Source organism: Rana temporaria, chromosome 4 (assembly GCF_905171775.1).
Source record: "Rana temporaria chromosome 4, aRanTem1.1, whole genome shotgun sequence".
Taxonomy (NCBI): Eukaryota; Metazoa; Chordata; class Amphibia; order Anura; family Ranidae; genus Rana; species Rana temporaria.
This window is the reverse complement of record NC_053492.1, coordinates 72,246,730-72,490,522: the sequence shown is the minus strand read 5'-3', so window position 1 is coordinate 72,490,522 and position 243,793 is coordinate 72,246,730. Positions and strand designations below refer to the sequence as shown.

Below are 243,793 nucleotides of genomic sequence, written 5' to 3'. Positions count from 1 at the left end.
AAATTTGATATTTCTCCATATGACATGCATAAGTCCAGTAGTTTTGGAATTGAGATTATAGGGTCTGACAAATAGAAGAGTACGTCATCTGCAAATGCTGAGAGTTTATGTTCGTCCTCTCCTATTTTAACTCCTCTTATGTCGGGGCTCTTGCGTATCCTGGCTAATAATGGCTCCAGGGAGAGCACAAATAGGAGTGGGGAAAGGGGGCATCCCTGTCTGGTTCCGTTTTTCATTATCAGGTCTTGGGATAGGCTACCATTTATTTTTATTTTTGCCCTCGGTTCCTGGTAGAGAGTTGTTATCCACTCCCTCATCCTCTGTCCAAACCCTATTTCATCCAGGGTGCGTAGCATGAATCCCCAGTCTACCCTGTCGAATGCCTTCTCCGCATCTATCGACAGGAGTAGACTGGGGGTTCCGTTTGTTTTCATTTTTTGCATTATCAATAATGGTCTAACTCCATTGTCCCTCCCTTCCCTTCCCTGGATGAACCCTGTCTGGTCAGGATGTACCATCTTTGCCATTTCCCGTTTTACTCTCTCGGCCAATACCTTTGCGAATAATTTTACATCTGCATTTAGCAGAGATATTGGTCGATATCCTGAACAATCTCCTTTATCCTTACCTTCCTTGGGGATAACTGTTATAATGGCCTCTGAGGCCTCCCGACTCAACCTGAAGTCTTTGCCCAATCCATTAAAATATTGGCATAATTTTGGTAAGAGGATCTCCCTACACTTTTTATAGTACAGGGTGGTGAAACCGTCGGGTCCCGGGCTTTTGCCCACTGCTGTATTGGCTAGTGCAAAATTGATCTCTTTTTCTGTTATTGGTCTGTCCATGACTAATGCCTCGCTCCTGTTTATTTTTGGCAGACCAGCTTCCCTTAGGAATTCTACAGTTTTATTTATTTTTTCTCCCTCCTGCCCGTTTTTTTGTTCTACTGAGTAAAGTTTCTCATAGTATAGCCTGAAAGTCTCCGCAATTTCCTTTGTTGTTTGCATCGTCTCTCCTTTTTCGTTTTTAATTTTATCTATATAATTTTTTGATTTCTTTTTCTGCACCATTCTTGCTAGATGTTTATTAGTTTTATTTCCCCACGTGTATCTTTCCCTAGCGATTAATTTGAATTCCTTTCGGGTTTCTTGATCCATAATATCTTTTAATTCATTTCGTTTGTTGACCAGTTTCAAGTAAAGATCTTGTTGCTTCCCTATTTTTTTATGTTCCTGTTCTAAGAGGAAGATTTCTTCTATTAATTCTTCCTTTTTCCTATTTTTTTCTTTCTTTTTCCTTGCTCCTTCCGAAATCAAGGTTCCTCTTATCACTGCCTTGTGGGCATCCCACAGTGTTGCCACCGACACTCCCTCCATCTCGTTTAACCTAAAATACTCTTCCAGCTCTTTTTTTACCCTTGTTAAACTGGTCTCTTCTATCAATAGATGTTCGTCTAACCTCCAGTTTTGTTTAGGCCTTGTATTACCTGAGATTTCTATTATAATACTAACTGGTGCATGGTCAGAAATCGTCATCGTTTCTATTTTTGTCTCAACCACCATGTCCAGGGTCCTATGATCGACCAGTATATGGTCAATCCTTGAATAAGTCCCATGAACCGGGGAGTAAAATGTGTAGTCTCGTTGGTCCGGGTTAAAGGCTCTCCATGCATCAATCAGTTGACTCCTAAATAAGGCGTCCCTGAGCTTTCTCAGCTGTCCGTCCCGGACGCTCGATGTCTGAGATGTTTTATCTATTTTTGGGTTTATACATAGGTTAAGGTCTCCTCCTATAATTACTCTTCCCCTCCTGAAGTCTGTCAGTTTTCCTAGTATTCCCAAGAAAATTTTTATCGGTAATGCATTTGGAGCATAGACATTTACCAGAGTGCATTCTAATCCTTCCAATTTTCCTCTCAAAAAGAGGAATCTCCCCTCTGGGTCTGTCAGTCTGTCGGCCAACTCAAAACGCACCCTTTTTGAAATTCCAATTGCTATTCCTCTAGCTCTCTTGGAGATAGTGTCTCCATAGTACCACGTGGGGAGGTCCGGGGCATATAATCTAATATTCGATCCTTGGGTGATATGCGTTTCCTGTAAAAAGGAGATGTCTGCTTTATATCCCTTCAATTCCTTGAGCACCTTATGTCTCTTGGTTGGGCTATTGAGACCTTTCACATTATAGGATATACATTTGATTTGTGGCATCCTTGATCTTCCCCTTTTTTTTTCTGATTATTTTGGTGAGATATATCTTTTCCCCCCCCCTCCCTCCCTCCTCCCTCCCTACCTCCATCCCTCCCTCCCTCCTCCCCCCCCCCCTCCCCCCTCTCCCCTTTCCACACCCCCCCTCCCTCCCCCCTACATCCCCTTTAGGCCAATTATTGACCTCTGGACCATCCTCCATGTCTGATCCAGATCCCTCTAGGTGGGGTCCTGGGGTTGCCTCCCCCCTGGTCTGATCGTAATGTGGGGGTTGGGGGGGATGGGTATAACACCCACCACCACAGATCACAGAAAAAAACAACGAAAATCTACGAAAGGGCCATTATGGGTTAACTCGTTATTTTCCTCCCTTGCCCTTTACTCCTCTATTCCCATCCTGGTAGGTCGGGAATCTGAATATCTAATTTTTTACAGAACTCTTCCAATTCCTCCGGGAATCTCAGCGTTGCTGATCTCCCGTCTTTTGTACCGACCAGACATGCCGGAAAACCCCAAGTATATTTGACGTTTAGGTCTATCATCCGTTTTAAAAGTGGTTTTAACACTCGTCTCCTTGCCAGGGTCTCAAGTGATAGGTCGGGGAATATCTGTAGTTCTGTCCCTTCATAAACTATCGGGGGTTGTCCTCTTAGTTTCTTCCACACTATTTCTTTGTCCTCGTAGAGTCGGAATCTAATTATAACGTCTCTTGTTCGCTCCGCCCTCGCTCTCTGCGGGTTCCCCACTCGATGGACCCTTTCGATCCTTATCGGGTCCTCTATTGGTTTTTCCAGCAGGGGGTTAAATATCTTCTGCATTATTTGCCTGAGGTCTTCTCCCCTGTCTTCTGGGATTGACCTTATCCTCAGATTTTGTCTCCGACTTCTATTTTCCTGGTCTTCTATTTTATAGAGGATAAGTCTCTGTTGTAGTTGTGTTTGACCTATTTTATCCTTTAATACTTTTACTTCTTGTTCCTGCTTCTCTGTTCGTTCTTCGATTGTTTCAATTCTGCCTAGCAGGTGTCCCAGGTCTGTCCGCAGGTTCTGTATTTCACCCTTGATTCCACTCTTAATCGCTATTTCCAATTTTTGCAGCATCTCTGCCATTTCTCCTTTTGATGGGGACTGTGAGTCTGTATGTTGTCCCTCAGTCCTACTACTTTCAGGCCCCCGCTCTATGGTTCCTTCTTCTCTTGACTCCATTGATGTTTCACTGATATTTCCCTCCTGGGGTTTTCTAGTTTCCAGTTTCTTGTCTTTGTTTACTTGTTGTTGCTTTGTTGTTCCCAGGGTGCCCTGGGTTCGTGGGCTTTCCCTTTTAGTCATAAATGGTCTAATTGAGCTTGTTGTAGCTGTATTACTTGGCGTTGTCGGGGGTCCTCCCTTCGTGGACCTGCTTGTCATTCTACTCATATTAGTATCCCTTCTTCTAATTCTCTTCCCCAGCTTGACCTTCTCCTGTCTCCTCTTCCGATGCCTCCATGTTTATCTGACTCCCCCCACCTGGATTTGCCCCAGGAAGAGAAATAGCAAAAAAAAACAAAAAAAAGAACACAAAAAGAAAGGAGCCCCGAGGGAGATGTGCTACTGCGGTGTGGAACCTTGGGGCGCACAATACCTTATTATTGGGGTTTCCGGGTCAGGGTTTTTTTGTTTTTTTTCCCTCTTTTTTTTTTATATACTTCTCGGTGAGCTGTCAATGGCCGCCTCAGTTTAGTGATATGGTGGTATATTATGACATATGTTGGCAATATACGTCTGGATCCCTTCAAACCCACTAGTTGTCAAAGCACCTCTCAAAGCACCTCTCCGACCCTTAGACCTTCTCTTTTCCACCGCTACCAGGCAAAACCTGACCCCCCGTGTCGTTTCGTGTTTCCTTTTAATGGTCCTTCTTTAACCCTGCAGTCAGTGTCTACATTTAAGACGGCTCAGAAAATTCAGTCGTGTTCCCTATGTTTATCCGGTTTCTGTGCACCACTTTGTCTGTTTCTATAATGGGAGTTTTTGTGTGTTAGAGGGGGGTAATACTTCCAAGTTCAGGCCCACTTTTTATGCCAGTTATAACGATGATTCAGCCCCCTTAGATAGGGTAATCCCCTATGCAGTCCCATATACAGTCCCAAACGCTCCAAAATAAATAAAGGGTTTGTCAGATATCATTCATAGCTCTTATAATTAGTCCTGGGCAAGTATTATACATATGCAGCAGTTTAGGCAGAACAAGACCTGGAGCTAGTTTAAGCACCTTTTTACGACTTTCTCCACAGACATTTAGAAATTTCCTCTGCCTTACCTCCTCCTCCTCCTCCAAGTACTTTGGGGCAAAGGCAGCGGAAAAAAAATAATAATAAATAAGATCCGACCTTGTCTTATGCGGTGGTGGGTGCTGGTAGATGTTTCTACCACACTCTCTTACATTCCAGCCGGTTCAAGCCTCCCCTCAGCCGCTCCGCTTCTTGCCTTCTCTCCCATCCACCTCCGCTCCTCCACCCACCACAGCTCCCGGTGTGGCCGCAGGCTTGACGAGATGTGGGTTTAAGCAGTCCATCTGGCGCCGAGGGTCATCCCCGCTGCACGCTACAACAGTCTCCCGTGGGCTAGCTTCCATGCAGCAGCGTACAACCGCGGCGTGCAGCGTGAGGTATGCGGCGTGTGGATGGGGGTTTCCCGGCTCTTCCTCTCATCTGGCGTGGAGCGTCTTCATCCCCAGCGACTTCCCCGCTCTTCTCCCCCCCACCTACGGGCGCGCCTCCTCCTCACGTGCACATGCACGTGCACGCCATCTCAAACCCCCGTCGCAAAGTTAGTCGTCGTTTTGGGTGCCCTAACTTTAGTCAGCAAACGTATTGCTGTCTAAAGTATGGCCGTCGTTCCCGCGTCGAAATTTAAAAATGAACGTTGTTTGCGTAAGCCGTCCGGGAATACGGAATTACGCTACGCGCGTCGCCGTTCGAAAAAATGATGTCACGGCGCGCAAAGCACGACGAGAATTGCGCAACTGAGCATGCGCAGTAGGTCTGGCGCGGGAGCGCGCCTAATTTAAATGGCACACGCCCATTTGAATTGGCCCGCCTTGCGCCGGAGGCAGCCGGCGTAGTTTTCATCGCAAGTGCTCTGTGAATCAGGCACTTGCGATGAAAACTTGCGGCGGTGTAACGTATCTACGATACGTTACGCCGCCGCTCACATACGTGAATCTGGCCCTTGAGGACTAGGGTTGAGAACCACTGCTCTAGGGTCATCATGCTTAAAATTGTTTCACGATTACTGTGTCAATTACCTAAAACAAGAGTGCACCCATCTGGTGTCCCGACAGCAACTCACAAGTATAACATCTAGGACCTGGTTATGTCTTTGTGTTTTTCACCTGGATGTATTTTCCATTGAAATCAATGAAAATGCATAAGAACAAATGTTTTTTTTATTAACATGTTGCAATGTACTTTGTATTGAATGTTGATGGGAATCACCATGCACATCAACGGTTTTCACAATGCTTTGATGTGCTCTTCAATGCACTTCCATCAATTTTATTGGAAATACAAAGGTCTGAATCAAGTCCTATAGTTCCAAAACATGCACTTTCACTTCCAAGATATCAGCAATGGCAGCTTCCATATTTTTGTTCTTTTTTTTTATTCTTTATTTAAGGGTTTGCATCAGCAAAACAGAGAGCAAAGACGGTACACTTTGGGAAAAGAGTAGATCGTTGCAAGAACAGAAACATCACAATCAGAGATTGCCCATGAGACAAAGAGAGATTACACTGCAAGAAATAGAAGAGCGTTATGAGTAACAACTTACAGATTAGTCATGTGTATAATAAAAAAAATGCACGTGTGAAACACCAATGTACTTAAATACTTCTATATCTGCCATCTGAAACAGAGGAGTAGTGCTCCAGTGCGCCTGAAGTATGCCCTGTGGGACCAGGGAAGAAGAGCTCAATTAGTCGCTCTTGTAGAGCCAAAGCGCATCGCATTTTCTAAAGAAAAACCAAACAAGAAATTGGGAGAAATATAGAAGCATTTTTGGGGGGGGGGGGGGGGGGTGGAGAAGGGGAGTGAAATGGGAACACGCATGTCTTCCTATAACTTGTGGTTGTAATCAGGGGGCATAAGGAAGGCATATTTCTGTTCTGATAGATTCCTAGATTCCCTTGGGGCGGGGGAACCCTAATACCTCACCTTCACCATGCTTCCCTACCACTCGCTGGGGCCCTCAGAAATGACCGTACTTTCCTACCAGAATGCAGTGCATGGGTCTTAATGACCAATCTCCAGGCCTGGACACTGTCTTATAAGGCCCCGTACACACGACCGAACATGTCTGCTGAAACTGGTCTGCAGACCAGTTTCAGCAGACATGTTCGGTCGTGTGTACGGCCGACCGGACAGGTTTCCAGCGGACATTTGTCCAGCCGACCGTTTTCCAGCGGACAAAAATTTCTTAGCATGCTAAGAAACATGTCCGCTGGAAGCCTGCCCATCGGACATGTTCGGTCATCTGTACAGACTCACCGTACATGTCCGCTCGGCCACCATCCCTCGCATGCGTCGAAGTGATTCGACGCATGCGTGGAAGCATTGACCTTCCAGGGCCGCGCACGTCGCCACATAATTGGCGCGGCCACGTCACCGCGTATCGTGTACGCGTGGATTTCTGTCTGATGGTGTGTACAACCATCAGACAGAAATCTCCGGGCGGACATGTCCGCTGAAAACGGTCCGGCGGACCGATTTCAGCAGACAGTCCGTCCGTGTGTACAAGGCCTTAGAGATAGAAGGCCATTAACTATCTTAAGCTCTGACACAGAGCTTGGAGGGTTTGGACGTCAAGTCCCAATGGAGGAGGGTGAGGGTAAGTGAGTATTAGTTAGTGGGTGTGGGTTGTTGTTTTTTCAAGAGAACCAGTCACTTTTCACAGAATGGATAAAGAGTGTCTTTAGCTGATAGCTACAAAGCCAGGTCAGATTTCTCATTGGGCACTATCCTGCAAAGGTTTTTAGCTTATAAAGGAGAAAATAATTAGATGAACTAGTAAAGGGATCTTCACAGTTCAGTAGCAGAGGATGAGGTCTACAAATGTGTCTTAATAAGATAAAGGCTTTAAAAATATTTTTTTTTGCTCCCTCACCCTTTGTCCATGTTTTGGCTCTATAGCCAGGGCTGGATTTATACTTCTTGCCATCCTGCTTCAAATGTCTTTGGTCATCCCCTCCTAACCCAATCAACTGGTTATCCGTATGTCCTGTACACACGAGCGGAATTCTCGTCAGAAAAAACTTGGATGTTTTTTCCGACAGAATTCCACTCAAGCTTGCCTTGCATACACACGGTCACACACAAGTTTGGTGAATTTTTGACTGGCAAGAACGCGGTAAAAGACTACGACGAGCCAAGAAAATTAAGTTTTATGCTTCCGAGAATGCTTTGATTTGTTTCCGAGCATACGTGCTCTATATCTTTTTCCGGCAGTTTTTCAGTTGGAAAAAGTCCAATGGAGCATACAGACGGTCGGGATTCCTGACCAAAAGCTCTCATCTGACTTTTTTTCCGGCAGGAAAACCGATCGTGTGTACGGGGCATTAGTATGGCTCTAACAAAATCAGATGTCACAGCCATTGGAAGCTCGATGTGGGGAATCTAAAAAGAGACAGATTACCTATTCTATGCTGGTACACTTAGATATGATACATTGTAGGGAACACTTTCACATTTTTTGCTGACAGATTAGTTCCATACAGACCCAGAAGGCAAGAACTGTAAGTTCCGTCAACTGTTGTACCAACTATGGAGACAGCAACAATGATGGCACCAATAAAAAGGGTTGGAATCTAGAACCTTTATTATATGCAGAAATATGTTACTGAAAGTACAAATCAGGCACCCCCCCATTTAAATGTGTCTCACCCCAGCTTGAGTATACCGCTCTTTTCTCAGGGTCTGATGAGGAAGCTGCAGCCTCATTAGACCCTGAGACATGATTCATCCAAGTGCCACAAAGTGGTGGATGGGGTCACCGGGGTATAGGACAGTGGTCACTAGTGCAGAGAATGGGGTCAGTGGGGCAGGGGAGGGGGTCAGCGAGGCAGAGGACAGGGTCAGTAGGACAGAGCATGTGGTCAATTGGGAAAGGATGGGGTCTGCAGGGTATAGGATGGGGTCAGTAGGGTAAAGGATGGGGTCAGTAGTGCAGTGGATTGGGTCAGTAGGGCTAAGGATGGGGTCACTGCTGGCAGGGCTCTCAGCAGAGCTGCTCCTTCCCACTCTGCAAACAGCTGAGGTTGGACACAGTCTCAATCTGCACAATGTGTAGCTGGCTGTTACAGCTCTGCTGCCTTTCCAATATGAGGATTTTACAGGTCAGAACTGCAACAGCCAGCTACACACAGTGCAGATCAAGGTTCTATCTGTACAACAATCCAATCTCGGTTGTGTGCCGTGCAGGTAGGAGCTCTAATTTATGTCCTGTGTAATGCCGCGTACACACCATCACTTTATGTGATGAAAAAAAATGACGTTTTTAAAAACGTCACTTTAAATGACCGCGTGTGGGGGAAAACGTCGTTTTATGTCTTGTGAAAAACGACAAAAAAAAATTGAAGCATGCTTCAATTTTATGTGTCGTTTTTCAAAACGTCATTTTTTACTTCACAGAAATTGACCGTGTGTAGCAAAAAACGTCGTTTAAAACGACGTTTTTTCACCCGCGCATGCCCAGAAGCTACTTATGAAGCGAGCTTCAATGGAAAAACGTGGTGAACGTAACCTCGCTTTGCTAGAACATTGTGAGAAAAACGATGGTGTGTAGGCAACTTCGTCTTTGAAAATTGAAGTTTCAAAAACGTCATTTTTTACTTCACAGAAAATGTCGTTTTTTTTCATCACATAAAGTGATGGTGTGTATGCGGCATGATGCTGAGTACAATAGGAGAATGGGGGGGATTTACTGATCCTGGCACAGCATCAATAGGGGAGGGAGGTGGCCCAGCTGTCCTCAACGCCACTTCAGTGTGGTCCCACCAAGACTCCCCAAAGAGCTCCTGGTCGGGAGATCAGCAGAGAAGCTGATAAACAGGCAGTGCCAGGATGCAGAGCGCCTGGCCCACCATGGCTGAGGATCGGCACTGGACTGAGCCTGGACCTCCCGACCCCACAGAGGAGCTCCAGGTGGACAGGGCGGAGGGTGGGGAAAGGGGCTGACAATCACAGGCAGGCACACTGTGACACTGGCAGAGGACTGAGCTGTCCTGGCGGTTTAGGAGCAGAGGCAGCTCTTTAATTAGGCCCCTGAAAAAAAGGTCTGCATCTCACTGAAGGCCATACTTGGAAGTCATTTGCATCTTACTTGAATAGCCATCAGAGTCAAGGCTGAGGAGCAGAGCTGCTGGTAGTGTGTATGGTCTATAGAGAAATGGGGGCAATCTGTGGAAGGGGCCCCCCAAACAGTTAAGGTGCACAGAAATGTATTATCCCATCATGCTTTGTTTGTTGGCTTGCATTCAGATATCCAGACAACCATAAACATACAGTTACATGTAAAGAAGGTTAAAAAAACAGTATTTACACGCGTATTTGATATTGGCAGATGGAAAATTGCAAAGTACAATATCCCATAAATTAGCGTTAGTATATGGGCCCCTTAGATGGTATGTGCATCACTGGCTTCTAAAGAATTAAACAAAACCTGTACTGACAATATGTAGGCTGCCAATGCTGGCCTCAGCTACTGAAAATGATGGTTTCCTGGCTGTCATGCTGATCCAAAGGCTACAATATTTAATCATCTAAAGAACAAGTTGGTAAATCGGGCATGCTAACTTTGAACTGACATTGACTGCTGTATGCTTGTTCCCATGGCTCAGAAAGTAGTGAGGTTGGAGATACCCAGTCAACCATATATCTAGTACTGGTTTCCCTAAAACAACACTATCGGGGAAACACTAAATCCTTAAAAAAAGGTGCCTGCAAGGGAAAAGCTCACCTACTCAGGAGTGCTACAGCCTTTATCAGTCTTTTTGTTGGTATTTAATGTGTCTGGGAGCGCCTGATGCATTTGTCCCCCACTGTGCGCCATGGTTCCATCCTCCGACCCCTACTTCACTGTGGATTTGAATTCAAAGAGACTGATACATACTGCACTTGGATGGAGCAGAGGTAGGAAACAAGGCCTGCCCAATAGGTGAGTATACAAGCCCTTTTCATGCAAGGCACCTTCATTTAGGGATTTGTTGCTACCCTGACAGGGCTGGGGTATAGAATGACCTGCTACAAAATGGCCTAACCTCAGTTGATGCGGAAGATAGGTTCACTGAATTATAATATTGTTGCCAAACTCAAACCAACTGTTAAGGGTCATATAAACATAAATGATCATTACTGGTACATGTGCTTATTATCTTCCTCTAAGCGGGTACATTTCAATACTTGGGTCAGATTTGTACTGTATAGTAATTCAGCAGTAAAAATCACACACAATGCACAAAGCTCCAATTATTGCACTACAAAAAATAATGTCCATTTTTGTCTTCTTCAGTTTCTTCTTCCTTCGTAGACTTGTAATTTGTTTGTAAGCTCATCTAGTGGGTTCTGGTTAAGAAAAAAGTAAATATATATTATAAAATACAGTTTCTGCAGTAAAAATGTTGAGGCTCCCATAATGCATGCTAATACTAAATTAAAGTTGCTATAAAGGCAAAAGTTTTTTACCTTAATGTATTCTCTGCATTAAGGCCCCTTTCAAACGGGCTCCACCTCTATGGAGCCACGGATGTCAGCGGTGACATGCCCGCTGACATCCGACCCACTCAAGTGTGACGGATGGAAACCCTATTCTCCATTCGTCTGGCGGATCGGATCTGATGAAGGTGGACTCTATGGTCTGTCTTCATACTATCCCCCATAGGGGAGAACGGCGCTCTGACAAGTCGGTCCCTGCAGAGCAGACCTGTCATCTGCCTGTTCAGCAGGGATCGACGGAGCGATCCCCGCTGAGCAAAGCGGAGCCCACCCCCGGACACGTCTGTGTGAAAAGGCCCTAAGGTAAAAACCCTTTTTAAAAGCTGCTCCTCCTGGCCCCCCTTAAACACTTACCTGAGCCTGATTTTGATCCAGTGCTGTGCTTGTCTGCAGAAGCTCTTCTTACCTCTTTCTTTTCTCACAGAAGACTCAGCAGCAGTGGGAGCCATTGGCTCCTGCTGCTGTCAGTCAAGTCCTCTGAGAAGGGGGGGGCAGGTGCCAACCACACTTCATGTGTCTATGGATCAAGCCCGCATGAGTGCCCCCATAGCAAGGGCACTAGGAGAAGAGGAGGAGCCAAGATTGCGGGTGGGGGGAAGTTGAAGGCCGCTGTGGGCAAGACAAAGCAGGTAAGTATAACATTTTCAGCCACTTTAACGTGTATGTAATGTCAATCTTTTTTTATTTATTTTTTTATAGTTTGGCGACTCCGAACAATTAAATTAAAGTCTTGGCCCCTTGTCTATATCAATCGGCTGACGCATGGAATCCAACGGTGCCCCAGGTCTTTTACAATTCTATAGTGTATACCAGGGCTCAAAATTTCAAGTCCTGAGCTACTAGCCAGGCCTTAAGAGTTACTCGCCACCAGTTGCCCCACCCAACCCCTAAACTGCCCGCCCCTAAACACACCCTTGTAAATTATCTCATGAAATTACACTGTTAGAGCCGGTTCACACTCACTGCAGGCCTGGGCGGGGATGTGTGGCTGGAGGTGGAGAGGGGCAGTCCCATGCGGCTGACTGTATGTATTGCAAATGCAATGGCAGCACTGCGAGCCTGTGCGCGGAGGGGGGGCACTGGCTATACATTCCTGAGACAGCACAGCCCTATCCATACTCGCCCTCCTCATTTGTTTACTCGCCAAATGCGAGTGCACATTTTGAGGGCTGGTGTATACCACAAAAAATAAAAATAAAAAATTTGCAGTGCAATACTAAAGTGTTCAGGTTTGGCTTGAAGGAAAGATGGCAACCCTACTCTGACAGGGTATGCTTGACTGAAAAACAAAGATCACCTTGCTTGCAGTTAATTCTTTCTATATTCTCATGGAGAATCCATAAGGAGGCACATAGCAGTAAGATACTGATGATGTGTATTCTGGTGGATCCTCTATGGAGAATACTAAGGGCTCTTTCACACGGGCGGCCCGTTCAGGTCCGCCTGCCAGTTTTTTAGGCGGACCTGATCGGGTGCTCCATGCTCCTATATGGAGCCGCGGATGTCAGCGGGCATGTCACCCGCCAAAGTGTGACGGAGGAAAAACCTACTTTTCCATCCCTCTTGGGGAGCCGGATGGGGTGAACACGGACAGACGGTCCGTGTTCACCCGATCCCCCCATAGGGGAAAGCGGAGAAAAGACAGGGCGGTCCCTGCACAGTGTGTGGGGACCGCCCTGTCATCCGCCGGCTCAGCGGGGATCAACGGAGCGATCCCCGCTGAGCAAGGGGAGATTCACGGGGCGGATCATTACTGATCCGCCCCGTGTGAAAGGGGCCTTAGGCCAATGACTACAATACATAAGCTGAAAAGCCCAATCACCCAGCCTGTCACAGCTGTGACTGTTTCAGCTCAAATTTTGCTGGCTTCAATATTTTTTTTTTGCATTGCCGTCCATAAATTAAATACGCTGAAACTATTTTCATTCAGTGTTCATTATCTAGGCATTCAGGGCCAGATTCACGTAGAATCGCCCTACTCTGCAGCGGCGTAACGTATTACATTTACGTTACACTGCCGCAAGTTTTCAGCGTAAGTGCTTGATTCACAAAGCACTTGCCTGTAAACTTGCGGCGGCGTAGCGTAAATCTGCCCGGCGCAAGCCCGCCTAATTCAAATGGGGTGGGGACCATTTAAATTAGGCACGTTCCCGCGCCGAATGCACTGCGCATGCTCCGTCCCTAAAATTTCCCGACGTGCATTGCGCTAAATGACGTCGCAAGGACGTCATTGGTTTCGACGTTAACGTAAATGGCGTCCAGCGCCATTCACGGACGACTTACGCAAACAACGTGAAATTTTTAATTTTGACGCGGGAACGACGGCCATACTTAACATTGGCTAGACCACCTAGAGGGCAGGTTTAGTTTTATGCCGCGTATCTCTACGGAAACTACGTAAATTTACAGCGACGAGCAAAGCGTATGTTCGTGAATCGGCGTAACTAGTCATTTGCATATTTTACGCCGACCGCAATGGAATCGCCACCTAGCGGCCGGCCTAGAATTGCAGCCTAAGATCCGACAGTGTAAGTCAATTACACCTGTCGGATCTTAGGGCTATCTATGCGTAACCTGATTCTATGAATCAGGCGCATAGATACGACAATCGTATCTCAGAGATACGACGGCGTATCAGGAGATACGCCGTCGTATCTCTTTTGTGAATCTGGCCCTCAGTGACCAGAGAGAAAGTAACTAGAAAATGCAGAAAAATAAGTAAAAGCTCACCCCAATTTTTTTGGGGAAATCAATAGACAAAAAGCACATTAACTTGCACATAAAAACACAATGTTTTAAAATATGCAGGTGTAAGGCCTGTTTCACACGGACTTCAGCTTGTATAAGAGCTTTGTTGAAGTATCATTTAGCTTCAGTTTGTAAATGTTAAACACAGGCCCCTTTCACACTGACACGTTTTTCAGGCAGTTTAGCCCTAAAAATAGCGCTGCTATACTGCCTGAAAAAATTGTGCCCTGCAGTCTTCAGTGTGAAAGCCCGAAGGCTTTCACACTGAAGTGGTGCGCTAGCAGGACCGCTCCAACAGTCCTGCTAGCCGCATCTTTGGAGCGGGGTGTTTACCACTCCTTCCCATTGAAATCAATGGGAAACCGCGGTAATATCGCGGAGGTGCATTTCGGGCGGTATTAACCCTTTTTTGTCTGCTGGCGGGGGTTAAAACTGCACCGCTAGCGGACGAATATTGCGGTAAATACAACGGTATAGCAGCACTAAAAATTACGCCGCTATACCGCCACTGCACCCCCCCTGCCCTGTGTGAAAGGGGCCTAATGGGAGTGTTGATTGCCACTTTAAGCAGGCTTCAACAATATAGTTATTTTTTATGGTAAGGTTTAAAGAACGATTACACTTGGGCAGCTCTCCCAGTAGTGGTGGCTGAAGATTAGCTCTTTACTTGCAAGAAGGCAAGCATCAAAAGCAGAAGATATGAAATCCAGATTTCTTTTTATTCAGTCTTATATCATAAATCCAATGCATTTTTGGGGTTCAAATTGGCCCCCCTTCATCAGTGATTATCGCTCCACATGCTGGTTAAGCAGCCCAAGCAGTTTTTTATTGGAATTCTACTTTATGGTCAAGCAAATGAACTAGCGTGGATTTACATTTTTGTTATCACTTTCTTTTCCTTCTTTTGTTGAAGCGAAAAGCTATACCTGTATACAGAAAATAAAACTTTACATGGTATTGAAGCAGTTTTTTTTTTTCACTTTGCAAACTGCTGTTATACTGGTGGTGGCTTGTTACTGTGCTTTGAGGCCCCGTTCACACCTATGCATATTGGTTGCGGCTTAAACCGCATCCAATTCGCATAACATTATAAAATACATTGGGGTAGATTCAGGTACCGCTGCGCACTCCTTACGGAGGCGCAGCGTCCCGTTTTTGCCCTGCGCCCCCGCAAATTAACTGCGCTACGCTTCATTCACGAAGCAGTAGCCACGTAATTTGCGTGGGCGCTCCTCAAAAATGCCCGGCGTAAGGGCGCCTAATGTAAATGATCCCGTAGGGGGCGGGAATCATTTAAATTAGGCGCGTTCCCGCGCCGAGCGTATCGCGCATGCTCCGTCGGGAAACTTTCCCGACGTGCATTGCGGCAAATGACGTCGCAAGGACGTCATTTGCTTCAAAGTGAACGTGAATGGCGTCCAGCGCCATTCACGATTCACTTACGCAAATGACGTAAAATGTAAACTTCGCGATGCGGGAACGACGGGTATACGTAGCATTGGCTGCCACTGCTATTAGCAGGAGCAGCCTTACGCGAAACCCGACATACGCAAACTACGTAAACTGCGTACGCAGGGCTTGCGTAGGGTTGTGAATCGGCGTTAGTATGCAATTTGCATACTATACGCTGACCACAACGGGAACGCCACCTAGCGGCCAACGTAAGAATGCAGCCTACGATATGACTGCATAAGGAGCCCTTATGCCAGTCATTTCTTAGGCTGCCGTCGGCGTAACGAGGTTCCTGAATCGGGAGCATTCGTAACGCCGGCGCAAGTAAGCAATTGCGCTGCGTAACTATGGTTACGCAGACGCAATTGCTTCTTGAATCTAGGCCTCTGATTTTAATGAAGCTGGTTCACATATGTGCGAAGCATTCGCACTGCGCATTGCCCAAAAAACGTGTGCGTTTTCTAGGCATTGCAGTGCGGCTCAGGTGTGAATTCAGGCCCATTATCTTCTATGGGCACGCATCTGATTCGCAGATGTGTTCAGTTCTCATCAGGATTTCTCTCCTTCTCCTCACTACACTTCCCCCCCTCCCCTCTGCCAGGTCTCCAAATTCACAGCTAAAACGGAGATGATCTGCTGAACAGCTCTCTTATCTCTTTGCAGAGATAAGAGAGCTGGAATTCGCACCGCACAAGTGTGAACCCAGTCTAAGTGACTATTGTGGCTTGCAGGTCTCGCTAGCCTTGACACCCGAGTTTGTAAAGCCCCTGCTCAGTTAGATCGGCTTCTCATGTGCGTTTTATGTGTCTGATCTAACGTCTTCAGATATTATTAGGATGTGGTGCCAGGCATATGCAGATTGCAGATATATGTTTTAAAGAAACAAAAATATATTGGTTAAAGGATATGTTTTGAAGTCAGAGATTCAATGTAAGTGTTCACTTTGCTTTGGAAGGCAATCAGACTTTCACATTTGCAAGGGTCCTCTTTTTGTACAACCCTCCGTGCTTCCTCTATAAGAAAAAATTGAGAAAGGAAAGGAAGGGTTAAATTAGACTGCATATTTTTCTTTTCCTCAGACAGCTTAGATAATTTATAAACAATCTTACATGTTAAAAACTGTGAAAATGGAATAAGGTCACCCAAAACTGACCTCTCCATTTTGGGTAGAATTGGGCAGGCCTCGATCCCCAATGGCTCCTCCCTGCTGTATTTTCTCAGTGGAAGAGAACACTGGTCAAAAAACAAAAGAACCGGACCCACTCTTCTTCCCATTACCTCCACTACAGTCTTGTCACATTACTGGCATTACCCACTTGCCAACTGCCTAACGTAGATATACGTCGGCAGAATGACACGGGCAGGCAAAGCAACGTACAGGTACATTGCTTTGAATCTGCCACCTAGCGGCCGCGAGCCTGCGTCGCAAGCTCTGTGACTGTGCACGTTGTAAACAAGGCATCTTCCTGTTCTGCCTAGTGGCAGGTCACTGATCGTCTTGTCCCTGTCATCAGGAGCAGCGATCAGTGTCGTGTCACAGGTAGCCCAGCCCCCACACAGTTAGAATCACTCCCTAGGACACACTTAACCTCTTTATCGCCCCCTAGTGGTTAACCCCTTCCCTGCCAGTGTCATTTACACAGTAATCGGTGCATTTTTATAGCATTGATCGCTGTATAAATGCGAATGGTCGCAAAATAGCATCAAAAGTGTTCTATGTGTCCGCCGCAATATCGCACTCACGATAAAAATCACAGATCGCCACCATTACTAATAAAAAAGAAGAAGAAAAATGCCATAAAACAACCCCCTTTTTTGTAGACGCTATAACTTTTGCGCAAACCAATCAATATACGCTTATTGCAGGTTTTTTTTGTAACAAAAATATGTAGAAGAATATATATTGGCCTAAACTGAGGGAAAAAAAAGTACGGGTATGTTGCCTTGAATCTGCCACCTAACAGCCGCGAGCCCGCGTCGCAAGCTCTGTGACTGTGCACGTTGTAAACAAGGCATCTTCCTGTTCTGACTAGTGGCAGGACACTGATCGTCTTGTCCCTGTCATCAGAAGCAGCGATCAGTGTCGTGTCACAGGTAGCCCAGCCCCCACACAGTTAGAATCACTCCCTAGGACACACTTAACCTCTTTATCGCCCCCTAGTGGTTAACCCCTTCCTTCCAGTGTCATTTACACAGTAATCAGTGCATTTTTATAACATTGATCGCTGTATAAATGCAAATGGTCGCAAAATAGCATCAAAAGTGTCCGATGTGTCCGCCGCAATATCGCACTCACAATAAAAATCACAGATCGCCACCATTACTAATAAAAAAAAAATAAGAAAAAAAATGCCATAAAACAACCCCCTTTTTTGTAGACGCTATAACTTTTGCGCAAACCAATCAATATACGCTTATTGTGGGTTTTTTTTACCAAAAATATTTAGAAGAATATATATCGGCCTAAACTGAGGGGAAAAAAAAGTTTTTAATATAATTTTTGGGGAATATTTATTATAGCAAAAAGTAAAAAATATTGCTTTTTTTTTCTAAATTGTCGCTCTTTTTTTGTTTATAGTAAAAAAACACCAAAAGAAAGTTCTATTTATGGGAAAAAAAGGACGTAGATTTTGTTTGAGAGCCACGTCGCACGACCACACAATTGTCAGTTAAAGCGACCCAGTGCCTAATCGCAAAAAGTGGCCCGGTCATTTGGCAGCCAAATCCACCAGGGCTGAAGTTACTAAAAAAAAGGTTACTAAAAAATTTCAGCACATTGAATGAATTAATTGAGACCTTGACGCTGCTGCAGACCAGCTACTGGATTGGTTCAGTGACACTTCTCTTCAGGGTTATCTATGGCATGATTATAAGGCCCCTTTAACATTGGGGCGTTTTTCATGCAGTACAGCGCTAAAAATAGCGCTGCTATACCGCATGAAAAATCATGCCCTGTAGTGTTCAATGTGAAAGCCCGAAGGCTTTCACACTGAAGCGGTGCGCTAGCAGGAGCGCTCCAAAAGTCCTGCTAGCCGCATCTTTACCGCGGTATAGGAGTGGTGTGTTCAATGGGACAGCGCGGTAATACCGCCCGCAACGCGGGCGGTATTAACCCTTTTTCGGCCGCTAGCGGGGGATAAAACCTCACCGCTAGCGCCCGAATATCGCGGTAAACACGACGGTATCACCGCGCTACAAATAGCGCGGCTATACCGTCACGGCGGCTCCACGCTGCAATGTGAAAGCAGCCTAATGCTAAGGTAAGTGCATGCTGTTATGGAAGTGGTATAGGTGGGTAACTGGGAAAAGAAGATGCTCAACACAGAGAGGGATAATGAATTACTCACTGGAGAGAATTGCTAGTAATGCCCCGTACACACGAGCGGAATTTCCGCCAGCAAAAGTCTGATGTGAGCTTATCATCGGAAATTCCGACCGTGTGTATGCTCCCATTAGACTTTTTCTGTCAGAATTTTCGCTCGTGTGTACAGGGCATAAGAGGGGCCAATAGTCCAAAGATTACCCTGGGGTCTGTTGCACCACTGATTTGCCCCACTTTCTGGCAAAGTAAAGAACTTCAGAGGCCACACCACTTGTTGACACCAGCCTACAATGGTAGCTGGACTCTGGTTGTAAATACACGCCACCCACAATGCTTCCGACTTACGTGAACAGGTCTTCTTGTCTGGGTTGAGAGAGTATCCAGCACCACACTTGCACTGATAGGAGGTGGCAGTGGCCACACAGATTTGCTCACAGTCATGTCTCCCCAGAGCACACACATCAATACCTGTGGTGTAAAAACACAATCAACATTGCTGTGGATACACTGACATGCATTGTTTAAAGGGAACATAAAGTCTTGATTTTTGCACTGGAGTAAAAACTACTGCATGGGATATTGTCAGGGCTTGTGTCATTACCTGGGTCACCTGCTGGTGGCACTTATGTTCCCGTGGTCGAAGTGCACAGTTCTGGTAACAACCAGCGGGTGTCTCCCAGCAGCCAGGCATTCCAAGTAATTAGGCTGCACCTGACATTGGAGGTATTTAAAGCGGTGTTCCACCCAAAAATGGAACTTCCGCTTAACCCACTCCTCGCCCCCTTACATGCCACAATTGGCACTGAGTGGGGGCTTCAGGAGGAGTGGGACTTCTTGTCCCACTTCCGCCGAGGGGCTGGTAAGGCGAATAGCTTAATCGCCTTACTGCAGCCCCTCCCTGTAGGCGATCGCCTGTCCAATCGGACGGCGCAGAGCCGCTCGCGCATGCGCAGTGACGCTCGTGCATGTGCAGTGGGTGCCCGGCTGTGAAGCCAAAAGCTGTCACGGCCGGGTGCCCACACTTGGAATGAAGACGCCCCGGCCGGCGCGTCGCTGTAACGGTGGAGCAGGTAATTGTCTGTTTATTTAAAAGCCAGCAGCTACACTTTTTGTAGCTGCTGACTTTTAATAAACATAAAAAAAGGCTGGAACACCCCTTTAAGCCCACCCATAACTGAGAGTCAGTGCTTCAGTGACAGTCTTCCTGCAAGTCTGAGCATACTCTCTGCTCCTTGCTCTCTGCTCCCCACTCCCTGCTCCCCGCTCCCCTTGTCTCCTATCCTTGTGTGCTCCTTACACATAGTTTGTTTATTATTTGGGGTTTTGCACTGTCACGTTTATTTGTCAGTTTATGGTTTACTGGGGTTGGTGTTGCAAGTGTGTAATTTGCCTTAATAAAATTATTTTAAACATATTCAGTCTGGTTCCTGATTCTTTAAAGTATAACTAAAGGCAAACTTTTTTTTTTTTTTTTTAGTTTTGGATAGAGCTGAGAAGGATTAGAACACCTGTCAGTTTTTATTGCGATCTGTGCCCCCGTTACGGAGATTTACCCCCACTATTTGTCCTGTTTTTTGTTATCGGAATGACGCCAAACTTCGGTACTTAAAAATCTCCATAGGGGACGCTTTAAAAAAAAATTCTGGTTACATGTTTTGAGTTACAGAGGAGGTCTATGGCTAGAATTATTGCTCTCGCTCTTACGTTCGTGGTGACACCTCACATGTGTGGTTTGAACATCATTTTCATATGTGGGCGGGTCTTATGTATGCGTTCGCTTCTGCGTGCGAGCTACCGGGGACAGGGGCACTTTAATTTTTTTTTATTATTATTGTTAATTTTACTACTTTTTTTTATATTTTGACACTTTAAATTTTTTAATTTTTTTTGTATCACTTTTATTCCTATTACAAGGAATGTAAACATTCCTTGTAATAGGAATATGGCATGACAGGACCTCTTTACGGTGAGATATGGGGTCAATAAGACCCCACATCTCACCACTAGGCTGGGAAGGATAAAAAAAAAAAAACGATCACCGCTTCACAGCCGAATCGGCGCCGTTTTTTTACAATGCAGAGGCCGGGCGTGACGTCATAACGTCGCGCCCGGCCTCCGACGATTATAGAGACTTCGGCGACCATCTGGTCCGCCGAAAATCTCTATGATCTGCATCCGGGGCCGGCAGTTCCTGTCACCGACTCACCGATCGCACAGGTGAGTCGGTAGAAGCACCAGAGGGCGGCGAGAGGGGGGAGGGACGTCCCCTTTCGCCGCCCGTAGGAACGATCAAGCGGCGGAACAGCCGCTATGATCATTCCTTTGGTGTAAGGAATCGCCGGCTGAAAATGCCGATATCTGAATGATGCCTGTAGCTTCAGGCATCATTCAGATATAGCCCCTCAAAGAACCACAAAGCCCAGGACGTCTTATAACGTCCTCTGGGCGCCAAGTGGTTAAGGTACAGCCAACTGATCTGATCACCCTTGCTGGATGCTCCATGTGGTATCCTTGACAGGTACAATCTGTCCAGCCATGGAGCCATCAAAATACAGTGAAACAGGTAAACAACTGATTCTCATCTGCGCAGAGGGTTCTTTACTGTAAGAGCAGTAAGAATGTGGAATTCTCTTCCACAGGCAGTGGTTTCAGCACGGAGCATCGATAGTTTTAAAAAATATATTAGATTAACACCTTAACGACCGCAACACACAGGAATATACAATGTAATACTGACATATAATCACATACATAGGTTGGACTTGATGGACTTGTGTCTTTTTTTCAACCTCACCTACTATGTAACTATGATCCAAGAAACATTCAAGGATCTGAATCGACCGGATCAGACAGTGAAAGTGGCCTAAGTATTTCAAACTTTGTTGCAGATTTATACCTGTTTCTGTTCTTAAGAATAAGCTGCATGTTTCACTATCATTGGAATACTGATTCCTAAATGGGAGTGTCTGTGTTCAATATAATAAGATGATGCACCTTTCTAGTTCTGAGGAAAGTTGCAGTGTCTGCATCCCTGAAGTAATTAACCCTTAGGGAGCATCTCACCAAAAATATCATTCCTATTGCTAAGCATGCTCAAAGTGCGGACTTCTGGGAAAATCAGTTAGCCAATCAAACAAGCAGGAAATTACTATCCTCTAGGTTGCCAATTTGCATTGAATTTTACAGAACATTTCAGTGGCTGCAGTTTGAAAAGGAAAAGTATTTTTAATAACATTAAAGTGATTGGTCATTGGCTGAGAGCACTGATTGGGAGCCAGTTGGCAGGCCTTTTTCAGTCATGAGATTTCGGCAGGCCATACACAGGTTTCTATTGAACTGGCCAGCATTTGTCCTGTGTGTACTTGGTTTTAGTCTGCTATTGCATCTAACGCCACTCTCCACAGATTGAAAATTCTTCTACCCAATGGTGTCTCAGTTGGTCCTCCATCTAGAGTGGAGACACCCTAAGACAGGAAGCATGTTATTGGCTGGATTACAAGGTAAAAAAAATATATATTTATGCAGCCATCATATTTGAGGATTGTTAAGCTGCAATATAATGGAAAATTGATATCAAATACTTACCGTAATTTTCCTTTCCTGATGGACTCCATGGCAGCCTACGTGTGGGTCAATCCCGCCTCTCATACCTCATAGGACCCTACTCCCATAAATCTTTGCTTCTAGTCAGAGACCATGTTCTGTAATATAGCCTACTCCAGCAAAGGGAGGGAACTCCTGCTGCCATGAAGTCCATCAGGAAAGGAAAATTACGGTAAGTATTTGATATAAATTTTCCATTTTCCTGATAGACTCAATGGCAGCCTACGTGAGGGAAATTACTAGTCATACACACCCGGGTGGGCAAATTGTTGGTTAAAGAAAAAGGTTTAATTGACACCGTCAACTGACAAAACATGTAAACCAAAATTAACCAAAGACAAAGAAGACGGTTCCATGCAACAGTGCGTCATAAATGTATTTAACGACGACCAAGAGGCCGCTTTACAGATCAATTCTGGGGAGACATGCCGGGCAGCCGCCAATGATGTGAAAATGCTCCGAGTAGAATGAGCGGTCACCGCTTCTGGAGGAGCCAAACCCTTCGCTTTATAAACCCCTTGGATAGCTTAGACGATCCATGCTGCAATGGTTCTGGAGGAAGCACGCATTCCTTTGTTTTTCCCATAAAAGGAAATTAACAGATAATCAGATTGGCGGAAAGACGCTGTGGCTTCCAAGTATTGCTTTAAAACTTCTCCGACATCCAGAGGATGAATATTAGAATTCTCAGATGAACAAAAGGTAGGAAGAACGATCTCTTGATTCTCATGAAATACCGATGTCACTTTAGGATTCGATCCTAGCATAGGAATCATTACTACACAATCCGGGAAGAAAGTAAGGAATGGTTCCTTGGATCCTAGAGAACCAATTTCGGAAACCCTCTTACCCGATGTAATGGCTACAAGGAAGACAATTTTGAGGGAGAGATCCTTGATAGATAGTTGATCCATGTGTTGTTTTTCTGAGAAAAAGTCCAAGACCAGGGGAAGGTCCCACTTGGAGAACCTCGGTTTCCTTTGAGGTCTCAGCCTCATTGCTCCTTTAGAGAATTGCCTGACGAGAGTGTGTCTAGCCCAGGATATGCCTGTGAAGGAAGAGATAGACGAAACCTGAACTCTTAGGCCTTGTACACACGACCGAACATGTCCGCTGAAACTGGATCGTCGGACCAGTTTCCGCGGACATGTCCGACCGTGTGTAGGGCCTACCGGACAGTTTTCCGGCCTAGCGGACAGGTTTCCAGCGGACAAAAGTTTCTTAGCATGCTAAGAAACGTTTCCGCTGGAAGCCTGTCCGTCGGACATGTCCGATGGTCAGTACGACTCATCGGACACGTCCACTGGCCCGAAATCCCATGCATGCGTCGAAGTGATTCGACGCATGCGTGGAAGCATTGAACTTCCGGGTTTGCGCACGTTGCCGCTTCATCGTCGCCGCCACGTCACCGCGTATTCTGTCCGCGGGGAATTTGGTCTGATGGTGTGTACACACATCAGACCAAAATCACCCAGCAGACATGTCCGATGAAAACGGTCCGCGGATGTCTGGTCGTGTGTACGAGGCCTTAAGGAGCTAACTGAAAAGGGTAGATCAAGACCTGTCTGAAGAAAACCTAGAACATCTTGTATACTGGGATAATTAGGAGAACCATCCATGGTAGAAGTGTAGTCTGAGAATTTTGACCAGATTCTTTGATAGACCTTGTTGGTGCTTGCTCTCCTAGCATTCAATAAAGTAGAGATTGCTCTGCTTGGGCAACCTAATGCCTCCAGCCTTCCCCTCTCAAAAAACATCAGATGTAGATGGGTTGGGCGTGGATGAGGGGTTATTCCTTGCAACTGGAGATCTGGTCTGGTTGGGAGCATAACTGGATCCCGGAAGCTCAGTTGTAACAACAACGGAAACCATGGTCTGTTGGGCCAGTATGGAATTATCGCCACTATCTCGGCCTCCTCCCACCTGAGTCTCGACAGAAACCAGAGAACGACAGGAACTGGGGGAAAGGCATAGGCTCTGCGGAACCTCCACTGATCCGTCAGGGCGTCCACCCGAAGGCCTGGGGACAGCGACATCTTGTGTAGTACTCCTCCAGTTTGAAGTTGCACGGAGACGCAAACAGATCCATTTCCAGTACAATTCCCAGGGACAGGATCCAACTGAAAACTTCGCTGTGGAGAGACCACTCTTTGTTGTCGAGTGACGTTCTCGAGAGAAAATCAACCTGTACGTTCTGAGCTCCGGGAAGATATACAGCTGTCAGATCTGTCAAATGTGTCTGAGCCCATGACATGATTGGATCTACCTCCTCCAGTAGGGATAGACTGCGAGTGCCTCCCTTCCTCTTGATATACGATACTGCTGACGTGTTGTCCAGCCTTAGGAGAACTGAGGGACCCCTTTATCAAGTGAAGAAAGGCTTGTAGAGCACAAAAGGCTGCTCGGAGTTCCAGGACATTGGATATTATCCTTCGGGACGGGAAGTCCCACTTTCCCTGAGCTACATCTTTCAGGCAGAGTGCCCCCCAGCCTCTGTTGCTGGCGTCCAATGTAATTGTGATCCAGGAGATGGGGGCTATGGAATGGCAGTTGAGGAGATTCTTCTGCAGTAGCCACCGGGAAAGATTTCCCGCATAGACGAGGTAGTCGCCTGGTTGAACCGTCTGACGTATTGTAAGCAGTGACTCCATTTTGAATTTTTCCTTTTTAATAAAGGTATTTAGATGTGTCAGGTCTATCACTGGTCTCCAGGAGCCGGTCTTTTTTAGAACCATGAACAGGAGTGAGTACATGCCTTGGAATATTTCGGCTGGTGGCACTTGTATGGCGGCGCCCTGGGCCAAGAGAGAGTTTGTGTATGATAGAAGGATTTGTCTCTTCTACTTTGAGCAGGGTAGGGCTGTAGGTACGAACTGAAGTGTGGGTGGATTGACAAACGTCCAAAAATGACCTGAAGATACTGTTTTGACAGTCCAGAAATCTTTTATTGAGGCTGCCCAGACATGTCGGAACTGAAGTAACCGAGCTCCAACTTGTTCCGTCTGAGCTGACCCTATATCAAAAAGACTTAGAAGCCTCACATCCACCAGAAGAAGCCCCCTTTGTGGATTTCTGACCAGAAGGCTGGTTTCTTCTCCAGTTCTTCCTGAATTCACGACCAGGTTTGTACCGACGAGCATCTCTTGCGCGATCCTGATCTTGCCTAGAAAAAGATCTTCTCTGACCAAAAGGACGACGATCCTGGGGGAGGAACCCCGACTTACCCCCTGTGGCACGGGTGATGGCGCTGTCGAGTTTATTCCCAAAAAGGGAAGACCCTTGAAAGGTGATCCTGCACCATGCCTGTTTAGAGGCAGGATCAGCTACCCAAGGGCGTAGCCACAAGGCATGTTTAGCTGTAACGGAAGAGAGCATGACCCGTGCTACCAAGCGGATAATGTCAAGGGAGGCCTCTCCCAAAAAGACCGATGCCATTCTTAGTTCATGGACTGGCATGCTCCTGGCTATGTCTTCAGAGACGCTTGCCAGGGTAGAATCCACTTCATCTGTCCAGGCCTCCATTGCTATGGACAGGGCTGCAAGGGCCAAAGCTGGTTTACAAGCCATGCCTGCCGTAATATATATAAGTTTGAGATCCGTATCTATCTTTCTCTCCAAACCATCCTTGAAGGAAACGGTATCTTCCAGAGGAAGTGTAACGTGTCTTACCAGCCTCATTAAAGCTGCATCAATCATAGGGTCTGATTCTAAATGTTTTGCCTCTTCACTCTTGAATGGGTATATTTTTGCTATTTTAGAAAGCAATGAGTTTTTCCTTTCTACGCCAGCCCATTCATCTGTAATAATTTCTCCAAGTTCACCTAAAAGGGGAAAGTTTGGGCGCTCCTTTTTGAGCTGTTTGAAGTACTTCCTTTGTTTAGAAGGTGCTTCTACCGGATCTTCCCACTTTAAAGCTTTAACCAAGTTTGGAACTAGAGAAAAATCAAAGCCTGGGGTATTGTTAACACTTTCCACCTCACTATCTGAGGATTCACTTGGGGAGCGTTTATGCTGAGAGGGACCCGGAGCCTCAGGGTTATCCTGCACAAGAACTGGTGCTGGGTCAACAGGAGGGATGATTGTACAGCTGGAATCAGAATTGTTCAGGGATTCCTGGACCACTCTTCTGACCAGAGCCTCCACTTGTTGGTCTTCATCTCCTCTTTCCCTTACAGCTCGGGAATAGCATGGCTCACAGAGGGATTTACCTTCCGAGACCTGAGCCCTACATCCCCAGCAAACTCTTCTTCCAGAGTGGCTGGAATGGCGGTGGGAATGACGCCCAGATGTGGATCTGGACTCCTTTCTATGGTGTCTAGAGGGTGATCTAGAACGTCTAGAACTTGACTTTGAATGATGATGTTGTGACCTAGAATTGTCATTATCTTCACGTGCGGAAAGCTGATGTTCAGACCTAGAGGGGCTGAGGGGAAGAAAGAGTTAACATGCTCCTGAATCAAAGACCCACACAAACAGGCAGAGGGGAAAAAATTCCATCCTACCTGCAGCGTAAGAGTTGGCCACTGGGGGGCGGTGACACATCCATGGCAGAAGGAGCACAAAACTGAAAGCAATCAACCAGCATATAATAAGGGCAAGGCATGATAAAGCAGGATTATCACAAAAACAAGGTGTGCAGCATAGCCTCTTACCTTAGAGCCAAAGACCTGTGCCTGGGGAAGCAGCTACATAAGCTTGCAAGGTGTCCCAGAAAATAACTGTATCTGACAGCTATTTAAACCTGCCGCCTTGTGATGATGTCACTGCGCACACCACAGATGTGTCCCAGCGGCCATTGCCAGAGAAATGGAGCCAGGACAGACAAAACACAAACAAAAACAGCTGCCATGTAAAAGAGAAAAAATTTACCACCACGGCACCCATTTAATCCGGCCTGGAACTGGGAGCTATGCTGCTCATACTGCACGACTTGGGCATTCCAAGATGAGGCCTCCTGCTAATAGCTAGGACGTTTGGCCATGTTGCCGCTTGCCTGCCCATGGCTGGCTAGTAAACTCTTCAAGGCACCGCATTCACTGCCCGTGTCCACCCTGCTAATAGCTGAGATTGTTGGACTCCAGATAGACACCACCTGAATCGTCAGTTTTCACGTGCAAACCACCAGGACTAGACCGAAAGCAACTTTTAAGGTAAGACTACCTTGGTCCTAGGAGGAGGACAAAAAAGGTACACGGTCTCTGACTAGAAGCAAAGATTTATGGGAGTAGGGTCCTATGAGGTATGAGAGGCGGAATTAACCCACCCATAGGCTGCCATGGAGTCTGTCAGGAAATTCTGTTTTTGTTGTTGGGATTAATTCCGCTTGAAATTCAGGTTGAATTCTAGCTTGTTCAAATTGATTCATTTATTCATATTTATCGTCCTTTAAAATTAATTTCTTACGTGAACAGGTCTTCTTATCAGGATTAAGAATATAGCCGTTGCGGCACTTGCACTGGTATGATGTAGCCGTCGCTACACATATATGTTCACAGTCATGTCTTCCAACGGCACAAAAGTCTACACCTAAAAAAAAAAAGTGATAAAATGACATGCTTATGGTGATTCTATTACCATTTTTAATATGCTACTGCAAAATACACAGATTTAAAATACATCCATAAGGCTACTCTCACACTGATTTGTGATTTTGCCGCATTTGTGGTTCAGTTTTTAAAGAAATCGTGACTCAAAAACTGCACCAAAAACGGTGGGTGAGTTTTGATTAATTTTTTACCACGCTTTTTGTTTTCAATGGGAAGGGCCATTTTTTGTGTTTTGTTTTTTTTTAACTCACCAAACATGCTCCAAAAATACGGCCTTTCAGGAAACGTCAGGGGGTAAGAGCCCAGGCCCGGATGGATTACCGATTAAGTACTATAAAAAATGTAAAGAACTCTTGGTCCCAGAGCTGTGCAATTACTTTAATAGAATAGGAGAAAAGGAAGAAATAAGAAAAGAATCTCTTCTTGCCAACATTTCAATTATACCTAAAACCGCAAAAGATGGAACTTTGTGCTCTTATCGCCCAAAATATTGGCAACGAGGATAAAAACATTAATGCCAGACCTAATAAACGTGGATCAGGTGGGATTCGTAAAAGGAAGGGAAGGGAGAGATAATAGCATAAGAACCATACTGTTACTACAGCAAGACAAAAAGAAGAAACCCCCAGTCGTACTTATGTCAATAGATGCGGAAAAAGCATTTGACAGAGTCGACTGGGGGTTTATGATGGATACCTTGCGGAGCATAGGCCTGGGACCCAGATTTATGAAATGGGTAAAAAATCTGTATAACCAACCGACGGCCAGGGTGAAGGTCAATGGGAGTGTGTCGTCTGTGTTTGAAATGATAAATGGAACCAGACAGGGTTGCCCGCTTTCACCACTTCTATATGCAATATCACTGGAACCATTATTAGCTAAAATTCGAAACAATCCGGATATAGGGGGGATGAGAGTGGGGGTGGAGGAACATAAGGTGGCGGCGTACGCAGACGACATACTCCTATATTTGACTAAACCCAGACTTTCACTGCCCAATGTAATAAGAGAAATAAAAAAGTACGGGGAACTTTCCAATTTCAAAATAAACCCTATAAAAACGGTAATCTTTAATTTGGGCCTAGATAAAAAAGAAGAAGAACTACAGAAAGAATTCCCATTTACTTGGGAGAAAAAAACTTTAACATACCTAGGAATAAAGATCACACCCACAGTGGAAAAACTCTATCTGGCCAACTATGTCCCCTTAATTAATGAAATAAAACAAGATATGAAAAACTTAGCAAGGAAACCTATTTCATGGGTAGGTAGGATCAACGCATTCAAAATGATGATACTACCGAAAATAATCTATAAATTTCAAATGCTTCCCATAAGAATACCACAAAGTTTCTTTAAGATAATTAAAACGGTAATCTTGAAATATATTTGGCAGGGTAAAAAGGCCAGAGTAAATTATACACTTCTCAGTCGTAAAAAAAAAATGGGGGGTTGGCACTCCCAGATATAAAAAAGATACTACCATGCGGTAATACTAGCAAGATTAGCAGAATGGACAAATTTATACACTAAAAAGAAGTGGGTACAGATGGAAGACACATTAAGCATGACACAATTATATAAGAATGTTTGGATACCACCTAAAGTTAGAAATTTGAACACGGACACTCACAGTATAACGAAGAACGTATTTAAAATATGGGACACATTACACAGGCGGGAAAAATGGGAGTACAACTCTCCGTTAATTCCATTAGCCGGCACAAACTTTTTTCCACCAGGCAATAAGACACGGATGGGAAAGCAATTGGGAGCCACAAAGTTAAGGGACATTGTCACACAAGGTAAAATAAGGTTAAGACAAGATTTAAAAACAGTGGAGTGGGATCAACATTTTAGTGAATGGGAGTATTTCCAGTTAAAGCACTTCGTGAGCACTTTACCACAGCCGATTAGAGACGATAAAACACTAAATCCAATAGAAAAGCTCTGTATCATTGAAAAGCCATTAAAACATGGAATATCGTTATTATATGGAATATTAATGGACTAAGGCCCTGTACACACGATCAGTCCAAACTGATGAAAACGGACTGAAGTTCAGTTTCATCGGTCCAAACCGACCGTGTGTGGGCCCCATCAGTCCGTTACCCTTCGGTCCAGAAATTTAGAACTTGCTTTAAAATTGAACTGATGGACTGGTAACCGATAGGTCAAAACCGATGGTTAGTATGCAAAAGCATCGGTTCCAAACCCGGGCATGCTCAGAATCAAGTCGACGCATGCTTGGAAGCATTGAACTTCGTTTTTTTCAGCACGTCGTTGTGTTTTACGTCACCGCATTGGACTTGATCTGGTGGGAGGGGCAGGAGTTGGGGGGAATAAATGGAAGAGGTAGGTTAACACTTTAGCTATACTCCGCCCTGAGGAAATGGGGGTTTATTACCACTGTTGGCCTGTTCAATTATGAATAATTTTCTAAGAAAGAATGAATATAATTAACAATATAAAAAAAAAAAAAACAGCTAAGAGGGAAAAACCAAACATGATGCGAAACCATAGAAGAGACGTTATAAGCATTTAAAACGTGAGCAAGTCTCGTGTTCCTTTTTGGTGGAGTCTGAAGTGGTATAAAAAAATAAAATAAAATAAAAAGGCACTGCTGCATTCACTGCCTGTGTCCACCCTGCTAATAGCTGAGATTGTTGGACTCCAGATAGACACCGCCTGAATCGTCAGTTTTCACGTGCAAACCACCAGGACTAGACCGAAAGCAACTTTTAAGGTAAGACTACCTTGGTCCTAGGAGGAGGACAAAAAAGGAACATGGTCTCTGACTAGAAGCAAAGATTTATGGGAGTAGGGTCCTATGAGGTTTGAGAGGTGGGATTAACCCACACGTAGGCTGCCATGGAGTCTGTCAGGAAATTCTGTTTTTGTTGTTGGGATTAATACCGCTTGAAATTCAGGTTGAATTCTAGCTTGTTCAAATTGATTCATTTATTCATATTTATCGTCCTTTAAAATGAGTTTCTTACGTGAACAGGTCTTCTTATCAGGATTAAGAATATAGCCGTTGCGGCACTTGCACTGGTATGATGTAGCCGTCGCTACACATATATGTTCACAGTCATGTCTTCCAACGGCACAAAAGTCTACACCTAAAAAAGAAAAAGTGATAAAATGACATGCTTATGGTGATTCTATTACCATTTTAAATATGCTACTGCAAAATACACAGATTTAAAATACATCCATAAGGCTACTCTCACACTGATTTGTGATTTTGCCGCATTTGTGGTTCGGTTTTTAAAGGACTCGTGACTCAAAAACTGCACCAAAAACGTGTGGGTGAGTTTCGATGAATTTTTACCACGTTTTTTGTTTTCAATGGGAAGGGCCATTTTTTGTGTTTTTTTTTTTTTTAACTCACCAAACATGCTCCAAAAATGCGGCAAGCAGGATTTTTTACACCGCAACGGAAACGCACCACCCCAGTGTGAACACATAGAATTTAGAGGGAAGCATGTTTCTTGAGCTTTTCAGGTGCTTTTATTAACGCAAAAGCGCTTCAAAAGCTCCTCAGTGTGAAAGCATCCTAAATTATAACTAATATGTTTGAGGTATAGTATATTAAAAATAAAACAATTATTACAACCAATTTGTTAAAGTTCACACCATTCAGTTTTCACTTTTATCACCCTGGAATACTGCCTATTATGTGCTGGGAGGCATTGTATACTTTCTACGTGTTTCTAGAGGCAGAAAATCAGATCCTCCTAAATTATGATTCTTACTAACCAAAACATCACAGGCCAGACCCCCATTCTACATATATGACTGTATAAAATATAATGATGGATGGAAGTGTTTTTTTTTTTTTTTCCCCCCAGTCTTTCTCATTTTACTTTGAAATCTGGTGCATGTGTCAGAGGAATGCAAGGATTGATTGAATTGTAGGTCTCATTGGCTGGCTATGGCCACTAGCAGTCATATACACTCACTGGACACTTTATTAGGTGCATCTAATGCTGCGTACACACGATCATTTTTCAGCATGAAAAAAAACGTTGTTTTTCAGCATGTTGAAAAAACAACGTTTTTCCAACTTCATCATTAAAACGACGTTGCCCACACACCATCGTTTTAAAAAAAATATCTAGCAAAGCGCGGTGACGTACAACACGTACAACGGCACTATAAAGGGGAAGTTCCATTCGCCTTTGGGCTGCTTTAGCTGATTCCGTGTTAGTAAAAGACGATTCACACTTTTTTGTCTGTTACAGCGTGATGAATGTGCTTACTTCATTATGAACGGTAGTTTTACCAGAACGAGCACTCCCGTCTCATAACTTGCTTCTGAGCATGCGTGGGTTTTTAACATCGTTTTAGCCCACACACGATAATTTTTTACAACCCGAAAAACGACATAGTTTAAAACGACGTTAAAAAATGCAGCATGTTCGAAAAAAAAATTGTCGTTTTTCAGAACACACGATCATTTAAAATTACATTTTTTAAAAACAACGTTTTTTTCATGCCGAAAAATGATCGTGTGTACGCGGCTTTACTAGTACAAGAGCGGAACCCGTTTTGCCTTCAGAACTGCCTTATTTCTTCGTGGCATAGATTCAACAAGGTGTTGGAAACATTCCTCAGAGAGTTTGGTCCATATTAATGTAGCACTACCCCCGGAGGAGCTGCTGGTTTGTTTTGGGTGGCATGTTACCTCTGTGACTCCGCCGTCTAGGGTAGTTGATGAGAGCCGTAGTAATGGAATGTCTCTTTTTCTTGTGCTTTTATTTACCCAACAAGGTAAAACAGTTGAACTTGGTGAAGAATAGAGGAATACAGATTCAGGTGTAGGTAAAATGAAACAGTCCTGCTTCCGACGACAAACTTTACTTCGCCACTCCAGCCGGAATGGGTTTAGCGCACCTGGGCAGGCCTCTCTCACAAGCCTGGCAGTCAGAATAACACTCAAACTTGGGGTTAAGTCTCTGCCACAGACCCTCCCAATGGTTGCAGAAAATAGTGGACAGAAGTCCCCTTGACTGGACTTGACACCTGGATCTCCTTCAGGTAGTTTAGGTTTTTGGGTACCGACTGATAGGCGGCCAACATTCAGCCTCTCAGTGTCCGGTTCCCCAGGTCTCCGATGGATGGTCAGGCCCCTATTGGAACACCAGCCTCTCTTGGTACTCCTCAGGCAGACTCTCCACCGTACAGCCTCCTCCAACAGGACGGGCAGCCCAGGACCTTCTTAGGTGGGACTCAGTCGACTACTGAGTCCCCAAGCGGCAGATCAATTGCTCCACACCCCGGCCCAGAAGGCCATTTGCCGGGGCGCCGTGGAGTGGCTACCCTAAAGGTGGGCGCCGCACGAGGAGAAGCGGTGATACAAGGCAGGATGGGTTCATGTTGTTTACTCCAAGTTCTGACCCTACCATCTGAATGTCGCAGCTGAAATCGAAACTCATCAGACCAGGCAACATTTTTCCAATCTTCGATTGTCCAATTTTTGTGAGCCTGTGCGATTTGTAGCCTCATTTTCCTGTTCTTGGCTGACAGGAGTGACAGCCGGAATGGTCTTCTATTGCTGTAGCCCATCTGCTTCAAGGCTTGGTGTGTTGTACATTCAGAGATGGTATTCTGCATACCTTGGTTTGTAACAAGTGGTTATTTGTCTTACTGTTACCTTTTAATCATCTCAAACCAGTCTACCCATTCTCCTCTGATCTCTGACATCAACAAGGCATTTTCTTCCACACAACTTCCCGCTCACTGGATATTTTCTCTTTTTCAGACCATTCTCTGTAAACCCTAGAGGTGGTTGTTTGTGAAAATCCCAGTAGATCAGCAGTTTTTGAAATCCTCAGACCAGGCCGTCTGGCAACAACAATCATGGCACATTCAAAGTCATTTAAATCCCCTATTCTTCCCCATTCTGATGCTCGGTTTGAACTTCAGCAAGTCATCTTCACCACGTATAGATGCCTAAATGCATTGAGTTGCCGTCATGTGATTGGCTGATTAGCAGTTTGTGTTACCAAACAATTAAACAGGTGTACCTAGTAAAGTAGCCGGTGAGTTAAGATTTTTTTCCAAGGATATAAGATCAGATTGATCTCATAAAGTAAAGGAAATATTGTATGCCTTTGAACAAGGTGTGTCTGAGATATAAGAACCTTTTGAAGTGTCGCAATCCACGTTTTGTTCTGTCACCAGCCCCATAGTGGATTCTTCCTAGACATGCATTGAGAATGAGCTTCAGAGAGATGAAGCAGAAACTTCAACTCGTTAAAGCCCTACCTGACACAGAATCAACGGAGGGGAAAATCTTGCCACTAAGGCCTTGTACACACGGCCAGACATGTCCGATGAAAACGGTCCGCGGACCGTTTTCATCGGACATGTCTGCTGGAAGGTTTTGGTCTGATGTGTGTACACACCATCAGACCAAAATCCCCGCGGACAGAGAACGCGGTGACGTATACGACACCGACGTTCTCTGACGCGGAAGTTCAATGCTTCCACGCATGCGTTGAATCAATTCAACGCATGCGCGGGATTTCGGGCCGCTGGTTATACGTCATAACCAGCGGACATGTCCGATGAGTCATACTGACCATCGGACATGTCTGACGGACATGGTTCCAGCGGACAAGTTTCTTAGCATGCTAAGAAACTTTTGTCCGCTGGAAACCTGTCCGCTAGCCCAGGAATCCGGTCCGGCAGGCCGTACACGCGGTCAGACATGTCCGCGGAAACTGGTCCGCGGACCAGTTTCAGGAGACATGTTCGGTCGTGTATACGAGGCCTAAGGGTCATAGACAACACAGCTTTGTGGTTCAGTGATATGCAAAAAATAATTCCTGCTTGATTTATTATTACAGTGGTTTCAAACAATAAGGATGAATAGTAACACACAAAAAACAGTAAACTGTCTAAAATGTGTCCATTCCCCAAATTGGGTAATGTAGAGAATTTTCAATACAATATATATATATATATATATCAGCTTGACGTAAATAATATAATCAATGCATGTTATTTTTTTTAAATTAGCCTTACCGTATTTGCCGGCATATAAGACGACTGGGCGTATAAGACGACCCCCTAATTTTCCAGCTAAAATGTTAGTTTTGGGATATACTGTACTCACCGTATAAGATGACCCCTCACTGTGCCATTTTACATGCCTCACTGTGCCATTATTACATGCCTCACTGTGCCATTATACATGCCTCATTGTGCCATTATACATGCCTCACTGTGCCATCATTACATGCCTCACTGTGCCATCATTACATGCCTCACTGTGCAATTATTACATGCCTCACTGTGCCATTATACATGCCTCACTCTTCCATTATACATGCCTCACTGTGCAATTATTACATGCCTCACTGTGCCATTATACATGCCTCACTGTGCCATCATTACATGCCTCACTGTGCAATTATTACATGCCTCACTGTGCCACTATACATTCCTCACTGTGCCATTATACATGCCTCACTGTGCCATCATTACATGCCTCACTGTGCCATTATACATGCCTCACTGTGCCATCATTACATGCCTCACTGTGCAATTATTACATGCCTCACTGTGCCATTATACATGCCTCACTCTTCCATTATACATGCCTCACTCTTCCATTATACATGCCTCACTGTGCAATTATTACATGCCTCACTGTGCCATTGCCGACCTCACTGTACCATTCCATTTCCTGCCTCGACGATCTCCCTACCTTCTCCTGTTTGCAGAGTATGTGAGACGGCGGCCATCCATTATTCAAAAGCCACGCCTCCTCCTCAGGCTGTTCTGTGATAGGCGGAACACAAATTTCCCCAGCAGAGCCTCTGTTCAGTGTTCCGCCTATCACGGATGTCCTCTCGTCCGAGGCCGAGTGCCTCTGTTCAGAATATTTCACCTTACTTTCTGTCCCAATGACAATTAGATCTTGAAAATGTTGGGTATAGTGGAACCTCAGATTACGAGCATAACCCATTCCAGGAGAATGCTTGTAATCCCAAGTACTCGCATATCAAAGCGAGTTTCCCCATTAAAGTCAGTGGAAACTAAAATTTGTTCCGAATTGACTTCAATGGAATGCAATACCGCATGCGGGGGGCGCCGGAGAGCCTCAGAAACAGTCGAAAAGGCTTGAGGACAGCTCGGGAAACCTCAGAAAGGTTTGGGAATGTAGTATTTCCGAGTCTTTCCGAGCATTTCCGAACAGCTCCGGCGCCCCCCCACCTCAGGCCAAATGCGGTAATGCACCGTTTTGGCCTGAAACCTGCTCCTTTTGCGAGACAACACTCGCAAACCAAGTTAGGATTTTTCAAAATATAGTGCTCGTATTGCGAAACGCTCGTTATCCGCGTTACTCGCAACCCGAGGTTCCACTGTAATTCTTAACCACTTAAGGACCGCCTCCTGCACATACGTCGGCAGAATGGCACGGCTGGGCACATGTACGTACAGGTACGTCCTGTACTAGTACCCAGCCGTGGGTTGCGGGCGCGCGCGAAGCTCCGGGACCAGGACCGCGGGTCCCGCGGACCCGATCGCGGCTGGAGTGCGGCAATCGGTCCCCGGAGCTGAAGAACGGGGAGAGCCGTATGTAAACACGGCTTCCCCGTTCTTCACTGTGGCGGCTGCATCGATCGTGTGATCCCTTTTATAGGGAGACACGATCGATGACGTCAGACCTACAGCCACACCCCCCTACAGTTGTAAACACACACTAGGTGAAACAAAACTCCTTCAGCGCCCCCTGTGGTTAACTCCCAAACTGCAACTGTCATTTTCACAATAAACAATGCAATTTAAATGCATTTTTTGCTGTGAAAATGACAATGGTCCCAAAAATGTGTCAAAATTGTCCGAAGTGTCCGCCATAATGTCGCAGTCACGAAAAAAATCGCTGATCGCCACCATAAGTAGTAAAAAAAATATTTTTTATAAAAATGCAATAAAACTATCCCCTATTTTGTAAACGCTATAAATTTTGCGCAAACCAACCGATAAACGCTTATTACCAAAAATAGGTAAAAGAATACGTATCAATACAAAAGATGGGGGTGGTGGCGCTGTCTGTTATAGTCCCCGTGTGACCAGGGTGTGAACCTGTGGACAATCCTACGCTAGATAGCGAGGGTCAGCAAAATAAACAAAGTAAATGACCAAACGAATTGCCTAGTAGTGTAGTAGTACTTTCTGTCCACTAGATGGCGGTATTAAAAATACCTAAATAAATGTGATGCCAAAAGTATTAAAATAAAAAATATATATATATAAGTGCAAGTGCACTCAAAGTGTGACCAGTTGGCTAGTGGCAAGCCGTAAGCAGTGGTGTATTAAGTGTATACATAAACCATTCAGTGAGGTAAAGATATGTTATACATAGTAAAAATACTTCTATCATCCACACTGGATGCAAACGTGTAATAAATCAATCAAATGTGCATAATCTGACATAAATTCAAATAAGGTAGGAAAAATAGTCCTTCCAACTTGCAGCTGTGAATTAATAAAAAGATATATATATATATATATATATATAAAAATAAAATTAAAAATAGACGGTAGCAGGTATAAAGTTCATTCGGTGGGTGTCATCATGGTGACTTGCTGGGTGAACAGACAAATACTTTAGAGTGCAGTCGCTGTGGCTCCGGTGCTCCCCCTTATGTGTCCCCACTCACCAGAGTTGAACACCCCTGCAGGGGTAACAAGCGTGGGTAAGACTTTCCACCAGGCGCTCCTCAGCTTAGATCTCCAGGCACTCGATTATCCCAACGTTTTCTTTAAATTCCACAGCGGGGCAAACAGTAGAGTAGGCTGCTCTCCTTACACACTTTATCTGTAGTCTGACCAGTCTTTTGGTTTGGTAGTAAGTGTCCTTACAGTTGCACAAACTTGAATCCAAAATCAGGGATAAGCAGCCATGCTCCAATATACCTCCTCACACACACACGGGGACTATAACAGACAGCGCCACCACCCCCATCTTTTGTATTTATATTTTTTATGTTTTCCTCGGACAACATGTTTTAGGGGGGGGCAGCAGTCTGCTATTCACTTTTTTCCTTCCTTATACCTACTTTACATACGAAAAGAATACGTATCAGCCTAAACTGAGGAAAAAAAAAGTTTTTTTATATATTTTTGGGGGATATTTATTATAGCAAAAAGTAAAAAATATTGATTTTTTTTCAAAATTGTCACTCTATTTTTGTTTATAGCGCAAAAAAAACGCAGAGGTGATCAAATACCACCAAAAGCAAGATCTTTTTGTGGGGGAAAAAGGACGCCAATTTTGTTTGGGAGCCACGTCGCACGACCGCGCAATTGTCTGTTAAAGCGACGCAGTGCCGAATTCATAAAGCAATCATTAAAAAAATAAGATGTTCATAATTTACTGTGCACTTGTCACTATCATTAAAAATAAATTCTGAGTTGGCAACACCAATATCATTGGGTACAACTATTTCATACTATTATAAACCCACTCTATTGGTTTTCTATGCCAGATAGAGCCCCCTAGTGGTTGAAATCAGCTATAATGTCAGATTTCGGTGCTTTTCTTTTATATGAATACATTTGTTGCTGTTACAAACCTTTGGGTGTAGTGCAGCATTGTCTTCTTACAGGCCGATGTGATCAATGTGGCATTGACACAAGAGAAGTCTTGAGCCGGCACCATGTAGAGATTTTGGCCAGATGCTGTATGGCAGCGGTCTCCAAACTGGGGCACTTTGCTGGCCTTTATCTGGCCCTTGAGGAACCAATTTATCCACTGACATCAACAATGGGGCATAATTCCTCTCTCTGATGCCAACAATGGGGCACTTTTCCTTCCACTGACACCATCAAAAGGCCAAAATTCTTCCCACTGACACCAACGATGGGGCATAATTCCTATCATTGATACCAACGATAGGCCACGATGGGCCACTATTACTCCCCGCTGACAACATCAAAGGGCCAAATTTCTTCACACTGACACAAACGATGGGGCATAATTATTTTCATTGATGCCAACAATGGGCCACTATTCCTCCCACTGACACCATCAAATGGCCACAATTCTTCCCACTGACACCAATTATGGGGCATAATTCCTTCCATTGATACCAATGATGGGCTACAAAACTTCCCAATGACACCAATTATGGGGCACAATTCCTTCCATTGATACCAACGATGGGCCACTATTCTTCCCACTGACACCATCAAAAGGCCACAATTCTTCCCACTGACACCAATTATGGGGTATCATTCCTTCCATTGATACTACTGATGGGGCACTATTCCTCCTGCTGACACCATCAAAAGGCCCAAATTCTTCCCACTGACACCAACGATGGGGCATAATAATTTTCATTGATGCCAACAATGGGCCACTATTCCTTCCACTGACACCATCAAAAGGCCACAATTTTTCCCACTGACACCAACGATAGGGCATAATTCCTTCCATTGATACCAACGATGGGCCACTATTCCTCCCACTGACAACAGCACCAAAGTCTTCCTATATTCACCATTTTTTTTTCTGAATTGTGGGGGTTCTCATTGAATCAAACTGATTTACTTGCAAATATCAAGACAGATCAAAAACTGCTGATACCTCTTTTTCAATCATCACAATGTATTAGGCTACTTTTACACTGATTTTCGGCCGCTAGCATTGCAGTTTTAACCGCCGCTAACGGCCGAAAAAGAGTTAAAACCGCCCGCAAAAACGCCTCTTTGCTGCGTTTTGCAGGCGGGTTAGAGGCATAACCCATTGTTTTCAATGGGCAGGAGCGCTATAGAAGCGCTATTTTTACCGCTCCTACCGTGCCTCAAAGATGCGGCTGTCAGGACTTTTTTTAGCGTCCCGCCAGCGCAACACTCCAGTGTGAAAGCCCTCAGGCTTTCACACTGGATAGAAAAGAGCGCCTCTTTCCGGGCCCATTGCAGGCGCTATTTTTAGCGCAATAGCGCTTCAGTGTGAAAGCAGCCTTAGAATGAAAAATAAAATAAAACACTTTTTTAATTTTTAAACATCCTTATATTTTCCATAAGACATACCCCCAAAATAATGTGGCTTTGCCAGACTCCAATAGGTCTACAAATTATAGAACAACAATGGCGTCTGTACATTAAGGCGGCACCCAGCATGTCACGGCATTACATGTATTATTTTAGAGGACAAAAACTATCCATGTGTACTTTGTATGTGTTCATTGCCATTAAATCAACACAGCCTAGATTGTATAGAGCCAAAACATCACAAAAGCCTTCAAAATTCAGAAATGCAAATTAGAAATAAAACAGAATAATTAGAATAAAACAGTTTGTTTTTAAAGCTGGATTCCAATTTGGGGAATGTGTACAGTCACAGTGGTCCAGCTTAAACCAATGTAGGCATGAAGGTGCCAAACCTGCTCTTGGAAAAGGAAAATGCTACTTCAGTGATTTCAACGAGCTTCCGGGACCCCTGCTGAGCAGCTGCATTGCTGTTTACTGAACACAAGAGGTTACTTACTCAACATAGGCGCTATTCAATGCAAAGTGTTCTTTGATTGGATGAGGTGAACAGCATGACATCACCATCTTGCCTCTCATCCAATCAGGGAACGCTCCCGTGTTCACAATACAGTAGCTTGGTACAGGATCCGGAAGCTAATGGAGATCACTGTAGTAGTGGTGCCTGTTACTGTAATTTCCAGCATACAAGAGATCCCACAGGTACTGTATGGCACATACTGTACATACTTACATTGGTCCAAGCTCGACAAATGTAAATACACTATATTATCAAAAGTATTGGGACGCCTGCCTTTACATGCACATGAACTTTAATGGCATCCCAGTCTTAGTCCATAGGGTTCAATATTGAGTTGGCCCACCCTTTGCAACTATAACAGCTTCAACTCTTCTGGGAAGGCCGTCCACAAGGTTTAGGAGTGTCAATGGGAATGTTTAACCAGTATTCCAGAAGCGTATTTGTGAGGTCAGGCACTGATGTGGATGAGAAGCCTTGGCTCGCTCTAATTCATCTCAAAGGTGTTTTATTGGGTTGAGGTCAGGCCAGTCAAGTTCCTTCACCCAGAACTCGCTCATCCATGTCTTTATGGACCTTGCTTTGTGCACTGGTGAGCAGTCATGTTGGAACAGGAAGAGGCCATCCCCAAACCGTTCCCACAAAGTTGGGAGCATGAAATTGTCCAAAATGTCTTGGTATGCTGATGCCTTATGTGTTCCCTTCACTGGAACTAAGGGGCCAAGTCCAACCCCTGAAAAACAACCCCACACCATATTCCCCCCCTCCACCAAATAATGTGGACCAGTGCACAAAGCAAGGTCCATAAAGACATGGGTGAGCAAGTTTGGGGTGGAGGAACTGCAAAGAGTCCTGACCTCAGCCCAATAGAACAATGGCGCCAACTGCTGTGTCTCAGCCAATCAGGAGGGAGAGTCCCGGGCAGCTGAGGGACTCGTGGACAGCGCTGGATAGAGATGGGGCTCTGGTGAGTATTAGGGGTTGCTGGGTGGGGGGGGGGGGCTGCTGCACAGAAGGTTTTTTATCTTAAAGCATAGAATGCATTAGGATAAAAACATTTCTGCCTTTACAAACCCTTTAAAGTTCATGTCTGTGTAAATCCAGGCATCCCATTACTTTTGACAATATAGTGTATGTAGAAATTGCCATACCCGGAATTCATACTTATTGCAGTGGTTTGGTGTATCTGTGCGTACAACTTACCACAAAGAGATTCCTTAAACATTGAAGTGAGTTTTTCAATGACTCCATAGGTCTCCACATAAAACACATGCTCATCAAGTGGTTCACTTGCCATCAACTTAAGAGACTGTATGTCTGCCCTGTCCACTCCCACCGCGTATATCTGAATTCCAGAGGCCCGAGCCCTGGCGGCTACGTCCTGCACCCTGTCTTGGGGTCTTCCATCTGTGACAATGATTGCTACTTTGGGAATCTTGAGGGACACAGGACGGGCCCCTGACTGCTCTGTAAATGCCTCCTCAAGGGCGGTCTGTATGGCAAGGCCTGTCATGGTGCCAGTGGATAATGGGTTGATCAAAGAGATGGCATTCTTCATGGTAGCTTTATTGAAGTGGGTCTTAAGAAAGAATTCAATCTTGACTGTACTGGCATAATTCACCACGGCCACTCGAGTTGCCCTTTCGCCCGTGTCTAGGGTGTCAATCATATTGGAAAGGAAAATCTTGACTTTTTCAAACTCTTGAGGACGGACGCTGCGGGAACTGTCAATTATATATACCAGATCCATGGGCCTGCTCTTACAAGCAGTCTCTGTGAAGATAATAGTGCAGAGATAGGTGTGAGAGACAACTAGGCCTGGAGAAAGCAATGAACCTGGTGAATTATGACTGTTAATACATAGGGGAGAATTTCCCCCAAAAATTGCAAAGCTGTTCATACATCAAAATGTAAATTAGTTCTGTATAATTGGGGCAACATTGAATGTTCTCAGGCTATATTTTCTGCAGATCCAATGTGTGAATGGAGAAAATACCACTTTATAGCCACTAGATGGCATTTAGCACAAAGAAATAAGAATGTTCCTCAGCTCCATCTAGTGACCATGAAGTAGCATTTTCTTCACGTTTATTTTTTATATATAGCCTGAGAACATTCGATTTTACCCCACTCCCACAGAATGAATTTACATGTAGTTTTGATGGACAAACATCTATGCTAATTTGTTTTCTATAAATACACCCACACTGTTATGTGTTATTACATTCTGAAGTGTGTGATAATGCAGTTTGATTCACAAGCTTAAAGTGTTATTGAAATGTGAATATTTTAAATTTGTAAATAATTAACACTTTTGTGACGGTAAAATGATTTCACTGTTGTCAAGAAAAACTGTGGGTGTTAATGTATATCTACAGCCAGAACCTTTTTTCCTTTTAGATAGATTATGGAATGTTTTAAACCCCTTTTTTTCCATCTGTGTGCCATTGGAGATATTTCCTGTCCTGCACACAACAGGAAATAAGAGGAAACTTCTCTAAAGTCAGGTAAATCCCTTTGAGAGAGATCAGCAGAACACATGTCCCCAATGGAAGATTTCCCCTCTCTTCCTGTTTCGGTGATAGGCCCTACTCTGTAAAGGGGGCAATGTGATCTAAAAGGGGACTGCTCTGTAAAGGGGGTAATGGTGTTATAAAGGGGATTGCACGCTAAAGGGGACACTGTGATATAAAAGGGCACTGTAATGATTAACCCCCTGTACTGTATGTACTTTGTTATACATTATACTCGTGACACCTGCATTGTATATGCTATATGTTATACTCGTGATCCCAGTACTGTATATGCTATGTTGTATGTTATACTCCTAACCCCTGCACTATATACATGTTGCTACACTGCTGATCCTTGCACTGTAAATGATATGTTGTACATTAAACTCCTGACTCATCACTCATCACCTTCATTGTATATGCTATATGTTATACTTTTGACCCCTGTACTGTATATGCTATGTTGTACGTTATACTCTTGACCCCTGCACTGTATTCACTATGTTGTACATTATACTCCTGACCCCTTTACTGTATATGCTATGTTGTATGTTGTACTCTTGACCCCTGTACTGTATATGTTGTACGCTATACTCTTGACCCCTGCACTGTAGTCACTATGTTGTACATTTTATTAGGGCCTACTTTTTTTACACATGCTTTTTGATACATATAGGTAGATTCAGAAAGAGTTAGGCCGGCTTATCAGTAGATAAGCCGACCTAACTCAGAATCTACGCCGACTTATGTTTAAGTGTATTCTCAAACAGAGATACGCTTAAACATATCTAAGACTTAGGTTGCAATATTGAGGCTGGCCGCTAGATGGCGCTTCCATTGCGGTCGGCGTAGAATATGTAAATTAGTAGATACGCCGATTCACGAACGTACGCCCGGCCGCCGCAGTACATTTACGCCGTTTCCGTAAGGCAATATCAGGCCTAAAGTTATTCCATCTTGTAGATGGAATAGCAATGTTAAAGTATGGCCGCCATTCCCGCTTCGAAATTCGAAATTTTTACGTCTTTGCGTAAGTCGTCCGTGAATAAGGATTTACGTAGTTTACGTCCACGTCGAAATCAATAGGCCCGTGCGGCGTACTTAGCTGGGGCATGCGCAGTTTAAAAAAAAACTTCAAAAACGTAAGGTCAAGCCCCATTCACATAAAACACGCCCCCTTAGACACATTTGAATTAGGCGCCCTTAAGCCCGCCCGCTATGCTATGCCGCCGTAACTTAGCAGGCAAGTACTTTGAGAATCAAGTACTTGCCTAGCTAACTTACGGCGCCGTAGCCTAAACACGCTAAGCTACGCCGCCGCAAGTTTAGTTCAATCTACCTGAATCTACCTAATGGACTGCAAAGACTAAAAGTTGTAGCTAGCTAAACAAATACATAAATAATTTGATATTATATATAAAATATCCTTTCTGTATATACAGTACTGTACTAGATTGTTTGCTACTATAGATTTTGTATAGTATACTTTTAACCATTTGTTGTAATATTAATATATATGTGTAGGTATTTAATATATTGTGTTATATGTATGGCATGATATATATGTGTTACATACAGGCATTCAAGATTACACATCAAAGGGTGTTTGCTGACCAAAGGGGTTAGTGGCCAAACAAAATTTACTACACTTATCAAAGGGGACAGATAATGACTCTGATGTGCTCAGGCCACCATTTGTTATCTGTAATCTAATTACACATATCAGAGGAAGCTTGTTAGTATGCAAGAATGTAAAATTAGGGCATGTGATGATTGAAGCCGTTATTATCTGTCACTCTGAAAGACAGGATGTAGATCAAAGACGGCCAATCAAATTGCTCAGCCATTCAGTGGATAGGGAATATAATTCTGGAGGTCAGTCTTGTCATTCAGAATATTCTCTGTATATTCTCTGAATATGGCACAGGTCAAGAATTGATCCAGTCAAATGGGACTTTGAATTACTCTGTTGGATTTGTATCATCTGTGGAATTTGGACTTTGTTCTGTATTGGAAGTCAAATAAATGCACTCTCTGGAGAACTTGGGGTTTTGCTGCGGAACATAAATTATAGTCATCATACTAATACCTAAATATCAATTATCTACTGGATGCTATATATGATATCACTACACCATTTACACACAAAAGTCAGGCTCACTGGTCTGGTGGTACTGTTCCAGTTGACGGACAAAATAAGAAAATAAGATATCAGTTTAGCCACGGTAATCTTAAAAATCAATAAAAAAAAACGCAGCTCTGGATGCAATACTTACCCCAGGGCTGGACTGGGACAAAAATGTGGCCCTGGACTTCATCCAGATCGGCCCAGGGCACAACACATCAGGGTACAGTGCACATTAGGGCACGGTACAGGGCTCAGCACATCTGGGTACGGGGCACATCAGGACACGGGGGCACAGGGCACATAGCACATTAGGGCACAGGGCACATTATGGTGCACATCGTTTACCAGCCAGCATGCAGAGTAGCGCAGGAAGCGTGTGTAATATGTTCTCTCTTCTGTCATGGCACTCATTCGGCTCCCCGGCGGCCCCTCCTCTCTTCTCGTCCATTCCAGATGATGTCACAAGCAAATGGGGATGGACGAGAAGAGAGGAGGGGCCACCAGGGAGCAGCATGAGTGCTGTGACAGGAGAGAGAACATATTACACACGCTTCCTGTGCTACTCTGCATGCTCGCTAAATCCCAATCTACTTTTCAGGCGCCAGCTGTCGCGATTGACTGGTAGATCGCCGCAGACCTCTGACCGGCCCACCGGGAATCTCCCGGCGGTCCCCATGGCCAGTCCATCCCTGCTTACCCCCTTCTTTGCTGTCCCGCATGGACTTACCAATCCAAGGGTCTGCACTGGTTCTCCTCCAAGCTGATGCCTAATGTCATTCAACCCACTTCCTGGGTTCCAGGTGGTCAAATAGTCTTGGACCTGTCCCTGGGGGGCATGGAAAATGCACAGGGAATGGTGCCACATCTTTCTATCTTAGTGCCAATCTCTTCCACATTCAGGAGCCACCCTCTAGTCATTGAGGATGAGGATCCATGAGGTCATGTGACTAGACAGAAGGAAGGGAAAATGCTATGTATGCTATTTTTCTTTTTAATGAAAGGCAGTGGAGCTTCACTAATGGGAGGCAGAACCCAAACTTAGGTTTTCATTTTTCAAGCACATAGGTTTGGATAGTCTCCGGGACAGGTGCCTAATACATTAGCATTTTGGACAGCTCCCTCTTATCTTATTAATAAAGATCTTAATTTGGATGTAAAAACATAGCCCATTCAAGTCAACTTCTATGTTCTAGTAGTGCAGTATTATAGTATAGCATAATGTATGGATATAATATTCCTGGAGACTGTACAACTACTGAATGCCAGTGTGTGGCAGAAACAAACTAAACAGCAATCTTGGCGAGAAACTTTGCCCTCCAGTGATTCCCTACTAAGCTGGTATTGGAGGGACCTTTGGGAGCTGCATTATCCAAATGGTGTGACTTGCTCAGAGCTCAACTATCTATCATTGGCGTTTTTTACTTCTGTTCAATGTAAACATTTGTCTTTTAGAAGGAAACTTGGCTCTTCTTGAGAGACACACTGTCTGCATCTGTTCACACAATCAACTCATTCTCTCTACTTCTTGAATGCACTTCATTGCTACCTATTATTTGTGTATGTTTGGAGCTTAGAATGGAGCTTAGTGTATGTTTGGAGCTTAGAATGAAATGTAGGACACTTTTATCCAAATAATAAAAATGCACTGAATGTTTTATATTTATATATATATATATATATATATATATATATATATATATATATATATATATATATATATATATATATATATATATATATATATATATATATATATATATATGTAACATCAACGTAAAATGCTTAGTTGCCATTCTAAGGTCCATCCAGTTGTTACACAATCTCACGCTAGGGCTGCCAATAATAATAAAAATAAGATCAACCTCCCTTAACAAGGGTTGATTATTAAAGTAATTGCCTCCGACCCCCAAGAAATAAACATACAACTCAAGTAGCCGGGTTACTCTACTAGTACATCATTTACTTTACTATCTTTTAGAGGGACCATTAGATTTTTTTTTTTCTTTTTGGGCAGTTCTTTTGTACATGGGATACATTGTTAACCATGCTATAGATGTTCTTCATGAACAGGTGGTAGTGAATGTTCATATTGATTTTATTTTAAGTCTGTAGGAACTGTTCTGAAGGAAAGTTATATTCTTGATTTACTAAGGTTATGATATATGGGATTATGCTGGGGTTTTTCGCCTTCCTCTGGATCAAGAATTGGGTATATGGGATTGTATGATAATATATATATATATATAAATTATGGTTGAACTGGATGGACTTGTGTCTTTTTTCAACCTGACTAACTATGTAACTATGTTATCCCAAACAATGTGCTTTCTGAATGTAACCCATGGAAAATATTTAATAACATTTAATATACAGAAATAAAAAAAAAGTAGGCAGGCTTTTATACCAGTATATCACATACTGTATTTTTCAGAGGGACCTACATAGCCAATATATTTAAAAATATAAAAACGAAAAAGTGGGGATTTTTTTTTTGTAAATCTTAACAATATCTTAATAAATGCTAAAAGCTAAAAATGACTTTGCCCAGTAAAGATTATATACTTTGTATCTGATGGCTTAATATTAGAGGGCCAGATTCAGATACAATTACGTTGCTCCACGGCAGCGTAACGTATCTGATTTACGTTACACCGCCGCAGGTTTACAGTGTAAGTGCCTGATTCACAAAGTACTTACCTGTAAACTTGCAGCGGTGTAACGTAAATGCACTCGGCGCAAGCCCGCCCAATTCAAATGGGACGGGCACCATTTAAATTAGGCACGTTCCCGCACCGAACGCATTGTAACACACTGACATTCACAGACATGACTAGGCATGATGGGAATTGTAGTTCCCGAACAACTGGAGGGCCGTAGTTTTAAGACCCATGGAGTATAGATCTGTGTTTATCCCAAGCATGTTTGAAGCCATTTACTGTTGACTGGCTCACTTCCTCTGTTGGAAGTTTATTCCAAGCCTCAACTACCCTTTCAGTAAAATAATACTTTCTAAAATTCGTTTTGATCTTTTCTCGAGTTGGTTTGAGGTCATGTCCTCGTGTTCTTGATTTTAGTTTCATATTGAAATTCATAAAAAACTGCCTTCCTGAACCCATTGATGTATTTAAATGTTTCAGTCATGTCCCCCCTTTCCCTTCTTCCCTCCAGACTGTACATATTAAATTCCTGATATGTTTTATCCCCCCCCAGACCTTTCACCATTTTTGTTAAGTTGCAGCTTTGATGCAACTTTACACTCTCTGGCACTCAAGTGGCAAGAAAGTTGCATCACAGTAGTCACAGCAACTTTAGGTCGCAAATATTGGAACAGGTGCCATTAAAATCAATGGGCTGTGACTTGTCATGCGAATTTGTTTCCAAAGTCGCATGACAAGTCACACTAGTGGAAAACGGAGCCTTGAGAAGAATGTCCAATTACCTCTATAGAGAAATCGGTTTCCATCCAGGTCCAAAAATAAAGCTTAATCTAAATAGTTTTGGATGTGTATTTATTACTGCACCTACAGCACTATCTTTGATGGGTTCCGGTATTGTGTGTACAGGTGTGTCTGTGTAGCCATATAAATGAACAGCTGGAGTTTCAATGTAGCAGGCGGCCAATCAGACTGTTTCCCTTACCTGTTTGCTTATCTGCAAACTGGTAAAATTCAAGGTGAACCCTGCATCTCCCTAAACTCAAACTCCATCCTATCATCGAGAAAAAGATTAGTCCTATTTTGGGAAGATAATGGTTATTGGGAGACTATTATTCATAATTAGGGATGAGCTTCGTATTCGAGTCGAACTCATGTTCGACTCGAACATCGTATGTTCGATTGTTCGTCGAAATACGAACAAAAAGGGTCGTTTGCGCCAAATTCGAGTTACGTTTCACAGACCATAATTCACTGCGGCATTGCTGGCTGATGATTGGCCAAGCATGCACTATGACCTCCATGCTTAGCCAATTACAGCGCGCAAAAAACGGAGAGCCATATTTGGCCAAAGGCTTTGGCCAATTATGGCTCAGGGGGTTTAGTACACGCCCCACACTATAAAAGGCCGCCTGTAGGGGGGCCTTGTGTAGTGTGTTGCGGCAGTTAACAGAGAACAGAGAGAGACAGAGAGAGTGTCATTTTTTGCAGGTAGATAGAGCAGGCAGGCTAGTCAGTTAGGCCCCATACTCACGAGCAAACATGTCTGCTGAAACTGGCCCGCAGGCCAGTTTCAGCAGACGTGTTTGGTCGTGTGTGGGCGCGAGCGGGCCGAATTCCAGCAAACATTTGCCCGCCGGGCCTTTTCCCAGCAGACAAATATTCCTGGACTTGTTTTAAAACAGCCCGCTGGAATTCAGCCCGCTCGGACATGTACGGTCGTCAGTACAGACCTACCGTACATGTCCAGGCGCCCGCCGTCCCTCGCATGCGTCGAATGACTTCGACGCATGCGTGGAAGCATTTTAAAGGCGGGCCGCGCACGTCGCCGCGTCATTGTCGCGGCGTCATCGACGCGGCGACACCGCGGACACGCCCCGCGTATTGTTTACGCGCGGACTTCTGTACGATGGTGTGTACAACCATCGTACAGAAGCCCTCTGGCAGACATGTATGGTGAAAACGGTCCGACGGACCGCTTTCACCATACATGTTTGTCCGTGTGTACCCGGCCTTAATGTTACAGTGTGTAGAGGATATATATACATCCCAGGTGTTGTACATATATTTATACACTGTATAGTTTAGCTAGATCAGTTCTTCCTAATTTACTGGCAGGCAGGTGATTGTGCTATTTAAAGACGTTATCACAGGCATACTATAGACACCCAGCTATATTTTTTGAATTTAAGCATCATTAAAATCACTGCTCCTGATGCAGGAGCAGTGATTTTAATGATGCTTAAATAAAAAAATGAAAAATTACTTTAAATATTGTACCTGCTGGGTGTCTATAGTATGCCTGTGAAAACGTCTTTGAGAACCCGGGTCTTGCCCGAGGGAACATGTATCAATGGAAAAAAGTTTTAAAAACGGTCGTTTTTTCAGGAGTCCTGAAAAAAACGACCGTTTTTAAAACTTTTTTTCCATTGATACATGTTCCCTGGGGCAAGACCCGGGTTCTCAAAGATGTTTTACGACAATAACTTGCATATTAGGCTTTAAAATGAGCACTTTTGAATTTGAACGTTCGAGTCCCATAGACGTCAATGGGGTTCTAAATGTTCGCATGAACGTTCGGTCCGTTCAAAGGTTCTGGTGCGAACCGAACGGGGGGGGGTGTTCGGCTCATCCCTATTCATAATGTGCCCGATAAATTTAGAGGGCAGAAAACCCACTGAATTCATGTGTTAATCTGGCTGGAATAGTTAATGAACCAACATTTCCTCCTAGATATTAGTAATACACACATTTGCCAAAGGTTAGTTAAGCCAGGAATTTAAGTAATTGGATTAAACTTCCAGATGATGTCAGTTCATCCAAAACCAATATTTTATTGGGTAGGCGCTGGTAAATTGAAGTTTGTTTATTGGTCTTTAATGTTTGTCAGGGACACCAGAACTAAAGCCCCGTACACACAGTTGGACCTTTGTCTGACCAAAATCACATCGGAATTCCATCGGAGTAAAAGAGAACATTTTCTCTATCTAAACTCGACTTAATTTATTGGAATTTCCAATGGAAATAATCCGATGGGCCATACACATAAAAATCCGATGGGACTTTTTCCATCGGAAGTTCCGATCGTGTGTACGGGGCATAAGTTTTCCTTACCATTTAAAATAAATTAAAAACACAATATGGAGGGCAAGACCTACACAACGATTTTATTGGGTGGGCAAACCTGGGAACAGGGATTTCTTGGTTGCAGATTAAGTGAGGTATGGTAGTAAGTAAATCATTCATTCCTGTAGTGCAGCCTTTCTCAAACTTTTTAATATAGAGCAGTGGTTCTCAACCTCTCTAGTGCCGTGACCCCTTGATAAAATTTCCCAAGTTGAGGGGACCCCTAACAGTAAAATTATTTTCGTAGCGTGGGTCGTCAGCATCCAAGGCCCCTAACTCATGGACATTTAGCGCTCCTTGAGTCCCTTTCACTCATACAGTATTAAAACCCCTTATGGTACATTTGAGGATGTACCCCTCTTTCTCTTTGTTCTCCTTTCTTTCCCTTTTTCCCCCCCCATGCCTCTCTAGCCGTCTTTTGCTCCCCTTTTCTTTGTTCCTTCCCCTCTTTTTCTCTCCCTTCCATGTAGTCTCTATTTTTATTCCTTCTCTTATTTCTTGGTGGGGGGTGGGGTAAATAGGATCAATGGCAATGCTGGTGGGGAGTTGGGATCAGTGGCAGTGCTGGGGGGAGTTCTGATCAGTGAACTTAGGTGCTCTTAATCAAGGTCATCTGCTGATCTGAGAACTGTAGTGGGGACTTTTATTGGCAACTATAATCACAGGTAGGGTTACTCCACATTCACGGTGTCTCACACTTTGTGGTGTCTCGCAGAAGTGACACCTATGCTGAAATCAGGAGATAGGGTCTCCTCCAGCCTCTCCCACTTCACATTCCTCACGTCAGCTGACATCTAGTCACTGCCCCCCCCCCCCCCAGCCATGCTGTGAACTAAATGGGTGGCTGCGGGCTCCAGGAACAGCTCAGGATTTGGTGACCCCCTGGCAAATCCTCATTTGACCCCCAGGTTGAGAACCACTGATATAGAGGAACCCTTAACATAACTTTCTGGTCTCAGGGAACCTCTCCCAACAATTACCGTATCAACAGCTCATTGTACTTCAATGTGGTGGTCAATAGGAAGAATGCTTCTCACATATGTGGTCAGTGCCCCCGTACAGATAACTAAAAGGATCGTTGGTGTCATTGGTTACATACCAGGGAGGAAAAAATTGTACATCGTTCAAGGAACCCATGGCAAAATCTGAAGGAACCTTAGGGTTTCCTATGAACCCTACTTGATAACCACTAAACCCCAGGTTTTCCAATAAGAACTATTCATATATGTGCAACTGAAGGTTGAAGTGACTTTAAAATAATGAATGCACTTTTTTGGTCCGATTTTCATGCAACTTAAGAGCCATAGACTTCAAATTACCTCTTAAAGGTTGAATGAAAGTTTTATTTGAGTGTTTTACATGCAACGGTGGGTCTGAATTTGCAGAGGGACAGCAAGTCACATTCAAGTTGCACCCATCCAAAGTTGCATAAGGCCGCGTACACACGATCGGTTAAACCCATGAGAACGGTCTGGTGGACCGCTTTCATCGGTCCAAACCGATCGTGTGTGGGCGCCATCGGTTATTTATCCATCGGTTAAAAAAAAGCCAACTTGTTTTAAATTTAACCGATGGATACCTAACCGATAGAAAAAAACGATTGTTAGTAGGCACGACCATCGGTTAAAAATCCACGCATGCTCAGAATCAAGTCGACGCATGCTTGGAAGCATTGAACTTCGTTTTTTTCAGCACGTCATCGTGTTTTACGTCACCGCATTCTGACAGGATCGTTTTTTTAACCTATGGTGTGTAGGCGCGACTGACCATCAGTTAGCTTCATCGGTTAACCGATAAAAACGGTCCATCAGACCGTTTTCATCGGATGGACCGATCGTGTGTACAGGGCTTAACAGTTGCACTCCAAAGTCCGGAGACCAGGGTTGCCAACCTCCCACAGCATTTTTTACTGACAAAACATGGAAAATTTACTGGCGGGGCTAATTTTTTACTGGCAACCTGAGAAATTACAGAACTCCTATTGAAAACTAACACAGTGAATAGGAGGCCTGGTATTGCAGCATTTTCCACAACTGCCCAAGATTAGTTGTGTGTTGGACATGCATTTTAAGGCCAAATTTGAAAGTTCAGGTTGCTTGGTGACAACAACTCCTTACATGATAAGAAGAGACTGTTAAATGTTAGCATGGCACCAGTTTAAAGGATTTTTTTTTAATTTGAATCTTGGGTGGTATTCTTCTACAGATTCTTCAGTTGATAACGTTTTTAGTGTGAGAAAATTTATAGAAATTATTTTAATAAATATAAGGGACAACCCAATGAACAGCTGGCAGCTGTTCTACCATCTTGGCCGTTTGGATTTGCAGCAGTCATAAAAATCCTGTTCAAGGCTTGGTGTACCTACCTGTTGGTTGGTTCACTTGTAGTGTCCTGGTGTCCGGCTTGGGACGAACATTGCCAGCATGAGGAGGACTGGCTAACACACCGGGTCTGGGCACTGGTAGCATTGCACTGCCATGGACCAGAGGAGGAGGGAAGATGTAGCTCCTTTGAATGGGGTATCCATACATCCTGTAATGAGTTCCATGAACAGACACCAGTACAAAGACAAAAAGGAAAAGCACAGCTCGGCTGAGCAAGGGAATCATGCTGCTGAACACACAGAGACACAGATTCTCTCTGCAAAGTGCCTACAAAGACAGATAGTGTATGCAGAACGCAGTCTGCCAGGTGTCTAGTAATCCAGCACTGACCATTGGAAGCTCCGCCTATTCTTCCTGAGTTCTGCACACCAGGGAAAAGCCAATCCTGTGCCTCCCAAACCTAACATCCTAATATGCGTGCATGGAGAATGACCCATAAAGAGCCATAGACCTGAACCAAGAGCTTCACACGTATCCATTAAAAACATGAGGCATTTCACACCATGATAATATTTTCTCTGTTAAAGAATGCAACCTATTCTAAAATTATAAGGCTAAAATGGGAAAAGGCTGAGAAATCTCTTGTGACTATTCTATAGATAAGTATTGGCCTAAGGCTACACTGGCAATTCTATTCTCTTGCTACTAAAAGATTTAAAGCGGTATTAAACCCAAAAGCAAATATTTATTATATTGCAGTTTACCAATTCTTAGCTGTGATGTCTGCATTCATTTTCTTTTTTAGTCTTTCTTCTACCAGTAAGAGCCGGTTCACACTGGGGCGGCACGACTTTGGGGGCGACTCAGCAAGGCGTCCTGAAGACGACTTCAGAGGCGACTTGCAAAATTACTTATGTATAGAAGTCAATGCAAGTCGCCCCGAAGTCGTACAGGAACATTTTTCTAAGTCCGAGCGACTTGCGTCGCTCCTATTAGAATGGTTCTAGTGAATAGAATGGGACGCGACTTGTCAGGCGGCTGAGTCGCCTGATGAGTCGCCCCAGTGTGAACCGGGTCTAAGTCTGTTGTTTTTCAAAAGAGCAAGGTCTCCTGGGATAAAGCTATATTTGCATTAAAGGGGTTGTAAAGGTTTGTGTTTTTTCACCTTAATGCATCCTATGCATTAAGGTGAAAAAAAAAATAACCTGCCAATGACGGCCCCCCCAGCCCCCACTGTTTTACTTACCCGAGCCCATTCACCTGCTGTACGCGTATCCGGCGTCCTCTTCTCCATAGAGTCTGGCCATTTGTTGGCTAGATTGGATGGATTGATAGCAGCGCAGTCATTGGCAGTCACATTCAATGACGCGGCGCGCTGGGGGTGGGGCCGAGTGATACAGTTTAAAAAAAAAAGGAAACCTTACAACCCCTTTAAGTCAAACTACAGCCTCGTACACACAATTGGATTTTCCGCAAAGCCTCTGACTTTTGTCCGAAGGACGTTGGCCAAAAACTTGTCTTACATACAAACAGCACACAATTGTCAGTCAACAAACGCGAACGTACTTGGTTTTTCAGCTCTTGGGGCACCACCCTTTGGGCACCTTCTGCTAATGTCGTGCTTGGTGAGCATTGATTCCGAGCATGCGTGTTTGTACTTTGGACTTTTGTCCAACAGGCTTGTTTACACACGCTGGAATGTTGTCCGTGGAAAATTTTAAAGCCTGCCATCCAACATTTGTCCGCGGAAAATCCGACAATTGTCCGATGGAGAATACTAATGGTCAGATTTTCCGCCGACAGCCTGTCATCACACAAGTCCCATTAGAAAATCCGATCGTGTGTACGAGGGCTTAATAGTATTAGCTATAGTACCTACTTTTCTCTTTGGGGAGCCTTCCCATTTTTTCTCTCTACAGGGATGAGACAAACTATTTGCCAATGATAGGGGTGCTTATAATGATCTGCTTTCTTTATGTAAAGCTTTTATCTCAAAAAGGAAAACAAATGTTTGCTGTAACTGATTATAAAGCATTAGCTGGAGTTTGGCTTCACTTTGTTAGTGTATCGAAATCTGCAAGTCGCATCCAACACTCTCCCCCCCCCCCCCCAAGACTGACAATGGTTGCTGTCTAAATTTGCACCCCTGTGCTCCTTCATTCAGAGTGTCTGCTCTCTAATACAGGAGGTGCATTGCTGGCCTGATCACCAGGTGAAAACAGAGGGGGAAAAAAAAGAGTAAATAACGAAGCCACCACATCCAGGGCCGGACTGGCCTACCGGGATATCGGGAGAATTCCCGGTAGGCTGCCTGTCCTGTGGCCGGTTTCCGTTGTGGGGCTGCAGTGCTCCCTGTCCCCTCTCTCCTGCTCCTGTGTATCATCACGGAGCTGGTTGGCTGTGTCTGTGTTCGGCGATAACGCTGTAACACGGTCCCGCCCCCCTAGACCGGCTCATGTGATAGTAGATAGAATCAGTGTTCAGCCTATCACACAAGCCGGTCTAGGGGAGCGGGACCGTGTTACAGCGTTATCGCCGAACACAGACACAGCCAGCCCAGCAAGCTCCGTGATGATACACAGGAGATGTCATGCCCGCCGTACAGCCCGCTCGAGGTGCCTAATAGGAGGATCGCATATAGGCTGCATATAGAGGAATTGAGCTGTCTATATTCCTCCATACAGCCGCTGAATACTTGCAGGAGGGAGAGGAGGAGAATCAAGCATTCCGCGGCTGTATGGAGGAATATAGACAGCTCAATTAATCTACAGCCACCCTGCTTCTCCTCCTATCAGGTTCTCCTTGAAGCTTCCCTCCAGTGTTCTCCTCCCCCACCACACTCTCCAGCTCCCCCCCCCACTGTTCTCTCTACCCCTGTTCTTTCTGCCCCCCTGATCTCTCCAGCCGCCATCCCAGTGTCCCCCCCGTGCTCTCTCCACTCCTGTTCTCCCCCAGTGCTCTCTCCACCCCTGTTATCCCCCCCCCAGTGCTCTCCACCCCTGTTCTTCTACCCCCCGGTGCTCTCCACCCCTGTCCCCCCCCAGTGCTCTCCACCCCTGTTCTCCCCACCCCCCCAGTGCTCTCCCCTCCTGTTCTTCTCTCCACCCCTGTTCTCCCCACCCCTGTTCTTTCCCCCCCCCAGTGCTTTTAAGCTCCACCCATCGCTCTCCAGCCCCCCAGTGCTCTCCACCCCTGTTTATTTTTGGCTCCCCCTCCAGTGCTCTCAAGCTCCCCCCAGCACTCTCCGCTCCCCACCCCTGTACTCTCCACTCCCCCCTGCATTTTGCCCCCACCCATGTGCTCTCTAACCCTGCCAGTGCTCTCCGCTCCCCCTGCATTTTTCCCCCACCCATTTGCTCTCCAACCCTGCCAGTGCTCTCCGCCCCCCATAGTGCACTCCAGCCCCCCATACTTTCCACCCCTGTTTTTTCTGGCCCCCACTGGTGCTCTCAAGCTCCCTCCAGTGCTCTCCACTCCCCCTGCTCTTTGTACCCCCCAGTGCTCTCCAGCCCCTGTGCTCTCCACCCCTGTTCTTTCTGTCCCCCCAGTGCTCTCAAGATCCCCCCTTAGTGCTCTCCAGCCCCCCCTCAGCCTCCCGTGCTCTCCACCCCTGTTCTTTTTGGCTCCCCCCCAGTGCTCTCAAGCCCCCGAGCACTCTCCGCTTCCCACCCCTGTGATCTCCACTCCCCCCTGCTCTTTGCCCCCATCCATGTGCTCTCCAACCCCGCCAGTGCTCTCCGCTCTCCCTTCTCTCCAGCTCCCACCAGTGCTCTCACTTCCCCAGGATCAGAGGACAGGCTGACTGGGGGGAAAAAATGAGGATGGCTGAAGGTGCAGGTGGCCAGGGACCACTCCATCTCACAACAAACAGATCATCTGCATGGAGCACTGTCCCCATCCAAAATGAGAACAGACCCTGCATGCTGATGGCGATCACGGATATACTGCTGGCATGGAAGGTACCGTACCAAGCACAACAACACACCTTCCCACAGACAGGGACTGCAGACTGGGACATGCGGCACAGGAGGGGCTGCAATGATGGGCACAGTGAGACTGCATTTGATGGGCACAGTGAGGCTGCATTTGATGGGCACAGTGAGGCTGCATTTGATGAGCACAGTGAGGCTGCATTTGATGGGCACAGATGAGGCTGCATTGAGCTCTTGTATCATGTCTGCAGCCTCTGACCATCTCCTGTATTATGTCTGCAGTCTCTGAGGGAGTCTGGAGAGGAGTCAAGAGTGGGAGCACCACCGGGATGGGTGTCATGGGAGAAGTCAGATGTCTGTGGACTGTGGAGAGGAGACTATAGGATAAAACTAGAGCCACCAAGCTGGAGCCGACTGACTGAGCCCTGCATGGTGCACCTGAGAGGAGGTCGGTGACAGCACCGCTACGCCAGTCTGAGGGGGGGGGTCACTGATGTAAGGGGGAAGTGAATACTATAATGTAAGGGGGGCACTGATATAAAGGTTTCCCCCTTATATCAGTAACCCACTACCCTTACCGTAGTCTTTCTGCGGAAGGTGGTCCCCCCCCCCCACATTCTGAGTACCTGGGGTCCCCCTTGATGATTGACCACTTTTACCTGGAATTTGCGTTAATAGATATAAAGCCCTATGTGCTTTCATATCTGTCTTATCAATATATAATACACTCTTCAAATGTGCTTTAAAATGTATGGTTTTCCCTTTCATGAACAAGAAAATAATGACGCTATGCTGTTACGCGGGTATAATAATGCTGTGGGGCTGGTATGAAATTTTTCCAGGGCTGGTTTTTATTCCCACTCCGGCCTTGACCGCATTTAACGATTGGTAAGCTGCAATATATTACATTGATGGTTTTGGGTTTAATAGTGCTTTAAATTTAGGTTGATTTCTAGCTTCTTCAAATAGGTTAGTTTATTCACACTTATCATCCTTTAACCACTTCAGCCCCGGAGGATATGGCTGCCCAATGACCAGGCGATTTTTTGCAATTCGGCACTGCGTCAATTTAACTGACAATTGCGTGATCGTGTGATGCTGTACCCAAACAAAATTTACGTCCCTTTTTTCTCACAAATAGAGCTTTCTTTTGGTGGTATTTGATTACATCTGCGGTTTTTATTTTTTGCTCTATAAACAAAAAAAGAGCAACAATTTTGAAAAAGAAAACATATTTTTTACTTTTTGCTATAATAAATATCCCCAAATATATTTATTTATTTATTTATTAAAATTCTTAAAAGTACAAAAAAGTACAAAACGCAGTCAGTTACCCGTAGGCCTCGATGCGCCGAGAACAACAATACAGCAACAACCAAAAAAACACACACAGGCAGCGGAACAGATCAAATTTAAAATAGTAGCAGATCAAAGAACTATAAAAACCTATGTAATTCCATAGGCTAGACTGAAAAGCTCAGTTTTTAAAAGCTTCCTGAACTTAAAAAGATCATTCTCAAGCCTTAATTTTAGAGGCAGGGAGTTCCAAAACTGTGCTCCCTGGACCGCACTCGTCCTCCCTCCGCATTTTTTCTTACGAAATTTAGGAATCACCAAAGTTTCCAAATTAGCCGACCTTAAGGTACGGTTGGGCACATACTTGGTGAATTTTTCCTGCAGGTACACTGGCCCCTTGCCATGGGTAGCCCTGTGCACCATGCATCCAGTCTTAAACAGAACCCGTTCCTTCACGGGTAGCCAATGCAGGGCTCTCAGCGATGGCGTGATGTGGTCACGACGACCAACACCCGTGAGTAGCCTCGCAGCGGCATTCTGAATAAGCTGTAATTTGTGCATGATGTTATTAGGTAAACCCAGGTACAAAGCATTACAATAATCTAATCGACTTCCAATAATGGCATTGACCATGGAGATCTTATGCGATTCTTCAATGAAGCGAAAAGTCGACCTCAGGAGTTTCAAGTGGAAGTGACAAGAACTCACCACCTGGTTTACCTGTGGTCGTAGCGTCAATCTCTCGTCCAAGATGATTCCCAAATCCCTGACCTGGGTGACTGGCACTGGGACCGATGAAAACGAGTCCGGCCAGGTAGGGAAACCGCCCGACCATGGCTGATTGCATAAAACCATGCACTCAGTCTTGGAGCCATTGAGCATAAGATAATTGGCCCCCATCCAGGCTTGAATTTCCTCCAGGCAGGTGGCCAGAGTTATCTGTGCCCCCCCATCCCTGGGCAGAGGAATGTAGAACTGGGTGTCGTCAGCGTAGACATGAAAAGATAGGTTGTGGCGGCGGATGATATATAGCAGAGGCCTCAGATAGATGTTGAACAGGAGCGGCGATAACGCCGACCCTTGAGGGACTCCACAGAACAGGGGACTATCAGAAGAGCAGTGCAGTCCCAGCCTTACTCTCTGAACCCTGTCCAGCAGAAATGGGGTCATCCATGCCAATGCTATACCATCAATGCCTGCCACAGTCCCTAATCGATCAAGCAGTCTAAAATGATCGATGGTATCGAATGCTGCCGACAGATCCAGCAATACCAAGGCCGAAGCCTCATTTCTGTCCAGGGCCCAGAGTAGATCATCCTGGACTTTGGTCAAGGCGGTTTCAGGACCTCTTCCTGGTCGGAATCCAGATTGAAAATCATCGAGAATGGAATTGGACTCGAGATGGGGCTGAATTTGCCACACTGCGGCTCGTTCCATGATTTTTGCCAGAAATGGTAGAGTTGAAATGGGACGATTATTGCTCAACACGGAGCGTGCCAGGTTAGCTTTCTTCAGCAGGGGAATAATCACCGCCCGCTTCAGAATACCCGGCACTGTTCCAGTGGAGAAGGAAGTATTTACAATGTCGGCAATAAAGGGGGCCAATGTCTCTGCGGCGTCCTTCACTAGTTGCGCAATGCAAGGATCAAATGATGAGGACGAGGCTCTAAGAGACTTGAGGATATTCAGAATATCTAAAGTAGAGACATCCACAAAACTAGAGAATCTTGTACCTTCATAGATGGGACAATATTCCTCAATATCTACTACTTTGATATTGTTCCTAATAATTTCTATCTTTTCATTAAAATAATTTGATAAAATATTACAAAACTCTGGTGAAGCTTCTTCTTCCGGCTGTCTACATGCTGGATTAGCTAGATTTTTCGCAACTCTAAAGAGTTCAGCTGCTGCATTTTTAGCATTAGCAATTTTTTCAGAGAAAAACTGCTTTTTGGCAGTTTGTATCCCTAGTTTATAGTTCCTCAGGGCTGCGGTATATACCTCCTTGGAGGCGGGCACCGGATTTTTTCTCCACGCTTTCTCCGCTGCTCTGCACTTCCATTTTAAACTTCTGGTCACCTGGGTAAACCAGAGGGGATTATTATTTGCTTGCCTAATGCAATGATTTCTCTTTAGGGGGGCTAAGTAGTCGAGCGCTTTTGTAATAGCCGTATTGAAAAAATTAATTTTCTCAGCTGCGACTTTAGTGGACTCAAACGATGCCTTATCAATATTCAACAGGAAGTGGTTACTAAAAGCCTTAACAGATATTTTAGTGAGATTTCTCGAAAATTTTGGAATACTGTTCCTATTAGGAACATGAGGTGACTTTTTGCGAAATTTATGGCTGTGATCAAATAATATTAATTTGTGATCACTCCATATAATCTCTTTCGGGGGATATACTTTCTCTATACATCCTGACTGGAAAAGCCAGTCCAGGGTGTGGCCCGCTTTATGAGTAGCCCCTATGACATCTTGGCTATAGCCAATGGAGTTTGCAAATGCAATCAACTGCTGGGCTTCCGAATTATTTACATCGTCAGCCCAGCAATTGAAATCTCCCAAGACTATAGATTGGGCATATCGCAGGGATTGGGTCGTTAGGAGTTCGCACATCTCCTCGCCAAACCTAGCTTTAGCGTTAGGAGGATGATAAATCACTGCCATTCCTATGGTTACTTCAGGGCTCAAGTTGCACTGCAGGAAAAGTGTCTCCATAGACGCATAAGAATCCTGCGTGCAAGTTTTTATAATTTTCAACTTAGCCTTGTATATGCAAGCAGTTCCTCCACCTCTCCCCGAGCTACGGTCACAAGATAGTAGCTTATACCCAGGCGGGACCAATTCGTCCAGTCTGGGCGGGGAAGCAGGAGAGAACCAGGTTTCCGTGATTAGCAGGTAATCTAAATCATACTCTAATAAGGTGTCATAAATGGCTGTCACGTTTTTTACCGCAGACCGCGCATTAAGAAGTCCTCCTTTTATTGTAGAATTTATTTGTTTATGGGCTAGGGTTTTTTCATCTATCAAAGTATCTGCATTAGCAACTTTTGGTACTGACAAGATTTTCTCAGCTATAAGATTAAAATTAAAATCAAGCAAATTATATTTATTCAATTTCATCAAGGTTCTAACGGGAACATGTCCTTCCATGTTAAAGGTTTTAAATTGGACAGAAGAGTACACAATTCTGCTCTGACTTTGAGGACTATAATGGATGGTCGATACCATAACGTCCGGCCTACCACCAGTTTCCATTATAAATAAATGTAAAAAATACTAAAACTCTTACCAGGAAGACTAAGCTGTTATAATTAGCCGTACTATGTCTATAAAAGCAACTGCTACCAAGAATCACAATCAAAGGCTCACCTCGACTGCTGCATGGTAAAATTTGTGCCCAACTCAAAAAAGGGGGGGGGAACCCACCCGACCCACCCCGGACGGGCACAGACGGGCTTCCCTCTGGCGCGCCTCCGGCGCGCCGCCGGCGCCCGCTGCGCTCCGCACAGCGTCCCGCCGCCTTTGAAGGCCTGCTAGACCCCGCCCACAGTGGGGAATTAGTCCCAGCTTCTCCCAGAGAGGGAAAGCTGATTGCTGATGACTGCTGATGACACTGCACCTGTGCGGCCTCTCCAGAGGCAACTTTACACAGCAGTGGGAAAGGGGCTGTTTGAAGAAAGTCACTCCAGGGGACACAGTCAGGTACAGTCAGGAACTGAAATTAAAATAATGCTGAGAAAAAAAAGTTTTTCTCAGTTTAGCCCGATACGTATTCTTCTACATATTTTTGGTAAAAAAAAATTGCAATAAGCGTATATTGATTGGTTTGCGCAAAAGTTATAGGGTCTACAAAATAGGGGATAGTTTTATGTCATTTTTATATATATTTTTTTGTATTAGTAATGGCGGCAATCTGCGATTTTTTTTTTATTGTGGCGGACATATCGGACACTTTTTACGTTATTTTGGGACCATTGTCATTTATACAGCGATCAGTGTTCTAAAAATGCACTGATTACTGTGTAAATGACACTGGCGGTGAAGGGGTTAACCAGTTGGGCAATAGAGGAAATAGAAAAGGCTATTTCTATGGAAGAGTTAGGGGGAGTGATTGCGGCCTCAGCACTAGGTAAAAGTCCAGGACCTGACGGCTTTACAAATATGTATTACAAGAAGTTTGCCTCAATTCTGCAAGCCCCTCTCTGTAGACATCTTAATTATGTATCAATATCCAAACCGCTGCCTCCAGAGGCATTGCTGGCATTTGTGACGGTCATCCCGAAGGGGGGGAAAGACCCTCAGTGTTGCTACAGTTATAGGCTCATCTCCCCCCTGAACTCCGACACTAAATTCCTATCTAAAATCCTGGCCTTAAGATTACAAGATCACATAGTTAAATTGATCCATTTGGATCAAACAGGGTTTATGAAGGGCCGAGAGGCCAGAGATAATACTATCCGAGCTCTGCATGTACTACACTGGATTTATAAAGGACCAAATCAAACTCAAATCAAATCAAGTGTGGTAATCTCAATAGAGGGGGAGAAAGCCTTTGATAGAGGGGGATGGGGATTTATGGTTGGAGTTCCGAGGGAGATGGGCCTGAAAGAACGGATGATGGGATGGGCGATGGCATTGTACGCGGACCCCAGAGCAAGGGTTAAAGTTAATAGTAGACTGTCAGAATATTTTGAGATATGTAACGGGACGAGACAGGGGTGTCCATTGTCCCTACTACTATTTGCTATGGTACTGGAACCTTTCTTGCGTACAATCAGGGGAAATAGTAGGATCAAGGGGATAGGTATTGGGTCAACAGAGCATAAGCTTATGCAGACGACTTATTGTTGTATCTTTCCCCACCTCAGGAGTCCGTGACAGAATTGATGGTGGAGATAGAGAAATTTAGTCTTATATCAAACTTTAAAATAAATATTGAAAAGTCAATGTTGATGCCAGTTCATGTGCCCGTGAGGATGAGGAAAAGGCTGCAGCGATTATTCCCCTTTGTATGGCGTTTAGACTGCCTATCGTATCTAGGGATATATATAACTCCAGATTTAAAATGCCTATATGATCTAAACTACGGGCTCCTGGTTTTATCTATATTAGAAGACCTGCAGAAGTGGAGAAGCCTCACCCTGACGTGGTTTGGTAGGGTAAATGTGCTTAAAATTAGTGTAATTCCTAGGCTTATTTATGTCCTACATACCATCCCCATAACACTCCCACAAATATTTTTTAAACAACTAAGGAGGGCCTTTATGACTTTTGTATGGGGAGATAAACACCCCAAGTTGGCATATGAGATCTTAAGGAGATCAAAGGGGGAGGGAGGGGTAGGCCTACCAGATATAGTGTCGTACTATAGAGCCATGGCCCTGGTTCGTATAATGAACTGGTGTCACGACTCGGCGAGTAAACTTTGGGTACCCTGTGAGAAAACACTAGCAGGAAGGAATCTGGCGGGAGCGCCCTGGATTCCAACCCCTTATAGGGGGCTGTCGGAGTATGTATCGCCCTTGACAAAAACAACATTAACTATACAGGGAGTGCAGAATTATTAGGCAAATGAGTATTTTGACCACATCATCCTCTTTATGCATGTTGTCTTACTCCAAGCTGTATAGGCTCGAAAGCCTACTACCAATTAAGCATATTAGGTGATGTGCATCTCTGTAATGAGAAGGTGTGTGGTCTAATGACATCAACACCTTATATCAGGTGTGCATAATTATTAGTCAACTTCCTTTCCTTTGGCAAAATGGGTCAAAAGAAGGACTTGACAGGCTCAGAAAAGTCAAAAATAGTGAGATATCTTGCAGAGGGATGCAGCACTCTTAAAATTGCAAAGCTTCTCAAGCGTGATCATCGAACAATCAAACGTTTCATTCAAAATAGTCAACAGGGTCGCAAGAACCTTTTAGAAAAACCAAGGCGCAAAATAACTGCCCATGAACTGAGAAAAGTCAAGCGTGCAGCTGCCAAGATGCCACTTGCCACCAGTTTGGCCATATTTCAGATCTGCAACATCACTGGAGTGCCCAAAAGCACAAGGTGTGCAATACTCAGAGACATGGCCAAGGTAAGAAAGGCTGAAAGACGACGACCACTGAACAAGACACACAAGCTGAAACGTCAAGACTGGGCCAAGAAATATCTCAAGAATGATTTTTCTAAGGTTTTATGGACTGCTGAAATGAGAGTGAGTCTTGATGGGCCAGATGGATGGGCCCGTGGCTGGATTGGTAAAGGGCAGAGAGCTCCAGTCCGACTCAGACGCCAGCAAGGTGGAGGTGGAGTACTGGTTTGGGCTGGTATCATCAAAGATGAGCTTGTGGAGCCTTTTTGGGTTGAGGATGGAGTGAAGCTCAACTCCCAGTCCTACTGCCAGTTTCTGGAAGACACCTTCTTCAAGCAGTGGTACAGGAAGAAGTCTGCATCCTTCAAGAAAAACATGAATTTCATGCAGGACAATGCTCCAGCACACGCGTCCAAGTACTCCACAGCGTGGCTGGCAAGAAAGGGTATAAAAGAAGAAAAACTAATGACATGGCCTCCTTGTTCACCTGATCTGAACCCCATTGAGAACCTGTGGTCCATCATCAAATGTGAGATTTACAAGGAGGGAAAACAGTACACCTCTCTGAACAGTGTCTGGGAGGCTGCGGTTGCTGCTGCACGCAATGTTGATGGTGAACAGATCAAAACACTGACAGAATCCATGGATGGCAGGCTTTTGAGTGTCCTTGCAAAGAAAGGTGGCTATATTGGTCACTGATTTGTTTTTGTTTTGTTTTTGAATGTCATAAATGTATATTTGTGAATGTTCAGATGTTATATTGGTTTCACTGGTAAAAATAAATAATTGAAATGGGTATATATTTTTTTTTTTGTTAAGTTGCCTAATAATTATGCACAGTAATAGTCACCTGCACACACAGATATCCCCCTAAAATAGCTAGAATTAAAAAAAAACAAAGAACTACTTCCAAAAATATTCAGCTTTGATATTAATGAGTTTTTTGGGTTCATTGAGAACATGGTTGTTGTTCAATAATAAAATGAATCCTCAAAAATACAACTTGCCTAATAATTCTGCACTACCTGTATGGGACAGAATGAATGACACAGGAAGGTTTGCTCCCCCAATATCACCCCTAGAGGGATTCCCCTGGTTTCCTCAGTGGGAAGAGAAGGTAAGTCTAGAGTCTTTAATATGGTTTGGGCCCTGGGCAAACATTTTTTTTGGGCCCCCCTCCAGCTTATTTTGGGCCTGGCTGGTTCACATGTATGTTTTGGCGGTCCTCATTTGTGCAGGTACAGCAGCCCATTGATTTGAATGGGCTGCCATGCCTTTGTTTCCTGCAGAAAAAAGGTGCATTCAGCATTTTAAAAATACAGTTGCCTTGAAATCCATTCTGCTTTTGCACCATGCTACTTACCTGCAGTTCTTGCACACACAAACGCACTGTGTTTAAAAGCGTGACCTAAACGTCTAAAAATGCAGCAAGTTTGACCGTGCGGGAACTGCAGATAAGTCACAGCAGACAGCAGAATGGACAGACAGTGCTGTATTTCAGTGCTTGATGGGCATAGGCGTGCCATGTGCACAGCCTATTACATGAGGCATGCGCTTTTCTTTGCAGGAAACACAGGCATGGCGGCCCGTTCAAATGAATGGGCTGCTGTGCCTGCGCAAATGTGGGCCGCCAAAACACATACATGTGAACCAGCCAGGCCCAAAATAAGCCCATCAAGCAGTTAAATACAGACAGTAATGCTATGTGCTCTGAGGCCTTATTCAGCCTGGACTGCAGGTCTGGTCTGTGATTTAAAGAGTTCCTCTATTTTACACATGGCATGGCATGGGGTCCCATGGTGCTAAAGCAGAATGGACAGACGGTGCTGTGACCCCCATGCCATGCCATGTGTAAAATAGAGGAACTTTTTAAAACACTGACCAGACCTGCAGTGAATCATCAAATATTATAAAGACTTTGGGCACACTCTACAGAACACTTCTATATACAAAATAGATTAGCAAACAGGACATGAAGAAGTCAGCCTCGGGAAGAGCAAACTGGGGATGTTATAAAATCACATTCTAATTCACTTTTATATACAAGCAGCACCCAGTGGCAGGAAGGGAGACGTGCACGTCTAAAGGGAAGCCAGGGGTGCTGTACATTTTAAAACACTGGGAAGGGAAGCAGTACTGTCACTGGCTGCGTGCCGCTGATGATTTTCAGCCTGATTTGTGGGCAGCACAGGGGCTTAATGGGCGGCAGGGATCAGGAATTATGGGGCCACTTACACAGCTTCAGGCATGGGCCCCCTGGAGCAGAGAACCGGGGGGGGGGGGGGGTGCTGCCGCCTGAAATTGAGAAGCAGGGGGGGGGCTGTGCAGTGAATTTAGAAGCGGGGGGGCCCTTTACAAAAAAAAGAAATAAAGAAAATAAAGAAAATATATATAAAAAAAGGGGTGTAGCCATCCGGGGCCCTGGGGAACTCTGGGTCCTTTAATAAAAAGAAAAAAAGAAATAAAAAATATATATAAAATATATATATATATGTTTTTTTAAAAAGGGGGTTGCCATCTGGGACATTATGTTTTGGTCCATCCGGCGCCGGCAGGTTGCACCTCGAATTTAGAAGCGGGGGGCCCTTTACAAAAAAAGAAATAAAGAAAAATATATATAAAAAAAGGGGTGTAGCCATCCGGGGCCCTGGGGACCTCTGGGCCCCCTTTAATACAAAGAAAAAAAAGAAATAAAAAATATATATAAAAAATATATATATGGTTTTTTAAAAAGGGGGTTGCCATCTGGGGCCCTGGGGACCTCTGGGTCCTTTAATAATTTTTTTTTTATAAAAATAAATTACAAAAAAAAGGGGGTTGCCATCCGGGACCTCTGGGCCCTTTAATAAAAAAATTAAAAAATATATATATAAAAAAGAAACATTTATAAAAAAAAGGGGGGGGTTGCCATCCAGGGTCCTGGGGACCTCTGGGCCCTTTAATAAAAAAAAAATATATATAAACAAAAATAAAAAAATAAACATTTATAAAAAAAAAATAAAAAAGGGTGTTTGCCACATGGGGCCCTGGGGACCTCTGAGCCCTTTAATAAAAAAAAAAAAAAAAAAAAAAAAGATATATATATATATATATATATATATATATATATATATATATATATATATATAAAAAAAGAAATAAAATAATATGAAAAAAATATATATAAAAAAAGGGGGGTTGCCATCCGGGGCCCTGGGGACCTCTGGGTTCTTTAATAATAATAATAATCTATCTATATATATATATATATATATATATATATATATATATATATATATATATATATATATATATATATATATATATATATATATAAATAAAAGAAATAAAGAAATATATAAAAAATGATTTTTTTTATAAAAAAAAAGGGGGGTTATCATCCGGGCCCCTGGGGACCCTCAGACCTCTAAAAAAATAATTGGCCCTTTAATAAAAAATAAAATAAAAATATATTAAAAATATATATATTTTTTATTTAACAATAAATAAAAAAAGGGGGGTTGTCATCTAGGGCCCTGGGGGCCTCCGGGCCCCTGGGGACCCCTAAAAAAAATTGTCCCTTTAATAAAAAAACCTCTAAAAAAAATGGCCCTTTAATAAAAAATAAAATAAAAATATATTAAAAAAATATATATATTTTTATTTAAAAATAAATTAAAAAAAGGGGTTGCCATCTGGGGCCCTGGGGGCCTCCGGGCCCCTGGGGACATCCGGACCCCTAAAAAAAAATAAAAAAAAAATGTTTTTTTTTTTTAAATGGGGTTGCTTTGGGCCCCCAACAGTGACAGGGCCCTGGGCAGCTGCCCCATTTGCCCTGTGGTAAAGACGGCCCTGGTCTAGAGTCTTGGGGAAGGGAGAGGGAAGGGAAATTGTGCAGGAATCGCACCACAAGGGAAAATGCTTTCAATGGGAGAATTGGTACAGAAGTGGGGGGAAGTAACAATGGCAGAATGGTAATATTGTCAGTTGAAGGACTTATTTAATTTGAAACATCAGATCAGGCCAGCAAATACCCTGACTATTTTTGAGGAGTGGTGTGTTAATCTTTCAGAGCCAGGCCATATGTTATCTCGTATGTATAGATTGGTTCTGAGTGCTCAAAACCAGACAACTCCCTATTTAATCCGGGAATGGGAAAGGGAGTTGGGTCATAATTTTACATCAGAACAAGTGAAAAGGCTGATGGAAACAACACATCATTCCTCAATAAGCTCTAATATACAAGAGATGTCCTACAAGTTTTTAGCTAGGTGGTATTGTACACCGACAAGATTGACTCAGATATATGCAACGGCGGATGTTAACTGCTGGAGGGGATGTAACCAGAGGGGGTCGTTCCTACATCTATGGTGGTACTGCCCCAAGATTAAGACATTTTGGGAGGAGATAGCTTCCTGGATTAACCTCCCTGGCGGTATGATTCTTTCAGAAAAAAGATGCTGAAAGCGGTACCAATTTTTGCAAGGAAATTTGGCGTTTTATACTGTAGGCCTGTAATTCTTAGGAATAACTCACTTAAATCTGACCAAACAAGAGTCTAGTAGGCATCCCGGGTATGACATTTTTTTAAAAACAAAATTATAAATTATAATATAATAAATAATTATAAATAATTATAACAAGTAATAATATAATTATAATAAAAATTATTCAATAATGTAATCAACTCAAAATCACTGCAATTTGCTCAGTTGCAGAATTGTCGCTGTCATTATTATTATTTTTTTATGACGAATTTCCCCACAAATCGCTATGGCACAATTCTGCAAGTGATTATAATTTATTATCGCTGTTTTCTAGCTGATCTAAAACCATTTTTGACATAAAGGGACACTTTTGGTTGCTATGGACAATCTACAGTTTGCAGGTAGAAAGAACAGTTTTTATTATATAAAAGTACATGTAGGGCACTGGGCAGACCACTAGGGACAAGGGGCGGTGTGTATTTTTCATACAGTACTGTAATCTATAAGATTACAGTATACTGTATGTAAGGTGTTTGTTTACGTTTTTGAATTTGCCGCCGTTCTCCGCTCCCGTGCGTCGTAACGTCGCAGGGAACGGAGATCGGCGGCACAGGAGGACACTGTGTGAATCGAGCGAGGTCCTGTGCGGTGGCATCGCTGGATCCAGGGACAAAATAAGTAAATTTGTCTGCTGCTGCAGCGAGGCAAGCCCGAGTCTGACTCGGGGTTACCGCTTTTGGTATGAAAATCTCACCCCGAGTCAGACTCGGGAATACCGCCAGGGGGGTTAAAAGAATGACACTCAGACCTATAGAGTTCTCTCCACTACATTTACTCTTCCATGGGATGCCGTCGTCTATTAAGTTTTACAAAAGAAGTGTTACCCCACATCTGCTAAATGCAGCAAAGGCACTAATACCTAGATATTGGAAACAATCAAGATGTCCCACTATAATGGATTGGAAGATGGAGGTGGAAAGAATTATGGAGGCAGAGAGATGGATACATATGGTTCACGTGATGTAAACAGAAGATCAGTAAATAAGCTCCCCCCTGCTCGTGCTGGCAGCATGAGAAGAAAAAGCTGATCCCTGGCTTCTGTCAGAGGGATATCGGTTCCGAACCCCTGCCTCATCTGTTCCCACCAGTGTTGCCCATCAGTGTCACCTGTCAATGCTGCCAATCGGTGCTTCGTCATTAGTGCCAACTTTCAGTGTCGGCTCATTAGTGCAGCCTATTAGTGCATCCTGTTCAGCGCACATCAACAAAGGAGAAAAATTACCTGTTTGATTTTTTTTATAACAAACTATAAGACCTTTTTTTTCTTTTTATTTCGTTGTTTTTTTAGCAAAAAATAAAAAACCCCAGCATCGATTAAATACCACCAAATGAAAGCTCTATTTGTGGGGGAAAAAAATATAACAATTTCATTTGGGTACAGTGTTGCATGACTGCGCAATTGTCATTCAAAGTGTGACAGCGCTTAAAGCTGAAAATTGGGCAGGAAGGTTTTTTTTTTTTTTTTAACAGGGAAAACTTTATTAGACAAATCAGCATTACAGGGGTTTAAGTGCTCAGTAAGCAAGCGATTAAATTTTTTTTTTTTACATGAACATCTCTGAATCTTGTCAGAATTGACAGTATAGTTTTTGTGGCATTTGCACTGGTATGATTCTATATACTTTAAAAACAAGAAAAGGTATAGGGCATAACACAAATGCCTGCTGGCTATCGTGATGAAATTACCGCTTAGCTCCACGATTCATTTAAAGGGACATCTTCCAAGGGGCTATGCACTTCATATCTATGGAATTTTTTCATGCAATAAAGTGAAGTTGGGACATACTTCATGATTAGCTCTCTCCTCTTTCCTTTTGTATGAATGAATAATGTGGCATTGGTGGGAGAGATCCATTAGCAGGAAACCCAAGCAGGGGAGCCTGGAAGTATGCAGTGCTGTATTTGCCCACAGATCTAGGTTTTCCCCTTAAGACCCCTTTCACACTGAGCCACCCATAGCGTCGGTGGTAAAACTCTGCTATTTTTACCGCCGAAACTATGGGCGGATTTGCGGTGCAAAGAAAGAGTTAAAAACGCAAGAAATGCACTGCTGTATGGCCGCACTGCTCCTTCACTTCTCCAAAGATGCGGCTAGCAGGACTTTTTTTTTACTGTCCTGCTAGCGCAACGCTCCAGTGTGAAAGCCCTCGGGCTTTCATACTGGAATAATTGGTGCAGCTGTTAAAGGACACTATTTTTAATGCTATATCGCCTGCAAAACGCTCCAGTGTGAAAGGGGTCTAAAGCTGTTAAGTGGATGTGCGGCTCTTTGGTTGCTGGCACACAGTGGTGCTCATGTTCTGAGAAAATGTATCTCCAGTCACTGATCAGTAGACTTTTTCTTTGCTGGAACTTATTCACTTTGGACTCTTATGATAATTATGGACTTAGACCCCATACACATTATTAGGATTTTCTTCAGATTTACCAAAACCATATAATAAGAGGTCAAACCTTAAAGCGGAGCTCCACCCTAAAGTGCAACTTCCACTCATCGGAACCCTCCCCCCCTCCGGTGTCACATTTGACACCTTCCAGGGGGGAGGGGGGTGCAGATACCTGTCTAAAGACAGGTATTTGCACCCACTTCCGGCCACACAGTCTGCGGGTAGACTGTGGGCAGGACATCAGATCCCGCCCTCCCCGCCCGTTGTGTTCTGGGAAACACACGGCTCCCAGAACACAACGGGAACCAGTCAGCACGACTTACGCATGCGCCATAGGGAACCGGGTAGTGAAGCCGGAGCGCTTCACTTCCTGGTTCCCTCACCGAGGATGGCGGTGGGGGCAGCAGAGTGACCAGCGATCGCTCGTCCTCTGCTGCCGACGGCGCTGGACTCCAGGACAGGTAAGTGTGCCGATATTAAAAGTCAGCAGCTGCAGTATTTGTAGCTGCTGGCTTTTAATAATTATTTTTTTCGGCAGACATCCGCTTTAAGTGTTTCAATTTGTATGCAATCAGGCAGGCCCTTGCACTACATGGTTTTGATAAATCTGAAGACAAAAAAACTGCAGAAAATCTATGGGGCCTTAGGCTAGGTTCACACATTGTGGCTGTAGTTTGGTTCACCAGTTCAGGTGCAAATTTGTACCCTAATCACACCTGAACCAGACCCAAAAATCGCACAGGACCCCTTTTTTTTTTTTTAAACTGCACCGCGGCTACCCCACACATGTGGCAACCGGCTCCATTGAAAGCCAGTCCGATTCACATGTTATGCGAATTGAATGCTATTAAAAAGCACTGACAGGTGAAGTAAATAATATGGATTATCTTATTTTAATGACATCTGAAAATTGGTGAGATATATTATATAAAAGAGGGGGCCTACTGAATATTAGGTGGGTGATCATAAAGTTATGGTTGATTGGTGTATATATACACACATACACACACACACACACACACACAGAGTAATACACTTAGGCCCCTTTCACATTGGACCGGGAGCCGTGTTGGCGGTATATCGCCGCTAAAAATAGCGGCGCTATACCGCCGGGATTGCCGCGGGAATCAGCCGCTAGCAGTGCGGTATTAACCCTCGCTAGCGGCCGATAAAGGGTCAATACCGCCCGCAATGCGCCTCTATAGAGGCGCATTGCGGGCGGTATTGCCGCGGTTTCCCATTGTTTTCAATGGGAAGGAGCGGTGAAGGCGCGGTATTATACATGCCACTCCTCTCACCGCTCCAAAGATGCTGCTGACAGGAGATTTTTTTGTCTCCCGCCAGCGCATCGCCTCAGTGTGAAAGCCCTCGGGCTTTCACATTGAGTCTGCAGTGAAGGAGTTTTTCAGGCAGGATAGCAGCGCTATTTTTAGCGCTGTACCGCCTGAAAAACGCCTCAATGTGAAAGGGGCCTAACCCAGATTAAGCCCCTCTAGCCCTTGGATCCCAATGGGAACGACTGATCACAAGCACATTACTAGCAGTAGACAGTTCCCCTGCCGTAGGCTAGACACCGGTATGCTGTAAAGCAGTGGTTCTCAACCTCAGTCCTCAATTACCCACAAAGGCCATGTTTTGAGAATTTCTATCCACAATACCAACCCATTGACTACGATATAAAGCACCTGTGCAAGATAAAGGAGAACCTGCAAACATGGCCTGTTGGGGGCTGAGGTTGAGAACCACTGCTGTAAAAGGATGCCCTGGACACTGGCCTTGTTAGCGATACTAATAATTTAGCTTCAACCTGGGCAGACAGTTGTGGATCCTTTTTGCTATAATATTATTTCATTGGTGCCATTTTTGTTATCAGTGTGTAATTACTATGCAATACTTATGCGATTTGTTTTGGTGTAAAGCAGGGGTATTGAATTTAAATTCATGGAGGTCCGCATCGCAGTTTTGTGCGATTACCCCGATTCTTTACATCGCAGCCCAGGGGTGCAGGCACGATACACCATTCATTTGAATGGGCTGCTGCGCCTGCGTTTTCTACTGGGAAAAGGTCTTGGCATCTTTTTAAAAAGGCAGCCACATGGAAACTGCATGATGCGTTTGTACCATGCAATTTCCATGTGCAGAAAATTGCACTTTGCATTTTAGTGCATTTAGGAGTTAATGGTACCCCTTCACATTTTCTGTGCAGCACCTCATTTTGTGCGCAGCTGGTTGTCCGCTTCACATCTTCCCCACCACAGCCCTGTCCCCCTTCACATATCACCCCACACAGTATTACCCCCTTCACATATCACCCCACACAGTATTACCCCCCTTCACATATCACCCCCCCTTCACATATCACCCCACACAGTATTACCCCCCCTTCACATATCACCCCACACAGTATTACCCCCCCCTTCACATATCACCCCACACAGTATTACCCCCCCTTCACATATCACCCCACACAGTATTACCACCCCATCACATATCACCCCACACAGTATTACCCCCCCCCCCCCATCACATATCACCCCACACAGTGGTACCCACCTTCACATATCACCCCACACAGTGGTACCCACCTTCACATATCACCCCACTTCACATATCTCCCCACACAGTATTGTCCCCCCCTTCACATTTCCCCCAACACAGTATTACCCCCCCCCTTCACATATCACCCCACAGTATTACCCACCTTCACATATCACCCCACACAGTATTACCACACTTCACATTTCCCCCCCAACACAGTATTACCCCACTTCACATATCCCCCCACACAGTATTGGCCCCCCTTCACATTTCCCCCAACACAGTATTACCCCCCCCCCCCCCCTTCACATATCACCCCACAGTATTACCCACCTTCACATATCACCCCACACAGTATTACCCCACTTCACATATCCCCCTTCACATATCCCCCACACAGTATTGCCCCATCACATATCCCCCCCACACAGTATTACCCCATTACATATACCCCCATCACATATCTCCCCACACAGTATTGCCCCATCACATATCCCACACAGTATTGCCCCCTTTACATGACCCCCATCACATATCACCCCCACACAGTACTGCCCCCTTTACATATCCCCCCCACACAGTACTGCCCCCTTTACATATCCCCCCCACACAGTACTGCCCCCTTTACATATCCCCCCCACACAGTACTGCCCCCTTTACATATCCCCCCCACACAGTACTGCCCCCTTTACATATCCCCCCCACACAGTACTGCCCCCTTTACATGACACCCCCCCCCCCCTCCACACACACAGCACTGCCCCCGCTCCCCATCCTTAACATTTTCATACAGTTTCCTCCCTTCCCTCTCCACTCCTACCTTTCAACAGAGCGGAGGGCGGGAGGCGGGACAGTCGTGGACTGAAGACGTGGGAGCTGTCGGGTTGACTTTTCGGCAAACTGGTGATTGGCTGCTAGGACCGCCTCCTAGCAGCCAATCACCTCCCATCTAACATAACAGGCAGCTACCTCTCCGGTCCCACCCACGGTCCGGGATTGTCCCGCCTCCCGCTCCTCTTCTCTGCTAATAGCGGAGGAGGCTGGGGACAAAAGCGGCGACTAAATGGTGGGATCGCCGCGGTCCAGAAAGAGCAGCAGCTCGGGCCAGACGCAGACTGCGGGCCGCCATTTAGTGATGCCCGGTGTAAAGGGATGCATGTTGTCAATTGCTATTCAGTAAAGCCAGACAAAAATGGAGCAATTTTCTTTCCTGCAACCATGGGTTGCAGAAAAGAAAAAAAAAAAAAAATCGCTTGATTACCCCATCAACAGAGTCAGTGTTACGCACGCCCGTGGAGCCATTGTGTTCTCCCAGTGAAGTGGGGCAGGGGAAGCCGTCCCCACCAGAAGAACACAGTGATTACTGCTAGTGGCTTTAAACAGCTGCTAGCAGTTATCAAATGTAAAAATCAGACAAGCTGGTTGTACCAAAGTTGATTGATTAACTTTGGTACATACAGCCTGATCATACGTGGTTCTAATTCTGTCCGGTCCCTGCTCAACCAGCCGAAATTCAAACCATCTATGGCCGGCTTTAGAGGCCATCATTGCATGCAATTTTTGAATGTCACTTTGTGCCTTAGTACTTGAAATGCAAATATTTGTACTCTTGGAAAAAGAAAAAATACATTTTTTATATATATATATATATATATATATATATATATATATATATATATATATATATATATATATATATATATATATATATATATATATATATATATATACACACACACACACACACACACATATACATATACATATACACACACACACACACACATACATACACACACACATCTTAGTACCCTAAAATTAACAACACAGTCGTAGACAAAGATTTTGAGACCGATTTATTAATCAAAATATCTCAGATCACAGACAAGTGAGATGAGTTCCACAAGCACAACAGCATGCTGTAAACCAAAAACACTCCATTCTAAAACTTTTTTTTTTGTTGTTTTATTTAAATTTTACTCAAGAAAATATTTCTGCTTTTCTTCATTTATGCCCTCACTGCTGGGTGGAACACCAATGCATTGCCAGCAACATGTAGCATGGCAGTCCAGAAGTGATAGGGTTAAGGCATGAAAAGACAATATAGCAAAATTCACAAAACACAAAAATGAAATATAATAAAAAGAAGTACCCCTAATTGTTTTATAACCCCCCCACCCCAAAACTACTACTCATGTAAACTATAATCAAATAAGAGATTGTCATAAGTAATAGGCGACCTTTCTTATTTTAAGAGTAAGGCAATAGAAGCATTTTGTTATATAAAAATAAGGGCTTGGTTTAAGGTATGTTATTGTGCGGGTTGAGCAGGACGATGGGAAAACTCGGGTTCTTCGAGAAGCAGTTTGAAAAGACGCATTAGACGAGGTTAGGAGGCTTCGCTGGTCTGGATGTATGGAGGTGGAGGGTCCTTCTCCTTCTCTGGCATCTTTATAGCCATCTCATATGTAGGCAGGATATACTGCAAGAGTTTGGAGTAGTCAGTAACACAATTATTACAATGTTATTTATAAACAGATTACAAGGCACAGTACAAATGCTAGTTGATATACCTGCCCTTATGTACATTGTAAGCAGACAGCGACTTGCTGCAAAAAATCTGAACCCATCAGAGTAAATATTTGAAAGTTGCTATTGCTGCCCTATTTTTTAAGGTGCCAGCTCCTTACTTTGCCTTCTTGGTCACCGATCCTGGACAAGGATACAGCCAGGGACTCCTGTCCTGCATACTTGTTTCAGGTCAGCGCAAGTAGAGATGTTTGAGAAGACAGACCGACAGGTCGCACTCCAAAAATAAAGTCAACATCGGCAGCTCAAAGGGGTTGTAAAGGTAAATGTTTTTTCACCTTCATGCATCCTATGCATGAAGGTGAAAAAACATCTGACGGTACCACCCCCCCCCCCCGAACCCCCAGTTTACTTACCTCACCCCTCGAAAGTCCCTGTGATCCTCTTCGGTTCCCAGCCTGGCCGTTGATTGGCTAGGCTGGACGGATTGATAGCAGCGCAGCCATTGGCTGGCGCTGCTGTCAATCACTTCCTAAGACGCGGCGTGCCAGGGGGCGGGGCCGAGTGATACAGTCGGCGGCTATGCCCGCCACTGTATCACGGGAGCGCGCCCGCAAATGCTTTCCACCATGCTCGTTCGCTCGCTCTCATGAAGGTGGAAAGCTCTTGCGAGGAGGAGCCGAGACAGCCGCCGAGGGACCCCAGAAGACAGGGTTAGGGGAGACTCTGTGCAAAACGAGCTGCACAGTGGAGGTAAGTATAACATGTTTGTTATTTAAAAAAAAAAAAAAAAAAAGAAAATAAAACATTTTTGCCTTTAGTGTTCCTGGTGGATATACTTTAGGAGGTGCACAGCAGAATAAATTCACTATAGCAGACCTTGGATTCTGTGCAGAGTGACACCATGAAAGCAAATGTTATGCAACACATCATTATGATGGGCTCATCTATAGAATAAAACACTTAATATGCCATACAGGTTATGAACAAATATGAAGGTGTCCTTGACCTAGATTGGACAGCAAAATATTTACTGAGCATTAAGGCGTGCTGCGTTAAAGTGGTTGCAAACCCTATTTTTAAACTTTGTGCTACAGGTACGCCTATATTAAGGCTTACCTGTAGCTAACCAGGATATCTCCTAAACATATCCTCTGTCATCGGCACGTGCGCACTAGAGCAAACTGACACCTGTGTGACGCTGTCTCAGTCTGCGAGCCATTACCAGCATTTCCCGCGCACATGCGGGAGTGACATCGCGGCTCCGGCAAATCACAGCGCCGGAGCAGTGATACCCGGAAGTAACCCCGGGAGAGAGGCCTGCAGGAGAAGGAGACGAGGATGGCTTTGATCCAAGGCAAGTAATTCATAATGAGCTAGTATGATAAGCATACTAGCTCATTATGCCTTTGCCTTGCAGGTTTTTTTTTTTTACTACACAAGAGTTTACTTCCTCTTTAAGGCAGCCTTCATTTTAAGAAGCTCCTTAAGCGCACTAAAGATTTTGGGTGTTTTAAACTCGCTTGATCATGCACATAAATCCATTTGCCCTTTCGTAATGGCTTCTGTGTCTCACAGGCTTTGGGTTTATTTTGATGGCATCAGTTAGATCTCTCGGACATCACATTTGGAATTCATTGACAAGAAAAGGTTGACCTCCTTATCTGCATTTATATATCTTTAGTGTGGGAATGGGAAACCCAACTGAAGCATACAAAAGTCCCACTGACACAGGCCCTTAAGCTGCTCAAAGTAGCAGGCACGTGTATAGGTTGCCAAAACCCCATTAACTGCCACTTATCCATGACATTTGCCATGTGTTTTGTCTGCTCCCTCAACCTGTTTGGCAGGAGCTCCTGTCAGAGAACAATTCTTATAGATGTGGAACATGAAAGTTCATAACACACTATGAATTGAACTGCTGGGACAACATCAAGAACAAGTCCTGGAGAGCGTTTGGTAGACAAGCTCCTGGTGGTTCAGCCAACAGGACAACCCTATCCAGATCAGCCCAAAAGGGGTAAAGGGGGAACTACACTATGGAACCACCATTGGTTAAGCAGATGGTACTAGACAGTAGCATGGAGATGACACTAAAGTACAAATGCTTCAATACATAAACCGATGGATTTGGATGCGTTTTGAACCACATCCAATTCCCATGACATGTGCACCTTCGGCCTTTTCAATGGACCACTAAAGAATATCAGAAGTGATCGACAGATAACTCTGATCCAAGCGCACAATGGTATATGTAAAAATCTTTTAAACAGTAAAAAGCAGCTATTATAACAAAATGGAACAAGTGGAATCATGCGTCATTAAAAATTATTGATAAAACATTAACAGCGCTAGAGCCACTAGTACCGGCTCGTGAACTATTTAGCTCATATCCTGCTAGTAAAAATACTGATAAAAATAGATCCCAATAAACAATCTTTATCCAGTAATGTCAGTCACTCAGACACATTCCAAAGCTCAGTCCAATATGAATTCTTGAGTGACAGTTCACACTTCACACATCTCGGGTAGAGTTTTCAAGGTGCACATTCAAATCCTGCAAATTTCACTCTACTGTGCTCCCCTTATGGTGTTGTACTCACCAGATAGTAGATGTTACCAGCATTGAGAAGGTCCAACCAATGTAATCAGGCTCAGCTGCTCTCCTCCAGGTGTGTGTTGGTGATATTCGTTGGGTGTATGTGTGCAGCACAGCGCGCCGCTCTGCCCTACGTCCGTTTCGTAAAATATTATTTCTTCCAGTGGAGCGAGCCCCTGGAAGAAGTAATAATTTTACGAAACGGACGTAGGGCGGAGCGGCGCGCTGTGCTGCACACATACACCCAAGAAGCTCCAAACGTTCCCCCAGTGGACGGGTGCCTGAGAGTTTTGTGTACCGGCCGGCACATTAGATTCAAGGCGATTTTTTAACAGCATGACTAGGTGCAATTTTTTTTTTTTTTTTAAATTTTCCACTCATTTAACCACTTGCCGACCGCGCACCGTCGTTATACGTCCACAAGGTGGCTCGGCTGGGCGAGAGCACGTAGTATGACGTCCTCTCTCCCAGCCGCCCCACGCTCGCCCCCGACTCCCGTGCGTGTGCCCGGCGGGAGCGGTCGCCGCCGGGCACACGCGATCGCTCGGTACAGAGCGGGGACCGGGAGCTGTGTGTGTAAACACACAGCTCCCGGTCCTGTCAGCAGGGGAAATGCTGATCTTCGGTTCATACAATGTATGAACAGAAGATCAGTGTTTCCCCTAGTGAGGCCACCCCCCCCCCCCACAGTAAGAACACACCCAGGCATACTTAACCCCTTCCCCGCCCCCTAGTGTTAACCCCTTCACTGCCAGTGGCATTTTTATAGTAATTCAATGCATTTTTATAGCACTGATCGCTATAAAAATGCCAATGGTCCCAAAAATGTGTCCGAAGTGTCCGCCATAATGTCGCAGTACCGAAAAAAAAAAAAAATTCGCTGATCGCCGCCATTACTAGTAAAAAAAAAAAAAATGACATAAAAATACCCCCTATTTTGTAAACGCTATAACTTTTGCGCAAACCAATCAATAAACGCTTATTGCGATTTTTTTTTACGAAAAATATGTAGAAGAAAACGTATCGGCCTAAACTGAGGAAAAAAAATGTTTTTTTATATATTTTTGGGGGATATTTATTATAGCAAAATGTAAAATATATTCATTTTTTTCAAAATTGTCGCTCTATTTTTGTTTATAGCGCAAAAAATAAAAACCACAGAGGTGATCAATACCACCAAAAGAAAGCTCTATTTGTGGGAAAAAAAGGACGCCAATTTTGTTTGGGAGCCACGTCGCACGACCGCGCAATTGTATGTTAAAGCGACGCAGTCCCGAATCGCAAAAAGTACTCTGGTCTTTGGGCAGCAATATGGTCCGGGGGGTAAGTGGTTAATACACTATGTGGAGCTGTTACTGTTTCTTACATGGTGGGCACGGATACCGGTGAAAATTTCTTGTCAATGAGATCCATCAGGACCGTATATGTCTGAAACTGCGAGATTGGGACCCAATATATGCGGTTTCTGATCCCCTGTCATAAGGGATCATGGAAATCTGGTAAGGAGCCAATCTATAAGTCTGGTGGAGGACACATCACTTTTTTCCTTTGGACACGTTTGCAAATAATCTGAAATGTGACAAAGATGCACGGGTGTTTGACATTTCACCTGTTAAACATTTATGGACTTTCTATTGTCAATATTCTGGACTGTTTACTAATTTTATTTAGAGCTAAAACCTAACTTAGTTTATGGTTTCTGATCAAAGTGTTATTTGTTTTTTTTTCCTTCAAACACCATTTTCACTATTACTGAGGGGTGTTGAGGTGGCTGCATAGTGCACCCTAGTGGCCATCATACTCCATTGTTTTGATATAGCAGTGAGCTTCACATATATCACTAGATATCACCTACTTGTATACGTTTGTGTTTGTCAAGAAGGGTGTAGAGGTAGCGCGATTTATATTTTTCTTATGTTTTATTTCTTGTATTTATTGTTTACACTGTAATCGCAGCACTCAGAGTGAATAGACTGACTACGTTGCAGGTCTTTTTCTCTCCTTTTTTTCAGTTATTTTAGCGCAGTTTCTTTCCATGGTAACTACTATCTGGTGAGTACAACACCATAAGGGGAGCAAAGCAGAGTGAAATTTGCAGGATTTGAATGTGCACCTTGAAAACTCTACCCGAGATGTGTGAAGTGTGAACGGTCACTCAAGAATTTATATTGGACTGAGCTTTGGAATGTGTCTGAGTGACTGACATTACTGGATAAAGATTGTTTATTGGGATCTATTTTTATCAGTATTTTTACTAGCAGGACATGAGCAAAATAGTTCACGAGCCGGTACTAGTGGCTCTAGTGCTGTTAATGTTTTATTAACAATTTTTAATAACATACGATTCACTTTTCAATGGACCGGTTGAGTTAAATAGCATCTTGATATAGCGCGGTCATTCACCCCGAAGGATCCCATCGCGCGTGTTCATATAATGGGGCCATTTTTTTTTTTTTTTTTAGACAGAAGCCAATTAACCTACCAGCATGTCTTTGGAGCATGTTCACATATGTGTGGGTAGCAGTGTGTTTTTAAAAAGTGTCCGGGTTAATTTAAGCATGGTTAAGCTGTGTTTTCCCTTGTGATACACTGACACATTGCACCGGAGGGTAGCTGAAATCTCGCTGCCAAAACCGGACCAGGCATGTCACTTAAAGCGGAGTTCCAGCCACAATTTCACTTTTTAAATATAAATACCCCTGTAATACACAAGCTTAATGTATTCTAGTAAAGTTGACCTGTAAACTAAGGTCCGTTTTGTTAGGTTGTTACAGCATTTAGACACTTTATAAAATAGAAATTGACTGGGGCCATCTTAAGTGTGGGCATCATGAAGCCAGACTGCATGACTTCCTGGATTTCAGCCTTGCAGATCTCGCACAAGCAGTGTCAGATCAGGTTTCAGCACCTGTGCTGTCCAAGTCACATGATTCTTTGAGACTGGGGAGTGCACAGACTCCTGGAAAGTTACACCCACTACATTCCCAGGAGTCTGTGCGGTGTAGGTTAGGAAGCATTAAGCACATAGGTTCAGGAAGTGGGAAGATTAACTATTCTGCCTAGCAACAACACTTTGAAGGCATCTAAAAAAAAAAATATTTTTCGTAAAGGACTAATGACATTTTTTTAAAACGACTGATGTAATGTTATATTTATGGGTGAAACTCCACTTTAAAATTGGCATTGGCGAGTACTTGAGAAACAGTATCGGTACTTGTAAAAAAAAAAAAAAAAAAAAAAAAAAAAAAAAAAAAAAAAAAATGGTATCAGTGCATCCCTAACTAGATAGACCAAAGCTCATAATAATTCACATTTTTATCAATACAAATCTGACCCGTTTTAATACCTGTGGAGGGGTTTCGAATGCAGGATATACGGCAATCTCAGGGAGGTTTCTATTGTTGATGTACTTGTAGCAGTTCCACACAACATTAATCAGATAGGCCTGTAGACAGAGAGCATACATCTGTTACAATAAGTGCATGCGGGGTGTAATGCATAACAGAATTTAATTATATATTTTTACATAAATGCAAATTTTATTTTAAAAAAAGTTTAAAATCAACACAAACTAATTTTAATAAAATGGCGCAGATCTGGTAAATATAAGTACAGGCAGTTCCTGAGTTACATACATCTGACTTAAAGCGGAGGTCCATCCGAATTATTTTAGTTTTTTTAAAGGCCAGCAGCTACAAATACTGCAGCTGCTGACTTTAAAAAAAAATGGACACTTACCTGTCCAGCGCACCCACAATTTCGGCAGGGCAGCCGACCAATCTCTCGTCTCTCGGCTGCCCCCGCCGCCATCCTCGGTGAGGAAATTAGGAAGTGAAGCGTTGCAGCTTCACTGCCGATTCCCTACTGCGCATGCACGAGCTGTGCGCCGCGCCCTTACTGGTCCCCACTGTCTCCTGGGACCAGTGCGTTTCCCAGAAGACAGCGCGGGGGTGACGCGAAGGGGCGTGACTCCCACGGCAGTCTATTCACGGAAGTGGGTGCAAATACCTGTATTATACAGGTATCTGCCCCCCCCCCCCCCCCGAAAGGTGCCAAATGTGACACCGGAGGGGGGGAGCTTTCCGAAAAGCGGAGGTTCACTTTTTGTGTGGACCTCCGCTTTAAATACGACTCATACTTAGAGGGAGTCAACAGGAATTGAAAATAAATCTACCCCTAGAAAGGGAAATTCACTCCTGTGAGGAGGATTATCATGGGAAGAAAAAGGTGTCTACACAGAAGTTTCATACCAATCCTTGTTTCCCCAACAATGCAACATTTTCAAAATCCAATTGTCACAGGGACATAAAATGAGGTGCAAAACAGACCTTACAGGGGAGTTCACTCTTCCCTAGGTTATGCAAAAAAAATAAAAAAATTACAATTCCAATTTACATCTGGTTTGTAACCCAGGGACTGCCTGTAAAGCAAGAGGACATGACACACAACCTTCGTCTCTGCAATAAAAATATAGCATACTATTAAAATACTTTACAGGCACCCTTCTGGAATGTCTAGGTGTTTTGTTGCATGATCATCAACATATGGAGCTTTTTTTAATTTGAATCAATCAAGAAAGGTCAGTTACGCTTTAATGATCTACCACAGAAAAACATCAATATTTGAGTGGACATAAAAACTCCAGCCTAATATTTTGTATACAGCAAGGAAAAGCTGGAATATCTGTCAATGTTTTACCGAGTCCCCATCAAGGAGCGTTCCCTTGCGTGTTACTGGGACAAAATGTGAGGAAATATCTCATCAACAGAGGCAAAGACAGCTTTAAACCTACCGATAAAAAAAAGTTTAGAATGTCCTAGACATCCCTGAACTTGATGGCGACAACTGGGATGATATCTGGGACTTTGTTACGGTCCTTCATTTCCCTCCGTGACCGATTAATACCGTTTAAACTGGTGCACCGTGTTCATTTTACACCATACAGACTACATACAATGAATCCCAGCTCCCCTCCAGAGTGCTGGCGATGTGGGGGGGCTCAGGGACACTTTACTCATATCTCCTGGAACTGCCTGACCATCGCTAGGTTCTGGAGGAAGCGTTAACCTACATACGGTTGGTCAGTGCCATCAAATTGCAGTCCTCAGTGTCAGTTTGCTTATTGGGACTAATTGAACAGATAATCCCCACTGTGGCAGGGCATACTTTGGTCGGCTTGCTGCCATTTTATGCCAAGAAAGCCATCACACTTCATTGGCGGAAGTCCGTTCCCCCCATCTATTACCTTCAGGAAAACAGTTGGTCAACTAGGGCTGCAACTAACGATTATTTTCATAATCGATTAGTTGGCCGATTATTGTTTCGATTAATCGGATAATAGCCTTAAAAAAAATAATTGGCATTTTTTTATTTTTTGGGTCAATTTGTTGTTGTTGCAGATTACAAAACACAAATTGCTGCAAAAAAACACATTACATGCTTTTCTGCAGCTTCTCCATTGAAGTATATTGAACCAGAAAAAAAAAATAAAAAAATAGCACCGTTTTGCGTTAAAAAGTCCTTGCCCTTTCCAAATACGCAGCAGCTGAAATAAAACCATGCATGTGAACGTGTCCCATAGGAAAACATGTAAATGAACTGTAGTGTGTTTCTGCAAAAAGCACCAAAAGGTGTGAACCCAGGCCTGAGATGTTTCAGTAAGATAATGGGGTTAAAAAAAAAAGACAAAAATAAGTACAAAAAGAGCAAATAATCGCTACTGTAAGGGGTTCATTTTTACTGTGGGACAGTGAAAGTATTATTTACAGTAGTGATTTGCTTTTTTGTACTATAAAGGGCTAATTTTTAGTTTTTTTAACCCCATTATGTTACTGGCCGATTAATCGATTATGAAAATTGTAATCGATTAATCGATTAGTTGTTTCGGCCCTATGGTCAACAAGAGCCTACTTTTCTACAAGGACACCTATACCAACAGAGGCTGTCCTAAAAAAAAAAAAAATTATCAGGTTTGATCCAAGTGGCTGGCAGAGCCGTCTACGGCATAATCATGTATACGAGTTTGCTGTAAACCTTTTTTTTTTTACAATGTGTCAGGTTTTTATTAGGGTTTGTCATGTTCTTCCCTCTAAGTGACAGCAAATATTCTTGCTGGAGAGATTTATAGAAGTAAAGACCAAACAGAGCATCTAACCCTACCTCATTAGTTCAAAACTAACCACCCCCTCCAGTGCAGCTTAAAAATAAAAATCCATATACTTACCTTTATTCCATGTTACCCTAAATCCTAAATGTTGGAGGGAGCAGCAGCATAGGATGCGCTCACAGAAAGTGGGTTAAATAACGGGCATTATATGACCCAGAAAATAAGTAGTGGCTTGGATGTGGCGTGGTGAGTCTGCAGGGGGACAGTGCTAAAATATTGGGCGAGTATAGCAGCTGGAGCTGTATTTGTATTGTCTAGAGCTGTATTCTTAAAGAGAATCCAGTTTTCCTCTTTTCTTATCAGTTAATACATCTCAGGGCGGCTGATCTCCTGCCATCTACAGCTACTTCTACATGCAAGCACTTCAGTGTCATTGCTCGACAGGAGAGTAACTGGTAAACAAGAACATTGTCACTCCATAACAAGGAGGGCCTGAACAAAGATCTTCATGACGGGATTACCAGGTATGTAATAAATGCAGGTTTAGAACATGATTAAAAAGGACTTGAAATCTGATAGACATTGAAAAAAAACTTAAGGTAATTTAAGTGACTGAGTTTAGATCTACTTTAACCACTTGAGGTCTATAGGCTGTATACAAATGGCCTATACTTTACGTGGGTAAAACCAGCTCGAGGCTGCAACTGCAGAAACCAGCTGTGTAGTAAAAGTAATCCAGATGGTTGTAGAACCACCCAATCACTTTTACAATACTGAGAAGGTAAAGGATTCACACAAAAAATATCAGCACTTTCTATTGAGAAAAACTGCTAGGACAAATGAACAATGGTCAAATGTGTACATGCTCAGGGACAGTTCAGCGACAAATCAGATAAAAGAAAAAAAAAAAACGGTGAAGAGAAGGTTGCATGACACAGACACACACACCAAACCTATGCTGAAGGAAACCTGCCTACGGTTTATTTTCACTAAAACGTACTCCTCGATTATGCTTAAAGGATAAGTTCATCATTGGGAACACGTTACATCTTCCACCTGATTTTAGGGTGTAACATTTTTCCAGTGCTGTAGTCATTCGCCGTTCCCTCCCCTCTCTGTGACAGCGGTGCAGGGAAAAGTTCCGCATACTAGTTGCCACCATTTGAAAAACAGCGCGGCTCCACCCACATGGCCGCGTCTGTCATACACACAGCTGTGTATGAATAAACTACAAGCTCCGACATGCTTCGCGGCTGTCGGTTTGTAGTTTTCAATGGACTACCAGGGCGCCAAGAAGTGCTGCGATAGTTCATTAAGTCTTCCTGTCAGGGAGCATTGGCTTACCCATACGGGATGTACAGGTAAGCCAGAGTGCAAAAGAACTGCATGGTATCAGTGATCTGCTGATCGGTGGTGCGATGCTTTACAGGCTCCTGCAACAAAAAAATAAAATAATAATAATAATATGCACTTTTACCTGCAAATTTTTTTTTGTATTATTTTGGTAAAATGTGAACTTATCCTTTAAAGAAGACCATCACGTAAAAGTGAAAGACTTTTGTTTTTTGGATAGAGTAGAGAAGGATTCGAACACCTATCAGATTCACCGTCCATTTGTGCTGGTGACCATTTTCACCAAGTTTAAAAAAAATAAAAAAAAAATAAAAAAAAGAAGATTTGTCAACAGAACAGGAGCCCTATCATATTGGTCGCCAGTGCGTTAGCAGTAAAGTGGCAAACGTTTTAGTGGCGCTTTACCGCTGTTTAAGTGGTGCTTTTCGGCTGCTGATAGGGCGTTTTTAACCCCCGCTAGTGGCCAAAGAAGGGGTTAAAAAACGCCCATGTTGTAGGTGCTTCGGAAGCGATGCCCATTCATTGCAATGGACAGGGGCGTTTTGGGAGTGCTGTATACACTGCTCCAAAGATGCTGCTTGCAGGACTTTTCCAATGTCCCGCAAGCGCACCACTCCAGTGTGAAAGCACTCAGGTGGCAAGGGAGGCAGTTTTCAGGTGCCATTTCTAGCGCTAAAACGCCTGAAAACTACCTCAGTGTGAAAGGGGTCCAAGGGAATTCTTCCAATGGGTCATGGTTTCTGGTGACAATTTCCTGTTATGGCTATGGAAAAGAAGACTTACTGGTTGTTATGGAATATAAAACTGTTCTTCAGACTCTGATAAACGGAGATCCACAGAGTTCATTCAGGAATGAAAATGCAGATCTGGTTCATCCCCTGTACCCAGGATATTTTATGCATTTACAGCCTTTTAAATCAGGGTGCCTTGGCAAAATGTTTAAAAATTGCCCTGAAAAATTTATCAAGCCTACCTTTTTGTTAAAAAAAAAAAAAACACCTTTGCCTTTGTGTAACTGTGCAGCATTAAAAACCTTGGGCACTGCATGGACCAGCTAACCACCAATGACATAGGTTGATGAGGACAGCGTTGGGCGCCCTTGTTTGCCCCCTCTCCTCAGCACTGGGGTCATGTTAGCTGAGGGAGAGAAACGGAGGGAAAAGGAATGCTGAAATACTAGTCAGTAGTACCAGTACACAAAGGTGTATTTGCTTTGGAGGAATAAATCACCTCTAAAGGTTGGGTTTCATACATGTGTAGATGCTGCTGCGTTATAAAAAAAAGTGCGCTATTTACAATGGGGTGCCTAGAGGTTGTGTGGAATTTTAAAGGGTACCTGACTGAAAAAGGGTAGCGAAACAACGATTTATAAAAGCATGGATGGCCGAATAACAAAGTCGAACCAAAACTGGAACCCAAGGAGAAGTAAAAGAAAAAGAAAATGCCATCCTCTCCTCAACCTGTAGAAATTGGTTGGCAAGTATCGGTTTCATGGATTCTAAAATGAGGTCAATCTTTACTTTACCTTCAGGATGATGACCAATGCTCCCACAACCAGTACGATGAAGAGAAGACAACTGGAATCCATAGCAAGCATGTCATCTTTATATGGGAATTCAGGCTATAGAAACAGATCAGACAAAAAAAAAAAAAAAAAAATCAAAAAACACATTATAGGTGCAAAAATATCAGTACTCGATCAGTATAAAATTGTAATAACTCCATTATGAATTATTTGTGCCTATAATGACCATGCATGCTCAGGAAAACGCAACATTTCCATAATATGAATGAAAAAATTGGGAGCCCCATATAATGGGTACAGTACCAGGTTTGAAGACCCAGGTACACCTGTCCAGAGACCTCAACAACAGATTCCTCTAGAGATACAAGAAATGTAAGACTGGACATACATTATACAATTTTCCTTTAGATTTACCAAAGCCATGTCATATGGGAGGTCAAATATAAGCACTTTCAATTCGTATGCAATCAGGCATGCCCCATTACTACAGAGTAATGCATGGCCAGCTTGATGCGGCATTTTATTCTTCCAAGTCAATTTAAGAATTTGTAATCCTCATGCTGCTAACATTAGTACATAGATAGGAAAGTAAATCATATTTAAACTTGTTTTAAACTTTTTTTTTTTTATCATTGCCCGGATTTTACGGCGTATAAGATTAACACAGCCAAAAACCGGGGGTCGTCTTATACGCCGGATGAAGTAGCTGCTTGATCTATATCAGCCCGCCGGGTGCTCTGTACGGCTGCATGTATTCTGTATATGCACCGCTCAGCCAATCCCGATGCACTGTGCTGATGACAGAGCATGCAAAGCCTGCTTGGATTGGAGTAATAACCTCTGCCAATCCAAGCAGGCTACATTATGTAGCCTGCTTGGATTGGCAGAGGTTGCAACTCCAATCCAAGCAGGCTTAGCATGCTTTGTCATCAGCACAGTGCATCGGGATTGGCTGAGCGGTGCATATACAGACTACATGCAGCCTTACAAAGCACCCGGCGGGCTGCGGCCTCTTTGTTTAATTAAAATGCATTACTACCACAATGGGGTCGTCTAAAACGGTGAGTAGACCACAAAACCACAGTTTTCAGCAGAATATTATCATCTTATATGTCGAGTTGTCTTATACGCTGGCAAATACGGTACATTTCTTCAGTTACTTCCTGGCTTCTTGCCTAGCCAAATGATGTCCTAGATCCCAGGAGTCTTCAGGAGGGCAGGATGAGGAGAAGGGGTTTTCTTAACCAAGTACTCTCCTGCATGCATGCTTGAGCCAAGGGCAGATGATTTCCAGGAAGTAAATGCTACATGAATCATTTGCCCTTACTCAAGATGGCCACAGACAGAATTACTAGGGGGGATGTTTTTCAAAGTGATTTTTCAACCGAAAAAAAAACGTAGAGACATGGATGGATGGATGGGGGGCGTTTGCTTTGAATATTAAAACTTTGTTTTTTTGGTTTGTGGTGCTCAGATGCAGTGAAGAATCGCTTTAACATCTATCAAACAGTGAAGTATCAGCTTTGAGTGGACAGACTCCTTATTGGGGCCCCAAAGCTTTCAGCAGTTATACACATGCAGGAGAATTGGGTGTACGACCCCTCATATGTCATAACTAGGTGAAGAAAAAAAAAACAGACAGCCTGCTCACATTCTGAAATAGGATTCCGTTTGCTATATTAATGCAGTGCTATCAATATGGAAGATGTACTAGAGGGGGCAGAGACATGAAAATCTTCATATGTATCTGTTGGAATGTGATAATGTATTCTTTGTTGTTCCTTCTTTTCGATAAATAAAAAGATAATATTCAAAAAGAAAATCTTTCAAGGTATCAGGCACTGGACTGAATATTAGGGGCTGCTCCGTCACTAGGAAAGGTTAAAGTATTGGAGCTCATGCACACAATGCCCCAAGCAACATCCTGCGTGTGTATGCTGGAAATGGATCCTAAAGGCCGCCGTCACTGCTTGGGGTCGACATGTAAATTTCAACTGATTACACGATTGATGTTTACATCTCCCCCAAATGAGTCATTCATGCGGCAGTGGCACATGCAAGATTGGCCTCGGCTGTCAGTATTTCAGAATGTCTGAGGTCATCTTGCACATATGCCACTGCATGAATGAATCATTTACAAGGGGAAAGATCATAGTGTGTAATAAGTGGTGGTGTCTGCAGCCCACACGTTGGCCCTGAACATGGTCCATCTTCGCTGTCCTCATGTAAACATTAACACAGATCTTTACACGTGTACAGTATAAAATACACTCTAAACACAGGACCATCAACACATTTCTGGTTTATGCAGCCAAACTAAATGCACACCAAAACAGACCAGTGTGCATAGGGCCATAGCGTAGACGACCAGTGTGCATAGGGCCATAGCATAGACGACCAGTGTGCATAGGGCCATAGCATAGACGACCAGTGTGCATAGGGCCATAGCGTAGACGACCAGTGTGCATAGGGCCATAGCGTAGACGACCAGTGTGCATAGGGCCATAGCGTAGACGACCAATGTGCATAGGGCCATAGCATAGACGACCAGTGTGCATAGGGCCATAGCATAGACGACCAATGTGCATAGGGCCATAGCATAGACGACCAATGTGCATAGGGCCATAGCATAGATGACTAGTGTGCATAGGGCCATAGCATAGATGACTACTGCATTCAGACCCACATACTCACTGGCCACTTTATTAGGTACACCTGTTCAATTGTTTGGCAACACAAATTGCCAATTAGCCAATCAAATTGCAGCAACTCAATGCATTTAGGCATATATACGTGGTGAAGATGACTTGCTAAGGTTCAAACCGAGCATCAAAATGGGAAAAGGGGCACTTAGCTTGGTTGTTCATGCCATATGGGCTGGTCTGAGTATTTCAAAAACTGCTGATCTTCTGGGATTGTCACACACAACCATCTCTAGGGTTTACAGAGAATGGTCCGAAAAAAAGAAAATATCCAGCGAGATGTCAGAGAAGAATGGGCAGACTGATTCCAGATGACAGAAAGGCAATAATAACTCAAATAACCACTTGTTACAACCAAAGCATGCAGAAGACCATCTCTGAACACACAATACAGCGAACCTTGAAGGGGATTGGCTACAGCAGTAGAAGACCACACCGGGTGTCACTCCTGTCAGCCAAGAGGATACCGAGGCTACAATTTGCACAGGCGTTGCCTGGTCTGACGAGTCTGGATTTTAACCGTGATATTCAAATGGTAGGGTCAGAATTTGGTATAAACATGAAAAAATTGATCCATCTTGCCTTGTATCAATGGTTTAGGCTGGTGGTGGTGTAATGGTGGGGGGGGGGGGGATATATTCTTGCCACACTTTGGGCACCTTACCAGTTGAGCATCATTTAAACACCACGGTCTATACCCGAGTATTGTTGCTGAACATGTCCATCCCTTTACGACTGCAGTATATCCATCTTCTGATGGCTACTTCCAGCAGGATAACGCACCATGTCACAAAGCGCAGATCATCTCACCACTGGTTTCTTATACATGACAATGAGGTCACTGTACTCCAATGGCCTCCACAGTCACCAGATCTCATCCAATAGAGCACCTTTGGGATGTGGTGAAACTGGAGAGCCACATCATAGATGTGCAGCCGACAAATCTGTAGCAACTGTGTGATGCCATCATGTCACTATAGACCAAAATCTGAGGAATGTTTCCAACACCTTGTTGAATCTATGCCACGAAGAATTGGGGAAGTTCTGAAAAGGAGGCCCAACCCAGTACTAGCAAGGTGTACCCAATAAAGTGCCTGGCAAGTGTATATTACAGATCTAAACATAGCAAATTGAACACCAGTGTGCTTGAGCACTTAAAGGAACACTAAAGGTTCGTTTTTTATTAGATCAATTGATTGCTGTAAGCTAGAGCATTTAAATATCACTTACCTCGTTTTTCCTTTTGACCTCCAAAATATAGTAATCCAGGTTTGAAAATGCCATTTCCTGTCACTCCTCTTCTTGCTTTCCACCAGCATCTGAGCTGTTTTGCATGGTGGAAAGCAGAATGTGCTCACCCCCTCCCTATGACTACAGCCCTGCGTGAAGATGCTCTCTTATCCCTCACAGGCATGGAGGCTAAGCCTAATGGGAACTGTAGTTCCCATTAGGCTGTGATGTACTAGCAAGAATGAATGCGCACCGCAAACCAGGAAGTCAGTGAGAATAATGATTCAGGAGTGCTGGAGGTGAATAAAACAGCTCGATTTCAACAGGTATCAAACTAGTTATAATGCAAAACATTACTTTTTACTTTATCAGCTACTGTCAGACTTTAATTTAAGAGGGAAATATTTTTGTCTTTACAACCCCTTTAATGAGCTGTATTTAGCAATTTCAGAAGTTCTCATTTTAAAATAACCGGTTTTTGCATTGAGCTGGAATTCTGCTATAACCATTTTCCAGCTGTGTGCAAAATCAACTATCCTGTAGGACAGGGGTTTCCAAACTGTGGCCCGAGGGCCAGATGTGGCCCTTTGCTGGCCCTTGGGGCACTATTTCTCCCACTGATATGGGGCACTATTTCTTCTACTAATATCAATGATGGGGCACTATTCCTCCCACTGATGTGGGACACTATTCCTCCAACCGATATGGGGCACTATTTCTTCTACTAATATCAATGATGGGGCACTATTCCTCCCACTGATGTGGGACACTATTCCTCCAACCGATATGGGGCACTATTTCTTCTACTAATATCAATGATGGGGCACTATTCCTCCAACTGATATGGGACACTATTTCTTCTACTAATATCAATGATCGGATACTATTCCTCCTACTGATAGGGGCCCTACTCCTCCTCCTACTGACCACCAACCCTGAGGCCACATTTTTTCTCACTGGAGCTGGGTCTGGGACATTTTTTGCCCCCCTCTGGCCACAATGCGGCCCTCCTAAAGTCTGAAAGGCAATAAAGTGGCTCTTTGTTTGAAAAGTTTGGAGACCCCTGCTGTAGGACATGCATGTCACATTCAAATAAACAGAGTATTGGATCAAACACAATCTTTTTTAGTAGGGCACTTATTTCCCTAGTTTTGGTTTCATTTATAGGACTGATCGAAAAGCTTAATCGAAAAAGAGAGAAGCTCCCCCTTAGCAAACAAATCCCTTGATGCATCTGAAAAATTAATCCAGGCTTTGCTTTTATGCTTTAAAAAGTTTAGTGAAATATGCAAAATGAGTGCACACAATACTTCAGTAAAAAATAATGACACACTGCACAAGTAACATAGAAACTTACCAGCTGCTCCAGGTAATCTTTAATGCCAGGCAGGTATGTAAGGGAACTGATTGCAAGCAGGCATGTCAAGGCAAAGTCAAACAGCTGGTAACAGAAAAAGGGGATCAGCCACCCACCACGATGCTGCAGAGAAAAGGAAAATCCATCAGCTATTATCGGATGTGCGAGAAAAACAGGTATACAATATAAAATTGCAATTAGGTAAAGAGAGCATATTTAATGGCAAAGGAGCATACAAATATCTTGGTTTAAGAAAGCATTTATATTTTGTTCCTTTATCTCAAGGGAAATGTATTTAAAGTAAGGCAGAGTTCCGTTCTGACACCAGGGAAGTGATGGATTTTGTGTTCCTGCAAAGCAGGGAATAAAATCCATCACCATTTCCTATAGTAAAACGGCACACAAACACAGGCTAAGCACACATTTAACCCTTTGATCGTCCTATATGTTGAACCCCTTGCCAGCCAGCGTCATTAGTGCAGTGAGTGTGTATATTTTTATCACTGATCACTATATATTCATAGATCACTATATTAGTGTTCATTGGTTCCCACAAAGTATCAGACTGTCTGCTGCAATATCTGAGCCACACTATAAGTCGCTGATCACTGAGACTTATAAAAGAATTCCAGTATATTATTCCATAGTTTGAAGTAGAGCTGCACGATTCTGGGAAAAATGAGAATCGCGATTCTTTTGCATGTAATGAAGATCACGATTCTCAAAAATGTCTTTAAAGTTATTTTCAACACAAAATGGAGCTTATGTGCTTAAATACAGTATATGTAAAACTGACAGACTGTTTACATATTAAAATTTTAAAAGCCGCAGCAAACCTGCTGACCTTACATGCTTGCTAATGTGAAAGAACACCTCTGATTTTCATATTGACATCAGCGCATATGGTAAATATCTCCTAAACTGTGCAGGTTTAGGAGATATTTCCAGTACCTACAGGTAAGCCTCATTATAGGCTTACCTGTAGGTTAACCACTAGCCGACCAGCCACCGTCATTATACGGCGGCAGGTCGGCTCTCCTGGGCGAGAGCCCGTAGCTATACGTCCGCTCTTCGAGCGGCCACTAGGGGGCGCGTGCGCGCCCCCCGCTCGCCCCCGACTCCCGTGCGTGTGCCCGGCGGGCGCGATCGCCGCCGGGCACACGCGATCGCTCGTTACAGAGCGGGGACCGGGAGCTGTGTGTGTAAACACACAGCTCTCGGTCCTGTCAGCGGGGGAAATGCTGATTTTCTGTTCATACAATGTATGAACAGAAGATCAGTGTTTCCCCTAGTGAGGCCACCCCCCCCCCACAGTAAGAACACGCCCAGGGAACATACTTAACCCCTTCCCCGCCCCCTAGTGTTAACCCCTTAACTGCCAGTGGCATTTTTATAGTAATCCAATGCATTTTTATAGCACTGATCGCTAAAAAAATGCCAATGGTCCCAAAAATTTGTCAAAAGTGTCCGAAGTGTCCGCCATAATGTCGCAGTAACGAAAAAAAAATCGCATTACTAGTAAAAAAAATATATTAATAAAAATGCCATAAAAATACCCCCTATTTTGTAAACGCTATAACTTTTGCGCAAACCAATCAATAAACGCTTATTGCGATTTTTCTTACGAAAAATATGTAGAAGAATACGTATCGGCCTAAACTAAGGAAAAAAAATGTTTTTTTATATATTTTTGGGGGATATTTATTACAGCAAAATGTAAAAAATATTATTTTTTTTCAAATTTGTCGCTCTATTTTTGTTTATGGCGCAAAAAATAAAAACCGCAGAGGTGATCAAATACCACCAAAAGAAAGCTCTATTTGTGGGAAAAAAAGGACGCCAATTTTGTTTGGGAGCCACGTCGCACGACCGCGCAATTGTCAGTTAAAGCGTCGCAGTCCCGAATCGCAAAAAGTGCTCTGGTCTTTGACCAGCAATATGGTCCGGGGGTTAAGTAGTTAAGAGGTGTGCAAGGATTTCACAACTACTTTAAAATAATTTAACGCAGCCTGGAAATTACATAACGGATTACAGTGTGGAAAACTGCAGAGCATAGTGCACATGTATCTGTAATACTAATAGTTTAAGTGATTGCAAAGTTTTTTTTTTTTTTTTAACAAGCGGCATGTTATACCTACCTACCTCTGTGCAGTTAGTTTTGCACAGAGCAGCCTGGATCCTCCTTCTCGGGTCCCTCTCTGCTGCTCCTGGCCCTTCCCTCTTATCGAGTGTCCCCTCAGCCAGCAGCTTCCTATGGGGGCACCCAAGCCGAGTCAGAGCTCCATGTATCCATTCAGACACTGAGCCCTGAGCCGCTACCGCCCCCTCTCCCCACTGATTGGCTGACATTGATTGAAAGCTTTGGGAACCAATGGCACCGTTGCTGTCTCTCAGCCAATCAGGAGTGTCCTAGACAGCTTAGACATTCGTGGACATCACTGGCTCAGGTAAGTAGGGGGTGCTACATACAGGTTTATCATCTTCATGCATAAAATGCATGAAGATAAAACATTCAGCCTTTACAACCCCTTTAACTATATACTGCATTCAACAAAGTTTGGTCGTAAAACAAGCTTTTTCCAGTCTGAATTTTCTGTAAGATGTGTACTCACCGTTATTGCTCCATACACCATCATAGCACTCATGGTGAACATTAACAGGGAGATGGCAAACAGCACGCAGGCATTCTCTGCAAAACAAAATCAATAGGATATTACCCATTACTCTGGCTGCTACATATTACTAGCACAGTGAGGTGAATAACATGGCGGCAACAACAACATTTCAATATGATCACCACTTTCAATTTCTTCAAGCCACATCATTTTGTTACATGAAACTAAAGCTATAGAGATGATTTTATATACATATATAATTTTATTTATATACACACACACTCTCGAGTATAAGCTGAGGCACCTAATTTTACCAAAAAACAAAAAAAAAAAAACAAAAAAAAACGTATTGACTCGAGTATAAGCCTAGGGTGTCCATCTGCATGCCTCACTGTGCCCATGCCTAGACTGACGTTTAACATGGGAGTCTATGGAAGGGGTGCCCGGATTTGAAAAATCAGTGCTCTCCAGGAGTAGGTCCCACAGACAACAAACTTTGCACACGTGTAGAGGAGAAAGGGGCTACATGTGTGCCAAGTTTGGGGTCCAGGGGACCTACGACCGGCCGTTACCGGGTCACTGGAGAAATTACAGTTTAACATGGGAGTCTATGGAAGGGGTGCCCAGGTTTGAAAATAAATAAATAGGTGCTCCCTGGCCGTAGGTCCCCCGGACAGCAAACTTGTAGAGGAAGAGTGGAGCTACATGTGTGCCAAGTTTGGGGTCCAGGGGACCTACGGCTGGCCGGTACCGGGTCCCCAAAGTCCGGGAGATCAGGCACAAAAAGGTGACTCGAGAATAAGCCGAGGGGGAGCATTTTCAGCTTGTATGGAAAAAAAAAAAAAATATATATATATATATATATAAAAAAGGTAGGTCCACAAAACTGCAGGCAGGAATTGGAAAGGATTAAAGGTAAAAGGCACCAACTCAACAAGTGTCAGTCGATGCCTTGACATATTTCACACTCAAAAGTGCTTAAAAAGGCTAAACAATCCACTTTCTAAAAAATAAAAAAATCATCCATATTCGCAGCAAAATGTGTGAATGTATTTATTTTTTGCAAATGAGCCTGCAAAGAAATGCATCTGCAGTCCCTGGATCACTGGTCCAATGCACAGGCTCCTGCAGACTCTGCCCTAGCTCTAGGTCCATACCGACGTATGGATTTTAAGGGCCCTTTCACACGGAGCGGATCCGTATTAATCCGCCCCGTGTGTGTCCGTCGGCTCAGCGGGGATCCTCCGTAAATCCCCGCTGAGCTGTCGGCGGACCGGGTGGTCCCCGCACACGGTGCAGAGACCGCCCTGTCTTTGCTCTGCTCTCCCCTATGGGGAAGCGGATGAATACGGACCGTGTGTCCGTATTCATCCGATCTTTTCCGCCAGACGGAAGAAAAATAGGGTTTTCTTCCGTCTGAAAAAGCGGAACTTTGCGGACGCAGATCATTAAGGACGTTAGCGGATGATGCATCCGCTAATGTCTGCAATCCCATAGGGATACATTACAAGTCCGTAAACGGACTTGTAATAAACGATCCGTTCGTCCGCACGTGTGAAAGGGCCCTTAGTTCGAGAGCTGGAGGAAGTGTCAATGGACCACAAGTGTGGTAATCATCACATGTGTGTTCAATTGAGAACCGAGAGTCCATCTGCTACAGTGGCAGGTGGGACTTGTAGTTCAATCATTCACATCTTTGTAAATGATGTGGCTGTGCAGGTGAAAAATTGTGCTAACCTGGGAGAAGAACCCCTGTACACTGTCAGATGGGACCAGCTTGGGGGTGGGGGGTCCACTTAGAACCAGTTAAGGTTCTGCAATATCCATCTGCCCTGAACTCAGGAGAGAATGTTGACGAGTACTACATTATTACATGGCACCACTTTCTGTGGCCTTGAGGCCCCCCAACCATCGCTGGAGAGAGAGAAACCAAGATGTCACCCTACAGACCCAAGAAGCCACCTGAAAAGAAGGGACCATGAAGATGTCTTTGTTTTGTAAATAAGGGCACAGAGAGGAAAGAGGCTACTGCAACAAATGGGAATCAGAAGGTGGGCTTTAAGGTTTAGAATACTACACTTTGTGAAAATCTGTAGCCAATGGAAAAAAAGACACCAAACTGGGAACACAGCTGTGGGCAACTGTACTCTCAAAACCTTTCACCCCACTTCACGGAAAATGGCTCATAAAACATGGGGTAAATAAACCAAAATGTCAGCTGGCTAAAGCAGGGCTTGACAAATTTTCTTGGAATCTAGGAGCCAGCTAAAAAAGTTAGGAACCAGAAACGTGCCCAGTCCCACCGAGCTTGCGTGCAGAAGCGAAAAACACATACGTGAGTAGTGCCCGCATATGAAAGCGGTGTTCAAACCACACATGTGAGGTATCGCCACGATTGGTAGAGCGAGAGCAATAATTCTAGCCCTAGACCACCTCTGCAACTCAAAACATGCAACCTGTAGAATTTTTTTTTTTAAACGTTGCCTTTGTAGATTTTAAAGGGTAAAAGCTTGTCGCCATTCCACGAGCGGACGCAATTTTGAAGCATGACATGTTGGGTATCAATTTACTCGGTGTGACATTAACTTTCACAATATAAAATAAATTGGGCTAACTTTACGGTCTTATTTTTTAATAAAAAAAAAAAAAGTTTTCCCCCAAAAGTGTGCTTGTAAGACTGCTGCGCAAATACGGTGTGACAGAAAGTATTGCAACGACCGCCATTTTATTCTCTAGGGTGTTAGAATAAAAAATATATATATATAATGTTTGGGGGTTCTAACTTCTAAGTAAAGGGAAGTAGATGGAAACAGGCAGGGAAGCCCCATTAGCATTGCTGGTTGTCTTTTCATACCAACGGCCACCAAAAGAGGGCGCCAGATTCCAGAAGGAACCATAGGACTGCAGAAGGCCGCAAAGCTGCGGCCTCAATTACTGGCCGGCGTGGCCCCGACGCGATTGCGAGGGGGGGTGCGCACGGAGACAGGGTACCCCCCCCCAGCTGTGCCACCTCAGGTGCCAGGTCGCCAATTCTAGTCGCAATTACGACCTGGCGCCCGAGGTTTGTCGAGCCCTGGGCTAAAGCAAGCAAATTACACCAGAATGGACAAGACCATGGACTTACCGGCCACCCGCTCTGAGGAATAATAATTCCCGATAACTTCATACTGGATGTCAACTGCTGGCACGGTGTCAGGATGAGTCACTTTCACTGTCAGGAGAATACCCATCAGCAAGTTCACCACCTGAGGATACAAAACATTCAAGGCAGTTAGACATACAACACCACAACTAGAACCCAACCAATGAAAGCAACATTTCTTTTAAATGTGTGATAGAGTGGGTTGGTGTTCGAGAATTTGTGAGGTTATTTTTGCTTGGGACCCAACTGAGGAGAGACTTTCCATAACTTCTTGAACTTAGAAAATTAGGATAAGAAATGAGGGTAGCAGTTGTCAAAACAAAAAAACTAATCTGAAAATATAACACTACCCCATATCGCTGAAACTATGTTTTTTGTTGGTGTCCTTGTTGGGAGAAATTTTACTAGGGCTGCAACTAACGATTATTTTCATAATCGATTAGTTGGCCGATTATTGTTTCGATTAATCGACTAATCGGATAATCTTAAAAAAAAATTAGTTAATATGTAAATGAAAAAAAAAAAGGCAATTTATTCTTAAAATATCCATATGCAGTGGTAAATATAAATAACCAACTACAGTAATTGTGATGCCTTCTATTACCTCCACTTTCTCTGGGTTCAGATGCTGATCTTCCCTGAACAGAGTCTTTAAAGTGTTTTTTTTTTTTCTTTTAAACAAACTTGTCATACTCAACTGCTCTGTGTAATGGTTTTGCACAGAGCAGCCCAGATCCTCCACTTCTGATGCTTCTGGCTCCTACTGTCTTCAGAGTGCCTCAATAGCAAGCTGCAAAGTATAGTATAGAGCGCCCACTATAGCAAGGTAAAAAAACTTCTGCCTTTAGAACCACTCACTTCCTGCTCAGGACTACATGTCCCATGAGGCATTGCTCCTCACACTTTCACATTCACAAATTCTCAGGCACTTAGTGACATGTATGGATGGTGTACTGAGCTGTATGTGTGCTGCACTATATTTCCCGATATGTAAACAAAGAATGCATTCTGTATGCAGGCCAACTAATCAACTGGCCGATTAACCGCTTCCATACAGGGCTTTTATACACACATCCCTACCAGGCCTATTGTGGCACTTCTCTCCTACATGTACAAATCATAATTTTTTTGCTAGAAAATTACGCAGAACCCCCAAACATTATATATGTTTTTTTAGCAGACACCCTAGGGAATAAAACGACGGTCATTGAAACGTTTTATCTTGCACTGTATTTACGCAATCATTTTTCAAACGCCTTTTTTTTGGAAAAAAATTGTTTCATGAATTAAAAAAATAACAAAACAGTAAAGTTAGCCCAATTTTTTTGTAAAATATGAAAGATGATGTTACACCGAGTAAATAGATACCTAACATGTCACGCTTTAAAATTGCGCACACTCATGGAATGGCGCCAAACTTCGGTACTTAAAAATCTCCATAGGCAACGATTTGAACATTTTTACAGGTTACCAGTTTAGATTTACAGAGGAGATCTAGTGCTAGAATTGTTGCTGGCACTCTAACGCACGCGGCGATACCTCACATATGTGGTTTAAACGGCGTTTACATATGTCGGCGGGACTTGCGTGTGCGTTCGCTTCTGCGCGCGAGCTACTGGGGACAGGGGCGTTAAAAAAAAAATGTTTTTATTTCTTTTTTTACACTTTTTTTTTTTATTTTATTTTTTTTATTATCACTTTTATTCCTATTACAAGGAATGTAAACATCCCTTGTAATAGGAATGTGTGCGACAGGTACTCTTTATGGAGAGATGCGGGGTCAATAAGACCCCACATCTCTCCTCCAGGCTGGAAAGCATGAAATCGGTGAAAAAAAATTCACGGATCTCATGCTTACTGTTGCTTAGCAGCCGCAATTGCGGCTTTGTTTAACTTACAGGGACCCAGGCGTGACGTCATCCATAGGCGTTGCTAGGGGGGTGCGGGCCGCCCCGGGTGACACCCACTAGAGGGGTGACACCATCCCAATTTAAAAAAAAATTTTTTTTTTTTTTTTTTTTAGCCGACATGTGGGGGCAGTCGGCACACAGGCACAGCCCCCTTCTCTCTGTTTGTGTGTACAGAGGGGGAGGGGCCGAGGGGACCTTCTGTCCATGTGCCGTGGCGCTGCCTGGGATGATCTGAGGTACTGAATGGGGAGGGGGGGTGTTTGCACCTGGGGGGGATTTCACTGAAGGGGTGGGGGGATGTACTAAGGGGGTGTTTGCACTGGGGGGGTTGCACTGAGGGGGGGGGGGATTTGCACTGAGGGGGGGTCTGTGTAACATGCAGGGGTCCAGAGGTGCAGGTGGCTGTGTAATGTAAAAGGGGTGCAGTGATGCAGGGTGCTGTGTAATGTAAAGGGGTGCAGAGGGCTGTGTAGTGTAAGAGGGTCCAGAGGTGCAGGGGGCTATGTGATGTAAAGGGGTGCAGAGGTGCAGGCGGCTGTGTAATGTAAAAGGGGTGCAGTGATGCACGGTGCTGTGCAATGTAAAAGGTGTGCAGTGATGCAGGGTGCTGTGCAATGTAAAAGGGTCCAGAGGTGCAGGGTGCTGTGTAATGTAAAGGGGTCCAGAGGTGCAGGGGCTGTTTAATGTAAAGAGGTGCAGGGTGCTGTGTAATGTAAAGGGGTGCAGGGTGCTGTGTAATGTAAAAGGGTCCAGAGGTGCAGGGTGCTGTGTAATGTAAAAGGGTCCAGAGGTGAAGGGGGCTGTGTGATGTAAAGGGGTCCAGTGATGCAGGGTGCTGTGTAATGTAAAGGGGACCAGAGGTGCAGGGTGCTGTGTAATGTAAAGGGGTCCAGTGATGCAGGGTGCTGTGTAATGTAAAGGGGACCAGAGGTGCAGGGTGCTGTGTAATGTAAAGGGGTCCAGTGATGCAGGGTGCTGTGTAATGTAAAGGGGTCCTGAGGTGCAGGGTGCGGTGTAATGTAAAGGGGTCCAGTGATGCAGGGTGCTGTGCAATGTAAAGGGGTCCAGAGGTGCAGGGTGCTGTGTAATGTAAAGGGGTCCAGTGATGCAGGGTGCTGTGTAATGTAAAGGGGTCCAGTGATGCAGGGGGCTGTGTAATGTAATGGGGTCCAGTGATGCAGGGTGCTGTGCAATGTAAAGGGGTCCAGAGGTGCAGGGTGCTGTGTAATGTAAAGGGGTCCTGAGGTGCAGGGTGCTGTGTAATGTAAAGGGGTCCAGTGATGCAGGGTGCTGTGTAATGTAAAGTGGTCCAGAGGTGCAGGGTGCTGTGCAATGTAAAGAGGTCCAGAGGTGCAGTTGTGGAGAGGGGTACACAGTAGTAACAAAAAGATATTGAAGGATGCAGAGGTATGCAGGGGGCACAGTGGGGTGTTTTTTACATTTTAACGTGGGGGGGGTGCCAGATATTGGATCCGCCCCGGATGCCAAATGATCTAGGTACGCCCCTGGCCTATAGGCTCCTGAGATGTGAATTCCGGTCCTGGAGAAAGAGAGGTGGGGGGAGGGGACAAAGAAAAATGGATAGAAAGAAGAAGTGATAGAACGAACAAGAAAGATGGATAGGGAGAGAGGGAAAATGGGAAGAAAGGAGAACAGAGAGCAAACAGTAGGGTAAAAAATATTTGAAAAAATGTTATTGGGGGGGGGGGGGGGGTGACAACATATTTTACCGCACCGGGTGACACCAACCCTAGTGACGCCACTGGTCATCACATCGCGCCCGGGTCCTCCGACGGTCATAGAGATGACTGGTGACCATCTGGTTACCAGTCATCTCTATGCTTCCTGCCAGCGCCGGACGATTCGTTCTCCGGGCCCCCGATGGCACGGGAGAGCCCGGAGAAGCACCAGATTGTTATGATTGTTCTTACGTTGTGCAGAATCGCCGGCACAAGAGAAGGATATCAGAATGATGCCTCTAGCTGCAGGCATCATTCAGATATCCACCCGCAAAGCCCATGACGTCATATGACGTCCACCCGGATCGTTAGAGGTCCGTTGTGGACGTCATTTTACAATGGGCCGGGCGGGAAGTGGTTAATCGATTATGAAAATAGTTGTCAACTATTTTCATAATCGATTAGTTGTCGATTAATCGATTAGTTGTTTCGGCCCTAGATTTCACACCACTTCCTCTCCCGACAGGAATGAAAGGCTACATTATTCAGGACAGTCACATTGTTACAAGCTCAGAGTTTTGGAGCTGGCTCTTCGATTTTGGAATTATTTGTCAATAACTGATAATGTTCTCCACTGCTGTAATCTACTATATAAACATTACAAATATAAAAAAAAAAAAAAAAAAAAAAAAACGCACACACACACCATATAATGCGATTACGGAAGCAGCTAGCTGCCATAAATGGCATTTTTTTCTATACAGTGGACGATCCTCTTTTGCGTTGGATTCGCCATATGATCACTTTATTTTTTCCTCCAAGTATAAACCAGATTTAATTTCTTTTAAGAGAAATGTATGCTGCTGGCTTGGTAGCCTCTTTCTGGAGTTTCTTCATTTCATGTCGGATTATCTTGTTCCTCATTTTCTTTGCTTTCATGACTTTTTAGGCTTCATTTCCACTGGCGTTTTTACAGCCACTGTTAGGCTTTTTTACAGCTTAAAAACGCCTGTCCATGTTTATTTTGTAAAAAAAAAAAAAAAAAAAAAATTTTTTTTTGTGAGCTGCAGCTTTAAAAATGCCGTGGTCGCGGTTTTGCGCGTTTTTTAGCGTTTTCGCGCGTTTTTTAACGTCTGGCGTTTTTACAGCTCTACTCTGAAGCTTCAGAACGCCCTGGTCCTGCGTTTTTTTTTACAGCTCAAAAACGCCTATGCCATTTGCAGCTCAAAAACGTCTATGTGGGCATGATGCCATAGAATAACATGGACAGGCGTTTTTAAGCTGTAAAAAACGCTCAGAAAAGTGGCTGTAAAAACGCCAGTGGAAATGAAGCCTAACAGTCAAAATCCTCTCTCTAGCATCAATCCCGTTTGCCCAGTTAGTAGCAGTCCAGTTTTCGTCGATCTTCACCTTCTCCCAGGCTTTACAGACATATTTCTGACGAGTACTGTGGGGGAACTTCAGAACAAAGTCAGTGAGCTGCATGCACTTGCATGGCATGGTTTGCCTTCTTACGCCACTGCAAGCACCATCGATAAGAGCTCTATTTTGGTCAATGATATCAACAATTGGCACAAGTTTATCAGCATGGGAACCGAAAGAGACATAGGCAACACGACCTATCCGCAAATAGCGTACTTTGAACACCATGATGGCGGCGGATAGCAGAAAGGGCATATGATCACTTTCATGGGCAGTGGGAGAGGTAAACAAATGTCATAAAAAAAGGCCTGGTCCATAACTGGTTATTCTGACCGTTTTACACTTTTACCCATTTCCCTTCAATGGAAAAGGATACATTGAGCAGTCTAATGCTTGGGGGGTACCCTGAAGAACTATATGTTGCCCACAATAAATTGTGCCAGCAGCTCTGCCTACACAGCAAAGCACTGAAAGGCTTCTTACACAGGCATTTCCTTCATAGCAAGTTTTACAGAGCGAACAATCTACTGAACAGATCTCCAATACCAGTGTATGTTACCAAAGAATCGGGACTAAAAGTCTCCTCAAATCTCATCTACCCAAAGATCTCTTCTTTTTAGTCAGCGTGGAACCCCTGCCAGGTGGGCAAAGGTTGTGACCTCACTTTCCCGCAAACCTTACTGATTGCACAATAAAGGAGCATCACCACACTGCAAAGTTGATCATTCACCTTTAGCCTGAGTTCACACATATGCGAACACCGACATGTGACATTGCATGCGATTCGCACCCATCACATGCGATGTCTGTGCAATGAGAGTTTAGCCAGTCGTATGGCTGAACTCCCATCGGATTTGCATAAAAAAGGTTCAGGGACTTTTTTTTTTCCTGCATTTCCCCATGCGATCCTATTCCTGCCCGAATCTACAGTTCACACTGCTATCTGATTTTGGGGTGTCAACATTGTATTGACACCCACAGGGGTTCGCAGAGGGCAGCGTACAATGCCTGCGGGAGAGATGCGGGAACCGTGACTTGTCGGTATGGTTCCTCTATCGAGATGGTTCCTGTAAGGACTGCGCAGGCGCAATCCTTGCCGACGAAAATCTCCAAAACCTCGGCCGACATCCAGGCTCATTCCTCAACATCCCACGTGGATTGGAAGAGGTTAAAAAAAGAGCCAGGAGGCCGAGCGAGCGTAGCTAGCTGTCCGAGCGAAGCGAGGACGTGAGGCCGACTGACCACTTACCTCAAATTCCACGTCGCCCTGGAGGTTCGGTGATTTCCGTTGGCAAGGATTGCGCAGTCCTTACAGCAGGTGTGGCCAACCAGTGGCCCGCGACCTCCTGCTCTGGAATGGCGGGTTGACAAGCAAAGATCGCAGGTTGCCGACCCGCCATACCACAGCATCAGTGTTGTGATAGGAAGCTAGTGGTAGAGGAAGAAAGCGGCTGCGGAGAAGAGCCCCATTTTTTTTTTTTTTAAAGTGTATTTTGTGCGTGTACTCGAGAGAGGAGCCGGACTGCAGGAGTTGAGAGTAGGCAGGCCTCCCCCAGAGGCAATCTGCCACCTTTCACCATGCCCCGGGTGGCAATGGCAGGTGCGTGAGGGGGTCCTCCCACACAGGCCGCCCTACCTGCTCCGCTTTGAAGCCCAACGGGGCAGAGGGACTCCCTATAAGGGAGTGAGAGGATTAGCCTGCTCAACCAGCCCTGTTAGTCCTTCGCCTCTCTTTTTAGAGACCGCGTGGTCAAAGAGCGTGCATGTTAACCCAATTTTGAGTGCGTGCAAGTGTGGTGGTTTTTGTGGGAGGGGGGGTGGGCGTACTAAGCGCAGGCTTACCTCGCATAGCACACCCACCAGGAGCCGGGCTGAGACCACCAAACTCAATTCACATGTAGCCGGGACCGGGATCCGAACCCCTAGCTGCAGAGGTGAATAGGTTGTGAGCGCAGTGCCAATCGCGTTGAGCCACCGCAGCTCCCGATACAGCGCCGGCTTTTGCCATAGGCGGAGTCTATAGCAAAGTTCAGCTAACTCGCAGGATAGACATAGCTGCACTCGCGGTATGGGTAAACCACAACACATCAGTATGAAAGCAGTATTAGGACCTTTTCACATGATCAGCTCGACCAAATGGGACCCTCAATTCACCTCTACAGAGCGACAGATGTCTGTTTACGCCTGCCTACTTCCAATCCGAAAAACATTTGTCCCCTTCCATCTGGACGGATCGGAGGGCCTATAGAGTAGCTGTGACTTGTCATCCGTCCGATCCGCTCATTGTGGCCCGCGACTTGTTACCAAGTTGCTTAATTTGATTTCTTCTACCCGCTAGACTTGTGTAGTATTTACCCCCCCCTTCCAAGGGTAATTTTTATGAATTTTCCGAAGTTGGGTCTTAAAATACTGAGCTCAAAAGGATCAGCATCACACCCCAGCAACCAGCATTTACATAAGAACGTCAAAGGAAGCCAACGTATTTCTCACAACAAATTCCCCCTAATTAGTGAGATTGTAATGCACACAGGCGCGCGCGCACACACACACACACACACACACACACACACACACACACCAAAAATAAAAAAAAAATAAAAAACTGTTCTCCCCAAAATAAAAAATCATGCAACTAAAACATTGTATGTTTAATTAGATTTATGCAAAATATCCGTAACATAAAAGATTTCCTCATCAGCAACAAGAGTAGAAGAAAAGAACCTGAACAGTGAACATGTGAAGCCACAAGGTCAAACATTACCACAACAATCATAAGACAATTATACATTCCACAATCTCTTGTAAATCTAAACACCTACATAGATAGCAATACAAGTAGGAGTCACACCACTTTTATAGCAGACCTGACTTAAAATAAAAAAATTCTTATATGATCATTCACACGGCGCAGAAAGGATTTCTACAATAAAAAATATGTAAATGTTACATTCTGGTGTAAATAGCCTGGGCCACCCACTGAAGGGCTCACGCAAACGGGTGTACAATTTGACCACTCCACTACCGAGCACTTTTACCCCCTTCCTGCTCAGGCCAATTTTCAGCGCTGTCGCATTTTGAACGACAATTGCACAGTTGTGCATCACTGTACCCAAACTTAATTTTTAGAATCGTTTTCCCCTTTATGTAGTCATAAAGGGATGGACATGGTCAGCAAAAATACTCAGGTAGGCCGTGGTAATGAGACACGCACACACACACACACACACACACACATACACACACATACACACACACACACACATACACACATACACACACACACACACGATCCGAATATTTTATAAAAACGTTCGTATGATAATTGGATCGTTAGTACAGCGCTTGTGAGCCGATCACGACAATTAATCCGATATTATTTGATTGGACAAGCACGACAATTTTCCTTGTACAATACCAGATCGTACAATTTTCGTTTAGCCAGTACAGTTGTCATCCAAAAATACAATACAAATTACAAACATTACAACGCATGACATTTCCGTTCTTTTTTTCTGCCGTACGAGAATTTGTAACTTTAACCCAAAAAAAAATTTCGTCGTAGAGGATTCCTACTTGCGACTATCAAGCGAAAAAGTCAGACGATCTGTCATCCGATTTTCGGATCGTGTGTAGGGGGCATTACTGTTGCCTTTCCATCATCTCAAACCAGTCTGCCCATTCTCCTCTGACCTCAGCAAGGCTTTTTCTTCCACACAACTTCCGCTCACTGGACATTTTCTCTTTTTCAGATTATTCTTTGTAAACCCTAGAAATGGTTGTGCTTGAAAATCCCAGCAGATGAGTAGTTTTTGAAATACATAGACCAGCCCGTCTGGCACCAACAACCATGCCACATTAAAAAAGTCACTGAAATCCCCTTTCTTTCCCATTCTTATGCTCGGTTTGAACCTCGTCAAATCGTCTTCACTACGTCTAGACCAGGGTTTGACAAATTTGCTTGGAATCTAGGAGCCAGCTAAAAAAGTTAGGAGCCAGAAAACGCACCACGTCCCGCCGAGCTCGCGCGCAGAAGCGCCCGCATACGTGAGCAGCGCCGCATATGTAAACGGTATTTAAACCACACAAGTGAAGTATCGCCACGATCGTTAGAGCGAGAGCAATAATTCTAGCCCTAGACCTCCTCTGTAATTTAAAACATGCAACCCGTAGAATTTTTTAAACATCGCCTATGGCGATTTTAAAGGGTAAAAGTTTGTCGCCATTCCACGAGCGGACGCAATTTTGATGCGTGACATGTTGGGTATCAATTTGATCGGCGTAACATTATCTTTCACAATATAAAAAAAATTGGGCAAACTTTACTGTTGTCTTATTTTTTTAATTAAAAAAAGTGTAATTTTTCCCCAAAAAAGTGCGCTTATAAGACCGCTGCGCAAATACGGCGTGACAGAAAGTATTGCAACGATCGCCATTTTATTCTCTAGGGTGTTAGGATAAAAAAAAAAAAAAATTATATGCTGTTTAACTTGTAATGCTTAACTTGTAATGCCAACGGCCACCACCGGATGGCGCCAGTTCACAGAAGGAAGAGCTGGGGACTTCACAAGGCCGCAAAGCCGTGTCCTCAATTACAGGCCGTCACGGGCCCACCGCGATCGCACGGCGGGGGAAGTGGGGGCCTAGTCCGCCGCGATCCTGGGGAAAAGGCGCTCTGCAGACTAGGCCGAAGCCGCAGCAGGATGTTTTAGGCAAGGCCGCGGCTTCGGCCTAGTCCTCGGAGCGCCGGTCCTATGGGAAAAAAAATATTTTTTTTGCCCACCTTCCAAGCCAAGACCCCACTCGCCAGGACGCTATTTCTAGTCGCCATGGCGACCGGGATTTGTCGAGCCCTGGTCTAGACGCCTAAATGCATTAAGTTGCTGCCGTGAAATTGGCTGATTAGCAATTTGTATTACCAACCAATTGAACAGGTGTACCCAACATAGTGACCAGCGAGCGTAGATCATCCAGAAAGAATTTTGTTCCCAACAGAAGTGGAGTTACTCCTTAAAGGGAACTTCCAGCCAATTTGTATGTTTATTAAAAGTCAGCAGCTACAAAAAGTGTAGCTGCTGGCTTTTAATAAACAGACACTTACCTGCTCCAGCGACGCGCCGGCCGGGGCTCCGCTCCGCTCCTCTCCCCGGCCGGCGTCTTCATTCTCAGTGTGGGCACCCGACCGTGACAGCTTTCGGCTTCACGGCCGGGCACCCACTGCGCATGCGCGAGCGGCGCGGCCCGGCGCTGCGCCGTGTAATTGGCCAGGAGATCGCCTAGGACCTGTGACGTGTCCTAGGCGATCGCCTACAGCAGCCCCTTCCTGTAGGCGATTAAGCTTAGTCGCCTACAGGAAGGAGGAAGTGGGACAGGAAGTCCCACTCTTCCTGAAGCCCCCACTCCCCCCCCAAAAAAATTACATGCCAAATGTGGCATGTAAGGGGGTGAGGAGTGGGTTAAGAGGAAGTTCCAAATTTGGGTGGAACTCCTCTTTAAGTAATGAGTTATTGCCAAATAAACAGGTCTGTAGCAAAAAACATAAAAGCTGTTCTGGTCCATAAAGGGTGTACATGGGTAAGAGGGGAAGTGGTTAAGCACTTGGTCAGATATACCGATATCCTGGGAAACTTTGGTGACATCACCTGGGCCACCATCTCAAGTGACACGTCTCAGTGACAGCTCACGCAATACATCAATTACTGGCATGCTGAAAAATATTTGTTGCCGTTTATTAATCATTTCCTGACATCACAATGGAAAAGAGGAGTCCCATCAACCACACATACAGTCACGTTTATATGTGAGCCAACCTGTGTATGGAGTGTAATTCAGACAGAGGACATAGGCCTAGGCCTCTCAGGGAAAGCTTTGTCCTTGTAGATGTGTTTATCTGCAGCAGGGAAACGGGCCAAATCAGTTTCTTTACACAGAGCTGCTGCTATCACTTTCACTAAAAGGTCATGGCAGCCAGGAGGAAAGCAAAGAAGATCTAAATGAAAGAACTATGACCGGATCACAAACAAGAGATCATTTCGTAATGAGCATCTGCTTAGAAATCTCAAAAAGAACATCAGGTTGGCGTGTCACAACAGGTAGCAGTCCTATAGACCTCAGTATCCAAATCCCTGAAATATGCTGCGTTAGTTTTCCTGGTACAGTAGAGGCAGGAACCACACAACTGGCGCTCACTGGATATTTTCTCCTTTTTGGACCATTCTCTGTAAATCCTAAAGATGGTTGTGTGTGAAAATCCCAGTAGATCTTTAGTTTTTAAAATCCTTAATCCAGCCCGTCTGGAACCAACAACCATGCCACGTTCAAAAGTCACTTAACACCATTTGACTTTCAAACTGTGATAAACTGTGGTAATTAAAGATTAATTCCTTGATTAATCGTTCATTTTTTTGATCGATCAAAATTATTTTGATCGGTACTAGTGGTGCAACGGATTGGAAATGATCAGTGATCCAAACAGGTCACCATATGCGGATCCACACACCACGTGAACCGCGGAGCTCCGCTGCTTTCTTGGCCATAGGAAAGGCCGCGGCTTTGGCCTAGCGTCCGGAGCGGCGGCCATCTTTGTCCACCCTGTGGCGGCCTAGAGCGACGCGCTGACGTCATCACCCAGCCTCAACTGCTTGTGTTCGGCCGGCTTCTCTGGTAAGACTAAGCAAGCACTAATCTTCCATTACAGTGGGGGAGAGGTCTGTGGAGATTAGTGGGGACTATATATGGTGGCGATTCGAAAAATGTATATGCATTATAAATCGATAAAAAAAAAAATTGATTAAATCGAACAAGAACATTTTAATCAGTAACAGCCCTAGTCATTTTGTTTAGCTCAGCATGAAAAGAGCTTTACCTGGAGCATTTCAGTCCCTAGTAGTGCAGTTAAAAGCAAGCCAACTATGGGTGGCAAGACACTGTCAAAACATCTCCAGGATAAAAGTTGTGGACAGGAATTCCTGCAAATTAAAGGGAATCTTTTGGGGGACTACCAAACCATCAGAACTAGTGTCCCCATTGGAGGATTTCCCCTCTATTACTTTTCTGGGAGCAATCCAAAATTTGGAATTTTCTTTCACCGATAACGGTAAACAGGACAAATAGAGAGGGTGAAAAATCCTTAAAAACGGGGATACAGACAGCAAAAAAAAAAAAAAACCTGACACGTGTCCTAATCTATCTCCACTCTCTCCAAAACTAAAAAAAAAAAAAAAGTTTTGCCTGAAGTCTGACCAACCTTACGGTAACCATACTACTCAACGTTTGCTATCAAGGTTGACTTGCTTTGCTCATTTACCATCTATGCAATGTATTTATTTATTTTCTTACCCGATAATAACTGTCTCAAGGTGATTGTGCATACCTTTCTAGACAAAACATCTCTAACAAATAATTTTTTTTTTAGGGATGATTCATGTTCCAGTAAACAGAGGAATCCTAACTTGCAGTGGCAACGCCCCTTCCAACATCCAACAAGCACCTTCCATACAGGGCATAGAGACGAATAAGTCTGGAACTTTGGCAAGGGGCATCACAGCTCTCCTAGTTAATGTGGACCTAGCATACAAAATGTAGCGTGCGCTTCCAACTCATTCCTGGCATCTGAAAGTCTGAGAATAGAGCAGGTGGCACCCCCTCATGCCACAGCTCTGTAGTTATTTCTACACAGTAACGGAACCAACTTTACATTCAAAAGTCTGATTTCCAATCTTGATATTCTAACACAGTCTCTTTGCATACAATGACATCAAACCATTCTTTCTATATTGGCTGGAGGTCAACCAATAGAATTGTATTTATTTGTTTAAGAACTTCAGGCAATGGGAAACAAGGGATGAAGAAACCTAAAATTAAAATAAACTAAAATGAGTTTTTTCACAGAGTTTCACAGCTGCTACCAATGGATAATTAGAGAGCTGCTACTCATGTCGGGGACCAAACATGAATGTCTATGCTCAGGTCTAAGCTAGCCTGGCATTGTGGATCTGCAGATCAGAAGCTTTTCCAGAAAAACAGGTATGTTCAGACACCTTGAGATACTTCCTAATCGACACATCAAAAATCACAAGTTACTTTAATACCGAATAGCATATATCCAGCTACTGAAATCAAACATTCCCACCACAGAGAACGACTCAGGTAATAGGCAGACCATATCCTCGGCACAGTCACACTTGGCATTCTACTGACTGAGTATTGTCAAGCAAGGTTCCCCAACCAGGATCTTCATGTAAAGATAACCCTCTAAAAAGAATACATTGCATTTGTTTCATCAGGTTACAGGGTAGACTCTGCCAAGCACAACTGTGTACTGACAATACTCCAGCCTAGAACTGGTTCTACCAGATTCAGGTGCAGAGAAAGCTTTATTTTTCTGAAGCCATAGAAATGTACTGTTTGAAGGACAAAGTTCATAGTATTTTCTATAAAAAACAGCATACTCAGGAGTAATCTCAACGTATATCTAAACCCGAGGACCAAAAAAAAAAAAAAAGGATTTTACTGCACCCCACCAGTCCCTAGATGGGATTTTTGCATTTGTTGCCCCTTTCTCCAGCTCCGGCCAATGGCTCCTGCAACTGTATCTCAGCCAACAAAGATCCAGGATAGAGGAGGTTCCCGTGCACATCGCCGTAATGCAGTGTTTCTCAATTCCAGTCCTCAGGCCCCCCCAACAGGTCAGGTTTTCAGGATTTCCATTATTTTGCACAGGTGATTTGATCAGTTTCACTGCCTTAGGCTGGGTTCACACTACTACACTACTTTCATCCTACTTTGCTCTGCTACATCGGTCCTACATTTATCCTACATTGGTCCTACATCCATCCTACTTTCATGAACAGGATACTACTTTGGTCCGACTTCAATGATATTCAATGGGCCTAAAGTAGGATCAATGTAGGACCAAAAGTAGTACAGGGAGCATTTTCAAAGTCGGACTTGTGTAGGACGCTACAAGACGCTCTCATAGGGAAACATTGAACACAGAGCAAAGTAGGATGAAAGTAGTGTAGTAGTGTGAACCCAGCCTTAGTAATCACCACAGCCTTTTCATCTGAGGGAAATCCTGAAAAATTGACCTGTTGGGGGGGCCTGAGGACTGGAATTGAGAAACACTGCCGTAATGGCTGAAAAAATTCGGCCATTACGACCACTTTTAGCCTATATGCTGGCTCAAAGCCTCTAAAGATTTAATCTAAAGCTAGTCCTGTACCTGAATTCTACCTTACCAGTAGTTCTGCAAGGAAGCTGGCTGAACTGCCTGACAAAGTGAGACACTACAGCAAAAGTCTACAACTCTGTATATGAAATATCATCAAAACATGCAAATGCAAAAAGGTTAAAGTGGAAGTAAACCCTGTTTGTAAACATGTACCTACAGGTAAGCCTTTAACATCACCAGCACATATGCTCTAAAGAGACGGCATACCATGTGGCACAGGAGTGACACCATTGCGACGCGGCCAATAAGGCCGAAGGACACAAACCTGGAAGGAAGATCGGGTGAAGATGGAAGCCCTTTCAGCGGTAACAGTTTGCCACTGGAGGGCTTCATTCTAAAAAGGTAAGCATTTTAACTAGCACATTATACCTTTACCTTGCTGGTAAAAAATAATAAAAATAAAAAAGGGCTGCGGTTTACTATGGCTTTAAAAAAAAAAAAAAAATACACCCAACACATTCCTAAATACATAATAGCATTATAGATTCCTCAGATAGAAGACAGGGTTTCCCCATGCATGAATTCTTAGAAACAATTAGATAAGGACCAGCTGCAGAGAAACGTTCATGCAATGCGGGTCTTGTGGCAGAAACCGGATGTACACGGGGTGTACAGACAACACGCATCATAGCTTTCCTTCCAAGAATCACTGATCTGCAGTCTAAAATCCTACACAACAACATTCCAAGATATCTTTACTGAATGTGACAGAGGGAGGAAACAAACCACCAGGGCTAGTTCACATCACAACGCAGTGCAATCCATGCGTGTTTTGCACACAGCACTCAAAGATTACAATGCCTGTGTGATCTGCTGGAAGCATCAATATATTTAGAACACCACCCCAGATGCAAATCATAAACGCAGAATATTTGACTGCATCAGATCGCATGGTAGCCCACTACGAGATTTGGTGAGGTACATTTTTAAAAAGTAGTGCATGTACTACTTTTGGTGCGATCCCGTGCGATTGCAGCCTACTCAAATGAGTGAAAAAAAAAAAAAATCTAAACCGCACACGAACACAGACCATGTTCCTATGCGATTCAGGTGTAAACCAGCCCCCAGGTCACCCAAAAGTGATATTAATCCTCCTGCCATCTATGGGCTTTTTCTTAAAATATGAATTTTATTTGAGCAAATATTTTGTGCGACATAAAAAAATGACCATCATTTTATTTTACAGGACTTTTGCTTTCAAAAAATATAGAATCGTTTGGCGGTTTTAATATAGAACTAAAAGGCAAAACATTTTTTCCCATACTGGATAGAGTAAGTAAGGGAAGCAGCGATTTAACGGCTAAAATTTTTTATATATATATATATATATATATATATATATATATATAATGCCAAGATTGCCAACTCTCATATTGGTTGTGATCTCCAACAAGCAGTCAAACCATCAAGTGGCTGGAGTCATAACTGATCAGATGAGCAGCACAATGGCAGTTACAGATCAGAGTTGTGAGAAATAGTTCCAAAAAGCACTTAGATCCAGATTATGTTGTCTTTAAATTAGGGTTGTCGCAATACCATTTAAGACCGAGTACCAATACTTTTTTTCAAGTACTCGCTGATACGGAATACCAATACTTTTTTTTATGTCATGTGACAGTGGCACATGCGTCAGTATTTTTTTTTTACAATGCTTTCTTGTGGGGGGGGGGGGGGGGAAGAGAGTGGCTGGTGTCAGTGTGTTTTTTAATGCAATTTTTTTTTTTTAGCCCTGTTGGGGGGCTTTGGTGAGATATCAGGGGTCTTAACAGACCTCTGACATCTCCCCTTTGAGACAGAGAAAGGGACTAAGGACACAGATTCCCCCTGTCCCTTTCTCAGCTGCACTGAAAATGAATGGACAGGAGACAGAGACTCCTCTCCATTCATAAACTGAAGCATCGTAAACACAGGTTACAATGTTTCAGTTATATGAATGGATAGCGATCACTGACAATGTTCATTCGGAAAAGGTAACAGCCGGGTTTAGCGGCTCCTGCCTCCGCTCTCCATCCTGATAGAGGGGGCGGAGGAGGATATGGAGGGCGACACGGAGCGCAGAGGGGGACATGGAGTGTGACGCAGAGCAAGGAGGGGGATTGCATCATGGATGGGGGAAACTGGAGGATACAGTACAGTCAGTGGTGATTGGTGCGGCTTTGGGGGGAGTTACAAGCACCGATCACCGCTGTATAGATCTCACTAAAACAGCTAAAGGGGGGGGGGGGGTCCAGGGAGATGCTGTCAGGCTGTATTGAAATCTATACAGGGAGATCGGTGCTTGTAACTCCCCCCCGCCGCACCGATCATTGCTGACTTCCCAAGTATCGGGTGAATCATCAGAGCATTTTCCTTGGGGAAATGCTTGGCATCGGGATAACCCTACTTTGAATAGATCGGATGTGATGGATACATAACCCAACTAACCCATACACATCAACTTCTAAAAAAAAAAAAAAACACATACGTTTATTCCAAAGTATACATGTTAAAAAGCTTCACCCAGGACAAGTGTCAGATGTAGAAGAACAACCACAGTGGCTAAGCCTGCTTACTGGTACCCAACAGAGGACATCCAAGAAGTCTAGTTGGTGAGCCTCAGCCCTGGGTGAAGCTTTTTAACATTCTATTCAAAGACCACATAACCTGAATCTGAAGCGCTTTTTGGAACCATTTCTTGCAGGTTTGAGTACTCTTTCCCAGGAGTTTATTCCCAGCAGCTATGATCCACAACACTGACATTTAACTAGTAGCCGACCAGCCACCGTCATTATACGGCGGCAGGTCGGCTCTCCTGGGCGAGAGCCCGTAGCTATACGTCCTATCGTATAGCCGCCACTAGGGGGCGCGCGCGCGCCGCCGGAGGCGCGCGCGCGCGCTCCCCGCTCGCCCCCGACTCCCGTGCGTGTGCCCGGCGGGCGCGATCGCCGCCGGGCACACGCGATCGCTCGGTACAGAGCGGGGAACGGGAGCTGTGTGTGTAAACACACAGCTCTCGTTCCTGTCAGCAGGGGAAATGCTGATTTTCTGTTCATACACTGTATGAACAGAAAATCAGTGTTTCCCCTAGTGAGGCCACCCCCCCCCCCCCACAGTAAGAACACACCCAGGCATACTTAACCCCTTCCCCGCCCCCTAGTGTTAACCCCTTCACTGCCAGTGGCATTTTTATAGTAATCTAATGCATTTTTATAGCACTGATCGCTATAAAAATGCCAATGGTCCCAAAAATGTGTCAAACATGTCCGAAGTGTCCGCCATAATGTCGCAATACCGAAAAAAAAATCGCTGATCGCCGCCATTACTAGTAAAAAAAATATTAATAAAAATGCCATAAAAATACCCCCTATTTTGTAAACGCTATAACTTTTGCGCAAACCAATCAATAAACGCTTATTGCGATTTTTTTTACGAAAAATATGTAGAAGAATACGTATCGGCCTAAACTGAGGAAAAAAAATGTTTTTTTATATATTTTTGGGGGATATTTATTACAGCAAAAAGTAAAAAATATTAATTTTTTTCAAAATTGTCGCTCTATTTTTGTTTATAGCGCAAAAAATAAAAAACGCAGAGGTGATCAAATACCAACAAAAGAAAGCTCTATTTGTGGGAAAAAAAGGACGCCAATTTTGTTTGGGAGCCACGTCGCACGACCGCGCAATTGTCTGTTAAAGCGACGCAGTCCCGAATCGCAAAAAGTACTCTGGTCTTTAGGCAGCAATATGTTCCGGGGGGTAAGTGGTTAAATCACTCTTATCGATTCCCTTCAACAGGCGCAGAATCATTTTTAGCAACAGATCAAACAATGGCAGCTTCCTTGGCTGAAAAGGATAGAAGGGTTTAGTTCCACTTTCAGCAAGGGTTAAAACCAGACCGGGTTTTGGGGGGGGCAGGGCATCCGTATCCCATTGGGAGATCTCCCTTCACATGTCCCAAAGCCACCAAAAGGAGGCGAGAGGAAATCCTTGGTTGTGAACCGTGTCAGCAGAACCAACGTCCCCCCCTCTATTCCAGTTTTGGTGCCCATTGTCATGTTTATTGCCACCACCAAAAGAAAGTTCTACATTTTGGGTTCCCGACAAAACAGAAGCAGAGGAAAAAATCCTCAAAAAATGGGGGCACTAGTTCTGGTGACAACCGGGGACTTCCTAGCTATGGAACAGAAAGTGAAGAGTGATCTCCCCAATGGGACCCAGATCACAAAAAGCCAACTCTCCCTTACTCTGTCCTAATTTAACAGTGGCTACCTTCACATACAAGAGATCCCTTCATCTGACTGGGATAACAAAGCTTCCCACTCTTTAGTTGTTTACCAATTCTGTACAGAGACATTTCTGGAATCCAAGAAGCAAGGAAACATTACATTTTTTTACTACAAAATATATCATGTGAGAAATTACCTCCTCCTCTTCTTGTTTATAAGAAACAGATGGTCAGAGAATTCCGGCTTTATATTATAAAAATACGCTTTATGGCTAAAAAAAAAATGCTGCCACCCCTCAAATGAGGGAGTTTATGGGTTTCCAGTAAAGGGCACCGTTGAGCTGCCCATATACACTAGTGGAATTTTGAATAAACATTTTCCAACCTTCTGGGAACAGTTTGGGGAAGGTCCCTTTCTGTTCCACCATGACTGCTCCATGTACAAAGCCTAGTGAATAAATATATGTTTTGGTGTGGAGGAACTCAAATGGCCAAAACAGTGCCCAGACCTCAAACTTACAGAACAGCTTGGGCATGGACTAGACTGCAGACTGAGCTGGGTCCTCTTGTCCAACATTAGTACCCGACCTTCCAAATGCTCTTTTGGCTGAATGGACACAGATTTCCATAGGCACATTCCAATTTTTTGTGGGGAGCAATCCCAGAAGAGTGGAAGCCACTGATATGGGGAATATTAGTTCTTGTGGTAGATGCGTGTATACAGCAAGTCCACCATAGACAGGAACTATATTTAAGGGCCTGGTAGCCCACTTATTAAAAAAGATCAAAGTCTTCATAAACATAGGGTCTCCCACACAGGGGGTTTCAGCTTCACACACACACAAAAAAAAAAAAAAAAAAAAAAAAGAAGTTTTGCCAACGCTCTCTGAAACTTCTAGACTTACTCCAACCTACCTGGACCCACTACCTGTTTCCCCAGCACCCCAGGCCTGCATAGCCATCACAACCTTCCCAGTCCTTTGGGACAGAAGTCCCCCTCAAGGACTGCAGTCTCTGACCGTAACAACCAGGTCTCCCGACGGGTCTGCCTCCAAAAGCAGCAACTCCACCTGCCCTGAGCTATGCTCAGATCTGCCTTATAACGATCCTGCACACTGCTGCAAAGAGTCAAGGAAAGCCTGGACACAGGATTGAAGGTTTCATTCCGCCCAATACTCTTTGGAACCTTTCAAGCTCCCTATCCAGAACTGCTGAAAAAAATAGAACGCCGCTTTCTTTGTTCACAATCAACCTGCCAGAGCTTCTCAAACTGCAGCTTTTAGAATCTGGTGTATAATCTCTGTGACCAAGCCCCGGTGGACATGCTCAGAACAATGGCTGAGGCCACATACTCAACATGGGGGGGGGTTTGCTTTGGGGCTTTTACCCCAAAAGCACCTTGTCCCCATGTTGAGGACAAGGGCCTCTTCCGTTGGTTGTCGGGGTCTGAGGGCAGGGAGCTTATCAGAATCTGGAAGCCCCCCCGATCCCAGTCCCCCATCCTATGTGAAGGAGTAAGGGGTACATTGTACCCATTCACAAAACAAACAAAAATACAGTACATAGGTTTTTAAAGTAATTAGGCAGCTCCTGGGACTCTTTCAACTTTCCCCCTCTCCGACTCTTCTGGCAACATCTTCTGCCTCTGCCGGTTCTTCTCCACCAATGTCTTCTAGCCCTCTTCGGTTCTTCCCCCGCTGTCTTCTGTCGGGTCACCGGAGGTCCGCCCCTTATGACATTACCGCCCATCATGCCCCAGGTGGCGACGTCATAAGGGGCTGGCTTCTGGACGATGTCACCCAGTGACCCTGGCCCATGCCAACTTTAGTGGCACACCGCGCAACCAGCATTAGAGCGGGAGAGAGCATCTTGTCAACATCGGAAGAAGACAGCGGACAGAGGGAGAAGAAACGGAGAGGGCTAGAAGACATCAGTGGAGGAAGCAGAAAACATCGCCAGGAGGGATAAGTCGGAAGAGATCCCAGAGCTGCCTAATAAATCACTTTAAAAACCTGTGTACTGCATTTTATTTTCGGCACTTTTTAGGTGAATGGGTAGAGGATACAATGTTTCCTATTAGGGGCGAAACAACTAATCGATTATAAAAATGGTAATCGATTCATTTCATTAAGGTTATTAACCGATTATTCGATCGAAACAAAAAGCGGCCAACTAACCGATTATGAAAATAATCGTTAGTTGCAGCCCTATTTCCTATACTCATTCGCATAGGGTGTGGGGTTTCCAGATTTCGATAAGCTCCCTGCCTGCAGACCCCGACAACCCATAGTTGTCCTGACCAGAAATATTAAAAAAAAAAAAAAAACACCCACACACCCCAAACATACAATGTAGCTGTTGTAATAAACAATTTGGAGACCCCTACTCTAGCTAATCCAAAGAGCTCTGAGAGGAAGGGAGACCAGGCATTAAGGTGAACCTGTTGTTTCTTTGTACCATACTACCTACATTTCATCCAAGTCACTCAAACACAACAAAGCCAAAGAATTGGCACGACAACCAGGGAATGATTCTAAAAGGAGGGGCCAGGAATGGCAGCCCCCATGTCTCATGACAGGGTCACTAACTGCTTGCCGACCAGCCACTGCAGTTATACCGCGGCAGGTCGGCTCTGCTGGGCTAGATCTTGTAGCTATACGTCATCTCGCCGAGCAGCCAATAGGGGCGCGCGCCCCCGCCCGTTCGCTGCCGGGCGATCGCTCGTTACAGAGCGAGGACCGGGAGCTGTGTGTGTAAACACACAGCTCCCGGTCCTGTCAGGGGAGAAATGCCTGACTGTCTGTTCATACAATGTATGAACAGCGATCAGTCATTTCCCCTAGTGAGTCCACCCCCCCCCCCTACAGTCAGAACACACCCAGGGAACATACTTAACCCCTTCCCCGCCCCCTAGTGTTAACCCCTTCCCTGCCAGTGGCATTTTTATAGTAATCCAATGCATTTTTATAGCACTGATCGCTATAAAAATGCCAATAATCCCAAAAATGTGTCAAAAGTGTCCGCCATAATGTCGCAGTACCAAAAAAATAAATACATTTAAATCGCTGATCGCCGCCATTACTAGTAAAAAAAAAAAAAATAAAAAAAAAAAATTAAGGAGCTGCAGTGGCTCAACGCGATTGGCACTGCGCTGACAAGCCATTCACCTCTGCAGCTAGGGGTTCGGATCCCGGTCTCGGCTACATGTGAATTGAGTTTGGTGGTCTCAGCCCGGCTCCCGGTGGGTGTGCTATGCGAGGTAAGCCTGCGCTTAGTACGCCCACCCCCATCCCACAAAAAGCACCACACTTATACGCACTTGAAATTGGGTTAGCATGCACGCACTTTGACCACGCGGTCTCTAAAAAGAGAGGCGAAGGACTAACGGGGCTGGTTGAGCGGGCTAGATCCTCTCACTCCCTTATAGGGAGTCCTTCTGCCCCGTTGGGCTTCAAAGCGGAGCAGGTAGGGCGGGAGGACCCCCTCACGCACCCGCCATTGCCATGGAGAAAGGTGGCAGATTGCCTCTGGGGGAGGCCTGCCAACTCCTGCAGTCTGGCTCCTCTCTCTCTCGAGTACACGCAAAAAATTTAAGAAAAATGCCATAAAATTACCCCTTATTTTGTAAACGCTATAACTTTTGCGCAAACCAATCAATAAACGCTTATTGCGATTTTTTCATGAAAAATATGTAGAAGAATATGTATCGGCCTATACTGAGGAAAAAAAATTTTTTGGGGATATTTATTATAGCGAAAAGTAAAAAAAAAAGAAAAATATTTTTTTTCAAAATTGTCGCTCTATTTTTGTTTATAGCGCAAAAACAAAAAAAAATAAAAAAAAATAAAAAATAAAACGCAGAGGTGATCAAATACCACCAAAAGAAAGCTCTATTTGTGGGAAAAAAAGGACACAAATTTTGTTTGGGAGCCACATCACACGACCGCGCAATTGTCAGTTAAAGCGACTCAGTGCCGAATCGCAAAAAGTGCTCTGGTCTTTGACCAGCAATATGGTACGGGGCTGAAGTGGTTAAAGATTTTAGATTGAAGAATTGTAGAACTGGCTGGAATACCAAGTACTTTGTCAGAGAACGTACAGAGTGCGTTTGTCCCCAAGATCCTTATTAGCACAGCACTGAGGGAAGGAGTTAAATCTTAATGATCGCAGGCAAATGTTTGAAGAAACAATGAATAACAGGACAAGTACGACGCAGCCAATTGTTTCTCCAGAATCCTTCCCCAAACAACCGAGGCTTGAGCAAGGCAGGCGTATACGAAAAGTGCGCCGCAAGCAATACAGGAACATGACTCAGTGATCTGTAATGAGAGATCTGCCCCGGGCCCGCTGGCACTCTGCAGGAGGCTTCAGTTAGTCACATGTTACCAGTCCAAACGTCTAATCCAGGCTTTATGAATTTATTATAAAACAAATATGGTCTGTGAATGAGAAACAATAAGGAGCAGATTAATTCTAACCCATTCATGCTGAATCAGCAGAAATGCCATGCACTGTTGGCACCACCCGGCTCAACAAGGGATGATTTCTTGATCAACTTTTGAAGGCGTAGCCGACAAGAAATGTCCAATCAAATACCAGCACTGTTAGGGAATTCTGACAGCTGTGTGGAGGTTGACTGTCAGAATAAAATGGAGAGATTCCGTCATCCATGTGTAGTGTGGATGGAGGAGTCTAGATTTCTCTCATTCAACCGCCGTATGAACAGGAGAAATCCTTTCATGTATACATATACCGTATTTATCGGCGTATACCGCGCACTATTTTGCCCTGAAAATCGGGGCAAAATCGTGGGTGCGCGGTATACGCCGATACCCGCTTTCCCGCAACAAGTTTGAATACTGCGCCGGCATATACCGAGCACAGTACACTGGTGTATCTTCGGGCAGTCTCGGCGCCTCTCGCGTTGACGTCCTGAGCGTACAGGACGTCAGCGCGAGAGTTGCCGAGCCTGCCAGACGATACACGAGTGCACTGCGCTCGGTATATGTCGGTGCAGTATTCAAACTCGGCGCGGGAAACGAGCGGGGAGGACGCGAGGACGCGGACCCAACGAAGAGGATACCCGAAGCCGCAGACGGACCCGACGAGGCCGTCGATGGACGCTGCGCAAGACACCAAAACTGTAAGTACAAAACATCTTTTTTCCACAGGAATTCGGGCAACTTTAGGGGTGCGCGCTATACCCCAATAAATACGGTATGCAATAAACCAGCGTTTCTCAATTCCAGTCCCCAAAGGTGCACCACCAGGCCATGTTTTCAGGCTTTCCAATATTTTGCACAGGTGATTTAATCAGTTTCACTGCCTTAGTAATTACTACCGCCTTTTGATCTGAGGGAAATCCCAAAAACATGACCCGTTGGTGCACTGAGGACTGGAATTGAGAAAAGCTGCAATAAATGACGATTCAGGGGAATCCAATGAAATTCTAACAGCGAGTGTCTGCATCCAATCACCTGCAGGCATGGTTTGTTCTGACAGCCAGTGATAGTGGCCATAGGAATACAATAACCTGGCAGGGGCGATTCACCCATCTGCACCATTTAAAATAATGAAATATGTTACATTTATTTTAATGTATAGAAAGCTAAATGTCACTTACTAAAGGACATTCCATTGATTGTGCCCTCCTGTGCCTGTACTGGATTTTTGTTTTTGTTTTAGGGAGCAGGTACCCTTTTCCGACAGGTACCCTCTTAGATCACCTAGGCAATCTGAGTGGAAGTTTGATATTCTGATTGTGTGTACTAGGCTTAAAAAAAAAAGTGTTACAAAACCCACAACAGTACAATCAGTCCATATATGCAGTAAAGCAGGGCTCGACAAATCCCGGTCGCCAGGGCGACTAGAAATAGTGTCCTGGCGACTTGGCTTGGAAGGTGGGCAATTTTTTTTATTTTATTTTTGTGAGCTGGCGCCATCTGGTGGTGAGCCGTTGGTATTACAAGTTACTACCACCAGATGTGTGAGCTGGCGCCATCTGGTGGTGGCCGTTGGTATTACAAGTTAAACAGCAATTCTAATGTCATTTTTCACTATTTTCACTGCCATCTTCTTCCCTCTAATTAGAACCCCCAAACATTATATATATTTTTTATCCCAACATCCTAGAGAATAAAATGGCGATCGTTGCAATACTTTCTGTCACGCCGTATTTGCGCAGCGGTCTTACAAGCGCACTTTTTTGGGAAAAAATACCAGTTACACTTACGGTAGCTGTTTTTCTGTAAGTCTTACAGGACGGCACCTTGAGAGTAGACTGGCTCCACCTGACAGGAAACACAATCAGAAAGAGGTTTAAAAGCCCCGCCCCTCCCCGTGCACCTCAGTTAGTGATAAAGTAACCACCATAAGAGCACGGGAACCAGTATATAAAAATACAAACCATATAAATTCCTCAGGGTGGGAAATAGGCCTGCCGTCCTGTAAGACTTACAGAAAAACAGCTACCGTAAGTGTAACTGGTATTTTCTCAAGTCGTCTTCCAGGACGGCACCTTGAGAGATAAGCAAGTAACCCTCAGGCCTACCTTAGGGCGGGACAACTGCCTGCAGGATTCTTCTGCCAAACGTCAAGTCTTGGGGTGACAGAAGTTCCACTCGGTAGTGTTTGAGAAAGGTGTTCTGGCTTGACCACGTTGCTGATCTACAGATTTGTTCCACTGAAACTCCTGCTCGCTCTGCCCAGGAGGTTGCTATAGATCTCGTGGAATGTGCCTTGACTTTAGGTACTGTTTTGCCAGCCTTAATGTATGCTAATGAAATTGCCTGTCTTATCCACCTAGATATAGAGGCTCTAGATGCTTGGCAACCCTTTTTCTGTCCTGAAAAATTTATTAGCAAGTGAGATGAGCGTCTGAACTCGCTCACCCTTTCCAAATAACTTAACAAACAGCGTCTTACATCCAAACAGTGGAAGGTCTCTTCCCTTTCGTTCTGTGGATTTGCGCAAAATGAAGGAAGAATAATTTCTTGTGACCTATGAAATTTCGTTGCCACCTTAGGTAGGTACAGGGGATCCTGACTTAGGACTACCCTGTCTTCAAAAAGACGAAAATAAGGCTCTTTGATTGAGAGCGCCTGCATGTCTCCTATTCTTTTGGCTGTAGTAATAGCCAGAAGAAAGGAGAATTTAAATGTCAACAGCCTAACCGGAATGCTGTCTATCGGTTCAAACGGAGGTTTGGATAGATGGTCTAGAACCAAGGTGAGGTCCCAGGGGGGAACCCTGGAGATTTGAATAGGGGATAACCTATCCCTAGCCGACAGGAACCTCTTGATCAGCGGATCCAGGGCCAGCCTCTTGTCTAAAAAGTAGGACAAGGCGGCTACCTGTACTCTTAAGGTTCTTGTGGCTAGTCCTAGATCAACTCCTTCCTGGAGAAATTCCAGGATGACAGATATTTCAGGTAGTGGGGCTTGCCTGGCTGCACACCAGCGTGAAAAAACCCCCCAGGTCTTAGCATAGATTTTTCTAGTGACCTCCTTATGACTAGCCAAAAGGGTATTTATTACCTTCTCCGAACAACCTCTCCGCTGCAGGTTCCACCTCTCAAGTACCAGGCCGTCAGACTGAAAAAGTCGGGCTCTGGGTGAAAGATCGGTCCCTGCCGCAGAAGGTCCACTCGGACCGGGAGAGGAAGGGGGGGGAAGAACTGACCAACGTTCTAACATTGGGAACCAAGCTCTTTTGGGCCACTGGGGAGCGATCAGGATCAGCTTCCCTCGTGAGCGACTCAGTTTCTGTAGGACCCTTGGGATCAGACTCAGGGGAGGGAAAGCATAGGCCAGCTGAAATGTCCAGGCCTGGGCCAACGCATCCACACCCTCCGATCCCTGATCCCGGGAGAGGGAGAAGAACCTTTCTACCTTCCTGTTCTTCCTGTTCGCGAAGAGGTCTATCTCTGGGTTGCCGAAACGATGTCGAACCCAGTCGAAGACTTCTTGATTTAATTCCCACTCCCCCTGGAGGATGGGTTGGCGGCTTAGAAAGTCCGCTTCTAAGTTTAGGACTCCCCTGATGTGGATTGCTGAAAGGGAGAGGACTCTCTGTTCTGCCCAACTCAGAATTTCTAAGGACAGCCTTAGGAGGGAACGGGACCTGGTGCCTCCCTGGTGATTTATGAACGCCACCGTGGTTGCGTTGTCGGAGAGAATCTGTATTTCTTGGTTTATGACTCTCTCCTCGAACGCCTTCAAGGCCTTCCCGACCGCTAATAATTCGCGGAAGTTGGAAGAGGACCTGCTCTGTTGTCGATCCCAGCACCCCTGGGTCTGGAGACCCGACATGTGGGCTCCCCACCCCCAGGAGCTGGCATCCGTGGTTATCCTGAGAGGATTTGTCTGGTTCCATGGGAGGCCTTCCTCCAAATTCTGAGGAATGAGCCGCCACCCCAGTGTGCATTTTACTGACTCCGGGATGCTGACCCTGGAGTCTAGGGATGAGTCCTTTCCGTCCCAGGAGGAGAGCAGGAAGGCCTGCAGGGATCTGTAATGAAGCTGGGCCCATGGGACCGCTGGGATGCATGAGGTCATCAGTCCCAGTAACCTCATGATCTGTCTGAGGGAAATTTCTATTGACCCCATGACGGACCTGACCACTGACCCGAGTCTCTGGATCTTGTCCTCTGGAAGAACCAGCTTTTTCCCTATGGAATCTATCAGGAATCCCAGATACATCTTTCTCTGTTCTGGGAGGAGAGAAGATTTTTCTCTGTTTACAATCCATCCCAAAGATTCCAGAGTAGTCAGGACGGTGGCCAGATCCGAGAGAAGGAGTTCTCGGCTGGGGTTGAAAAGCAGTAGGTCGTCCAGGTAGGGGACAAGGGAGATCCCTTTCAGATGTAGAAAGGCGACCACCTCTGCCAGGACCTTCGTGAAAACCCTTGGGCTGGAGGCCAGACCAAAGGGGAGTGCGGTGAACTGCCAGTGCTGAATCCCCTGAGGGGAGGCAATGGCAAATCGGAGGAACCTTTGATGGTCCCTGAAGACTGGGACATGGAGGTAGGCGTCCCTCAAGTCTATGGTTACCATAAAGACTCCCTCTAACAACAGTCCCTTGAGACTGTAAATGTTTTCCATGCGGAATTTCTTGTAGAGGAGAAAGGTATTTAAAGGTTTTAAATTTATGATCAATCGGAATTTCCCCGAAGGTTTGGGCACCATAAAAATATGTGAGTACACCCCCTGACCCTGTTGTCCTGGCGGAACTGGGATTATGACTGCCTGCTGAGCTAGATCTGTGACACTTCCCAGAAGGGCAGCTGCCTTGAGGGGATCTTGGGGTAGATGAGTGAGGAGAAATATTGGGGGGGGAAGTTGGCGGAATTCCAATCTGTAACCCTCCCTCACTATTTGTAGAATGTGAGGACTCCGTGTTATACTCTCCCAGGCTGGAAAAAATTGGGAGAGTCTTCCCCCGACTCTTAAGTCACTTGGAGTCCTTACCTGCGGGTTTGGGATCGGGGAAAAGGATACCCCCTTTTGGCTTATCCTTTCCCGCGATCCAACGTTTATTAAAGGCCGATCTTCGGTCAGAAGGTCGGTTTTTATTCTGGGGGCCTCGAAAAAATCTTCTCCTGTTAGGTCTAGGTTTTGGGGGGAATCGCTTCCCCTTTTCTGAGGCCCTAGTCAGAGCTTGATCAAGTCCTGCCCCAAAGAGAAGAGTACCTTCAAAGGGCAGGGCACATAGACGGGTCTTGGAGGCAAGATCACCTTCCCACGTCTTGAGCCATACCGCCCTTCTGGCGGCGTTGACGAGAGCACCCGTCTTAGCAGAGGATCGGACTGTTTCAATCGATGCGTCTGCAAGATAGGCAACCGCACTGCCTATGACTGTAAGAGAATCTCTAATTTCTTTAAACTTGGAGGTCTGAGGTACATGCTCCAGAAGTCTGGTTAACCAGGTATCTGCATTCCTAGCAATGCAGGAAGAGGCTAAAGCGGGTCCAAGGGCAGCCGTATTAGCCTCCCAGGCCCTGCGAAGGGAGGTGTCTGCCCGCCTGTCTAAGGAATCCTTTAAGTTCCCTGCATCTTCAAACGAGAGGTCAGACTGCCTGGAGAGTTGGGCTAGAGATGCATCTAGTTTAGGAGTTTTAAACAAAGTATTTTCTAACTCCTCCTTAAAGGGACAGCGCCTCTTCCAGGTCTTGTACCTTAGTAGTTTCTTTTCAGGCTCAGCCCATTCCCTCAGAACTATATCTTTAAGTGACTGATGGACTGGGATAACCTTTGGCTGGGGTTTAGCTAAACCCTGGTACATTCTGTCCTGAGGTGACACTAGCTCTGCTGGCTGCTGGATCCCCTCAGAGGCATAGACAGCAGACAGCAGACCCCCCATGTCATCTGTCGAAAAAATATATTTGCCTGACCTGGCATCCTCATCCTCAGAATGACTGTCAATTACCCCATCTTCTGGAGCCTCTGAATCTTCGGTGTCAGATAGGAGAGACTCCCTAGCCCTGGAAACTCGTGGCACTGGGGTGGATGAGCTCTCTTGAGAAGAGGGGCCGGCTGCTATGGGCTCAGGATCCCTATTTTTTAAGGTGTCCTTAAATTCCTTTAATGTGGAGAGCATTTGGGATTGGACAGCTAGGAATTCTTTCATAATCAGGGAAGTTTCCTTTGCTGTCAATTTTTGTATGCATTTGGCACAAAGAAGTTTGGAGTAATCTGCAGCCAGCTTAATGCTACAGTTACCACACCTCTTGGTTTTGGAAGTGTGTTTTAGGGAGAGAATAGCAGCTTCCCCCTGGGCAGAAACCTCCTCCCCTGTAAGGGGAGAGAAAAATACATCACAGTTCAAACATCAAGTAGGAGAGGAGAGGAGAGGAGAGGGGGGGGGGGGGGGGGGAGAGGACCCAGTCCAATATGCCCCCCTGACATTCTGAGGCAGACTCACCCTTGGTGGTGTCCTCGGCAGCGGCTGCTAGCGAACGATCCTCGCGCTCCATAGCGAAGTCGTGTAGGCGCCACTCTCCTCCTTGCTGCAGTGAGAACAGCGAGGAGCCGACGCCGCTGGCGGCCGCCATTTTGGTGAAGACCGGAAGCGGAACTTCGTCATCACCGCGCGCCGCCTGTGACGCGGCGTCGACTGCTGGCTCCATTCGAAAATGTCCCCGGGAGGACAGAACACCGGAGCCACGCTGAGGAAGCCCTCACACCCGCCCAGCAGGTAGGGGTCCTGGAGGAGAGGGAACATGGCCACATAGGAGTGCTGGAATAGCCACTATCCCAGGGATTCCTACAGAAAGGAAAGAAGGGGGGTATTGTTTGCAATCTTCCTCCCCCCCCCCTATCACATGGGGAAAACCCCCCGGGACAGGCATTACACCTTTAGCTGAGGCAGGGACGGCCCCCAGGACCCACTGCTCAGTACCCAGAGGGGGACCACCAGCCCCAGGCCTTAGGTCTGATAAAAAATAACAAACTGTTTCGCTGGTGGGAAACACAATCAATAACTGAGGTGCACGGGGAGGGGCGGGGCTTTTAAACCTCTTTCTGATTGTGTTTCCTGTCAGGTGGAGCCAGTCTACTCTCAAGGTGCCGTCCTGGAAGACGACTTGAGAAAATTACACTTTTTTTAATTAAAAAATAAGGACAACAGTAAAGTTATCCCCATTTTTTTTAATATTATGAAAGATAATGTTACGCCGAGTAAATTGATACCAAACATGTCACGCTTCAAAATTGCATCCGCTCGTGGAATGCCGACAAACTTTTACCCTTTAAAATCTTCATAGGCGACATTTAAAAAAAAAAAAATCTACAGGTTGCATGTTTTGAGTTAGAGGAGGTCTAGGGCTAAAATTATTGCTCTCGCTCTACCAATCGCAGGGATACCTCACATGTGTGGTTTGAACACCGTTTACATATGCGGGCGCTGCTCAATATGTGTTCGCTTCTGCGCGCAAGCTTGTCGGGACGGGGTGTGTTTTCTGGCTCCTAACTTTAGCTGGCTCCTAGATTCCAAGCAAATTTGTCAAACCCTGCAGTAAAGCATGCTTGTTATATCCACTGTGGAACCTAAGGGGTTAATCTTCTGCATTGTGTAAAAAGGCTGAATGATCTGGTCTTCTCTGATCCTCCCCTTCTTCCAGGGTCCCCAATATCTCCCGATAGTACAAAGGCTAGAGGACAAGCTGCATATGCTCAGTTAGTTTGATGTGTATTGCTAGAGAGCATTTTATTTTATTTTTCTTGGGAGTGTGCATCTGATTAGATGAGGGCCAATCAGCACTCTCCAGACAGAGGGTCAGGGGCCCTGCCTCCTCATAGGATAGTCGTGGGAGAATGAAAACCTCTCCTACAAGCTTTAACCAGACACTGATAGAAGTCACAAGACTGCTATATACTGCTGATGAGAAAAGGTATTTAGCAGTTTATATTTACTAATTGCATTTCTGTATACTGTGGGAGACCAGATATAGTGAATGCAGGCTCCTGGGTTTAGTAACACTTTAGGACTACAAAAGCTCTAAACACTGCCAAGACTAAAGATAAAATACATGAGGGACCAATTTGTTATTGTTGACTGCAGCCAAAAAAAACTGACCTTGCTTGAGTCTGGCCTGTAACCCATGTGTCCTCAAAGCAGCATGTCTGCTCGCTAGCACACTGGTTCACCTCTTGCCTGTAAGGGATTGTTTACATTCACGTTCAGATCTCTCTTCCAAGAGCATTTGACAGACAAGGAGGCGGAACATGACATCCTCACCCTCTGTTTGAACCCCTTAAAGGGTCACTAATGGAATTTTTTTTTTAGCTAAAAATAGCTTCCTTTACCTTACTGCAGTCCTGGTTTCATGTCCTCATTGTTAGTTTTTGCTTTGATGTTGCTGTAATTCTTCTCTGTTCTGGACACTTCCTGGTTGTCTGTTTCCTGATCACCACAGTACTGGGAGATTTCTCACTGTGGTCACTAATCATGGAGGTGCGATTACTGTGTGTCAGCACCAATCCAGTTTCGTTTTAGAATCCATCACTGCCCTCTATTGGCTCTTTGTCTCTGTACATCAGAGAACCAGGAAACAACAGCAAAAACGAAACTAAACTGCAGGTACATTATATGATTGATTTTTATCTATTTTTAATCATTTTTAAAAGGAAAATCGGTTAACTACCGTATTTATCGGTGTATACCGCGCACTTTTTTGCCCTGAAAATCAGGGCAAAATCGTGGGTGCGCGATATACGATGATACCCGCACCGAGTTTGAATACTGCGCCGGCATATACCGAGCGCAGTACACTCGTGCAGGCTCGGCTCCTCTCGCGCTCACGTCCTGTACGTACAGGACGTGAGCGCGAGAGTATCCGAGCCTGCCCGACTATACACAAGTGTACTGCGCTCGGTATATGCTGGCGCAGTATTCAAACTCGGCGCGGGGATCGAGCAGGGAGGACGCTGCAGAAGGACGCCGGACCCGACAAAAAGGATACCCGAAGCCGCAGACGGACCCAACGAGGCCGCCGAGCAAGACACCAAAACTGTAAGTACAAAAATCTTTTTTCCCACAGGAATGCGGGTCCACTTTAGGGGTGCACGCTATACGCCGGAGCGTGCAATACCCCGATAAATACGGTATTATGTCTCTATACCCTGTAAACAGTCATTTCAGCAAAAAAACATTTCCTTTAGTGACCCTTTAAGCACCAACAGTGTTGATTATTTTTGCAATGCCATAGCACAGTGCACCCACCTTTGCAGCACACGCTCCCCCACTCCTGTGGTATTTCTAGTTGAGGCCCTAATTTTTTAGGGGGGGAGTCTGAAGCTAGCTCAGCGGGGGATCACTCTGTTGAGCAGGCAGATGACAGGTTCTCTATAGGGCGATCGGATGAATCCAATCCCAGCCGATTCGACCCACCGGATGGATGGTAAACATATCTCCATCCGTCTGTCTGTTTTGAGCTGGATCAGACGGCAGGCAGACACATCTCCGCTAACATCTACCTGCCCATAGAAGTCAAATGGGTGTCCCGCTCGGATCCGCCCCCAAAAAAAAACTAAAAAAAAAAAAAACGGACAGGCGGATCCAAGTGGGCCGATCATGTGAAAGGGGCCTAAAAGGAAAAAGGTTGGAGGGGGGGGGGGGGGGGGGGGGTATGAAGGCAGCTCTACCACCTCCTAGAGCTGCACCGATTAATCGTGAAGAATCAAAATCGCAATCTTTTTCCCTTCCCGATCTTCAAAACAGCATGTCACAATCTAACAAGTGCAGAGAGTTCTCACAGCTGGAAAAAACTAAATCCAGGTAGGCTGCCAAGTTTCAATACAACAAGCAATTAAGTGGAAACAATGTATCTTTTCGTTCTTTTATCAAAGGAAAGAACTCTGTAGATGAAGGAAGTTTAAAGTCCAAACCTTTTCTGACATTTGTTGCTTACAAGTAAAAAAAAAAAAAAAAAAAAAAAAAAAAAATATATCATTCTTTACTGCTAGAAAATTAATTGGAATACCCAAACATGATATATATATTTTTAGCAGAGACCCTAGAGAATAAAACGGTGGTTGTTGCAATATTTTATATCACACCATATTTGCGCAGCGGTTTTTCAAACGCAATTTTCTTTTTTTTTTAAATATACACTTTAATTTCAAAAAAATAAACAGCAAAGTTAGCCCAATTGTTTTGTATAATGTGAAAGAAGATGTTACACCACGAGAATCGTGATCTTTATTACAAGCAAAAAAAAAAAAAAAAAAATGGTAATTCTCATTTTAGCCAGAATCGTGCAGGTCTACCACCTCCCAACAAGTGTAGACAAGGCCTTAAAAGATATCCAAATTTTTCTGCAGCAGTTCAAGCCATCCGCAACCAGCTCAGACAGCATGCTGGTGTCAGGAAAAGATTGTGTAAGCAACAAACTGAATTCTTAGGAAATAAAATTACTCAACGCATTCCACAAATAAAACTTTTTTTATATAATTTCTTATTTCTGCAGAAAACTGACAGTATTTTATGCCTCTACAGCAGTCCCTAATCAGCTGAAATGTTTTAGGAGAAAAAAAAAAAAAAATTGCACTTCTGTGATCCATATGAGAAGCCCAGCCAAACAATCTTAGGCTGGACTTCTGCTTTAATGCATTAAGATAATAAAACCTGTGTGCAGCAGCCCCCTACAGCCCTCCTAATACTTACCGAAGTGCATTTTTTATTAATTCATAGTGATGTTGCAGTAGTGCAGGGATATGCAATTAGTGGACCTCCAGCTGTTGCAGAACTACAAGTCCCATGAGGCATAGCAAGACTCTGACAGCCACAAGCATGACACCCAGAGGCATGATGGGACTTGTAGTTTTACAACAGCTGGAGGTCCGCTAATTGCATATCCCTGCAGTAGTGTCTAAGCTGTCCGGGACTCCCCTCATTGACTGAGAAAGCAATGCGATTGGCTCCCGCTTAGGGCTGCAACTAACGATTATTTTCATAAATCGATTAGTTGGCCGATTGTTTCGATCGATTAATCGGATAATAGCCTTAAAAAAAAAAAAATTTGCATTTTTTTTGGGGCAATTTGTTGTTGGGCAGATTACAAAACACAAATTGCCTCAAAAACACATTACATGCTTTTCTGCAGTGCAGCTTCTCAATTAAAGTATATTGAACCAAAAAAAACGAAATAGCAGCGTTTTGCATTAAAAAGTCCTTGCCCTTTCCAAATACACAGCAGCTGAAAAAAAATCATGGATGTGAACGTGTCCCATAGGAAAACATGTAAATGAACTGTAGTGTGTTTCTGCAAAAAGCACCAAAAAACAGAGGTGTGACCCCAGGCCTGAGATGTTTAGTAACATAATGGGGTTAAAAAAACAAAAATAAGTGCAAAAAGAGCAAATAATCGCTACTGTAAGGGGATTATTTTTTTTACTGTGGGACAGTGAAAGTAATATTTACAGTAGCGATTTGCTTTTTTGTACTATAAAAGGGCCAATTTTAGTTTTTTTAACCCCCATTATGTTACTGGCCGATTAATCGATTATAAAAATTGTAATCGATTAGTTGTTTCGGCCCTACTCCCGCTGCTGTCAGAAGAGGGAAGGGGCAGGGACAGATCGCAGCTCCCTGTCTGAATGGACACATGGAGCTGCGACTCTGCTCGGGTGCCCCCAGAGCAAGCTGCTTGCTGTGGGGCACTCAACAGGAGGAAGGGGCCAGGAGCACCGAAGAGGGACCCAAAACCCGGAGGATCGGGACTGCTTTGTGCAAAACCATATTTATGCATAGAGCAGGCAAGTAAAAAAAACAAAAAAAAAACACCAAGACTTTACAATCACTTTAAGGCTTTAGAACCACTTTAATAAATTCCTAGAGACCCCTCCTCGAGTGTCCTTTGTCGAATCAGCATGAAGGCACTGGGGGGGGGGGGGGGGACAGAATATTCACGACAAGCACCCCAGCACCTTCCCTATTATGGGTTTCTTTGCTAGCCATAGGAAAAGCTTTCAAGAGGAGAGCCCTGCACAGGCAAAGAACAGTGTTCTGGGGAGTTTGGCTTTCTGAGTGGAAAGCCTGAGTTTCGGTCGTCACATTTAACAAGCCTTGCCTAAACAGAAGTAGCACAAGATGCAAACTGTTACTTCTGTAAGCTAGGACTTACTACCTCCTAGGCGTGCCTCTAAAGCTAGCTTCACTTGGATGAAGTCAGTCCCAGTTGGCTGCCCTCACTGTGGTCAGGTCACACTGACATCAAGCCCTAATCCAGGCAATTCTTCAGAAATTCTGCAACATATTGTCGTCCAATCCCTGAGGAGGACATCCATTCTCCCAAAACACTGGCTGTATCTGTTCAATAAACAATCTTAAACGCCATTTCTTCTACTAGCTTCTACCTGCTTCTGTAGGATTTGATCTTCTCATGTACATTACCGTGATCCAAAATGACAGCAGCCTAGGACCTAACCAGGTCTACAAACCCCCTACTGGTATCACAGGGCCACCTCCTCATGGTAGTACACCCCCCTTTCTGTGGAATTTACATTAAAACCAATTCTGATCCTTATGGGCCCGGGGGGTTCCACAAACCAACCAGTTCCCTGACTTCAGGTCTAAGCCCAGCCATGTTCCTGTCCAGTGTCAATGCATTTATTACCAAGAAGACAAAATCATTGGATATGGAAAACGGCAGTTTGTGGGACTTTAGGCTTCACTCATTATTGACCTCCTGTTATAGGAACTACTTCCTCTGGTTGGTGATGAAGATCCATCCATCCATATAGGATAAGGTGACCAGATTTTTAAAATGAAATCCGGGGACATATTTTTTCTTTACTAGCAATGGCAGCAATCAGCGGCTCTCTGCCTGTCGCCGCCGCCCACCTCACAGCCTCTCAAGTCTAAGCCCCCTGTTCACACCTAGGCGTATATACGCCTGTAGTGCGACGCCGCAGCCGCCCCTGAGACGCTGGAGGGATGATTTCACATTGCCCTCTATGGAGATGGTTCATATCTCCACGCCGAACGCCGTACGCCTGCCGCCTGAAAACAAGTCCCGGACCTTTTTTTCAGGCGGCTTTCGGCGTTCGGCATAGGAGATGTGAACCATCTCCATAGAGGGGGTAAGGCTGCATTCACAATCGCGGTGTTTTGTCGCCGCAAATCGCGGTACAAAATGCCGCAATTTGTCGCCGCAATTCGCGGGACAAAACGCCGCGTTTTTGTACGCCAAGGTGTGAATGTAGCCTCACTCTCCGGGGGGCCCCGGCTACTACTGGATGGGGAGCGCAGGAAGGTCACTCCGCCAGGGAAGGCAAGCAGATAGGCAGGTGGCTGGCCAGGATTTGAGCCAAGGCAGATGAACATGCGAGCGGAGCTGAATGGGCATGCGCCCGAAACTGAAGAAATATTCCCTCCGCTCCGACCAGCACATGATCATCAGAAAGGGGCACAGATAATGGGAATCTATGCTAGTAGGCACGTCGGAGCGGGGGTGTGTAATTCATTTTTTTTTATTTTAATTCTGCACCGACTGCCTTTGAAATTGTCCCTGCCCCCTATTAAATCCAATATGGGGACAAAACCAGGGACAGACTTGGTCCGGGGACAGTGTCCTCAATCAGGGGACCGTCCCCTGAAACTGGGGATGTCTGGTCACCCTAATATAGGAGGAATCAGGACCTCCTTCCCCTGGTTGGTCATGAAGATCCATCCACATAGAGGAATCAGGACCTCCTTCCCCTGGTTGGTCATGAAGATCCATCCATCCATCCATATAGGAGGAATCAGGACCTCCTTCCCCTGGTTGGTGATGAAGATCCATCCATCCATATAGGAGGAATCAGGACCTCCTTCCCCTGGTTGGTCATGAAGATCCATCCATCCATATAGGAGGAATCAGGACCTCCTTCCCCTGGTTGGTCATGAAGATCCATCCATCCATATAGGAGGAATCAGGACCTCCTTCCTCTGGTTGGTGATGAAGATCCATCCATCCATATAGGAGGAATCAGGACCTCCTTCCCCTGGTTGGTCATGAAGATCCATCCATCCATATAGGAGGAATCAGGACCTCCTTCCTCTGGTTGGTGATGAAGATCCATCCATCCATATAGGAGGAATCAGGACCTCCTTCCCCTGGTTGGTCATGAAGATCCATCCATCCATATAGGAGGAATCAGGACCTCCTTCCCCTGGTTGGTCATGAAGATCCATCCATCCATATAAGAGGAATCAGGACCTCCTTCCCCTGGTTGGTCATGAAGATCCATCCATCCACATAGAGGAATCAGGACCTCCTTCCCCTGGTTGGTGATGAAGATCCATCCATCCATATAGGAGGAATCAGGACCTCCTTCCCCTGGTTGGTCATGAAGATCCATCCATCCATATAGGAGGAATCAGGACCTCCTTCCCCTGGTTGGTCATGAAGATCCATCCATCCATATAGGAGGAATCAGGACCTCCTTCCCCTGGTTGGTCATGAAGATCCATCCATCCATATAGGAGGAATCAGGACCTCCTTCCCCTGGTTGTGATGAAGATCCATCCACATAGAGGAATCAGGACCTCCTTCCCCTGGTTGTGATGAAGATCCATCCATCCATATAGGAGGAATCAGGACCTCCTTCCCCTGGTTGATGATGAAGATCCATCCATATAGGAGGAATCAGGACCTCCTTCCCCTGGTTGTGATGAAGATCCATCCATCTAGGAGGAATCAGTACCTCCTTGCTGACATCTATACAATGCTACACACCAGGCTAATTCCTTCGCAATACTTCGAGTCACTAAACTGAAAGAAGCAAGCAGCAAGTGAAGTCAGCGCTTGTGATCTGCACGCCAGTGAGATCAGTGAGTCAGAGCATTGCAGATATTAGATCACCTTTCAGAGGAGCTCAGCCATGACAACCTCAGTATATCTCATGAATATAATACTGAGCATGCCCTGCCAACTTCCTTCCATGTCCCCCATCTGTCACCCTCCAGCCAATCACCTAACAAGCAGCCAGGCTTCCTCTACATCGGTCACCAACACAGCCAGGTGACATCTGACACTCATATCAGGACAGGTCCCCTTTAAGGCTCATATAACGTAGTTGTCCCCCCCTCCCCATGCTGGGATCTGTAGTTCTCCGGACGCCCCGCTCACCATGTATTTGGTCCCCAGGATGATGGTGCCGGTCCGCACATGGCAGCAGCCGCAGCACCGAGTGCTGTACAGCCGGTCACGGCTCCGCTTCAAGTTCATGGCGACACTGTCCGTCCGCTCCTACACTCTTCTTCTGCTTCTCTACCCCAGCCAGCGCACTGACGTCAGACGTAGCACACAGCTGAGGGAGTGGGCGGAACTACATGTCATCATGGAAAGAGGCCTTGGAAGCGCAGGCCGCCATGTTGGAGAAGGGAGGTTTCCCTTCCAACATGACTCAACTAGGAGACATGGGTACCTTATGCTACCAACTTACACGAAGGTATGTCCTATAAAGTCATAAAACAAAGTAAGGTTTGGTTTATGAGTCTGCTCAATAAAATCTTTTTTTCTTTTGAAGCAATAAGTAAATTAAAGGAGGGTCTCAGCCATGGTGTGTAGGAAACAACCTTCTTCTTTTATCAACAGAGGCATATGTCTGTGGACTGACTCGCTCTTGAATTCTGTATTTGTGCGTAGCTGAATAACACCAAACGTGTGATATTTAGCCACTTCACCCCCGGAAGATTCACCCCCCTTTATGACCAGGACATTTTTTTCCATACAGCACCGCGTTACTTTAACTGACAATTGCGTGGTCGTGCGACGCTGTACCCAGATTGAGCTTTATTTTTCAGCATATTTCATCACCTCTGCGTTTTTTCTTTTGTTTTTTTTGCGCTATAAACAAAACACGACCGGCAATTTTTGAAAAAAATAATAATATTTTTTTACTTTCTGCTATAAAACACATCCAATAAAAAGAATGTAAAAAAATCGAATTTCGTCATCAATTTAGCCCAACAAGTATTCTGCTATTTTTGGTAAAAAAAAATATCCCACTGTACTGTACCGAAAAAAAAACATTTTGTCCCGTTCTCTCCATAAATAGAGTTTTCTGTGGTATTTGATCACCTCTGCATTTTTTTAAAAAAATTTTTGCGCTATAAACAAGAACGACAAACAATTTTGAAAAAAATAAACTATATTTTTTGCTTTCTGCTATAAAACACATCCAATAAAAAAATTTAAAAAAAATAATCTAATTCCTTCATCAGTCTAGAGACCAATATGTATTCTGCTACATGTTTGGTAAAAAAAATCCCAAAAAGCTCATATTGATTGGTTTGCGTAAAAGTTCTAGCGTCTACAAACTATGATTAACCACTTGCTGCCCGCCAATGACATATTGACGTCGGCAAAGTGGTTGTAGAATCCTGACTGGACGTCATATGACGTCCTCAGGATTCTGAGCCGCTGCGCGCCCCTGGGGGAGCTCATCGCGGCGATCGTTGTTGCAGGGTGTCAGTCTGACACCCCGCAACACCGATCAAGGTAAAGAGTCTCTCACGGAGGCTCTTTACCACGTTATCAGCCGTGTCCAACCACGGCTGATCACGATGTAAACAGGAAGAGCCGTTGATGGCTCTTCCTCACTCGCGTCTGACAGACGCGAGTAGAGGAGAGCCGATCGGCGGCTCTCCCGACAGGGGGGGCTCGCGCTGATTGTTTATCAGCGCAGCCCCCCCTCGGATCGCCACACTGGACCACCAGGGAAGCCCACCCTGGACCACCAGGGAAGAGCAAACAAAAAAAAAAAGTCTGAAAAAAAAAAAAGTCTGAAAAAAAAGCATTAAAAAAAAAAAGATGCCAATCAGTGCCCACAAATGGGCACTGACTGGCAACATGGGTAAATCAGTGCCGCCCCACCGTGTCCATCAGTGCCACCCCAAAGTGTCCATCAGTGCCACCCCACAGTGCCCATCCATGCCCAGTGCCCACCTATCAGTGCCCATCTGTGCCACCCATAAGTATCCATCAGTGCCGCCCATGAGTGTCCATCTGTGCCGCCTATGAGTGCCCATCAGTGCCGCCCATGAGTGCCCATCAGTGCCGCCCATGAGTGCCCATCAGTGCCGCCCATGAGTGCCTATCAGTGCCGCCTATGTGTGCCCATCAGCGCGGCCTTACTTACTTACTTGTTGCGCAAAAAAAAAAAATCGCAGAGGTAATCAAATACCACCAAAATAAAGCTCTATTTGTGGGGAAAAAAGGACGCCAATTTTGTTTGGGTACAGTGTAGCATGACCGCGCAATTGCCATTCAAAGTGCGACAGTGCTGAAAGCTGAAAATTGGCTTGGGCGGGAAGGTGCGCAAGTGCCTGGTATGGAAGTGGTTAAGACCCCTTTCACACTGAAGCGATTTTACAGAGTTTTAGCGTTAAAAATAGCGCTATTAAAATGCTCATAAAACGCTCTCCATGCATCTTAATGGACCCTTTGACACTGAGTCCTGCAAGCAGCATATTTGGAGCAGCTTTTGGGCGCTGAAAAAAACGCTCCAAAATCGCCCCTCTCCATTGAAATTAATTAAAAGCGCTTTAAAAAACGCCTTACCCTTTCACACTGAGGCGTTGCACTGGCGGGGCGTTGAGAAAAGTCCTGCAAGCAGCTTCTTTGGAGCAGCTTTTGGGCGCTGAAAAAAAACGCTCCAAAAATGCCCCTCTCCATTGAAATGAATTGAAAGCGCTGTAAAAACGCCTTACCCTTTTCACACTGAGGCACTGCAAAAACGCCCTACAACGTTAGGGTCTTAGCGGTGCTTTACCAGCACATTGGGATTGCAGATGAGGCTTTGCTCGAATAACGCTCAAAAAAACGCTAGAAAAACACTAGAATAATGCTCGAATAACGCTCGAAAAACGCTTGAATTAAGCTCGAAAAACGCTCGAATAATGCTTGAATAACACGCAAAAAACGCCCCAGTGTGTAAGGGGCCTTAACGAATTTTTTTTTACTAGTAATGGTGGCAATCAGCGGACTGATATTGCGGTGGACAAATTGGACACTAACTGACTTTTTTGGGGACTAGCGATGCCAATCTGGTGATCAGTCCTAAAAATATGCACTGTCACTGTACTAGTGACATTGGCTGGGAAGGGGGTTACCATCAGGGGCAATCAAGGGCTTAACTGTGTGGCTAGCTTGTGTTCTACTGTAGTGGGGGAGGTGCTTGTACTAGGTGATATCCTGCATCCATGTCCCTGCTTTGCAGGCACACAGGATTCATGCCTTCCTTACTGACAGAACGGCAATCTGACTTGTTTACATAGACAGATCGCCGTTCTGCCTGTGTACAGAATGATCAGCGGGTGCCAGCGGACATCGAGTGATTGTACACAGCAGGAGCGAGCCTCTAGTGGCATGCACTCACTCCCGATACCCAGAAGTGTAGGATCACGTATATATACCACGTGATCCAGCGCAGCGTGGCCGCCCTGTAGCAGTAAAACCACTTTAGGCTGGATTCACACCTATGCAGTTTTTGTGCTTTTTGCATTTTGCAGATTTGCACTGCAGTCCATTTCCCATGGTTTCCTAAGGAACACGTTCTGTAGTGCAAATCTGCAAAATGCAAAAAGCACTAAAACTGCATCGGTGTGAATTCAGCCTTAGGCCCCATACACACCATAGAATCCATCCGCAGATAAATCCCAGCAAATGGGTTTCAGCGGATAGATCCTATGGTGTGTACACGCCAGCGGATCTTTTTCCGCGGATATATCTCCCCTGGGATGGATTCCAGCAGATCGAATATTTGCTGACATGCACAACATATCCATCTGCTGGAATCCATCCCAACGGATGGATCCGCTGGTCTGTACAGACTCACCGAATCCATCCGTCCGAAGGGATCCCCCGCATGCGTCGCAATGATTCAACGCATGCGTGGAATTCCTTATATGACAGCGTCGCGCACGTCGCCGCGTCATAATCGCGACGACGGCCAGACACGTCATCGCCAGAGGATTTCGGCGCGGATTTCAATGCGATGGTGAGTACACTCCATCGCATTAAAATCTGCTGAAATCCTCGAGAGGATTTATCCGCGGAAACGGTGCGCTGGACCGTATCCGCGGATAAATCCTCCCCTGTGTATGGGGCCTTAGGGTGGCCGGCAACTTCAAATTCACCAATCCATTCTATTTCTGCGGGTGAATGCAGGTGTAGCCATGCCCCTGTAGGGGTTGCTGAATGTAGTTCACCTGTATCTTTGTAGTGGTTCACCTGTATCTGAAATTAGATTTTTTTTTTTTACTTATTGCATATGTTTTATAGCAGAAAGTAAAAAATATTTACCATATATATCGGCGTATAACACGCACAGGCGTATAACACGCATCCCAATTTTAGGAGTTTAACCACTTCCCTACCGCCGCATGTAAATGTACGTCCACAGAATGGCACGTACAGGCAAATGGGCGTACATGTACGTCCTTGCCTTCTAGCGGGTGGGGGGTCCGATCGAGACCCCCCCCCCCGCTACATGCGGCGGTCGGATTCCCGCGGGGAGCGATCCGGGACGACGTTTATAGCCGCTCCGTCGCGATCGTTTCCCGGAGCTGAAGAACGGGGAGAGCCGTATGTAAACACGGCTTCCCCGTGCTTCACTATGGCGCTGCATCGATTGAGTGATCCCTTATATAGGGAGACTCGATCGATGACGTCAGTCCTACAGCCACATCCCCCTACAGTTGTAAACACACACTAAGTGAACACTAACTCCTACAGCGCCCCCTGTGGTTAACTCCAAAATGACAATGGTCCCAAAAATGTGTCAAAATTGTCCGAAGTGTCCGCCATAATGTCGCAGTCACGAAAAAAATCGCTGATCGCCGCCATTAGTAGTAAAAAAAAAAAAATTTATAAAAATGCAATATAACTATCCCCTATTTTGTAAACGCTATAAATTTGGCGCAAACCAATCGATAAACGCCTATTGCGATTTTTTTTTACCAAAAATATGTAGAAGAATACGTATCGCCCTAAACTGAGGAAAAAAAACATTTTTATATTTGTTTTTGGGGGATATTTATTATAGCAAAAAGTAAAAAATATTGAATTTTTTTCGAAATTGTCGCTCTATTTTTGTTTATAGCGCAAAAAATAAAAACCGCAGAGGTGATCAAATACCACCAAAAGAAATCTCTATTTGTGGGAAAAAATTTTGTTTGGGAGCCACGTCGCACGACCGCGCAATTGTCTGTTAAAGCGACACAGTGCTGAATCGCAAAACCTGGCCTGGGCATTTAGCTGCCTAAAGGTCCGGGGCTTAAGTGGTTAAGGAAAAAAACTTTTAGGAGGGAAGATTTGATTTTGAAAAAGGTTCCTGTACTTGTTTGGTGCCTTTAACAGTGGAATTGGGCCCCACAAATAATGCAAACCATGTCTAATCTATATTACAATTATTGGTACCTTCACAGGGATTATGAGTCTGCTGGGATTTGTAGTCCACTATGATCTATGTTATAGTAAATGGTATCATGGGGATCAGATGTTTGCTGGGATTTGTAATCCACCGTGATCTACATAATTATTAGCACAATCACAGGATTCAGTAATCTGTGCTGGGATTTGTAGTCCACCAGGATCTATATTATAATTACTGGTACCATCAAGGGTGATCGAACGTTTACTGGTATTTGTAGTCCACAACCTTCCTTTTGCCTGCCGAGGAGGGAACGAGCGCCGCCGAGATAGACAGAGCGGGATGTCCTGTGTTCTGAGCTCCTCTCGGCTTGTCTCGCAGTCCCGCTCCCTTGGCCCGGCTCCTATGATTGACACAACTACCTGTCCAATGGCTGGACGTAAATGCTAGGAGGCGGGACTGGGTGTGGCTGCGAGCGGAGCCGAGTACTCAGTACACTCGGCTCTGTCTATTTCGGCTCGTTCCCTTCTTCCCCTCCTAGGCAGCGGTTCGGTGTATAACACGCACCTACGATTTTCCCTTGATTTCATGGGGAAAAAAGTGCGTGCTATACGCCGATAAATACGGTATTTATTTTCAAATTTGTCACTCTTTTCTTGTTTATAGCGCAGAAAATAAAAAACCCAGTGATGATCAAACACCTCCAAAAGAAAGCTCTATTTGTGGGGGAAAAAATGACTACAATTTTATTTGGTAGAGCGTCGCATGACCACGCAATTGTCAGATAAAATAAAGCAGTGCCGTATAGCAAAGAGATGGCCTGGTCATGAAGAGGGGTAAATCTTCTGGAGGTCAAGTGGTTAATCAAGCTGAACTAACATGCTGTCCATACTAACAGAATATAGCTAAAAACTCCTGGGGATCAATTTTTTAATCTTTGGGGGGGGGGGGAAACTTGATTTCATTTTGAGCAGAATAATTTTTTGTCATGTTGCCCAATACCCTGCTGTGCTCAGATCCTCCACTCAGACCTCTATGTGACTACAGGAAATAGTAGTGATGCGGGGGTTGGCAGGAGAAACCACTGATTGTAGCAGAAGATACAGGTGTCGGCATGACTTATGAATCACTGATGCTTAGATCCAGAGGAAGACAAAACAAGAAAGCACAAAAACATTTATATAGAAATGTCTCCTACAAGAGGAGCCAAAATCTATTCTGGCTCCATATATGGAAGTCAGGGTTGTAACACCTATTTATATATATCACCTTCATGAAGGGGTAGAAGTGTAAATCTGGGAGGGAAACTCAACACTGCAATCCTTTTGTGAGGTTTTGCACTGTGAACTAACTGTGTAGACCAGGAGGTCTCCAAACCCTGGCCCACGGGCCACATCCAGCCCGCTTGCATGTCTTCTCCAGACCGCAGCTTACTCAGATACTGCCGACACTGCAGACACAGCATGGCTGTTCTGCTTGCTTTACTAAAACAAAAGTGTTGGGGAGACTGTGATGGGGGACACAGATAAGCGGAAATGCTCTGATGGGGACACAGATGTGAGAGAAGGCTTTGATGGGGGCATAAATGTGCGGAAAGGCTCTGATGGGGGCATAGATGTGTGGGAAGGCTCTGATGGGGGCATAGATGTGAGGGAAGGCTCTGATGGGGACACAGATGTGAGAGAAGGCTCTGATGGGGGCATAGATGTGCGGAAAGGCTCTGATGGGGACACAGATGTGCGGAAAAGCTCTGATGGGCACACAGATGTGAGGGAAGGCTCTGAAGGGGACACAGATGTGTGGGAAGGCTCTGATGGAGACATAGATGTGCAGAAAATCTCTGATGGGGACACAGATGTGTGGGAAGGCTCTGATGGGGGCATAGATGTGCGGAAAGGCTCTGATGGGGACACAGATGTGTGGGAAGGCTCTGATGGGGACATAGATGTGCGGAAAGGCTCTGATGGGGACACAGTGAGTGAGTGAGAGACTTGTAAAGCGCAACACATGCGAACTGAATCGCCTCTGGGTGCTGTATCCATTTCATGGGTAAGGAACCCCTTGACCTCAGAAGAGATGGGTTTTAATCTTTCTCCTGAAGGCCAAGTGGTCCGACTCCAGTCGGATGGTGGTTGGTAGTGCATTCCACAGGCGGGGTCCTTGGACTGCAAATTTTCGATCTCCTTTGGACTTGTATCTGGCTTTGGGTATCTGGAGGAGGTTTTAATTGGTGGATCGCAGAATGCGATTGGGGTTATGGGCTTTTATTTTTTCCGCATAGATATTGGGGGGCGTTGCCTTGAATACACTTATGTATTAGACAGAGTGCCTTGAAAGTGATTCTGTCTTTTACTGGCAACCAATGAAGGGATCTCAGTGAAGGTGAGATTGATTCCCATGGTCTTTTCCCAGTCACTAGTCGAGTGGCCGTATTTTGAACGACTTGCAGACGAGTGATTTGGTATTTGGGGAGTCCTAGATAGAGGGCATTTGCGTAGTCGAGTCTGGAATTGATGATTGTTCCCACCACGACTGCAATGTCCTCTTTCGGGATAAAGGGCGTGAGTCTGCGTAGTAGGCGCAGCAGATGGTGGGATCCGCTGACTACTGACCCTATTTGTGCATCCATTGTCATGTAGGTATCGAAAATGACTCAGAGACTTTTGACTTTGGTGCTAGGGGTGATGGTTTTACCCAGAATGGGTGGGGGAGTCCACGTTGACGCGGGGTGATTTTTCCAGTTAGCGTGAAACAGGAGAAGTTCTGTTTTCGAACCATTGAGTTTAAGATAACTGTTTGTCATCCAGTTATCTATTAGAGTGAGGCATTTCTCTAGTCCAAGAGAATGATCCTTTTTGTTGCAGATGCGGAAATACAGTTGTGTGTCGTCTGCATAGGAGTGGTAAAATAACTTCTGGTTACTGATGATTTCAAAGAGAGGGCGAAGATAGATATTAAACAATATGGGCGATAAGGGAGATCACTGAGGGACTCCGCATGACACCGTACGTTTTTCAGAAGTGAAAGACCCCAGTTTCACTATTTGTGATCGGTTTTCCAAGAAGGAGGAGAACCAGGGTAAAACACCTTCAGCGACTCCGGCTACTTCATCTAGCCTAGCCAGTAGTAGTCCGTGGTCTACAGTGTCAAAAGCCGCGCTTAGGTCCAGCAGTATCAGGAGACAAGATTCTCCTTCGTCTGCAGCCTCTAGAGCGTCATCCTATATTTTGAGCAGCGCCATTTCTGTTCCGTGACCCGGACGGAATCCTGATTGAAACGGGTCGAGTAATTTATGGGTGTCTAAATGCAGTTGCAGCTGTTGTACAACTACTTTCTCCATTACCTTGGAGAAAACATTTAGACCTGTTATGGGCCTCCGGTTGTTTGGGTCTTTGGGGTCGAGGGTAGTTTTTTTTTAGAATTGGTTTTATTGTACCTTGTTTCAGCAAAGTGGGCACCATGCCCTCCTTGAATGATTGGTTTATGAGCTGCGTGATAGCTGGTGCCAGTATATCGGCACTTTCTTTCAGCAGTTTAGTGGGGATGATATCATTGGGTGCTGTGCTATTACGCAGAGTCCCGATGATATTTTTAGTGGCATCGATGGAAATGGGTTTTAGAGTGAATTTTGGTGATTGCGGCGGATTTATGTGGGTATTAGGTTTGTGATTTGGGGGGGAGTTGGTGACGGTTCCATTTTGCTGAATACTTTCACGGATTTTTTCAATTTTATTAATGAAATAATCCGATAATTCATTGCAAAATTCTTGTGAATCAGAATTGGGGGCTTCTAAACAAGCAGGATTCATAGTCTGAGTGACCAGCTTGAAGAGTTCTCGGGGGTGATTAAGGGCATTTGCGATGATGTTGGAGAAATTATTTTTTTTGGCCGTGAAGATTTCTTTGTTATTATCTTGAAAATGGTGTGGTTTTTATCTGAAGAGCACCTTTTCCACACAGCTTCTGCTCTTCTACGCTCTTCCTTTAGCAACGTCAGCTGGTCATTAAACCAGCTGGAGTTGTTTTTCCGGATGCAAGTTTTGCGTTTTGGTGCTACTAAGTCAGCTGACTGTAGTAGCGCCTTGTTGATGGCGTCAAGTGTTTCTGTGGCTGTTTGTTTTTGTTGGGTTGTTTTTATTTTGTTCCCTAGTGTTGTTTTGAAGAGTTCCGAGTGGAGCTTCTTCTGAGATCTAGTCCAGTGAGTTGTCACCGGTTTTGTCGTTTTTTTTGGGCTGACGTTTTTGGTGATTGTGAATTTGAGAGAAGGCTCTGATGCGGGGATTGATGTGCAGAAAGGCTCTGATGGGGAGACAGATGTGAGGGAAGGCTCTGATGGGGACACAGATGTGTGGGAAGGCTCTGATGGGGACACAGATGTGAGGGAAGGCTCTGGTGGGGACACAGATTTGCAAGGAGGCTCTGGTGGGGACACAGATTTGCAAGGAGACTCTGATAGGAACACAGATGTGAGGGAAGGCTCGGGTGGGGACACAGATTTGCAAGGAGACTCTGATAGGGACACAGATGTGAGGGAAGGCTCTGGCGGGGACACAGATTTGCAAGGAGACTCTGATAGGGACACAGATGTGAGGGAAGGCTCGGGTGGGGACACAGATTTGCAAGGAGACTCTGATAGGGACACAGATGTGAGGGAAGGCTCTGATGGGGAAACAGATGTGTGCGAAGGCTCTGATGGGGACACACATGTGAGAGAAGGCTGTGATGGGAACACATATGTGTGGGAAGGCTCTTATGGAGAGACAGATGTGCAGGAAGGCTCTGATGGGGACACAAATGTGTGGAAAGGCTCTGATGGGGACACAGATGTGTGGGAAGGCTCTGATGGGGACACAGATGTGTGGGAAGGCTCTGATGGGGACACAGATGTGAGGGAAGGCTCTGATGGGGACACAGATGTGAGGGAAGGCTCGGGTGGGGACACAGATTTGCAAGGAGACTCTGATAGTGACACATATGTGAGGGAAGGCTCGGGTGGGGACACAGATTTGCAAGGAGACTCTGATAGTGACACATATGTGAGGGAAGGCTCTGATGGGGACACAGATGTGCGGAAAGGCTCTGATGGGGACACAGATGTGTGGGAAGGCTCTGATGGGAGCATAGATGTGCGGAAAGGCTCTGATGGGGACACAGATGTGAGGGAAGGCTCTGGTGGGGACACAGATTTGCAAGGAGACTCTGATAGGGACACAGATGTGAGGGAAGGCTCTGGTGGGGACACAGATTTGCAAGGAGACTCTGATAGGGACACAGATGTGAGGGAAGGCTCGGGTGGGGACACAGATTTGCAAGGAGACTCTGATAGGGACACAGATGTGAGGGAAGGCTCTGATGGGGACACAGATGTGTGTGAAGGCTCTGATGGGGACACACATGTGAGAGAAGGCTGTGATGGGAACACATATGTGTGGGAAGGCTCTTATGGAGAGACAGATGTGCAGGAAGGCTCTGATGGAAACATACAGTGCCTTGAAAAAGTATTCATAGCCCTTGAAATGTTCCACATTTTGTCATGTTACAACCAAAAATGTAAATGTATTTTATTGGGGTTTTATGTGATAAATCAACACATAATTGTTAGGTGGAAGAAAAATTATAAATGGTTTTCAATTTTTTTACAAATAAATATCTCAAAAATGTGGGGTGCATTTGTATTCAGCCCCCCTGAGTCAATACTTTGTAGAACCGCCTTTCGTGCAATTACATATGCAAGTCTTTTTGGGGATGTCTCTACCAGCTTTGCACATCTAGAGATTAATGATTTTGCCCATTCTTCTTTACAAAATAGCTCAAGCTCTGTCAGATTAGACGGAGAACGTCTGTGAACAGCAATTTTCAAGTCTTCTCAATTGGATTTAGGTCTGGACTTTGAATGGGCCATTCTAACACATGATGCATATACTTTGATCTCGAAACCATTCTATTGTAGTTCTGGCTGTATGTTTAGGGTCGTTGTCCTGCTGTAAGGTGAACCTCCACCCCAATCTCAAGTTTTCTTATGGTTTTCTTTTAATAATGGCTTTCTTCTTGTCACTCTTCCATAAAGGCCAGATTTGTGGAGAGCACGACTAAAGCTCTGTACACACCATCGGTGTAAAAAAACAGAACATGTTTTAAATTTTTCCTAGAAAAAAACGATCGTCTGTGTGGAAGTCCATTGGAGAAAGATCCACGCATGCTCAGAATCAAGTCGACGCATCCTCGGAAGCATTGAACTTAATTTTTCTCAGCACGCTGTAGTGTTTTGCGTCACCGCGTTTTGGCACGGTCAGATTTTTAACTGATGGTGTGTAGGCAAGACTGATGAAAGTCAGCTTCGTCGGTTATCCGACAAAAAAATCCATCGGATTAGATTCCTTCAGATATCCGATCGTGTGTACGCGACTTTATAGTTATCCTGAGGACAGATTCTCCCCCCTGAGCAGCAGATCTCTGCAGCTCCTCCAGAGTTATCATGGGTCTCTTGCCTGCTTCTCTGATTAATGCTCTCCTTGCCTGGCCTGTCAGTTTAGGTGGACGGCCATGTCTTGGTAGGTTTGCAGTTGTGATATTTTTTTTATCACTTAACACTGCTTTAAACTTCTCCACAACTTTATCCCTGACCTGTCTGGTGTGTTCCTAGTCCTTCATGATGCTGTTTGCTCACTAAGGAACCTCTGAGGGCTTCACAGAACAGATGTATTTTTATTGAGATTAAATTACACACAGGTGGACTCTATTTACTAATTAGTAAAGGTAATTGAAATGGGAGAACCTGTGCTTAGGAATGCTGCTAAGAACCAAATGAAAGACTGCAGCCCCCCCTAATATATTCCCCCTAGAGGGAAGATAGAGCAGTAATAGTAATGATAATAAGGAGAGGGTGATGGCGCTGTCTAGATATCCCCCTAATTAAAGAAGAGATATAAGAAGGTGATACGTAAGCTGTCCACTATTAAGTGGGTCAGTAGGCTAAAATCCTTACTAATGACCAATAATGGATGAACCCATGTGGGGATAAACAGTGATAATTGCTGTAAATACCATATGTGATCTGCTAAAGAATCAGTGTGGAGCCTACTGGGCATGTGCAGTATACTAAACCTGTAAGAGCAATAATACAATTGGCTAGAAATGAACCACAACAATTAAATGCAATAAATACTATGTATTGTGCATATGCGCTAAGTGCCAATGATAAAACCAAAATAGTTCTAGCACAGTGGTGCCAATGTGCTGGTGGTAATATAAATTATAACTGAATATAATTGAAAAAAAAAAATTATTACGTGCCACTGCAAAAAATCCAAGGAGGTTCATGCACAGTGTTCCCCAATCCTTGGAGAAGAAAAAACAGCGATGATTATTTAAAGCGGGGGTTCACCCTTAGAGGGCACTTTTTCCCCTTAGATTCCTGCTTGTTTTCTCTAGGGGAATCGGCTATTTGTTTTAAAATATGTGCAGTACTTACCCGTTTACGAGATGCATCCTCTCCGTCGCTTCCGGGTATGGGCTTCGGGAATGGGCGTTCCTTCTTGATTGACAGTCTTCCGAGAGGCTTCCGACGGTCGCATCCATCGCGTCACGATTTTCCGAAAGAAGCCGAACGTCGGTGCGCAGGCGCAGTATAGAGCCGCACCGACGTTCGGCTTCTTTCGGCTACAAGTGACGCGATGGATGCGACCGTCGGAAGCCTCTCGGAAGAATGTCAATCAAGAAGGAACGCCCGCTCCCGAAAGACCCATACCCGGAAGCGACGGAAGAAGATGCAGCTCGAAAACGGGTAAGTACGGCTCATATTTTAATACAAATAGCCGATTCCCCTAGACCGAACGAGCAGGAATCTAAGGGGAGAAAAATTTTTTTTTAACAAATGGGTGAACTCCCGCTTTAATGTGAATGTCCCATAAGCTACATATAATCCAGAGTAGCGTGAAATACAAAAATACAAATCACCCATCACCCTCTCCTTATTATCATTACTATTAGTAAAGGCAATTGGTTCCACTCGATTTTAGTTAGGGGTATCAGAGTAAAGCGGCTGAATACAAATACACGGCACACTTTTCAAATATTTATTTGTAAAAAAAATTGAAAACCATTTATTATTTTCCTTATGCTTCACAATTATGTTCTATTTTATGTTGGTCTATCAGTACATTTATGTTTTTGGTTGCAACATGACAAAATGTGGAAAATGTCAAGGGGTAGGACTATTTTTTCAAGGCTCTGTAAAGGCTCGTACACACGATAGGTTAAACCGTTTTCCTCGGTCCAAACCGATCGTGTGTGGGCGCCATAGGTTATTTAACTTTCTTTAAAATTTAACCGATGGATTGCTAACCGATAGGTCAAAACCGATCGTTAGTATGCAAAACCATCGGTTAAAAACCTGCGCATGCTCAGAATCAAGTCGACGCATGCTTGGAAGCATTGAACTTCGTTTTTTTCAGCACGTCGTTGTGTTTTACGTCACCGCGTTCTGACACGATTGGTTATTTAACCTATGGTGTGTACGCATGACGGACCATCAGTCAGCTTCATCGGTTAACCTATGACAACGGTCCTTCAGACCGTTTTCATTGGATGGACTGATCGTGTGTACGAGGATTTAGTGTTACTGCACCAACACTGCAGCTATAGCCACATTCAAGTCTATAGGAAGTCCCTGCTCTAGCAGGGGAAGAATTGGAGAGGATTTCTGCGCTAAGGATTTAAACACTATAGGAGGCCTCTGACCGTAGAAAGTAATAAGTATGCACTTGTATAAGGGGTTCTAGCTTAGATTAAGTAACAAAACTAATGTGGACCTTTCCTTTGAATTGATCATAAAGGTTGACTCTCAGAATTTCTCTTTCATGATATTTATTTCAACAATACATTGCTGTGCACACCGGCTATGAGGTCAATGTGCAGATCTTTACATTATGCAATGTTTTTAAAAAAACAGTTACTCCACATGGGTTGGATAATTCTAATCTAGCCATTGGCTATTGGAAAAATTACAGGGTTTAAAGCATAACTAAACCCATCTATGGTTTTCAGCCAAGCAAGCAGCCTGAAGTGACATAAGACATAAGAGCTAACAAAAGTCTTGGGTGGCTTAACTTCAATGTAAAAATGCATTAAAAAGCAAAGGAGAATTCCTTCAAAAAATACAAGGCTGAGGGGTCATCGTCAGCATTCCAACTTTACAAAAAATACAACAAGAAATGTAAGGGTGCAATCAAGGTGGCTAAGATAGATCATGAAAGGCACATAGTGGAGGAGAGTAAAAAAAAATGACTGGAATGATACCAGCTTATTGGAGAAAAGCCAATGTAGCACCAATATTTAAAAAAGGACCAAGCTATATCCCTGGGAACTACAGTCCAGTTAGCCGAACATCTATAGTTTGTAAGCTCTTGGAGGGGATGTTAAGGGACTATATACAAGATTTTAGTAATAAAAAAGGTATTATTAGCAGTAATCAGCATGGATTCATAAAGAATCGTTCTTGCCAGACCAATCCCCGCTTCCTGCTTGATTCGGCGGCTCTCCACGGCACGACTCGGCTCCTGTCCTGAGCCTCCTCTTGCTGGCTGACTGGCTGCATATGTATGCTGGGACACTGGGCACGCCAGCGCCGCACACTGCGGCTGCCCGCCGCATCCCTGCTCGCTGCTCGGCCGCACGACTCGGCTCCTGTCCTGAGCCTCCTCTGGCTGACTGGCTACATATGTATGCGGGGACACTGGGCGCACCAGCGCCGCACACCGCGGCTGCCTGCTGCATCCCTGCTCACTGCTCGGCGGCTCTCCTCGACTCCTAAGCCTCCCTGGCTGGCATCATCTATAACGGGCACATTGGGCATGCCGGCGCCGCACACCACCCACGGCTGAGGTAGGTCAGTGATTGTGTATGCCTACCAGGTCAGTCAAAGTGTATGTAGGGAGGTCAGTCACAGTGTATGTAGGGCAGGTCAGTGTTAGTGTATGTTGGTCAGGACAGGTCAGTGTATGTAGGACAGGTCAGGTCAGTGTATGTAGGACAGGTCAGTGTATGTAGGACAGGTCAGGTCAGTGTATGTAGGACAGGTCAGGTCAGTGTATGTAGGACAGGTCAGTGTATGTAGGACAGGTCAGTGTATGTAGGACAGGTCAGGTCAGTGTATGTAGGACAGGTCAGGTCAGTGTATGTAGGACAGGTCAGGTCAGTGTATGTGGGACAGGACAGGTCAGTGTATGTAGGACAGGTCAGGTCAGTGTATGTAGGACAGGTCAGGTCAGTGTATGTAGGTCAGGTCAGTGTATGTAGGTCAGGTCAGGTCAGTGTATGTAGGACAGGTCAGTGTCAGTGTATGTAGGACAGGTCAGTGTCAGTGTATGTAGGACAGGTCAGTGTCGGTGTATGTAGGACAGGTCAGTGTCAGTGTATGTAGGACAGGTCAGTGTCAGTGTATGTAGGACAGGTCAGTGTCAGTAGGTCTGGTCAGTGGTGTATGTAGGTCAGGTGTCAGAAACCCTGAAATACATGCTAGTGTGCCTAAGAGCTTCCTTACATGCTGATCTCATGGAATGTGTAACTGACATACATACACACTGACTTACATGTCTGTGTGTGTGTACTGACACACACGCACGCGCGCGCAGGTCAGGGTATGTGTGTCAGGTAAATTGCACCCCTCTACCCACCCCCCCCCCCGGTGCCGGCTTCGGGCTGAAGCCCCTGGTCTTTTTGCCACCTAGCAACGGCCAATCCTATTTATTTATTCATAAACGGCCTGGAGGATGGGATAAACAGCTCAATCTCAGTATTTGTAGATGATACAAAGCTAAGCGGAGCAATAACTTCTAGGCAGGATGTAGAAGCCTGGCAAGAAGATCTAAACAAATTAATGAGGTGGGCAACTACATGGCAAATTAAGTTTGATGATGAAAAATGTAAATATGCATTTAAATATTAAAGCGGGAGTTCCGCGGGAAAACTTTTTTTTTTAAGACTTTTTTGTAACAATGATGGTACAACGAAAATTGTACTCACTAGACTCCTACTCGCAGCCGCTACCAAGACGATTTCCCCCAAAAGAATATTATATAAAAATTGATGATGGACATTGCCATCTTAACTGCGGGCACTCTGAAGCCCTCCTGAAGCCCTTCCGGGATGCGGTGAATGCTGTCCCAGCATTCACCGCTCTATCCCGCGCACGCGCAGTGTGGCGGCGAGCAGCGCCGTCAACACTGCGCGGTTGCTAGGACAACGGCCGGCAGCGTCCTGAAAAGGACACTACCCGCTGTGACTAGCAAACAAGTTACTAGTCACGTGACCCGCGAGATATCGCGGGATTTCGAACACAGCGCGTCTCCTGGGATTCTCAGGACTAACTCCCAGGAGACAGCGCTAATGGGGGATTTTGAAAACCACGCCCACTCCTGCGGGGAAAAGTGAGTGACAGCTCACTAAAGGCCCTCGTTCAAAGGTAAGGAGGCCGATTAAAAAAAAAAAAAAAAAAACGGATACAGACCGTACTATGGCAGCTGATTTTAAACATGAAAAGTTGTCAATTAGGGTGAACCTCCGCTTTAATGCAATTTACTCGCTAGGGGCAGAACCTCTGGGGAACCTAGGATGGAAAGGACCTGGGGGTCCTAGTAGATGACAGGCTCAGCAATGGCATGTAATGCCAGGCTGCTGCAAAAGGCCAACAGAATATTGCATGCATTAAAAAGGAGATTAACATAGATAAAACAATAATTATCCCACTCTACAAGACTCTGATCCGGCTGCACCTAAACTATGCTGTCCACTTCTGGGCACCAGTCCTCAGAAGGGATGTGCTAGAACTGGAGAGTGTCCAGAGATCGGCAACAAAGCTAATAAAGGGATTAGAGCAGGGGTAGGCACCTCGGCCCTCCAGCTGCTTTGAAACTGCAAGCCACATGAGACATTGCAAGACCCTGACAATCAAAGGCATGACTCCTAGAGGCAGAGGCATGATGGGATTTGTAGTTTCACCACAGGTGGAGGGCCGAGGTTGCCTATCCCTGGACTAGAGGATCTCCGCTATGGGGAAAGACTGCAAGCATTAAACGTATTCTCTCTGGAGAAGAGACGCTTGAGAGGGGATATGATTTTAATGTACAAATATCATATTGGTGACCCCACAATAGAAAGAAAACTTTACCGCATAAGGGAATTTAAGACTCGCGGCCATTCACTAAAATTAGAAGATAAGTGGTTTAAACTTAAACTGCATAGAGGGTTCTTTACTGTAAGAGCGGTAAGGATGGGCAATTCTCTTCCACAAGCAGTGGTTTCAGTGGGGAGCATCAAAAATTTCAAAAAACTATTAGATGGGCACCTAAACGACCACAACATACAAGGGTATACAATGTATAAAATTATTTAACATAAAAACCATTAATATAAAAAGTCCATCAAGTCCAACAAACAGGTTGAACTTGATGGACTTGTGTCTTTTTTTAACCTCACCAACTTTGTAAGAGCAGGCAAAGATAACCCCAGAGTGCAGTGCATGATGACAGCATTTGACACTCCCAGAAGTGCCAAATAGATTTTTCAGCAACCTTAGATCTTCAATACAACAAAGTTCAGTGATACAGGCAGTGAGACAATTTAGTATTAATTGCTTTATTCGCAGTGATGGGGCTTTTTTACATTTTATCTAAATAGCGACAGTCGCTTTTAGAAAAGGTAGGACGTACAGAACCTATAGATAGGAGGTAATGCCACCTTGGGTTTAAGGTGGAGTTCTTCTTTAGTGTACAGACTGCAATGTGGTCTAATGACTAATGCCGCGCACACACGATCAGATTTTCCGTCAGAAAAACCTTGGATGTTTTTTCCGACGAAATTCCGCTCAAGCTTGGCTTGCATACACACGGCCACACAAAAGTTCTCTGAACTTTCGACCGTCAAGAACGAGGTGACGTACAACACTACGATGAGCCGAGAAATTTAAGTTCAATGCTTCCGAGCATGCGTCGTATTGTTTCAGAGAATGCATTGCCATTTTGCCTGTCGGAATTGCTATAGACTAATGAAGTTTTTTCCCGTCGGAAAATTTGAGAACCAGCTCTCAATCTTTGGTTGGTGGAAATTCCGACACAAAAAGTCTGATGGAGCAGGACTTTTCTGATGGTGCAGGACTTTACGCAGCAAAAGGAAAAAATTATCCCATTTTTATGTTACTTAAGATTTATACATGAGTGATGTTACTCGTCCCCCAAATCCTGTTTGAAGTCCCCTTTTTTTCTCTGTTCTAATTTCCTTTGCCACCTGATTCTGGTCCCGGCTTACCACTTCATTTATACTCTGGAAAGAACAGCAACCAATCTCACCCAGGTTTCATTTTTCCAAGAGGTCATCCGCGGAGCTGTAAATCAGCAGACCTCCATCCTCCCGAGTGACATCAGCGCAGTAAATTCCTTCAGGCCGCAGCCTGGCTAAAAAGGAGCCGAGCTTACAGATGCCCCAATAAGGAAACCAAGAGATTAATGTCCAGATCTGCTGAGCTTGAGAAGTTAGGTTCTAATTACAGATCTCAAGGAGTACAAGCCAAAGAAAATACACATAAAGGTGGTTACAAAGGAAGTCGGAGTAGACCCTTCACCTGTTCCTTATTATACAATGCGCTAGACATTTTATAGCCATCTTTACTGCCCTTCCCTGTACCTAAAAGCTAACTTACTTTTCAACATAACAAGAAATGTGCTTTTCATTTTCTGCTTGTCAGGGCCACCTCGACTGAATGGCCTTTGGTGCCTGGGAGAGAGAGCAAGTATGAAAGAGAGCGAGAGGGAGAGAGAGATAGAGGAAAGAGATGGAAAGTAAGAGAGGAAGGAAAAAGAATAAAAGAAATAGGGTATGAAAATAAGAAATATAGATGGAAAGAAAGAGAGCAAGAGACAGAGACTTCAAGAGAGAAAGAGTAAAGCCCTGTACACACGATCGGTCCATCCGATGAGAACGGTCTGATGGACCGTTTTCATCGGTTAACCGATGAAGCTGACTGATGGTCAGTCGTGCCTACACACCATCAGTTAAAAAAACGATCATGTCAGAATGCGGTGACGTAAAATACAACTATGTGCTGAAAAAAAACGAAGTTCAATGCTTCCAAGCATGCGTCGATTCTGAGTATGCGTGGATTTTATACCGTTAGACGTGCCTACAAACGATCGTTTTTTTTCTATCGGTTGGGTATCCATCGGTTAAATTTAAAACAAGATTGCTTTTTTTTAACCTATGGATAAATAACCGATGGGGCCTATACACGATCGGTTTGGTCCGATGAAAACAGTCCATCAGACCATTCTCATCGGATTGACCGATCGTGTGTACGCGGCATAAGAGAGATGTAAAAAGAGAGCATGGGTAAGAATAAAAGAAAGCGAGTAGGAAATTAGGAAAGATAATAATTCAAATAGCTCACCACCTGCTACCAATTGATGCTGTTTGGTTATTGTGAACAAGCGAGATTTATTTATTGCAGTTGCCTACATACATAGTCTAGAACAGTCTCCAAACTGTGGCAAGATGTGGCCCTTTGCTACTTTTATCCTGCCCTTGGGGCACCATTTCATCCACTGATGCCAACAATGGAGCATAATTCCCCCCACTGACACCAATGAAGATGCACAGTTCCTCTGAATGACACCAGTAATAGAGTACAATCATATAGGACACCAACAATGGGGACCGATTACATTAATGATGAGGTACAATTCCTCCCAATTACATAAACGATCGGCATTATTTCTCGCAATGACACTAACAATGGGGGCCAATGACATCAATGATGGGACACAATTCCTCCCACTGCGACCAATGATGGGATGCAATTACTCCCACTGCGACCAATGATGGGATGCAATTACTTCCACTGAAACAAACAATGGGGCATTATTTTTTCTTACTGACATCGGGGCCTTTTCTAGCCACACTGTATCCCCCCCTAAAGTCTAAAGAACAGTAAACTGGACCATTGTATAGAAGGTTTTGAGACCCCTGGTCTAGAATGTACTTTAATTTTGTAAAAAGGCTTAACTATGACATACCTCCCAACTTTTTGAGATGGGAATGAGGTACACCTATCAGCAAAAGTATGCAGGCATAGGGCACACCCCTTGCCACCCCCCCCTTAAAGGAGAATTGTACAAAAAAACAAGATTGGTTATAACCCACAAGTGCTTTTTTTACCACTACTATTCCTTTATATTGGCTTTTAGAATTTACAAATGCAGTATTTCAAAAATCAGATGAAAGGTTTAGCACTGGGAATCACTTTTTGATAGATAAAAAGTGCATTTTACCTACATCTATATAGATCAGACCAAAATGAGGGACAAATGAGGAGGAATGAGGGACAGAGGGACATTGCTCCAAATCAGAGACAGTCCCTCGAAATCAGGGACAGTTGGGAGCTATGCTATGATAACAACCCACAACAAATCATTGTAGGGCCCTACAACCTCCTGAACCAAGGCATCAAATCATTCTAGTTTTTCTAAAACTTCAACACCCTACTTATTTTTTGTAGACAACGTGAACGCTTATGTAGGCCACACTGGGTTTCCCTGTTTTGCTGTGCCACATAGCAGTAGCAATGTCTACTATGCCAACAGTGATGACTTTGGCAGGGAGACATTGGTGAAACTGATGTATGTTCAAAGGGTGAAGCTTCTTTAGGACCTGCCTGCTCAAGTGGTGAAACTCCATTTGGACTTCTGTGCTCAAGGGGTAAAGTTCATTCTGGACCTGTCTGTTCGAAGGGGCGAATCTCCTTTAGGACCTGTCTGCTCAAAGGGAGAAGCCCATTCAGGAAGTACCTGCTCAAGGGGTTAAGATCCTTCAGGACTTGTCTGGTCAAGGGCTGTAGCTCTTTCTGGACCTCTCTGCTTAAACTCCTTTGAGACCTGTCTACGCAAGGGGTAATGCTCCTTTTGGAACTGTCTGCTACAAGGAATGAAGCCTTCAGGATCTGTCTGCCCAAGGGGTGAAGCTCCTTTATGATCTGTCTGCCCAAGGGCTAAAGCTCCTTCATGATCTGTCTGCCCAAGGGGTGAAGCTCCTTTATGATCTGTCTGCCCAAGGGCTAAAGCTCCTTCATGATCTGCCTGCCCAAGGGGTGAAGCTCCTTCGGAAACTCTCTACTCAGAGGGTGAAGCTCATTCAGGACATAGTTACATAGTTACATAGTTACATAGTTAGTCAGGTTGAAAAAAGACACAAGTCCATCCAGTTCAACCACAAAAAAAAAAAAAACACAGTAAAATCCTATACACCCAACTCCATTCCCACAGTTGATCCAGAGGAAGGCAAAAAACCCCAGCAGAGCATGATCCAATTTGCTACAGCAGGGGAAAAAATTCCTTCCTGATCCCCCGAGAGGCAATCAGATTTACCCTGGATCAACTTTACCTACAAATCTTAATACTCAAGTTATATTCTGTACATTTAGGAAAGAATCCAGGCCTTTCTTAAAGCAATCTACTGAGCTGGCCAGAACCACCTCTGGAGGGAGTCTGTTCCACATTTTCACAGCTCTTACTGTGAAGAAACCTTTCCGTATTTGGAGGTGAAATCTCTTTTCCTCTAGACGTAAAGAGTGCCCCCTTGTCCTCAGTGTTGACCGTAAAGTGAATAACTCAACACCAAGTTCACTGTATGGACCTCTTATATATTTGTACATGTTGATCATATCCCCCCTTATTCTCCTCTTCTCAAGAGTGAATAAATTCAGTTCCTCTAATCTTTCCTCATAGCTGAGCTCCTCCATGCCTCTTATCAGTTTGGTTGCCCTTCTCTGCACTTTCTCCAGTTCTCCGATGTCCTTTTTGAGAACTGGTGCCCAAAACTGAACTGCATATTCCAGATGAGGTCTTACTAATGATTTGTACAGGGGCAAAATTATATCTCTGTCTCTGGAGTCCATACCTCTCTTAATACAAGAAAGGACTTTGCTCGCTTTGGAAACCGCAGCTTGGCATTGCATGCCATTATTGAGCTTATGATCAACTAAAACCCCCAGATCCTTCTCCACTACAGATCCCCCCAGTTGTACTCCCCCTAGTATGTATGATGCATGCATATTCTTAGCCCCCAAGTGCATAACTTTACATTTATCTACATTAAACCTCATCTGCCACTTAGTCGCCCAATTAGACAGAGCATTGAGGTCGGCTTGTAAATTGGAGACATCCTGCAAGGACGTTATTCCACTGCATAGCTTGGTGTCATCTGCAAAGACAGAAATGTTACTTTTGATCTCAGACCCAATATCATTTATAAATATATTGAAAAGTAAGGGTCCCAGCACTGAACCTTCGGGTACACCACTGATAACATTGGACCATTCAGAGTAAGAATCATTAACCATGACTCTCTGAATTCTGTCTTTCAGCCAATTTTCTATCCATTTACAAACTGATATATCCAATCCTGTAGACCTTACCTTACACATGAGCCGTGTGTGCGGAACTGTATCGAACGCTTTTGCAAAATCCAAATATATCACGTCCACAGCCACGCCTCTGTCCAGGGTTTTACTTACCTCTTCATAAAAGGAAATCAGGTTTGTCTGACAACTTCTGTCTTTCATGAATCCATGTTGTCTGCTGCTTAAATAGTTTTTTTCCTGCAAGAACTCATCCATGTGGTCTTTTATTAAACGTTCCAGTATCTTCCCAACTATAGAAGTTAGACTAACAGGTCTATAGTTACTTGGTAAAGACTTTGTTCCCTTTTTAAATATGGGCACCACATTGGCCCTGCGCCAATCCAGTGGTACTATTCCTGTCTTTAATGAGTCCCTAAATATTAGATACAGTGGCTTTGAAATGACAGAGCTCAACTCACCTAGGATCCGTGGATGGATGCCATCAGGTCCAGGTGCTTTATCCACCTTTATTCTGTCTAAATATTTCTGGACCATATCACTTTTGAGCCATTGTGGATTTGAGGCTGTGTCACTCCCACCCCCATTTTGGACATGAGCTCCCCCATGCTCCATTGTATACACAGAGCTGAAGAAAACATTTAATAAATTTGCCTTCTCTTTGTCCCCAGTCACCCACTCTAGATTATTTTGTAAGGGGCCTACATGCTCAGACTTCACCTTTTTACTATTAATATATTTAAAGAATTTTTTGGGGTTTGTCCTACTATCTTTTGCAATCTGTCGTTCGTTTTGAATTTTTGCTTCCTTGATTTCCTTTTTGCATATCCTGTTATATTCTTTGTAACATTTAAACAACACTAGTGTTCCTTCATTTTTATATTTTTTAAAAGCTGCTTTCTTTTTGTTTATAGCTTTTTTAACTTTGACCGTGAGCCACATAGGTTTTATTTTTAGCCTTTTAAACTTATTGCCCATGGGAACATACTTTGCAGTGAGGTTCCACACAGTCTTTTTGAAGAATTCCCATTTCTGTTCTGTGTTCAGCTGTGCCAATAGTCCCTCCCAGTCCAAGTCCTGGAGAGCAGCCCTCATCCTTGGAAAATTTGCTCTCTTAAAATTTAGTGTTTTAATATTTCCTGTATGTATTTCTTGCTTATAGTTAATATTAAATGAAATCATGTTATGATCACTGCTACCCAGGTGTTCCTTTATCTGAACATTAGTAATAAGCTCTGCATGGTTTGAGATTATCAGGTCCAACAGGGCATCATTCCTAGTTGGGGCCTCAATAAACTGCACCATAAAATTGTCCTGCAATAGGTTTTTAAATTTTTGTCCTTTAACTGTCCCAGAAGTGCCATTAATCCAGTCAATTTCTGGGTAGTTAAAATCCCCCATTATTATCACCGTCCCAGACCTTGCAGCCCTTTCCATCTGTGCAAGGAGCTGAGTCTCCACCTCCTCATTAACATTGGGTGGTTTATAACAAACTCCAATGATTAATTTTGAACTACGCACATCTGTATGCAGTTCCACCCATAATGCTTCAGCCTCATCACACTCTCCATCAACCAGGTTCTCTTTCACGCTTGCTTTGAGGTCACTTCTCACATAGAGACAGACCCCTCCACCTTTCCTTTTTACCCTGTCTTTCCGAAAGAGAGCATAGCCAGGAATATTAATAGCCCAGTCATGTGAGGATTGAAGCCAAGTTTCAGCAATACCGATTACATCATAGCTCTCCTCATGCACCAGAGCTTCCAGCTCACCTGTTTTGCTTGGCAGACTTCTGGCATTGGTGAACAAACACTTAAATGTATTGTTACATTTTTTTTCTCTGGTGTTTTTCATATAATTTATAGTAGTACAAATGGCACTATTATTTCCAATGGCTGTTTGCAACATGGGAACTTTCTTGTCACCTGCCATAACCCTTCCCCCATCTATCCCCATTCCACTCTCCATTAATGTCTGACCACTAACTGACCTGTCTGCTCGATGTAATTCTAATTCACCCTCCTGTTCACCCTTCTGTTCAAGGAGTCAAGCTCCTTCCGGACCTCTCTGCTCGACGGGTAAAGGCTTTAAGCTCCTTCTGGACCCGTCTGCAAGCAATGCTTTTACTGGTGATACTGCATGGTGATATTGAGAGACAGTTGAATATATAGACCAGGACTGTGACTGCAGGTTTACATCTGGATAGGTTCCATACAGTGACTGAGCAAAGTTAGGGCAGTTGCTGAGATCCCTCAGATTGATGGTCACTGGTTCTATGCCCATTATACTTTTCCTCTTATCCTGATTGTCACTTGTTGTGTACATGGGGTTACATATTGCCAGATATTTAAAAAAAAAACATACGAACATGCATACATAGCTTTGTGCAGTCAGATGTAATTCGGAAACATTGAATCTTACATAATAAACTATCATTAATACCTATGAACCTAGGATTCCCAAGTACTATTTCTGAAGCTGAATGTTTTTTATTAGACTACTTTGTAAAGCAGTAAAACCAGATTGTTGAGTTCTCAGGTCAAGTTCATTGTTTTCAGATGGTGTTTGCTTCAAGGCTGAGTCACTATGCTGCAGTTTACACAGTAAAACAGAAATGAAAGTGTTCCAGAATTAAAGGAAACTCGTTATGCTAATTTTTGACTTTCTGAAAATGCTTGTTGTCTAGCAGTTTCCATTATTTGCTTTCTGAATAATTGTCCAAAAAAAAAAGAGATTAAAGGGGTTGTAAAGTAGGGATGAGCCGAACACCCCCCTTCGGTTCGCACCAGAACCTTCGAACAGACCGAACGTTTGCGCGAACATTTAGAACCCCATTGACGTCTATGGGACTCGAACGTTCCAATTCAAAAGTGCTCATTTTAACCACTTAACGCCCGCCGCACGACTATTTACGTCCGCAAAATGGCGCGGACAGGCAGATGGGCGTATATATACGTCCTTGCCTTTCCGCGGGTCGGGGGTCCGATCGGGACCCCCCCCCCGCTGCGTGCAGCGGGCGGCCTACCTCGGGGAGCGATCCGGGACGACGGCGCGGCTATTCGTTTATAGCCGCTCCGTCGCGATCGCTCCCCGGAGCTGAAGAACGGGAGAGCCGTATGTAAACACGGCTTCCCCGTGCTTCACTGTGGCGGTGCATCGATCGTGTCATCCCCTTTATAGGGGAGACACAATCGATGACATCAGACCTACAGCCACACCCCCTACTGTTGTAAACACACACTAGGTGAAGCCTAACACGTTTCAGCGCCCCCTGTGGTTAACTCCCAAACGGCAACTGTCATTTTCACAATAAAGAATGCAATTTAAATGCATTTTTGCTGTGAAAATGACAATGGTCCCAAAAATGTGTTAAAGTTGTCCGCCATAATGTCGCAGTCACGAAAAAAATCGCTGATCGCCGCCATTAGTAGTAAAAAAAAATAATTTATAAAAATGCAATAAAAATATCCCCTATTTTGTAAACGCTATACATTTTGCGCAAACCAATCGATAAACGCTTATTGCGTGTTTTTTTACCAAAAATAGGTAGAAGAATACGTATCGGCCTAAACTGAGGAAAAAATCCTTTTTATATATGTTTTTGGGGGATATTTATTATAGCAAAAAGTAAAAAATATTGCATTTTTTTCAAAATTGTCGCTCTATTTTTGTTTATAGCGCAAAAAATAAAAACTGCAGAGGTGATCAAATACCACCAAAAGAAAGCTCTATTTGTGGGGAAAAAAGGACGCCAATTTTGTTTGGGAGCCACGTCGCACGACTGCGCAATTGTCTGTTAAAGCGACGCAGTGCCGAATCGCAAAACCTGGCCTGGGCATTTAGCTGCCTAAAGGTCCGGGGCTTAAGTGGTTAAAGCCTAATATGCAAGTTATTGTCGTAAAACGTCTGAGAACCCGGGTCTTGTCCCAGGGAACATGTATCAATGGAAAAAAAGTTTTCCATTGATACATGGACAACGACCGTTGATACATGTTCCCTCAGGCAAGACCCGGGTTCTCAAAGACGTTTTCACAGGCATACTATAGACACCCAGCAGGTACAATATTTAAAGGAATTTAATTTTTTTTATTTTTTTATTTAAGCATCAATAAAATCACTGCTCCTGCATCAGTTCCTTTAAATATTGTACCTGCTGGGTGTCTATAGTATGCCTGTGATAACGTCTTTAACTAGCACAATCACCTGCCTGCCAGTAAATTAGGAAGAACTGATCTAGCTAAACTATACTGTGTATAAATATATGTACAACACCTGGGATGTATATATATCCTCTACACACTGTAACATTAACTGACTAGCCTGCCTGCCTGCCTGCTCTATCTACCTGCAAAAAATGACACTCTCTATGTCTCTCTGTTCTCTGTTAATTGCCGCAACACACTACAACACACTACACAAGGCCGCCCTGCCTTTTATAGTGTGGGGCGTGTACTAAACCGCCTGAGCCAGGATGGCTTTGGCCAATTATGGCTCTCCGTTTTTTGCGCGCTGTGATTGGCCAAGCATGCTGCAGTGAATTATGGTCTGTGAAACGTAACTTGAATTTGGCGCGAACGACCCGTTTTGTTTGTATCTCGACGAACGATCGAACGTACGATGTTCGAGTCGAACATGAGTTCGACTCGAATACGAAGCTCATCCCTATTGTAAAGGTAGAATTTTTTTTCCTAAATAGCTTTCTTTACCTTAGTGCAGTCCTCCTTCACTTACCTCATCCTTCCATTTTGCTTTTAAATGTCCTTATTTCTTCTGAGAAATCCTTGCTTCCTGTTCTGTCTGTAACTCCACACAGTAATGCAAGGCTTTCTCCCTGGTGTGGAGTGTCGTGCTCGCCCCCACCTTGGACTACAGGAGAGTCAGGACACTCTCTACGTTGCAGATAGAGAAAGGAGCTGTGTGTTAGTGAGCGTCCTGACTCTCCTGTAGTCCAAGGGAGGGGGCAAGCACGACACTCCACACCAGGGAGAAAGCCTTGCATTACTGTGTGGAGTTACAGACAGAAGAACAGGAAGTGAGGATTTCTCAGAAGAAATAAGGACATTTAAAAGCAAAATCGAAGGATGAGGTAAGTGAAGGAGGACTGCACTAAGGTAAAGGAAGCTATTTAGGAAAAAAAGATTGTACCTTTACAACCCCTTTAATTTTTTAACATTGTCAGACCCACCCAAAACTATTAGCAGCTTAAAGGGGAGTTCCAGCCTTTTTTTTAGTTTATTAAAAGTCAGCAGCTACAAAAAGTGTAGCTGCTGGCTTTTAATAAACAGACACTTACCTGCTCCACGGCTCCAGCGTCGCGCCGGCCGGGGCTCCGCTCCTCCCCCCCCCCCTCTTCATTCCTAGTGACAGCTTTCGGCTTCACGGCCGGGCACCCACTGCGCATGCGCGAGCGGCACTGCGCATGCGCGAGCGGCGCGGCGCCGTCCGATTGGACAGGCGCTCGCCTACAGGGAGGGGCTGCAATAAGGCAATTAAGCTAATCGCCTTTACAGCCCCCCGGCGGAAGGAGGAAGTGGGACAGGGAGTCCCCTTCTCCTGAAGCCCACACTCCCCCCCCCCAAAAAAGGACATGCCAAATGTGGCATGTAAGGGGGCGAGGAGTGGGTTAAGCGGAAGTTCCATTTTTAGGTGGAACTCTGCTTTAAATATCCTTTAAATGTAAAAGCAGGATATGTTTATATCCATTTTTTTTAACTCCATGTTTATCTATCCTTACATTTCTTATAACCCATACAGTGAGTACACAATGCAAATGGCCTATTCTTTTATCATATTTAAAGCCCAACTCCAGGCAACTAAAAAAATATTCCTTGCAGTGAAGCTGTCCTTGCAGAGGGGATGTGCCTGCACTGCAAGTGTTAATTGTTAATTTAGGGTAACAATAAAAGAAAATTGAATTACCTGACCCTCTGCTCCTCTCTGTTGCTAGACTGGTCTCCGCAGTTTCTTCTCTCCCATACTCCAACCATCTAAGGTTCTGACATCAATACCAATCCAGGGTCCATAGCTCAACACTGGACATATACCGTACATCAAAAAGAGAACAGTGATAATCAAAACACATTAATCCAAGTGTTAATCGAATAATGCAATTATGCTAAACATTTCATATAATTTATGATATGACACCTGTGAAAAATAAAGTCCAAGTGTGAATGCAGCAATAAAGTGCATAAAAAAGTGCAAAAAACTAAAGATTGGAATGAACAGAATAAAAAATTATATATATATATATATATATATATATATATATATATATATATATATATATATATATATAAATGTTAAGTGAAAATTAAATATTACAAGTGTCCCTCTTCAGGAATGTCCACACATGATTGTGTAGGTAGTGAGCATCCATTACCATTCAAATCTCCCAAACTGTGACACCGCCACCTCAGTAAAAATGCAGGCTTACCAAATTCAATGGGCATGTAGCCAAACACTCTAGCTGGGATATTCACAAGGCTGTCCTACAGGGTCAATTCCAGGATAAGACTATGGACTGTACTGCTCATGTCAATGCCATCCCAATAGGAGCTTTATTGAAACATTAAAGAAGAACTCTACATAGTCTAAAACCCTTATAGTTGCATTATTAAAAGTAAAGGTTGCACTTACATCGGGAAGTACCAAAAAAGTTAAAATTTGAATGTCCTGCACTTCCTGGAACATGCGATGATGTCAGCACGTCGCTCTGTCCTACGCATTTCGTCACACATGACGTCACATGTGTTGATGCTAAGAGAGCGGGAAAACGCCATCTGCTGGGGGAGCAGAGGGTCAGGTAAGTAAAAGTTTTTCTCCTGTCTCCAAATATTACCCAACCCGTCCTCTCCGCTCCTCCCAAGACCTCCTGCTCTCAAGCTACCTTGTTTCCCCCTCCCATGCTCATTTCCAGGACTTCTCCAGAGCCTCTCTCATCCTCTGGAACTCTCTACCTCTATCTGTCTGGCTATCTTTTATTCTGGCTGCCTTCAGGTGATCCTTGAAAATGTATCTCTTCAGGGAAGCCTATCACGCATCCAGCTAATCTCCTATAACTTCCATCAGCTCATTCCCCACAGTTACAACCTACCCCACCCTGTTAGATTGTAAGCTCTTCTGAGTAGGGTCCTCTTAACCCTTTTGTATTTTATTGTATTGTAACTGTATTGTCTCTCTTTTATATTGTAAAGTTCTGTGTAAACTGTTGGCGCTATATACATCCTGAAGAATAATAACAACACAAACAACTGAGTAAGTCAGAGCAGTAATTCCACCCCTCCATCCTTGGCCTTGTCTGTTCTGTTCAGATTGGGCTGTACACTTTTCAGTCTGGGAAAGAGAGCCTGAAGGTAAACAGCTTCTGTACTAAGAAAACCCATAACACTGTGGCACATCAATGTGATAGGTGTACACTGTATGTTTATTTTTATGAATGTTTATTTGAGTAATACCATTTTTATTTACATAGTACAAACATTTAAATCATAAACCTAATAAAAGCTATCCCTTTAATAAGAAGGTTCTAAACTGAAGATCAGTGCTTTCCTCTGTACAATTTGGTGGTGCAAAAAAAAAAATCGCCAAACCCTAGATCCAGCATGTACAGAGATACCTTCTAAATTGCTCAACAGTTTAAAAATGTTAACACGCCTGCCTGTTTCCCATGTTTTGTGTTTTTTATTTTGTGAACATAAGAATGTGTTTTGTGTAACAACTCTGGAGCATTGTATGTGTTTTCAAAACATCTTCTCTGCATTTTCTAGACCAGATGACTCATGTTATTTGGGCCAGCCATGACAAGCACAAGGACACTAGGCCCCCCATTTAAACTATGCCATTTGCTTGTTTTTTGTGTGTGTTGTTCTGAAAGCGTAAACTCAATTTTTGTTGAGAAAAAAACATTCCCCTCTTGGTGATCTATGTACATTGCAAGGATTATAACCACCTTTGTTGCAGATTCCTACCTTTTGTTATTCTAAAGAAATCAATGTGTGTTTGTCTGTGACTCTGGGCACAGTGAGTCTAATGGGAGTGGTTTCATAATTAACTGCCAGGTGTGCAACTGCAGGGGAATGAGGAAACCTGCTGGGCCTGTGTCCCTTTAGCCCTGGTTTACACTGGGTACGATTTGGAACGATTTGAGATGCGATTTGACATGTCAAATCGCATCTCAAATCGGCGGCATTTGCCGGCAATTGTCGGCAATGGCACTGTCCTAATCAGTGCGACGCCGCATCTGCGATTTCAAAAAGTAGTTCCTGTACTACTTTTTGCGATTTCGGGCCGCGATTTACATTAAATTGCGGCCGAAATCGTGACAAAATCGCGGCCGCGAAATCGCGCATTTTACCGCGATTTTGAATTCGCAGCAGTGTGAACCTAGGCTTAGACATGCTCCTATTGAAAGTATTCTCCAAAAATGAAATTTGTGTTGCAGGGAATGCCTGAAATCTGACTTGTATCTTAGGCAGACTTCTGAGAAAATTGGTGAACCAATCACACAAACAGGAAATTACGGTATGTTTCTGGGGAGTGGCCAGTACACATTCTGTGTACAGAACAACTCCAGGTAGCCATATTGCAATGCAATGTTTTTCTATTAGCTAGATTCACGTAGAGTTACGCCGGCGTATCAGTAGATACGCCGTCGTAACTCTGAATCTACCCTGTCGTAAATGTAAGCGTATTCTGGAAACAAGGGGGCAGAGCCACATACATCTGCGCCGGGCGCAGCGTATCTAAGATATGCTACGCCGCCGTAACTTATCTTTTTTAATTTGAATCCACAAAGAATCCTCGCCGTAAGTTACGGTGGCGTAGTGTATCTCTCGCAGCGCAAGGGCGCGGAATTCAAATGGCTGTGATGGGGGCGTGTTTTATGTTAATGCGTCGTGACTCGACGTAAAGTACGTTTTTTTAACTGCGCATGCGCCGTCCCTGGGGGTATCCCAGTGCGCATGCTCGAAATTAAGCCGGAACCAGCCAATGCTTACGACGGTGACGTCATTCTACGCAAATTCCTATTCGCGAACGACTTACGCAAACGACGCAAACAATTCAAAATTGTACGGCGGAAGGACGGCCATACTTAACATTGAGTACGCCTCATAATAGCAGCTTTAACTATACGCCGGAAAAAGCCGAACGGAAACGACGTAAAAAAAATGCGCCGGCCGGACGTACGTTCATGGATCGCCGTAAATAGCTAATTTGCATACTCGACGCGGATTTAGACGGAAACGCCACCTAGCGGCTGCCGGAAAATTGCATCTAAGATCCGACGGCGTACGAAGAAGTACGCCTGTCGGATCTAGCCGAGATGCCGTCGTATCTTGTTTTGAAGATTCAAAACAAAGATACGACGCTGGAATTTTGAAATTACGCCGGCGTATCAATAGATACGCCGGCGTAGCTTCTTTGTGGATCTGCCCCAAGATACGCTTAAATTAGGTTAAGATACGAGCGGCGTAGGAGACTATCTTAGGGTGCATATTTACGCTGGCCGCTAGGTGGCGCTTCCGTTGAGTTCGGCGTAGAATATGCAAATGAGCAAGATACGCCGATTCACAAATGTACGTGCGCCCGTCGCAATTAGTTACGCGAATAGTGCTGTGCGTAAGTTACGTCACGTCGTAGGCAGTGTTCGACGTATCTTAGGCATTCTATCCGACGCATGCACACTGGGATTCTTTCACGAACGGCGCATCACCAGTCATTTACATAAAACACGCCCCCCTGTTCCACATTTGAATTAGGCGCGCTTAGGCCGGCCCATTTACGCTACGCCGCCGTAACTTAGGAGGCAAGTGCTTTGTGAATACAGCACTTGCCTCTGACTTACGGTGGCGTAGCGTATATGCGATACGCTACGCCGCCTCAACATTAAGTCAGTCTATCTGAATCTGGCTATATATGTTCAACTAATAAAATTGTTTTGATACTATATTGTATGAAAGTCGGAGATGTACCATTCAACGCACATTTCAATTGCTCCTACACTTTTTTCATATTTATATAAAGGGTTGGTACACCCAGCTTTTTAGTCCTCACTATAGGACAGGAACCCCATATATTGGGCCAGATTCACAAAGAGATACGACGGTATATCTACAGATACACCATTGTATCTCTGACGTAAACTGGTCCTATCTATGCGCCTGATTCATAGAATCAGTTACGCATAGATATGGCTAAGATCCGACAGTGTTACACTGTCGGATCTTTTTTTCAATTTAAAAATGGTGCCGGGGGCGTTCCCGCTGATTTACGATAAATAATATGTAAATCAGCGAGATACGCAAATTCACGAACGTACGCGGACCCGTCGCAGTGTTCTTACGTCGTTTCCGTAGCGGTTTTCCGTCGTATACTTACCCTTTCTTTTATCAGGCGCAGCCAATGTTAAGTATAGCCGACGTTCCCGCGTCGAATTTAAATTTTTTAACGTCGTTTGCGTAAGTCGTTCTCGAATACGGACGGACGTCGTTTACGTAAGCGTCGCAACCACTGACGTCCTAGCGACGTCAGTGGGAGCAATGCACGCCGGGAAATTTCGCGGACAGCGCCTGCGCATTTAAATCGGCCCGGGAACGCACCTGATTTAAATATGACACTCCCCTAGCCGCGGAATTTGAATTCCGCTGGGGGATTTAGGATCCGCCGTCGCAAGTTTGGAGGTAAGTGGTTTGTGAATTAGCCACTTGCCTCCTAAACTTGCGGGAGCGGATCTTAATTCACGTAGATCGAGCGGATCTATAGATCCGCTGAGCTACATGGATCTGGCCCATTATCTTTAACCCATATTGCAATGCATTATCAGGAAATTACAGTGGCTACAGATTGAAAAGGAAAGGTCATTTTTAATAACATTCAATAACAATATGATTAGTGTCACAATTTTATGCGCTATATTCTTTTTTCTTTATTTGCAATTTTTTACCCCCACGAAAGTGGAGTTACCCTGCAATTCATAGGGCATTCATTAATGGGTAGTCCTACATGCGATAAGATTTTGTGCACGTTCATGCGCTACTGTAGTGTGAATGTAGCCAAAGACATACCTGGAGACTTAAAAGGTAAGTTCACCTTTCAGAGAAAATCAACAGGGTGAATTAACACGGTACACCCTCCCCACCTCCCGGTCCATACTGTGAGTGATAATCTGCCACAACCTATGCAGGCAATGTAATGGTTCGGGGATTTTAAAGCCCTTCTTTCTGCAGGACTTCTGGGACGGATCAGATAATAATAATTAGTTAACATCATTCTTTATAAACAGTGGTGACTGGTGTTTTTTTTGTTGGGGGGGGATACGGCAAACAACCACCCCCCATCCCCCGCCCGCTCGCTGTCTGCCGGTCGGTCCGGCACTTACCCTATCTAGGTGGCAGTGGAAGGTGGCGGGCATCGGCTCCTATGCCCTCTCCTCCATTTGCAGATGTTAGCTTTATGGGTTAAAGGGTCACTAAAGGAAAACATTTTTTTTTAGCTAAATAGCTTCCTTTACCTTACTGCAGTCCTGGTTTCATGTCCTCATTGTTTGTTTTTGCTCTGATGTTGCTGTAATCCTTCTCTGTTCTGAACAGTCTGTTTCCTGATGAAAAAAGTCATGGGAGCTTTCTCTCTGTGGTCACTAATCAAGGAGGTGTGATTACTGTGTGTCTAAAACCCCTCAACACCAATCAGTTTCGTTTTCCAAACCATCACTGCCCTGTATTCGCTCTTTGTCTCTGTTCATCACAGAAGCATGAAACAGCATGCAAAAACGAACCTGAAAATGTAGGTACATTATATGATTGATTTTTATCTATTTTTAATCATTTTTAAAAGGAATAAGTTAACTATTATGTCTCTATACCCTGTAAACAGTCATTTCAGCAAAAAAAAAATATATTCTTTACAACTCCTTTAAGTTACACAATAATACAATGTCATACAGAAGCTGAGCAGACAGGACAAGCTTGTTATTTGGCACCAGGAAGTAGTCTAAACATTTCTCACATTTTCTTCTTAGAATTATTCCCACCATTGCTATAACTAGGGCTCCAGGTATATTATTATTATTATTATTCAGGATTTATATAGCGCCAATAGTTTGCGCATCGCTTTACAAATGAAGGCAGACAGTACAGTTACAATACAATTTGGTACAAGAGGAATCAGAGAGCCCTACTCTTTAGAGCTTACAATCCAAGAGATATATAGCGTATATTCACCTGATTTTACTGATGCATCATTTGTTAGAAAAAGTAATACTCCACATACAGGGGTAGATTCACAAAGGGCGTTCTAACTTTGCAGCGGCGTAGCGTATCGTGTTTACACTACGCCGCCATAAGTTAGCGAGGCAAGTACATGATTCACAAAGTACTTGCCTGCTAAGTTACGGCGGTGTAGCCTAAAGCGAGCGGGCGCTTAATTCAAAATAGGCTGACTGAGGGGGCGTGTTTTATGTTAATGGAGCTTGACCTGACGTGATTGACGTATTTTACGAACGGCGCATACGCCGTCCGCCTACATATGCCAGTGTGCATTGCGGCAAAGTACGCCGCATGGTCCTATTGATTTCGACGTGGACGTAAATTACGTAAAACCCTATTCACGGACGACTTACGCAAACAACGTAAAATTTTCAAATTTCGACGCGGGAACGGCGGCCATACTTAACATTACTATTCCAGCTATTTGATGGAATAACTTTAGGCCTGATAATGCGTTACGTAAACGGCGTATCTGTACTGCGTCGGCCGGGCGTACGTTCGTGAATAGGCGTATCTACTCATTTACATATTCTACGCTGATGGCAAAGTAAGCGCCACCTAGTGGTCAGCCTAAAAATTACACTTTAGGATACGACGGTGTAAGACACTTACGCCGCTCGTATCTGAGCCTAATTTAAGCGTATCTGGTTATCAGAATACGCTTAAATTAGCGCTGACGCAAATTCAAACTTAGGCTGGCGTATCTACTGATACGCCAGCCTAAGTCTCTCTGAATCTAGCTAACAGCCTGTATGAGATGCGATGCTGTGGCATGGACGTAAACTTGCCATTACACCAATAGTATGATCAAACCACAAAATGCTTTGCTTGGAAATGTGAACTCACCATCAGGGAAATGGTGAAGGTGCTTCTGCAGCTCACAGAGAAAGGTGCACATATGTTATGTAAGATTGTAAGCATGTTAAAATAGCCAGTTACACGCTGTTCCAGCCGGGAGGGTAAGGCCCCTTTCACACTGGGGCAGTGGATGCATCTTTTAGTGGCGCTTTACCACTGTTTTTGCAGAGGTTTTCGGCCGCTAGCGGGGCACTTTTACCCCCCCACTACTGGCTGAAAAAGGGTTAAAACCACCCACAAAGCGCCCCTGCAGAGGTGTTTTGCCGGCGGTATGGCTGTGCTGCCCATTCATTTCAATGGGCATGAGCGGTGGAGGAGTGGTAAACACACTCCTAAAAACATATTAATAGCTCCCCAATCGTTCCAGACATCATTGCAAACACTTGCCTTATATCCTCCAGCTCATGTTGTGGACGTATCCATATGTGTGAGCATGTGAAGCCCAGTTCCTTTTTCTTCCTGGTTTTCAGGGAGAGGTGCATGCTGGGGGATTTTTAGGCACAGTAATGCCCAGAGACTCCTGGGAAATGAGTGTCATCATTTCCCAGGAGGCAATGGGGTCTTAGGACAGGAAGTTGAACCACCTAAGACCAGGAACTAGGCAGATTACGAAATCTGCCTAGTAACAGCCAGATAGAAGTGAGTAAAACTATTTTTTATTTTATTTCTTTTTTTACATTAAAGGCAAGTTGTTAATAGAAAGTTCATTTTTAGGGTGAAACTCTGCTTTAAGAAAATCTCAAAATCATGCAAATTTCATCTGAATTTCAATTCGTAATAAAAAAAAATTGCACATGTCTTTCTTCCGGGTTCGCTGCCTCCGGCCGGGGGCGCGATGATGTCACTTCCGCTGTTTCCGGCACAGGCCCCGAAGGTCTGGCACAGTAGGCCGGACCTTTGGAGCACATGTGCCGATGATGTCATCGGCTGCATGCACTCTGAATATCTCCTAAACGGTGCAAGCTTAGGAGATATTTACAGTACCTACAGGTAAGCCTTATTATAGTCTTACCTATAGATAAAAGTGCTAGTACAGAGTTTACTACCAATTTAACTACATTGCTATCACAAGTGGGCTAACAAGGTGTCAGGTATTTTATATGGAGACACTCCTTAATATTTCCCCTTCCCCCTATTCCAGTGAAGCAGGCACAGGACTGTTCTTATTCCACTTACATGGTTTTTGAGCCACAATTTTGACTGCTGAGTGCTTCCTGGTTCACGATCTGTAGGGAAGATACTTCCTTGATGTCATCTCGCTCACCATCCTGACATTTTTGTGGTCCTAGGGTTCTGGTGGCAGAGCCTGGGAACCATGGAGCAGGGGGGTCTATTAGGGGGCTCCACCCTTAAATACCCTAAAAGTGACCAAGTGGCTCCTCTACAGCCACCCAGATCACTTTTGCAGAAAAGCACTGAAGTTACTGCAGCCATGGGCTTGTTTTGGCCTCTCCCGACTCTGGATGTACTAGACACATCCAAAGAGCTGACGAGGTTATAGGTATTTTACTGCCAAAAATTAAAGAAACATTGGACTGCATACAGAAAACAATCTAGCTGTTCTGGACTTCAGCACGTCATCCATGTAAAGCTGAACATTTGTTGCACTTTCACTCCCTCGTGTCATTATTCTGACTTTCCGGAAACTACTTTTATTTACTTGCTTGTAATGCAAGAAAGGCATTTCCAAACACACCCATTGTCGGCTCTTTACTGTCTCTTATATACAGAATGCCTGATGTGTGAAGCATCAGTATTAAGCCATTCCTTACCCCCACCAAGTCAGATTGAGATCCTCATTGAAATTCTCCTTCTGATTGATGATACGCTAAGCTGGGAGGGATGACATTGCGCAGATTGCAGGAACCAAAGCCCACATGGGACGTGCAAACCGGCTGTGGGTGATTCCATTGAACTTCCTTAGAAAGTTGGTTTATAAACATTCAGCTCAGTTGTAGTGTTACCTGGAAATCATTACAAGGTCACACAGAGATTTCATTTGTTGCTTGGACTGACTGTCTCTTTTGCAATGTTGCATTACTCTCTAACTTTTTTTGGGCTTCAAGCTTAAAACCTTTAAATACCATAGTTGCTGAATTCATTTCCTGAAAACTCTTACGACACTTTTCCCATGTAGCACCCTGTAGTTTAGTCAGGGAGCTCCTCGTAAATTTACTTGTCAGGAGTAGTTATCCAGGTTTCTTGTTAGAGATCCATTGATTTCTCCCTAAGTTTGGCATGTTGCACTTTTCTCTTCTACCACTAGGTGGTCAGGTACTTAGTGGTACTCAATATGAAGAGGGCAACACAAGGCCAGGTTATGGGTATGTGGGGTATCTCAGCCAATGGGCAGGGGTCTTCTTAAATCCCTTGGCCTGCTGGGAGAGCCTATATATTCGGTCGGAGTCAGGTGATCTATGTTCCGGGCTCAGCCATGAAAAAGCACTAATCCAGTGCGTCGGCTGTTCCCTTGTTCCATTGCTGTAACCCTGTGATGTATCCGCTGTTTGTTTAATAAAGACAACCTCAATGGTCATTGGAGTGCGGCTATCCATTTTCTCTTCAATTCTTATGCATGTTTAGTGCACTGCCAGCACCCACGGTATCCTGAGTCAGCCTGTGATTGCATAGTTGACCCACCTGGAGTGGTGATTCCTTTCTCTCAACTTGCTTTGGATGGCTGTCTGGGTGGACGTGTGTCGTACACCCCGGGCCGCTAGGCCAGAGATTGGGCCTATCCCAGGGGCATCTGGCTGCTAGGCTGGTGAGGACCTATTCAGAAGTAAGAGAGCATCGCAGGGTTTGGACAGCGGTTTGCAGTCCAACCAGAAGTGACAGTTCTGCCGGCTGGAGAACCTGTAAGTGGTCGGAGGTAGACGGGAAGCTGTCGCCACAAAGGGGCCATCCACCTTATTACCAGAGACCACAGTGAGTAACTGAAGAAAGTACCGGAGCAGCATTCTCACCGAACGGGCACGGTGGAGAATCTGGAAACTTCAGGCGGTGATCAAGTCAGTGACCCAACCAGTGGAGGTGACACTTGCAGAGCAACCCTGTGAGTCAAGCTAGGGACCGAGCCAGTTAGTCGGGGTGAAGCTTGAGAAGTATCTGGAGTGCCAAGCCTGGGGTCCAGCAGGGAAGCATGGGTTACGCTTGAGGGAGATACCAACGCAAAGATTGGAGGAGCTCAAGGAATTCAGTGTCAGTGAATCAGTGGGTCTAGTGAGAGACCAGGAGCTCAAGGGGCTTCCGGGCTGCTGTTCCCACCCCAGGACAATAGGTGGCAGCAGTGAAGTCAGTGTTTGGGTGCTCTTCTCTAGCAGCCAATCAGGAAGGAGTTTCCTCGCTGTGCATGCTGGGGGAGGGTATTTATGGGACAGACGCCATTGGTCTGGGTTCTTCTTCGAGTGCGGCACCCACCTTTAGGGTGACTGCATCACGGCGCCCTGGAGTAATGGCCTTCCAGGCCGGGGTGCGCGTGCCACGCGGTATTCCTGGTTTCTGGGATCATGTTGGTCCGGAACATTTGAGCTGTGGCAGGGAGCCCAGTAGTCGACTGGGTTCCCAATCCTGAAGATCCCAAGCGAGATAGCCGTTTGGTGGGGAGTCCATCTGAGGAGAGCCAATGAGAGGCTGGCGATCCAATAGGGTCTCGACAAACCCCCGGGGATCAAGAGGCTGGTCACCTGTCAGTCGGTACCTGAAAACGATCTGAAGGAGATCCAGGCGCAATTCTACCAAGGAGGATCATTTTCATAATTATAATCACAGGGAGGGCCTGTTGCAGAGGTTGCTCCCTGAGTCCACTCTAGGATAGGGTGACCAGACATCCCCAGTTTCAGGGGACAGTCCCCTGATTGAGGACACTGTCCAAGTCTGTCCCTGGTTTTGTCCCCAGATTGGATTTAATAGGCGGCAGGGGCAATTTCAATGACAATCAGTGCAGAATTAAAATTAAAAAAAATAGAATTACACCCGCCTTGCCGTGCCTGCTAGCATAGGGGGGGGGGGTGTATTTTTCCCATTATCTGTGCCCCTTTCTGATGATCATGTGCTGGTCGGAGCGGAGGTAATATTTCTTCAGTTTCGGGTGCATGCCCATTCAGCTTCGCTCGCATGTTCTTCTGCCTTGGCTCAAATCCTGGCCAGCCACCTGCCTATCTCCTTGTCTTCCCTGGCAGAGCGATCTTCCTCCGCTCCCCATCCAGTAGTAGCCGGGGCCCGAAGAGTAAGACTTGAGAGGCTGTGAGGCGGGCGGCGACGGGCAGAGAGTCGCTGATTGTTGCCATTACTAGTAAAGAAAAAATATGCCCCCGGATTTCATTTTAAAAATCTGGTCACCTTACTCTAGGAGGGTCTGTGGCAGAGACTTTTCCCTAAAGGTTCAAGTCCATTCCAGGAGGGTCTGTGGCAGAGACTTTTTCCTAAAAGTTTGAGCGATACTCTGGCTGCCAGGTCAGTGAGTGAGGCCTGTCCAGGTACACTAAGCCCACTCAGGCAGGAGTGGCGCAAGAAGTGTTACACGTGGGAGCAGGACTGTTTCCCTATTGCTACGCCTGAGTCTGCTGTTCTCCTTCTCCTTTCAACTCTACCTTTCACCACAAGTTTACTGTTTTTACCCGGACAGGTAATAAAGAGCACAGAAAAGACACCTGTCGTGGACATTCCGTTACTACTGCATTCATCATACACCCTTAGATGGTGGAGGAGCTATGAGGTAACATGCCACTCAAAACAAACCAGGAGCTCCTTCGGGGGTACTGCTACACATGTTAGGAACTGTTAAGGAGACTGTTACGATAGGAGACAGCAATCCTGCACCTGCAGATGTGGCACTTGCTGGGCCCTTCCCTGTACGGCTGTCCTCCTATTGAAGTCTCAGAGTCGGCCAATTGAAATTGCAACTGCTTAAGGGTGTCCTGACCCTAACCCTCTCTCCCTAATAAAAGAAAGACTATCAAAGAAATAAACATCTCTTTTGCATTCAAGAAGTGTCTGGCGCCCAATAACTTACACCTTGCACCCACTATGCCTCGCAACCCACTACTTACAGAAGGATGTCATCTATCTTTGGCCTCAGAGGTCCTCACTAGACTGGAAGAGGCTGAAGAGTGACTTTGCCAAACACACATAAAAGGTTTCCTTATGGTCCGTGTCAACAGAATTTTGGTCTTGTGTCAATGATATCAGTTTAATATCAGTTTAACATTCTTCTGATACCATTCAGAAGTCAAGGGCAGGTGCATTTGACTTGTAGGTGATCTCCCTCTGACCTATATTTGACTTACTTTAAGCATGTTTGCTTTCCTATAGATTTGTATGGAAATACAAAACCCGTCTGACTTGAACAAAAGCCTGTCATCACAGGTCCTTCCTAATGCCCCGTACACACCATCACTTTATGTGATGAAAAAAAATGACGTTTTTAAAAACGTCACTTTAATTGACCGTGTGTGGGGGAAAACGTTGTTTTATGTCTTCTAAAAAACGACCAAAAAAAATTGAAGCATGCTTCAATTTTATGTGTCGTTTTTCAAAATGTCAACTTTTACTTCACAGAAATTGACCGTGTGTAGCAAAAACGTCGTTAAAAACGTCGTTTAAAACGACGTTTTTTCAGCCACGCATGCCCAGAAGCTACTTATGAAGCGAGCTTCAATGAAAAAAGTGGTGAGAACGTAACCTCACTTTGCTAGAACATTGTGAGAAAACGATGGTGTGTAGGCAACTTCGTCTTTGAAAATTGAAGTTTCAAAAACGTCGTTTTTTACTTCACAGAAAATGTCGTTTTTTTTCATCACATAAAGTGATAGTGTGTATGCGGCATTAGACTGATGCATTTAAAGCTGAACTCTAGGCAGATATAAAACAGCAGCTTTGTAATCATTAATATATCATTAAATGTATTTTTTAATGTAATGTAAATATCTGAATTTGACCCAGTATCATCCTCCTACAGTCATTGTACAGCAGAGCTAGAGTGTGAGAGGAAGAATCATGCGCTGACAAGAAGCATGATAATAGGAGAACAAAGTGCCAGATTGATGTTCTCATTGCTGTGCTGTTTCTCCTTTCACTGTCCCGTCCAGGATAACCTGGGCACATAAGAACTGGGTTTTATGATGCTGTCCATTAGACTGAGGACATCTACTGACAGGTATTTGCACCCACACAGTCTGCAGGTAGACTGTGGGCAGAACGTCAGACGACCCCCCCCCCCCCTCCTCGTTGTGTTCCCGCCAAAACACTCGTTTCCCAGAACACAGCGGGGACCAGTAAACACGGCGCAGAGCGACTCGCGCATGCGCCGTAGGGAACCGGGCAGTAAAGCCGCAATGCTTCACTTCCTGGTTCCCTCACCGAGGATTGCGGTGGGGGCAGCAGAGTGACGAGCGATTGCTCGTCTTCTGCTGCCGATGTCGCTGGACTCAAGAACAGGTAAGTGTCCATATATTAAAAGTCAGCAGCTTCAGAATTTGTAGCTGCTGGCTTTTAATATTTTTTGTACAGCGGAGCTCCGCTTTAAGGTGAAAAAACATCCGACAGCATGGCCCCCCCCCCCAGCCCCTGCTTTACTTACCTCACCCCTTGAAAGTCCCGCACTTGTCCCCGTCATCCTCTTCGGTTCCCAGCCTGGCCGTTGATTGGCTAGGTTGGACGGATTGATAGCAGCGCAGCCATTGACAGATAGTAAACAACGTTTAAAAAGGTAAGTTTTGCCGCATTTACATGCTGCGTTTAGGAGCGTTTTTAATAAAAAAACATTTTTTTTTTTTAAATAGTCATAAATGTATCTCCATTAACCACTTGCCGACCGCTGCCTGCCAATATACGTCGGCAGAATAGCAGCAGTGGGCATATGGATGTTCCTGTACATCCCCTTTCATGCCCGCCACGCTCTGAGTGACCGTGTTACGAAGAGTGACAGGACAGAGATCTACTGCTCCCTGTCATCGGGAGCAGTGATCACTGTCATGTCACTTGTAGCCCATTCCCTCACAGTTAGAATCACTCCATAGGACACACTTAACCCCTTCACCACCCCTTCCCTGCCAGTGTCATTTACACAGTAATCAATTGCATTTTTATAGCACTGTTAGCTCTATAAATGACAATGGTCCCAAAATAGTGTCAAAAGTGTCCGATGTGTGCGCCGTAATGTCGCAGTCATGATAAAAATCGCAGATCGCCGCCATTACTAATAAAAAATAATAAAAATGCCATAAAACAATTTTTGTAGACGCTATAACTTTTGCGCAAACTAATCAATATACGCTTATTGTGATTTTTATTACCAAAAATATGTTTAGGCCGATATGTAATACATATCGGCCCAAACTGAGGAAAAATTCGCTTTTTTTTTTAAAAAAAATTGGGGATATTTATATTAGCAAAAAGTACAAAAGTTCAAAATTGTCGCTCTTTTTTTGTTTATAGCGCAAAAAATAAAAATCGCAGAGATGATCAAATACCACCAAAAGAAAGCTCTATTTGTGGGAAAAAAAGGACGTCAATTTTGTTTGGGTACAACATTGCACGACCGCCCAATTGTCAGTTAGAGAGACGCGGTGCAGTTTTGCAAAAATGGCCTGGTCATTTAGCAGCCAATTCTTCCGGGGCTGAAGTGGTTAAAAACGCCTGTAAACGAAACAGGCTAAACACGAGTTACTGTGTTTACAAGCTGTTTCAGGCATTTAGGGTTTCAAATGCCACTGAACATCCATCCTGAACGCATTTTTTTTGCGTTCCAAATAATACTTCTAAAGTTAGCTGCCTATAAACGACCCTGTGTACATGTACTGATACAATAACACAGAGGAGAGTTCAGGGGCAGCTGAAAAAAATGCCCAACTGCTCCAAAACGTCCGTTTACCAGCAGCAGTGTACATGAAACCATAGTTATTATATTTTTACTACCATTCATTAGGTTTGTGCAGTGAGTAATTTACTAAAGTAGTCAGATGTTTAAAGGGACAAGGCTCTCTTTACTGCCACCTGCTGGCTATGCTTCACCATTACCTATGTCTTCTATATGCTCATTCTTTATTTCTTATGTTGTCTTCTGGAGATCCTGTACATCTGTGAAAGTACACAGGAAAACCACTGAAAATCAGTTGAGGTTATTGGTTACATCTAGAAAAAACTTTCCTTGTTTTTCATCTGTTGTCAATTAGAATTTTGTATCAGAGGAGATGCGCACAGCAAAACTGACAGATGCTAAATTGCTGGCAAGATATCCTGATGAATGCAAAGCGTTCTCTGATTGTATGGGGTGGAGAGCACGGCATCACTGTCCTGCCTCTCCACCTTTTTCAATTAGTTAGAGAATTCCATGCATTCATTCAGAAAATGCTAAGTTCTTTGCAGGTGCCCCATCTGATTGATCTTGGATATAATGGGCCAGATTCACGTAGAGCGGCGCATCTTTGTGCCGGCGTAGCGCATCTCATATGCGCTACGCCGACGTAACTCTGAGAGGCAAAAGCAGTATTCACAAAGCACTCGCTCCCTACGTTGCGCCAGCGTAACGTAAATTGGCCGGCGTAAGCTTGCCTAATTCAAAGTAGGAAGGTAGTGGGCGTGATACATTTAAATTAACCGTGACCCCATGCAAATGAAGGGCCGAACGAACAGCGCATGCGCGCGCATGCTCAGAATCATGTCAAATTTACTCCCTAAGATCCGACGGCTCAATGCCTACGACGTGAACGTAACCTATGCCTAGCCCCATTCACGTACGACTTACGTAAATGACGTAAAATACGACGGCTGTTCCGATGTCCATACCCTAACATGACTTACACCTGCTTTATGAGGCTTAACGTTACGCCGGACGTACACGGCGTTGATTACAGCGACGGGCGTAAGTACGTTCGTGAATCGCCATATCTCGCTCATTTACATATTCGACGCGTAAATCAATGGAAGTGCCTTGCGGCCAGCGTAAATATGCGCACAATATACGACGGCGTAGGAAACTTACGTCGGTCGTATGAAGCCAAAATTCAGGCGTATCTTGCTTGCAGAATCAGGCGCATAGATACGACGGCGCATCCGTGCACTTACGCGGCATATCAGTAGATACTGTACACATATTCGCCAGCACACCAAGGATCATTGAAAAAACGTCCAAAAATTTAATGCATAATAGCGATCCAAAAAGCAACGTTTCGAGGTCACGCAGGACCTCTTCGTCAGGCAAAAGCCCCCTCTTTTGCCTGACGAAGAGGTCCTGCGTGACCTCGAAACGTTGCTTTTTGGATTGCTATTATGCATTAAATTTTTGGACGTTTTTCAATGATCCTTGGTGTGCTGGCGAATATGTGTACATGATTTTCTTTCCGGTTCCCAGCTGGTGATCGTTTCAGCACCCTTTTACTTGTTGGCCATTTTCCTGGAAGGTGTGCAGTTGGAATATTTTGTGACTATATCAGTAGATACGTCGGCGTAAGTGCTTTCTGAATCCGGGCCATAGTCAGCAGCCCCAACAGACTAAAGCCTAGTACACACGATAGGTTAACCAGAGGACAACGGTCTGAAGGACCCTTTTTCATAGGTTAACCTATGAAGCTGACTGATGGTCCGTCGTGCCTACACACCATCAGTTAAAAAAACGATCGTGTCAGAACGCGGTGACGTAAAACACAACGCGGCTTTTTTTTAACCGAAGGTTAAATAACCTATGGGGCCCACACACGATCGGTTTTGACCGATGAAAACGGTCCTTCAGACCGTTGTCCTCTGGTTAACCTATCGTGTGTACGAGGCCTTAGGCCTTAGGCATGCTAAGAAACTTTTGTCCGCTGGAAACCTGTCCGCTAGGCCGGAAAAATGTCCGCTAGGCCCTACACACGGTCGGACATGTCCGCGGAAACTGGTCCACGGACCAGTTTCAGCGGACATGTTCGGTCGTGTGTACGGGGCCTTAGAGTTATTCTAGTGACCATCTACAGCAGGGGTGTCAAACTCAATTTCATCGTGGGCCGCATCAGCATTACGATTGTCCGCAAAAGGGCTGGTTGTATCTGTAAGATTAGATGTCCAGCGCATCCCCTCCCCATATATTAGATGTCAAGAGCCTCCCCATCATCAGAAGTTAAGTCCCCCACTCTCTCTTACATCACAGTGCACCCCCCTTTCCTTATGCTACTGCTGGGAAGAAGCTGGATGCATTGTTTAAAAGCGGAAATTAAGGGTCTGGAGGAGGACCTGAGGAGGCCTGGAGGTGCGAGGGCCACATGAAATGGTCTGGAGGGCCAGATTCGGCCCGCGGGCATGGGTGTCCGCTGAATTTTTTTCAGGGGGGGCGCGCTTCGGCAGCGGCGATACACAGTCGCATTTTTCCCTTTCTTTGACCGCTAGCGGGGGTTAAAAGCACCCCCCCCCCCCAGGTTAAAATGTAAAAACACCCCACTGTGCCCACTGCATCTTTTAATATCTCTTTGTCACTACTGTGTACCCCCTCTCCACATTGGCACCTCTGGACCCCTTTACATTACACAGCACCCCACAGCTCTGGCCCCCTTTACATTACACAGCACCCTGCATCACTGGACCCCTTTACATTACACAGCACCCCACAGCTCTGGACCTCTTTACATTACACAGCACCCTGCATCACTGGCCCCCTTTAAATTACACAAATTACACAGCACCTTGCATCACTGGCCCCCTTTACATTACACAGCACCCTGTATCACTGGCCCCCTTTACATTACACAGCACCCTGCATCACTGGCCCCCTTTACATTACACAGCACCCTGCATCACTGGCCCCCTTTACATTACACAGCACCCTGCATCACTGGCCCTCTTTACATTACACAGCACCCTGCACCACTGGACCCCTTTACATTACACAGCACCCCTTTCCCTTGACTGAAACACTACACTATATTGACAGTATATTTATTTCAGGTCTAAAAGAGGAACCTTTTGGAATGAGGGACAAATGGATTTGATTCCAGAAGAGGGACAGGCACTCTAAATAAGGGACAACTAGAAACGTTGCCGTAGGCTACAACTCTGTGTTGTGTTTGCTCTGTGTTTCCAGACTTGCTAAAAACACATCAGAAAATAGTCTAGTGTTACCTGTGGCAACAGATGTTGGAACAAACAAAGCACAGGCCTGGTAAACAATATAAAATGGCGCTCCCCTCCCTCTGTCCTCTGGCCAATTCGGCCCTGCTCCTGGCTCTCCCTGGCTAGTCCAGGGGGGGGCAAACGACCCCCCTTGCCCTATGGAGCGGACACCCATGCCCACGGGCCTTGTGTTTGACACCTATGATCTACAGTATTTATTTTTTGCTCCTCCTCCAACTGCTACAGATATGTTTATGCATGGATGTAGGGCAGGGTGTAGGAGCTGGGTCAACATAGGCAGTAATTAGACACTCCCAGACAAAGCCCTGGTTATGACATGCAAGGAGGTAGGGTCTGTGCTGTGGAATGTGGAATTGGAATTGACCCTCCTGGAGTAGTCATATTTTATAGCAGGTTCAAAGGCATATTGCAAGTAAAAAACTAAATAATTTATGGAAATAAGCACTTAAAATACTTGATTTTCAGGTGCATTTTTTAATATTGGTGACAGGGTCTCTTTAATGGCTTCAATAGCTACTCATTTTAAAACAACATCCTTTTTTTCCATTAGACTCCAGTTCATGTTTAAAGGAAGAATAGAGCTACTGTGGCTTTAATGTGAAAATGAGTGAAATAATTAGATAATTCACTAATGGTTTACAGATATTCGCCTCGATGTCTTTGTTTCTGGATGATCTCATTTTCTTACATTCCCAGGCAAGAATCAGGAATCTCTTTGGCCACAAAGGCATTTATCAGCTGGTGGAGACGCAGCTCTTGCCATTCACTCTGGACACCGATGTCCTGTCAATGGGTCTTGTGTTCCACAATGAATGACTCTTTGTCCTCTACCTGAGCAGTTTAAAAGGTAATCTCCTTGGTGGATTTCCTCTCAATAACAGGATACAGATGTTCCGAGTCCCGAAGTGCACAGAGCATGAAAAGGCTCATAGATGACATCACCCCGAATACATCTGTAGCCACAAACATCACCCCAATACTAAGTATTATTCTGCCTGGGATGAAGGCAGCAGATCCCTCATTGAACATCCACTTATTATTACTGAACTGTGTGCTACTGCTGAAAGTAAAGCATGTTCCTGTACCCACACAAACCCTTATCCACCATCTTGGAAAAAATATTAATAATAGCTGCATCCATATTTGCAGAAAAAAAAAGTGCATTTACTATTTGCAAAGCTTTGCAACAATAATCAGTGGATAAGTACAATGCCTGCTGTAGACTTTTCCTCCTGCTCTGAGCATGGGAGCTGGCTACTGTGCCTGCAATTCAGAGACATTATGCAGTGCTGCTAATGTGGAGCCGCCTCCCTCTAGTTAACACTTTCTGGATTTAGGGTTGCCACCTGTCCAGGATTCATCCGGACAGTTCAGGTTTGGAATCATGTGTCCGAAGCCCAGCAGCCTCAGCTACATCTGGATGAGAGGTGCTGATTGCCAAGGAGTGAGTGAGCTCACCATCCATCCCTGTCTGTGACTGAAGACTCCCCCTTCTCTCTCCTGCCTCTGAGTAAGTACACAAAGGCAAATCAGGGTTCTCAGAGCACCCCTTACATCAGAGTTCCCCTTTACACCAGAGGCCACAGTGTTTCCCCTTACGTCAGAGTCTTCTCCATACATCAGAGTTCTCAATGTTCCCCCTTAATTCAGGATTCTCAGAGCATCCCTTATGTTAGAGGCCCCAGAGTTCTCCCTTACATCAGAGTCTTCTCTTTACATCAGAGTTCTCAATGTTCCCCCTTAATTCAGCATTCCCAGAGAATTCCTTATGTTAGAGCCCCCAGAGTTCTCCCTTACATCAGAGTCTGCAGAGTCCCCCTTACAGTGAAAGGGAACTCTGCGAGTTCAGATGTAAAAGGGGAACTCTGTGGATTCTGATGTAAAGGGGAACTCTGTGGATTCAGATGTAAAAGGGGAACTCTGTGGATTCAGATATAAAGGGGAGCTCTTGTTATTAACTTTAAATTATTAAAAATGTTATTTAAAGCGGGGTTCACCCCTGTTTTTGTCTACCATGCCATCCAGCATACTAGCGTGAGCTACAGTATGCCTTTGTTTTAATTTTTTTAGCTGTACTCACAGTTTAATCCGTTAGTTAAGTTTCAGACTCCCCGCGGGGAGTAAGCGTTCCTATGAAGAGGGGAACATGATTGACGGCCGGCTATGGCGCGTCACGCTTCCCGAAAATAGCCGAAATAGGACTTGGCTCTTCACGGTGCCTGCGCAGTCAGCTCCTAGTCTGTGCACAGGCGCCGTATAGCGCCGTGAAGAGCCGAGTCCTACTCCGGCTATTTTCGGGAAGCTTGACGTGCCATAGCCGGCCATCAATCATGTTCCCCTCTTTATAGGAACGCCCATTCCCCGCGGGGAGTCTGAAACAAAACTAATTGATTAAACTGTGAGTACAGCGCAAAAAAAATAAATAAAGGCATACTCACGCTAGTATGCTGAATGGCATGGTAGAAAGTTGTATTTTAGGGTGAACCCCCGCTTTAATAGCAAAATATATGTATAGTTTATACTATTAAAAAAAAATTGCTGTGTGAGTGTGACGGGCTGGGGTATCACATGAAAGACAAAACAGGCACCCCATAGCCTACATTCATTTATTTTTATTGTTATTTTTTGATATCCTGCTATTCTATAAAACAACCAGTAGATGGCAGAGAGGGTACCCGAACAGAGTCTATATAGGACCACATGCATCATGTGACTAAGTGAAACTCATTTTAGTCATAAAGAAGCATGGTCATATGTCTTCCTGTTCGTGTATTTTTGTAGGTATGTACTTTAAACCATTCTCATTCTTACTAAACTGTACTAGAAAGATTCCTAAACATCTAGAGCAGTTGCAGGAGAAAGTTTTAGTATATTTTGTGCAATAGTTTGGCTGTAATTAGACTTTCAAAGCAGCATGTGTTGAGAGCAGTGAAAATAGCGAAAAACCCTAGGACTATTGTACTGGTCGGAGCAACTGTTTATTGCAAGCACTAGACTGTTATATATGGGTATATTTCAACCTGATTTATGCAAAGTTATATATATTAGAAGCACATGTTAAAATTATATTATTAGCCACATGGACAGGTTATACACTGCTTGTACATTTATGCAAGATGCACCATCTAGTGGTCAAAAGAGAGAATTGCTTCAGAATTTATATTTATAGAGCAATGCAGTGTAATTCTCATTGTGACACAGCTAAAGTGTGCTATAGAGATAAAGATAAGTGTCTATAACACAGAAAAAAAGGAAAATGTATGTTTATTAAAATATAATGGTATTTATTGTTGCAGCTATGTTTTAAAGTATTTCAGTCCAATCTGTACTGTTGTTATGTTGGCAATTATAAACATGTAACTATAAAAAACTGTATGTATTGTTATGTAAAAGTGAAACTCATTTTAGTCATAAAGAAGCATGGTCATATGTCTTCCTGTTCGTGTATTTTTGTAGTACCCGCCAAGATGATCACATCACATCAGTACGTCTACAATCATCGGTTCCCTTAATCTATATTTTGGGACCGGTAACATTTTGGGGGCTCGTCCGGGATTCGTTGTGTACCAGTGAGAGGGAAACGCGAGACGAGTGTAAGTCGACTGCAGAGCTACAAGGAGAGTCACGAGTGTCGTCTGCCGTGTGAGTGCAACAGAGATGGCGTCCCCTCGTCGTGCGCTGATGTGGGATATCCGGAAACAAATTCATCTGCTGAGTAAAGAACAGCTGTATAGCCTCGCTATTACGCTGAATGATGAAAGAGACGTGGACGTTCCATCAGTGACTGGTGCAAACGAAATGGAATTCGTTGAATTTATTGTAGACTACATGAGAAGTGATCAGCTGGCGAAGTTAGAAGATCAAGGCATGTCTTACCTGCTCATCATCCAAGACAAGATCGATGAACTAAAACTCAATAAGGAAAGTACACCAACTGTGAACATTGCAGCCACTGCTAAAGAAATGAGTAGTGGGACTGCAAGGACTGAACAGGGATCGGAGGTGGTGAGATTAACTGATGTTGTTGCTTTATTGCCACGTAGGGAATTCAAAATGCATGGTGGTGTAATTTCAGATCATGGTTCGGACATGAGTTACAGTAGCGTGTGCCGTCAGATTGACGAGGGTCTAAGTGAAAAATTCCCTGAATCTGAAATTATACGCACAGTGTTGAGGATAATCAAACCTGGTCATTTTAAAGATATGTTGACTGACAAAGAGGATCTTACTGTTGTTGAATTGAAAAAGTTTTTGAAGTCACATATGAGAGAACGAAGTGGTACTGAGTTATTCCAGGAACTTAGCAATGCTACACAGCAAGAAAAAGAGACAGCACAACAATTTGTTTACAGGCTAGCAGGGTTAAAACAAAAAATTCTGTCTACATCACAACATGATAGGCTAGAGTTTAACTATGACAAAAAGCTAGTACAAGGCGTATTCCTTCATACACTGTATCAGGGACTAAACGAGAAAAATTCTAATGTCAGACAAGATATCAAGCCTTACGTGTCTGATTTGACAGTAACCGATGACTTTGTCATAGAGCAGGTCACCAGATCAGTTGATGAAGAAACAGAAAGGCAGAGACGCTTAAACAGTGCACTTAAACATAAACATCTTACTGTTCATTCGTCACAGACACCAGGGAATAGTGAAAAAGAAACAGTGCAAAAGAGAGTTGAGGGAGATGCTAGAGCAAATCACACTGCACTAATGGAACTAACAACACAGGTTTCGGCTCTCACGAAGAACCTGGAGAAGATGATGAAGCAAACTCCTGTTGTTGAAAACCGAATGACTAAGCCACTAACCAATGTTCAAGTTCCAGATACAGCTCACTGCAAGCCCAGGTGTGATGATTGCATCAACCGAGAGAGTCAGAACTGCTACCATTTTTTCTACTGTGGTTGGACAGGACACAGAGCAGTTGATTGCTTGAAGAAAAGAAGGCAGTCGGGAAACGACAGACGGGATGATCACATCACATCAGTACGTCTACAATCATCGGTTCCCTTAATCTATATTTTGGGACCGGTAACATGTGGCACTAAAGTGTTCGGGTTTGACTTGAAGAAAAGGTGCCAACCCTACTTGGACTCCATATGTCATTTCCTGACAGACAGAAATCGGAGCAGAGCAAAGCATCATGGGATGTGTAGTGCAGAGTGCTGGGGTTTTAATTTGAGTAGGACTGGCCTGAACTACAACCACCAGATTGCTGAGGAGGACAGAACAGAATGCTGAGAGAGGATATAAAAAGGCTGGCTTGGGCCTAGATTGCTCTCTTGGGACGTTGGCCTAGATCTGCCAGCAGGAGCTCTGTGCCAGTGTGAGCTGCGGCCGGGAAAAGACTGGAGCCATACAGCTGCATCCAGAGGGACAACTGTGGACAGCATCACTTCTTAGTGGCAGTAGTCTGGAGGTTGATCCAGATTCCTCAGCATTAGCTGCACTTCAGATCAGGTAAGAGCTGTGGTGCGGTGTGATCGGAGGATTGGACGCCATTCCATGAGCCAGGCCCCAGAGGGAGAGCCTGAAATAATCATCCTCATCTGCTTCATTGCCACAACTTCTGTGGTGATCGGTGAGCGGGCAGCTGCCCATTTGAACCCATAAACACTGCATATAGACATCATTGTCTTTGCCTGCATTTCTGACACTTATAGTTCCACAGAAATTCTCAGCAGTCCTCAAGAGGACTGTGCTACAGCTACAGTATATAGATCAAACCAAAATGAGGGACCGTCACAAACTACGGTGAACGAGAGTGAACCACAACTGTGGTTAGGGAAAAGATTTCAATGCACTTCTCTATGAAATGTGATTTTCAGTACTGGACCCCAGGCGTCACTCTAATCAGAGAAAAAGAGTTTGGGGGTTCACTACATCATAGCTCTCACATATAGGAATGCATTGAACTACTAAGGGAGGAGGTATTACTACATACCTTCATCCCCTAGCTTAAAAAAGGTAAAGCGAACATGTTCCGTATTTCAGGTCAGGAGGCCGTATACTATAAATAACAAATGTCAAGCACGTAGCATGTGAGAATACTGTATGCAGATAGCATACACTTGAGAGAGGCAACTGGAGATTAAATTGGGTTAAGAGTGTATGTCCCTTTAAGATAAGCCACAACTGTTATATAAATCCACAATAAGTTATGCCAAGCAAGTGGTAGTTTAAACTTGAGCCAGATTTAAATACAGTACTTAGTAAATGCAATATGTGAACAGGGTAATTCTAGAGCAATAAATGTAACATGGTAAGGGTACTTATCCATTTGCAGAGCATGAGAGTTCTTCAGCAATAGCAGAGTATTGTGGCAGCAATGGGATTAGGTAATGGAGGATCTCCTGGTGGTGGATATCTTAGGGTGTCCCCAGAGCAACTGCAGTAGGGATGGCAGCGTGGATCCAGGTAGAGGATACTTAGTAGGATTTAAGCTGTAGCTCGATGGTTGCATGGATCCGGGCTGCTATGGGTTACAGCTGAGAGGATAATATTGCCAGTAGTTTGGTGGTAGCGTGGTCCGGCTACGGCCGACAATAATAGAACGCCGTACTGCAGGAGCGCAGTAAATATATAGGGGCAAAAAGAGGTGCATGGAAAAGCGCTGATTCCACACGGCGCTTCCGTGTTCCACGCTGGAACGCACGCGGCGTCGGGAAGTGACGTCAGTCCACGGCGCCGGGAAGTGACGTCAGAGCGTGATCGCCGAATGCGTTCCAAGGTCGTGCGCAATCGGCGACAGCGCTTACAGGGACAAATGAGGAGGAAAGAGGGACAGAGGGATTTTGTTCCAAATCAAGGACAGTCCCTCGAAATCAGGGACAGTTGAGAGGTATGCATAAGGGGTCTGCTCACGTTTCTCTGAAACATTATTTAAAGGAGCCACCCATTCTAAATACAACAGTTTGCTGAATGTTTGTCAGTAGTTGATGTCAAGTGCCTGTGGGCTGATAAGTTAGAGGGGAGTGGTCTGACATAATTCTGTTAAGTGTCAGTCTCCTGCTTCTCTGCTGCCTGTTCACATAGGCTTCAAGGATTTCAATGGATTACATATGTACTGTGTTTCTTTGCATTTCTTTTGTGTTACTAAGTAGAAGTCTTTAAATTACACAATCACATTGCATTCTAGTGCTTTATTATTTCTAACAAGTCACCTTTAAAACAGAGCTCCACCCTAAAGTGGAACTCCCGCTGATCGGAACCCTCCCCCCCTCCGCTGTCACATTTGACACCTTTCAGGGGGAGGGGGGTGCAGATACCTGTCTAAAGACAGGTATTTGCACCCACTTCCGGCCACAGTCTGCAGGCAGGACCTCCGCTTTAATGACGTACACTTTTATACTATGCTTTTCTATGTCTCACTTTTGCCTCAGTAAACAAATGTAAATCGTTTCACTGGCAATGTGTAAGTTCATTATTTCGGTGATAGTTGTGAAAAAATGGCTGAACCCAGGGAGACAGATGTCGGAGGACTTGCAGAGTCATGGCAAATGGGGTACAGATTCTATCAGCTGCCCTCACAAGGGTAGCGCCACATAAGTTTGATCCTCTGCCTGTTCTTCCCTCTGTGTTGCTGCCTAGAGGAGTGCTGGGCTGCATGTTCTTCAGCTGACTTTTACCTCCTCTCTCCACCACTGTGCCACTGGAGTGGCTGAGTATGCTCATCTGTCTACTCCAGGGCTGGACAAATCTGCTTTGAATCTAGGAGCCAGCTAAAAAAAACAGGAGCCAGTTTGTGTGCGTGCGCGGCAATATGCAACATGTGTATCGCAATCAACGTTTTCATGCATAGACACCCCCATGCGTACATTTACGTTTGTAGGTGTGTATATGTGGGGGTGGGAGGCCTTTTTTTTGGGGGGGGGGGATTTATGGTGTTTTTTTGGTGACAGATTCATTTTAGTGAGACTTTTAGACCCTGCATGTCCCCTCTGGGCTCCACTGAATGTAATTGCAGGGCACATCGAACTGCAATACATTCTTTCCCGGCCATTCTGGGGAAACTGTCATACGCGTCGCTTCCCGGTCAGGAACAAGATGGGGAGGTGAGTGGATGTATGTCCACTCTCTTCCCTTCCCTCTTCCCTGCGGCACCCGCTATGCTGGAGAGCAGCAGGGTTTTCCTATGCTTTAAGCTAAGGTGACCAGATTTTTAAAATTAAATCCGGGGACATATTATTTTTTTACTAGTAATGGCGGCAATCAGCGACTCTCTGCCCGTCTCCGCCCGTCTTACATCCTGCCAAGTCTTACTCTCCGGGCCCTGGCTACTACTGGGTGGGTTGCGGAGGAAGATCACTCCGCCAGGGAAGGCAAGGAGATAAGCAGGCAGGCGGCTGGCCAAGGCAGAAGAACATGCGAGTGGAACTGAATGGGCATGCACCCGAAACTGAAGAAATATTCCCTCCGCTCTGACCAGCACATGATCATCAGAAAGGGGCACAGATAATGGAAAAAAATACACCCCCCTAAGCTAGTAGGAGCGGCGGAACGGAGGTGTGTAATTCAGAATTAAATCAATGAATATTAACCAAATAAAAAATATATAAATATATGAATAAAGTAAAAATTGTAGCAATAAAGTCCATAATTGTTTAACACGTGAAATGCCAAACACCCGTGCTCCAAGTGCCAAAATCAGTTGAAAACGTGTCCAAAGAAAAGTGATGCATCCTCCACCAAACTATAGATTGGCTCCTTACCAGAACGCCATGATCCCTTATGACAACATTTATGGACTTTATTGCTACAATTTTTACTTTATTCATATATTTATATATTTTTTATTTGGTTAATATTCATTGATTTAATGATATGATCTAAATTCTTTTTGATGTTCATTATCAATATCATCACTGTTTCACTGTTATTGAGGGGCTTGAGAGTGCTTTATAGTGACCTCTAGTGGCTACCAACCTCTCTTGTTTTTTAGTATATTAGTGATTTATATATACCATCATCTATCACAACGTTTCTCAACCAGTGTGCCGCGGCACACTGGTGTGCCGTGAAGAGTCCCCAGGTGTGCCGCGGCAAAATGGTCCCAAATATTGTAACACTACTGCTGGGCATTTGTCTTTACAGCGGTGCCGGTCCGCTGTGTAAAACTCACTTCCCGGCACTCAGGAAGCTGTGCTGGCTGTGCGGGCCTCCCGACCGCGTCTTGCCAACCGAATACGTCATCGGTTGCTATGGGAGGGTCGGATGCACGCACTGCTTCTGTGACGTGAGAGCCGCGGGTACCGTCCTTAACACTGCCTGGCGCGCTTTTCCCTGAGGGGGAAGAAGAAAGGGTAGAAGAGCCACTGTGACCGACACTGCTCCCCTGCCCGCAGACATGGCCACCCGCTCAGAGAGGGAGAAGGCCCTGAAGCTGAAAAAGCAGCACCAGGCCATCCTGTCTCGTATGCTGAGGGAGGAGGACAACAAGTATTGCGCTGACTGCGAGGCCAAGGGTAAGGTGGTGAGGGGGGGCTCTGCTATGAATAACCAGCTGTCACAGTCACTGACACCCCACATCCTCCATTCATGGCTACAGCACTCTGGATCTGATTGGTTGTTGTGCAGCTCTGACAGTTCTTCTTTCAGTGTATGTGTGCATGTGTACACATGTCTGTTAGTGTGTGTCTGACAAAAGTAGTTCTGATGGTACAGGAATAGGGGGGTCAGGATTAAAAGTAAAATACATACAGACAGATGTGCACGCACACAAACCGACGCACACAAACAGACACACGTGTGTGTTTGTACGTGTGTCTGTTTGTGTGCGTGCGCATCTGTCTGTATGTATGTTACTTTTAATCCTGACCCCCCTATTCCTGTACCATCAGAACTACTTTTGTAGGGCTTGTTCGAGATAGCAGCAAGGACTGCTGTTCCTCTGAAAAGCAATTTGTGTTCATATCGCTTTTCAGGGGCATTTGTAAGCCAGTAAAGAGGCATATCTTGCCTCCTCACCACCTGTTTTAAGCCCGTAAATGCAATGCACACAGTTGCGGGGTAGTTGCAGTACAGCCCCAATCACCCTGGGTATACCTCCAGCTGCAGCCACAGCATGTTTACACCCCCAGCTGTTGCCTCTGCAGCTAAAGGGGCAAAAGTTGGGGGTGGTAAAAACGGCTCAACCATGTGGTTTTACTGCCCCTCCAGCCTGACATGTGAACAAGCTCTTGGTTCTGTATGGATGCGTGCTGCGTGTAGGGCAGCCCATTCATTTCCCTACCCACAGTAATGCGGGGAAAGAAGTCCCCGACCCTTTTTTTTTAAATTGTGCCACAACAAAAGCGAACCCATGTTTGCCAATGGATGGGGCACCATTAAGATTTAATGGCACCTCTAAAGAGCAGAGCATTTGTCTGTGTGTCAAGAACGAGCACGATTTTGCACGTGTTCCGCAACACACAGCGACGTGAACCAAGTCTTGGACAGGGGTGCCTCAAGACTGAAAATATTTTTCAAGGGCGCCCCGACTGGAAAAAGGTTGAGAAACACTGATCTATCACATAGCCTATGATTTATACCATCATATATCACATAGTTTTGTGTATTTTGTGATTCAAACATTTGTTTCACACGGTTTAGAGGTAGCGTGATTTATATATTTTCTCACTGTTAGTTTTAAAGATGTAGCGCTACCCCCTCAGGAGCCGCTGGTTGTTTTGGGATCTACTCTCTTTTTGCTTGGCTCACCCCTATTTAACTGGCTCGAACCCTCCCTTGACACATCTGAAGTCTGGTGGGTATATTGTGACCTCTGCTTTGCCGGGGTCACAATAGCAGGCACACAACATGCAATGACAATGTAATAATGGTATTACCTGCTTTCATGGATGGTCCCCCCAGACGAGAAGAATACACTTCACACAGTAAATATATTTAAACCAAAAAGAATAAGTTTACTTCATGTAGATTAGAGAAAGCAAACATGGGTTTGAAACATAAGTAGACAACGGTTATGCAATGACACAATATGATTCTGCAAGGGCCCTTGCGGGAATCAGTGGTAAATAGTAATAATGAAAAGATCTAAGATAAGGAATGGTACCATTCAGTTAAACTAATGTAGGTAGTCTATGCGCGCAAGCTCCCCCTAGCGGCAGTCCTGCAGAACAGCTAAAGTCCACGTTGCGGCAGGTTGGTGCACGTTAGATTTATAATCCGCAAGTAGTAAACGATAAGTGGAAGTTAATTAAACAAAGTGTCCTGAACAGCAAACGTTGGTGAACTGATCGCTTGTCAGCGTCAGTCACTTCTTTATAACACTATTAAAGTGGCGGGGCCTCTAAGTTTTAGCTAGTGGCCCAACACGTGTCTCCGGCCTGTAGGGTGGCACTAAGTTGTTTGTCTAAAGGGAGAGCTGGAAGTTGAGCATGTGCTCTCTCACCCAACAGGCCCGATCCGCCTGAGTTCTTCTCAAAAGGGCGCGTCGGTAGGTCACTGCTCCACAGCACAAGGTTCCCGGCGTCAGGCTCTCCACTGTTTCAGTTGTCAGCTGGGGCCTCCCCGATCTTTCAGGAACAAGAGCTGGATACTGGGGTCTTGCTTCCTTCCGGATGGTTGGTCTCTCGGAGGGTTTAGGCCCAGGCTTCAGGCCTAGCAGCACGTTTGTGCTCTCCTCCACAGCTCCGCAGAGGAGAAGATGCAGGTCCAGAGAGAGCGAGATCAGCCCCGTCCCTTTTCTTAAGTAACCTCCCCCATAAGTCTGTGCGGAGGTATCACATGCTCTGATAACGCAGGGCATTGTGGGATGTGTAGTCTGTTTCTCCTAGGAGTCAATGGAGTCCATATCTCCTGCTACTTGCAGTCCCACAATGCATAACTTCTTAAAGGTATCTTACATATTTACCAGCGAGGATGGCCTGTCATTAGACTCTGACAGGATGACCCCGCTACAAAGAGATGACAACAAGTGCACTATTGTACAGTTTGGGCCCAACATTAGCTGGCTGAAGAAGAAAGTCAGGCGCCATACATTGAACAGTTATTTTAAGCAGTTGCCGATGGCACTGCCTGGGCGAAATCCTGTACGGGTACGTCCTACCCGTTATCGGCCACCTGAGGGCGCACATGCACCGCCAGAGGCACGCACGTGCCCACACGCACGATTGCGTGCACGAGCGCCAGCATAGGGATTTGTGTGTGCAAACACACAAATCCCTATACTGTCAGAGGAGAGGAGCCCTATCGTTTCTTTCTACAAAGTAGGAAAAATGATAGGGCTTCTCTCCTAGTCACTCACATCCCCACACAGTTAGAACACGCAGATGGGGAACACATATTTAACCCCTTGATCACCCCCTAGTGTTAACCCCTTCCCTGCCAGTGATATTTACACAGTAATCCATGCATTTTTTTAGCACTGAGAGCTGCATAAATGCCAATGGTCCCAAAAAAGTGTCAAAAGTCTCCGATCTGTCAGTCGCATTACCGATAAAAATCGCAGATCACCGCCATTACTAGTAAAAAAATAATGATATTTCATTATGATATGTCTTTCCTCCTCTGTTGTGCAGGGAACACTGGTGGTGAACTCCACAGCTCCTTAGCCTCACTTCACTTGCATTGCATTGTGCCCCTTTAACCGCTTGCCGACCGCCGCACACGCTTTTACGTCGACAGAATGGCACGGCTGGGCAAATGGGCGTATATATACATCCCCTTTAATTTGCTGCCATGTGGTTGTGCTCGCTACCCTGTCGCGAGCTCTGTGACCGTTCCCACGATCGGGTCACAGAGCTGAAGAACGGGGAGATGTCGGTGTAAACACATCTCCCCGTTCTTCCTAGTGACATGTCACTGATCAAAATTCAAAACTGACAACTGCCACCAAGGAGAGGAACCCCCACACGCTGTCAGAGGGAGGGTCAGTTTGGTGGGGGCAGTCAGTTTGGCACTGTGTTATATATTATACCCTAAATGTACAGTAGTAACATGTAACATCCTGTAGGGGCTAGGACTACCACTCCTCTGAAAAACAATCCACACTCGGATCTTTTTTCAGAGGTGTTTGAGAGGTGGCGAGAAAGTTATATGTTGCCTCCTAAGGGCTTGTTTTACCCCCTAAATGCTGCACTACTGCACCAGGGAAGTCGCAGTACAGACCCATTTAATTGAATGGGTCATATTCTGGGGAGTAGTGCCCGCCGAACTTCAGAGTTTGCAGTTTAGGTGGCAGACAAAAAATGATTCAGTCCTATGCTAGAAAATTACTTAGAACCCCTAAACATTATAGGTTTTCTGAAAGCATAGGCCCTGGAAAATAAAATGGCGGCTGATGCAATTTTTCAACTCACATGTTATTTGTACAAATTGATCTTCCTCTTCTTAGGTCCCTGGCTGGTGTTCCTGGGCCCCTCCCTCGTGTTGAGTGCCCCCACAGCAAGCAGCTAGCTATGGGGGCACCCAAGCTGAGCTGTAGCTCCATGTGTCCATTAAGACATGGAGCTGTGGTTTGGCCATGCCCCCCTCTCTCTCCTGATTGGTTAACTGAGTTTGATTCACACCTGCAATAGCGCCGCTGCTGTGTCTCAGCCAATTCGGAGGGAGAGTCCCAGACGGCTGAGGGACTTGTGGACATTGCTGGATAGAGATGGGGCTCAGGAAAGTATTATGGGGGCTGAGGGGTGGTGGGGGGGGGGTGTGGGGGCTGCTGCACACAGAAGGTTTTTTATTTGATTGCATAGATCAGGGATCCTCAAACTATGGCCCTCCAGCTGTTGTAAAACTACACATCCCATGAGACATTGTAACACACTGACATTCACAGACATGACTAGGCATGATAGGAATTGTAGTTCCTGAACAACTGGAGGGCCGTAGTTTGAAGACCCATGATCTACGCCCCTCTTCTTTACAGGGTCACGGACTCTGGCTCTGTGACTGGCCGGAGCCGCGTGACGTCACTCCTGTGCATGCATGTGCGAGTCATCAGTCACGGCACACGCTGGGGAAGAAACAGCACGGAGGTCCATTTCTTCACAGTGCATGCGCCGATGACGACATTGGCGCACTTCAAGTGAGATATCACCTAAACGTTGCACGTTTAAGAGATATTTCCACTATCTATAAGTAAGCCTTATTATAGGCTTACCTATAGAGAAAAGGGTATACAACCACAGCTCTGATAAGAATTTAGCCTGCTTGTACTACCTCAAGTTGTTGTAAAAGATTAAGGTAAAAAAAAAAGAAACACATCTGCAATCAGCTGCTACCCTACCCCCTTATACTTACCTGAGCCCGATCTCAATCCAGCGATCGATATGTCTCTCCTTATTGGCTCCTGCTGTCAATCACAGCCAGTGTTAATGGAGCAGGGGCGGGGCCAAGCTGCACTCTGTGGGCCGGATTCAGAAAAAGATACGACGGCGTATCTCCTGATACGCCGTCGTATCTCAGAGTTCGGCCGGTCGTATCTATGCGCCTGATTCAGAGAATCAGTTACGCATAGATATCCCTTAGATCCGCCAGGTGTAAGTGTCTTACACCGTCAGATCTTAGGCTGCAATTTGAGGCTGGCCGCTAGGTGACGCTTCCGTATTTTTACGCGAGGTATATGCAAATGAGTATTTACGCCAATTCAGAAACAAACGAATGCCCGGCGCTTTTTTTTGTACGTCGTTTGTGTTCGGCTTTTTCCGGCGTATAGTTACCCCTGCTATATGAGGGGTAGCTAATGTTAAGTATGGCCGTCGTTCCCACGCCGAGTTTTGAAATGTTACGTCGTTTGCATAAGTCGTTCGCGAATACGGCTGGACGTAATTTACGTTCACGTCGAAAGCAATGACGTCCTTGCGGCGGAATTTCGAGCATGCACACTGGGATATTTTACGGACGGCGCATGCGCCGTTCAAATAAAACGTAAAAAACGCGGGGTCAACACAAATTTAAATAAAACACGCCCCCTACATCCCCATTTGATTTACGCGGCCTTACGCCGCAAGACATATGTTACGCCGCCGTAACTAAGGGAGCAAGTTCTTTCTGAATAAAGAACTTGCGCCCAAAGTTAGAGCGGCGTAACGTATCGGAGATACGTTACGCGGGCCGGACAGATACGCTCAGGTATCTGAATCCGGCCCTGTGTGTTTTATGGAAACAAGATATACCTGTGCTCAGATACTAATGGCTTGTACATGCATATAATCTACCAGATGCTAAAGGGGTGTGACCACATATTAACACTAAAAATACTGGAGGAACCCTCTGCACACGGCTACACCCTTTCATGCACATGTGTGAACTAAATTTCCCTATTTTTTATTGAAAACTTAGTTTGAAAGGGTATAGCAGTGTGCAGAGGGTCCATCCAGTATTTTTTGTGTTAATGTGGCCACACCCCTTTAGCAACTGGTAGATTATATGAATGTACAAGCTATTGGAATCTGAGCACAGATATATCTTGTCTCTGTTGTTTTGCAGGTCAGTAGCCAGCCCCATGGACGTCCGCAGAACTTTTTTCAGGGGGGGCATTATTTTAAGGCCACCCATAATCCGCCCCTTTTCGACAGTGTCATAAAATCTTTCCACTGGAAAGATATATGTGTGTTATATAAGAGATAATTCATCTTCACTTTGTATTGGAAGTTACTAGACATGTGCAGTGCCAAAAAAATCCAGCTTTTTTCAGAAATTCAGAAATTTGCAAATTCGAAATTTTCTAATTTCCGATTTTCTAATTTTCAAATTTCCGAATTTCCGAAATCTCGAATTTTCAAATTCCCAAAACTCCAAAAATTAGAAAATTCAGAAAATTAGAAAATTACAAAATTACGAAATTTGGAATTTATCAAAATCCGTTACAAAACTAATTCGGAACTAAACGAACTGTATTACACGTCTAGAAGTTACTCAGGTGGCTGCGTAGCATGCCCATATAGCCTAGAGAATGTACATCTTTTTACATTGCAATACATCTGTTGTTGCCATATTTTGATTCTAATACTGTCACTGTATAGGCTGTCAAAATCAAAATATGGCCACAACAGATGTATTGCAATTTAAAAAGATGTACATTCTGTAGACCAGGGGTGCCCAACCAGTGGCCCGGGGGCCACATGTGGCCCGTGGAGCCCTCTGATGTGACCCGCAACCTCCTGCTCTGGGGTGGTGGGTTGGCAGTGTTGTGAATGAAGCCAGCAGTAGAGAAAGCAAGCATCTGCGGACCAGAGCTGCATAAGCTAATGCTTCCTGTATAGCACCTGCTGCTGTTATGGGTGGAGTGATACCAAATGCACTCTGCCTGGGACAGCAAGTTTATTACTAAAATTACAGTGTATATATGGACATATCTGTTCTGCAGTGGTTACTGGGCTGCTTTCAAACTGATCCGTAGGTGTAGCGCAGAGTACCTGCGGCTTACCTGCACTGAGCCATAGACTTCTGGTTTTATCTGTGAGTTTGGTGAACTTTCAGGAAGTACATCACACCTGCAGGCAGTGGTGTAACGTAGGGGGGGCAGGGGAGGTCGTGGCCCCAGGCGCAACATTTGGTGGGGCGCAAACCCGCACCATTGTGTGTCACTTTGCCTCAAACTTTCAAATTTCCAGTTACTGTGTCCCTGGCGATCCGGCGGCCATCTTTAAAATTAGGTGCCCTGTGTTTGGGCGAATGGGGTCATATGCTGCGGCGGGCCTGTCAGTGATCGCATGCACGAAGGCTGTTCCTGAAGTCCCGTCCCGCCTCCTTGTTTGAGCCGCCCGCCGCCAACATCGTCTACTCCTCCTCTCCGCCTGACCAGGCCACGCCGGATCTGAAACTGAACTGGGACGTCATCTGTGAATCTGGCAGTCTGATCGATGACAAAAAAGCAGGTGAGTCGTTTCAGAGGAGGGAGCAGCTGCCAGCCAGCGGACAGTTAGGGAGAGTCATGCCACATCCATCATCCATGCATTAATTTCATTCAGCCAGCGAGCAAACATGCAGCATGCCTGACAGTGTAGTGTAAGTGGGGTGTGTAGTGTAGTGGGGTAGGCAGTGTAGTGGGGTAGGCAGTGTAGTGTAAGTGGGGTGGGCAGTGTAGTGGGGTGGGCAGTCTAGTGTAAGTGGGGTGGGCAGTGTAATGTAGTGTAGTGGGCATTGTAGTGTAGTGGGGTGGGCAGTGTAGTGTAAGTGGGGTGTGTAGTGGGGTAGGCAGTGTAGTGGGGTGGGCAGTGTAGTGTAGTGGGGTGGGCATTGTAGTGAGATGGGCAGTGTAGTGTAAGTGGGGTGGACAGTGTAGTGTAAGTGGGGTGTGTAGTGTAGTGGCGTGTGTAGTGCAAGTTGGGTGGGTAGTGTAATGTAGTTCAAGTGGGGTGGGCATTGCAGTGTAAGTGGGGTAGGCAGTGTAGTGTAAGTGGGGTAGGCAGTGTAGTGTAAGTGGGGTGGGCAGTGTACGTGGGGTGGGCATTGTAGTGTAAGTGGGATGGGCAGTGCAGTGTAGTGGGGTGTGTAGTGTAGTGGGGTAGGCAGTGTAGTGGGGTGGGCAGTGTAATGTAGTGTAGTGGGGTGGGCATTGTAGTGTAGTGGGGTAGGTAGTGCAGTGGGGTGGGCAGTGTAGTGTAAGTGGGCAGTGTAGTGTAAGTGGGGTGGGCAGTGTAGTATAAGTGGGGTGTGTAGTGGCATAGGCAGTGTAGTGGGGTAGGCAGTGGTAGTGGGGTGGGCATTGTAGTGTAAGCGGGGTGGGCAGTGTAGTGGGGTAGGCTGTGTAGTGTAGTGTAGTGGGGTGGGCAGTGTAGTGGGGTGGGCACTGTAGTGTAGTGTAGTTGGGGTGGACATTGTAGTAGGGTGGGCAGTGTAGTGGAGTTTAGTGGGCAGTATAGTGTAGTGGAGTTGTGTCGGTAGTGTAGTGTAGTGGAGTGGGTAGTGTAGTGTAGTGGAGTGGGCAGTGTAGTGTAGTGGAGTTTAGTGGGCAGTGTAGTGGAGTTTAGTGAGCAGTGTAGTGTATTGGAGTGGGCAGTGTAGTGGAGTGGAGTGGGCAGTGTAGAGGAGTTTAGTGGGCAGTGTAGAGGAGTTTAGTGGGCAGTGTAGTGGAGTCTAGTGGGCAGTGTAGAGGAGTCTAGTGGGCAGTTTAGTGGAGTCTAGTGGGCAGTTTAGTGGAGTCTAGTGGGCAGTGTAGTGGAGTGGGCAGTGTAGTGGAGTTTAGTGGGCAGTGGAGTGGAGTGGAGTGGGCAGTGTAGTGAAGTTTAGTGGGCAGTGTGGAGGAGTTTAGTGGGCAGTGTAGTGGAGTCTAGTGGGCAGTTTAGTGGAGTCTAGTGGGCAGTTTAGTGGAGTCTAGTGGGCAGTTTAGTGGAGTCTAGTGGGCAGTGTAGTGGAGTGGGCAGTGTAGTGGAGTGGGCAGTGTAGTGGAGTTTAGTGGGCAGTGTGGAGGCGTTTAGTGGGCAGTGTAGAGGAGTTTAGTGGGAAGTGTAGTGAAGTCTAGTGGGCAGTGTAGAGGAATTTAGTGGGCAGTGTAGAGGAGTTTAGTGGGCAGTGTAGTGGAGGAAAGCCACAGGTGCACTGCGCTGCATCCACGGTGTGGGTAGACTGCAGACCATCAGTGTAAAAGTAGCCTTAGGCCTCTTTAATATGATCTGTCTGACCCAATCAGACCCTTTATTCACCTCTATGGAGCAGCAGATGTAAACAGACTGTCCGTTTACACCTGTCTCCTTCCAATCCGATCCATCCCTTTCCATTTGATCAGATGCAAGGACCTCTAGAGTAGAGTGGGCTGTGTCTGTGCTTTGCATACGCAGAGTGGACGCAGACCTGTTCTCTGCTTATTGTGGCCCGCGACTGGTTACTAAGTCACTTAAGTGGCCCTCGCTCTTCAAAACATTGGGCACCCCTTATAGCTCAGCTCAGCAGTCCCACTTTCCAAGCAAAGCAATATATTTTTATAGCAATACCCCCGAAAGAGCTGCTGGTTTGTTTTGGGCGGCATGTTACCTCTACATACCTCTGGAGCCAGAAATAATTTCCTTAATCATTGGCATTAGTGGGAGAAACGGTGCCCCTTCATTGGTGTCAGTAGAACGAATAGTGCCCCATCTTTGGTGCCAGAAGGAATAGTGCCCCATCTTTGGTGCCAGAAGAAGGAATAGTGCCCCATCTTTGGTGCCAGAAGAAAGAATAGTGCCCCATCTTTTTTGCCAGTGGGAGGAATAGTGCCTCAATGTTGGTGCCAGTGGGACACACACATTGTGCATATGTTTTGGGGGTGCTCCCATTCATTTCTAAAAGGCTCCTGACACACAACAGTGCTGTAAACAACACACCTGATGCTTTAGCACACAACAACATAACATGCAATCATATGTTTGTTGCAGTGATTTGGGGAAAAGGGACAGCTAATTTATTTTGATACGTGGATGCTCATTGCAGACCCATAGGGCCCTTGATGAAAGGTCTATTATTCAGTTTGCTTATATGTTCCCGTGTGCAATGCTGAAAATCAAAAAGCAATGCCTTACCAGAGGGAGAGTTGGAAATTCTGCTGTATGTACCTGTAACACATGTCATTTTTGTTATTACATTAGTGCTGAGCCAATAACACGCCTGTCTATAACTTTATACATATAGAAGAAATTAAGTGCAACATAGGTTAGGCTGCTTTCACACTGATCATTTTTTTCTTCTGTTTTTGCATTAAAAAAAGCAGAATAAAAATGCATGACCATTAATTCCTATGGGACTCTTGCGTTTTTTCTGCTTGCTGCATTTTTGGTGCAGTAAAAAAAATTGCACCGAAAATGCATCTCCCCATTGAAATTGCATCAAAAACACACTCGCGGATGGGTTTTTTGAGTCACATTTTTTCACAGGTGCGAGAAATTAGTAAAAAATGCACATGCATGTTTACAATGTTTTTGCAAAGGAGAAGTGTGAAAGTAGCCTTATGCCTTGTACACACAATCAGGCTTTTGCCCCGGCCAAATCACATCGGAATTCCATCGGAGTAAAATAGAACATGTTGGCCCAGATTCAGGTAGATCCGCGCAATATTTGCGTGGGCAAAGAGCAAAGATTTTTCTCTGCGCCCACGCAAATATTTCGATTTGCCCGCGATTCACGGAGCAGTAGCTCCGTAAATTGCGCGGGCGCTATGCTAATTAGCCCTGCGTAAGGGCGCCTAATGTAAATGATCCCGCCGGGGGCGGGAATCATTTAAATTAGGCGCGCTCCCGCGCCGAGCGAACAGCGCATGCTCCGTCGGGAAACTTTCCCGACGTGCATTGCGGCAAATGACGTCGCAAGGACGTCATTTGCTTCTAAGTGAACGTGAATGGCGTCCAGCGCCATTCACGAATCACTTACGTAAACGACGTGAAATTTAAATTTCACGAGCGGGAAGGGCGGCTATACTTTAGCATTGGCTGCTCCTACTATGAGAAGGAGCAGCCTTACGCTAAAGTCGCCGTACGGAAACTCCGTACCTTGCGTGCGCAGGGCCCGCGCAACTTTTGTGAATCGGTGGTAGTATGCAATTTGCATACTATACGCCGATCACAATGGCCGCGCCCCCTAACGGCCAACGCAAGAATGCAGCCTGAGATATGAAGGCATAAGGAGGCTTATGTCTGTCATATCCTAGGCTGCAGTCCGCGTAGCGATGTTCCTGAATCAGGGGCATTCGCTACGCGGGAGCAAAACAGCTATTGCGCCGCGCAACCTATGGTTGCGCGGGCGCAATAGCTTCTTGAATCTGGGCCGTTCTGTATCTAAACTCCGACGGAATTCCTCGGAATATTCGATGAAAGAACTCCGATGGGGTTACACACAATCGGAATATCCGATGGAAAAAGTCTGTCTGACTTTTTCCATCAGAAATTCCGATCGTGTGCACAAGGCATTACTGTGCATTTTACTGTTTAAAGAAAGACTTTCTTTCTGTAAATAAATAGCATCACCATATACTAGACCAGTAAGATTACAAACCACAATTGTCAGGCTGCGGATTTTACATAATGAGCACTTTGGTAAGCTCGTCTACTTCAGGATCATCCCCAGAAATAGGAAAACGTCTAGGATGTGCAAAATCAGGTGTAGCTGTGCACGGTAGCCAATCAGCTTTTAACTTCAGCTTGTTCAATTAAGCTTTGACAAAAATCTGAAGGCCGATTGGTTTCTATGCACCAGATTTTGCACTCTCCAGTTTTAATAAATCAACCCCAGTATGTAGTTTAGGTCATGTGTAAAGAGTATATACACTATAAAATATTTCAATCTGCTAGGTGCTATTCCACTGTTAGACAGCAGGTGGCAGATTCTCCAAAAAAATAACAATAATCTTGTTGAAAAACAGTAATTATTGTGAAATAAGCTGTTGCTCTGGTTCTTTTTTCGTCCTCCCACCCAGAGAAGCCCAAAAGTAACGTAATATTGTTTCCAATACTGATTTATTTTTTTAACAAGTTAGGTGTATTTTTCATTTTAAATGAAGTGTCCATATCCCTACTAGATAGATTTACCCTTAATTTTCCAAACGGATTCCACTATCCACACATTTGATCCGGGAATCCTCCCTGCTGTATCATTGTATTCGGAGAGTGAGGATACCTTCGCTGCCAGAATACACTGATCAGCTCTGAAGACCATTGGCATTCATAATTCATTAGACGCTGATCGTTAGAATGAGAACCGTCATAGCTTGATCAGAATTCGACTTGTCCCTGCTGAACCGGCCAATTTTAGATCCATCCATGGCCAGCTTTACTGCTTGTTCAAATTTGGAATAAAAGTGAGGAAAATTCCCAACTGTCAGTTCCCACCAGAAGAGGGATAGATGGGAAAGCTTTGATTGAGGACACCTGTCTTGTTAACAATTGAGAGAATTTCCTTTGTCTTTGAAAAATGTCTTCTTACTTTGTTGTCTTCGATAAAAGATATGAAGGAAAATCTCCTCATTTGGATACAGAAAAAAATAAAATCCTACAGGTTGTAACCATTCGATTCTCTAGACCAGGGCTGGATCCAGCCTATGTGATCTGGGGGCTCAGTAAAAAAGAAAGTCTGTGCGGATAATGTCAATACTGTGTGTAAGTCACCGACAGTCCGTCATACAGTGTCATGGCCTGGTAAACAATAGTATGTCTTAGGTGGTCATTAGATTACTGTGATTAAACATAACCTGTGTCCCTTATGTCAGGTGTCCATATCAGAGCCCCTCTTTACATCATGAGTATTTCTCAGAGTCCCATATATGTCCGGGTCCCCGACAGAGGGTCCCCTTACATCAGGGCCTCCGCCAGAGTGTCCTCGTACATCAGGGTCCCCACCAGAGAGTCCCCTTACATCAGGGTCCCTGCCAGAGGGTCCCCTTACATCAGGGTCCCCGCCAGAGGGTCCCCTTACATCAGGGTCCCCGCCAGGGCCTCCGCCAGAGTGTCCCCTTACATCAGGGTTCCCACCAGAGGGTTCCCTTACATCAGGGTTCCCACCAGAGGGTTCCCTTACATCAGGGTTCCCACCAGAAGGTTCCCTTACATCAGGGTCTCCGCCAGAAGGTTCCCTTACATCAGGGTCTCCGCCAGAGTGTCCTCGTACATCAGGGTCCCCGCCAGAGGGTTCCCTTACATCAGGGTTCCCACCAGAGGGTTCCCTTACATCAGGGTCTCCGACAGAGTGTCCCCTTACACCAGGGTCCCCGCCAGAGAGTCCCCTTACATCAGGGTCTCTGCCAGAGTGTCCCCTTACATCAGGGTCTCTGCCAGAGTGTCCCTTTACATCAGGGTCTCTGCCAGAGGGTCACTTTACATCCTGGTACTCATCATAGTGCCTCCGAGCATCAGGTCTCCCCATTCAAGTGCCCCTTTACATTAGGGTCCCCATTAGAGTGTCCCTTTACATTAGGGTCCCCATTAAAATGTCCCTTTACATTATGGTCCCCATTAGACTGTCCCTTTACATTTGGGTCCCCATTAGACTGTCCCTTTACATTAGGGTCCCCATTAGAGTGTCCCTTTAAATTAGGGTCCCCATCAAAGTGTCTCTTTACATTAGGGTCCCCATCAGAGTATCCCTTTACATCAACTGTCCCCATCAGAGTATGCATACATATGATCAGTTACCCAATTAGAGTGCCCCTTTACATCAGGTATTTCCCCCTTACATGAATTGTCCCAATGAGAATGCCTCCTTAGTCCTTACATCCTTATGGATCAGTGCAAGCACTCTCAGAGACCTGGTGGGATGCAGCTAAAATCTGGGGGGCACAGCTCACATCAACACCCCCCTAGATCTGGCCCTGCTCCAGACTAAAAAAAAAAAAAAAGTTTTGGCTGTAGATATATACTTTAATTAGGTCATAGTAGATAAGCGTTGATGTATCCTGCAGAAGTGGATGTTATGAACTCAGTCATGTATTAGCAGAATCAAATCCAAATGCAACATATGAGTCTGGACTACCAGGACGCTGACTGGCTGGGTTGCAAAAAAAATGTAATTTAATGTTCATGTTCTCTGGTAATTAACTGGGAAGAATTTATATTTACTGCTCCACTTAGGCCAACCGTCTTGTAATCCCGCCTCAGTTGATTGGCTGGCCTTTGCATCACATTAACCATATCAGCTGGCTTAGCCATACAAGCACTACGTCAGAGCTCAAAAAAGGAGATTGTACTACGCTAGGTAGTGACATGGCGGACTTTCAAAGGCAATCACAGGGACATTTTGGGTATGTAAAAATAGATTTAATTACAAAAATATAAATATACAAATAAATTTCAATAAATGTTGAGAAAAATACATAGATACATATTCTTAAGCAATATATTCGTCTCGCCGACGCGTTTCGCCTTGCGGCTTCTTAAGGAAGAGTTTTTGAGGTTTTATGACAAGAAGATATTGCTACTTGCATACGTCTAAAAAGAAATATACATTTGTAACATACAGACAACATAGAAACATAATCCAGTAAAAAACATTGAGAGCCAACATGCAACAAAAGACTCAAAGAAATACCAATAGGCTGGTGGCCATCCACATCCATCAAGGCTCATTGGAATCACAGGTACTTATTTACCCTTTTATTCTAGAACCAGCAATTTACTCTCGCTGTGGCCCCTTTACATCATTAGGAGATTCTCTTTTCTCCTCCCATTGTGGTAGGTTTTCCATTGCCCCATCTCTTTCTGCCTAAGTCAATACACCAGCATGCATTTATATATGCATATAGCATCTGTATATATATATATATTTTCTGTTTATTTATCTCTGTTCCAACAGCTTGCCAACTCATCACTTGGTACCTCTTTACCTGTGATTTACTACCCAGCGTAGTACAATCTCCTTTTTTGAACTACTATTTCGGATGTGGGCTAATGTGAGTGCCTATATGTTATTCCCCTTCCCCCCTTTTTTTGCACTATGTGCTGCCCCAATAGGGGCATAGAATATGAGATGCATAGCCTCAGTTAATATTAGCATTGTTATATAGATTAGAGTCTATATAGTGTGGTTTGCCTACTATTTTCTCATAGCTAAATCTATGTGTTATCCTATGCTGCCATCTAGTGGCCTTTGTTGCAATGCACATGTTTATGTGATTCTTTGAGTTACCACATATTTTCACTGTATGTATGCCCCTCCCTGCTTCCTGTGTGGAGTACTTCCTGTGTCATCTCTTCAGCCAGCAAGCCACATGTAGAAGGACACTCATGTACTCTGCCCAAGGTAGGAAAGGCATCATCTTTTGACCGCACAATACTATCACCATTCATCTGCTGTTCCTGTTATCTGCTGTAACCTCTGAAGTTTAAAGAATAAACACCTCTTTTGAATGAATCGGTATTGACGAGTTCAGCTGTCTGACAAGGATTGTCCGCAGTGAGTATATCTGCTTATACAGGCCAGGCATAGAGGTCTCAGCAAGGGATATATCGCTATCACAACAATCGGAGTCAGAACAGTCAAAAGATGCATAGAATTCTTACAGCATGCTGTGTATATGTGTGTGCCTAATCTGCAATCAAGCTCAGTGCCAGCCGCCATCTTGTGAAAGCACATGGTCGCACAAGCTTACTGCTCTTCATGTGAATGTTGAAAGCTGTTTCTCTAATTGAACTGTGTTACCCCACCTGTCTAAGCTGCTGTTCGTCTTCTTAAAGAGACAGTACCATTTTTTACAAAACCGTGAGAAATGTCTAGACAAGGCTCTGAACACTCTTTTACGGCTGAACCAACGCAGATTCATCATGCCTCTGAACCCGCAGACGTACAGGGAGCAGACTCTGCAGATATTGCTGAACAGAGTGTAAGACCCAAGCGTACAATAAAACCAATACAGAAACTCAGAGAAAACTATGAATACACTAGAGATAAGTTCTCCAGCAAGCTATCGGACTTCTGGGACAGAACTTCACACTGCATGTCAGTTTTGCCACACTTTAATGATCAACCGGCTGAACTAGGAGATTCTATAGTTCGCCTATCTGCTGCGTATGAACATTACCAACGGCTGTCTGCAAAATACACTGCTTTCTTGCAAGACTGTAATATAGAGGACTCTTCAGCAGAACTGACCAAGACTGATGCATTGAACCAACAAAGGGATCTCTTAGTGAAAAATGCTCAGTGTAAGGCAGAACTCCGCATTGCTCAACTGCAAGAGACCAGATCTCACAGATCAACATCAACCAAGCACACTGCACGTTCTTCTAGATCCTCTCGCTCCAGAAGTTCAACATTAAGCGACAAGCTAATAGAGGCCCGCGCTGATGCTGAATCCAAAAAAGCGCAAAGCTCCCTTGCTAAGAAAGAAGCAGAGATGAAGGCCCAAAGCAAAGCTCTTGAAGCAGAGATGGAAGCCCAGAGCAAAACTCGCCAAGCAGAAATGGAATCCCAAATAAAGATTCTGCAAATAGAGAAAGAGGAAGCAGGTGCGCTAGCAAGGCTGAAAGTCCTTGAACAAGCAATGGGTCAAAGTACTAATTCAGACTGTCTTATCCCAGCAGAACTGGAAGATCCAATTGATCGCACCAGTGATTATGTGCTAAAGCATAATGTTTACAAAGATACAGAGTCATCTCCTGTACCTCCTACTAACAACACTGTTCTGACTCTCAACTCAGGGACCTCCCAGCTCAAAATGCCTGAGTCTCCTCAAGTCCACAACGCCAGAGCATCTACGCAGCAAACCACATCAACTCCTGCCATCAACAAGGTGACTTCCAGCGACAAGCCGCAGCTCCAGCCACAGCCAGCAGAAGCCTTAAAGACTACACCAAAGTTAAGCGCTCATGCAACATCATTTCATCCTGGTAAACCTCACCTTTCTTCACCAGAGAACTTTCACACCCAAGGGGTTCCACAGATTACTTTGGCACCAAAGAGTGAGAGATCAGACTTGAATGACTTAGCCAGCTATATGGCACGCCGTGAGCTCATTATCACCAGCCTCTCAAGGTTTGATGACTGTCCAGAGAGCTACAGGGCCTGGAGATCAACCTTCAAGGCTGCTATTGCTAATTTCAACCTTAATAGCAAGGACGAACTTGATTTGCTCATAAGGTGGCTGGGGCCAGAATCTGCAAATCGTGTTAAAAGACTGAGGACAGTACATGTTTACCACCCAGATGCAGGTCTTGTTGCCACATGGGCAAGACTTGAGCAAGCCTATGGTAGCTCAGAAGCCATAGAAAGCGCTCTATTCAAGAGACTGCAAAACTTCCCAAAAATAGGGAACAAAGACTATCGCAAGCTCCAAGATCTAAGTGACCTCCTCATGGAGTTAGAGTTGGCAAAGACAGACCCACGTCTACCTGGTCTAAGCTTCCTGGACACTGCTCATGGTGTCAATCCAGTGGTGTCTAAACTGCCATACGGCCTGCAGGAGAGATGGGCGCAGCAGGGCTCAAGGTACAAAAGAGACTATAACGTATCCTTTCCTCCATTCTCATATTTTTGCAGGTTCATCAGTGAACAAGCCTGGATGAGAAATGATCCCAGCTTCAGATTCAGTGAACCCGACTTGCCTGCTTCATCACCATCTCCAAGGTATGACAACACAGCAGCTAAACACAGAGACTTTCATAGAGCAATATCTGTTAAAAGGACAGACATCTCACCACCCGTATCCTCTCATGCATACCAGAGTGATTCGGGTGATAAAGATCCTAATCGTCAGTGCCCTATTCACAAGAAGCCTCACCCTCTTAAGAAATGCCGAGAGCTGAGAGCAAAGACTTTACAAGAGCGCAGGGAGATTCTCCAGAAACTTGGAGTATGTTACAGGTGCTGTGCTTCTTATAGTCATTTTGCCAAGGACTGTAAAGTTGTCATCAAGTGCACAGAATGCAGCAGCGAAAGACATGTGACAGCTATGCATCCTACTCCACTTACAGACAGCCCACAGCAGCTACCTACCTCCACCCCTCTCTCAAATCATGGCGGGGAGCAACGAAGCCACGCTCTAGCCCAGGAGAATGTTTCTTCTTCATGCACAGAAGTCTGTGGAGAAGGTTTAGATCACAAGTGCTGTGCCAAGATATGCCTTGTTAAGGTATACCCAGAGGGTCAACCTGAAAAAGCTGCCAGGATGTATGCCATAATAGATGAACAGAGCAACAGATCCCTGGTCAAGCCTAAATTCTTTGAGATCTTTGGCATTGAGGGTCATGCCACACCGTATACTCTCAGAACCTGTTCTGGTCGCGTAGAGACTTTCGGCAGAAGGGTCGATGGGTTCATGGTGTCTCATATCGAAGGCAAAGAGGGCATACTCCTACCAACATTAGTCGAGTGTGACCAGATACCAGACGAAAGAGAAGAGATTCCTACTCCAGAGGTTTCATATCACCATCCTCACTTAAGGCACCTTGCTGATGAGATTCCCGCAATGGACATGAATGCTGAAATCTTAGTCTTGCTAGGAAGAGACATTCTTAGAGTACATAAGGTACGTGAGCAGTGTGATGGACCTGAGGATGCCCCTTATGCACAAAGACTTGATCTAGGCTGGGTAATAGTGGGCGATGTATGCTTGGATAGAATGTGTACATCATCTGAGATCCACTCCTTCAAAACTTACATGTTAGGAAATGGACGCGCATCCCACTTCAAAGAGTGCCCTCACCATTATGAAATAAAGGAGAAGCCTCTTGACATCATCCAAGTACCTGATGCCACTCCTATCCTGTGTGATGATAACCTAGGTACCACAGTGTTTTGTACCACAAGTGACGACAACAAAATAGCCTTGTCAGTTGAAGACAGAGAGTTCATCAAAATAATGGACAAAGAATTCTTCAAGGATGAGTCTAACAGCTGGGTTGCACCATTGCCTCTTCGTGCTGCAAAGGTCAAACTGCCAAACAATCGGGAACAGGCTTTATCCAGATTCAACTCACTTCAACGAACATTAAAGAACAGGCCTGAAATGAAGGACCATTTCATTACCTTTATGAAGAGGATCTTTGACAATGAGCATGCTGAGCCAGCCCCACCTCTTCAAATACACGATGAGTGCTGGTACCTACCCTTCTTCGGAGTGTACCATCCACGTAAGCCAAAACAAATTAGGGTAGTGTTCGACTCCAGTGCCAAACATCAGGGCGTATCCCTGAACGATATTCTTCTCACTGGTCCTAACCTTACCAACAACCTTGTAGGTGTACTCATGAGGTTCAGAAGAGAGCCAGTTGCCATAACTGCGGACATTGAACAAATGTTTCATTGCTTTATTGTACGAGAAGACCATAGGAACTTCCTAAGGTTTCTGTGGCACCGTGACAACAACATGAACAATGAGATGATTGAATACCGCATGAAGGTTCATGTTTTCGGAAATAGCCCCTCACCTGCCGTCGCAACATACGGTTTACGAAGGACTGCTCTTGACGGAGAACAGGAGTATGGTGCAGATGCTCGACATTTCGTCGAGAGAGATTTCTATGTGGACGATGGACTTAAATCTTTACCTACAGCGGAAGAAGCCATAGACCTGCTCCAAAGGACACAAGTTATGCTTTCTGAGGCTAACCTCAGACTACACAAGATTGCCTCAAACAGTGTTGCTGTTATGAAAGCCTTTCAACCTGGCGATCATGCCACAGGGTTTAAAGACTTAAATCTGGGGATGGACATGCCACCTGTGCAGAGAAGTCTGGGCCTGCGGTGGGACTTATTAAAGGACAGCTTCGGCTTTCAAGTCAGCTCTGCAGACAAACCATTTACCAGGCGTGGAGTTCTGTCAGTGGTGAACAGCCTATACGATCCAATGGGATTTGTGGCTCCCATCACCATACAAGGTAAATCCATACTTAGACAGCTCTCAGAGACTATCAAAGATTGGGATGCCCCACTACCAATAGACAAACTTTCAAGGTGGGAGTCCTGGAAACAGTCGTTACATGCCTTAGATGGAATTCTTATACCACGCTGCTACACTCCGACTTCCCTTGCCACCAGTCGGAGGAAAGAGCTGCACATCTTCTCAGATGCATCTACTGAGGCCATAGCGGCTGTTGCCTACCTCAAGGTAAGGGATTCAGCTAATCGAACCCATGTAGGGTTTCTGTTTGGGAAGGCTAAGTTAGCACCCAAGCCTGAACACACAATTCCTAGGCTTGAACTTTGTGGGACTGTGCTAGCTGTAGAGATTGCAGATTTCATACTGCGTGAGCTAGACATTCAGATAGATGACATCAAATTCTACACAGACAGCAAGGTTGTTCTGGGCTACATATACAACCAGACTAAACGTTTCTATGTCTATGTCAGCAACCGTGTAGAAAGAATAAGAAAATCATCTAAACCTGAACAATGGCATTATGTTCCATCTGAAATTAATCCTGCAGATCATGGCACCAGGCCAGTGTCTGCGAGTGCCTTCGTAAATTCTTCTTGGTTAACAGGTCCTGAATTCTTGTTGGCTGATCCAGAAGAAACTACGGCTGACGTCTTCAGTCTTCTAGAACCCGACAAAGATCCAGAGGTTCGTCCTGAAGTTAAAACCCTTGTCACCAGAACTGAACAAAGATGTGCCTTGGGCTGTCAACGCTTTGAACGTTTCTCCAAGTGGACAAGGCTGGTACGCACCACCGCAAGGTTAGTTCATATTGCACACTGCTTTCACACGAAGCTCACAGATGCTCACTGTCAAGGTTGGCCATGTGCCAAAAGCTTCTTTCTGCAAAAGACATTGCTGAAGCTGAACTGATCATAATACGCAGTGTACAACAGGATGTCTTTGGCTCAGAAATCAGACGTATCCGTGACAAGGGGGACATTCCAAAAAACAGTCCAATTGCTAACCTGAACCCATTCATTGACAATGATGGCAAGTTAAGGGTTGGCGGACGCCTAAACAAGGCTAAGTTCAGTGAGCAAGAACAGAATCCTCTCATTATACCTGCTCGCCATCACATCACCACTTTGCTCATACGGCACTACCATGAAAGGGTGAAACACCAAGGTAGACACTTCACAGAGGGAGCCATAAGAGTTGCAGGCCTTTGGATTATAGGAGCAAAAAGACAGATTACAGCTACACTGCACAGCTGTGTTCAGTGCCGCAAACTAAGAGGGAAACATCAGCAACAGCAAATGTCAGATTTGCCAGCTGACAGGTTAAGTACTGACCCACCCTTTACTCACGTTGGTCTGGATGTCTTCGGACCATGGATGGTAACAGCCCGCAGAACACGAGGTGGCCAAGCCAATAGTAAGGGATGGGCAGTGCTGTTCACCTGCATGAGTGTACGTGCAGTACACATTGAAGTAATAGAATCTATGGATGCCTCAAGTTTCATCAATGCTCTAAGACGGTTCCTTGCCATCAGAGAACCAGTCAAGACACTAAGATCCGACTGTGGAACTAATTTCGTTGGAGCTTGTCGAGAGTTACAGCTCAACTCTAGGCCAATACAAGACCTTTTAGCTGAAAGAGGCTGCACATGGATTTTCAATCCTCCTCATTCGTCTCACATGGGTGGTTCATGGGAGAGAATGATAGGAATCACGCGAAAAATACTGGACTCAATGCTCATGGACTTGAATTCCACAAGACTTACCCACGAGATTTTAACCACCTTCCTGGCAGAAGCATCTGCCATAATCAATTCAAGACCACTTGTTCCAGTGTCTACAGATCCAGAGACCCCAACTACCCTTACTCCAGCCACTCTTCTTACCCAAAAGCTTGGGACTGTTCCCGTGCCACCTGGAGACTTTAAATCAGGAAATCTGTGCTACGATCAGTGGAAGCGAGTACAACACCTTGCCAACTGCTTCTGGAATCGTTGGAAGATGGAGTATCTTTCTACTCTGCAAGGACGCAGGAAATGGCAGCGCCCGAACCTTAACATCCAAGTTGGAGATCTCGTTCTGCTTAAAGATCAGCAAGCTGAAAGAGTCGAGTGGCCTATGGGTCTTATTGTAAAGAGCGTTCCTAGTGATGACGGTAAGGTACGTAAGGTGGAGGTGAAAGTTTCAAGACAAGGGACTGTAAAGACTTTCATCAGACCTATCACGGAACTCATTTTGCTCTTGCCGTTTGGAGACTGAACTTACTTGGGTATGCTGTTGGATCCTACCTGCGACTTCGAGAAGGAAGTATCTGGAACTTTAGTTGTCACAACTTGAAGCCTTATATTATAGTTGTTGTATTATATGCATGTTCTCCATTATGTCTTTCAGGTTTTCAAGACATCAAGCAAATTGCGCTGTTGTTTATTTGCATAACTACCGTTGTATTATGTAAATAGTGGCATTATCATGCCAGACGGGGAGTGTGCTGCCCCAATAGGGGCATAGAATATGAGATGCATAGCCTCAGTTAATATTAGCATTGTTATATAGATTAGAGTCTATATAGTGTGGTTTGCCTACTATTTTCTCATAGCTAAATCTATGTGTTATCCTATGCTGCCATCTAGTGGCCTTTGTTGCAATGCACATGTTTATGTGATTCTTTGAGTTACCACATATTTTCACTGTATGTATGCCCCTCCCTGCTTCCTGTGTGGAGTACTTCCTGTGTCATCTCTTCAGCCAGCAAGCCACATGTAGAAGGACACTCATGTACTCTGCCCAAGGTAGGAAAGGCATCATCTTTTGACCGCACAATACTATCACCATTCATCTGCTGTTCCTGTTATCTGCTGTAACCTCTGAAGTTTAAAGAATAAACACCTCTTTTGAATGAATCGGTATTGACGAGTTCAGCTGTCTGACAAGGATTGTCCGCAGTGAGTATATCTGCTTATACAGGCCAGGCATAGAGGTCTCAGCAAGGGATATATCGCTATCACAACAATCGGAGTCAGAACACACTACGTCAGAGCACCTACCACTATATGATCAAACATATGTGGACACCTTACTAAATAATACATTTTGGGTGTTTCCAGTGAAGAGTACTGTTAATGCTTCAACATACAAAGACTTTTTATACAACTGTGCGATAGAAATCTTATGGCAACATTTTGGGGAAGGTCCTTTTCTGTTCCAGCATGATTGTGCTCCTGTTCACAAAGCCAGCTCCATAAAGACATGGGCCCAGATTCACAAAGCACTTACGCCGACGTATAACAAGTTACGCCGACGTAGGTGCAAATGTGCGCCGTTGTATCTGTGCACCAGACCCAGGCTAAAACCAGGCTACACCCTGCCGACGTAGCTTTCTCACGCCGGCGTAGGGTGGGCGCACATTTAGGCTGGGCGCATGGTGCCGCTCCCATTGTTTTGCCAATCAAATATGCAAATGAGGGAAATACAGCGATTCACGAACGTGCGTATGGCCGGCGCATGCTACGCGAGATGCGCGTAAGTTTTACGTCCAGCGTAAAGTTATTCCTCATAAAGGAGGTGCAACCCGGCAACAGACATGCACATGTCTGCACCAGGGAACACAAGCCGGCGTATTGTGCGTTAAACGTGTGTCTGGCTGGGCGTACGTTATGTTCACGGTGTACGCAGTGATCCGGCGTAGCTTGGGCAGTTTTGCCGGCGTGGTTGTGAGCAGGCGCATGGGGGTGCGTCCACATCATGGCGCAGGCGCAGTTCGTGATACGTATCTGTCTGGCGCTCGGCCCATCATTTGCATGGGGTCATGCCCACTTCCACCTACGCCGACGTGCGCCTTCGAAACCCACGCCACCCTGGCGCAGCGTTGGGAGCACTGGCTTGCTGAACGCAATGCTTGCCTCTCTGCGCTGCGTTGGCGTAGTGTACAGTGGTTACTCTACGGCGGCAAAATGTGAGCCTTGCTCTTTGTGAATCTGGGCCATGGTTTGATGAGTTGGGTGTGAAGGATCTCGAGTGGCCTACACAGAACCTCAACCTAATACACACATTTTGGATGAATTGGAATGCTGATTTTGAGCCAGGTCTTCACACTCCAAATTCTTGTGGAAAGCCTTCTTCGAAGAGTGGAGGTTCTTATAACTGCAAAGGAGGGGCCAACTTCATATTAACCGGTTAAGACCCAGACCAATATGCAGGTTAAGGACCTTGCCCCTTTTTGTGATTCGGCACTGCGTCACTTTAACTGACAGCTGTGCGGTCGTGCGACGTGGCTCCCAAACAAAATTGGCGTCCTTTTTTTCCCACAAATAGAGCTTTCTTTTGGTGGTATTTGATCACCTATGCAGTTTTTATTTTTTGCGCTATAAACAAAAATAGAGCGACAATTTTGAAAAAAAATCAATATTTTTTACTTTTTGCTATAATAAATATCCCAAAAAAAGATATAAAAAAAAACATTTTTTTTTCCTCAGTTTAAGCCGATACATATTTGTCTACCTATTTGCCTATGTGGTAAAAAAAATTGCAATAAGCTTTTATCGATTGGTTTGCGCAAAATTTTTAGCGTTTACAAAATAGGGGATAGTTTTATGGCATTTTTATTAATATTTTTTTTTACTACTAATGGCGGCGATCAGCGATTTTTTTCGTGACTGCGACATTATGGCGGACACATCGGACACTTTTGACACATTTTTGGGACCATTGTAATTTTCACAGCGAAAAGTGCTATAAAAATGCACTGATTACTGTGAAAATGACAATGGCAGTGAAGGGGTTAACCACTATGGGGCACTGTAGGGGTTAAGTGTGACCTCATGTGTGTTTCTAACTGTAGTAGGGCGGGGCTGGACGTGTGACCCTCCCCGTTCTTCAGCTCCTGTGACCCGATCGGGTCCGCGGGTCTGGTCATAGAGCTTCGGACCGGGTCACGACCCACGGCTGGACTCTTAAAGGGGACGTATATATACGTCCATGTGCCCAGCCGTGCCATTCTGCCAACGTATATAGTCGTGCGGCGGTCCCTAAGTGGTTAATGTCCATTGTTTGGCAAAGCGATGTCCAACAAGCTTATATAGGCTTGGTGGTGAGGTGCTCACTGCTCATCAACTTTCGGTCTTAGGCTTTATGCACATGGACATCTAAAGGGTTCCAAAGTCCTTTAGTGTAAAATTTCCATGCCCAGGGAGCTGCAGGTGGCATGCATAGTCACCCATACAAATGAATGGCTTTACGCAGATTTATTCATGTAGACAATGCATACAGTTAAAGTGGATGTTCTCCCGAAAAGTTAATTTTTAACCTTAGATTGAGGCTCATTTTGTCAAGGGGAATCAGGAAGTTTTTTTTTAAATCGAAGCTGTACTTACCGTTTTAGAAAGCGATCTTCTCCGCCGCTTCCGGGTATGGGCTGCGGGACTGGGCGTTCCTATTTGATTGACAGGCTTCCGACGATCGCATATAGCGCGTCACGATTTTCCAAAAGTAGCCGAACATCGGTGCGCAGGCGCCGTATAGAGCCGCACCGACGTTCGGCTACTCGTGACACGATGTATGCGACCGTCGGAAGCCTGTTAATCAAATAGGAACGCCCAGTCCCGAAGACCATACCCGGAAGCGGCGGAGAAGATCGCTCTCTAAAACGGTAAGTACGGCTTCGATTTAAAAAAAACTACCCGATTCCCCTTGACAAAATGAGCATCAATCTAATCTTAAATTTTTTTTTTCGGGTGAACTCCCGCTTTAAGTTAAACCCTTGATTGCCCCTAGATGTTGACTCCTTCCCAGCCAGTGTCATTAGTATAAGGTCGGTATTGAGTATTATCACTGATCACTGTATTAGTGTCACTAGCACTGATCGTCGCCATTACAGTATAGCATCTATAGGTGTGTACATTCCTGTATATATACCATAGTTAGTAGATCCTATAACTTTTGCACAAACCAATCAATATTGCCTTTTTGTTTTTTTACCAACATGTAGCAAAATACTTTTTGGCCTAAATCTATAAAGATTTTTTTTTTATTGGATATGTTTTATAACAGAAAGTAGAAAATAAAATTCTTCCCCAAGACCACAGATGTAAGAAGCACTCTCCCACTGACCATCACACCAATGTATCATAAGTTGCAGATATAGCCATTTTTAGCAGAGGTTTCCTGAGACTGAAAGGTTATTTCAAGGGTTCCTCCATTGAAAAGGTTAAGAAATTCTGGGTTAGGTATTGGCCAGGATTTATGGCTGTGCTGCAGTGGCGGTGTGTCCATACTGACACCATCCACTGCCCTACTGACACCATCCACTGCCCTACTGACACCATCCACTGCCCTACTGACACCATCCACTGCCCTACTGACACCATCTACTGCCCTACTGACACCATCCACTGCCCTACTGACGCCATCCACTGCCCTACTGACACCATCCACTGCCCTACTGACAACATCCACTGCCCTACTGACACCATCCATTGCCCTACTGACACCATCCACTGCCCTACTGACACCATCCACTGCCCTACTGACACCATCCATTGCCCTACTGACACCATCCATTGCCCTACTGACAACATCCACTGCCCTACTGACAACATCCACTGCCCTACTGACACCATCCACTGCCCTACTGACACCATCCACTGCCCTACTGACACCATCCACTGCCCTACTGACACCATCCACTGCCCTACTGACACCATCCACTGCCCTACTGACACCATCCATTGCCCTACTGACCAATCCACTGCCCTACTGACACCATCCATTGCCCTACTGACACCATCCATTGCCCTACTGACACCATCCACTGCCCTACTGACACCATCCACTGCCCTACTGACACTATCCACTGCCCTACTGACACCATCCATTGCCCTACTGACACCATCCATTGCCCTACTGACACCATCCACTGCCCTACTGACACCATCCATTGCCCTACTGACACCATCCATTGCCCTACTGACACCATCCACTGCCCTACTGACACCATCCACTGCCCTACTGACACCACCCACTGCCCTACTGACACCATCCACTGCCCTACTGACACCATCCACTGCCCTACTGACACCACCCACTGCCCTACTGACACCATCCACTGCCCTACTGACACCATCCACTGCCCTACTGACACCATCCACTGCCCTACTGACACCATCCACTGCCCTACTGACACCATCCACTGCCCTACTGACACTATCCACTGCCCTACTGACACCATCCACTGCCCTACTGACACTATCCACTGCCCTACTGACACCAATTTCTGCCCTACTGACACTGTCCACCGCTCTAACGACACCGTCAGTATACATACACATACACACAGATATGTGTTGGCGCTTTGGGGTGCACACCCTAATGCAATGGGCTGCGCACACCTATGAGTGTGATTGTAACAACTCCCTGCTATGGCCAAATCATGATAGGACATGATAGGAGAGTCACCTGGCCCCTATTACCGTAATGCACTTTACCAGCCATAGACCTCCTAGATAAAGCTAATTCAATGACATATAATTATATTATCTGTGTTTATTCTGTGCTGTATCCGCTTATATTAGAGGCAGCAATTACCAACAACATAATAGAATCAGCCTGCAATCTGGATGAAGCTACACAATAGCTGATGAAAGTGATACAGCTATTCCTGGAAGTCTCTATTTACATACAGAAGAGCTTATGTTTGTCTCTTTTGTCACTTTTAACCTTGTTAGTGATAATCCCCCCCCCCCCCCCCCCCAGCTTTTCTCATATGGCGAATCACAAGCCTTGCTTATGACCTGTAAAATTCGAAAAAATCCGGTAATAAAGGGGATATATAGAATGTTTTATTTTACATTTTGGGTTATATTTGTCCCAATTAGCTGAGAGTTAAAACTAAATGCCAGGCAAATGGCTGCATGCCAAAGGATTTGTGTTTTTGTCCATCCATTCCTTAGATTTACACAGCTCTGCCACACAGCACAGACCTGTCTAGCAGGGGAGGAGACCTGATATTTCTCTGCTGTAGTTTAACCGGTTAAGACCCGGACCATTATGCAGGTTAAGGACCTGGCCCCTTTTTGCGATTCAGCACCGCGTCAGTTTAACTGACAATTGCGCGGCCGTGCGACGTGGCTCCCAAACAAAATTGACGTCCTTTTTTTCTCACAAATAGAGCTTTCTTTTGGTGGTATTTGATCACCTCTGCGGTTTTTATTTTTTGCGCTATAAACAAAAATAGAGCGACAATAAAAAAATATATATATTTTTTTTACTTTTTGCTATAATAAATATCCCCAAAAAATATATACAATTTTTTTTTCTCCTCAGTTTAGGTCGATACGTATTCTTCTACATATTTGTGGTAAAAAAAAAACGCAATAAGCGTTTATTGATTGGTTTGCGCAAAAGTTATAGCGCTTACAAAATAGGGGATAGTTTTATGGCATTTTTATTGATTTATTGATAATTTTTTTTTTACAAGTAATGGCGGCGATCAGCGATTTTTTTTCGTGACTGCGACATTATGGCGGACACATCGGACACTTTTGACACATTTTTGGGACCATTGTCATTTTCACAGCGAAAAGTGCTATAAAAATGCACTGATTACTGTGAAAATGACAATGGCAGTAAAGGGGTTAAACACTAGGGGGCGCTGTAGGGGTTAAGTGTGACCTCTTGTGTGTTTCTTACTGTAGGGGGGCTTGGCTGTACGTGTTACGTCACTGATCGTCGTTTCCTATATCAGGGAACAAACGAACAGTGACACTGCCACAGAGAAGAACGGGGAAGGTTTGTTTACACTCATCTCTCCCCGTTCTTCAGCTCCTGTGACCCGATCGCGGGACACCGGCGGCGATCGGGTCCGCCGGTCCCGCGAACGCAGTGACAGAGCTTCGGACCGGGTCGCGAGCGACCCACGGCTGGGTTTTTAAAGGGAACGTACATGTACGCCTTTGTGCCCAGCCGTGCCATTCTGTCGACGTATATCGTCGTGCGGCGGTCCTTAAGTGGTTAACATTCACCTTCAGGCCCCCTTCCCATCTATACTCTGGGGGCTGATTCCTGGATGATTCATATGTGGTTCAGTGCGATGTGATCTGTGTCCTCTTGTTTTGAATATCATTATTGTTATTATTATACAGGATTTATATAGCATCAACAGTTTGCGCATCGCTTTACAACATCAGGGAAGACAGTACAGTTACAATACTATACAGGAAGGATCAGAGGGCCCTGCTCGTTAGAGCTTACAATCTAGTAGGGAGGGTCAAGTGGGACAAAAGGTTATAACTGTGGGGGATGATAGATGAACAAAATGAAAATACAGTTGTTAGGTGTGGGTAGGATAGGCTTCTCTGAAGAGAAGGGATCCTCTAAAACAGTGGTTCTCAACCTGGGGGTCGGGACCCCCTCGGGGGTCAAATTATGATTTGCCAGGGGTCACCAAACAGTTCTCAGATCAGCAAATGACCTTGATCAAGAGCACCTAAGTTGGCTGATCAGAACTCCTCCCCCAGCACTGCCACTGATCCCAACTCCCCCCCACCAAGGAGTAAAAATAGAGAATACATGGAAGGGAGAAAAAAAGAGAGGGAGGAACAAAGAAAAGGAGGGAAAGAATAAGAGAACAAAAAATACGGCTAGTGAGAGAGATGGGGGGACATTTTTTTTTAGGATAGAGAAAGGTAAAAGGGAAAGAAAGGAGAACAAAGAGAAAAAGTGGTACATCCTAAAATGTACCATAAGGGGTTTTAATAATGTACAAGTGGAAGGGACTCGGGAATCGCTAAATGTCTGTAGGTTAGGGGCGCAAATTACTTGCCTTGCCTTGGATGCTGACGACCCACGCTACAAAATCATTTTACTGTTGGGGGTTCCCATAACTTGGGGAAATTGTATCAAGGGGTCACGGCACTAGAAAGGTTGAGAACCACTGCTCTAAAAGCTAATAGAGAAGGAGATAGACAGACAGATTGGGGTAAGGAGTTCCATAGGCTTGGAGAGGCTCTGTAAAAGTCCTGTAGATGAGCATGGGAGGAAGTTATGAGTGACCTAGAAAGCAGGAGGTCTTGAGAAGAACAAATAATAGGCTCATATCACATCACACTGCACTACTTTTTGAGACTCCCTGCAACCGGGCTGCTCCTCACCGCATTTTGGTGTGAACAGGGACTGGGCAGCGAATAGAGATGCAGCACATTGATGAGCTCCTCTCTCTGTCCCTCTGCTCTCTCCACCTGTTAACATGCTTCTTGCACTGCAGCACACCTGATTGGCTCTTGGAGGTTCTTCCTCCTCACCCTCTCTGCAGTACAGCTCTGTAGGCTCCAAAAGTCAACTTAAAGTGGAACTTTAGTCAGAAAATGAAGACCTGATAGATCACTTCACGTTGGCCCCTTTTCCAGGTATAGCTATGTAAAACATAAAAAATAAGTGTTTATACTGTTTAAAATCCAGTAATCCCTACTCTGCACATGCTCAGTTGTTCTTTATTCTGGGCACTGTGCTTAAAATCTGATTTTGAACCACTAGAGGCCTATCAGCTGACAGCTTTAAGATTTACTCTTGCTAAAGTAGGAAGAAAACAATAGGAATGACACAGACTGTGATGAGGGAACACAGACTAGGGAGGAAGAAAAGAAAATCAGGAGAGGTGATAAGAGACACAGAAGAGTTAAACTTACAAGCATAGGGGTAGATTCAAATAGCCCAGCGTAAATTTCTGCGGGCGTAGCGTATCTCAGATACGCTACGCCGCCGTAACTTAGTCAGGCAGGTTCTGTATTCAGAAAGAACCTGCGCCCTAAGTTAAGGCGGCGTAGCGTATGTGGTCCGGCGTAAGCACGCGGAATTCATGCCTTTGCAAATGCGTGCGGACAAAACCCCTGTTTTTAACGCATACTGTTAGACAGGTTAAATGTTTTTTCTGCAGGCTGGTCGGTAAGGAGGCTTGGTTTTTCCCTGGGCATTCCCCAGGATTTGTTGTTATCACATTGTACAGAGCCTATGACATAAGCTCTTTAACATGATCAGAGATGTGGTGTGTCCGAGCGACACACCGCACCACCGATCGCCTACCCGGGGGCTCGCACTGAAGGACATCAAATGACATCCAGTCAGAACAGTAAAGCCACCACCTGGCTATCAATTTGCTATAGGTCGGATGGGAAGGTTTCAAAGCTTCTGTCAGCCTTCCTTTCTAGCTAAGCCAAGACATGCAATCAAGACTTAGAAATATACTTATTTCAATTACAGAAAGTGACATCATATATTTTGAGACCAAGGAGAGGAGGGAGAGATTCCAATAAAAAGTGACTGCTCTGAACTTCAGCAAAATTGCCTCCAGCAAGAAGATCCCAGCAATGTACAGCAAACATTTCTTTTATTAGCGTACTTATTAATGTGTGTTCTTTTGTGAAAGACTGTTGTGGGTAAAGTTTAGCTTTAAGGTACTTACACTACATGCATTAAACCTATTATTTAACAATGTGTTAATGATTACGGAGCTGTCATTTAGTCTTGTATATCTGCTGGGCGTTCATCTATATTTTTTGTCTTGAACATTTTTTATATTTTCAGAAGGTTATATAAGAATCACTCTCTAGTCTCTACATGTTTTACAGAGATTTATTGCAGCATCTTACAATGAACTGTTGTCTACATAAAATTGGTTCGCCCTGATTATCCACATAGCATTGCAGTCAATGACAGTCATGCACATACACTATATTGTCAAAAGTATTGTTACACGCACATAAACTAGTCCACGGGCCTATTTTGGCACTTCTCTCCTTCATGTAAAAATCAAAATTTTTTGCTAAAAAATTAATCAGAACTCCCAGACATTATATATATATATATTTTTTAGCAGACACCCTAGGGAATAAAATGGCGGTCATTGCAACTTTTTTTCTCGCACGGTATTTGCGCAATAATTTTCCAAACGCCTTTTTTTTGGGGGAAAAAAAACGGTTTCATGAATTAAAAAATAACAAAACAGTAAAGTTAGCCCAATTTTTTTGTATAACGTGAAAGATGATGTTACGCCGAGTAAATTGATACCTAACATGTCACGCTTTAAAATTGCGCACACTCATGGAATGGCGCCAAACTTCGGTACTTAAAAATCTCCATAGGTGACGTTTTAACATTTTTTACAGGTTACTATTTTCGAGTTACAGAGGAGGTCTAGTGGTAGAATTGTTGCACACGCTCTAACGCACGCGACGATACCTCACATGTGGGGTTTGAACAGAGTTTACATATGTGGGCGGGACTTGCATGCGTGTTCGCTTCTGCGTGCGAGATAACAGGGACAGGGGTGTTTTGAAAAAAAAAAAATGTTAAATTGTATTTTTATTTTTACTTCATTTTGTTTATTTTTACACTTTTTTTAAAAAAAATGTTTTGATCACTTTTATTCCTATTACAAGGAATGTAAACATCCCTTGTAATAGGAATCAGTGTGACAGGTCCTCTTTATGGAGAGATGTGGGGTCAATAAGACCGCACATATCTCCTCCAGGCTTACAAGCATGAAATCGGTGAAAAAAAATCACTGATCACATGCCGACAGCCGCGATTGCGGCTTTGTTTACTTCCGGGTACCGGGCGTGACGTCATAACGTCGCGCCCGAGCCTCCGACGGTCATAGAGATGACTGGTGACCTTCTGGTCACCAGTCATCTCTATGGTTTCCAGGCAGCGCAGACCGATTGGCTCTCCGGGCCCCCGATGGCACGGGAGAGCCAGGAGAAGCACCTGGGGAGGGGGGGACGTCCCCTCCCTATAAGAACGATCAAGCAGCAGAACCGCCGCTTTGATCATTCTTATCGTGCACAGAATCGGAGGCTGAAGACGGCGATATCTGAATGATGCCTGTAGCTGCCCCTATCATTCAGATATCACCGCACAAAGTGGAGGACGTCATATGACGTCCTCCCGTGGACAAGTGGTTAATGGCATCCCAGTCTTCATTTGTAGTGTTAAATATTGAGTTGGCCCACCCTTTGCAGCTATAACAGCTTCAACTCTCCTGGGAAGGCTGTCCACAAGGTTTAGGAGTGTCTATGGGAATGTTTGACCATTCTTCCAGGCACTGTTGTTGGACGAGAAGGTCTGGCTCGCAGTCTCAACCCTAATGCCGCGTACACACGATCGGAATTTCCGATGAAAAAAGTCAGATGGACTTTTTTCCGTCCCTGTTTAGAAATAGAACATGTTTTATTTTTTTCCGATGGAAAAAAACTAGATCGAAAATTCCTATAGTCTGTGTGCAACTCCGACGGAGAAAAAACCCACGCATGCTCAGAATCAAGTCGACGCATGCTCGGAAGCATTGAACTTCATTTTTCTCGGCTCGTCGTAGTGTTTTACGTCACCGTGTTTTGGACGGTCGGAATTTAGTCTGACAGTCTGTATGCAAGACTGATGGAAGTCAGCTTCATCGGAATTCATGAAAATTCCATCAGAAATTCCGACATAATTCATCCCAAAGGTGTTCTATCAGGTTGAGGTCAGGACTCTGTGCAGGCCAGTCAAGTTCCTCCACCCCAAACTCGCTCATCCATGTCTTTATGGACCTTGCTTTGTGCACTGGTCATGTTGGAACAGGAAGGGGCCATTCCCAAACTGTTCCCACAAAGTTGGGATCAGGAAATTGTCAAAATGTCTTGGTATGCTGACGGCCAAGCCCAACCCCTAAAAAATAATCCCACACCATAATCCCCCCTCTACCAAATGATTTGGCCCAGTGCACAAAGCAAGGTCCATAAAGACATGGATGAGCGAGTTTGGGATGGAGGAACTTGACTGGCCTGCACAACCCGATAGAATACCTTTGGGAGGAATTAGACTGGAGACTGCGAGCCGGGCCTTCTCGTCCAACATCAGTGTCTGACCTCACAAATACGCTTCTGGAAGAATGGTCAAACATTCCCATAGACACTCCTAAACCTTGTGGACGGCCTTCCCAGAATAGTTGAAGCTGGTATAGCTGCAAAGGGTGGGCCAACTCAATATTGAACCCTACAGACTAAGACTGGAATGCCATTAAAGTTCATGTGCGTGTAAAGGCAGGTGTCCCTAAACTTTTGACAATATAGTATATGTTCACCATCTGCTTGGAGTCTGCATGTTCTCCCTGTGCCTGCGTGGGTTTCCTATAGGTACTCCGGTTTCCTCCCACACTCTGAAGACATGCTGGTAGGTTAATCAGATCCTGTCTAAATTGACCCTAGTATATGTATGAATGTGTGTTAGGGACCTTAGGCTGTAAGCTCCTTGAGGGCGGTGACTGATTTAAATGTACAATGTATATGAAAAAAGCGCTGCATAAATTGACAGCGCTATATAAGTACCTGAAATAAATAAATAAAACATAATATTTAACCACTTAAGGACTGCCTCCTGCAGATATACGTCGGCAGAATGGCACGGCTGTACGTCCTCTTTAAGTGCCTAGCCGTGGGTCGCGGGCGCGCGCCCGCGGCCGGGGCCGAAGTTCCGTGACCGCGGGACCCGCGGACCCGATCGCCACTGAAGTCCCGCGATCGGTCCCCGGAAGTTAAAGAAGAAGTGGCAGCACAGTGGCAGCTTCATTGATCGTGTGTTCCCTAATATAGGGAAACACGATCAATGACATTACACGTCCAGCCCTGCCCCCCTACAGTTAGAAAAACAAATGAGGTCACACATAACCCCTACAGCGCCCCCTAGTGGTTAACTCCTATACTGCAACTGTCATTTTTACAGTAAACAATGCATTTTTATAGAATTTTTTGGTGTGAAAATGACAATGGTCGCAAAAATGTGTCAAAATTGTCCGATGTGTCTGCCATAATGTCGCAGTCACGAAAAAAATCGCTGATCGCCGCCATTAGTAGTAAAAAAAAAAGAATTAATAAAAATGCAATAAAACTTTCTCCTATTTTGTAAACGCTATAAATTTTGCGCAAACCAATCGATAAACGCTTATTGCGATTTTTTTTTACCAAAAATAGGTAGAAGAATACGTATCGGCCTAAACTGAGGAAAAAAAAGGTTTTTTTAAATCTTTTTGGGGGATATTTATTATAGCAAAAAGTAAAAAATATTGAATTTTTTTCAAAATTGTCGCTCTATTTTTGTTTGTAGCGCAAAAAATAAAAACCGCAGAGGTGATCAAATACCACCAATAGAAAGCTCTATTTGTGGGGGAAAAAGAAAGCCAATTTTGTTTGGGGGCCACATCGCACAACCGCGCAATTGTCAGTTAAATCGACGCAGTGCAGAATCGCAAAACCTGGCCGGGTCCTTTACCTGCATAAAGGTCTGGGTCTTAAGTGGTTAAAAACTGTACAGTAAAACGCTGCCATGACTTGCCAAGGTTATTTACATGAAAACAGAACTCCAGTCCGATACATAACTGAATTATTTTTACTGCTTTAGTTGCCAGAATATTTGCATTTCTGTTCAGCCCCTCTTGTGATTCACACTTTCTGTCGTATTGCACACACAAAAAGAAACTTCTACAAATTTACAGCTGAGCTCTACTGCTTTTGGAGCGACCATCCAGTGCACAAGGCTGCAGGCAGAAACGTTGGGTAAAAGATTTGAAAACCGGACCAGCAAATAAGAATGGATGATCATGCTACTAGCCACTGAGATAATGATAATATAGGGCCAGATTCACAAATGAGATACAACGGCGTATCTCCTCATACGCCGTCGTATCTCTGTTTCTATCTATGCGACTGATTCATAGAATCAGTTACGCATAGATAGCCATAAGATCCGACAGGTGTAATTGTTTTACACTGTCGGATCTTAAGATGCAATACCGTGGCCGCCGCTGGGGGGAGTTTGCGTCGTAAACCAGCGTCGGGTATGCAAATTTGGAGTTACGGCGATCCCCGACGGTTTTTCGCGTTTGCCACGTCGCCGCTAGTCTAGTTTCCCGTGGCAAAATTAGTCGTTTTTTTTGGTGCCTTAACTTTACACAGCAATCGTATCGCTGTATAAAGTATGGCCATCGTTCCCGCATCGAAATTTAACAAATAACGTCGTTTGCGTAAGCCGTCCGGGAATACAGAATTACGCTACGCGCGTCGCCGTTCAAAAAAATGACGTCACTTCGCGCAAAGCACGGCGGGAGTTCGGAAACGGAGCATGCGTGGTAGGTCCGGCGCGGGAGCGCGCCTAATTTAAATGGCACACGCCCATTTGAATTGGGCCGCCGGCGTAGGTTTTCATCGCAAGTGCTTGGTGAATCAGGCGATGAAAAATAGCGGCGGTGTAACTTATCTACGATACGTTACGCCGCCGCTCTTCTATGTGAATCTGGCCCTTAGACACTAATTCCAACCAGCCCAAATAATAGCAGAGACAACTTGCCATGACCCTTCAGTATGAATATTTACACATTCTCCATGAAGCATACAATGGGACTGAAAACTTTCCCATTGATGTACAATCCTTTCCCTTGTATGGAGAGCTATACCATACATCCATTCCAGACCACCCTACACACACATTATTTTTATCTTGTATGACCGTCCTCTCCTGACTGTACTGTGCATTCTGCATCTCCTCACTAAACACAATGTGGGAACATCAAACAGCTCACACTTTGCTCTGGTCTTGTTTGCCAGAATATAAATCACGCAGATATGGTGGTGGTGAATGATGTTTGAGCTAATACAGTCCTTTTAAAAATCTTTCAACAGCCTGACAAGGTCAAGAAGTCACTGGTGGTTTATCCCTTTTCCCCTGAAACCACAGGCAGCACATGAAGAGGCTGGAGTGTGAAAATGGCACTGAGCTACAAACCCTCAAGCCTCGTACACACGACCAGTTTTCCCGTCTGGAAAACTGCCATGACAGCTTTTGGCCGGGAAAACTGGCCGTGTGTATGCTCCATGGCAGTTTTCCCGACAGGAAAACCGCCCAGGATCGCGGGAAGAAAAATGAGAATGTGTTCCCGGCGGTCTTTTTCCTGGCAGTTTCCCTATGGGAGACGGGAAAACCTCTGGTGTGTACAGGGTGAAAGTTACCGAGCAGGTTCTCGGTTTTCCCCCCAGAATTCCCCGCAGACTTTTTACCGCCGGGAATCCCGGTCGTGTGTACAGGGTTTCAGAGTGACCTCAGTTCTCCAAGACAGCTTAGAACTTAATAGATCGGTGTGTAGATCTGTATCCTACAAGAGCCTTATGGACCAGTGTGAATATCTGTACCCTACAGAATTGTATAGACGGGTGTGTATATCTGTACCCTACAAGAGCTGTATGGACTGGTGTGTATGAATGAATGAGTGACTTGAATAGTGCTACACATGCAAACTGAATCGCATCTAGGCGCTTTTTGCGGCCAGTGTCTGCTTGGCTGGTGCAGTCATTTTACCCCGTAGGATCTCGACACGCTTGAGACACACATATATACATATATATACTGGGCCAATTTGGACAAGATCCAATTTACCTGCCAGCATGTCTTTGAAGTGTATGGCCCGGATTCACAAAGCACTTGTGCCGACGTATCTCGAGGTACGCCGCGTAAGTGCAAATATGCGCCGTCGTATCTGTGGGCCGGAGCCACAAACTAAGATGCGCCTAAAAACTGGCTTCAACCCGCCGACGTAACTTGCCTACGCCGGCGTAGCGTAGGCGCACATTTAGGCTGGACGCTCCCATTGTTTAGCCATTCAAGTATGCAAATGAGGGAAATACGGCGATTCACAAACCTAAGTGCGCCCGACGCAGGCTATGTGATGTGCACGTAAGTTGTACGTCCGGCGTAAAGTTAAGCCCCAACTCAGCAGCAGACATGCAAAGGTCTGCACCAGGGAACTCAAGCCGGCGTATTTTACGTAGTTTACGTTGGACGTGAATAGGACTAAGCATAGGTTATGTTCACGCCGTAGGCAGTGATCCGGCGTATCTTAGGCAGTTGTTCCGACGTGTTTGTGAGCATGCGCACTGGGATGCGTCCATCATTTGCATGGGGTCATGCCTCATTTGCATGGCTCATGCCCACTTCCACCTACGCCGGCTTACGCCTAGGAAACCCAGCACAGTTTTGGGAGCAAGTGCTCTGTGAATTCCATGCTTGCCTCTCTGCGCTGCGTCGGCGTAGCGTACAGGAGATATGCTACGGCGGCATAAATGTGCGCCGCTGTCTGTGAATCCGGGCCTATATCTGTACTCTACAAGAACTGTATGGATCAGTGTGCATATCTGTTCCCTAAAAGAACCGTACAGACTGGTATGTATATCTGTACCCTACTAGAACTTTATGGACTGGTGTGTATATCTGTACCCTACAAAAACTGCGTGGACCAGTGTGCATATCTGTTTCCTACAAGAACTGTTTGAACTGGTGGAATATCTGTACCCTACAAAAGCTATATGAGCCAGTGTGTGTCTGTACTCTACAAAATTGCATAGACCGGTGTGTATATCTGTATTCTTCAGAACTGTATGGACCAGTGTGCATATCTGTACCCTACAAGAATTGAATGCACTAGTGTGTATATTTATACCATCCAGAACTTTGTGAACCAGTGTGTATATCTGTACTCTGAAGACCTATATGGACTGGTTTGTATATTAAAACACTATAGATCTGTATGGACTGGTGTGTATATCTGTACTCAAAGGAACTGTATTGTTATGGTACTCCTTGGCAGGCAACGCAGGCTCACCCAAGGTGTGAGTTCTGAATTACCTCAAAGCTCTTGAAGGTGTAGAGACCCTAGTGCAGCCCTAAGAATTGCCCCACCAATAGTGTAGCAGGAACAGGACAGTTTTATTGTGGAGAATGAACACTTGGCAGCAGGCAGGAGAATATTCAGGTCTAGGCAGGGGTCAAGGCAGGCAGCAAGCAAGAGAGTAGTCAGATCCAGGCAAGGGTCTTTATGAGAGAGTAGTCAACTACAGAGTTGAAGGTATTATTATTATACAGGCCTAAGGCTGCCAGCTCTCCCCTGTAGTCAAGTCAGTAACAGTCAACACCTTTTTGGTCAGAAGACATACGCAGTAACATTTTAGGGAACTCTGGAAGGCCTAGTGGAGATTCTGGAAGTACCATTGGAAGTCATTGGGGACACAGACAGCAAAAAATATGACATGGGTTCTAACAAATAGGTTCTAAGCACTCATACCAGAAATAGGGTGTTATGTGTTAAAGTGGAGGCCCCTTTAAAAATTAAAAGTCAGCACCTTCACATACTGTAGCTGCTGACTTTTAACATTATCACTCTTACCTGTCCTAAATTCCAGCGATGTCGACACCGCAGCTGATGTTTCCATGAGCTGTCGGGTGCTGCCGCCACTATTGTCAGTAAGGGAACACGGCAGTGCAGCCTTTCGGCTTCACGATCGGATCCCTACTGAGCATGCGCTCTGTCACTGGCCCGGCAGAAGGGGAGGAGGAGAGAGGAGGAACGAGGTGCTGATGTACTTCGCCGCGGCCCGGTCTCCTGGAAGTGGGGACAAATGTATCACCGGAGAGGGGGAGAAGCAGATAAGCGGAAGTTCCACTTTTGGGTGGAACTCCGCTTTAACCATTGATTAGGCATGTGCATTTCGTTTTGTTCCGAATCGAAATTCGGACAAATTTTTCATTATTCTGACATTCGAATGCATATGAATTCCCGAATTGTAATATTAACGAGTTTACCCAAATCCGAACGAACGTTTTCTAATCGAAAACCCACGGACGAAATTCGATCGGATTCGAAAACAAATTCTATTCAAATCGAATTCGAAAACAATTCGATTCGAAAACAAATTCGAATGAAAATTGAAAGCAAATTTGAATCAAAATCTAAAAAATATAAATCGATTTCTAAAAAAGAATACAATAAAATAGAATATAAAATAATAAAACAATAGAATGAAAATCAAAGAATAGTAAAGAACAGAATGGTATTTAATAGAATGTAATCAAATACAATAGAATATGACCTGGCTTCTTCTATCTATCTTCTATCTATCTATCTTCCATTTTCTGAAATTCGATATTCATATAGAATGAACTCAAATTCGGATAGAAAAATATTAGAATAGAGTAGAATAATATATATATATATATATATAATTATTCTACTCTATTCTAATATTTTTCTATCCGAATTTGAGTTCATTCTATATGAATTTCGAATTTCAGAAAATGGAAGATAGATAGATAGATAGAAGAAGCCAGGTCATATTCTATTGTATTTGATTACATTCTATTAAATTCCATTCTGTTCTTTACTATTCTTTGATTTTCATTCTATTGTTTTATTATTTTATATTCTATTTTATTGTATTCTTTTTTAGAAATCGATTTATATTTTTTATATTTTGATTCAAATTTGCTTTCAATTTTCATGTGAATTTGTTTTTGAATCGAATTGTTTTCGAATTCGATTCGAATAGAATTTGTTTTCGAATCCGATCAAAATATTATCGAATCTGGTCGAAATATTTTCGAATTCGACCGGATTTTTCGAATTCGGTCGAAAGCGAACGAATTCCGAAAACAAATTTAACACATGTAACGAATCTAACTTAACTAAATTAATTAAATAACGAATTAAAACGAAACAAATTTTTCCCTTTTGCACATGCCTACAATTGATTAATTCAGAAAAGAGTTTCGATGAGACTCTTTGCCTAACTTTTTAACCAGTTAAGGACACTGGATGTGTTGCATATGCCCAAACAAACGTCATCATATTACACAGCAGGACGCGTGCAGCATGTCAAGCCCTTCTGTCCCTCTGCCACATTCCCCTCCCAGTCACTGGCAATTCTTGTATTTGAAAATGAAGCTGGGAGTTGCAATAAAATACAGCAGCTCCAGCTGTCAAAAAACAAAACAAAAAAGCTTACTCTGTTTATTAACATTGTTCAGACACAAATTAGAGGGAGACAAAGTAACATTGTTTCATTCATCTGCAAATAAAAATGGATACTTTTGTTCTGCAGTTAGTCAACCATGGGAGCAGACTGGAGCATCCTGAGAATAGACAAGTGGGAGCATCTTCCTTCTACAGATAGAATAGGCGTTAGAAAGGGGGGTGGAACTAAGCAACCTGACAATTAAAAAAATAGAAGTTTTTAACAAATAATTTTTGTCCATTTAACCTTTTATTATCCTTCAGTTTAGACTAAGCAGCCCTAATTAATTAAATGTTCCTCTCCTTTCAGCTATTATTTTTCTGCTGTTTTTTTTGTCTCTCTATTTTATTAACCATTAATATTTAAACTTTTTTTAATTTTTGTTCTGTTCCAAAAAAAAAAAAAATGGTGTCATATGTAAAACGGCACAAAATTGAAACAAAAAAATATTTCACTGGTACATAGTTTTGCAATGCTTTGTAACAGAATCATAGGGCCAGATTCATAGAGAACTGCGGCGGCGTAAAGTAACGTCTTTAAGTTACACCGCCGCAAGTTTTCCTCGTAAGTGCTTGATTCACAAAGCACTTGAGTATAAACTTGCGGCGGAGTAACGTAAAGACGTCCGGCGCCAGCCCGCCTAATTCAAATGTGGCGTGTACCATTTAAATTAGGCGCGCTCCCGCGCCGAACGTTCTGCGCATGCTCTGTTAGGAAATTTCCCGACGTGCTTTGCGCGAAATTACGGCGCCCCAACGTGTTGGTGAATGGCGACGTGCGTAACGTACTTGCGCCCAAAAAAATAATAATTAAATTCGACGCAGGAACGACGGCCATACTTTAACATGGCTGGTGTAAAGTTAAGCCATGAAAAAGCTGGCTTAACTTTGCGACGGGAAAAAACGACGTAACGTACGCGAGTACCTTCGTAAATCGACGTAAAAGCTAATTTGCATACCCGACGCTGGAAAACGACGCAAACTCCACCCAGTGGCGGCCGAAGTATTGCAGCCTAAGATCCGAAGGCGTATGAAGCCGTAAGCCTGTCGGATCTTAGCCGAATGCCGTTGTATCTTGTTTGTGAATCACAAATTAAGATACAACGCTGCAAATTTGAAAATACGCCAGAGTATCTCTTCTGTGAATCTGGCCCATAATTTTTGTGATTTTAAATAGGAAAAATTCTAAAATAAAATGTATACTTTTTTCTGCAGTAACATTATTTTTTTTAAAACAAATACTGGTAAAAAAAATAGTGCATTTTTATCAAGAACAGGTCCATAGCAGAAATGTAAAAACTGCTCTCTTCTGTACAAGTGTGAGCATTGGCTAAAGATGCAAGTACAGTATACAACATTACATACATGTAATATAAATGGATACATGTATTATATAAATGTATTTTAGGTACAGTACACTCTAGCTTAAACTAAAATAAAGTGCTTCTCATATTGTATAGTCTGTTTACACATTGGAAAGATCTCTTTTCACTTCCTGTCTTGGTGACCTCTGTAACTAGGACAGGAAGTGAATGTTGTCCTTTCCCACAGGGACAGGAACAAAACAATAATAAATAGACAGCAATACCAACCTGAAATTTGCTAATATTAGCGCAAGCAAAATCAAAATAAAAGCTGTATATATAATTACACCCAGTTTGTCCTTCATATAAAACAATAGAGTTTTATTATGGGTGCACTAAAAACATTGCTAGGAAAAACATAAATCTCCTGCCAGGGCCCTGGTAATTTTGAATATGCATAAGAGTGCAACCATACTCAATAATATTCCAGCATAATTAATGACACACTGCTATTATATTTGAATACTCAATGTAAATGTACATACTAAGTCCACCATTAAAGCAACTATGTTGCTAAAATTTAACTTTAACAAAGCTTGAAAATGAAGAACTTGCATACTTCTCCTGCTACTCACATTGACGACTATTGGCATAGTCAGGAGAAATTGTCCACTAAAGAAACTTCAGAAACTGACACTTTTAGGAATGTCCGATTCCTGGTCCCACCCATGGCCTTAGCCGCTGGCTCTTACATCACTACTGTTCTAGTTATGTAGTGGTCAGTTGGAGGAACCCCTGAGCACAATTTGGAAAGAGTAGGTCAAATTTCACAGATCGTGAAATCTGTGATTCAATTTCGGCCATTTGTAGGGCTAACAAGCAATAAGCTTACAAAACATAAAAGGTCAGGCACCGGCATGTTATAATAAAAAAAAATACATAAATAAAACAAAAACGACACTAGGAAAAGCCCAGGGCCTGACAGGTTTATAATACATCAGAAAATTTAAAGATTAGCTAACATCAAAAATATTTGCATACATGAATGGGCTAGGAACACACTTTAAATTGAGAAGGGAAGCATTCCTAGCATCTATTACAGTTATACCTAAAAAAGGGAAGGATGCAACTTTATGCTCGAGCTACAGACCAATAGCATTATTAAATGCACATACTAAGTTATTTGCTAAAATACTGGCAACAAGGATGAAAGATCTGATGAGAGATTGGATACATGCTGATCAGGTTGGATTTGTAGCAGTGAGAGAGGGGAGTCGGGACACTCTTTTTACGAAATAAAATGAGTGGAAGTGGGTCCCTAGCTATTCTCCTGTCAATAGGTTCTGAAAAAGCGTTTGACAGGGTAGACTGCGGATTTACAATGAGTACACTAAAGGCACTAGGAATCAGCCCGAGGATGATAAGTTGGGTTAAAGCATTGTATAATCACTCAACGGCAGCAGTAAAGATAATTGGAACGTCGTCATCAACATTTGAAATGTCCAATGGAACCTGACAGGGCTGCCCCCTCTCCCCCCTTTTGTTTGTCCTCTCTCTAGAGCCCTTATTAACAATAATTTGCAATTGTGTAGACAAAACAGGTATTAGGATTGGAAATGAGGAGCATAAAATAGCAGCATACGCGGATGATGTTTTGTTCTACATCTTCAGCTCAAGCATAACATTACCAAATGTAATGAAAATATTGAAAAACTACAGAGATTTGTCAAATTTATAAATTAATTTGGTAAAACAGAGATTCTGAATATAAACGTAATTAAAAGAGAAGAACAGGAATTAAAACGAGAATTTTCATTTATATGGAAAACAGCAGAATCGAAATACCTAGAAATAAAACTGACACTTTCTTTAGGGAAATTACAAACAAACTACCGTATATACTCGAGTATAAGCCGACCCGAATGTAAGCCAAGGCACCTAATTTTACCACAAAAAAATGGGAAAACCTATCGACTCCAATATAAGCCTAGGGTGGGAAATTCAACAGCTACTGTAAGTGGAAAAGAGGGTCAACAATGCAAATCTGAAGCCTCACTGTGCCCATCTGAAGCCTCACTGTGCCCATCTGCAGCCTCACTTTGCCCATTTGCAGCCTCATGTACCTTACATCTCCCGCTGTGTCATGCAACTACAGTCGGCGGCCATCCACTGTAAAAAAGCCCTGCCTCCTACTCGTCCGTGATAGATGGAATACTGATTCAGTTTCCCAGTATTGTTATCAGTGTTCAGACGGCCGCCAAACAGTTAAGACTGCATGGCACAGTGGGAGACATTCACTCGAGTATAAGCAGAGGGTGGCTTTTTTAGCATAAAAAAATGTGCTGAAAAAGTCAGCTTATATTCGAGTATATACGGTATATACCACTCCTTAACCATTTTATCCCCAGAAGGATTTACCCCCTTAATGACCAGGCAATTTTTTTGCGATACGGCACTGCGTCACTTTAACTGACAATTGCGACGTGGTATCCAAACAAAATTGATGTCCTTTTTCCCCCAAAATAGAGCTTTATTTTGGTAGTACTTGATCACCTCTGCAGTTTTTATTTTTTGCACTATAAACAAAAAAGAGTGACAATTTTGGAAAAAAATAAAACATTTTCACTTTCTGCTATAATACATATAAAAAAAACAACAAAAAAACAAATATATTCATCAGTTTAGGCCAATATGTATTCTTCTACATATTTTTGGTAAAAAATTCCCAATAAGCAAATATCGATTGGTTTGCGCAAAAGTTATAGCTTCTACAAAATAAGGGATAGATTTAGGGACTTTTAATTTTTGTATTGTTTTTACTGGTAATGGTGGCGATCTGCGATATTTAGCAGGATTGCGGTGGACAGATATGACCCTAATGCCCTGTACACACGATCGGTTCGTCTGATGAAAACAGTCCAATGGACCGTTTTCATTGGACGAACCGATCGTGTGTGGGCCCCATCGTTTTTTCCCCATTGGGGAAAAAAAATAGAAGCTGATTTAAAATTTTCTGATGGTTAAAAAAACGATAGAAAAAAAACAATCGTCTGTGGGGAAATCCATCGGTCAAAAATCCACGCATGCTCAGAATCAAGTCAAAGCAATGCTCGGAAGCATTGAACTTAATTTTTCTCAGCATGTCGTTGTGTTTTACGTCACCGCATTGGATACGATCAGATTTTTAACTGATGGTGTGTAGGCAAGACTGATGAAAGTCAGCTTCATCGGATATCTGATGAAAAAATCCATAATATTTGTTTTAATACTTTGTATAGAAATTGTTGAAATTGTTGTATATGTATATATATATAAAATACACCATTTCTCCATATACGAAAATTGTCAGCTCTACCTAATGGCTCCAACATACACTGACAATAATTTGGCTGCATGAGTTACCTTTAATAGTGAGGGGGCTGGGTTATCCATTTCTTTAAATTATCAGTTCTTTCACTCAGGGCTACATATACATTTTCCTTATTTCTGGGGGTGAAACTGTGAATTTTTTTTTGCTAAAAGTTTACAATTTGTAAATTTCCCAAATTCCCAGGATTCACTGCAAACCCATAGTGGGGGCAAACCCAAACTTCATTCTTATTGCTTAGTAAGTGTTAATTCCTACAAGAAAATTAGTCCTTGAAAAATAATTCAGTGTCCATCCAACTCATCACGTGACAGAAGTCCATCCTGTCCAAAATTGTGTTAAAGGGCCAAAAATGTGGTCCATATTTTGATCTGCAATAAAGGCAGCACCCTGGACACTCACTGTGCATGTAAACTGGTCTCAGTCCTCTGTTGTGTTATCAGTCCTGTGGTGTTAAACCCAATCCATTTTTTGACCTGGGGATTTTAATCAGAGGTCTCCATACTCTTTGAGGGTATGGAAACCGATTAATAGGGGCAGTACTGGATCTCTGAATGTTTAAAAAAAAATTGTTAGATTAGAATCTTAGGGTCCTTTCCCACGCACGGATCCCGTGAGGATCCGTATGGTTCTTATCCGCTTGCTCAGCGGGGATCGCTCCGTTGATCCCCGCTGAGCCGGCAGATGACAGGGCGGTCCCCGCACACTGTGCAGAGAACGCCCTGTCAGATCTCCGCTCTCCCCTCTCCGTCTGCAGAATCGGACCATAGCGGGACCGATGACATCCGGTGTCAGCGGATGTTCATATATATATATATATATATATATATATATATATATATACACATGAAGTGCCAAAGGACCATGTCAGGAGTGAAAATTGCAAATGAACCTTCTTCGCAATTCTATACACCATTACATATTTATAGAAAACATTTTACATAAAAAAAAGGGATTCTTGGCAGATATTTTCTTGGGACCATCATTAGCTCTTCAGTATAACTCTTCATGGCTATCCAGTTTCACCTGATATATTGGCTGCTTCAGAATAAGTATGATTATATTAGCTATGTTATTACTGCATGTAAAATAAAACTAGGTGTAGTTGCATTTTCAATGTTTATTTTGTACTTGATTGATTGCTATGTACTGTTGAGCTATTTTTAATGCCCAAGTCAAGCTCTCTCCCAACGTCTTCCGGACCAGCACCCACTTTAAAAAAAAAAAATTCTATACACACCTTTTTTCCAAGTCTTTTCAGTTCAGTTGTGTGGTGACTTTCCCCTACAGCGGTGGGCAGGACATGAGTGCAGAACTACACAATGACATTTTGGCTAGAGTTGCCACCTCATCCCTTTAAACCCAAACACATATTAATTACACAGGTTCTGTGGCTGATTAAGGTGGTAATTACACTCATTTGTTGCCTTATCTGCATTCATTTAGCCTCAGAACCTGTATAATTCATATGTGTTTGGGGTTAAAGGGATGAGGTGGCAACCCCAATTTTGTCCCTCGCTGCAGCATTCTGTTGGTGGTAAAAGGGACCCTAGGTAGCAGGCCCTTTACACCCAAGGCTTACAGGAAGAGGGTTCAATGACACTGGCTGTGCCAAAGAGAAGATCATTTTTTATTATATAAATGGCTGGGTAATTTATTTTTCTTTCTCTTTAAGCAAGCTGGATTTGGGTTTTGGTGCCTAGGTAGATAGTGTTTTAATACTCTAGGGCTTTCATGGTAGACCAGATTACTCCCGAGGATAAACCAGCATTTTTCAATCCTTAGTAGACTGGAATTAAAATGCCCATTTAGGGGGTTTTTTGAGTCATGTAACTCTTGTGTGATAAGTGCACATGTCATCCAGATCAGTTTTCTTTGTCACACTAACTATTTTTTGTTACCCATTTATCTTATTAAAGTTTTATTTTTACACTTTTCTTCTTCACTGGGACGAGAGGGATGTAATTCAGCACCCCGATGCATCTCTGCAACAACATATCTAATTTAATAGTGTCCACCATTATCATCAGGGCCTTTAGAGTCATCCGTTTGTATGGTGCATGGATTGGGCAGTGGTTTTCCCCAAGCTGTCACAAGCCCCAGTCCACTTCTTCTCAAGATGGGGTAGTCAAGTACCAGCCTTTTTGGAGATTCTCCGCCATCTTGTGTCCCTCACTCCCTCATTTCTACATATTCCTGGCCTGAGGTCTGTTATATGGAATAAAGAAAGTCCAGTCCAAAAGCAATGCTTTACTGCATAAACTCAGGTTCTTCCTTATGGTTCACAGTCACAGTGCAGAACACTGTATAATACACCATCAAAAAAGAAATTGTCTAGAGCCACATCCGCAATGTGCAATACAAGAAAAATGCAGAGGCAGATAGGCCAAAACCCACCTAACTCATCGGACTTTAAATTTTCAGCATGATAAACAACTATTATTATTCTTTTTATCACTTGAAAAAGTGGATATGATAAACATATATAACGTTTATCATATCCACTTTTTCGTATGATATTCAAATTCCCTTTGTCCTACTCAGCTGTGTTTTGGGGGAACTGAGGTTTTTGTAATTACAGTAAATAACTCTTCAATGGCTCAGATTCACAAAGCACTTACGCTGACGTATAACACGTTACGCCGACGTAAGTGCCAATGTGCGCCGGCGTATGTGTGCAGCAGACCCACGAACCAACATGCGCTTAAAAACAGGCTACACCCCGCCGACGTAGCTTGCACACGCCAGTGTAGGGTGGGCGCACATATGGGCTGGGCACATGGTGCTACTCCCATTGATTAGCCATTCAAACATGCAAATGAGGGAAATATGCCGATTCACGAATGTGCGTGATGCCCGGCGCATGCTACGCGAGATGCGCGTAAGTTGTACGTCCGACGTGAAGTTATTCCCCATAAATGAGGTGCAACCCGGCAACAGACATGCACAGGTCTGCACCAGGGAACACAAGCCGGCGTATTGTGCATTGAACATGTGTCTGGTTGGGCGTACGTTTATGTTCATGGCGTACGCAATGATCCGGCGTAGCTTAGGCAGTTATGCTGGCGTGGTTGTGAGCAGGCGCAGGGGGGTGCTGTTCATGCGTCCACGTCACGGCGCATGCGCAGTTCGTGATACGTATCTGTCTGGCGCTCGGCCCATCATTTGCATGGGGTCACGCCCACTTTCACCTACGCCGGCGTGCGCCTTCGAAACCCACGCCACTCTGGCGCAGCGTTGGGAGCACTGGCTTGCTGAATGCAGTGCTTGCCTCTCCGCGCTACGTTGCCGTGGCGTACAGTGTGTGCTTTACGGCGGCGTAATGTGCGCCTTGCTCTCTGTGAATCTGGGCCAATATGTATAAAATATTGGGAGTGTTCTGTGCAGATGGTTGGTGTAATTTGCTGCTGCCCCCACCAAGACAATTACCTAGGTAGGGTCTATGTAAAAAGTATTAAAGAGGTAGTGGGTATGGCGCTGCTCTATTTATTGCGATGTGTATATACTCCAAATGAATCTTTGAAAAGTGCTTCGTGCTTGGTGCTGCTACATGAATCAATTCATAAAATTAAATTTAAATCAAAAGCATAATAAAGTGACATGTGCTCTATAAAGAACCAACAGGTGAATAAGCATTAATTCCTTGGTATGCACAAAAATCAATAGTTAGATTGCATATGCAGTTGATAAAGTGACACGCGCATTTATGGACCTTATATAGTAAACATGAAATTCTGTAATAGTAAATGGAATCAATAAACAACAAGTATGATAACCACTGAACTTGTAGTGTGGAAGTGCCCAATCTATGGGCAATCCAGTCCTGGTATCACTAGTCAGTCCATATATAATAACCAAAAATCCACATAAAAATAAATATAAAAATATAAAAGTGACAAGTGCTCTTTCTTCGTGCTTGTTACAAATATTGGTGCAGGTGTTCCACTCTGTGCTTCCCCAATGCCACTGCACTCAACGGAGGGCTTTACCCTCAAAGGGGTATCTCGCATTTACAGCTATGCCGCTTTGTGGCAGGACCCAGATCCACGTTGGTACATTTTTCTTTTTATGCAACTTGCCCTTGAACTCCGTTACATATGGAAAGAAATATACCAGATCGTATGATTTTCTTTAATCAGTACAGTTTCCGTCCGAAAATACAATACAAATACTGTACATTACATCACTTCTGAATTTTTTTTCCTGTCATACGAGAATTTGCATACTTTATTAATAACCTAAAAGCACCTCAGGTGACCCTACTGGAAGATATTAGAGATACTGTAGGGTACTGCGGTAATATAATCATATATCTACTTCATATGTTATTTTTGAGTGAGTTATATTTATGCCCGAACTTATACAGTATATACGGCTCATACTGCCGTAGCCCGGAGTAGGTTTAAATTGGTGTTTTTACCCCCCTTTCTTTGAATACTGTACATTGCAGCCCTTTTGGATTTTTTCTTCTATGATTATGTTTTTCAGATGTTTTTGAAACTTGTAATTTTTTTATCTGTGCATAAGAATTTTTTCTTCTGCGGTGGCTCAACGTGATTGGCACTGCGCTGACAAGCCATTCACCTCTGCAGCTAGGGGTTCGGATCCCAGTCTCGGCTACATGTGAATTAAGTTTGGTGGTCTCAGCCCGGCTCCCGGTGGCTGTGCTATGCGAGGTAAGGCTGCGCTTAGTACGCCCACCCCCCTCCCACAAAAACCACCACACTTACACACGCACTCGAAATTGGGTTAATATGCACGCACTTTGACCACGCGGTCTCTAAAAAGAGAGGCGAAGGACTAACGGGGCTGGTTGAGCGGGCTAATCCTCTCACTCCCTTATAGGAAGTCCCTCTGCCCCGTTGGGCTTCAAAGCGTAGTAGGTAGGGCGGGCTGTGTGGGAGGACCCCCTCACACACCCGCCATTGCCACCCGGGGCATGGAGAAAGGTGGCAGATTGCCTCTGGGGGAGGCCTGCCTACTCCCAACTCCTGCAGTCCGGCTCCTCTCTCGAGTACACGCACAAAATACACTTAAAAAAAAAAAAAAGAAAGTAAGGTTAATAAACTTAGATTAAAATTAAAAAAAAAAAAAAAATTACATCTTCCTCATGGTTCACAGTGACAGTGCAGAACACTCAGTATAATACACAGTACTATTGCAACCGCCCATCTTCCCAGGTATTCTAGCCATGTCCAGCCAAAAATGCTTCCTTATATTCCAGGTAAATGGGAGTAATGTGCCCTAACATTGGTTGTCGTTGTAATGGCTCTTTTTATTCATGGTAAGCTGAGGAAAATGCT

At 44.6% G+C, this 243,793-nt stretch overlaps 2 protein-coding genes across 4 annotated transcripts; both read right to left on the bottom strand.

Annotated features, from left to right (window-relative positions):
* Positions 1-9,123: 9,123 nt before the first annotated feature.
* Positions 9,124-53,349, bottom strand: MATN3 (matrilin 3). Of its 3 annotated transcripts, XM_040348546.1 has the most exons (7): positions 52,937-53,341; positions 41,354-41,923; positions 30,621-30,743; positions 27,479-27,601; positions 18,818-18,940; positions 16,059-16,163; positions 9,124-10,793 (listed from the first exon to the last, which is right to left on the bottom strand). In XM_040348546.1, exons 1-7 carry the CDS (start codon positions 53,178-53,180, stop codon positions 10,744-10,746), a joined length of 1,338 nt encoding a protein of 445 aa, XP_040204480.1. In that variant the 5' UTR covers positions 53,181-53,341; the 3' UTR covers positions 9,124-10,743. The 3 variants fall into 3 exon arrangements, with proteins under 3 accessions (XP_040204480.1, XP_040204482.1, XP_040204481.1); XM_040348548.1 differs by lacking the exon at positions 27,479-27,601 and having other exon boundaries at positions 52,937-53,349; XM_040348547.1 differs by lacking the exon at positions 30,621-30,743 and having other exon boundaries at positions 52,937-53,344.
* Positions 53,350-75,504: 22,155 nt separating this feature from the next.
* LAPTM4A (lysosomal protein transmembrane 4 alpha) lies at positions 75,505-137,044 on the bottom strand. Its single transcript, XM_040348545.1, has 7 exons — positions 136,876-137,044; positions 98,806-98,926; positions 95,679-95,755; positions 93,067-93,189; positions 87,778-87,873; positions 82,140-82,238; positions 75,505-76,147 (listed from the first exon to the last, which is right to left on the bottom strand). Exons 1-7 carry the CDS (start codon positions 136,972-136,974, stop codon positions 76,055-76,057), a joined length of 708 nt encoding a protein of 235 aa, XP_040204479.1. The 5' UTR covers positions 136,975-137,044; the 3' UTR covers positions 75,505-76,054.
* Between the last annotated feature and the right edge of the window lie 106,749 nt (positions 137,045-243,793).

Coding starts and splice junctions, on each gene's coding strand:
- MATN3 (XM_040348546.1), bottom strand. CDS start 53,180: ATGATTCCCTTGCTCAGCCGAGCTGTGCTTTTCCTTTTTGTCTTTGTA. Junction 41,924..52,936: donor ACAAGTGAACCAACCAACAG/GTAGGTACACCA, acceptor TTATCTTCACAG/AGACTGCTTGTAAGAGCAGG. Junction 27,602..30,620: donor TGATAAGAAGACCTGTTCAC/GTAAGAAACTCA, acceptor TTTTTTTTTTAG/GTGTAGACTTTTGTGCCGTT.
- LAPTM4A (XM_040348545.1), bottom strand. CDS start 136,974: ATGAACTTGAAGCGGAGCCGTGACCGGCTGTACAGCACTCGGTGCTGC. Junction 87,874..93,066: donor AAGATTACCTGGAGCAGCTG/GTAAGTTTCTAT, acceptor CTGTTTCTATAG/CCTGAATTCCCATATAAAGA. Junction 82,239..87,777: donor CATTGGTCATCATCCTGAAG/GTAAAGTAAAGA, acceptor CTCTGTCTACAG/GCCTATCTGATTAATGTTGT.